Source organism: Elephas maximus, chromosome 4, assembly GCF_024166365.1.
Source record: "Elephas maximus indicus isolate mEleMax1 chromosome 4, mEleMax1 primary haplotype, whole genome shotgun sequence".
Classification (NCBI taxonomy): domain Eukaryota; kingdom Metazoa; phylum Chordata; class Mammalia; order Proboscidea; family Elephantidae; genus Elephas; species Elephas maximus.
The window spans coordinates 104708368-104960083 of NC_064822.1; the positions used below are offsets into that span (position 1 = coordinate 104708368).

At 41.9% G+C, this 251716-nt stretch overlaps 5 protein-coding genes across 9 annotated transcripts; 4 read left to right on the forward strand and 1 right to left on the reverse strand.

The window, feature by feature from the left end:
- The first annotated feature begins 4426 nt into the window (after window positions 1-4426).
- On the forward strand, window positions 4427-7885 carry PRPH (peripherin). 2 transcript variants are annotated; one of them, XM_049881535.1, is made up of 9 exons: window positions 4427-5004; window positions 5352-5412; window positions 5599-5694; window positions 6089-6256; window positions 6354-6479; window positions 6560-6780; window positions 6879-6928; window positions 7170-7249; window positions 7501-7885. In XM_049881535.1, exons 1-9 carry the CDS (start codon window positions 4463-4465, stop codon window positions 7567-7569), a joined length of 1413 nt encoding a protein of 470 aa, XP_049737492.1. In that variant the 5' UTR covers window positions 4427-4462; the 3' UTR covers window positions 7570-7885. The 2 variants fall into 2 exon arrangements, with proteins under 2 accessions (XP_049737492.1, XP_049737493.1); XM_049881536.1 differs by having other exon boundaries at window positions 7504-7885.
- Window positions 7886-35206: 27321 nt separating this feature from the next.
- On the forward strand, window positions 35207-42738 carry TROAP (trophinin associated protein). Of its 3 annotated transcripts, none has more exons than XM_049883026.1 (15): window positions 35207-35473; window positions 35729-35883; window positions 35990-36182; window positions 36703-36860; window positions 36950-37087; window positions 37277-37359; window positions 37838-37890; window positions 38319-38428; window positions 39635-39775; window positions 39882-39965; window positions 40124-40189; window positions 40455-40580; window positions 40708-41308; window positions 41577-41770; window positions 41945-42738. In XM_049883026.1, exons 2-15 carry the CDS (start codon window positions 35740-35742, stop codon window positions 41990-41992), a joined length of 2139 nt encoding a protein of 712 aa, XP_049738983.1. In that variant the 5' UTR covers window positions 35207-35473; window positions 35729-35739; the 3' UTR covers window positions 41993-42738. The 3 variants fall into 3 exon arrangements, with proteins under 3 accessions (XP_049738983.1, XP_049738982.1, XP_049738985.1); XM_049883025.1 differs by having other exon boundaries at window positions 35208-35473; window positions 40449-40580; XM_049883028.1 differs by lacking the exon at window positions 39882-39965 and having other exon boundaries at window positions 35208-35473; window positions 40449-40580.
- Window positions 42739-42758: 20 nt separating this feature from the next.
- Window positions 42759-47261, reverse strand: C1QL4 (complement C1q like 4). The gene is made up of 2 exons (XM_049883029.1): window positions 45981-47261; window positions 42759-43632 (listed from the first exon to the last, which is right to left on the reverse strand). The coding sequence occupies exons 1-2, from the start codon at window positions 46515-46517 to the stop codon at window positions 43453-43455; spliced, it is 717 nt and encodes a 238-aa protein (XP_049738986.1). The 5' UTR covers window positions 46518-47261; the 3' UTR covers window positions 42759-43452.
- Window positions 47262-58797: 11536 nt separating this feature from the next.
- DNAJC22 (DnaJ heat shock protein family (Hsp40) member C22) lies at window positions 58798-60821 on the forward strand. The gene is made up of 2 exons (XM_049881537.1): window positions 58798-59653; window positions 60574-60821. Exons 1-2 carry the CDS (start codon window positions 58814-58816, stop codon window positions 60757-60759), a joined length of 1026 nt encoding a protein of 341 aa, XP_049737494.1. The 5' UTR covers window positions 58798-58813; the 3' UTR covers window positions 60760-60821.
- A 20200-nt stretch (window positions 60822-81021) lies between these two features.
- Window positions 81022-243299, forward strand: SPATS2 (spermatogenesis associated serine rich 2). Of its 2 annotated transcripts, XM_049883031.1 has the most exons (14): window positions 81022-81374; window positions 120201-120310; window positions 166299-166561; window positions 196234-196313; window positions 208762-208870; window positions 210595-210644; window positions 213166-213433; window positions 216847-217026; window positions 219758-219893; window positions 227688-227746; window positions 232682-232791; window positions 235345-235447; window positions 240830-241044; window positions 242102-243299. In XM_049883031.1, exons 3-14 carry the CDS (start codon window positions 166537-166539, stop codon window positions 242411-242413), a joined length of 1647 nt encoding a protein of 548 aa, XP_049738988.1. In that variant the 5' UTR covers window positions 81022-81374; window positions 120201-120310; window positions 166299-166536; the 3' UTR covers window positions 242414-243299. The 2 variants fall into 2 exon arrangements, with proteins under 2 accessions (XP_049738988.1, XP_049738987.1); XM_049883030.1 differs by lacking the exon at window positions 120201-120310.
- Window positions 243300-251716: the final 8417 nt, after the last annotated feature.

The window sequence follows — 251716 nt, forward strand, 5'->3', positions numbered from 1 at the left end:
TACTACGCAATGATAAAGAACAATGACGAATCCACAAAACATCTCACAGCATGGATGAATCTGGAATGCATTATGCTGAGTGAAATTAGTCAGTTGCAAAAGGACAAATATTGTTGAGACCATTATTATAAGAACTCAAGAAAAGGTTTAAACACAGAAGAAAACATGGTTACGAGGACAGGTAGGGAGGGAGAGGGGAATTCACTAACTAGACAGTAAAACCCACCCAGTGCCGTCAAGTCGATTCCAACTCATAGTGACCACAGTAGGCAAGAATTATCTTAGGTAAAGGGAAGGGAAGGACAACACACAATACAGGGGAATTCAGCACAACTGGACTAAACCAAAAGCTAAGAAGTTCCCTGAACACAACCAAACACTTCAAGGGACAGAGTAACAGGACCTGGGGTCTGGGGACCATGGTTTCAGGGACATCTGGGTCAGTTGGCTTAATAACAAAATTTATTAAGAAAATATTTTGCATCCCACTTTGGTGAGTGGCTTCTAAGGTCTTAAAAGCTTTCAAGTAGCCAATGCATTAATTTGTCCCAACCCACCTGGAGCAAAGGAGAATGAAGAAAACCAAAGACAAGGAAAATATCAGCCCAAGAGACAAAAGGGCCATATAAACCAGAGACTCCATCAACCTAAGACCAGAAGAACTACTTGGTACCCACCTACCACCAGTGACTGCCCTGACGGGGAACACAACATAGAGTCCCTGACAGAGCAGAAGAAAAGTGTGGTACAGAACTCGAATTCACATAATGGTCTGAGTGAGACTAGAGGAACCCCAGAAGACATGGCCCTGGACTCTCTGTTAGCCCAGAACTAAAACCATTCCCAAAGTCAACTCTTCAGACAAAGACTAGTCTGGACTATAAAACATAAAATAATACTTGTGAAGAGCGTGCTTCTTAATTCCAGTAGATACACGAGACCAAATGGGCAGCTTCTGTCTGGACTTGGGATGAGAAGGCAGAAAGTGATAGGAGCTGGTTGAATGGACATGGGAAACCCAGGGTAGAAACGGGGATTATGCTGTCACATTAGAGGGATTGCAACTAGGGTCACAACAATATGTGTATGAATTTTTGTATAAGAAGTTAACTTGAGCTGTAAACTTTCACTTAAAGCACATTAAAAAAAAAAAAAAAAAAGCACAGCTCCAAAATCACCAATTCGTGCATCCCACTCTGAAAACAACTTCCTATCCTTCCAGCTGGCTCCTTCATGCCTGCGCACTATGATTGTCCTTTGGCCTTGTCTGTGAGTCCAATATGGACCCTTTTACTCTACCAATCTCCCATCCTCTTGCCTAAACACTCCTCCTCATCCATCTCTGAGTCCATGGCCCATCATTCAGTGGCACTCTTGCCAGTAACCTCAACTCTGTTGTTAACTTTCCTTGTAAACATCTGGATGCATCCAATTTTCATTTCTCTACAAGCTCTTCCCAGAGCAGCCAAGGGAGGCAGAAAAAGGAGGGGCAATGGTAATAGTGGCTAATACTTAATGTAGCACATATTGTGTGTCAAGCACTAAGTGCTTTATGCTTTGTAACTCATTTAACCCTCCCAACATTTTTTTTTAATGTTATAAGGTAGGTACTATTATTATCATCCCCGTTTATGAATAAAGAAAATGGGGTGAATAGAGGTTAAATCACTCATGCAAACCCAGTGCGCATGGCTAATTAAGCTGAAGAGCCATGGTGGAACCCAGGCAGATCGTTCAGAGTTCATCTCTCAGTCAGCATAGTTTGCCCAGTAGGTTGAGGAAGGACTAGGCTGCCTTCCCTCCATCTATCAGTCAGGATGGGCTTGGCTCCTTCCTCCGTGGGTCTAGCACTTATAGTGGGGACAACCCAAAAGAAGTTCAGATCATCACCACAATATCACTCAGAAGATTAAGCAATACCAAAAATAATAAACCACTAGCTTTTATTTTCAGCCCTTACTATGTGTGTCCTAAGCACGTTGCATGTGTTTATTCATTTAATCCTCCCAACAACCCTATGAGGTGGAAACTACAATTGTTGCCATTTTACTGAGGGACATGGAGGTTGAGTAACAAGCTAAATGCATATAATAGAGAGTGGTGGGTCAGATCGGAAGCTTGGCAGCTGGACAAGAGTTCTGGTTCTTAAATGCGACCCTTCCTCTATCCTCCTTCTGTCCCCAAGGCCTGAATCCTTCCATGTGGCCTTACTTCATAGCTCCCAGAGCCCTGCTGAAGAAGTGCTCTGGTCCCCTCCCCTCTCAGGCTGTGAGCAGTGAGCTGGGGGCTTGATGGAGGGAGGGGATGAGAACTCCTTCAGGAACTCCCTGGGCCCAGCACCTCAACCCCAGCTTAAAGTCCAGGTCTGTCACCAGCTCCCAAGAAAGACAGGGCCGGAGCAGTCCCCCAGGACCCCTTGAGGGTCCAAGCCTTGCCTGCCCCTCCTTGCCCAGTGCCAGCTCAGACTCCCAGTTGGCTTGCAGCGGACAGCCATAGGGCCAGGGTGGAGCCTAGTCTAGGGTCAAGGCTGCTGCGGAAAGCACTGAGGCTTCTCCAGCCCCTTCCCCACCCCAGCCCAGAAGGGACCCTACCCCTCCCTACTCCCAGGAGTTAGGGGGGACAGGCCCTGGTTTACCCGTCCCATTCCCTCCCTCCTACCCTCCCTCTTCCCATTCCCCTGGCAACCAAACCAGACCCATCACGGAGAAGGACCTGGCAGCTGCACAGGGAGAGACTAATGGCCCGGAAGGAAGGAGGGGCCTGGAGAGGAGAGGAAGGCGGTAGGGATGCAAGCCCGGCGGGCGTTGGCCCATCTCAGAGGACACACAAAGCAGGGGAGGGCGGGGTTCCTCTGCCCTGCAATGCCCAGGAGCTGGCCAGCCAGGGAGCCGCCCTCCTCCTCCCTCAGCCAGAGACCCAGCCAGGAGCCCTAAACCTGCTTCCTGAGACCCCCAGCTCTCACTCTAGGGGCCAGTTCGAGATGGACCTGTCCCTGCCGGAGAGCCCTGGAGCTCTAGCGGCAGCAGCCCCATGGTTCCTGGCAAACCCAACAAGGCCTCAGCACCCTCATTCCTGCAGACCATCTGAGCTGCCTCTGTCTACTCCTGGGCAGCGTGTGCCTGCATTCTGGAAGCCATTTGACATGCAAAGGCCAGACATCAGCCTGCCCCAAGATCATTCTGGGGTGGGGGAGGGTAGAAAGGAATGTGCGGTTGTGTGCGTGTTCATGTGTGTTAACGGCTATGTGTGATATGCATATGGATCTGTTTGTGGACACAGGTTGTGGTTCTGTTCCGGGGCTTTCTCTTTCCTTTTTCAGTCTCTGGACCTCTGGGGGTGGATACCTCTTTCTACACCGCTTCTCTATCAGCCTCACCCATCTCTGGGTACCTGCAACTTGCCAATACTACAAACTGATTCCTGCCCCTCCATCAATCTCTCAGCCTTGGCAACAGCTCCCAGCCCTCAGCCCCCTCCCCTTCCTACCTCAGGAATCGCCCTGGTTCCCGTAAAGCCAGTGACTGAGCAGCAGTTGGTAGGGGGAAGGGAGAATCCTGTAAAGCTAGGCAGCGTACAGCCGCAGCACTCCACTCTGCTCAGCCTCTGGCAGGACAAAGCCCCTCCCAAGTGGAACCCAGAGCTGGGCCCAGACACCCTCAGTCCCATCTGATGTGCCTCCCTGTTGGGGCCTGGGGCAGGTCCAGGTCTGGGGGCTGTGTCTTTAAGGCTAAGACACAAGCAGGCAACCTCTGCAGGGCCAAGCGCCCAGGGAGGAGGAGGGGAGGTGGCCAGTCCATTAGCAGAGAGCTGGCGCCAGGCATCAACCCTTCAGAGGACCCTGGGGATTAGGGAAAGACCAGCCCTTCTCCAGCCCCCTCAGCCGTCTGTCCCCCATTTCTCCCTGGGTGTGGTGAAGGAGAGGGCGGCTGACAGCAGGTGAAAACAGAGTTTGGCCTTCAGGGGACAAGACCAGGCACAAGCTCTGGGGCCTCAGCCAGGCCAATTCTCCCTCCACCTAGGCTGCCTCTTCCCTACCTGCACCAGAAGTCTGCCCTTTAACCTCGTTTTTCCTGTTCCTCAATTTTTACCAGCTCTTTCAGGAAGGGACCCCAGCTCAAGTCAGGCCCTCCCTTCCAAGCCTTGGCTGCTTGCCGGAAGGTACTGACCCTCACCCCCGGCCTGCTTGTGGTCACCATCCCAGCTTTCTTTCTCGCCTGCAACAGGGGGGAATCAAGCAGGCCAGGCGCCAGCAGTCAGGGGAGGGCGGGTGCGGTGCTCCTGCTGCTCCGCAGGGTGGGGCGTCCCCCTCCCCACACAGCCGGGCCAGCAGTCAGGCCAGTGGGAGGAGCTGCCCGTGCCCCTCCTGAGTCTGCAGGCCTATAAAGCCTCCTGGCAGCGGTCTACAGCTTCTTCCAGTCCCCAGCCTAGCTCTGCAAGAAGTGACTGCCCATCCTCAGCCGCCATGAGCCACTCGTCTGGCCTCCGGACCGGCATCAGCTCCACCTCATACCGCCGCACCTTCGGGCCACCGCCCTCGCTATCCCCCGGGGCCTTCTCCTACTCTTCCAGCTCCCGCTTCTCCAGCAGCCGCCTGCTAGGCTCCGCGTCCCCGGCCTCCTCCGTGCGTCTGGGCAGCTTCCGCGGCCCCCGGGCCGGCGCGGGGGCCGTCCTGCGGCTGCCCTCGGAGCGCCTCGACTTCTCCATGGCCGAGGCGCTCAACCAGGAGTTCCTAGCTACGCGCAGCAACGAAAAGCAGGAGCTGCAGGAGCTCAACGACCGCTTCGCTAACTTCATTGAGAAGGTGCGCTTCTTGGAGCAGCAGAACGCGGCCCTGCGCGGGGAGCTGAGCCAGGCCCGGGGCCAGGAGCCGGCGCGCGCCGACCAGCTGTGCCAGCAGGAGCTGCGCGAACTGCGGCGGGAGCTGGAGCTCCTGGGCCGTGAGCGCGACCGGGTGCAGGTGGAGCGCGACGGGCTGGCGGAGGACCTGGCGGCGCTTAAGCAGAGGTCAGGGTGCAGGGCCGTCCAGGCGGCCGTTCCCCGCTCCCCTCCCCCGCCCCAGCAGCCCCAGGGCGTGGCACCCCTGCCAATCCGGGTGTGTGCAGGCAGCATCCTTCCCCGCGGACTCCAAGCCCCCCTTTGCTTAGAGTCCCTGGGAAGGTGGTGGAGGGGGAGTTTCGAGCCTCTCCTGTGTATAAAGGGCACCCCGTTCTCCTTCTAGCCTGTTAGGGAGAAAATGGAGACGACCGAGTCCTGGACAGCAGCAAGCTCTGCCTTTATCCTGGATGGCGCAGTCTGAGGCAAGAGCTGGGCGGTGCCCCCGCAGCTAAGCCTCTGCCCACTTTTCCCGCCAGGTTGGAGGAGGAGACGCGCAAGCGGGAGGATGCTGAGCACAATCTGGTGCTGTTCCGCAAGGTGAGCCCGGGCCCCCACGTCGAGCTCCGTGTCCCCACTTCTACCCTCAGCCCAAGTATCCAGGGTGGCAGCTGTGGGCGCAGAGGGGCGACTAGACGCCTCCCGAAACAGACAGGAAGGGCCTGGCCTTTCCTCAGCTGGAACTTTCCTTCCTTTCTCTTGAACCCCTACTGTCACTCCTTTAAGGACGTGGACGATGCCACCCTGTCCCGCCTGGAGCTGGAGCGCAAGATTGAGTCTCTAATGGATGAGATTGAGTTCCTCAAGAAGCTACACGAGGAGGTGAGCAGGGCTGGGGTGGACCCGGGTGTCAGGAGAGACTTCCATGGGTGACGTTGGTCTCGTTGGAAGTGCGGAGACGAAGGTCTGGTGGAGGCTGGTGGGCAGAGCCGAGGAATTGCCCTGGGCATAAAAAGTGAGAATGTCTGGGCGGACGCAGTCAAGCCCCTTCTACAGGTGGTTTGACTTCCACCCCTGCGCCACCTGGTGGTGAGCAGCGGAGCTGCACCCCTGTAATCTGGTAGGTAAGCGCCAGCCGGGTGCAGGCTGCTCAGTCCTGTGCGCCCTGCACTCACTGGCGCCCCCTGCTGTTCATTAGTGTGCTTTTTTTCTGTGCGCTCACTGCGCGGTCCGTGTGGGATCTGCGCCGTGGTCTTGTCACCTGCCTGTCTCGCAGGAGCTACGAGATCTGCAGGTAAGCGTGGAGAGCCAGCAGGTACAGCAGGTGGAGGTGGAGGCAACCGTGAAGCCAGAGCTGACGGCGGCGCTGAGGGACATCCGCGCGCAGTACGAGAACATAGCGGCGAAGAACCTGCAGGAGGCGGAGGAGTGGTACAAGTCTAAGGTGCGAGAACCTGCGAGGGCCTAGGAGGGTGGAGCCCCGGGGTAAGGGCAGCACGCGTCCCGGCCCACTCAAGTCCCGGGTGTCCCCTGCTCCACAGTACGCGGACCTCTCCGACGCCGCCAACCGGAACCACGAGGCCCTGCGACAGGCCAAGCAAGAGATGAACGAGTCCCGACGCCAGATCCAGAGCCTGACGTGCGAGGTGGACGGGCTGCGCGGCACGGTGAGTGGAAGGCAGCGCGCCCGGGCCGGGGTGCGGGCTGTGGAGGTCGTGCCCCCAGGTCCTGACCCCCTGCCTCCCAGAACGAAGCGCTGCTCAGACAGCTGCGGGAGCTGGAGGAGCAGTTCGCCCTGGAGGCTGGCGGCTACCAGGCCGGCGCCGCGCGGCTCGAGGAGGAGCTGCGGCAACTAAAGGAGGAGATGGCGCGGCACCTGCGCGAGTACCAGGAGCTCCTCAACGTCAAGATGGCCCTGGATATCGAGATCGCCACCTACCGGAAGCTGCTGGAGGGAGAGGAGAGCCGGTGGGCGGGGCTGCTGCAGGGGGCAGGGAGAGGGGGCGTGTGCAGTAGAGCGAGGAGGGTGTCGTTGTAGAGGCGCTGACCATGTGCCTCCCGTCTAGGATTTCTGTGCCCGTCCACTCATTTGCTTCCTTAAGTATAAAGACGACTGGTAAGTCACGCACGCCTGGCTTCCAACCTGTCCCACCCCCTATTCCACTTCTGTCCTGACCAGACTCTTGGTATGGCTCCCCTCAGGGATTGGTTCTCTCTGGGAACAGCTGGGTCCTGGCCCACATTCCAGCCCCCACTCCTCCTGCCCCGCCCCTTCCCTCACAGACTAGAGTGGGGGTGGGCCATAAAAGGAGAGAAATCCCAAGTCACCCTTCTTGCTCTCATCCTGCTTTCTCCAGTGCCTGAAGTGGAGCCTCCCCAGGACAGCCACAGCCGGAAGATGGTTCTGATTAAGACAATTGAGACCCGGAATGGGGAGGTGAGATGGGTTCCCCTGATCCCAGTGCCCCATCATGTCTCATATTATTTCTGAGCCCCTGCCTGCCTGCAGCTGATCTTAGGGTGTTGCGGATGGGTGGGTTTTTTTCGGGGGGAGGACATAAAGAATGTGGATGAATAGATAGACTGGAGCCTCAGGTAGTTTTCCCAGGGAAGGGACATCTTGACACAAAGGAGCTGGAAGGAGGGTTATGCGGAGTGGCTTGTGCCCCTTACACGCCTTGCCCCCAGCAGGTGGTGACGGAGTCCCAGAAGGAGCAGCGCAGCGAGCTGGACAAGGCTTCTACCCACAGCTACTGAGCCCCTGGAATTGGAGCTCCCTGACCCTGCTCTAGGCCAACTCGAAGCCCAAACCCTAACACCAATCCTTAATTAGTCTCCCCTCCGTCTGCATGTATCTGGGGTGTGGCTGCAGTCACCCCTTCCCTGGCCCTTGACCAAGCCCTACCCAGCCAACAGTAGCCCTGCGCTGATGAATTGATGTGACCTGTATGCCCTCCTTTTCATGTCCTGGAAAGAAGCTGATGATTCCTCAAGTCCACCCTTGCCAATGATCCCATGATCAGCGGGATGGCCAGAGCCTGAGTTTCACTTTTGAATCAAATAAAACTACTGTCTAGAGAAACCTCTTCAGTGCCTTTATGTCTATGGGAATTGGGGGCGCCTGTGAGGAGGACTGTTTTGTTTATAGTCATGTATTTTCTGGCTCCCAAGCTCTTAGCTTCTGTGACTCCTATATACCCTTCTGGCTTTTTCCTTAGCTCTCTGTCCAATCCCTGTCAACTCGTGTTCCCACCTGCAGCCCTGAATGTCCACATGCCTGCTGGGTGTCCCATAGATCCCTCAAACTCAGCATGTCCAAAGCAGAAGTCCTTACCTTTATCCCCCTTTCCACCATCTGCAATCACATTCCTCTAGATCCCCCACCCCAGAGAAGGGCACCACCACGGCCCTTGTTGTCCCAATTAGAACTCACTTTGTTTTTGTTAGCTGCCATCAAGTCATTTCTGATTCATGACAAATCCATGTGTGTCATAGTTGAACTATGCTCCATAGGGTTTTCAAAAGCTGATTTTTTGGAAGTAGATTGCCAGACCTTTCTTCTAAGGCACCTCTGGGTCACACCAACTTACCCCTCTTTTCTTCTCCTACCTCCCAATTCTGTTAATTCTATTTCTTAACTCTCAAGTCTGTCTGGTTCTCTCCATTTCCGTTGCTACCACCCTAGTACAGACCACCAACATTTCTTGCCGGGGTTACATTATCTGCCTCACTGGTCTCCTTCCCCCAGCCTTCCTCTGTCACCCACCCAAATCTATTCAATATACTTAAACAGGAAGTCGGATTCTGCTATCCCAATCCCTCCCCCTGCTTGAAAATGTCTCTTTCCATGCTGTCCCCCACCTAAACTCCAACCTACCATTGCCTTCAGGTCAAAATCCACTCCTGGTTTGTAAGATTCTCTTTTTCATTCAGTTTTGGTGCTAGGTTCAAGCCAGAGTCCCTGCCCTCAAGGAGCGTGCCGTATTGGATAGTGGAGATAGGCAAATAAGCAGACAATTGCACCTTGCGATGAGTGCTGTAAGTGGGATAAGCAGACAGTGTTGAGGGAATGTAAAGAGGAGCACCTACCGTGCCTTGGAGAATAGGGATGGCTTCCCAAAAGAGCTGACACCACACTGAGCACTGAAAAATGAGCAGGAGTTGGTCAGGTGAAGCAGGGAGAGGAGGAGGACTTTCTGGGTGGAGGAATCAGCCAGGAAATAAGAGAGAGCAAGTTTGGAGACTGAAAGCAACTCTATAATGATGGAGTGAGGGCTAGAATGGAAGGAATGGCATTGAGGCTGAAAAGATAAAATAAGGACCAGGTCATGGAAGACCTGATATGCCATATTAAGGCATTCAGAATTTATTCTAAGTAAAAGGGAAAGAAACCAAAGGGTTTTCATCAGAAAAAAAAAAAAACAAAACACCAAACCTGTTGCCACCAAGTCAATGTCAACCCACAGTGACTCTATAGGACAGAGTAGAGCTGCCCCATAGGGGTTCAGTCTTTATGGAGGCAGACTGCCTCATCTTTCTCCCACAGAGGAGCTAGTGGGTTCGAACCACCAACCTTTCTGTTAGCAGCCAAATGCTTAACCACTGCACCACCAGGGCTCCTTTTTAATCAGGAAGGTGAAGTACTATTCAGATCTGCATTTTAGGATTTCTCTGACTGTAGTGTGCAGAAAGAATTGGAAGGAGGTGAGAGATCAGTTCAGAGGCTGTTGCAGTGAAACATGCAAGAAGATGATGGTGGGCAGGGAAGCAGGAGAGAGGTGGATGGACTTGAGAAATATTATGAGGGTAGAATCTGCAGTATACCTAAGGATAGATTGGCAGTGTGAGGAAATGGAAATAGCAAAGATGACCCAAGATTTTGGCTTGAACAACAAGGCAGATGGATGGTGACACCTTTCACAGGAACAGGGAAGGTTGGATAAGGGGGAGCGGTTGGAGCCCAAGACAACACAGTCAAATTTAGACCTGCTCAGTGTGAGGGGATATGGAGTGTGATGGCTAATGCCATATGTCAGCTCGACTAGGCTATGATTCTCAATGATTTAGGGGACACTATGTAATTACCTTCCTTTTTGTGACCTGATGTGAGCAGCCATTCAGTTGAATGGGCAGTTTCCTTGGGGTGTGTCCTGCCTCCAGTATATAAATGGATGTTCCGTGCTCTTCTCTTGCCTGACCTTTGGTTCTTTAGGATGTAAGCCTGCAGAAGTCTTCAGCCTGCCACCCGACCTGCAGATTTTGGATGTGCCAGCCCCAACAATACTGTGAGCCAGCAGAGGTCTCCAGGCTGCTGCCTGACCTGCACATTTTGGGTTTGTCTGCCCCTCAATCACATGAACTGACAGAAGCCTTCAGCTTGCCACCTGACCCACAGATTTGGGACTTGCCAACACCCCCTCCCAACGGCGTGAAATATTTCTTTGAAGTAAATCTCTACATATGTTTATGTATATGCTTCACTGGCTTGCTCATCTACAGAACCTGACTAAGACATGGAATATCCAAGAGCATGGGCTGATGGGCAATTTGGATCCACAATTCAGGTCTGATGGGATGATATTTTGCAGTATTAAATCTACTAGGATGCTTTCTGCTACAAGTAACAGATAACCCCTCCCCCACCCAAAATTTTTTTAAGGAAATACATTATCTCACATGACAAAGAACCCTGAGGTAGGATGAGCTTCAAGTTGGTGGATTCAGTAGCTCAGTGATGTCATCAAGGACCTAGGCTCTGTCCATAATTCTGCTCAGCCTTCCTCCTTGGAGATGAGCTTTGCCCTTAGGATGGTTCTCCTCATGGGCCCAAGATGGCTGCCAGCTGTTACTGGGTGATGCTTCCCTGTCTACATCCAGTGGAGATGAGAGAGAGACTTATCCCAGGTATAAAATGTAAGTCACTTCCTTTAAGATGTTTGGCTAATGTATTTGATGTGTTCACTCGACCCAATAACCATTGCTAGGGGAAACTCACTGATTGGCTTGAGCTAATCACCTGGTATGGAATGGATGTTGGGAATCAACCATATAGTCCTCTATGGATATTAATCCAGACACCACCATCACCCGCTACACACACGGGCACACATGTACTCACATTCTTTATATTCCTTGTCCTCCCTACCTTTCATTCAGTGGCACTTATTAACTCAGAGGCACTCATTACCTACAGGAAAGCTTTGGAGTTTCAAATGTTTAGGCTTTGAGATTTTATCTGAGCTGAAGATAAAGGTGTGGGTGTCCCACCTGAGAAGGAATGAAGTCACTCAAGGACAGTGTATAAGTGAGAAAAGGTGAGGGGCTTGGGGAGGATCTTAAAGAGTAGGCAGCAGAAGAGAATCTTGCAAATTAACAGTCAGAGATGTAGGAGGAGAACTAGGAGAGTGTGGCCTCAGAAAGCCTAGGGAAGAGAATGGCTTAAGGAGGGAGTGGCTGGCAGTGTCAAAGGATGCAGTGAGCCCAGGTTAGGTCCAAAACCAAACCAAACCCAACCTGTTGCATGAGCAGATTTTGACTTATAGAGACCCCATGTGTGACAGAGTAGAGCTAAGCTCCATAGGGTTTTTTCAGGTGTGATTTTTACAAAAGCAAATTGCCAGAACTTTCTTCCATGGCACCATTGGGTGGGTTTGAACTGCTAACCTTTCGGTTATTAGCCAAGAGCAGGTGTTTGTGCCATTCCTCCAGGTTAGAAAATGAAGATGTGGGATTTATCAACAAGGAAGACATTGCAGACCACAGCGAGGGCAACTTCAGGGTGGGCGTGGTCAGAATACAAAACCTGGTGAATTGAGGAGTGAATGAGAGATGAGCAAGTAGAAGGCAGACTGCTGTCTCAAGATGTTTGACGATTATAAGATGAGAAAGAACTCAAGAGAAGAACAACCTGTGAGAAGAATTACTGAAGAAAGGAGAGACTAGATGGGTGTTTTTCAAACTTCAGGTCATGAAACATTGTAATGTCAATTATTGGGTCAAACCAGCATTTTAAAGAAAAAGAATATAAATGAATTGAAAATCTTAGGGTATTATGAAACTTTTGTTTCAGATATATTTATGTAGTGTTACCATATAAAATTCATTTTTTATCTTAGATTATGGTAAGAAAAATTTGAAAAAGATTTGAACTTGTCTAAATGTTGGGAAGAATTAGAATCAAGTTGTCATGGGCGAGCTCAGCCATCTACAGAAATGACACAACCTCAGACTTGGCTGTGATTGAAGAGTTTTGGGGAAACTCAAAATCCAATTCTAATCAAGGTGATCTGATGTTAACCTCAAGAAGACAGGGCTGGGATTTGATTGTAATTAAGAAAGCTTATACCACATTGATTTTATTGTACTCTGTTTGTTGGAAGAAGGTTAACTGAAGGGAGATAGTTTTTATGACATCTATAAAAAGATCATCTCAAAAGCGAGGATGTGGCTACATTTGTTCAGTACTGTTCCTAGAGAGTGATGGACTGTGCTGAGCCCATGTATCTGGGCCCCAGGGATGTGCCCACGGTTGGAGCGGGGATAATTCATCAGGAACCTCTTCCCCTGGGTGGATGAGGGAGTTTAGCTCTCTGGGTTACAAAGAACAGAGCCTGATCGCCTCAGGAAACGGGTGGGGAATAATTGTGCAGTTACAGATGGAACCAGGGAGGACAAAAATTGCAGCCGCCAGGGCTGAGGGTTAAGAGCTTATCTGCTAACCAAAAGGTTAGAAGGTCGAATCTACCAGCAGCTCCTTAGAAACCATGAGGCAGTTCTACACTGTCCTATAGGGTTGCTATGAGTTGGAATAAACTCCATGGCAACAGGTTTTGCTGTTTTTGGGGGGGTGAGGTTGGGGTTTGCTTCACAGGAACCCAAAAACACCTGGACAACCTGGCCTCCGGGAAGAATGAGCCCCATAGTCTAGTCAGGCTCACAAAGCCTGAGGTGTGAGTGGGAGCTCCTCAGCAGGAGGCAAACACTGCACCCTGACCCAATGAGCCACAGTTAAAAAAGACCTTACTCTCTACCCTGGGTGCCTACATCAACTTCACAGCTTTTGCTTACTCATAGTTTCTTCTTACTCATGGCTTCCATGCCTAGTAGCAATTGCATACTGACTTCCTGAGCTTTCTTTGGTTCTGCTCCCACGTCCTTCCACAGAATATGCCCACTTGACCAATCTTGCTAGATTAACTGATACTCTCTATTCCTCTAAAAGACATATTAACTGAGCCCAAAACATACTGAGCCCTTGGGCCTGGTAGGCTGCTCTAGTTTCTTGTGCTTGTGCACTTTGGATCCCACCAATTACAGTGTTTTTGCTTCTTATATAATCACACTCTTTAAGTAAATATTCAGAACTGTTGAAAGAGTGTGAAAAGTAGTAGTTAAGTGCCTGGAGTAAGAATGTCTGTGAATCCTGGCTCTTCTGCTTAATAGATGTATGGTCTTGGGAAAGGTACTTTGCCTGTTTGTGCCTCAGCTTCTTCATCTGTAAAACACGAGTGCCAACAGTAGCTACCTCACAGGATTGTTATGAGGATTAAAAAGATGATTCATGCAGATCTGGGTGGACTTGGGAGTCCAGTAGCCAGGAGAGTGAAGTGACGTGGTTCAGAATATGGCCCCCTAGACTGACTCTCTCACCAGGGTAGCATGAGATCAGTCATACCAATAGGAAAAAACTATTTTGTAAGTATCAGAAACATAAAATTCAAGAAATGAACCTCATAAACTGTACATTAAGGATTACAGCTTTATTTGTTACTCAACAGCGTAAACATCAAAGATTTTGTCTGCTTTAAGAGGACGGCTGGCACACAGGCTGTAGCTTTCTTTCATACTATATTAGTTTCCTATTGTTGTTTAACAAATTTAGTGGCTTAAAACAACAAATTATTATGTCACAGTTCTGGAGGTCAGAAGTCTGAGGTGGGTCAGCAGAGCTGCATTCATTCCTTTTGGTGACTCTAGGTGGAATCCGTTTTCTTGCTTTTTCCTGCTTCTAGAGGCTGCCTGCATTCCTTGGCTCATGACCTGCTTCCAGCTTCAGAGCCAGCAGCCGATCACTCTGACCTCTCCTTCAGTCATTATAGATCTTTCTCTGACCTTCCTGCTTCCTTCTTACAAGGACTCTTGTGATTACATTGGACTGTTCCAGATAACCAAGATAATCTCCCCATCTCAAAATCCTTAACTATCATATCATCAAAATCCCTTTTGTCATGTAAGGTTTTGTAACATACATGTAAAATACATAACATCTTCACAGGTTCTGGGGATTAGGACATGAACATCTTTGGGGTGCATTATTATTATGTCTATCACATATTGACTATACCTTGGACTGCCAAAAGAATGAACAAATCTGTCTTGGAAGAAGTATAACCAGAATGTTCCTTAGAAGTAAGGTTGGCAAGACTACGTCTCACATACTTTGGACTGTTATCAGGAGGGATTAGTCCCGGGAGCAGGACATCATTCTTGGTAAAGTAGAAGGTCAGCAAATAAGATGGATTGACACAGTGGCTGCAACAATGAGCTTAAGCATAACAACAGTTGTGCAGATGGCTCAAGGTCTTTCATGAGGTTGCTATTAAGGGTCTGGCTGGGGCTATGGTCTCATCTTAAGACTCAACTGGATTGGGGGAACCTGTTTCCAAGCTCATTCATGTGGTTTTTAGAAATTTTCATCTCCAATATGGGCCTCTCCACAGGCCTGTCTTATGACAAGGCAGCTGATTTCCCCTGGGGTGAGTTATTTAGGAGAGATCAAGAGAGCATCCAAAACAGAAGCAACAGTCTTTTTTTAGAACCTAATCTTGAAAGTAAAATCTTCAACAAAATTTTGCTTGAATGTGATATTGAAGATATTGTTCAATAATTTCTGCATTCCATTGGATCACCTTTCTTTGGAAAAGGCACAAATATGGATCTCTTCTAGTCGGTTGGCCAGGTATCTATCTTCCAACTTTCCTGGCATACATGAATGAGCACCTCCAATGCTGTCTTCATTTGTTGCAACATCTCAATCCGTATTCCATCAGTTCCTGGATCCTTGTTTTTTGCCAATGCCTTCAGTGTAGCTTGAACTTCTTCCTTCGCTACCATAGGTTCTTGATCATATGCTACCTCCTGAAATGGTTGAAAGTCCACCAATTCTTTTTGGCATAGAGACTCTGTGTATTCCTTCTGGCTTCTTTTGATGCTTCCTGCATGGTTCAATATTTTTGCCCACAGAATTCACAGTCGCACATTGACAGGGACCTGCCAGAAGTTAAAGCCAGATTCAGAAGAAGATGTGGAATAAAGCATATCATTGCTGGTATCAGGCGGACTTTGGCTGAAAGTAAAGACTACCAGAAAGATGTTTACTTGTGTTTTATGGACTACGCAAAGGCATTTAACTGGCTTTTGACAAATTATGGATAAAATTGCAAAAAATGGGAATTCCGTAACACTTAATTGTGCTCACCACTATGCATCTGTCAGTTTGTCGTACTATCGTGGCTTGGGTGTTGCTGTGATGCTTGAAGCTATGCCACTGATATTTTCAAATACCAACAGGGTCACCCACGGTGGACAGGTTTTAGTGGAGCTTCCAGACTAAGACAGACTAGGAAGAAGAGCCTGGTAGTCTACTTCTGAAAAAATTGGCCAGTGAAAACCTTATGAACAGCAGCAGAACATTGATATAGTGCTGGAAGATGAGTCCTTCAGGTTGGAAGACACTCAGAATACATCTAAGGAAGAGCTGCCTCTTTAAAGTAGAATCAGACTTAAAGACATGATGTAGTAAAGCTTTCAGGAACTTCATTTGCTGATATGGAACAACTCAAAATGAGAATAAACAGCTGCAAACATCCATTAATAATTAGAACATGGGATGTATGAAGTATGAATCTAGGAAAATTGGAAGTTGTCAAAAATGAGATTGATATCCTAGGCATTAGTCAATTGATGGCCTGGTATTGGGCATTTTGAATCAAGCAATGCCAGAAAAGCCAAAAACCAAACCCAGTGCCATCGAGTCGATTCCGACTCGTAGCAACCCTATAGGACAGAGTAGAACTGCCCCATAGAGTTTCCAAGGAGTGCCTGGTGGATTCGAACTGCCAACCCTTTGGTTAGCAGCCGTAGCACTTAACCGCTATGCTACCAGGGTTTCCCAAGCAATGCCAGGAATGACGAATTGAAGAGAAATCGTATTGTATTCATCATCAAAAAGAACATTTCAAGATCTGTCCTGAAGTACAATTCTGTCAGTGATAGGATGATATCCATACACTTACAAAGAAGACCAGTTAATAACTACTATTATTCAAATTTATGCACCAACCAGTAAGACCAACTGTGAGGAAATTGAAGATTTTTACCAACTTTTGCAGTCTGCAATTGATCAAACATGCAGTTAAGATGCATTGATAATTACTGGTGATTGGAATTTGAAAGTTGGAAAACAAAGAAGAAAGATAAGTAGTTGGAAAATAGGGCCTTGGTGATAGAAACAATGCCAGAGGCTGCATGATAGAATTTTGCAAGACCAATGACTTCTTCACAGCAAATACCTTTTTTCAACAACATAAATGGCAAGTATACACGTGAACTTCACCAGGTGGAAAACACAGGAATCAAATCAACTACATCTGTGGAAAGTGACGACTGAAAAGCTCAAAATCATCAGTCAGAACTAGGCCAGGAGCTGACTCTGGAACAGACCATCAACAGTTCCCATGGAAATTCAAGTTGAAGCTGAAGAAAATTAGAACAAGTTCACAAGAGCCAAAATATGACCTTGAGTATATCCTACCTGAATTTGGAGACCATCTCAAGAAAAGATTTGACACATTGCACACTAATGACCAAAGATCAGAGGAGTTGTGTGATGACATCAAGAACATCATACATGAAGAAAGCAAAAGGTCATTAAAAAGATGGGAAAGAAAGAAAAGACCAAAATGGATGGCAGAAGAGACTCTGAAACATGATCTTAAATGTAGAGTAGCTAAAGTGAACAGAAGAAATGATGAAGTAAAAGAGCTGACCAGAAGAATTCAAAGGGCAGCTAAGAAGAAGCAAAGTATTGTAATGAAATGTGCAAAGACCTGGAATTAGAAAACCAAAAGGGAAGAAGAACACGCTCTCCATTTCTCAAGCTGAGAGAACTAAAGAAAAAATTCAAGCTTCAAGTTGCAATTTTGAAGGCTTCTATGGGCAAAATATTGAGTGACACAAAAAGCATCAAAAGAAGATGAAAAGAATACACAGAGTCACTGTACAAAAAAGGAATTGGTCAACTTTCAGCCATTTCAGAAGGTAGCAATGACCAAGAACCAATTGTACTGAAGGAAGATGTTCAAGCTGCCCCGAAGGCACTGGCGAAAACAAAGCTCCAGGAACTGACGGAATACCAATCGAGATGTTTCAACAACCGGATGCAGTGCTGTAGGCGCTCACTCCTGTATGCCAAGACCTGGCCAACTGACTGGAAAAGATCTGTATTTGTGCCCATTCCAAAGACAGGTGATCCAAGAGAATGCGGAACTTATCAAATAATATCATTAATATCACCCTCAAGTAAAATTTTGCTGAAGATAATTCAAAAATGTTTGCAACAGTATATCAGCAGCAAATGGCCGGAAATTCAAGCCAGATTCAGAAGAGGGCATGGAATGAGGGATATCATTGTTGATGTGAGATGGATCTTGGCTGAAAGCGGAGAATACCAGAAAGGTGTTTACTTGTGTTTCATTGACTATGCAAAGGGATTCAACTGTGTGGATCGTAACAAATTACGGATAACATTGCCAAGAATGGGAATTACAGGACACTTAATTGTGATCATAAGGAACCTGTACTTAGACCAAGAGGCAGTAGTTCGAACAGAACAAGGGAATACTGCGTGGTTTAAAGTCAGGAAAGCTGTGCATCAAGGTTGTATCCTTTCACCATACTTATTCAAACTGTATGCTAAGCAAATAACCAGAGAAGCTGGACTATATGAAGAAGAACGCAGCATCAGGATTGGAAGAAGACTCATTAACAGCCTGCGATGTGCAGATAACACAACCTTGTTTGTTGAAAGCAAAGAAGACTTGAAACACTTACTAATGAAGATCAAAGACTACAACCTTCAGTATGGATTTGTCTTAGTCATCCAGTGCTGCTGTAACAGAAATACCACAAGCGGATGTCTTTAACAAAGAGAGATTTATTTACTCACAGTGAAGTAGGCTAAAAGTCCAAATTTAGGGCTTCAGCTCCAGGGGTAGGCTTTCTCTCTCTGTCAGAGGAAGGTCCTTGTCCTTAATCTTCCCATGGTCGAGGAGCTTCTCAGGCACAGGGACGCCAGGTCCAAAGGACACACTCTGCTCCTGGTGCTGCTTTCTTGGTGGTATGAGGTTCCCCTGTCTCTCTGCTAGCTTCTCTCTTTTATATCTCAAGATATTGCCTCAAGACACAATCCAATATCTTTGGATGAGTCTTGCCTCACTAACAGAACTGCCGCCCATCCTCTGTCATTAACATCATAGGGGTAGGATTTAAAACACATAGGAAAATCACGCAATACCGGGAATCATGGCCCAGCCCAAATGATACACACATTTTGGAGGGGACATAATTCAATCCATGACAGGATTGTGCCTCAACATAAACAAAAATCCTCACAACTAGACCCGTAGGCAACATCATGATAAACAGAGAAAAGATTGAATTTATATTTGGCTCCACAATCAACGCCCATGGAAGCAGCAGTCAAGAAATCAAATGACTCATTGCATTGGACAAATCTGCGGCAAAAGACCTCTTTAAAGTGTTGAAAAGCAAAGATGTCACTTTAAGGACTAAGGTGCACCTGACCCAAACCATGATATTTTCAATTGTCTCTTATGCATGCAAAATCTGGACAATGAGTAAGGAAGACCTAAGAAGAATTGATGCCTTTGGGGGTGAATTATGGTGAAGAATGTTGAATATACCATAGACTGCCAGAAGAATGAACAAGTCTGTCATGGAAGTAGTTTCACCAGAGTGGTCCTTGGAAGCAAGGATGGCAAGACTCCTTCCTGTGTACTTTGGAAATGTTATCAGGAGAGATCCAACCTGGAGAAGGACACCATGCCTGGTAAATAGAGGGCCATCAAAAGAGTGGAAGACCGCCCCCCCCAATGAGATGGATTGACACAGTGGCTGCAAAAATGGTCTCAAGCATAGCAACAAGTATGAGGATGGAGCAGGATGGGTAATATTCTGTCTGTTATACATAGGGTCGCTTTGATTTGGAACCGACTTGACAACATGTAACAATGACAACCACCTTGGAAGTGACATCTCATCAATTCTGTCATATTCTATTTGTTAGAAGCGAGTCAATAGTCCAGCCCATACTCTAGGGCAGGAAATCACACAAGGGCATGAATACCAAAAAGTAGGGATCACTGTGGCCTATCTTAGAGGCTGCCTACCACAGGCATTGATTAAATGGGTAAGGTAAACCACAATTCATAATTCTTGGCAGAATACTTCTGTTATGGAAGGGAGGAGTAGCACAAAGGATGCTCCACGGCCAGAAGAGTGGATGCCAGGAGCAGCAGGAACCCAAGAGCAGCCAACAGGTTGATTAAGTTGAAGTATCAAAGCAGCAACAGCCCAATGGATTGACCCTTACCCATCCCTTTTTCCCTTTTGGCCAAGCAGTAGAGATGAAAAGCATGTCCCACACCTTCCCTGCTCTCATTGCAAACAGGTTTAAAAGAAAGCATGTGAAGCAGCACTCTCCCCACCCCCACCTCCAGTTTGTGGGCTGTTTAAAGAGAAACGAAAGACAGCCTAACCAGTAATAACAATGACAAAGATGAGCACACAATCAAGAATCATATAACATTTCAGAAAAGCCACATCTGTCAAGGAGAGGTAATAAGTTAAAAGCTAAAAAGAACTTAGAGCTAAGATCAAGTAGAACCAGGAGTTCAAATGAATGTAATGAACATTGTTAGGGAGAAAGAGAGGATATTATTTCCATAAAACAAGAAAAGGCAGGTATGAAAAAAGCAATTAGAGATCTTGGAAATAGAAAATGTAATCGTCGAAATGTAAAACTCAGCTCATCTGAAGAATTTCAGAATGGTCCTGCTGAAGTTTAAACTACTCTATAGAATGTACAAAGGGATAAGAGATGGAAAGCATGAAAGAAAAGTCAAAAACATGGAGAATAGATCCAGAAAGTGCTAAAGCTGTCTGTCAGGAGGTTCTGTGGGAAAGAATAGAGTATATAGTACTTCTCAAATTTTAATGTGTATAGAAATTATTTGGGGATCTTACAAAAATGCAGATTCCAATTTAGTGGATCTGGGATGGGATGATGCTGCAAGTCCATAGACCACACATTAATGAAAATTATCCAAAGCAGAAGAAAGACATAAATCCTCAGACTGAAAGGCCCTTCAAATACCCATTTGGATAAATTAAAGCATATGCTGGAACATATTATAATTAGATATCAGGACTATCAGACCTACCCTATTTTCACCGAATCAGAATCTACATTTTAAATTTCAGGACATCAAAGTTAAAGAGAAAATCCTAAAAGCCTCCAGAGAACTAAAAAAAACCCAGAATACCTGTAAAGGAACAAGAATCATATTAACATCAGACTTCTCAATAGAAACATGAGATGCACGAAGACAACGGAACAGTGTTGCCTAAGTGCTGAAAGAAAGTAACTTCGTACCTAGAGTTCTGTACCCAACCAAAATATCATACAAATATGAAATTTTCAGACATATAGGATAAAAAATAGAAAGTTTATCACTCACAGATCCTTTCCAAAAGAATCTTCAGGGTAATACTCCAAATAGAAAGTAAAAAATGAATCTAAGAGAAAGTAGTTCTAAAAGAAAGTTATAGATTACAAAGGCAAAGGTAATAAAAATAAAAGAATAATAAAACTTACTAAATATAAATAAATACTAATTATTAAAAAATCATTATTTTCAAAATAGAAACAAAAATAAAAGTTATGAGTGCAATCTTATGGAGATACCTAGAGCCACCTTGCCTGTCTCCCATCTGTCTATCTATTCATTCATTTTTTTCTATAATTATTTATTGAGCACCTACCCTGTGACAAGCTGTATGCCAGGCATGGTGCTAGATTGGATCTGTGCAAACAAAGATGAACAAAATAAACATGGCTTTCACTCATGGAGGTTACAGTTCAGTGGAAAAGACAGATAACAAAACAAGTAAACAATTAAAAAAGCTTGTTGCTGTCAAGTCGATTCCGATTCATAGTGACCTTATTGGACAGAGTAGAACTGCCCCATAGAGTTTCCAAGGAGTGGCTGGTGGATTCAAACTGCCAACCTTTTGGTTAACAGCCCAGCTCTTAACTACTGTGACACCAGGGCTTCAGACAAACAATTAGTAAATACATAATTAGGAACTGGAGGTGCCATGAAGGAAGACAACAAGACATTGTGTAAGAGAGTAATAGTAACGGGAATAATAGAGAAGGTCTTTCTGAGGAAGTGATAGGGAAAGTGAAATCTCAATAACACACCCCCTCCTTACTTATTCACATGGTTAGTTTCCAAACACCAGATCATTATGTGAAATCAGTGTTATGTGAAACTGGAGGATGACCATACCAAATCACAAAATGGAGGATGACTACATCATTACATAACTGCCAAATTGTATCATTACATAACTGCCAAACCACTGAGAATCATGGTCCAGCCAAGTTGACGCATAACCTCAACCAGGGCCAGATTAGGTAATAACTAAGGTACTCACAGGACTACTTATGCATACTTACTAATCTGTAGTGAACAAATTCACCTGTTTTTCACCACGCCTCTGAACCGATGTGAAATCGTTCGCTACATATTAATAAGTAAACACAAGAAAGCCTGTGTGCACCTTGCTCAATATTAGCCAGCACATACCTTGCTTACTGGTTAGGCTTCCCCTGACCTTAACCATCAAAGCCACCGTTGCTCTCGCCTTGCACCTCAGCATTTGTTACTGCCAGATGTACATCGTTAAAGAACAAAATAGTTGGATAATAGATTTCTTACTATTGTCATTAATGCAAAATATCAGATAACGAGATAGTCAATAAGTGAGAAGGTGTAGGAAGATAATAATAGCTAGTATTTACTGAGTGCTTACTAAAACCAGTTTCCCTGGAGTTTACTCTGGCTCATAGTGACCTGGTTTGTCAGGGTAGAACTATGCTCCACAGGGTTTTCAATGGCTGATTTGGGGGAAGTAGATTGCCAGGTCTTTCTTGTAAGGGGCCTCAGGGTACACTTGAATTGTCAACTTTTGGTCAGCAGCTGAGTGCATTAACAGTTTTCACCACCCAGGGACTCCTTATAAGCAATAACACTCTGGAAAAACTTTGGTTGATTCTGACTGCATTTTCAAGGACCTTTTTAGAATATGCCGTGTTATGATATTTTCTCGTCCAAGGGAGAAATGAAATTGATAAATTATCACTATTGTTGCCGGATTGAAGTCCTGCTTCCGAGAGATAACTTATATGTTTTCAATATACAATAGATTTTTTATATCCCTTTGTACAGACTACTATGCTTACTACTTTTAAAGGTTTCTATAGGGTTGCTAGGAAACCCTGGTGGCATAATGGTTAAGTGCTATGGCTGCTAATCAAAGGGTCAGCAGTTCAAATCCGCCAGGCGCTTCTTGGAAACTCTATGGGGTAGTTCTACTCTGTCCTATAGGGTCGCTATAAGTCGGAATCAACTCGATGGCACTGGGTTTGGTTTTTGGTTTATATGGTTGCTATCAGTAAGAATCGACTCGATGGCAATGGGTTTTTGGTTTGGTTATTAGAGAGTAGAAAATGCTTGCGTCTTAATACCTCAAATGAGAAAAAAAAAGTTGCAGTTGGTTGTCACCACTATCAGTCATTTCTGCGCTAGTAAAATTTACGGAAGGGCAATACTGACACCTTTCCCCTAAGAAAGAGTTACCAGGCTAATCTCTTAAAACTTGACCATGAATGAACCTCTCTTTGTTACCCCTTTTAAGACAAAGAGGTCTCAAACATTTGGAAAGAAAGAATAAGCCTCACCAGCAGAGGGCTGAGAAACCGCAGTAGGTTCTGTCTGATCATTACTTAACATTTGGGTACATTAATTTAAAAATAAGGTAACTATAGAAAAAGCTTTTTTGGTTGATCTATGTCTGTTTTTATTGTAAAATTTTAAATCTCAGTTCATTAATTAGGGTCTGATGAAGAAAAAGAAGCCTTATCTTGGCAAAATCCTGTATCTGATAAGGGCAAATATTACTGTAAGGGGAACAGAAAGCCATTGAAGTATTTTAAGGCAGGTAAATGCAATGCTGGAAAGCTCACTTGTTTATGCCAAGAAATTTGGAAGACAGCTACCTGGCCAACCAGCTAGAATAGATCCATATTTGTGCCCATTCCAAAGAAAGATGATTCAATCGAAATGCAGAAATTATTAAGCAATGTTAACATAATACACAAGTAAAATTATACTGAAGATAATTCAAAAGCAGTTGCAGCAATACATCCACAAAAGACTGCCAGAAATTCAAGCCCAATGCAGAAGAGGACATGGAATGCAGGATATCATTGTTGATGTCAGATGGATCTTGGCTGAAAGCAGAGAATACCAGAAAGATGTTTACTTCTGTTTTATTGACTATGCAAAGGCATTCAACTGTGTGGATCATAACAAATTATGGGTAACGTTGGGAAGAATGGGAATTCCAGAGCACTTAAGTGTGTTCATGAGGAACCTGTACTTAGACCAAGAGGCAGCCCTTTGAATAGAACAAGGTGATACTATGTGGTTTAAAGTCAGGAAAGGTGTGGATCGGGGTTGTATCCTTTTACCATACTTATTCAATCTGTATGCTGAGCAAATAATCAGAGAGGTGGACTACATGAAGAACATAGCAGCAGAATTGGAGGAAGACTTATTAACAATGTGTGTTATGCAGGTGATACAACCTTGCTTGCTGAAAGCAAAGAAGACTTGAAACACTGATGAAGATCAAAGGCTACAGCCTTCAGTATGGATTACGCCTCAACATAAAGAAAACAAAAATCCTCATAATTGGACCAATAAGCAACATCATGATAAATGGAGAAAATATTGAACTTGTCAAGGATTTCATTTTACTTGGATCCACAATCAACGCCCATGGAAGCAGCAGTCAAGAAATCAAATGACCGGTGAATCTGTGAAACAGTTCATAACGTGGAGGAATCCAGAAGGCATTACGCTAAGTGAAATTAGTCAGTTGCAAAAGGACAAATAATGTATGAGACCCCTATTATAAGAACTCAGGAAATAGTTTAAACAGAGAAGAAAATATGCTTTGATGGTTACAAGAGGGGGGAGGGAGGGAGAAGGGGATTCACTGATTAGATAGTAGACAAGAACTAATTAAGGTGAAGGGAAGGACAACACACAATACAGGAGAGATCAGCACAACTGGACTAAACCAAAAGCAAAGCAGTTTCCTGAATAAACTGAACGCTTCAAAGGCCAGTACAGCAGGGGTGGGGATTTGGGGACCATGGTTTCAGGGGACATCTAGGTCAATTGCCATAATAAAATCTCTTAAGAAAACATTCTGCATCCCATTTTGGAGAGTGGTGTCTGGGGTCTTAAACGCTAGCAAGCGGCCATCTAAGACACATCAGTTGGTCTCAACCCCCATGGAGAAAGGGAGAACGAAGAACACCAAAGACACAAGGCAAGCATGAGCCCAAGAATCAGAATGGGCCACATAAATCAGAGACTACATCAGCCTGAGACCAGAAGAGCTAGACGGTGCCCGTCTACAACCGATGACTGCCATGACAGGGAACACAACAGAGAATCCCTGAAGGAGCAGGAGAGCAGTGGGATGCAGACCTCAAATTCTCATAAAAGACCAGACTTAATGGTCTGACTGAGACTAGAAGGACCCCGGTGGTCATGGCCCCCAGACCTTCTGTTAGCCCAAGACAGGAACCATTTCCAAAGCCAGTTCTTCAGACAGGGATTGGACTGGACTGTAAGACAGAAAATGATACTGGTGAGGATTGAGCTTCTTGGATCAAGTAGACACATGAGACTATGCGTGCAGCTCCTGTCTGGAGCGGAGATGTGAAAATTGAGGTGGACAGAAGCTGGCCGGCTGAGTGGACACAGAAATACAGGGTGGAGAGAAGGAGCGTGCTGTCTCATTAGGGCGAGAACAACCAGGAGTATATACCAAGGTGTATATAAGGTTTTGTATGACAGGCTGACTTGATTTGTAAATTTTCACCTAAAGCACAATAAAAATTAAAAAAAAAAAAAAGAAATCAAATGACACATTGCATTTGGCAAATCTGCTGCAAAAGACCTCTCTAAAGTATTAAAAAAGCAAAGATACCATTTTAAGAACTAAGATGCGCCTGATCCAAACCATGATGTTTTCAATCACCTCACATGCATGTGAAAACCGGACAGTGAATAAGGAAGACCGAAGAACTGATGCCTTTGAATTATGGCCTTGGCAAAGAATATTGAATATACCATGGACTGCCAGAAGAATGAACAAATGTGTCTTGGAAGAAGTACAGCCAAAATGCTCATTAGAAATAAGGATGACGAGACTTCATCTCACATATTTTGGACAGGTTATCAGGAGGGACCAGTCCCTAGAGAAGGACATCATGCTAGGCAGAGTAGAGGGTCAGTGAAAGACAGGAAGACCCTCAACAAGATGGATTGATGCAGTGGCTGCAACAACAGGCTCAAGCATACAACGACTGTGAGGATGGTGCAGGACCAGGCAGTGTGTCGTTCTGCTGTACATGGGGCGGCTATGAGTCAGAACCAACTCGACAGCACCTAACAACAACAACGATGGAGGCTCTGGACATGGACACTCCAGGGGCTTCCGGTTAGGCAAAAGACATCAATGCCTGTGGGACAGTAGTGCATCACTTTTTGGGACACGGAAGCTTCACATTGGGAAACCTCCCAGACCTAGCTCTGTGCATCTCTCCATTATATCTTTTTTGTTATAAGAAAACTGTAATTGTAAATATAGCACTTTCTGTGAGTTCTGTGAGTCATTCTAGCAAACTATTGAACTCAAGGGAGTAGTGGGAGCTAAAAGATCAGTAGTGAGGGGGCTGGGGACCCCAATCTTATGATTGTATCCTGAGGTAATAGAGGAAATCCTTGAATTTGCAGCCAGCTGAAGTGAGGGGGTTATGTGGACTCCCAAGCTTGTGGCTGGCATTTGATGTCTTGGGCAGACTTGACAGTGTGGAGGACTGTGTCCCTTAACTTGTGAGATCTGACCCAGCCCAGGTGGTTAGAATCACAGAGGGAAGTGCTGCATGTGCAGCTGGTGTCAGGACGGAAGTAACAGAGAAGCGGGATTTTGATGTTTTTCCATGTGCCAGGAGTTCAAGACTGGCCTTTTAAAACCATGTTCACTTTGTTATTGTTGTTGTTAGGTGCTGTCATGGATTCAATTTTGTTCCCCAAAAACATGTGTATCAGTTTGGCTAGGTCATGATTCCCGGTATTGTGTGATTGTCCAACGTTTTGTCATCCGATGTGATTTTCTATGTATTGTAAATTCTATCTCTATGGTGTTAATGAAATGGGATTAGTGGCAGTTATGTTGATGAGGCAGGACTCAATCTACCAGATTAGATTGTACCCTAAACCAATCTCTTTTGAGATATAAAAGAGAGAGGTGAGCAGAGACATGGGGACCTCATAGCACCAAGAAAGAAGCACTGAGAACATAGTGCCTCCTTTGGACCCAGGGTCTCTGCACTGAGAAGCTCCTCGGCCAGAGGAAGATTGGTGACAAGGACCTTCCCCCAGAGCCAACGGTGAGAAAAAGCTTTCCTCTGGGGCCCTAAATTCGGACTTCTAGCCTCCTAGGCTGTAAGAGAATAAATTAGTCTTTGTTAAAGCCATCCTCTTGTGGTATTTCTGTTATAGCAGCACTAGATATCTAAGACAGATGCCATCAAGTCATTTCCAACTTATAGAGACCCTTGGACAACAGAATGAAACACTGCCTGGTCTCACACCATCCTCAAAATCATTGCCATGTTTGAGCTTTTATTAGGATCTCATTATATAGACATGATTGATTGGATCAGCTCACCTCTCCTGAGGTCAGCTGATATCACCTAGTGGTCTTTTTGGTCTGGCCAGTCCCCACCTGACTCACCTCATTAGCATAAACCATCAGGTATGGTTCGGAGGTCTCATCAAAGGCACTTTAATTACTGGAGAATTTCCAAGATTTTAGAGGTTATCTCTCAGGAACCAAGGGCAAAGACAAAATTCTTTGAGTAAAATTAATTTTAAACCCCATGCATAGTTTTCAACATAGTAAGATACAGAAATAAATACAGTTGGAAGTGGTGTGTGTGTGTGTAGAACAGATTCCCTAGCTCTATTCACAGACAGGGTCTGGGAGCAGCAGTACCCTCAGAGCAACAAGCACAACCAATGTCAAGATCTTGGTTTCTAAATAACATTCTCCACTAAAAGGACCCAGATTTCCTTGGAGAAATGACTGGTTCCAGACTCAAAGTAAGGGAAGTACAAAATGAGCCTAAAATATGTTGTTATGGTGCAAAGTAATGTTAAAAATTATGAGGTCTTGCTAAAAGGAGACAGAAGCCAGCTTGAAAGTCAGCCCTCTGACCACATCAGGGAGAACTTGCATATCAAAATAAATTATGTAATTGGATAATAATCCACTGAATAAAATAAAAATCTGTGAGTCCTTACTGATATAAATAGATAAATAAATTGAAAATATGATGAGGAATGGGATATTTACATAATCTCAAGATACCCCCCTCCCACACAGACAATTCTGGTTAATTACAAAGGGGAAAAGAATAATTTATAGCAGAGAAACCCGGAAGATACCACTTTAATCAAGTAATCAAACTAACACCACCAGTAACAGTACAAGTCAAAATGCATGTCGCCACATAGGATGCAGTAGGAAGAAGACAGCATCACTTCAGGGATAGTGCTGCCTAAGTCTAATCATGAGGATAGTCTTGAGTCTAACCAACAAGAAACACCTGACAAACCTAAATTGAGGAAACTTTTGCAAAATAACTGACTTATAATCCTCAAAAGTAGCAAGGTCACGAAAGTCAAGAATGAAGAACTGTTCCAAATTGAAGGAGACTAAAGTGGTGTAGCAACTAAATACAACGCATGATTTGGACTGGATTCTTTTGTTATAAAGGACATCACTGGGAAAATTGGTGAAACTCGAATGGGGTCTGAGGATTATACGGTAGGAAAGTATCAATGTTATTTTGTTTTATTTTTGATGGTTGTCGTGATCATTAAGGTTGTGTGTCACCTGGGCTGGGCCATAATTCTCAGTGGTTTTGCAGTTATGATATAGTTTGGTGGTCATATAATGATATAATCACCTCCATGATGGGATCTGCTGTGTGTAGCCAATCAGTTGAAAGGGAGTTTCCTTTGGGGAGTGGCCTCTATCCAAGACATGTGGACTTTCTGGCACCGCTTGGTGACTTTTGCTCTGTTCTTGATCCTACATTTGGCTCATCAACATCTGACCTCTAGTTCTTGAGACTTGAGCCAGCAGCCTGTCATCTTACCTGCCAACCTTGGATTCATCAGCCTTCGAAGCCGTGAGCCAGCAGCCTGCTTTCTGACCTGTGGATCTTGGGCTCATCAGCACCTCAGCACCTGCAGCTATGTGAGTCAGAAGAAGCCTCCAGCCTGATGCCTGACCCACGGACTTGGGACTTGCCAGCCTCTACAACCTCGTGAGCCATTTCCTTGAGATAAATCTCTGTCTCTTTTTCTATATATATATGAGTATACATATATATGCTTCACTGATTTTGCTTCTCTAGAGAACTCAGCCTAAGACAGTTGTGTTGTAATTATGTAAAAGAATGTCCTTGTTTGCAGGAAATACACTAAATTATTTGGGAGAGTTGGGGAAACGTATTGGCAACTTACTCTCAAATGACTGAGAAAAAAGTTGTTTGTATCATTCATGCAAATTTTTTGTAAGTTTGAGATTGTTTCACACACACACAAAAAAAAAATGTTAAAAAATAAAAGAAAAAGTCACTCTTTGGAGAAACTTCAGATGATTTACCAAAAGTCAAGGATGCCCCCTGGACTGCAACTGTTTAATATAATATCAGAAGTTCTGTATAATGATGTAAGAAAAAAGTCAAATAAGAATAACAAAAAAAACACAAGGTGTAACGATTAAGAGGGAATATATAAAACTGTTTTATTTGTAGAAAACATATTATCTATAAAAATGAACCAACAGAATCAATAGACAAACTAATAGAACCAAGAAAAGAGTTAATTAAGGTTGACAGATATGAAAATCAATACCATTCATTTACAGACTTAAAGGAAATATTTGCAATGTCCAAAGTGTGCATGGGATTAGCATCAAGAATATACAGTGAAATCTTATAAATTGACAAGAAAAAAGACAGGAAAGCCAGTAGAAAAAAAGTGGGCAAAGGATTCAAATAGGCATTTTGGAGAGAGGAAGATCTGTCGGTTAACAAGAACATTAAGTAGCGCTCACACTCACTTGTAATAAAAAAAAAAAAAAATCAGAGAAATGCAATTTAAGATAACTGAGAGTCCACTTAATACCCATCAGAATTGTAAAAATTAGAAAGTTGTATAATATTAAGCGTTGAAGAGGTGAGGTGATAAGAACTTTCAGGTAATATTGATGAGAGTATAAACAGCTAGAGACCTGAAAAATAATCTGGCAGTACTCAGTGAAATTAAGTATGTATATGCCTGTAACTCAGGAAACCCTGGTGGCATAGTGGTTAAGAGCTACAGCTGCTAATCAGAAGGTCGGCAGTTTGAATCTACCAGGTACTCCTTGGAAACTCTATGGGGCAGTTCTACTCTGTCCTGTAGGTCGCTATGAGTCGGAACCAACTAAGCGGCAATGGGTTTTTGGTTTATGCCTATGACCCAGAAATTCCACTCCTGGGTATATGTCCCAGAGAAATTCCTGAATGGGCTCACAAGGGACTGTGTAAGAAGATGATTTTCCAGCATTGTTTGTGGAAGGGGCAAATGGATGAGTAAAATATAATGGATGCCTAATACGGAATCCTATGCAGCAGCTATAAACAATGAGCTAGATTACATACAGCAATAAGGATGGAGCCTAGAAAAGTCTTGATTGGAAAAAGTAAAAATGATGACGTTATTTAAATTAAGAACACTACATTAAAAAATCTGTAGCAGTTTGAACATTGACCCACAAAGATGTTTGCATCCTAACCCAGGAATCTGAAAATCTTACCTTATATACCAAAAGGAACTTTGCAAATGTGATTAAGGATCTTGGGATGGGAAGATCATCCTAGACTATGCAAGTGGTGTAATCACAAGCATATTTATAAGATGAAGGCAGGAAATCGGAATGAGTAGCAGATCTGAGAATGAAAGAGGTTGGAGTGATGGAAGAAGGGGCCATGATCCAAGAAATGACGGCAGTTTCTAGAAGCTGGAAAAGGCAAGGAAACAGATTCTCCCTTGAAGCTCCAGAAGGAATGCAGCCCTGCAAACACCTTGATTTTAGACTTCTGACCTCCAGATCTATAAGTGAATGAATGTGTTTGCGTTGCTTTAAACCACTAATTTGTGGCAATTTGTTACAGTAGCAGAAAACTAATGGACAACCCTACCCATTTGTTGTTGTGAGCCAACAAGTTGATTCTAACTCATAGTGACTGTATGAGTAGGACAGAGTAAAATTAATTGCCCCCATAGAGTTACCTAGGCTGTAATTTTTACTTGGTAAAGTAGGTGGTCACCAAAAGAGAGGCAGGCCCTCAATGAGATGGATTGACACAATGGATGCAACAATGAGCTCGAGCATAACAACAATTGTGAAGATGGCACAGGACCAGGCAGTGTTTCCTTCTGTTGTGCATGGGATCACTATGAATCTAAAAGACTTGATGACACCTAACAACAACAACGTCTTTTCTCCCCTAGAGCCACTGGTGGGTTCAAACTGCCTACATTTGACTAGCAGCCAAGCACTTAACCTTTGTACCACCAGATCTCCTTCCTACATGTATAGTGAAGGGCATATATCAAGCTCATTAAAATGAATGTCAACCACATTAGATTGGGTGTCTATGGGGGAAGAGAGTAGGACAGCAGACAGGAAGTTGTCATGGATTGAATTGCGTCCCCCAAAAGTATGTGTCAACTTAGGCCATGATTCCCAGTATTGTGTGGTTATCCTCCATTTTGTGATTTTCCTATGTGTTATAAATCATAATCTTTGCCTGTGGTTAAAAAGGATTAGGGTGGGATATAGCACCCTTGCTCAGGTCACGTCCCTGATCCAATGTAAAGGGAGTTTCCCTGGGGTATGACCTGCACCACCTTTTATCTTACAAGAGATAAAAGGAAAGTGTAGTAAGCAGAGAGCTGGGGACCTCATACCATCAAGAAAGAAGCACAGGGACCAGAGCACATCCTTTGGACCCAGTTCCCTGCATTGAGAAGCTCCTCAACCAGGAGAAGATTGATAACAAGGATCTTTCTCCAGAACCTACAAAAAGAGAGAAAGCCTTCCGCTGGAGCTGATGCCCTGAATTTGGACTCCTAGCCTACTAGACTGTGAGAGAATAAATTTATCTTTGTTAAAGCCATCCAATCGTGGTATTTTGGCTATAGCAGCACTGAATAACCAACACAGAAATGAAGAGGGGCTAGAATAAAACGAGACAGGTGGCTGGCCTGAGAAGGATTAATTCAAGTCCCCACATGCAAGGTCTAGCAAAGACAAACAGAAGCAATTCACTCTGACTGCTGTGTAGAAAACAACTTGGATGCTCTGATACATGTGGCAGGTGTTCTGAGCAAAGACTCCCCTTTAGGTTTTTCTGATATTAAATCAGTCTTCTTTGTACCTTAATCCTGTGAAGAGCAGAATCTGTGGTGCCCTGAAGAGCAGGCATAAATACTGTGGTCATTGAAAAGCCTATGGCTCATGGTAAATCACTCATGAATCACTTATGAATTTGATTAGTGTTAGTCATCAAATCTACTCTGGGTAGCCTGACAAACTCAAATGAGCTTTTAGGTTCATGAAGTAGAGGATCAGACCTGAACTGTGCTGACCACCTTAAACTCTTGTAAAGCTACTGTGCAGCCAACTTCCATTCTGATGCCTCTCCACCCTTCGAACTTCACCCTTATTCTTCTCTGTATGCTCTAAGTCTAGCAAAGAGCCATACACATAAAACCTGTTGCCATCAAGTTGATCTCAACACATAGTGACCTTATAGGACAGAGCAGAAGTGCCTCATATGGTTTCCATAGAGTACCTGGTGGTATCAAACTGCCAACCTTTTGGTTAGCAGCCGTAGCTTTTAACCACTACGCCACCAGGGTTTCAACCATACACACACATAGTAGGTGTGTATGTGCCATACACACAGTAGGTGCATAATACTTGTTAGTAGCTGTTCCTACTAACCTAGTAGTTAGGATTCAGCGCTGTCACAATACCTGTTAGTGGAATGAAGTGACCCTCCCTTTCCCTCAATCCAAACCATCTTTCTAGTTTTATTTCCTACCACTCCCTATGTGACATCTACCCCCAAGGACTTTGCCATTCTATTTTTTATTGTAATATACACACATTTCATCAACTTCTACATGTACACTTCAGTGACATTGATTACATTCTTCAAATTGTGCACCCCTTTTCACTCCCTTTTTCCAAATTATCAGGACTCATTATTCTTTGAATACTCCATATTCGTCCATGTTTCCTTGCCTTTTGTGGGAGAAAAATAACTAAAAATGAAATCTACTCCCAATCCAGAAAAGCCTCCCACAAAATAGATGAAAAAGAAAAGTTTTATTATTAAACCAGAATGTGATGTATAACAGGCAACCCACTAAAGAAGATTGCAGACAGAAATCTTATCCATTATGTATGAGTGAATATTAGGAGTATATTATGAGTGGATACAACTCATTACATTCATGTTTAAGATAAAATTGCTGATTTTCTAATACGTTTATGGCAGGATACCTAAAGTTATGCTTATCGCCTTCCAGGAAACCCAGAGGTAGGGGTGTGAGCTTTCAAGATGGTTACTTTTCAAAAGAGATGGCTCCCAGTCCTTGAGGAAACATCCTTGATTTACAAACTCCAGAAAGACAAAGGAAGATTCTACCATTACAAGTTATCTAAAGTCAATTCTGAAAGAACAAGAGAGGAGGGGAGAGACTTTCTTTATTTTCAACAGGGATAATTAAAACCTCTTATTTTCTATTTGAATTTTTCCTTACACTTTTCATGTACTATTCCTAGTGACCAGAATTGAATGTGTTTCCTCATTTTAAAGAGGAGGTTCAAATATTACTTAATTTTCCCTGTCTCCCAGGTCATTCAATCAATTATTCATCCATCCATTGTTTTATTCAGCAAATACTGAGCACCTTTACAAGCCAGACACAATGCAAGGCACTGAAAATATGATGGTAAGCCAAAAATAGAGGCTCAACACCTTTATCACCCTCATGGAGGTATAGCAGGTGAAATCTAGCTTAATAAACACTATGTTTATATTAATGAACATACAATTAACAACTGAGATACAAGCTCTGAAGGAAACAAACACTGTTCTTTGATAGCATATAACCAAGAAATCTTTTCTAGTTTGGGGTGGGTTGTGAGTTCAAGGAAGGCCTCTTTGAAGATGTAACAATGAATGTCAATTTGGGCACAAATAGGCAAAATGGAAGCCAAAAAAAAAAAAAAAGCATTCCAGACATAGGGACTAGAAGGAGCATGCCAAGACCATAGAGTTGGAAGACAGAGAACAAGACGGAGACTGGACCAAGATGGGGGCGTTAAGTGGAAGGAAGTCAAGGCACAGTCTTAACATAACCAGATTTGCACTTTGGAAAGATTACTCTAGCTGCTATGTGAAGAATGGATTAGTGAGTGTGGACAGCAATAGCGAATGAAGGGTGGGGATACTCCAGGTGAGATATGATAGTAACTTGACCCTGGTGGCATAGTGGGTAAGAGTTCAGCTGCTAACCTTAAGGTCAGCAGTTGCAATTCACCAGGTGTTCCTTGGAAACCCTATGTGGCAGTTCTACTGTCCTATAGGGTCACTATGAGTTGGCATCAACTCGACAGCAATGAGTTTGATATTTGTTTTTGCCTTTGGGTGGTGGTAATGAAATTGATAGAGGACTCCTGGTGGCGCAGTGGTTAAGTGCTGGGATGCTGACCAAAAGGTCTGCCGTTCAAACCCACCCAGCGGCTCCACCGGAGAAAGATGTGGCTGTCTGTTCCAGTAAAGATTTGCAGCCTTGGGAACCCTATGGGGCAGTTTTATAGTCCTACAGTCCTATAGGGTCACTATGAGTCTGAATGGACTCAAAGGCAATGGTTAATAAAGGTGCTGGGGTCATAGGGTGCCATGAGTCGACTGAACGGACCTGAAGGCAACTAAAAACCGTAACGGTGAAGATGAAGTAGATGAATTCCAAAAATATTTGAGGTAAAAATAGTTAGATTGGATTTGAGACTGGGTAAAGAAGGGGGGGAGAGAGAGGTTCAAGAGTAACTCCCAGGTTCCTGATTTGTCTAATAGGAACCACCCTAGTCAGGATAAAATCTACCAGAGCCCTGTAAACTTGGAACCGTAGTCCAAATTCCTGTCCTTCATTAGGGGTTACCCCTTCCATTCTAACCAGAATATTCTAGGTTCCCGCAGCCTCGCACTCTTGCCTGCCAAGAACGGGCAGCCGAGGCCCCTCTCCCTAAGCCTCCAGGCCTGCAACAGATGCCGCCTGAAGGTAGGGAAGCCCTCAGCTGTGAGTAGGCATTCATTTCTGGCGTTCTGTTAACTGAGTTCCAACGTCATTTTTTGAGTCTTGTTTCTTATCTGTGAAATGGAGACCACACCTCACTGGACTGAGCCTCGAGTAAGAAAAACGATTGCTTTTTATTTTTGTTATCGTTAGGCTCAGTTGAATTCCCTCCAGCTCTCTCCACCTCTTCCCGGGCACAGCGTGCAGAATTTTTCCTATAAGGGCCTGGAACGGCGTCCTCAAAGCTGGCGCCCCACGGCGGCCAGAGTAGGGTAAGGCTTGGGCCAGCCTCCAACACCGTTAGCCGCGAACAGGACCACCAACCCTTCCGCCAATGGTCTTTTCCTCACCAGACCCGAGGCCTCGCGAGAGCGCCCGTTGTCTTACAGACTCTGAACGCCACGCCTTCCCGGACTCAGGACGTGCTTCTCCTTCCTCTTTCCCCATCGTCCAACCTGCGCTCCGCTCTCGGATTGGCTGATTGAGCTGGGTCAGGTTTTTCCTAGCTAGAAAGCGATCGGACTAGTGCTTCTTTGGGCCCCGCCTCCAAAGCCTGTGGATTGGACAACTGAGTCAGGTGCCACGCGCCTACACGGGAGCTCGGACCGGCCAATCCGGAGCTTGGAGTATTTTACGAACTGGGGAAGTGTCTGCAGCAGACAGCGAGTGTCAGGGAAAAAGTGAAGAAAGTGGGGCGACCCAGAGGGGCTCCGAGGAAGGTGCGGCAAGAGGATCTTGGAGGGAATGAGGGCTGCGGGGGCTCATGGCCAGGAGAGGTAGCTCGGGGTCTTGGGGCGATAAAGAGCGGACTCGACATGCCTGGAGGAGGCTGGCACCCAGAAGAACGGCCTTGCAGGCGCTGAGAGCTTCTGAGTGCATGGATTTGGGCGGAGGTGGGAGTCTCAGGGATGCAGGACCGGTGCTCCGATATGGCTGACCTTTGATCCATGATCCTGCCTTCTTCCCTGTCTTAGTTGTGGCAATCATGACCACCCTTCGAGCCACGAAGGATCCTCTCCCCCGGGGTGTATCTCCCACTCCTAGCAAGATTCCTTTGCTCTCCCAGAGACGCCTGCCTCTCTCCACGGGCAAACCCTGCGCTCTGGACCAGGAGAACCAAGATCCAAGGGTAAGAGGGGCCTGATGGGTAAAGGGAGTAGCCACAAGGAGGCAGCACACACCAGCAATGCATCCTAATGCTGAGTCCCAGCTTTTTGCCTCTCCACCCCTTACAGAGATTGGTACAGAAGCCACCGTTCAGTATTCAACGTCCCCTCGTTGGCCCAGCAGACCCCAAGCCTAAAGCCACACACCAAACAGAGAAATCAGAGAGATCGGTGGAGAGCACTCAGCTTCGGAACCCCCTGGAGGAGCTCACGCTTAGCCCTAGGGAACAAAATGTGGGGCCTGGGCCCCCTCCCACTACAGGTATCTGTTTGTGGCCTGGGACCACAGCCTCCTTAACTGGGTGAGGGAATGAGAAGGGCACAGTGGGGTTTTGGGACTGTCTACTCCTGGGCTTCTGCTTATTATGAGTCTTGGTCTGTTCCTGGAAAGCTCTCTGCTCTTAGAAGCTCTCCTTTCCTACAGAAAAATGTCTTCGTTTCAGAGCCTTTCCCAGCTCCACCAGTCACAATCAATTGCTCTGTGTTCTCCTGATGTTTTGTAGTACTTTTTTTATAACATGTCCATAATTTGGTTTGAGTCTGTTAACCTCTCTGTAGTTTGATGAGAGCTTCTGAAGGATGGGCTTTGTCTTACTTATCTCTGGACTGTAGTGCCTAGACTAGTGTCTTATGGAGAGTAAACTTCTGTGAAAATTTGATGAACTGAGTTCAAGTGAATGAGTCTCTCTTGGTTACTCTTGCACCTTAATGTTACTATGCTAGAGTCCCTGGCCCCTTCCCACTTCCTGTTCCTTCTCACCTTTCCTTCTCTTCCCTTGCAGAGGTTCCAGGGGCCATAGAGTTTGTGGCTGACCCTGCAGCCCTGGCCACCATCCTGTCAGGTGAGGGGGTGAAGAGCTGTCACCTAGGGCGCCAGCCTAGTCTGGCTCAGAGAGTCCTGGTTCGTGGCAGCCAGAGAGGTACCTTCCAGAGGGGCCAGGTAATGAGACATGATAGGATGAGATGAAGTTCAGGTGGGCTGAGGAGAAGATCACGAGCCTGTGCTGATAGCCTCTGTTGGTGACCCAGGGTGCCCGGACCTCTGCATATTTGGCCCCCAGAACCCCCAACCACCGACTGGACCCTGCCAGGGCTTCCTGCTTCTCAAGGCTAGAGGGGCCAGGACCCCGTGGCCGGACCTTGTGCCCCCAGAGGCTAGAGACTTTGGTGAGTGCCCTTGAGGGGCTGACATGCAGTGCTTCTGGGAGCTCCTTCCGTAGCACAGAGCTGCCCTGACAGAAAAGGTCCCACATGAGGAGCCAGAGGGGTTCTTTGAGGCAGATGGGGTTGGCGGTCAGGCCTGAAAGTTTGGGTCCCACCTGTGACGCTATCTCATTTCTTGCCCTTCTGGGTCAGATTCCACCTTCAGAATGGTCCTTTCACTCTTCCACTCGCCCCAATTTCCTGGAGTTAAGAAGAGTGACAGGTGGCAGCAACCGGTGAGAAGAGGGTGTGGGAGAGGGTCATTTGGAAAGGAATGACCCAGTGTTTGATGCTGGGGTCCCAGAGCTAGGACCTTCCTGTAGCTTTAGGAAAAAGGGGAAAACCTGTGACTACCTACAGGTGAGCCCTTGGAATAGGGTTCAGAGCTTCACACCCAGGCCTCACTACAGCATCACTCTCCTCAGGTGGTGGGGGAGGAGGGGAGCAGGGATGAGAGATGCTACAGCATGGACTGTGGCAATAAATGGGACTTGGGTTTGATTCCTGATTTTTGCCATTTACTATTTGTGTGAGCTTGCCCTAACCCCTCTGAACTTCCATTTCTTTATGTGTCAAACAAGGATAATGTTTGTACTGTCATTAGAGGCTGTTGTGGGGATTAAATGAGATGATGTTTGTACACCACTTAGTACAATGCCCAGCTCATATCTGGTACTCAGTGACTCTGCTGGCTGCTGTTGTTATTGTCATTAGGACGTCAGTGAGGCAGGCCTCAGGATTGCCCCTGGAGACCCCAGCCCAGCCTGGTGAGTGTGTCTGGCCGTGGGGAGAGAACAGGGGTGGGTGGGCTGCCTCCAGCGGGGAGCTCAGCAGGCTAGAGATGTGGGGTGCCTAGATCAGGAGTGGAGAGAAGCAGAGTTCAGAGGTTGGCACCCAGTTGCAGTCCCCATTTCCACCCTCTCCCTGCCACTTCCTGCAAGATTTATCTTCTACTCGGTATTCTATCGCCAGCCCCTAAAAGCCATCAGCACACCCCAGCCCACTCAGGGTGTTCAGATTAATAAGTGCTTATTGAGATATGCTAGACTTTAAGGATAGAGAGGGATGGGTCCCTGCCCCTGACGGTGCAGTGGGGGCTGTCAAACTGGCATACCCTCTTCAGAGGCTGCAAAGCCCTGTGTTAGTCTTTGATGGGCGTACCAGAAACTACAGCAAATTTCCTGTTTCCTCCTAGCTTCCTCTCTCTCTGAAGGAGAACATGAGGTTGTCACTCACTCACATAAAGACAGAGGAGGCCCACTCGGTCTGGCTCAGCGGGTTCCATTAAGAGAAACACACACCAAGGTGAGATGGGACCCTCCTGGGATAGGAGGTGCAGGTGGGAGGTGCTTGGGGGAATTCCCAGCAGCAGCCAGCACTGAGGACTGTGGGTAGGGCCAGGCAGTCCTGGGCCTCAGGGATGTTATTTGGTCTGGGTTTGTGCCAAATGGGCCCAAGCTTTCTCCAGAATGGAACTGACCTCTCTTTACCAGGTATCTGGGACCTGGAGTGAAATGTCATAGATAGATATATATTTACATCACCATCAGATCAGTGCTGAGGGTGAGACAACTGATACTTGTCAGTCAAAAGCATTCATCTATTCACTCCACAAATATTTCTTGAACATATACTGTGTGCCAGGCACTGTTCTAGGCACTGGACGTACAGCAGTAAACAAATTGATGTCCTAGAAGGGGTAGACAAACAATAAACAATTATGTAAAATCTGTAGTATGTTGAAGGTTCTTGGGTGGCGCAAATGGCTTGCGCTTGACTACTAACCTAGAGATTGTCGGTTTAAACCCACCCAGCAGTGCCACAGAAGAAAGTCCTCGGGATCTGCTTTCATAAAGATTACAGCCAAGAAAATGCTATGGAGCAGTTCTACTCTGTAATACATGAGGTTGTCATGAGTTGGAATTGACTCAACAGCAATGAGTTAGGGTTTTTTTTTTTTTTTTTTGGTATAGAATGTCAAATGGTGACAAGTTCGCTGTAAACAAAATAAGACGCCAAAGGGGAACTGGGAGTGGGAGCTGGTACTGCAGTTTTAGACAGATTGGTCAGGGGAATCTCACTGCACAGCTTAAGTGAAGACCAGAAGGATTTGAGGGAATGAGCCATGCGGGTGTCTGGGGGAAGAGACTTCCAGGCCAAGAGAACGTTAGATGCAAAGGCCCTGGTGAGGAAATGTGTCTTGTGTGTTTGAGGATCAGCATAAAGGAGAGGCCAACAAAGCTGATCAGAGTAAGGAGGAGAATGGTAGGAGATGAGGTTAGAGCAATAACAGAATCGGATTGGGTGGGGACTTGTAAACCAGTGTAAAGACTTTGGCTTTTACTTGGAATGAGATGGAAAGCCATGGTGGGAGGGGGATAGCAGAGATGAAGGGAGTGCCATGATTTTACTTATGTCTTAGAAGAGTCACAATGGCTACTATGTTGAGAACAAGACACAGGAAGGCAAAGGGGAAAGGGATAACTCCTCCCAACGTTTTCTTCTCCACAGGACAGCCATGACTCCCACCTGATGCCCTCCCCTGCCCCTGTGGTCCAGCCCATGCCTGGCTGCGTGGGACCACCTACTGTCACCCGCCCATCACCCTTTGGACGGGCTCAACGTGTACCTTCTCCCTACCCCTCAGCTCCGGTTTGTACTCACAACTCTTGGGGGCTGGGCAAGGGCAAAACAGTTGGCTGGAGATCCCCACTAGGTCCAGGCTTTGTCCCTGCTCAGCCACTTCATCTCTCCCCAGGCCTCATATTCAGTGTTGCGGCGTCTTGCCATACGCCCCAAAACCCAGTTCACACCCATCCCGTCCGCCCCCAGAGTTAAGCAGGTAATAAAAGAGGGCAGGGGAGGTAGCTGGCACAGGCCAAGGCTGGGGAAGAGGCAGCAAGGGGACAGATGAGCCTAGGGAGGATTAAGCAAGGGAAAGGGGAGATTGGGCCCATCTGTGGGTTCTGGGCTTTGCCGACATCCCACTTCTGCTTCCAGGGCCGATGGGTGAGTGGTCTCTCCCCTCAGTCCTGCCCTGAACCTGAAGAGCCTGTCCTGCCCTGGGTAAGTAGCAAAAGCTGTCCCATGCTGAGATCTCTCCCTCTGTCCTTTCGGCCTGGAGGCCCAGCAGTTTGAGGGAGGTAGGATCCCTGGAAAAGCTACCTAACTCCCAACTCTCCCTGCTTCTCTGCTGCTCCCCCTAATCTAAGTCTAGGTCTTCTCAGCTAGGGACTTTGATCTGTTCCTCATGCGGGTGGCACTCTGGTCATCTTTCTGCCCCAGCCTGGCTTCCCCATGTGAGCCCTTTCCTCCCATCTGGCAGGAGCAGATTGCGGTACAGCTGTTTGACCAGGAGAGTTCTATGAGGTTGCACGAGGAGCCTGTGAAACCACCTGTGGCTCCTAATGAACTGCCCCCAAACAAAATCCCCAACCTTCAAGAGCTGAAGATGCAGGTGGGTCTGTGGGGGCAACAGCTTTGATGCCTGAGGAGCAAACAGGAAGAGATGGGGTATGGGGATAGGGCAGTGTGAGTACAGTACTTGAACCCACACCACGCTGGGCTGTCTTTTCTGCCTACAGCGCATCAGTATCCTGCAGCAGCTGTTGCGACAGGAGGTAGAGGGGCTGGCAGGGGACAAGTATGCCCCCCTTAATGGAGATTCCTCTCTGGATATGGTTGAACTTCATCCCCTACTGGCTGAGACTTCTAGGACTCTGAATGCCCCAGAGCGTAATTCCGGGACTGCCCACCTTCCCGGATCGTCACAGAACTCTGAGCTGCCGAAGCCTTGCCTTCCGGAGGAGTGTGAGGAACCACAGCCCTGCCCTCCAGCAGAGCCAGGGGTCCCTAACTCCTGCCATAGGAGGGAGTCTGAGATACCAGAGCCCTCCCCCAAACAACAGCCTGGAGTACCAGAGCCCTACCCTCCAGCAGAGCCTGGACCCCTTCAGCACAGCCCCCAGGGGAAGACTAGATTCCCCAAGTCTCACCCTAGAGTAGAGCCTGGGGCACCAGGGGCCTGCCCCATGGAACCTGGAAATCCAGAGTCCATCCAACAGCCCCACAACAATCAGTGTGCTCCAGTACCCACCAGCCTGATCTTCTCTTCCCAACATCCCCTTTGTGCCAGCCCTCCTATCCACTCACTCCAGTCTTTGAGGCTGCCACCAGGCCAATCAGGTAAGAAATTGGTTGGGAGGGGGTAGGAACAAAGAAGGTGGTCATCTCTCACTGGGAGCTGGGCCCAGTGCCCTACACCGAGTAATCCCATGCTTCCTTCACCATCTATCCTGCCTCTGCCTGGCTCTTCCTCAGAAAGAAGGAAAGAGCTGCACCTCTAGCTCTGTGCTCCTAACTGGCTTGGCCCTTGGGGGAGGAAAAAGGGCAGTATATGGTGGGAGCACAGAACTCCAGAGCCCCTCCGAACTCTGTGACCCTCGGCCCTCAGGCCTCAAGAGTCTGGCCCCTCGAACTCTGGCCCTGAGGCAGCGCCTCAAAGCATGTCTGACTGCCATCCACTGCTTTCATGAGGCCCGCCTGGATGATGAGTGTGCCTTCTACACCAGCCGAGCCCCCCCCTCAGGCCCCACCCGGATCTGTAGCAACCCTGTGGCTACATTACTGGAATGGCAGGAAGCCCTGGTGAGCTTCTGACCCACAGCCAGGCTGTGCTTGGACACCAAGGCGTGGGGGCTGGGGGGGGCGGCGGGGAGGGGAGAGGACCAGCCTTGGCTCCTTTTCAGGGAAAGTCAATGGGGAAGAGTTGACTGCAGTTCAAGGATGGCTAGGTTGTGACAATGTCTTCTGTCTCTCCAGTGTTTTACCCCAGTTGGTTCTGCTGCCTCTCAGGGCTCTCCATCATGAGGCACCACCTCCATCTGCCCTGCCTGGCTCCTTTCTTTTAACCCTTATTTATTGTCAGTGCCTCCTCTCACCCCCATGAGGCTGGGAGGCGACACTCTAGTCCTTCAGTAAAGTTTGTAAAGTATTTAAGTGTCTGTTTTCTTCTAGTCAGACCTAGGCGGGCTATTGGTGTTTTTCTCCAATTGCCCACACGGTGGCAGTGTCCTCCAGCTTAAAGACCAGACCTGGGCTCTCAGGATCCACCAGGCTCCTCCCTCACGTAGGAGTTGTCATGAAGGAAGGAAGTTATCCCACTCTTGTCCAGCCAACCTCCTCAGCAAGCTCTATGAGTGTTGGGGGGTGATTGTGGGCTTTTGGGGACCCGCTCTTTTCCTTGTTCCTTAAGGTCAGCCCCCATCCCAGGAGTCATCAGCCCTCACCCCCTGGAAGCTCCTCTTAGAGCTGTCTCCCTGCATCAGGCAGAATGGAAGAAGCACCAGATCCAGACCTTTGGGATCTCCCCTGTGTCATTGGGTTGCTATCTCCCTGGGCCTGCAGTGTGAGGGCCCAAAGTCCTCCTGAAAACCAATACCCTGGTTCCCATATCAGAGTGAAAGCCCTAGGCTACTCCCTTTTCTTCTCCCTCAGAGGCAGGCCTTACCAGGAATAACTAACCCTTTGCCTGTGGCAGACAGTGACAGTCAGGGTAGGGGTCCCTGAGAGGGATAAAGGAAAGGGTCAGTCACTTTTCCCCCATTCTGAGCTCCAAGTCAAGTAGCCACACACATCCCCCAGCCTCATTTTATTGGAAGAGGCAACAGAAATTGTAGCCCCAGGGCCTAGCCTGGAGGGGGTGCAATGGGAACTGTAGAGAATGAGTTTTAAATGCCAGGAAAGAATTCACTGGTTCCTCCAGTTCACAAGAGGGCTGCCAAGTCTGAGGCCTAGAGCCTGAAAATGTAGGTAAGGGGCAGAGGGGATTGCTAGAGAAAGTTGTCATGACAGAGGACCAGCGCCTATCCCTCTTCTCTCCTTTCACAGCCAAGATTCACTCGTTCTGTTTGTTTTCTTCATCCCAAGCTGCCAGGGCTTTCCTTCTGCTTTCTGGGCATGTGAGTCCGGGTTAGGGACATTGCCCTCCAACTTCAGGCAGAAGAGAGCCGCGACCTCCGCTCTCCTTCAGGTCTGGCTTTCACCTCGGCCCTCAAGTGGATGCCGGTGGTCCCTCTCCAGGCGCTCTGCTCTTCCACCGGCCTGGCTCCACCCCTCCCCAACCACTTACTCCCCAGAACACCGAGAGTCCGTCCAAATTCCGGAGCCTTCCGGAGCCCGAGGGCCTGCCCGCGGACTTCCGGGCTCTCAATGGATGGGGTGGCGCCTTGGGCTGGGCCTGCTGGAGGGGGGTGGGGTGGGGAGCGGAGGGGCCAGCTGGGGGCACGGGGCGGAGGGGCGGGGCGGGGCGGGGGTTTGGGGAGCCGGGCTCAGTCCGGGTAGATGATGAAGCCAGAGAAGGTGCTGTACTTGTTGGTGTTGCCGCCGTGCACCTTCCCACCATCCAGCTTGATGAAGACCTCGTCGCCTACATCCAGGTGCAGAATGACGCTGTTGCTGGCGTAGTCGTAGTTCTGGTCCGCGTCCTGGGCAATGGCGCTGGCCCGAACCTGGGGAGAGAGGAGAACGCTACTCATTCCTTGTGCACTCCTTGTGTGGAGCTGGGGTGCAGAGAGTCCCCGGCAAGCACAGGCGGCGGCGCGATAACAGCTGGCTGCAGAGCTGGGATGCACATCTAAGGGGTGGGGTTCAGAGGGGCCCAGGAGTCGCTGAGTTTCTCAGACTCTGCCATTCACTAGCTGTGTGACCAGGGTAAGTGTCATGTCTTCTCTGGGCCTCAGTTTTAGCTATAAGGCAGGGGAAAGGGTGACTAATAATAGAACCTACCTCTGGGGATTGCTAGGATTAAATGAGTTACTACATGTGAAGTGTATTTAGAACTGTTTCACACATGGAAAACGCTATGTAGGGTACGCTATTATTCTCAGGAGCCCTGATGGGACAGTGGTTGTCCAATCAGCACCTAACTGAAAGGTCGGCAGTGACGACCCACCAGCCCACCCCCCTGCAGAAAGATGCGGCAGTCTGCTTCCGTAAAGATTGCAGCCTTGAAAACCCCATGGGGCCATTCTACTCTGTCCTACCGGGTCGCTATGAATGGGAATCAACTTGATGGCAACCGGTTATTATTCTCAGTTTTAAAATTCGCCTGTAGTAAAATTTCTGATCCCGCTCCCCTCTGACCTCCTGTGATTCCTAAACTTGCGTTCTTTTCCCCTGTAGCAGTACGCAGGTGTGTCTGTGTGCGTGTGAGGGTGCGGACCAGGGAAAAGTGCACTGATGCGCTCTTGCCTCTGGGGCGCCCATTTCCCCTCCGGGTGTCCGCTGACGCTTCCACGTAGGGGTCGCCTTCTGCCCCCGCAGGGAGCCCCTCTTCCCTCTGGCCTCCCCGTGGTTGCCTCGGGCCGCCAGCCCCCTCCCCAACGCCCCTGCTTCCAGTCCCGCAGGGGCTGGTTATTAACTTATTAATTATTCATCATTATTATAATCACTATTTACCGTCCCCAGGGCCGCAGCGCCGGCGCCTCGGAATACAGAGTGGAAGCCACGCGGCCCCGCCCCCTCGTAACGGACACACTCTAGTTACATTTGTCCCTCGTTCCCCCCACAGATACCCTGCATACAGCATGTACACCTACTCAGTGCCACATGCAGATACACCCCGCTCCATACTCACCTTCGCACCCCGCACACGCAGACACTCGCTCGCATCGCACACACACTCTCACACTCCCTTATACACATCTCACCCACGTACAGACATACATGCACTGTCATCCCCTTTCCCAGGTTCTTGGGGCGGCTCTGCCGGGAGATGACCTCAAAGCATTTCTGCCGGTCTGGTATTGGCCTGACCGTAGGTTCGGACAGATCCCGAGCAAGCAGGCCTGATGCGCCCAGGTCACCGCTGCTCCACTGCACGGGGCATGCAGAGGTCACCGCTCAACGCCAACCTCCTCCTGCAGCCTGCACTGCCCAGCACACTCCTCCACCCCAAAGCCTGCGGCTGGCCTTTAGCTTCAGCTAAACCCGCCCAGGTCCTCGGGCTGAGTCCTTGCGGCTATTCCTCCAAACCAAGGTGGCGGTGACTCCAACTCCGAGCGCTGGAGCAGGGTGCAAAGAACCTGGAGGCTGAGAGATTGTGAGGGAGGATGTGGGGTGTGCAGGACCAGGCCAGGGTCCTATGCTGCGGCTCTGCCTGCGTCCTCCACATCTGCTCCTTCCAGCCACCTGGCTGGCCCCTGAGCTGCTGCGCCATTTCCTACCTCTGCCTACCGACTCAGTATCAGCTGAGGGCAAGGCCGGCTCTAGGCTTGGCCCCAGGACCGGGGGCAAGCAACAGGGCAGCTGCCTGGCGAGGGAGCGAGTGTTTTCTTTTTTACCTTTTCCTTTAAAATCCAAGCTGAATACCCCCACGCAGGAACCACTGCAGATTTCCCACTGCCCTTGAGGCTGATTTCATTCTAATTCGGAGCCAGACCCCGCCGGTAGCTCGCTCAAACGAGGCTAGGAAACACGCAGGCTAGGAGGGCTGCCCCAGAAGGCAGGGGCGGAGAACGAGAAAAGGGGCTAGGTGGCAAGGCGAGAGACCAAAGAGGTTTAGCGTACTGTTGCCTGTAGTTGGGGGGTGAGGACGCAGCTAGAGACATTGAGGTCTGGGTCCTGAATTCTAATCCTCACGCCTTTCCTTAAGTTCCGTGAGACCCCGAGCAGGTTGTGCTGGCCCTCGGTTCCTCTTTGGCTAAATGAAGCGATCTCTAAATTTTTGGCAGTCTGACGTTCCAGAACTCAGTGACGCCGTTTCGGAGAAGGGGCTTGGGTTGTGGAAGGGGTGCAGGGCGACTTAGAAAGCTACGAGAGTCTGATCTGGAACTGGGTGGGGGCAGGGGCCTCTTACCTGTCCGTTTTTCATCAGATCAGCCCACATACTGGTGCCATCGCCGCCACGCATGAGCACGTGATAAGCGAAGAAGTAGACGCCCGGCATGGGGCAGGTGAACTTGCCGCTGGCCGCCTCGTAAGCATTGCCCACGTTGGTCACCACGTCGTCAAAGCGAAGCACTTCGTAACCTTCGTGAGGCCGCCGCAGGCCGGCGTAGAAGGCAATGCGAGGCACATAGCCGGCAGGAGGCGCCACTCCGCCGGGGCCCGGACCCGGAGGGCCCGGGGGCCCTGGCCTGCCGGGCTCTCCTGGGGGCCCTCTGGGACCTGGCGGTCCTGGGGGTCCCCGCAGGCCTGCCTTCCCGCGCCGCCCCACCTCTCCTTTGGCGCCGGGCGGGAAGGGGGGCACAGAGGAGGGCGCGCCGTCGGGGCCTGGGCCTCTGGGCCCGTGCGGGTCGCACACCATACGACAGCGACCCAGCATCTCGTAGTGCGCGGGCTCGCGGGAGCTGTGCACCAGCAGCGGGATGGCCACCAGCAGCAGCAGCACCATGGCCACTCCGACGGCCGCGCCAGCTACCCGCTTGCGGCGGTTCAGCCGTGACGCGGCCAGGGCCAGCAGATCCTCCTCACTCTTGGGCGCAATGGCGGCGAAGGCCGGGGACTCTCCGCGGGCCCCGGAAGCTTGGGCCGGGCCTGGGTCGGGCCTGGGCCTGGACCCCCCCCGACGGCTGCGCCCGGCCCCCCCACCCACGCCCCTGCGGGCTACAGCCGCAGTGGTGCTGTTACCCAAACCGTCCGTCACGGCGAGGTCCCCCCGTAGGTTGGGCCAGAGGCAGCTCCCGACGGTTCAGAGCCCCAGGTCCTCTATTACCCTCCCGTTCAGTCCTAACAATCCTGGGCGCCTGAGATCGCGGCTTCTCGGACGGCTGGTTTCTTACGGATCTAGGATGCCTGAGTCACCTGCCTTCCCGGCGGCTGCTTTCTCACGGATGGCGGCGGCCTGGGTCCCTGGCTGCCCAGACAGATCGCTCCCGGCCGGAACGGGGACTACTCTCCCCGCCCGGGACGTCCCAGGCTCTGCGCTGCAGGTGGCGCTCACCAGACGCGACCTACTCGTAGGTTTTGCACTCTGGCTTTTGGCGAGCACTGATCCCACTTTCCTACTCCAGCCGCGGCCTCGGCTCCTGCTAGAGCCCCGGCCCGCGCCCCTCTGCTGCGAGCGCTCGCCTTCCCTCGGTCCCTCCTCCCTAATCTCGCTGGGCAGCAGTGCGGGCTGTGAGCCGCCGCGCGGTTGGAGCAGCTTTAAGCGGCTGAAGGGGAGCGACCCCTGGCGCCCAGAGCGAGAAGCGCGGGGGCGGGGCAGGCAGCGCCCCCCCGCCGCGTTCCCCCTCTCCCCCCACCTCTCCATCCCGGCCTCTCGGTTCTTTACTTGCCCTGCGCAGATTCTACAGGGATGCCGGTCCTCACCCTATCCTTCCCTTCACTGTCTTCACCCTCCTCTCACCCCCCCATCCCCCCCACCGCCGTCACCGAGTTTGGCATTCCCAGAGCCCAGAGAAAGCCAGAAACAGCGATGGGATAAGAGATGGAGATACACACACACACACACACACACACACACACACACACACACACAGAGGAGAATTCCAGAGCTAAAAAGAGCCCTCCCCCCCCGGAAAAAAAAAAAAGAACGAGAAAAGATATAGAAATTCACCACTCCACGACCCTCAGTGCCTCACTAACATATGGTAAAAGATTCAGCAGGCACTTGTTCTGAACTGGAAAAGGTGAGTCTCCAGCCACCCCCAACCACGACCCCCAGTGTTCAGTGTTCGGGGCGCAGAGCAGACCAGAGAGAGAGGGAGTGAGAGAGAGAGCCAGAAAGCCCACCAGCCTGGGGGAGCGAACAGGAAACCAACAGGAAAGCAGAGAAGGAGCGACAGAGAAATCAAAGAGAGGGAAAGCCAGATAGAGACGCAGAGACAGAGATGAAGCATGGAAAAGAGACTAACTGACAGCCCCAGAGGGGGAGAGGGAGAGACAGAGACGGAGAGGGAGAGACCAGAGCCGAGACAGGTTGACAGATCGAGAGAGAAATGTAAATGGCGAGCTGCAGAGAGACACCCAGGTCCGTGTTTGGACTCCAATGTGACATATCAACTGTGGGGAAGATTCTGGGGCGGGGCGATTCTGCAAGCCCGAGTCTTAGGCTCTGGGCCTGTGCATTGTGACAGTGTGCTCACCAGTGCGGAGGTGGCCATGGGACACTGGCCTTGTGTATCCCTGGGTGAGTGGGATTGTGTGTTGTCTTGGTGTCTATATGTGAGGGCTGTTTGGAGGGTGGTATTCGTATTTATTGTCCTCCTTGTCCCTAAATATGGAGCCCCATGAATACCATCTCAGGACTGAACAGTAGGGGAGAAAGAATCAGAAGGCAGCCCTGGTTCCGCTTGCCTGGCCCAGCCCAACCCCACCCCTGCCTGAGTCCCAGGCCCTGTCTCACCGTAAAAGTCTCCCCCTCCCCTTTCCTCAAGCATCCACTGTTAGACAAAAACCCAGAGAAGTTGGACCCCACAAAACGAGTATTGGAGGGGAAAGTCTGAAACTGGTTTTGCAAATGAATGGAACTAAAACACAGATTAAGTGGTAGGCACCCACCCTGTCTGTCTGCTTTCAAGGGTGACTAAGAGGTAACAGAGGCCCTGATAGATCCCTCTCTGTGTGGGGTCCAAGTCCAGGGAAAAGCTGTTCACTGTATCTTTCCCTGAGCCCTGGCCCCTCTGGGGGAAGTGTCTTGCTCACAGGGACCCCAGGGCCACAGGTTTGAAGAAGGAGCTCCAGAACTGGAGAAAGTGGGGCTGTTTGGAGACCAGGGCAGCAGACAGCTGTAAACAACCTCTTAGAGACTAGGATAGCCCAAGACTGTAACGTGTGGGAATACGCTGTGTAAGATGGAAGGCACACCGGAGCATTATTGGGTAGAAGGTGGTTTTCTCTACTCCTACCCCTGCATGCCCCTCACTGCATCAGGATGCTGAGGGCTGCTGAGGCTGGGCCTGTGTAGGGAGGCCCCTACATGCCTGAAAAGGTTTTGAGGAAAATGATTGGCCAGTGGGGGAGGGGTCTCCTCCTCCAACCATAAATACAAATTTTATTCAAGGTCTTTGTCACCATTTGTCTTGGGGAGCGGGGGTGCTGAGGGCCATGTCGGCATGTCTAATTCCAGATCTGCTCCCCCAGGCTGGATGATGGATAGATCAGAGAGGAGAGAGCAGGCCCAGGCTCATACCAGTCTCCCCTGCCCAATCTTCAGACCCCATTGACCCCAGACCCTGTTACTTCTCCCCTTTCCCCCTGCCTTCTCTCTACTCACCAGAGGCCCTTTCTGCCCGGTCTGGCTCCCCACTCCACTCCTCCTCCTCACCGGGCCCCTTCTTAGAGCTCCTCACTTCAGTCCCTTTCAGGGCCCAGCCCTCTTCTCCCAGGAGCTTCCTCACTCCTCTGTCCCCAGCCCAGGCTGTGAGTGGTGGTGACCAGCAGGGCTGCAAGCAGCAGTGAGTGTGTGTGATGGGGGAACAGGCTTGGCTCACGGGGAGCCGAGGGGCCAGCTCCATGAATTTATTCATGTTCTGTTGCTCCTTCCCCACGCTCTGGAATGAAGCTGCCAGCTCACCAGGTCCTTATTGCTTCCCCTGCAGCTGTCACATTCAGCCGAGGAGAAACCTGGGTAGGGCCAAGGCCTGCCAGTGCTCCTGAGGCCAGAAGCCAAGTGCTTGGGCCCAGGAGAGGAGGCTGGGGTTCAAGTTGGGGCCTGAGATGATTTACCTAGTGCTCCTCCTGCAACCAAACTGGGAGACCCCAGTAAGGTGGTGTGGTTGGGAATGGGAAGTGGGCAGAGAAGGATGTGCTGCAGAGCACAGAAGGGGCAGTGGGGGTGGGGGCCCGAACTGGTGAGGGAGAGAGAAGAGGAAACCCTAATGAGACCCCTGAGCTCCCCATTTAAGATGCCAGTCTGAATTCTGCCTTAACCTCCACCTATGACTGTGCTGTAACCCTGAAGCTAATTTCAAATTATACACTTGACTCCTCTCTCTAGTCCTAAAAGGATTCCTAACTGTGTAACCTGACCCTAAGGGAACTCATCTTCACCTGCCCTGGAACCCAGGGTTCTCCCCAGAATTTCCCCCAGGGCTATAGCCAGGTGTGTGTCAAATTTCTGAGGGCCAGACATTAGATTAGCATGTGATTAGCATATGGTTTGCATGTGATATGTGCCTTCTAGTCGGCAGAAGTTTTCGTGTTAAAATTTTATGAAGGCTGGTGGAAAGGTCCTGGCTCCTTGAAGGTTCTTTGTTTTTGTTCCTTCTCCAATGCTCCTTGTCACCGACCTAGACCCTCTCAAGGGAAGGAGGGAAGGGAGAGGAGCAATAGAGGGCTTCTTGGAGAGAAGACCCTTGCAGTATGATCTGCCCTCAGCTGCACCATTAACCACCACAAGCCTCAGTTCCCTCATCTGTAGTAAGAGAGGAACCAGTTGGCTGAAGTTCCATTCAGATCTAAGAAAGTGCCCTTTTTCTTTTTTGCACTTTCTCCTTTCTCCCCTGCAGGGCCAACCATGGTGTGGTTCCCTTGCCCCCCCGCCCCCTTTAGCTCCGGTAACAAAGACCACACAGCTGGAAGCAACCTGGGTTGCTTGGTACCTGACCGCTGGCATGAAGACAAGGGAACTTTGCCCAGCCATGAGGACAGGGGATGGCATGGGAAGGGAAATAACATTATTGAGTGCCTACTGTATTTTAGGGCTTTTACGTGCACGTTCTAAGGTTGGGTGTGCTGTCTCTATTTTACAGATGAGGATCCAGAAAGGGGAATTCGATTTTAGTATCACCCTGCAGAGGACAGACCTAGAATTAGTTCTGATCTCCTGGCTTCCTCTCAGGGTCCTGGAGAAGAGACAAATGGCATCCGAAGCCGTGGGAGGATGAGAGAAGCAGGGCAGGATTTGAAGAGTCTCAGGGGAGACCTCTGTGCCGGAGACCAACAGGACCAGAGCCTTGGCTCAGGTGTCTGACGCTTCCAGCACCTTCGAGTCTAACACCCGACTGTCAATTAACTGCTGGCTAACTGGTGGTTGAAGTTAGCAGTGGGGAAGAGCTGTTCAGATGGAGTAAGGAGTGCAGAAGAAGGGAAGGGAGTGGGAAAAGAAGGTGATCCAGAAGACATTTTGCTCCAGGGGAGAAAGGGAGGAGAGCTGGCCGAGAACTTTGAAGACAGCTCTCCCACTGCTGCCGCGGGTGGGAAACAGCAATTTGACTCCTGGTGGAAAGAGCCGACTTGCCTCAGCTGTGAGGCGAGAGGGCAAGTGCGCGGCGGGGTCGACGGCTCCCACTCCTCAGTCCGTGCCCCAGGCACTGCAGCTCCGTGCAGCTCTGGGTTCACGGGGCCGCATCAGCGCAGGTAGGGCTGAGAACCCGGCAGAGAGCGGGTAGAGATTGATTCGAGGGCGTCTGCCAGGCCTGAGCACGCGCTCACTTACCTTCGCACTCCCCACTCCTGGCCAGGTGTGGCTCCTCGCCCTCCCCTCACTCTCCACCTCCATTTGTGCCCCCCTCAGCCCCACCGCCCGTCTGCTTCAACCTCCAGTTAATGAAATGTGGCGAGCGGCCGCACAGACAGCTGTCAGGCCCCTCTTTTCTCCTCCCGGATGTTGGATCTCGTATGGGAGACCGACAGGTGAGCGGGGGGGGGGGGGGGGGGTGCGGAGAGTAGAAGGACGCTGGCTGGTGAGAGCCCGGAGCCAGGAGACAGCGCCGCTCTCTTAGCCTCCAGGGCTCGGTTAAGCGAGGTGGCCCGGACCCTCGATCGGCCCTTTCTGCCAGGAGCCCCTGGATCTTTCCCCTTTCCCAACAAGCAAGAGACTTCTCGAGCCCCACAACCACCGCCCCCGGGCTCTCGCCGACACGGGCTTCTCGGTTTCGCACCCCCAGAGCTCAGCTCCAGTGTGCGCCACAAGGAGAGGCTCAAAGCCGGCGGTCGCGGCCTGGTGCTTCCTCCCACCTCCCTCTATTCTTCCCCTCCTTGCTCCCCCTCCCTCCTTCTATCCCTCTCCGGCGGCCGCGGCCTTTATTAGGGATTCCGCGGCTGTCGGTCCCGCCATCCATCCTGTCCGCCGGCAATTAGGCGGCCAGACAAAGAGCAGCTTCGGATGGATGAGGGTCCCGGCGGATCGGAAATGTGAAGGGTCAGCGCTGCCGCCTGCGGCGCACCCCAATCCCTGCTCCGCATAATCACCGGCCGTCAGTCATTCAGCGGGCCCCCGGGGGAGTTCCGGGGCTCGGGCTGGGGGGGTGAGGGTGGGAATCAGCCTAGGCGCTAGGAAAGGGCGAACTTGGGCCTGCTGCAGGTGCGCCTCCTCGAGAGCGGAGGATTGCGGACCGAGGCGCCTGGGGAAGGAAGAGGGCAAGTTTATGGCTCCGGGCGTTCCCTGAAGGCAGACTGGGGACGGCGGGCTGGGGGATTCCCTTGACCGAGCCCGGACGGGGTCTGAGAGAGGAGGCGGGGCTCCCCCTTCTGGGAGAGTAGAGGACGAAGCCCTAGGGTTTCCGGTCCATACGAGTGGAATTGCGCCCAAGGAGAGCCCCATTAGGGAAACTGAGGGTCGGTAGCCTGGTGCGCCTCCTATCGGCTTAGGATAGCATTACGCTTCTAGTTCCCGGGTCTCCTTAGTGAAATCCAGCCCACACCAAATCAAGACAAGCTCCGTGGCCTGGCGAACCCGAGTGGAGCCGAGAGGAAGTTCAAAGAGTCCAGGTTTTACTGCGGATTCTTTGGCTCCAGCTTCCAGCTGACGAATCAACATCTCAATCTGACAATTAGTGGTCCAATAGGGGGGAGAGGGGCTTTCACCTCCCGGGCCGCTTAGCCCTCGTGGCAGGCTGGTGGAGAGGTGGGCGGTGCTGGCAGTGATGAACGACTCCGGGGGGGCTCAGGGCCCCGAGCGCGCATTCATTACTCGACTGACAGGCGGGCGGCGGGCTGGGCGGGCCGCGAGTGGACGTGCCGGGAGAGAGGCCACTGGCAGGAGGAGGAAGTAGCCCCACCGCGCGGTCTGCTGCCCATCCTTCGCCCCGACCCCGGTACTTGACTCTTTGATCTTGGCCTCCCAACTGTAGAGGCTGGCCCTGGTGCGGGAGTTGCGAAGCGGGGGCGGGGAGCTAAGCCCTCTCTTTGGCTTAGGAGGTTTAAGGTCTGAGATGTCAAAAAAAAAAAAAAAAAGAGGGGGGACAGTATCGACAGGCCATAGGACTAGGAGCTTCGGCCTGACCTCGGAGGAATTGTGTGTCTACGCACGCAGAGGTAGTGTGTGTGACAGGGATTGATGGGTGTGGATCGCGCGTCGAGGTCAGTGACTGCGTCAGTGGGGTTGTGTCCGGGATATGTCGGCCTAATTTTGTCAGTGGAGGTGTGCTCTGCGCGTGTCTGAGGATGAGTCTCTGCCCCTCCCTGCGTGTCTGTGCCCCCCCTTGCTGTCATCCGTCTGTCTCCATTTCTGGAGGAGATGGCAGCGCATACGATGACAGTTGAGGTGTGTTGGGGGGGGAGACGTTAACGGTGAGAGTGCTGGTCTGAACGACTGCTCCCTCCACCACTTTTACCCCAAACATCCTCCTTTCCCCAAGCCTCTTGAAAGTGGTGGATGCCTTTTTCCCCCCAAAGTCTGGAGATCCAGCTGCTGAGCCCTAGGGAAAGAAGTGGCTACCACCAGAGTTCTCTATAGCCCACACTTCTACACGTACACATATACACAGTCTCCAACATAAGATGTGATCTCCAACCCATCTGGACCCCCTAGGTGATGGTGGTTAGAGAGGAGGAGGTGGATACTGAGGAGACACCTGTGTGATGCTAAGAGAAGGGGCAGGTCATCAGACCCCTAGAAAGGCCCACCTGTTTGCTAGCTGCCCCTGGGACCCTCAGCTTTTGGATCTCAGGTCCAGTTACTAGTTGACACCTTGGGAGGATTATGCTAATTATACTCCGATACTTCACCCTTATAAAAATCTCTTCACTCTGCTTTGTCTCCACACCCTTCCCCCTCCAAATACACCATGAGGTTTGAGCAGAGTCTCCTCCCAGTCTTGAATCTCCTGGGTCCACAGAGCAGAGAGTTGGATGACTCTGAGTCTCTATCCCCCCTGTTTGTTCAACGTGTCTTGCAGCCACCTTCCCTTTGCTGTGCTCTTCCTTAGGGCTAGGGTATCATTTGGAACCTCTATATTTTTATCTCTGCAGCCTTCTTCTGTCTGTATGTCTCCATGTTTAGGTATCTCTTCCAAATTTGTCTCCTTGTGCCTTCTCCATTTTGGGGGTCTCTCTTGTTCCTCTAGGGCTCCTCCATCTAGGAGTAAGTCCCATAGAGATGGGGGCCAGGGCTTCCTTTCTGCTCCCATCCAGAGTCGACTGCGAACCCAAGGACCGCCATGAGTGGTGTCAGGGTCAGGCCACCGCCTGGTCGCTTCTCATTCCGGGCACAGGAGCTGGGTCGATGCCCCGCTGTCCGCTGCCCCCTCCAAGCAGCCCTCCTCCCGGCCCCTACACCCTCCGCCCGCCTGGAAAAGGCAAATTTGACATTTTTAAATCCCGAGCCTTAGAGGGATCGATGCGGCCCGGGGGCCCCGCCCGGGGTCGATATTCCTGATTGGGAAGCGGCCGCTGCGCAGAGCTCGAGTGTAAATCACCAGGCTTGGGGGAGGGGGTGCTGGAGGAGAGCACGACTCAAGCGCACGGAGCTAGGCGGGGTCCTGGCCCGGGCGGGACCAGAGGGCGACACAATGAGGAGACGACCAGGCCTAAGAGACGGGGAAAGAAGCCCGCCCGGGCCTCCCCCTCCCTCGCCCAGCCCTGCCAACTCCAAGGGCTGGCTCCGGTCTCGCTTCAGCGGCCGCCACCCTCCGTTGCCCCTGGAGCCGCGGGGGAGGCCGGCGTCGTAGCCAGCCATGCGGCGGCTTCTCTCCGGCCACTCCCTCGGGGCCCGGGCTTCTGCAGCGGCTGTCACGGAGCCGACAGGCCGGGCGGTTGGCAAGGGGCGGGTGGCTGAGGCGGAGGGTGGAGGGAGACGGCGCGGGGGCGCTGGGAGGCTCGGGAGCATAGTGGGCGCGCAACAGATGTTAGAATTGAGGGACAGCGGCTCGGAACCGGAGGCAGTGGGCAGCCCAGAACTGGTTGAGTGGAAGCCCGCTGGGCTGGGAGAGGACTCCTCCAGTAGTAGTTGGGGTAATAAACAGCTAGAGGAAATGGGGTGAGCAGGGAAGTTTGGGCACCACCTACAATTGCCTCCTGCGTCTGGGGCCTCCAATCCCCGCCGTGCTCTACTGGGGAAACTGAAGCAGCAGAGGCTGAGAAAGGCCAGGAAGGTTGAAAGCAGGATCCGCTACGAGCGAGGCTGGGGAGACAACCAGAATTCCCGCGTGGGTCTGTGAATTCACCCACCCTGGAGTCACCTTTCCGGCAAATCATCCCCACCCACCCTTGCGGCAGCGCAGACCCTCCACACCCGCTCCAGTTTATCAGGTTCCCCTCTCACCCCCCACCCTGCGCCAGTTTACAGAACAACAATTTGGGGAAAACAATCCGGGCCAAGTGACGGCCCCGTAATTGTGACAAAGTGAGTGCTGGCAACTGGAGAGAGCTGGAAGGCGGGAGCGTGGAAGAGTGAGGCGAAGGCAGGGACGTCTCCCGACCGCCCCGCCGCCCCCTCGTTCGCATTCTGGTCACCTCCCATCCCTTTCCTTGACTCTTCTCCAATTCCTCTTCTCCCGGCCCCTCGTGCCTCCCTTCTGTTGTTCCTCCATCGGTCTTCCCTTTCCTCCGGGTAATGACTCCTCTTCCGCCACCGCCCTCCCCCGGCACGCTTTTTCCTCGCTCACTTCTCCCTCTCTTCTCTGCCCTCCACTCATTTCTCCATCTTTTCCTTGCTATCACTTCGCCCTTGGGCCCCTGACTCTCGACACATAATCCCTGTCTCTCCCTCTCCTGTCCTAGCTTCCCAAGATCGAGCCCTAAGGCCCTTCCCGACCCCTCACTCCCAGGGAAACTAACGCAGCCCAGGACTCCTGGGTTCCTCCGGGCCGCAGAGCTAGTGGTACGAGGAGGCCCAGGGTTCTCCGACAGTCTGCTTCTTCCCTCCCCCTCCCTCCGCTGCCGCCCCCAACCTGCTCCGTGCGCCCAGAGCTAGTTTGTTTGTCCAGCCTCAGCTGGAGCCGCCAGCGCTGTTTGCCGAGCTTAGCCCACCGCGGTGCAGTGCCGGCCCAATTAAGTCTCATTCATTATTCAGTGACCTGGGCGGTCCCCGTTCCCCCCCAACCCACCACGCCAGCATCTCTCAGGGGCCCCTCCTAGCCCTGGGCTCACAATGCTCCCACAGTTAAGGGGCCATATAGGAAGCCGCGTTTCACCCCCTGGGTGGGCTAAGGAGTGAAGGGGCTGGAGATGTGAAGGGAGCAGAAGCACTCAGCCGGCTGCAGGGAGGCGGCTTGGGTGAGGCTCACAGGCCCTATCCCGCTCCCCAAGGCAAGCCTGGGGACCTTGGAGATTCAAGCTCCTCCTTTTACAGAGGACGAAACTGAGGCTCAAGAAGCGGCGTGACTCGGCCGAGGTCACGTAGCAGGATGAAGAGTCGAGCCAAGGACATTGAAATGAAGGCATCTTGCGTTCCAGTTCCATCCACGCACCGAGACAGGAGAAAGGCAGATTCCTCTGGCCCCTGAGTCCTGGGCTGCGGCCTCCCTCCCCTGGCCAGCCGCCTCCATCTCCTCTCTCTTTGTAATCCTGTTTCTCCCACTTTCTCACGGACGGAGCAACCTCGGGGCTCCCACTGGATCGGCAGGATCCTCAGGTCTCAGGCTTAGGCCTGGATGGGATCTGGATGCACTGCCCCCCTCCCCAGCAGGCCTGGAGGAGGGCGTTGAGGTAAACTCTGCCAGGGTTCCTTGTGCAGCCTATCTGTGGGTGTCTCTGAAAAAGTTAGAGAAATTGGAAGTGGAACCATCCAGTGCAGACTTGAAGGGTACTGGGAGTGTGCAGTGACGAGAGTGCAGCCTGAGGTGTGGGAGAAGGAGCCACCTTCCCATTTTTGGAGGCAAAAAAGGAGGATCAAGGGCCTATTTTTGCATTTATAAGGTACTGTCTTTTTTTTTTAGCACTACCTGCGGGACCTCCTTGCTGCCATCAGACAGTCCCTCTGCAGGCACAGCTCTGGGCTACTTTGCCCCAGCATCAAGCCAAGGTAAAGCAAAAAGAGATTCGCCGGTCCCCCCCCCTTTTTTTTTTTTAATAATTTTTATTGTGCTTTAAGTGAAAGTTTGCAAATCAAGTCAGTCTTTCACATATGAACTTATATACACCTTACTACATACTCCCATTTACTCTCCCCCAATGAGTCAGCCTGCTCCCTCCTTCCAGTCTCTCTTTTCCTGACCATTTTGCCAGCTTCTAACCCTCTCTTACCCTCCCATCTCCCCTCCAGACAGGGAATGCCAACATAGTCTCAAGTGTCCACCTGATGCAAGTAGCTCACTCCTTATCAGCATCTCTCTCCAACCCATTGTCCAGTTCAATCCATGTCTGAAGAGTTGGCTTCCGGAATGGTTCCTGTCCTGGCCGGCCCCACCCTTTTCTAAGCGGCATCGCCACCTGGTGGCCGTAGTGTCGCGGTGCAGGCGCGCTGGGCAGGGGATAGGGCACTGAGCCCGCTCCCTTGAGCGGGTGGAAGCTGGTTGAGCCTGGAAGACCTTAAACCGAGTTTACCCAGAGGGCGGGCGAGGGGAGCCCAGGGCGAGAAGGTGATCCCGAGAGGGCCGGGGAGGGCTTTGGGGAGGAGCCTGGCTTGGGACGGCCCAGCCTCCGTGACTTTTACCCAGCCGACAAAGTCCATTTGGATGGAAGTGGGAGCGGAATAAAAGGGGCCATTTGGACTCTGGTCAAAGGAAATGACTGGCCTGACAGGGCCGGGACATCGGAGCACCCAGGTACGGCCGCTCGGCCGCGGACTAGCGGGTATCGGCTGCTGGTCTGTGAGGCCCGCTCTACGTAGGCACGCTTTGGGGTCTGGTTTGACATGCTGGCGATTGGTCCGGCGGTTTGGGGAGGCTTTCTGAGCCTGCCTTGGAAGGAGGTGGTTGAATTGTGGGGTGCGACGGTCAAAATGTAGTTTTCCAGAACTGTTTAAGTGGAGGGAATTCAGGCCGACCCCCTCGCCCTCGCCCTTTTCAAGTTGGGCTTGTGGGAGAGTTTCTTGGTCTTGCAGAGCTGGGGAGCCAGGGGAGGAGTTAAAAGCTGGGTCAGGTGTCTGAGGGCAAGCCATCATCGGAGTTAAGTTGAATGGGGCAGGGGGCTTTTCAAAATGTGTGGAAACTTTGGAAGGACATCTCATTCGCCTTCTCTCCCCCTCTCTAATAAGTCATCTCCGGAGTCAGTGGTCTCAGGGGAGGTGTGAAATGTAAACTTAATACTTTTTTTTTTTTTGTCTGCGTGCTGTGCTACTAAAAGCATTTAAAACATTCCCTAGATTTGGAGTTACTGTAAATAACAGAACTGAGATGCTAGACCAAAGAGTATGAGAGAGCTAGCATTTCAGGAACACGCAGGAAGAGCTAGACTTAACTTTTATTGGAAGGAGAAATACTTACTGTGTTGCGTCCTGGATATAGACCTATGACTGATTTTTTTTCATCCCATAGGGTCTAAGGATAGCTCTGGGGCCATGATTGTCACGAGGACTCTGAGATTTCTGCGCTCGGAGCAATGCCAGATGCCACTGGACTTGTTCTGAGATTCTTGCCCTAAACAATGGGAAAGGGACTCCTGGTGACCTATGCTCTCTGGGCTGTAGGGGGCCCAGTTGGGCTCCATCACCTGTACCTGGGGCGAGACAGCCATGCTCTACTCTGGATGCTCACCCTGGGAGGTGGAGGGCTGGGTTGGCTCTGGGAGTTCTGGAAACTCCCAAGTTTTGTGGCTGAGGCCAACAGACGCCAGGGGCAGAAGCAGAACCCAGGAGGGGGGATACCCCCTCTGAGTCCCATTCGCTTTGCTGCCCAGATGATAGTGGGCATCTATTTTGGGCTTGTGGCTCTGATTAGCCTTTCTTCCATGGCCAACTTCTATATTGTGGGCCTCCCACTGGCAGTTGGCTTAGGGGTCTTACTGGTGGCTGCAGTTGGCAACCAGACCTCAAACACTAAGAACACATTAGTGGCGGCATTTCTTACTTCCCCTATCTTCTATGGCCGCCCCATAGCCATCCTGCCCATCAGCTTGGCTGCCAGCATTACAGCCCAGAAGCATCGCTGCTACAAAGCTTCAGTAGGGTCAGAGAAGCTTTGTGTGCGGCTGTACCGGCTGGGCTTGGCTTATCTGGCTTTCATAGGCCCACTAGCCTATAGTGCTTTCTGCAACACAGCCACCACTCTTAGCTATGTGGCAGAGATCTTTGGGTCCTTCTTGGATTGGTTCAACTTCTTCCCCCTTCTTGGTCACCTCATGGAGTCTGTCCTCCTTCTGCCTTACTGGGTGTGGAGGCTGCTGGTGGGGGATCCTGGCTTCAGCAGTGGCTATTTCCAGGAGTGGGAGAAACTCTATGAATTTGTTCACAGTTTTCAGGATGAGAAGCAGCAACTGGCTTACCAGGTAAGACTTTCTTCCCTCTCATTCCTGTCTGGGATAATTATTATTATTGAAGCTGGTGCCCCTTATATGAAAGTCCTGTGCTCATGTCTGCCAGGCCAGGCCCTGGAGGGGTGTCCTGGCTTATTTGGGCTTTTGTGTGCAATACATGACAGTGCAGAGGCTCTAATAGTGAAGGGGAAAAATATATATATATATGTTGTTTACTTTTTATTGAGGTGTAACATGTATAAAGTGCACTAATTTTATGCATACACCTATGTAACCACCACTCAGATCAAGGTTGCCTCATGACTCTTTCTAATCATTACTCCCACCTCCAGAAGTGACCTCTATTGTGACTTCTGTCACTGTAGATTAGTTTTGCCCATTCTTGAACTTCATATAACCGGAATCATCTAGTATATACCCTTTTGTATCTGACTTCTTTCATTCAACATTATGTTTGAGATTTATTCATACTGTTGCATGCAATTGTAAATTGTTTTCATCCCTGTATAGTCTCCCATTGTATGAATATACTATGATTTATTTATCCACTCTATTGTTGGACATTACGGTTGTTTCCAGTGTGGGGCTCTTGTGAATAAAGCTGCTGTGAACATACTTGTACATGTCTTTTGGTGGACATATGTACTCATTTCTCTTGAGAGAGGGAGATTTTGATTGTCAGAGATACGAAGTTCCAGGTTGGAAAATGGGCAGCTCTAAGTAAAGGCAAAACCTGGTCCTTGATAGGAGACCCAGAGCTTATCCATTTTCCAAAAGGCTGGAATTCTGATTTGAGGCTGTGGGCCTTTCCCACAGGCAAGTAGAAGCCGATTCCAAAGATACCACAGCTTAATTTAGCAAGGGAGTATGAAAAGGCCCAGGTGCCCTGGCAATTCGTGGGATTCTGATTTGTCAGCTTCTGCTTCCCTAAGGTTTTGGGCCTCTCTGAGGGGGCAACAAATGAAGAAATACATCGGAGTTACCTGGAGCTCGTGAAAATCTGGCATCCTGATCACAACCGCCACCAGACAGAGGAGGCGCAGAGGCACTTCCTAGAGATTCAGGCTGCATATGAAGCCCTGAGTCGGCCTAGGAAGCCCAGAGGATCCTGGAGGTGAGAAGAAACTTTCTCCCCCTAGGATGGACTCTTCCTGGAAGAATGGGGCAGCTTGTCCCAGTCTAGCCTTGTGGGCATCCCAACAGCACTAAAGAAACTGCTTGCATTGAAGATGAGACAACCTTAAAGAAGTGAGAAAGTTTTATTTAAGTTTTATTTTCTGACTTCTTGGCTATTGTATTCTTGACTTTTTTTTAATTAGAGAGGGAAAGACATCTTATAAAATCAATAAAATATGTGTTAGGGAATATGCCATTTTATTCACACCTGGTACATTGATGACACGTGATAGGGGAGATTATTTAACAATTATTATTATATTTTATGTGCAAAGCATTGGTTTAGGAGATTGAAGAAAACATATGAAGGTTCTAACATTCAACAAGCTGTCCTGTGAAAGAGGGGTCTGATCTATTCTATAGGTTACCAAGAGGGTAAGACTGGGATTAATTTTAAAAATTTCAGAGAGATTTGAATTCCATTGATGGAAGAACTTTTCAGCAGCTGTACTTTTCCAAAGAAGGAATAAGCTGCTGAGGGTTTGGGAGTGGGAGGCAGTCCCCCTGTTGCAGACCCCTCTGCTTGAGGGATTATTGTGGAGAACCCTCAAACTTAACATGGGTAGTTGGACTAGCTGAGTTCTCAGGTCTTCTCAAAACTTGAGATATGATTATGAACTACACACCCCGCTCCCCAGGAGCTTACAGTCTGATGGGAGATAATACCACAGGTGCACAGATATCACCTTAGTTTTTAACTAAGTGCCATAAGGGGTATAAATAGAGTACATAGGAGAGGGATGAATGATATTATCTCATGGGGACTCTGGAAAGATCCATGATTTTATATCTCATCTATCCTTATGGGGTAAGGACTTTGGGAAACCCTAGGGAACCAACGGTTTGAAGGTCTCCAGGGGGCCTTATTTAATTTCCGGGTAACTAAGCAGCGTGGAGAAGCCCTGGTGGTGTAGTGGTTAAGTGCTACGGCTGCTAACCAAAAGGTTGGCAGTTAGAATCAGCCAGGCGCTCCTTGGAAACTCTACGGGGCAGTTCTACTCCCTCCTATAGGGTTGCTATGAGTGGGAGTCGACTCAACAGCAGTGGCTTTGGTTTTTAAGCAGTGTGGAAAAAAGAGTCCAGGACGCCTCGTTTTGTTGGAATTATGTATCCTTACTCCAGTTTTCTTGCTCTTCTTTTTTTTGTGTGTGTGCATTGAATGAAATTTAGTTTTTTTTTTCCTGTGCATTCATATAAAAAACATAAAATTTTTCTCCAATAAATTTACTTATATACTCTGATTTTAAGACCAAATTAACTTTCACATCTTTTTAAAGCTGCAAAAAATTGATATACATTTCCTTTGAAAAATATTTACAAATTGTCAAATTATCACATGAAATTTTCGTATGTTATTAATTAGTAACTTATTAACATACTATGTAGTACTATATCTGTAAAATGTGAATGTATTAAAAATAGTCTGTAAGAAAAAAGAGACAAAGGAACGATCAGGGGCTTTACTTGATTTGGAAAATTACTTTATTGTTCTCAAATTTTGTCATGAGTTTTTGTTAGAAAAGTATGGATATAGTTTATTTTTATACTCCTGCTCTTGAGCAGTTTCTGTATTTTTTCAACATGAGCAATACCGTAATAAATATCATTGAATATATGTATTGATGCTTTTTGTTTTTTTGAGGATAGATTCCAATAAGTGATAATGTAGAGTCAAACAGAATGTATGTTTTAAGTTTTGATTGTTATTGTCACTGTTACTTCCTATAAGGTTGTGACAATTCATACCTCCACCAGCAGTGCTTCACGTGTGGCTATTTCTTTGTAATTGGCATGAGATGTTACTGCTGCTTAGTTTTTGCCAAGATGATGGGTGAGAAATGGTATCTAATTAGTTTGCATTTCCCTGATTCCCGATGAAGTTTAGCATCTGTTATTGATTGAATTGTGTCCCCCCAAAATGTGTGTCAGCTTGGCTAGGCCATGATTCCCAGTATTCTGTGGTTGTCCACCATTTTGCGATTTGATGTGACTACCCTATGTGTTACAAATTCTAACTTCTATGATGTTAATGAGGCAGGGTTAGAGGCAGTTATGTTAATGAGGCAGGATTTAATCTGCAGGATTAAGTTGTATCTTGAGTCAGTCTCTCTTTTTTTTTTATTGCTCCTTCTTTTCCTTTAATTACTACTTCATTCTCAAAACAGTTATTGATACAGGTTCACAAATACTAATTACCACAATATTGTAGCTAAAACACCAGAAAATTTGACAAAATAGCAACTGTAACAACACTGGCAGCAACAAAACAACACTGTGCTTGCAGCTTGTGCAGACAAAACCGTGCGATTGGAAGTGTCATTGTAACTGGGTAATAGTGACAGCTCTGACTGGAGCACATTAGAAGGTTCAAAAAGTAAATTAACATAGAGTATTGATACACGTAAGCTGGGCTTACAAAAAATGTTTTTGTTGTTACGGCAACTATAGGGATATTTTTATGGACAGTCATTTCGGTGTCGGTCGGCCCCTCTGACAGTGTCACCCTGTGGGGCCAGCACCCGTCTTGTGACGCCAATGGCCAGGTATGAGGGATTCGAGAGTGAAGAAGAGAGACGACTTCCCCACTTTTCAGATCTTCCTTCCAGTGAGGGAGGCAGCTGAGAACAAGCACGGAAAAACACGAAAAATACAATTTCATCCAAATAAGTCTGTAGCTTTGTTAATGGTAACATACCAAGGTCTTGGCTTTGACCAGTGTTCACGGTTGGGCAGTGGGTTAACACATTAGGAGAAACCGGGTGGGGGCATGCAGGAATGCTGGACTACCTTTGCGGCTTTTTTTTTTTTTTTAAACTTTTATTAAGCTTCAAGTGAACGTTTACAAATCCAATCAGTCTGTCACATTAAGTTTACATACATCTTACTCAGTACTCCCACTTGCTCTCCCCCTATTGAGTCAGCCCTTTCAGTCTCTCCTTTCGTGACAATTTTGCCAGCTTCCCTCTCTCTCTATCCTCCCATCCCCCCTCCAGACAAGAGTTGCCAACACACTGTCAAGTGTCCACCTGATTTAATTAGCTCACTCTTCATCAGCATCTCTCTCCCACCCGCTGACCAGTCCCTTTCATGTCTGATGAGTTGTCTTCGGGGATGGTTCCTGTCCTGTGTCAACAGAGGGTCTGTGGAGCATGGCCGCCGGGATTCCTCTAGTCTCAGTCAGACCATTAAGTATGGTCTTTTTATGAGAATTTGGGGTCTGCATCCCACTGATCTCCTGTTCCCTCAGGAGTTCTCTGTTGTGCTCCCTGTCAGGGCAGTCATCAGTTGTGGCCGGGCACCAGCTAGTTCTTCTGGTCTCAGGATGATGTAGGTCTCTGGTTCATGTGGCCCTTTCTGTCTCTTGGGCTCTTAGTTGTCGTGTGACCTTGGTGTTCTTAATTTTCCTTTGCTCCAGGTGGGTTGAGACCAATTGATGCATCTTAGATGGCCGCTTGTTAGCCTTTAAGACCCCAGACGCCACATTTCAAAGTGGGATGCAGAATGTTTTCATAACAGAATTATTTTGCCAATTGACTTAGAAGTCCCCTCAAACCATGTTCCCCAGACCCCCACCCCTGCTCCGCTGACCTTTGAAGCACTCATTTTATCCCGTAAACTTCTTTGTTTTTGGTCCAGTCCAACTGAGCTGACCTTCCATGTATTGAGGGTTGTCTTTCCCTTCACCCAAAGCAGTTCTTATCTACTGATTAATCAATAAAAAACCCGCTCCCTCCCTCCCTCCCTCCCCCCTTCGTAACCACAAAAGTATGTGTTCTTCTCAGTTTTTACTATTTCTCAAGATCTTATAATAGTGGTCTTATTCAATATTTGTCCTTTTGCCTCTCACTAATTTCGCTCAGCATAATGCCTTCCAGGTTCCTCCATGTTATGAAATGTTTCACCGATTCGTCACTGTTCTTTATCGATGCGTAGTATTCCATTGTGTGAATATACCACAATTTATTTACCCATTCATCTGTTGACGGACACCTTGGTTGCTTCCAGCTTTTTGCTATTGTAAACAGAGCTGCAATAAACATGGGTGTGCATATATCTGTTTGTGTGAAGGCTTTTGTATCTCTAGGGTATATTCCGAGGAGTGGGATTTCTGGGTTGTATGGTAGGTCTATTTCTAACTGTTTAAGATAACGCCAGATAGATTTCCAAAGTGGTTGTACCATTTTACATTCCTACCAGCAGTGTATAAGAGTTCCAATCTCTCCGCAGCCTCTCCAACATTTATTATTTTGTGTTTTTTGGATTAATGCCAGCCGTGTTGGTGTGAGATGGAATCTCATCGTAGTTTTGATTTGCATTTCTCTAATGGCTAATGATCGAGAGCATTTTCTCATGTATCTGTTGGCTGCCTGAATATCTTCTTTAGTGAAATGTGTGTTCATATCCTTTGCCCACTTCTTGATTGGGTTGTTTGTCTTTTTATGGTTGAGTTTTGACAGAATCATGTAGATTTTAGAGATCAGGCGCTGGTCTGAGATGTCATAGCTGAAAATTCTTTCCCAATCTGTAGGTGGTCTTTTTACTCTTTTGGTGAAGTCTTTAGACGAGCATAGGTGTTTGATTTTTAGGAGCTCCCAGTTATCTGGTTTCTCTTCATCATTTTTGGTAATGTTTTGTATTCTGTTTATGCCTTGTATTAGGGCTCCTAACGTTGTCCCTATTTTTTCTTCCATGATCTTTATCGTTTCAGTCTTTATGTTTAGGTCTTTGATCCACTGGGAGTTAGTTTTTGTGCATGGTGTGAGGTATGGGTCCTGTTTCATTTTTTTGCAAATGGATATCCAGTTATGCCAGCACCATTTGTTAAAAAGACTATCTTTTCCCCAATTTACTGACACTGGGCCTTTGTCAAATATCAGCTGCTCATATGCGGATGGATTTATATCTGGGTTCTCAATTCTGTTCCATTGGTCTATGTGCCTGTTGTTGTACCAGTACCAGGCTGTTTTGACTACTGTGGCTGTATAATAGCTTCTGAAATCAGGTAGAGTGAGGCCTCCCACTTTCTTCTTCTTTTTCAGTAATGCTTTGCTTATCCGAGGCTTCTTTCCCTTCCATATGAAACTGGTGATTTGTTTCTCTATCCCCTTAAAGAGTCAGTCTCTTTTGAGATATAAAAAAGAGAATCCAGCAGAGATGAGAAGGACTTCATGCCACCAGGAAAGAATTGCCAGGAGTGGCACATGTCCTTTGGATCTGGGGTCCCTGAAAATCTCCTAGACTAGGGGACACTTGATGACAAGGACCTTCCTCCAGAGCTGACACAGAAAGAAAGCCTTCCCCTGGAGCTGGCATCCCGAATTCAGACTTCCAGGCACCTGCACGGTGAGAGAATAAGCTTCTGTTTGTTAAAGCCGTCTGCTTGTGGTGTTTCTGCTCCAGCAGCACTAGGTGACTGAGACAGCATCTTTTCAAATATTTATGGGACATTTACACTTCAGCTTCAGTGGACGCCTGATCATATTCTCTGCTTTCCTTTTTTTAATTGTGCTGCTGCTTGTCTCTTTCAAATCTCTTTTGTTGGTATCCTTGCTTCTTAGGAATCTTAACTCTTTGTCATACGTGTGATAGATATTTTTTTCCCCGTCTGTGGCTTGCCTTTTGATTTTGAGAATGAATTTTAATGTCAGAAGGATCAAGATTTCAGTCCGGTTCCATGATTTTCTAGCTGTGCATTTTTTGGTTTCTTTAACCTCTTGGAGCCTTCCCATAAAAAGACATTTCCATCAAGTGAATTCTGACACACGCAACCGTACAGGACAGAGTAGAGCTTCCCCACAAGCTTCCTAAGGCTGTAATCTTTATGGAAGCAGACTACTACATATTTCTCCCACAGAGCAGCTAGTGGGTTCAAACTGCCAACCTCTGGGTTAGCAGCCGAGCACTTAACCACTGTGCCACCAGGGCTCCTTCTCAGAGTCTTAGTTTCCTCCAAAACAGGTAATAATGTTATCTTCTTTTAAAGGGTTGCTGGTGACTTTGGGTGAGCTACTTTATCACTCTGGACCTCAGTTTCTTCCTTGTGAGGGAACTGGACTTAGATGACCTCTAAGATTGGTTTCAACACTGATTTCTGTGGTGGACAATTCTGCTTGTGTTAAATGGTTTGGTTTGCCATTTTCTGTCTGCCCTTCGGTAGATATTGTCTTAGGAAGAAAATACATATAAAATTACTTGAAGAATAGTATAATGACCACCACCTCCCCCCTAAAAAAAAAAACACGTGCATCCATTGTCCCTGTTTTCATTTACTCATGTTCTCTTCTAGTTGTCATCCATAAATGCACATCACTTGTACATGGTTGAGTCATATCAAGGATACAATTTTGTACTGCTTTTTCCTTCACTGAATTTTAAGCATTTTTACACATTACTATAAAGACTTCATCATATACATATGTATGCGTCTATGTATTTATATGTTAACATGCTCGGCTGCTAACCAAAAGGTTGGAAGTTTGAGTTCACTCAAAGGCACCTGGGAAGAAAGGCCTAGTGATCTACTTCTAAAAAACCAGCCACTGAAAACCTTAGGGAGCACAGTTCTACTCTGACACACATGGTGTTGCTGTGAGTCAGAGTCAATTTGACGGCAACTGGTCCTGGTAATATACATCCCAAGTCAAAAAAAAAAAAAAAAAAAACCCAAGCCTGTTGCCATTGAGTTGATTCTGACTCATAGCAACCCCCTAGGACAGAGTGGAACTGCCCCATAGGGTTTCCAAGGAGGTGCTGGTGGATTTGAACTGCTGACCTTTTGGTTAGCAGCTGAGTTCTTAACCACTGCACCACCAGGGCTCCGGTAATATACATATATATTTAAATTGAGATGTAATTCACATACCATAAAATTCATCCTTTTAAAGTGTACAATTCAGTGGCTTTTAGTATATCCACAAGGTTGTGCAACCATCACCATCTAATTCCGGAATATTTTCACCACCCGGAAGAGAACCCCATACCCATTAGCAGTTTCCTCTACACTCCCAGCCCCTGACAACTGCTCATCTACTTTCTGTCTCTAAAGATTTGCCTATTTTGGACATTTTATATAAATGGAATCAGATGATACGTGGCCTTTTGTGTCTGGCTCCTTTCACCTACCATGTTTTCAAGGTTTATCCATGTTGTAGCATGTATCATTGTTATATTTTAAAGCTATATAATATTTCCCTTTTGGGAGACATTTAAGCTACTAATGTATATTTTTGTTGTTAGAAAGAATGCACTGGTATCTTCGTGCCTCTAATTCATCTTTTCTCTTGAGTTATTTCTTTAGAATAAATCCCCATGGGTGGGATTACTGGGTCAAAGGGTATGAACATTTTTATTGCTCTTGTCAATACTGCTCTTACTTTGTGATGCCCAGAACCAAATGCAATTCTCAGATGTGTTCAGACAGAACGGGGTACTGTGGGGCTATTAAGTTCTCAAGGTCTGGACAATATATCATCAAGCAGCCTAAGAATTTATTAGCTTTTTTTGGTTGCCATGCAAGTATGACTCATTGAGTTTATAGCCAACCAAGACCCTTAGCTCTTTTCTTAGGCAACCAAGACCCTTGGATCTTTTCTTAGGTGTCTTAGAGCTATGTTTGCATCTAATTCTAGGACTCAGGAGGCTTTTGAGACCTCTTTGGTTTGAATTTAGTGTTCCTTTGTTTTCTTTTTTCTCTAACAGTGGGAGGGTTCTAACAAGCTGACGGTAAGTATGGGCTTATTGCAATCCTAGCTAAGACCTGAAGATGGCGCCATAGGCTGTCACAAGGGTAAAATATGTCCCTTCACTTTTTTTAGGATCTGGTATTATCACCTCTTTAGCAAGTGCATTGCCAGAGTTACAGTCCTCCCCTTTTGTTGAGAAGGAGAGGGTAACTGCGGAGCTGAATTTGGGGTTTTATTCTGTGCAAGCTCCAATTAAAATTATGTTTTCCAGTAATTATTTGATCTCCTAGGGGATGTTGGTGGTGCAGTGGTTAAGCATCAGGCTGCTCCTTAGAAACCCTGTGAGGCAGTTCTACTCCGTCCTATAACGTTGCTATGGTTTGAAATTGACTTGAGGACAACGGATTCGGTGTTTTGGTTTAGGGGACTGTGGGGCAGTCAGCTTCATGTTACCGCTTTGTTTAAACACATATCTCATGCGCTGCTTTGACTTTTGAAGTTCATGCCCTGAAATGAAGCTGATTTTTTGTTTCTTTTCATGTCCCTGCCATCTCTTAGTCACTTTAGGAAACTTGTTCAACTAACTGGGCATTGTTTTTTGATAAAGCGGATTTTGAACGAAACAAAACAAAAAAATAGAAAATTTATGTAAGGTCCCAGATGAATCAGATTTGATTTCCATAATTTGTTTCTTTATTTTCCTTATTTTCTTCCCAATTCTCTTTCTCCCCACTTCTTACCTACCCTTTCCATTGTCCATCTAACTATTTGCATATTATTATAACTTTAGGTAAAGACTTTGGACTTCTGGGTTTAAATCTCACTGACAAGTTTCAACAAAATGAAACACTGCCCTGTGTGGGAAAGTTGGAAGGAAGTCATTTTAACCCATTCTGTGCCAGACATCAGTCCTGTTTCTGGGCTGAGAAATGTTGTGGTGAACAGCCTCCACCGGGAAGTGACTAAGTTAGCTGGTGAGCCAGGACTCTGCACCTGAAAGGGGCATTTTCGCTAGGATCAGTAGGTCAGGCTCTTCTAAGGTGAATTAGTACCAGGAAAGGCATAGGAAGGTGTTAGAGAGAACATACATGCCTTCTATTAAGATGTTTCCCAATCACAGATCTGAGGGCCAGTGAAGCTCATGCTGCTCCCCCACCCCACCCCTTCCTCCATACCATGCCCACCAGTCTGGGCTCAACTTCTCTTGCCTCTGTCTCCCTTTCCCTCCTAGAGTCCACTGAAGAAAGTTAAATTCACTGTTTTTCTGTATAATTTGGGTCGGAAAGCAAATAACTGCTCAGTCGGGGCAAGTAATGCCCAGATTGTTTTATATTCAGTGAGCAAGAACTCACTATCTCTGAGCAGTGGACTTTTTTTGCACAGGTGAGGGAACTGAACATTTTAGACCCATTTCTCTTCAAGCTCTAATTCTCCCTGTCAATGTGATTCTTGCTCTGATGTTCCTGCCTTTACTGATGTCACTATTATTTCTTATAATTCTTTTTCCTCTCTGCTAATCCAAATCTTTTCACTTCTTCCACAACCCACTTTAAGGTTTATCCCTAAACAGTGCCTTCACGGATTAATTCCATGTCCAGTAAATTTACCCCCTTGAATTCCTTCAACATTCTTGTCTAGTTTGTACCATTCATTCTAGCAAACATTTTCTTATATGTTGTCATATAATTGTACTCTGTCTCATGTTTGCAAATCTCGTCTCCTTAATTATACCAATGTTCCTTGAGGGCAGGGACTGTGTCTTCTCCTAATGCAAATAGCAGTGCATTTACTAAATGTGTGACCTTGGGTAAATTATTTAATAAATTTGAGCTTCAGTTTCTTCTTTTGTAACATGGGAATAATGATGCCTGCATCACAGGAACGCTGAGATGATCAAATGTGACAATGTGTTGAGAGCACATTATAAACCATAAAACATTTTCCAGAGGTCAGGTATTCTTAATTAAAAAAAAAAAATAGTGGCAAAATGCATAAATGAAGGAGCATGCTGAAATTCCGTTAATGAACTTATAATATAGCAGTACTACTTACAGGTCTTACACATAGGCATAAACTCACAAATGCTCAAACTCAAGTTTTTAATGAACCTACAAGACGCTCATACTGAACTGAGTGTTTTAAATCTGAGTTCTTGTTCTGACGCTGCCACTAATTGCGTGATGTAACATTCAGCTTCAAGTTGATTTTGATCATTTGAGGCCTTTCTCAGCTATAAACATCTTGTTCGCAACTGAAAAATTATGTTACAAGTGTCCTTGGACCTCAGTTTTATTTTCTATAAAATGGGAAATGCTAATTTAATTGAACCCTTTTAATAGAATTTGATAGAATGGATGTTCAAAGACACATCAAAGAATCCTGCAAGAAGTCTTTTTTGGGGAAAATTTTTCCTTGGGGAAAGCTGCATACCATATAGAGTTGTAACAAAGCACATTACCAAGTGAAATACTCCAAGTAAAGAAACGAGTTTCACTTGATTTTGTCCAGTGTTTCCCAAACTTCTTTGAACCTGAAATAGTTTTCTCAGGTAACATGTATTCGGCATCCCATGAAACTAATTTTCTGAGACACAGACACCTTGGACTGCCAACTTGAGCATTCTCAGGTATTAGAGGTAATGTGAACAAAAAGAATAGTACCGCTTTATGAGATGTACTCTGCTGGTCTTTGTGGCCGTTGTGGATTGTAGCTTCAGTCAATAGGGACTTAAAAAAAAAAATCATGTTTCTTAATTGTAGTCATTTATTATCAAGTCTCCATAAATGTCCTTACCTCTCAAACTAAAGTTTAACTTAGCCACTTTTTCTTTCTGATAAAAACAACGAATCTGGTAATTAATCACCTGTGATACGAACTATTACCTCGAAACAAACAAAAAACACAAGAAAAGCTCTGATTGCAAAGATTTGAAAACATATCAAATTATGTTAATACCTACAGAATATATCTGCCAAGGTGAAGATTATGTCATGATTTATCTTTGGTTCTAATTCTGCCACTAGATCACTAGGTAACCTAGGATAAATTAATTCCCTTAAGGCTGAACTGAAACATATGGATATTATTTCAAAATGACCTTCTTTATTTTAGAAATTTAGATGTTTTTGTGTTTTTTTCAGAGTATGTCACAAATACATTTATGTTGCGTTTATTACAGCATTTCTTTTCCTCTAATATAATTTATAGATGCACCTTAAACAATTTGTGATTATTTCAAAGTAGGCAGTGATCACTTTGGTTTATTTTGAAGTAGTATAGCATACACAAGGAGCCCTGGTGATGCAGTGGTTAAAATGCTCAGCTACTAACCAAAAGGATGGCAGTTCAAACCCACCAGCCACTCTGTGAGAGGAAGATGTGGCAGTCTGCTTCCATAAAGATTACAGCCTTGGAAACACTAGGGGGCAGTTCTACTCTGACCTATACGGTCATTATGAGTCAAAATTGGCTGGATCCCAGTGGGTTTGGTTTGATTTGGTTTTATAGCATACACAATGAAAAATGGATATACAGTATAAAGTACAATGATAAAATTAGTATTTGTAGTTCCAGTGAAAAAGTTATTTTTGAACCATTTGTTCGACATTCTCTTAAAGGAGAGGTTGAGTGCTGCATAGAGAAAGGGTGAAGGTTGGCCATGAGTTGCAGTGCCCTCTTACAACCCCACTCAGTTGTTTTTTTGAGAAAAGTCCTTGCGAGGAGCCGACCCTAACCACCACACTTAGCAAAGTTCCTTCCGACCACACTCAGAACTCTCCCTTAGAGGAGTTCAGTTAAGTACGGTATTCTCCATCTGATTAGACTTCCAGTGATGTTTTGACGGTTCTCAAAGATTGAAGAAGGAGCCCTGGTGGCGCAATGGTTAATTGCTCTGTTACTAACTGAAAAGTCGGCTGTTTGAATCCGCTTAGCGGTTCCATGGGAAAAAGACATGCTGCCGTAAAGATTAAAAAAAATAGAAAACCCTATAGGGCAGTTCAAGTCTGCCACAAGAAGTTGCTATGAGTCAAAAATTGACTTAACTACAACATGGATTGAAGGTAGGCATGGTTCTTAATCACTTCCCTTCTCCTTGAGTGGGCTATCCACATATAAAAAGTCTGTTCCATCAGACCGGGGTCTCTCTTAGGGGAGGCGTCATGTCTTCCTTGTAAGTTTTCTCTAAGAGTGGGGACCTTATTTTCCTCCAAAAGAACCTGTATTTGTTTTATAGTAGCAACAGACTCTACAGTGAAGGTTTTTCCTGAGTGACTTCTGGTGGGTGAAATCAGTCATCATGAAATAGGATCCAAAGCTCAGGTCACACTCTTCAGTATAAAATTCCTGAAGAGCCAAGGTCTTATCATCCTGTTCCTACTCTGCATGGGAAGGAAGGGGAATTGTGATAGAATTAGTCCTTATTCCTCTGTGTTCCTACAGCACTTTGTACTTTTCTGTTTCAGCACGTATCACATGTTATCATAGTTAATTATTTAATAGTTTTTATCTTCCTTGACAACTGAATATTCTCCTTTTAAGTGACTCAGTGCTTAAAGCAAGTCCTGCCACTCCTAACTTATGCTAATCTAGTGAATGAAAAAGAGAACAGATATTTGGATGGTTTGCCTCTACTCGAATCTTTGAAATATGATTCAATAATGAGCATTATATAGTGCCCTAAATAGCTGGATGACTTTGGGCAAATATCTAGTTTACTATTTCTTTAGACCTGAAAATCATATGTTTGGATTATATTAGGCATTATTAATCAGGGGTCAGTAGGCTCCAGGGGATTTGTGACTGCCCCCCGCCTCCACAAAGTTAAAAACCACAAAGAGCAGGTGAATTCATTGAGATACTATTCCATTACATATATTGTGACTGCAATAACAAACATGTGGCACCCAAATCTACATTGTACTGGCCGTGTCAAGTTATACATACTCATACAAATTTTCAGGCTTATGACTGGTGCCTGTTCAGATCCCCTTATGCTTGGCCTCAAAAGATAAGAACATGGGATTACTGTAGGCATATGTATATACATGTTTATCTGTGCTGTGTATATTTTCAAGTATAAAATAGAGCATATAGGGGGCACAGTTATGGATACTTCCTAGACACAAACAAACACCTCACAGGATTGGTCTGCTGAGTTTGAGGGCTTAGGGCCATAGTGTTGTGGGGCAATTAAGTCAACTGGCATAGTATAGTCCATAGAGACAATGTTCTACATCCTAGTTTGGTGAGTAGTGTCTGGGGTATAGCTTGTGAGTGGCCATCTAAGATACAATTATTGATCTCTACTCTTCCAGAGCTAAAGAAAAAGAAGGAAACCAAAGACTCAAAGAGGAAGCTAGCCTATAGATCTATTGGTCTACATGAAAAATGACATCACCTACTTTGAGACCAGAGGTAGATGGTGCCCAGCTACCACTATCGACCATTCTGACCAGGAACTCAATAGATGGTCCTAGATAGAATGGGAGAAAAACACAGAATAAAACTAAAATCCCTAAAAAAAGGCCACAGGCAGGGCCAAGATGACAGAGTAGTCAGACGCTTCCTGTGGTCCATCTTACAACAAAGACGGGAAAAAACAAATGAATTGATTATATGTGACAATCTAGGAGCCCTGAAAATCAAAGTCAAAGTTGAGGAATTGAACTGAGTGGCAGGGGGAGGGAGAGATGGTTCAGAAGCAGTGAGGAGTTGCCAGATCTGACATGGAGGGAACTGGCCCCCCACGGGCTGGATTGGCTGGCATGCGTAGTGAGGCAAGCTGTGGCTCTCAGGATGTGTTTTCCAGATCGGGAGAGACTGAGTGGCAAAGAGCCTACTCAAGCCTCCAGAACCAATGAAAAGCAATCAGCAAAAAATAAGTACATGCACCTAACCTACAGCATGGATCAAAAAACACCCCCTTCAGGAAGAACCTCTGTCCTATTTACCTGCCCCCTCCCTGCTCTGCACTGGATCCCAGACCGGCTTCAGTGATTGCTGTATCTCCTGGTGCGGAAGTAGGACCCATCGCATGCTCTAAGCCATTCTCCTGGCTTTGGAGAGGGAACAAATTAAGAAACAGGAAAAAATAATCTGCCACCTCCCCTAAGCTGGGAACTCAGGGCAGGAACAGCCCCTTTGCCTAGGCACAGACATAAGGGGTCCACGGACTTTGAATGCCTTTCATCCTTGCATAGACCTGTGTGGGCCCATTTCAACAGTGTGGGCCCTCATTAGCACAGCACAACAGCATATATACCTGACGCCTATTTTCAACTGTATCAGCTATAAGGTGGGGTGACAGATTCATGATATGTGACATCATCCTGCCCATTAAGTAGGGTCCTCACCTACCCAGATCAGGGGCCTGAGGACTGCTAGCTCCACCCACGCCACCTAGCCACCTGTGACAGGGGTCCAAGAATAAGTGATGCCTTCCAGTCCTTACATCCAACAGCATTGGGTGCCCATAGTCCAGCTGCAAAACCCACCCACCTATGTGCTCTAGGGAACAGGGGCATGATTTCCTCCCAGACACTCAGGGGCAATCATCAGCCCCCAAACTTGCTCAGTGCATGAACCCCTACTGCAGGCAGATAACTTTGTCTACTCCAATCACCCCTGCCCGTCTAGATGAGCCTGCACCACACACTTTGTGACTGACTACCTGGACACCTGAGTGGAATCCGTACAAGAAAAGTAAATGGACTCCTAGGTTCACATATCTAGTAACAGCTCTAACCACCTGCACAGGAAGTGAGAGCTTCAAAGACACCAATAATCAAATTAGCTCACACGACCAGCCTATTTGGACATATCAAAACAAAACCAAACCAGAAGCTAGGACTCAGTAAGCAAACTTAAAATAAATAAATATAACAACTTATTGATGGCTCAGAGACAATAGTCAATATCAAATCACATAAAAAGGCAGACCACGATGGCTTCAGCAAGAAATCCTCTGAAGGAAGATAACTTCTTGGAATTACTGGAGGTAGAATTCAAAAGATTAATATACAGAGCTCTTCAAGAGATCAGGAAGCAGATCAGGCAAAAGGCAGAACAAAATTATTTTAGGTGCAGGGAAAGACAACACACAATACAGGAGAGGTCAGCACAACTGGACTAAACTAAAAGCAAAGAAGTTTCCTGAATAAACTGAATGCTTTGAAGGCCAGCGTAGCAGGAGCGGGGGTTTGGGGACCATGGTTTCAGGGGACATCTAAGTCAACTGGCATAATAAAATCTTCTAAAAAACATTCTGCATCCCACTTTGGTGAATGGCCTCTGCGGTCATAAACCCTAGCAAGTGGCCATCTAAGATGGATCAATGGGTCTCAATCCACTAGGAGCAAAGGAGAATGAACACCAAAGACAAGGTAATTATGAGCCCAAGAAACAGAAAGGAACACATAAACCAGAGACTACATCAGCCTGAGACCAGAAGAACTAGATGGTGCCCGGCTACAACCGATGACTGCCCTGACAGGGAACACAACAGAGAACTCCTGAGGGAGCAGGAGAGCAGTGGGATGCAGACCCCAACTTCTCATAAAAAGACCAGATTTAATAGTCTGACTGAGACTAGAAGGACCCCAGAGGTTATGGTCCCCAGACCTTGTGTAAGCCCAAGACAAGAACCATTCCTAAAGCCAACTCTTGAGACAGGGATTGGACTGGACTATGGGATGGAAAATGATACTTGTGAAGAATGAGCTTCTTGGATCAAGTGGACATGTGAGAATATTTTGGCATCTCCTGTCTGGAGGGGAGATGAGAGAGCAGAGGGGATCAGAAGCTGCCCAAATGGACACGAAAATAGAGAGTTGGGGGAAGGAGTGTGTTGTCTTGTTAGGGGAAGAGCAATTAGGAGTATATAAACCAAAAAAAAAAAAAAAAAAGGAGTATATAGTGACATGTATATAAATTTTTGTATGAGAGACTGACTTGCCTTGTAAACTTTCACTTAAAGCACAATAAAAATTAAAAAAAAAAAAAAAAGCAGAACAAGCCAAGGAACACACAGACATAGCAATAGAGGAACTTAAGAAGGTTATAGAAGAGCATAATGACAAATTTAACAGGCTGCAAGAATCCATAAAGATACAACAAACATAAATCCAAAAGATTAACAATAAAATTTCAGAATTAGACAACTCAATAGAAAGTGATAGAAGAATTGAGGCAATGGAAGTCAGAATAAGTGAGATTGAAGATAAAGCACTTGACACCAACTTATCTGAGGAAAAATCAGATAAGAATTAAAAAAAATGAAGAAACTCTAAGAATTATGTGGGGATAACCTGTGAGTGACTGGAGTACCAGGATGGGGGGATAAGAGAAAATACAATGAGAATTATTTAAGACATGTTGGCAGAAAACTTCCCTGATCTCATGAAAGGTGAGACGATATCTATCCAAGAAGCTCATCAAACCACACACAAGGTAGATCCCAAAAGAAAGTCACCAAGACATATTATAATCAAACTTGCCAAAACCAAAGATAAAGACAGAATTTTAAGAGTGGCTAGGGATAAACGAAAAGTCATCTTCAAAGGACAGTCAGTAAGATTAAGCTCTGACTATTCAGCCAAAACCATGCAGGCAAGAAGGCAATGGAATGACATATATAAAACCTTGAAGGAAAAAAAATTGCCAGTCAAGAATTATGTGTACAGCAAAATTGTCTCTCAAATATGATGGCAAAATCAGGACATTTCCAGATAAACAGAAGTTTAGGGAATTTGTAAAAACCAAACCAAAATTAAAAGAAATACTAAAGGGAGTCCTCTGGTTAGGAAATCAATAACATCAGCTAACAACCAAAGTCTAGAAAACAGGACAGAACAACCAGATATCAACCCATGTAGGGAAGTCACAAATAAATCAAAGCCAAAACACTGAAAATAGGGAAACAGAGACGTCAATATGTATAAGATGACAACATTAAAACAAAAAAGAGGGACTAAAACACGTAGTCATAGATCTTTCATATGAAGAGGAAGTCAAGGTGATATAAAGAAATAAAAGATTGGTTTAAACTTAGAAAAATGGAGGTAAATATTAAGGTAACCACAAAAGAAACTAAAAAAAGGCCAGACTTACTGGACCATTAGAGACTGGATGGATCCCTGAGACTATTGCCTGGAAATACTCTGTTAACTTGGAATATAAACCACTCCCAGGGGTCACCTTTCAACCAAATGACAGGTTGGCCCATAAAATAAATAATATCACCTGTGAGTACTGTGCTTCTCAAAATAATCATCTAGATGAAACCAAATGGTAAACATTTACCCAAGACCAAAGATGAAAAGCTAGGGGTGGCAGGGAAGGTAGGTTAATGGAAACAGAACAACCAAAATGAAAATGAGAATGCTGATAAATTGTGAAGAATGTAACCAATGTTATTGAACAATATGTAATATGTATAAAAAAAATTATTTTTTAATTTTTTTTTTAGAAATTGTTAAATGAGAATCTAATTTCCTGTGTAAACTTTCCGCCAAAACACAATAAAATATTAAAAATGTTTTTTTATTGATTGTTTTTTGTCAAAAACAAAAGAACATAGGATCTGTAAACCAATGTTCATTACAACACTTTTCACAATAATCAAAAGGTGGAAACAACCTGTCCATCTGATGAATGGATAAACAAAATGTGGTACACACATACAATATTTGAAGCACTTACTGATGAAGATCAAAGACTATAGCCTTCAGTATGGATTGCGTGTCAACATAAAGAAAACAAAAATCCTCACAATTGGACAAATAAGCAACATCATTATAAAGACAAGCTTGAAATTGTCAACGGCTTCATTTTACTTGGATTCACAATCAATGCTCATGGAAGCAGCAGTCAACAAATCAAACGATGCATTGCATTGGGCAAATCTGCTGCAAAAGACCTCTTTAAAGCATTAAAAAGTAAAGATGTCACTTTGAGGACTAAGGTGTGCCGGATCCAAGCTACGGCATTTTCAATTGCCTCAAACTTGTGTGAAAGCTGCACAATGAATACAGAAGTCCGAAAAAGAATTGAAGCCTTTGAATTATGGTGTTGATAAAGAATATTGAATATACCACGGACTGTCAGAAGAACCAATAAATCTGTTTTGGAAGAAGTACAGCTAGAATGCTCCTTGGAAGCAAGGATGGTGATACTTCATCTCACATACTTTGGACACGTTATCAGGAGAGACCAGTCCCTGGAGAAAGACATCATGCTTGGTAGAGGGTGATCAAAAAAGAGGAAGACCCTCAGCAGGATGGATTGACACAGTGGCTGCAATGATGGGCTCAAGCATAATGATTGTGAATGTGACCCTAATAATACCCTGCAACATGTTTCTCCTTTTCAAAATGGGCGATTGAGAGCTTGACATAACTAATGCCATAATGATACCCTAAGTAATCTATAAGCATTATTTTTTATTGCACCAGCTGCACTGGTCTCTTTCCAAAGGGATGTGGAGCCCTCTGGGCTCCTGTGGCCTTGGTCTCTCTCCTCCTTTTTGTTCTTTTGAGAAATGGCCTTCAGGCTACAAGACGGCAGCTAGGAAGGCTGCCTGGCGCTTTCGGTTTGCAACTTTCTTTTTTTGCTCCTTATCTCAGTCAGAGTGGACTTGGCAGGCCAGTTTCACTAGCTGAGATATTCTTATGTAAGTTTTTTTCAGCCTGTTACAAACACACAGATTAGAGTCCAGATGTCTGACAGGCATACCTTTAGTTCAATTAAGAGTTTCTTATAGTTGTTTTGTGATATATATGACCAAGTATCAACCCAGATAGGGAAGTCACAAATAAATCATAGCTAAAACCCTGAAATTTTAAGAGCTACATGCTTAAAAACATTATGTAATCCTTGCCAAAATGATATATAAGCTCTTATGTAAAAATCGCTTTTGGGGGACTCCATAAAGGACAGCCTGTGTTGCTGTCGGTGTCCTCCCATTGGTGTCACCTCGTAATAAACTTTCTCTTTCTGATTTGGAGCATGTTTCATTGGCTCGACTGCTCCAGGGCATGGACCCCAATCGGGTAACATGAGGATGGCACAGGACCGGGCAGTGCTTCCTTGTGTTGTTCCTAGGGATGCCGTGAATGGGAACCAACTCCAAGGCACATAATAACAACATAAAGAGAAATGAATTCCTGATACATGCTACAACATGGATCAACCTTGAAAATATTATGCTGAGTGAGATCGGTCAGTCACAAAAGGACAAATATTGTTTGAACCCACTTATATGAAATAGGCAAGTGTATATATCAATTGCACTGGGTTTTTTTTTTTTTTTATAGAGACCAAAACTTATTAGTGATCACCAGGAGTGGGAGGGAGGGGGAAACGGGAAGTCATTGCTTAGGAGGCACCGAGATTTTGTTATTGGTGGTGGACTAATTTGGGAAAAGGATAGTAGTAATAGTTGCACAACATGATGAACATAGTCAAATGTCACTGGATTGTACATGTAAAAATCGAATTATCAAGTGTTTTAAGTGTATTTTTACCACATGCAGAAAAAGAACACGGGGACAGACTCTTGATTAATCTTTTCAGTGCTGATTGTCTCAGTCCTAGCCTCTCCTAATAGAACACTGACCAAGCGACAACGGGTGGGTGCCTGACACATGCAGGTCACTGCCTCTAAAGATGCACAGGTTACATACGGTGACAGGTGCGTGGCTGACTGCAGCCACATAGACGGCCGCAGACCCCTAAGCAGACCAGAAATCCGACTCAGAAATTGACTAGGGCAGTGTGTCTGCAGACGTCTCCAAAGTGGAGAACCCCCAATCGCCCCAAGGATATTCTAGGCTTGGCCAGGGCACCGCACTCTCCCCCTCCCGTGGCCTCCTGCGACTGCCAGGAGGCTGAGCGGCCGCGTGGCCCGCAGGTCCCCGCGTTTCCCTCAGCCGGAGGCTCTGAAATGGCTTTCTTAGGTAAAACGTGGGTCAGGAAGAAGGTGAAAAGGAAAAGTGGCAGAAAGTCCTCGGGGCTGGAGTCCTGAGCAGTACAGAAAAGGGCCCGAGACTCTATCCCTGACCGGAAGTACAGCGAGAGGCTTCTCTCGAGGTTCCCCTCGAGGGGTTAGCCTTCGGCAACCTCCGGGGGAGTTTCGGCTCTTTCCGTCAGTTCCCTCTCCGAGCCTCCATCCCCATGCCGCCCCGCGTTTTCTGGACAGGGGCTGTTTTACAAGCAGACGCAAGCTCGTGTTGCACTCTTTCTACTTCCCATCTATTTTGTCCCCGGCCCACCCCTCCTGCCCTCTCCCTTTCTCTGTAATTCCCAATCTCCGGCGACGCGCGAGATCCCTCAATTTAGGTGCGCGACCTGGTGGGCAGTGCGAGGCGCGAGGGACCAGGTCGCAAGAGAAGCGATCTCTGCCTCGCGCCTCTCCACTCGACGGTCTCCAGCGCGCGTGCCTCCTGCCGTTCGGGTCTCGCTCGCGCGCCCGTTGGCTCCAACGGCCGCGAGCTCTACGTGCCGGGTTCGCGCCGGCGCGAGCACGCGCCTTGCGCGCTGGCTGGCTGGCGCGCACGCGTCTGAGCGGACGCCGGGGCGGGGCAGACAGCTCGAGCCCCGGGAAGGGTCGGTGTGGATCGGCTGGCACTCCGGCCCCCAGCGGTGGCTGCGATTCCCAGCCCGCCGCCGGGCCGTGGAGGCAAGCGGGGAAAGGCGGCGGTGGGGGCGGGGCGGCGCCCGGCTCTGGGAGAGCTGGGGGAGGAGCGCGGCGGCGGCGGCGGCTCTGGAAGAGGAGGAGAAGGAGGCGGAGGATTTCTTTTCCTCTTCTCAGACCCCGGAGCGTCCCAGACACAGAGCCCGGAACTGGGGGACGTGGCGACTGCGGGGGAGCCGAGTAGGTGAGGCTGGGGTGTGAGTTGGAGGGGTTGGCGGGGGCTAGAGGAGGGCACAGGGGTGCAGAGAGCGGGCTTGGGGGAGGACAAAGGGGGAGGGGGCAGCTATTGGGGGAGGGGACACGGAGAAGAGGGGAACGTGAACCCTTTGGGACCTGGAGTGCTCAGAGGGTTGAAGATTTCTTGGAGCCAGTGGGGGCGGGCGAGGCACACGGGTCCGAGTTCGGGGGTTTCCAGAGGGATAGGCCGGGGAAACAAAAGAGTGAAGGGGGACTCTGGTGTGAGCGTGTGTGGGGTGTTGGATTTTAAGAAATAACGAGAGGGATCGAAAAGAATGAAAGAATGAGTCATTTAGGATGAGAAGTACGATGAATTGGGAATGCATTGGCATGCGTAAGGTCATTTGCGTGGTGTCCGAGGTCCTTAGGATTTGCGGGCAATAATTGGACTTGAAAATAAGGGCTAGAAGGCATTATTGGAATGGGGGGAGGGGTAACGGAATGAGAAGTAAGGGGAAAAAAAATAAGGAAAAAGGGGCAGAGAAATACGATAGAAGTGGCTTGGGCTTGAATTAAAGCAGAGGGTAGACCCAGTGAGAGAACATAGGATAGGTGAACCACAGTGGCATCTTTTAGTTCATCTAGGATGATTGGGTTCTTTTAGAAGGTGGATTTTTCTTAGGCTTGTCTCTTTGCTAAGGAGTACAAACCACTCCTTTAATGATTTGGTTATCACTTTTTTTCAGTGATAAAGTATGCCTGTAATATTTATTTTCTCTCTATTCAGCAGGTTACTGTACGTAATTTACGTGTGATTAATGAAGCAGAAGAGGACAGATCACCAAAAATAGGCATCTTGCTCTGAGTTAGGTCATTGGTAATGCAGAGTTCAGGGTATTGGGGAAAACCAAGAGTTTGCTTCCTTTCTTCTTTTTTTTTTTCCAATGGAGCAAAAGGTGATTAATAGCTTTGATAAATCCAAGTTATCTGTACTTTGTTAGAACTGCAGTTTCTCACTGAGAAATGTTTATGTATCATCTGTTATTGGTTTCATGCTAACGGGAAAGAGTTTGGGTTCTGCCTCAAGAAATTGTGTCTTGATGTGGATTTCAAATTATCAGGCTGCCTCATCCAGTTTGAATTACGGTGATTTGAGAAAATTGTGGAAAAGTTTCTGGGTTATAATTTTTGCATATCCTTTGGATTTCCAGACCAAATATGGACGATTACTGATTTTGAGATTATAGTTAGCATTATGTGTTCATAATTAAAAAATAAAAAATTTTTTAAAAATTATGAACACATAATGCTAACTGTAATCTCAAAATCAGTAATGTGTTCATAATTAGTCTGTTAATCTTTTTATTTGTTGGGTATTTAAGTTTTGCTGACTCATAAGATTTCTGGGAATTCATAGTTTATAATTCTCAGATCGTAGCGTTTTTTTAGCGTTAGGCTGCTTTACAAAGGTTCAAAAGTAGTGTTCTAAATTGTCACTTTTCATATACTATATGTTGTAAAAACTGAAAAAAAGGAAGAATGAGTGCAGTATCCTTATTAATGATAATATGGCTCTTTATTGACCTCTTACGAAGGTGCTAAATTTTTTTGCATGCATTATCTCATTTAATTTAATCCTTACGATAACTCTGTAAGATACATACTCCCATTTCCTGTTTTATAAATTATGAGGTTAAGTAACTTACTTAGGTCACAGAGCTAGTAAATAACAAAGCTGGATTCAGACCAGCTCTGTTGAAGGCCTTCTTCACTGCCTGGTTTTCTTCCTGTACTGCTGCGCCCCGCCCCATCTTGGTTGTAGTGCAAGCAGTATGAATTGATCGAAATTTGGGTCTGATGTGATCATAGTGATTTAGATGGAGATTGGGTTAGTGGGCTACATCTGTAGAGTTTATTGAAGGTTTATTGCTTCTGTGATTTAACAAACTTCTCAAGTCCTGAAAATAGCTTCTGGGATCCTAAAAGCATCATCTTGCTGTGAGCTTGTCCTGTGAGCACACTTACTTTTCTGTTTGGTCTAGTGTACCGCTGAAGTCCTGTGCATATGTGGCACTCTTCCTTGTAGAAGTCAAGACAGCCAGTTGTGAACCCACACCAATTAACTTTGGAAGACAATTGAAAACTGCTGAGTGCTCAAGTGCCCTCCAAAAGCACCTGTTGAGTCCACAGTTGGTACTGGCATTACCTCTAAATATAGACAGGATCCTCTTAGAAACTGGGAGTGAAGCAGCTGGGGTCTGGGGAAGAGTGGTAGGTTACTGGCCAAAACATCAGCATAGTCTCTAGAGGCTGATCCAGGAGTAGCAAAGGGCTGTGGATACTAGTGAATGGCAGGAGGAGAGGGAATTTGTATTTGTTGAGCATTTATGTATTCCAGGCATTGAACTCGGGGTTTATATATGTTACCTTGTAAGATCTTTAAACAGCCCTTATAAAAAAAAAAAAAAAACCAAACCCAGTGCTGTCGAGTCGATTCCGACTCATAGCGACCCTATAGGACAGAGGAAAACTGCCCCATAGAGTTTCCAAGGAGTGCCTGGTGAATTTGAACTGCCGACCATTTGGTTAGCAGCCGTAGCCCTTAACCATTACGCCACCAGGGTTTCCAACCCTTATAAGTCATAAGTATTATCCCCTTTTTTTCAGATGAGACTCAGAAAGTTTCAGTAACTTACACGAGGTTACTCAATAATGGCTGTGAAGGAAGTTTGTATGTACTTTTTTTTTGCTGCTTGTACTTACCCACAGCAAAGCCAATATTGTAAAGAAGTAGGGAACGAAAAGTCATTCTTTAGGATCTACTTTGCCTCTGTGTTTGAAGTAAAACTGATTATTTCAGTGTTGGCTGCTTCCATGGGAGACCAGAAGGAAAAGGTTGTATTTTTCTGATTTAACTCTTGGGAAGGGGAGCCCATTTATTATATTAGCAAATGACCTCTGGTAGGATAGAATTTACTTTGGTTCCTTAGTGTCTGTTTGCAGCAGCATGAAAGTGGCCTGTCCATCCCTCCCGTTCTGAGTTGTTGATTGTCCAGGTTAATAACCTAGGCTGTGGAGGATGACAGTGAAGTGTGCGCGTTATGTTCTTGCCATTTTCTTGATAAATTTTGCCACAAAGGTTTGACCATCATTTTTGCTCTTTTACTTTTAAATGGTGATTTTATTATGTGTTCACCTGAAGATAGCATTTGGCCTTGTATATGAGGGATAATGCTTTCTCTGCTGACTTTTCCCGTACTGTTAGCAGGGTAATTATACTGAAAATGATTCAAAAGGAAATGTTTTATCCAGGTTTCATGGCTCTCAGCTTCTGCCTCCATATGTTTAAGTATCATGACATCTGATTAAAGTACATTTCAACTTAGCAATAAATGTACTTAAGCTTTTTTTTCTTTAATACTGTTGTATTGTTTTTTGGTGAAAGTTTACACAGCAAGTTAGATTCCCATTTGACAATTTCCACATAAATTGTTCAGTGACATTAGTTACATTTATCCCAATCTGCTGACATTGTCTTTTTTGAACAGTTTCTACAGGTACAATTTAGTGACATTGATTAATTCTTTGAGTTGTGCAGCCCTTCTCACACTTCTGAGTTGTTCCTCCCTCATTAACATAAACTCATTGCTTGTGAAGTACCTATCTGATCTTTTAAGATGCTGTTGTCAGTTTGATCCCATATAGATTTTAAAAGAGCATAATGCTCAAGGCAGGCCTTTTTAGCTAGTTAAGCTAAATATTGTTTGATTTTAAGAAGACTTCAAGGGATATTTTTGATTTAAGGTTTAAAGATTATCTCAGGGCGGTAGTTTCAGGGGTTCATCCAACCTTTATGGCTCCAGGAAGTCTGGAGTCCATGCGAATTTGAAATTCTGTTCTACATTTCCCGCCTTTTCATCAGGATTCTTTTATGGAATCTTTGATCAAAATTTTCGGTAGTGGTAGCCAGGCACCATCCAGTTCTTCAGGTCTCATGGCAAAGGAGGGAGTTATTCATGGAGGCAGTTAGTCACACATTCCATATCCTCCTCCTATTCCTGACTGCCCTTCTTCCTCTGTTGCTACAGGTGAATAGAGACCGATTGTTGTGTCTCGAATGGCCCTTTGCAAGCTTTTAAGACCCCAGGCACTATGCAGTGAACTAGGAGGTAGGACAGGAGCACTAAACATGTTATTAGGCCAATTAACTGGGATGTCCCTTGAATCTATGACCCTTAACGACAAATCCAAGGAACTAAATCCCATGAGGTGTTTGGCTGTAATTAAGCAGTGTTAGCAGCTACTTTTTTGTTGTTCTGAATATATTTATCACACATCTTTTGCCAAGTCAGTGTTTTACAGATGTGCAATTTATTGACCGCAGTTAAAAATAATCGACTGTGCAACCCTATCCTTAATCAATGCAATTTTTCTATCACTGTTAACCCTCCCTTTTTCCCCCTCCCTTCCACCCTGGTAACCACTAATAAACTTTGGTCTCTATACATTTGCCTTTTCTTACCCTTTTAGATAAGTGATGTTGTACAATATTTGTCCTTTTGTTATGGGCTTATTTTGCTCAGCATAATGTCTTCAGGCTCCATCCATACTGTAGGATATATCAAGACTTCATTTCTCTTACTCGCTGAGTAGTGTTCCATTGTATATATGTACCACATTTTGTTTATCCATTCATCTGTTGATGGGCATTTAGATTGTTTCCACCCTTGGCTGTTGTGAATAGTGCTGCAATGAATATTTGTTTAAAAGTCTCTTTTTGAGTCTCTACTTTCAAGTCTTTTGGGTGTATACCTAGGAGTGGAATTGTTGGGTCGTAGGGTAGTTCTATTTTTAGTTTTTTGAAGAACTGCCCCACTGTTTTCCCAATGGTTGTAACATTTTGCATTCCCACCAGCAATGGATAAGGGTTCCAGTTTCCCCATATCCTTGCCAACGTTCTTTATTTTCTGGTTCTTTGATCTTAGCCATCCTGTTAGGTGCCGGTGAGTTGATTACAACTCATAGCAACCCTGCGTGCAACAGAACGAAACTCTGCCCATCCTGCATCGTCCTCAAAATTGTTGCTGTGTTTGAACCCATTGTTGCAGCCACTGTGTCAGTCCGTCTCACTGAGGGTCTTCCTCTTTTTCACTGACCCTCTACTTTACCAAGCATGATGTTCTTCTCCAGGAACTTGTCCCTCCTGATAACATGTCCAAAGTGGGTAAGATGAAGTCTCACCATCCTTGCTTCTAAGGAGCATTTTAGCTGTACTTCTTCCAAGATAGATTCGTTCGTTCTTTTGACAGCCCATGGTATATTCAGTATTCTTCACCAACACCATAATTCTTTGGTCTTCCTTATTCATTGTCCAACTGTATGCATCTGAGGCAGTTGAAAATACCATGGCTTGGGTCAGGCACACCTTAATCTTCAAAGTGACCACTTTGCTTTTTAATGCTTTAAAGAGGTCTTTTGCAGCAGATTTGCCTAATGCAAAACATCGTTTGATTTCTTGACTGCTGCTTCCATGGGCATTGATTGTGGATCCAAGTAAAAATGAAATCCTTGACACTTCAATATTTTCTGTTTATCATGATGTTGCATGATAGCCATCCTAGTGGGAGTGAAATGGTATCTCATTGTGGTTTTGATTTGCATCTCTCTGATGGCTAAGGAAGCTGAACATCTTTTCATGTATTTGATGGCCATTTGAATGTTCTCTTCGGTAAAATGTCTATTCATGTCCTTTGCCCATTTTATGATTGGGTTATTTTTCTTTTTGTCGTTAAGTTGTTGAAGTATTATATATTTTTTGGTTATTAGATTCTTAGTGGATATATGGTTTCCAAAGATATTCTCCCGTTTGGTAACCTGTCTTTTCACTTTTTTGGTAAAGTGTTTTGATGAACAGAAGTTTTTAATTTTTACAGGTCCCATTTATTTATTTTGTCTTTTGCTGTTTGTGCTTTTGTTATTATATTAGATGATCCATTTTGAAAGCTGTGCCTGACAGCATTGCCCTTGTTTGTTCTCCGAAGAGCTTTACGGTTTTAGTTTGCACATTTAAATCTTTATCCACTTTGAATTTGTTTTTGTGTATGGTGTGAGGCACGGATCATGTTTCATTTTTCTGTATGCAGTAAATGTGCTGTTGAAAATCTTTTGGACAATTTAGCTGGTGAAGAAAATGGGAGTTTCTGTTATGAAGTGTGAAATGTATCCATTATGAAAGAAACCATTTGTTCTGTACAGATCTTTCCAGCCATACCTGCAAATGTGGATGATAATCTTAAGGTTGTCTGTGTGTGTTTTTGAAAAATGTGTCAATAGTGTAGAGCATTTTCATTTCACTTTGCTGCGTTTTATTGAAATTCACACATACTGTACATGTGTGAGCTGGCTGGCTACTGCTTATATTCTGTATCCTTTTTTCGTTCATGGAAAAAAGTTTTGAGTGTCTGCTGTATGCTTTAAATATTTCAAGCAGGTAGCTTCTTGAAAGGGACAGGACGGGAAGTAAAATTGGCTGAAGTCATTTGATTCCATTCTTTTTTTTTTTTTAATTTTTATTGTGCTTTAAGTGAAAGTTTACAAATCAAGGCTGATTCCATTCTATACCCATTCATCTCTGTGTGTGCGCACATGCGCGCGTGTGTGTATAGTTACAGTATATGAGAGAGAGAATTTTATTTTTACTATTTGAAATAGTTTGGAATAACTGCAGACTGGATAGGTCTAGCTTCCCATTTCATTTTTTTCTAAATGTCACAGGGAGGTTAATTATCCCTACATCTTGCTTCTTGAGATTATTGGGCTACAAATGGCCATCAGTCCCACACTGTCATTTTCTGGGGGTCTCAGAGGAGATTTCGTAGACTCACACTTACTTTGGAAGTGGCCTGCCTGCATCCCAGGGTCAACATCCATTCAGTTGAATTGGTACTGAAATATTTCTGAAGATTTAAAGTTTGTAAACATCTCATCTTTATGGGTGGTGCAAACAATTAAGCACTCGACTATTAATCAGACCCACACAGAGGTGCCTTGGAAGGAAGTCCTGGTGATCTGCTTCCAAAAGGTCACAGCTTGAAAACCCTATGGAGCACAGTTCTATTCTGACACACATGAGGTCACCATGTGTTGGAGTTGACTGGACAGCGACTAACGAGAACAAACACCTCATCTTTATTTATTTTTTTGATTCTTTTTTTTTAAATTTTACTGTGCTTTAAGTGAAAGTTTACAAATCAAGTCAGCCTCTCATATAAAACCTCATATACAGCTTGCTATATACTCCTGGAAACCGTGGTGGTGTAGTGGTTAAGTGCTACGGCTGCTAAGCAAAGGGCCAGCAGTTTAAATCCGTCAGGCACTCCTTGGAAACTCTATGGGGCAGTTCTACTCTATCCTGTAGGGTCGCTATGAGTCGGAATTGACTCGATGGCACTGGGTTTGGTTTTTTTGTTTTTTATATACTCCTAGTTGCTCTCCCCCCAGTGAGACAGCATATTCCTTCTCTCTACCCTGTATTTCCGTGTCCATTCAGCCAGCTTCTGTCCCCCTTGGCCTTTTCATCTTTCCTCCAGACAGGAGCTGTCCACATAGCCTCATGTGTCTACTTGAGTCAAGAAGCTTACTCCTTACCAGTATCATTTTCTGTCTTATAGTCCAGTCCAATCCCTGTCTGAAGAGTTGGTTTTGGGAATGGTTCCAGTCTTGGGCTAACGGAAGGTTTGGAGAGCATGGCCTCTGGGGTCCTTGTAGTCTCAGTCAGACTATTAAGTCTGGACTTTTTATGAGAATTTGAAGTCTGCATCCCACTGCTCCCTGCTCCTTCAGGGATTTTCTGTTGTGTTCCCTGTCAGGGGAGTCATTAGTTGTAGCCGGGCACCATCTAGTTCTTCTGGTCTCAGGCTAATGTAGACTCTAATTTATGTGGCCCATTCTTACTCCTGGGCTCATACTTACCTTGTGTCTTCAGCGTTCTTCATTCTCCTTTGCTCCATGTGTGTTGAAACCAATTGATGGCCACTTGCTTGCGTTTAGGACTCCAGACGCCACTCTCCAAAATGGGATGCAGAATGTTTTCTTAATAGATTTAATTATGCCAGTTGACCTAGATGTCCCCTGAAACTATGGTCCCCAAACCCTCGCCCTGCTATGCTGGCCTTCGAAGCATTCAATTTATCCAGGAAACTTCTTTGCTTTTGGTTTAGTCCAGTTGTGTTGACCTCTCCTGTATTGTGAAACACCTCATCCTTAGGTTGCCGGATAATTAAGGATTGTCCAGAGGCTGGCATTCAGTCTGCGTATTCAAATCCACCATGATGCTCTGTAGGAGTGGGTTCCTGAGATACACATCACCTATACAGATTTTGCATCAGCCAGAGGCCCCTAAAACATTCTGCAGAGTCTAAGGATATAACCATTAGCTTGAAGGCAGTCATTGTCCAATGGCTAATTTGTGTTTAGACACAAGTTGATTGGCGGTTTTTGGGGATCTTCAGTGATCATGTAGGGCTTCTTACTGGCATAAGCCTTAAATAACAACAACGTCAGATTGCTGGTAAGGAGACGTTTTCGCTACTTAATTAACAAAGTGACATGATTACTAGTGTGTGTGTTTTCTTCTTTAGAATTGGCCAAAGGGTATTTGCGCCTCTGGGTGACACTAAAAACCAAAAGGTTGGTTGTTCAAACCAACCCACAGGTGTCTTGAAAGAAAGGTCTGATGATCTGCTTCTGAAAGGCCACAGCCTTGAAAATCTTATGTAGTGCAGCTCTACTATGCACACATGGGGTTGCCATGAGTCATAATTACTTGATGGCAACTGATTTGGTTTTGGTTTAAACGGTATTTGGGACTGAGGAGAAGGAAGTTTGTGATGAGGCCATTATATGATTGTGAGTGACTCCAGGTAATAAGTGAATGTGTCTTGTACTTGAAGATGCTGCCAATGACGTTACTTCCATTTGACCTGGACACAACTGAAAAGATGAATTTGTAAAGCCTGCAGTCTTTCCTATCTTCAGTACGTGTGTTATGCCCAGTAGTAAATGACTTGCTGCTGTTTTTTTTTTTTTAATAATTTTTATTGTGCTTTAAGTGAAAGTTTACAAATCAAGTCAGTCTCTCACACAAAAACCCATATACACCTTGCTACACACTCCCAATTTTTTTTTTTTTCACACTCCCAATTACTCTCCCCCTAATGAGACAGCCTGCTCTCTCCCTCCACTCTCTCTTTTCGTGTCCTTTTTGCCAGCTTCTAATCCCCTCCACCCTCTTATCTCTCCTCCAGGCAGGAGATGCCAACATAGTCTCAAGTGTCCACCTGCATCCCTCTCCAACCCATTGTCCAGTCCAATCCACGTCTAAAGAGTTGGCTTCTGGAATGGTTCCTGTCCTGGGGCAACAGAAGGTCTGGGGGCCATGACCAGCGGGGTCCTTCCAGTCTCAGTCAGACCATTAAGTCTGGTCTTACGAGAATTTGGGGTCTGCATCCCACTGCTGTCCTGCTCCCTCAGGGGTTCTCTGTTGTGTTCCCTGTCAGGGCAGTCATCGGTTGTAGCCGGGCACCATGTAGTTCTTCTGGTCTCAGGATGATGTAAGTCTCTGGTTCATGTGGCCCTTTCTCTCTCTTGGGCTAGTAATCACCTTGTGTCCTTGGTGTTCTTCATTCCCCTTTGATCCAGGTGGGTTGAGACCAATTGATGCATCTTAGATGGCTGCTTGCTAGACTTGCTGTTGTTCTAAGGCCACCCTTAGTAACAGCAATACTTTTTCTTAAAATTGAAACCTTGAGTGGTGCAAACAGTTAATGTGCTTAGCTGCTAATCAATAGGTTGGAGGTTTGAGTCTGCCCAAGAGGTGCTTCAGAAGAAAGCCCTGCCGATCTACTTCCAAAAAATCAGCCGTTGAAATCCTTGTGGAGCACAGCTCTTCTCTCACATGCATGGGGTCGCCATGAGTTGGAACGGACTCAACCGTGACCGGTTTCCTTAAATTGGCCTCTTGGTCTCTGTTTGCAACATGTCAATGTAAGAAGCCCACTACTTGGTTAGCTTCTTGACCATTTAGTATTGTTACATTGATTCAAAGTGTGCATTAGTTTGTGGTGAAAGTGACTTTTCCACTTACTTTGTATGGTTATTGTCTTAGATCTTTATAGTAAATTGTCTTGATAGGTTATCTGCATATCCTTCATGAGCCCTCAGTTCAAGGATCTCATCATGAGAAGCTCCGTCATATTTGATGAAAACAGTGAAACTTGCCTATAATAAATACGGAATGATGGGAAGCCAAGGTATTGTACCCGAACAGTAGATGGTATGGAACTATGTCAGCCATTTAGTTTAGATCCAAACTTGATGTTTTGTTATATCTTACTAGTCAGTTGCATTGAAGGCATTGGTGAAAAGCAAGTCTCCAGAAATTGTGACCGAATACCGTTTGAGATGTTTCTTTAAACGGACGCATTGCTGGGGGTGCTTACTTCTCTATGCCAAGAATTTTGGAGGACAACTGCCTGGCCAACTGATTGGAAGAGATCCATATTTGAGCCCATTCCCAGGGAAGATAATCCAACAGAATGTGAAAATTATTGAACAATATCATTAATATTACGTATAAGTAAAATTATGCTGAAAATCATTCAAAAGCAGTTGCAGTAGTACATCGATAGGGAACTGTCGTAAATTCAAGCTGGATTCAGAAGAGGACGTGGAAACCAGGAATATCATTGCTGATGTCAGGTGGATCTTGGCTGAAAACAGAATGTGACTATGCAAAGGCATTCAACTGTGTGGATCATAACAAATTACTGATAATACTGCGAAGAATTGGAATTCCAGAACTTTATTTTGCTGACATGGAGCCTGTACATAGACCAAGAGGCAGTCGTTCAAACAGAACAATGGGATACCTACCGCGTGGTTTAAAGTCGGGAATGGAATGCGTCAAGGTTGTATCCTTTCACCATACTTATTCCATCTGTATGCTGAGCAAACAGGCCGAGAAGCTGGACTGTATGAAGAAGAATGTGGCATCAGGATTGGAGGAAGACGTATTAACAACCTGCAATATGCAGGTGACATAACCTTGCTTGCTGAAAGCAAAGAGGACTTGAAGCACTTACTGATGAAAATCAAAGATTACAGCCTTTCGTATAGATTGCACCTCAGAATAAGAAAACAAAAATCTTCACACCTGGACCAGTAAACAACATCATGATAAATGGAAAAAATATTAAAGTTGTCAAGGACTTCATTTTACTTGGATCCACAGTCAGTGCCCATGGAAGCAGCAGTCAAGAAATCAAACGATGTATTATTGCATTTGGCAAATCTGCAAAAGACTCCTTTAAAGTGTTAAAAAACAAAGATGTCACTTTGAGGACTAAGGTGTGCCTGACTGAAGCAGTGATTTTTCAGTCATCTCATACGTGCGAAAGCTGAACAGTGAATAAGATTCAGAATTGACACCTTTGAATTATGGTGTTGGCAAAGAATATTGAATATATCCTGGACTGCCAGAAGAATGAACAAATATGTCTTGGAAAAAGTGCAGCCAGAATGCTCCTTGGAAGCAAGGATGGTGAGACTTCGTCTCACATACTTTGGACGTATTATCAGGAGGGACCAGTCCCTGGGGAAGAACTTCATGCTTGGTAAAGTACAGGGCCACCGAAAAGAGGCAGACCCTTGATGAGGGTGGATTGTCACAGTGGTTGTAACAATGGGCTCAAGTATAACAACCATTACGAGGCTGCTGCCGGACCAGGCAGTGTTTCATTGTGTCGTACGTAGCGTTGCTATGAGTCTGAACCGACTTGATAGTACCTAACGATGACAACAGCAGTCAGTATACACTCTAGGTTTCTTAAGATGGTTATCTAATTCCTTGTTGACAATGCTGTAGCAAGGCTTAGTTGGGTGATCTTTTTCACCTTTGTCCCTACTCAAAGGTTGTATGTATATAGACCTTTTAAAAGTTGATATTTGACATTTGTCATTAGTCTCTTAGCCCATAATATTATGACGATCTTGTAAGTTAGACCGTAAGGTATTATTACGTGATGTTATAGTAATTTGGGAGCACAGGAGACAACACAGGATTACTAAAGATGTGTTTGGGTATCTAGCTTGTTGAGGTAGAAAAAGCTGAAAAAGGAGGGAGATTGGTTACTGTCATCCTGATTACTTGTTACCTGAAATCTTAACATTTCAGTAAGATTAAGTAGAATTATATTCCATTTTTTTAAAAATAATTTTTATTGAGCTTTAAGTGAACGTTTACAAATCACGTCAGTCTGTCACATATAGGCTTATATACACCTTACTCCATACTCCCACTTAACTCTACCCCTAATGAGTCAGCCCTTCCAGTCTCTCCTTTCATGACAATTTTGCCAGTTTCTAACCCTCTCTACCCTCCTATCTCCCCTCCAGACAGGAGATGCCAACACAAGTGTCCACCTGATACAAGTAGCTCACTCTTCATCAGCATCTCTCTTCAACCCATTGTCCAGTCCCTTCCATGTCTGATGAGTTGTCTTTGGGAATGGTTCCTGTCCTGGGCCAACAGAAGGTTTGGGGACCATGACCGCTGGGATTCCTCTAGTCTCAGTCAGACCATTTAGTCTAGTCTTTTTTTTTTTTTTTAACGAGAATTTGGGGTCTGCATCCCACTATTCTCCTGCTCCCTCGGGGGTTCTCTGTTGTGCTCCCTGTCAGGGCAGTCATCGGTTGTGGCCGGGCACCATGTAGTCCTTCTGGTCTCAGGATGATGTAAGTCTCTGGTTCATGTGGCCCTTTCTGTCTCTTGGGCTCATAGTTACCATGTGACCTTGGTGTTCTTCATTTTCCTTTGATCCAGGTGGGTTGAGACCAATTGATGCATCTTAGCTGGCCGCTTGTTAGCATTTAAGACCTCAGATGCCACATTTCAAAGGGGGATGCAGATATATTCCATTTTTACAGTATTACATTTTTTGATTGGCTAGTAAGTCTGAGGACACATGCTCCTTTCACATTCTGCTGGCCGGTCATTTCCATTGTAAAACAGCCCCAAGAATATTATTAAGCTTCTTGGCAGGTGAACTTTTTGATGCGTGAATTGGGGATCTACTGAATGGCATTAGTTATGATTAGGCCGATACTGATAGTATATTCATAATATTTCCATGTTCTTATATTTTCCCTTAAATTCCTTATTAAAATAGGGAAATGGATAACATCTTGATTAAGAATACAAGCTGTTGGGTACACATATCTGGCTTTGAATCTCTACTGTTCGGTTTGCTTGCTTTGTGGACTTGGATAAAACCCAAAAACCCATTTCCCTTGAGTCGATTCCTACTCATAGCGACCCTATAGGACAGAGTAGAACTACCCCATAGGGTTTCCAAGGCTGTAATCTTTATGGAAGCAGACTGCCATACCTTTCTCCCGTGGAATGGCTGGTGGATTCAAACTGCCGACCTTTGGTTTGCAGCTGCCACTGTGCCACCAGGGCTGCATGGACCTGCTTAAGGCATTTAACTTCTCTGGTCCTGTGTTTCTGTATCTGCAAACAGAGTTGTACTGACTCTTAGAATTGTTTTTTTACGTGAAATTCACATGGCATAAAATTAACCATTTTAAAGTAGATAGTTCAATTGCATTTAGTACCTTCACAAGGTTGTGTAATCATTACCTCTGGAACTTTTTATTTTTTTACCAACCGTAAAGGAGACCCCATACCCATTAAGCAGCCACTCCCTATTTCCACCTGCCCCCATCCCTCGCAGCCTCTAATCTGCTGTCTCTGGATTGACCTATTCTGGGTATTTCATGTACATGGCATCATGTAATACGTGACCTTTTGTGTTTGGCTTCTTTCCCTTAGCATAATGTTTCCAAGGTTCATCCACATTGTAGCATGTATCAGTGCTTCATTTCTTTTTCTGCCTGAACAGTATTCCATTGTATGGATACACCATAATTTGTTTATCCATTTATCCAATGATGGACATTTGGGAAGGAGCCCTGATGGTGTAATGGTTAAGTGGTTGGCTGCCAAAAGGTCTGCAGTTTGAACCACCAGCCGCACCACAGGAGAAAGACGTGGTAGTCTGCTCCCGTAAAGATTACAGCCTGGGATCCATATGGGGCAATTCTGTTCTGTCCTGTAGGGTCGCTGTGAGTCAAAATCTACTCAACAGCAATGGGTTTGGTTTTTGATTTTGAACATTTGAGTGATTTCCACCTTTTGGCTATAGTTAATAATGTTACTATGAACATTTGTGTACGAGTATTTACTTGAATAACAACAAAAAAACCCTGTTGCGATCATGTCGATTTCAACTTATAGTGACCCTATAGGACAGTAGAACTGCCCTATAGTGTTTCCAAGGAGTGGCTGGTGGATTCAAACCACTGACCTTTTGATTAGCAGCTGAGCTCTTAACCACTGCACCACCAGGGCTTCGTATTTATTTGAATGCCTGTTTTCAGTTCTTTTAATTCCTAGGAATGGAATTGCTGGATCATATAGTAATTCTATGTTTAACTTTATTATTGTGAAAATATACATTCCAAAACATTTGTGAGTTCACCCAGCAGCTCCATTATCACTCTCCTTTTCTGAGTTATTCTGCCACCGTTAGCATAAACTCAATGCCCCATAAGCAAAAACTTCCCTTTGCCCCCTCCCTCCCACCCCTGGTAACCACTAACAATCCTTGCTTATCTCATATAAGATTGTACAGCATTTGTCCTTTTATGACTGACTTATTTACTCAACTTAATGTTCTCAAAGTTCGTCCCTGTTGTGGCATCTCTCAGGACTTCATTTCTCTTTATGGCCGAGTAACATCCCATTATATGTGTAACACCACATTTTGCTTATCCATTCACTTGTTGATGGACATTTCTGTTGTTTCTACCTTTCGGCTGTAGTGAACATTGGTGCACAGGTTTCTGTTTGCATTCCTGCTTTCAGCTCTTTCGGGTATGTACCTAGGGTTGGGATTCTATGTTCAACTTTTTGAGGAACCGCTGAACTGTTTTCCACAGGGACTGTACCATTTTATATTTCCTCTAGCAATGGATGAGGGTTCCAATTTCTCCACGTCCTTGCCAACACCTGTTTCTTTCCCTTTTCTTTTTAATCATTGCCTTTCTAAAGGGGGTGAGGTAGTATCTCATTGTGGTTTTGATTTGCGTTTCCCTAATGGCTAATGATGTTGAGCATCTTTTCATGTGGTTGTTGGCCGTTTGAATATCTTCTTTGGTAAAATGTCTGTTCAGATCTTTTGCGTTTTAATTGAGTTGTCATTTTGTTTTTGGGTTATGACTGTTGAATTTTAATGGCCACAAAGCACTTATCTCAGTGAATGCACATAGTATGCACTCAGTAAGCATTAGCTAGTACTGTAATTACAGTTATTTTTGCTACACGTGTCCTGAATTGGAAGGAAACTTTGGCTTTTCCAAACAGGAGTGGAGAGACAACAAAACCTGTCATTTGTTGTAAGAGTTTTAACTCTGTCGGTGTTGATGCTTTGCTTTTAATTGATACTCCCAAATCAAGAAGTTAGAAGCACGTATGCGTAAAATCAGTTTATCTTTGGTAGAAATCAGTACATCATCACTGTTTAATTCATTCCTAAGAACTATAAAGCAATAATGCATCTGGTTGTAGCTGAGATTTAGATCATCTTTCTTCATTCTGTCCTGTTATAAGACATTTGCTGTAAATGCCACAATCAGAATGTTTTGAAAACTGGGCCAAGGAAGCGTTCTTTTTATATTTAATGGTGTGCAGTTGATGTACTACCATTGTTTTTATGCTTATTGCATCTTGGCTTTATGGGCTGGTCATATGAAGAAGATAGACGAGAACGGGAGATGAAAATAATTGTTTAGAATCTTACCCTCCATTCAGGACTGTAGCATCTTGAACTGATTAATGTATTCTACCAGGTTTTTAGGCAGATATACTCATTGCATTATGTCATGATAATGGCCCTGGTGGCAAAATGGTTAAACTGCTAACCAAAAGATTGGCGGTTTGAACCCACCCAGCAGCTCATGGAGGAAAAGACCTGGTGATCTGCTCCTGTAACTAAAAAACTCTGTGGGACAGTTCTGCTCTGTCACATGAGGTTGCTTTGAGTCGGAATCGACTCGAGGGCACCTAACAACAATAATACTAGTTTTCAGCAGAATATACAGAAGACCGCATGCAAGCCTAAATTTGGTTATTTTATTGGAAGATGCAGCAGTGGGAACTGGTGATTATTCAGATCTTTCCTGCAGGCCCCCTCCCCCTGTACTGCTCAACTTTGTTCTTTATACATCAGCTATGAACCCTCCCTGTCTTGTGTGATGCCTCTGTGTCTTTGCTCATTCTTTGACCTCTACCTGGAGTGCCTTCTAAGTTAGGTGACTCCTCAAGCCTTCAGGTCTCTCAGGCAGAATTAAACCCTCCTTCTTTTGGGCTTTTAAATCTTTTACATACTTTCATAGTAGCACTTATCCTAGTGTACTTTTAAAAATGTGCATTAAAAAATTTTTTTGAAAGCAGTGCATGTACATGGCAAACAAAATTGAATGGTACAGAAGTAAATGATGAAAACAGTCTTCCTTGTTTCTGTTCCCCAAAGGCAATTACTGATAGAGATACTCTGTACTGACACAAGAATTTTTATAGCGTATGAAAAAGTTATTTTTTATTGCAAAGTTATTAATGACTATGAAAAATCCAAGCATTGTAAGAATAGAGTGAAAATAGAAAGGTCCCCTTTACCTTGATCCTCAATCTTTGTCCTTAACAAATAACAGTCCCCTCCCCTGATAACATGCCTCTCTTTCCACAAGTAATCTCTGTTATCAGTCTAGTGTATACTCTTCTAGATTGTTTTACTTACTTTTACATACTTATTGTAAAAACTGCTTGGAGGCAGTATCTGACCTCCTCTAAATAACTTCACAAGGGAAAGGAGAATCAAGATCAACAGCCCAAGGTGGGGGTATTAGACATGCCTTTTCTCCGTACCATCTTTACCAATTCTGACACCAACCATCCTTCCCACAGCACGGACTACTTCTCTGCTGGGTTTGATAATTCGTTGAAATGGCCACACACAACTCACAGGTCATACTCATAATTATGGGGTTTATTAGGGAATTAACAGGTTACAATTCAGGCTCAGGAACACTCAGGATATAGTTCTTCTATCAGGACAGCCTCTTCTCAACCGTGCAATCAGGCACACCTCTCCCTGGCCCATGGCCTCTGCCCAGAGGCACTCAGCTTTCTCTGTAGGCTACCTCCTGCTGCCGGGTCTCTGCTGCCAGGTCTCTACTGCCTTCAGCGTTAAGTCTGTCTCTGTCTCCTGCTTCCAGCAGCTTCTCTGCGCAGGGATCCTGGGTCTAAAGGAGGTGCTGGCTCCTGGCTGTTCTTCCTTGGTATTCTCTCTTTCCCGCCTCTGGGGTGGCTTATTTCAAGCCCAGCAGGATGGCAAAACTGGCCAGTCCCCTTGGAGGGCTACAATTACTGTATCTACACAGTCCTGCCCAATCACTTGGGTGGGAGTTAACAAGATCATGGCTAGAAAGACCACACAAAAGTGATCCACCATGCTGCACCTATACAAAAACGTGTATTTTTGTATGTATTATTGTTTTCAGAAAATGGTATATATTATTCTGTAACTCGTTCTTAATATGTCTTGAGGATTTTTTTCATATCAATACATATTAAAAAAACAAACGTTGCCACTGAGTTAATCCCAACTCACGGCAACCTGTATAGGTTCACTTTATTCTTTTAACCTCTGTTGGTGTTTATGTTCATTCCGTAGTATACGTATACCATTTATTTTTAACCATTTCCCAATTGATGGATACATATATATTGTTTTTAACAATGCTTCAGTGAATTTTTTTTAATGTGCTTCTTGGTACATACGTGTGAGTGTTTTGCTTAGGTTGCTAGATGTGAATTGCTGGGTGAAACGGTACGCTCTTCTAAAACTTTTGGTGGATAGCTTTTTATTTTGAAATAATTTTAGGTTTATAAAAGAGTTAACAAAACTAGTACAGAGAGCTCTAGCATTTTTCAAAACTAATAAATCAACATTGGTACAATGCTATTGAACTGCAGACTGTATTTGAATTTCCCCAGTTTTTTCACTCATGTCCTAAAAAATTCTAGAATCTAATCTAGATTGCAGTTAGTCATCATGTCTCTAGTCTCCTATAGTCTGTGACAGTTTTCAGCCTTTCCTTGTCTTTTATGACCTTGCCACTTTTTAAAGAGTACTGGTCAGATATTTTGTAGAATGTTCCTCAATTTGGGTTTGTTTTTTCCCGATCAGACTGAAGTCATGGATTTTGGGGAAGAATACCACAGGGGTGTTGTGCCCTTTTCATTGCATCATATCAGGGGGAAATGATATCAGTGTGTCTTATTGTGGTGATATTAACCTTGATGACTTGGTCACTGTAAAATTTCTGTTTTTCTCTTCCCATACTTTATTTGTTAAAAGTGAGTGACTAAGTCCAACCCACAGTCATGGGGGATGGAGAATTAAGCTCTGCCTCCTGGAGGAAGAAGTATTAACGAATCTGTGTGTTAATGTTGAAATCACCACCTCCTCCCCCCTTGCCATACCCTGACCCTGTTGCCGTTGCTTCGGTTCTGACTCATAGCGACCCTATAGGACAGAGTAGAACTGCCCCATAGAGTTTCCAAGGAGCACCTGGTGGATTTGAACTGTCGACCTTTTGGTTAGCAGCCATAGCTCTTAACCACTATGCCACCAGGGTTTCTAAAATCACCACAGTAATTAATAAAATATTTTAGGAAATACTTTAAGAGTATGCAAATATCTCATTTCTCCTAAAAATTACACCCATTAATTTTAGTGTTCATTGGTGGATCTTGCATAACAATTATTACTGTGGTGTTGTAATGTTAATTTTCTATTTCCCTCATTACTTACACCATTATTAATTGGAGTTTTTCTGTAAGCGGATTTGTCCCTTCCCCCCGTTTATTTATTTAATCACTTATTTACGTCATTATGAACTCGGATATTTATTTTATTCTTTCAATTATAATGTTATTTATTTTGTTGTTCATCAAATAACTTTAAAAAAGTACCAATTTACAAATATTGGCTGTTATCTGGTGAATTAAACACTTCTCTCTTTTCTGGTTAAATGTGTCTGATCTGTTTTAAATCTGGTTAAATCTGTCTTGGAAGAAGTACAGCCAGAAAGCTCCTTGAGGGGGAGGAGGCAGATACTTCGTCTCACGTGCTTTGGACGTGTTATGAGGAGGGGCCAGTCTCTGGAGAAGCACATCATGCTTGGTAAGGTAGAGGGTCGGTGAAAATAAAAAAGAGGAAGACCCTCAGCAAGATGAATTGGCACAGTGGCTGCAACAATGGGCTCAAACAGAGCAACGATTGCGAGGATGGTGCAGGCCCAAGCAGTGTTTTGTTTTGTTGTACATGGGGTCACTATGAGTCAGAACCAACTTGACGGCACCTAACAACATTATCTTCCCTGATTAGACGTGAGGTTGAGTGTGTTTTGTGTGTCTATTGATAGTTTTAAATACTGTCTTACTGTGTTTTTGGTGAAAGTTTGCATAGCAAGTTAGATTCCTATTCTACAGTATCCACACAAAGTATTCAGTGACATTAGTGACATTTCACAATGTGTCAGCATTCTCTTTATGTTCTGGTTGTACCATTTCCAGTATTCTAGTTTATAATTCTTTGTGAATTTTCTTTGTATGTACTTTGCCCATTTTCAAAAAAATATTTTGTTGTGTTTTTGGTGAAGGTTTACACAGCAGTTTAGGTTCCCATTCACAAATTTCTCTAAGTTTTTCAGTGACATTGGTTACATTCTTGACAATGCCTGAACATTCTCATTATTTCTACTATGTTTTCTTTCCATTAATCTAGTTTACTTTGCTCATTTTTAATTTTTTTATAGAAGTTTTTTACATTCTGGATATTAAAAAAAAAAACCCTCTTAAATATCTTTTTCTTTTTGGGCAGAAGGTGTTTTCCATCTCATTTTTATAAATCACAGCAGTAACATGCTTATTGTAAAACATGTAACAAGTGAAAAGTGAATGTTTGCTTTTCCTTACCTCACATCAAACCCATCTCCAATTCCTGCTGCTTGGGAGCTTGGCTGCTAACCAAAAGGTGGACAGTTCAGATCCAACCAGCCACTCCTTGGAAACTATGAGGCAGTTCTCCTCTGTCCTGTAGGGTTGCTATGAGTCGGAATTGACTCGTCGGCCACAGGTTTCACCTCTAAAATACATTGAAAACCCATCCATCAAGTAGGTATATTCATTTGCTGGTGGAAGTTTGTGAAAGTTTTCTTCTGTTTTAATATTCTCAGTGGATTAGAAAGCCAAGTGCTCTGTTGAGAGTGAGGGTAGGAAGAGGTGATGCAAGTTAGTGGAGAGAGGAGAAGGTGTGAAATTGTCGTTTAGGAGAGTGGGAGAATGGCTACATCAGGGAAATACTTTGTGATTGCTGGGTCACATCAAGGGTCACTTGAGGTTTGTGGTCATGAATTTAAAGTGAGATCGTCAGTATGTTTTTTTTCCTCCAGCCACATTCAGCTGCAGGGATGTGTGTTTGGAGTGGATTTAACCAGGGAGGGGTTCTGCTAAGAGAGTAGAATAAACCACGAGAGAGAGAAGGGAATAGAGAGCATATGCAAAGGAGTGATTTTAATAATACACTGTGAAATTTAAACCAGATGAGGAAAGGAGGACATGAAGTGGACAAGAGATGGTGAAAAGATGGTAGAATCAGTGAATTGAAGGCCCTGATGGGATCAAAAGAGGTTGGAGTGAGGGAGTGAGGTATGTAAAAAGAAGAGGTAGAGATTGTGCAGGCATGATCATAGACTGAGTGGGTGCGGGACAAGATTATTGGAAGAGAGAAATTGAGAGAACTGAGACAGGAATTCAGAGAGCTAGGGTGTTGGAAGGATCATTTATGTGTGTTTTAGAATCACTGGAACTTAAGGCAGAAGTAGTGTAGAGAGTCACAGTGAGCCAGGTAGTGGGTGATGTAATTTTTACATGATATTCAAAGCAAAGGGTTTTTAGAGCAAAGAGAGGAAGACTAATTTGGAAGCATCGGTGAGGAGCAAGGAATTCACAACCTTGCTGGAGAGTCCAGCAGTATGAGACAACTTTAATTTACTGCAAGGGCTGTGAGGGGCTATGTCCTCACAGGAGAAAGGTTTCAATTGGAACAAGAAGGGGAAGGGTGTTGTTACTGGAAGTACCTGAACCCCCTTCTAAATATCTGTCTGTCCATGGCGAGGAGTAAAGGTTTTTTTTTTTTTTTTTGATGAACCCTGAAGGCTCTCTTTTTGTGACCACATTTAGTAATTTTTGCTTTAAGTCTAATTGTGTCTGATTAATAATAGCTAATGAATAATATTAATAAGATTTATTAATATTTGTGCAGCATATCTTTTGTCCTTTTAATTTTCAACTTTTCTGGGTCATTTTGCTTTAAGTGTAGCTTGTTAAAATGTGCATAATTGGATTTTTAAAAAGTCTGATAGTTTGTCTTTTGATAAGTTTAATCTTTTCATTTTTAGTGTGCTTACTGATACATTGGAACTTATTTCTGCCATTTTAATTTAAACTTTTTTTTTTTTTTAAGCCATGGTTCTTCTTATTTGCTTTCAGTTGAATCTGTAGAGTCCATTTTTCTTCTACTGAGTCCATTTTTCTTTTCCTGGTTTTCAAGTTGTGTATTCTTTTTCTGTTTTTAGTAGTTAACCATTAAACTATTAACATGCGTATTAACTGAAGTCTAAAGTTAATATCTCTGCCTTCCTGAACAATACAAGAGCCTTACAATGCTTTAAATAATATTCCTTCTTTCCACCCCAGTCTGTTTTTATTGTATTTTATTTGGTATTTTAGCTCCAGCTTAAGTCTTGCTTATTGTGTAGTATTTCAAATGTACAGACAAAATAGAGAATATTATAGAAACACCTGTATACCCACCATAGTGCTTTGTCACATTTTAATTATACCATATTTGTCTTATATCTTTTTTCTTCTTCTTATATCTTTTATAATGAACTTTTTTTTTGTGGAATTTTTCAACATTCTACACAAGTGGAAAGAATAATACAGTGAACCCCAGTGTACCCTCATCCAGCTTCAGCAATTTTCAACATTTTTCCATTTTTAGTTTTAGCTATCCTTCCCACTCCGTACTTTTGAACAGTGGGTTTGGGTATTGTCAGCCTGATCAATCCATTTCTAAAAGTTCTCCGTCAACCTTTCATCTAATGGTTTTAGCAGCCATTGGTGATTGTTGCCTAGATCTGGTCTTTCACTGTTATTGCTGCTGTTGTTTTTGTTGGGTGCCATCCAGTCCATTCTGACTCATTGCAAGTCCATGTGACAGAGTAGACCTGCCCCATAAGGTTTTCCAGGCTGTAATCTTTATGGGAGCTGTTGCCAGATCTTTCTCCTTTGGAGCCACTAAATGGGTTTGAACTGCCAGTCTTTTGATTAGCAGCTGAGCACTTAACTGTCAAAGCTACCAGGGCTCCTCTTCTTTCATTAAGATTGGCCAAATGATGATTTTCGATTTCTGTTATTATTCTGTATTTATGAGCTGGAACTTTTCTGTAAAGATGAATTTTCCTTTACTAACCCTTTGATTACTCTGAAAAGTGGTTTGTATAGGAGAGGTAGAATAAATGCTTGATTCTTTTGGTTTATCAATATTTAGAAAAATAAAATGAGTTAGGGCCTTAACAACTTCCAAAAGTGACCAATGAGTTTTTTTTTTTTTTTGGTTTGTTTGGGGGAGCATTATTATAAAATTAATGGATTGTTATGTATTTAATATGTTTCAGACATGGTAGTCATAATTATTGTTGATGTTCATATTGTCCCATCTTAGGCGTGTGAGAACGCATTTAAATTGGCTCCTGTGTCGTTTTGATTTGATTGAAGTAGTTTTTGATAAAGGAGCCTGATGGTGTAGTGGTTAAGCACATAGATGCTAACCGAAAGGTCGGCAGCTCAGACTCATCAACTGCTCCGTAGGAGAAAGAGGTGCTAGTCTGCTTCTGTAAAGATTACAGCCTTAGAAACCCTGTGGGGCAGTTCTTCTCTGTCCTATAGGGTTGCCATGAGTTGGAATCGACACGACGGCAAGGGGTAGTCTTTGATAGCTTTTGTCTTAAAATCATCGAGTGCTGCTAACAGAAATACTACGAGTGGATGGCTTTAACAAAGGGAAATCTATTTCTTCGCAATAAAATAGGCTGAAAGTCCAAATTCAGGGCGTTAGTTCCAGGGGAAGGCTTTTCTCTCTCTCAGCCTTCTCATCAATCTTCCCCTGGACTAGGAGCTTCTCTGCACAGGGACCCCAGGTCCCAAGGACACCCTCTGCTCCTGGCACTGCTTTCTTGGTGCTATGAGGTCCTGCCCCCTGCTGCTTCCCTTTCCCTTTTATCTCTTGAGAGATAAAAGGTGGTGCAGGCCACACTGATGGAAATTCCCTTTACCTTGGATCAGGGATGTAACCTGGGTAAAGGTGTTACAGCCCCACCCTAATCCTCTTTAGCATAAAATTACAATTACAAAATGGAGGACAACCACACAGCAGTGAGAATCATGGCCTAACCAAGTTGACACATATTTTTTGGGGGACGTAATTCAATCCATGACAGCTTTGTTACTTTTTTGGCATGAGAAAATACCCCAGGCTTGTGTTGTTTGTTTCCTTTCACAAACCTGGAATCAGGCATCTCTCTAAGGAGCCCTGGTTTCCTTTGTTGGGAAATAGTATTTAGAGACCACAATTTAGGCATCAGATTTTTTTAAAAGAAAACATTGCAACTATGTTCCCCTTTCTTCTTCCCTGGAGGTAGTCACTGCAACATATTCAGTGTCTATTAATCCTTGCATGCTTTTAAAATTTTTACTCTCAGTATATGTATGCACAAAGCATATAGAACAATATTTCATTGATTGATAGAAGCACCCTGCCCTCCATTTTAACATGTCTGAATTTGGGATGAGCCTTACAATTGATTATAGTTTAATTGGCAGAGTTTTTTCTTAGTGGTTCCTAAATAATGCTGCATCTTATTTCTCATTTCTTAGTTTAGAAGGAAGACAGTAGTTTAATTTTTCAGCTATAGAGCTTCATCCATGTTATAGCATGTATGCATAGTTTATTCTTTTCTTTTTTTTATTGTTGCTGTGTGCTGTCGAGTCAATTCTGACTCATGGTGACCCTGTATGACAGAGTACAACTGCCCCATAGGGTTTCCTAGGCTATAATCTTGATGGAAGCAGACTGCCACATCTTTCTCTTGTGGAGTACCTGTTGGGTTTGAACTACTGGCCTTTTGGTTAGCAGCTGAGTGCTTAACTGTTGCACCACTAGAGCTCCTTTTTATTGCTGAGTAGTATTCCATTGTATGGATTTATCACACTTTGTTTATCCATTTGACTGCTGTTTTTGGCCACTACAAAGAAAAAGGCTAATGAAAATTTGAGTGCATGTCTTTGTATGGATATATATTTCATTTTCTTTTGGGTAAATACCTAAGAGGAGAATGACTGCATCATATGGTAAATGTATATTTAACTTTTTAAGAAATAGCCAAGCTTTTCCAAAGCGATTGTACCATTTTTACATATATATGAGTGTTGCAGTTACTTTAGATCCTCTGCCAGTACTTGATGTAGTCAGCCTAGTTTTTAATATTTTAGCCAGTTTCATAGACGGATAGTGGTAACTCAATGTGGTTTCAATTTGTGTTTCCCCAGTGACTAAGGAAGTTGAGCCTTTTTTCCTGTGCTGCTTTGGTGAAATGTCTGTTCAAATCATTTCTCCTTTTTTTTTTTTATTTTATTGGATTGCTTGCTTATTTTAAGTTTTGATAAAAAAAAGAAATAGTTCTTTTTAAATTCTAGGTATAAGTCCTTCATAAGATATTAATTTGATTGATTTGCAAATATTTTCTCTCAATCTGTGGGATTGTCTTTTCTCTTAGTCTTTCAAAGAACAGAAGTTTTGTGCCTTTGGTGTTATATCTAAGAAACCTGCCTAACTGAGGATCATGGTTTTTACCTTTGTTTTCTTGTGGAAGATTTATATTTTTAGGTTTTATGGTTGGATCTGTGATTCATTTTGAGTTAATTTTTACATATTGTGTTGAACTATGAATCAAAGCTCTTTTTTTTTTTTTTTTTTGCATACAGGTGTCCAGTTGTTCAGTATCATTAGTTGAAATACTAAATTGCCTTTCATCTGTGTTGAAAATCAGTTACCCATATATGTGTGGGCCTGTTTCTGGACCCTCTATTCTGTTCCATAGATCTTTGTACTGTTACTTTGGCTTTATAATACTTTTCGAAATCAGTTAGTCTTAGCCCTCCAACCTCTTTCTTAAAGTTGTTTTGGCCATTCTAGGACCTTTGCATTTCCGTATGGCCTTTAGAACGAGTTTTTCCGTTTCTACAAAAACGTCTGCTGGGATTTTTATTGAGATTGCATTAAATCTACTAAATCAATTTGGGGAGAATTGACATCCTAACAATATTGAGTCTTCCAACCCGTGAACCCAGTTGTTGGGTGTCGTCGAGTCAACTTTTGACTCATAGTGACCCCACGTGACAGAGTAGAACTGCCTTGTAGGATTTCCTAGGCTGCAGTCTTTATGGAGCAGATTGCCAGGTCTTTCTCCATGGACCCACTAGGTGGGTTCGAACTTCCACCCTTTTGGTTAAGAGCTTAGCGTTTAACAGTTGCGCCACCAGGGAGCGTGAACACAGTATATCTCTATTTAGGTTTTTAATTTCACTTAGCGATATGGTGTAGTTTTCAGTGTACAGATTTTTCACATCTTTTGTCAGAGTTATCCTTAAGTATTTCATATTTTTTGATGCTTTTGTACATGGTATTGTGTTTTTAATTTCAATTTGATTTTTTGTTGCTAGTATATAGAAATACAGTTGATTTTTGTATGTTGATTTATATCCTGCAACCTTGCTAAACTCACTTGGTAGATGTCGTTAGATTTTCCACACAGATGATCATGTCATCTGTGAATAAAGACCGTTTTACTTCTTTCTTTTCAATATGGATGCCTTTTTCTTTTTCTTGCCTGATTGTACTGACTGGAACTTCCAATACGATGCTGAGAAGAAGTAATGAGGGCAGATACCTTGTTTTTAAACCTTCTTTAAAAATGTCTCTTTTCTAAGAACAAAGTGGGAGGCCTAACTCTACCTGATTTGAGAACCTGTTATACTGCCACAGTAGTCAAAACAGCCTGGTACTGGTACAACAACAGACACATAGACCAATGGAATAGAATTGAGAACCCAGACATAAATCCATCCACATATGAGCAGCAGATATTTGACAAAAGCCCAAAGTCTGTTACATGGGGAAATGACAGTCTTTTTAACAAATGGTGCTGTCATAACTGGATATTCATCTGTAAAAAAATAAAACAAGACCCGTACCTCACACTATGCACAAAAACTAATTCAAAATGGATCAGAGACCTAAGTATAAAATCTAAAATGATAAAGATCATAGAAGAAAAAATGGGGACAATGCTAGGAGCCCTAATACATGGCATAAACGGTATATAAAACAATACTAACAGTGCAGAAGAGAAACTAGATAACTGGGAGCTCCTAAAAATCAAACACCTATGCTCTTCAAAGACTTTACCAAAAGAGTAAAAAGATAACCTGCAGACTGAGAAGAAGTTTTCAGCTATGACATTTCTGATCAGCTGCTGGTGTCTAAAATCTATATGATACTGCAAAAACTAAAAAACAAAAAGACAAATAACCCAATTAAAAAATGGGCAAAGGATACAAACAGACACTTCACTAAAGAAGATATTCAGGTAGCTAAGAGATACGTGAGGAAACGCTCACGATCATTAGTCATTAGAGAAATGCAGATCAAATCTACAATGAGATTCCATCTCACTCTAGCAAGGCTGGCATTAATCCAAAAAACAAAAGAATAAATGTCGGAGAGGTTGTGGAGAGTCTGGAACATTTATACACTGCTGGTAGGAATGTAAAATGGTACAACCACTTTAGAAATTGATTTGTGCTTTCTTAAAAAGCTAGAAATAGAACTCCCATACGCTCTAGCAATTTCATTCCTTGGAATATATCCTAGAGAAATAAGAACCTTCACACAAACAGATATATGCACACCCATGTTCATTGTAGCACTGTTTACAATAGCAAAAAAATGGAAGCAACCAAGGTGCCAATCAGCAGATGAATGGATAAATAAGTTATGGTATATTGACACAATAGAGTACTATGCATCGATAAAGAGCGATGATGAATCCGTGAAACATTTCATACTTGGAGAAGTCTGGAAGGCATTATGCTGAGTGAAATTAGTCAGTTGCAAAAGGACAAATACTGTGTGAGACCATTATTGTAAGAACTCAAGAAATAGTTTAAACATAGAAGAAAATATTCTTTGATGGTTACGCGATGGGGGAGGGAGGGAGAGGGGTATTCACTAATTAGATAGTAGATGAGAACTATTTTAGGTGAAGGGAAAGACAACAGACAGTACAGGAGAGGTCAGCACAACCGGAATAAACCAAAAGCAAAGAAGTTTCCTGAATAAACCAAATGCTTCGAAGAATAGCGTAGCAGGGGCAGGGGTTTGGGGACCATGGTTTCAGGGGATATCTAAGTCAATTGGCATAATAAATCTATTAAGAAAACATTCTGCATCCCACTTTGGTGAGTGGCATCTGGGGTCTTAAATGCTAGTAAGTAGCCATCTAAGATGCATCAGTTGGTCTCAACCCACCTGGAGCAAAGGAGAATAAAGAACACCAAAGATAGAAGGTAATTATGAGCCCAAGAGACAGAAAGGGCAACATAAATCAGAGATTACGTCATCCTGAGACCAGAAGAACTAGATGGTGCCCGGCTACAACCGATGACTGCCCTGACAGGGAACACAACAGAGAACCTCTGAGGGAGCAGGAGAGCAGTGGGATGCAGACCTCAAGTTCTCATAAAAAGACCAGACTTAATGGTCTGACTGAGACTAGAAGGACCCCAGAGGTCATGGTCCCCAGACCTTCTGTTAGCCCAAGACTGGAACCATTCCCAAAACCAATTCTTCAGACAGGGATTGGACTGAACTATAAAATAGAAAATGATACTGGTGAAGAGTGAGCTTCTTGGCTCAAGTGGACACATGAGACTCCTGCCTGGAGGGGAGATGAGAAAGCAGAGGGTTACAGAAGCTGGCTGAATGGACATGGGAATACAGGGTAGAGAGGAGTGTGCTGTCCATTAGGGGGAGAGCAACCAGGAGTATATAAAAAGCAAAAAACCAAACCCATTGCCGTTGAGTCAATTCCGGCTCCTAGCGACCCTATAGGACAGAGTAGAACTGCCCCATAGAGTTTCCAAGGAGTGCCTGGTGGATTAGAACTGCCAGCGTTTTGATTAGCAGCCGTAGGTCTTAACCACTACGTCACCAGGGTTTCTAGGAGGATATAGCAAGGTGTATATAAATTTTTGTATGAGAGACTGACTTAATTTGTAGGCTTTGACTTAAAGCACAATTAAAAAAAAGAAAGAAAAAAATGTCTCTTTTCCAATTGTTGTATTACTTTTTGTCTTGGGGCACAGAGGCCCTCATTGCTGCATCAGCTGATTCTTCCTGCCTGTGTGTGTTTTTCTTTAAACCCTGAGCTTAAGTCCTGTGTGTCTCAGGTTGGGGAAGGATCTCTACTGCGTAGTTTTTCATTTGCTTCTGCTGGGGCCCTATTTCATCCTTTAGTTCTGTACATTATTTATGATAAAGCGTCAGCTGAGGGTTCTTGCACCACATGTTTAGTAAATTTAGAGTCCACATCTGTGAATGGTGCAGGTCTGGGGTTTCTTCCAGGTGACTTTTTCCATCTCTAGACCCAAGTGCTGCTTCTCATAGCTGGTGAGCTGGATATTTCTAAATCGATGGCGTAGTCCTTTGTGTTTCATGAATTTATGCAGGTAGCTCAGTTCCAACTTGTGTGCTGGGCACGGGGATTATGGCCTACACTCTTCCAGTATTAAGGCATCTGTATGTATGTCAGGATAAGATATTCCTATATATCATTTTGGCTTCAGCTCTGGATTATTGTGATAGTCTCTTAAAATGGGTTCCCCAGATTCTATTCTTGTATGCTTAGTCACCCATTCTCAATACAGAGTGATCATGTATTTGATTTAGATGTTAGTCCCTGCCTATGTTGTCAGCTTCATTTGGCACCATTCCCTGCTCTGTAGTTACTCTGACCTTCTTTTATTTTCCCTAATGTCTTGTGCCATCTCTCACATCAGGGCCTCTATATTTTCTATACCCTTTGTCTGGAATGGTCTTCACCACTACCAACCCCTTCCTTTGTCATCGCCTGCTCACCTTTGGGACCTTGTGTCAGTTATCATTTCCTGAGAGAAGTGTTTTTTGACCCTCAAATTGATTTGGGTTTTCCTGTCTTTGTATCTTATAGCATCCTGAACTTGATTTTCATGGCACTTACCACATTTTATCACTAGCGAGTAAACTCAGTGAGGGTAGGAACTTTGTCTTGTTCAACACTGTATTTCTGGCACTGAGAAGAGTGCTTGTACAAGTAGACATTTAAAAAATATTTGTTGACAGCAGTCACACTCTTGGAATATATCCTAGAGAAATAAGAGCCTTTACACGAGCAGATATATGCACACCCATGTTCGTTGCAGCACTATTTACAATAGCAAAAAGATGGAAGCAACTAAGGTGCCCATCAACGGATGAATGGATAAATAAATTACGGTATATTTACACAATGATATATGACGCATCAATAAAGAACAATGATGAATCCATGAAACATTTCATAACATGGAGGAATCTGGAAGGCATTATGCTGAGTGAAATTAGTCAGTTGCAAAAGGACAAATACTGTGTGATACCCCTATTATAAGAACTCAAGAAATAGTTTAAACATAGAAGAAAATATTCTTTGATGGTTACGAGAGAGTGGGGAGGGAGGGAGGTAGAGGGGTTTTTACTAATTAGTAGATAGGAACTATTTTGGGTAAAGGAAAGACAACACATAATACAGGAGTGGTCAGCACAACTAGACTAAACCAAAAGCAAGGAAGTTTCCTGAATAAACTGAACTCTTTGAAGGCCAGCGTAGCAGGGGCGGGGTTTGGAGACCATGGTTTCAGGGGACATCCAGGTCAATTGGCATAATAAAATCTATTAAGAAAACATTCTGCATCTCACTTTGGAGGGTGGTGTCTGGGGTCTTAAATGCTACCAAGTGGACATCTAAGATGCATCAATTGGCCTCAACCGACCTGGAGCAAAGGAGGATGAAGAACACCAAAGACAACAGGTAATTATGAGCCCAAGAGACAGAAAGGGCCACATAAACCAGAGACTACATCAGCCTGAGACGAGGAGAACTAGATGGTGCCAGGCTACAACTGATGCCTGTCCTGACGGGGAACACAACAGAGAACCCCTGAAGGAGCAGGAGAGCAGTGGGATGCAGACCTCAAGTTCTCGTGTAAAGACCAGACTTAATGGCCTGACTGAGACTAGAAGGACCCCGGAGGTCATCATCCCCAGACCTTCTGTTAGCCCAAGACAGGAACCATTCCCAGAGCGAATTCTTCAGACAGGGATTGGACTGGACTATGGGATAGAAAATGATAGTGATGAAGAGTGAGCTTCTTGGCTCAAGTAGACTCATGAGACTATGCTGGCATCTCCTGCCTGGAGGGGAGATGAGAGGGCAGAGGGGGTCAGAAGTTGGCCGAATGGACACAAAAATGGAGAGTGGAGGGAAGGAGTGTGCTGTCTCATTAGGGTGAGAGCAACTAGGAGTATATAAAACCAAAAAAAACCAAACCCAGTGCCGTCGAGTTGATTCCGACTCATAGCGACCCTATAGGACAGGGCAGAACTGCCCCATAGAGGGTCCAAGGAGCGCCTGGCGGATTCGAACTGCTGACCCCTTTGGTTAGCAGCCGTAGCACTTAACTGCTACATCACCAGGGTTTCCATGGAGTATATAGCAAGGTGTATGTAAATTTTTGTGTGAGAGACTGACTGGATTTGTAAACTTTCACTTAAAGCACAATAAATATTTTTAAAAAATGTCGAATACAAAAAAAAAATTTGTTGAGTGGATGAAATATTTATTTGAGTAATTTCCTCCATAAGACTGTCTGCTCACTAGGGTATTCCCGAGTGCCTAATACAGAATCTAGCATATTATAGTACTCAATAAGCGTTTGATAATTGATTGAATGAACTAATGGGACAGGTACTTTTAGATGAGGATGGAGGCCAGACTAGGGGCCCGTTCATAAGGAATTTTGTTTGTAGTGCTGAGCTTTAGACGTCGGAAGTTGGAAGCAGGAGAGTTGACATGATCAGAATGGAGAATCATATCAGTAGTGACGTGAAGGATGGTTGGAATATTACAGGGCTATTCCAGGGGAGCGATGATGAAATCCAGATATGAAGTGGTTTGAAAAGGGGATGAATTCAAGAGCATTTAGAAGTAGGTTAGATGAGACTGGGTGAAGATAGGGAATAAGGGGGAAGATCTAGCGTTTTTTGGTTGGGAGACTGAGCAGTGCCACCTACCTAGGATAGAAAGAACAACAGATTTGGGAATGGATGAATTTAATTTGTACATACTAATTTTTTTTTTTTTTAATTTTTATTGTGCTTTAAGTGAAAGTTTACAAACCAAGTCAGTCTCATAAAAAAACTTATATACACCTTGTTATATAGTCCTAGTTATTCTCCCTCTAATGAAACAGTACACTCCTTCCCTCCACTCTGTATTTTCATGTCCATTTGGCCAGCTTCTGACCCCCTCTGCCCTCTCATCTCCTCTCCAGACAGGAGCTGACCACATAGTCTCATGTGTCTACTTGATCCAAAAAGCTCACTCTTCACCAGTATCATTTTCTATCCCATAGTCCAATCCCTGTCTGAAGAGTTCGCTCTGGGAATGGTTCCTGTCTTGGGCTAACAGAAGATCTGGGGACCGTGACCTCCAGGGTCCTTCTAATCTCAGTCTGACCATTAAGTCTGGTCTTTTTATGAGAACTTGAGGTCTGCATCCCACTGCTCTCCTGCTTCCTCAGGGGTTCTCTGTTGTGTTCCCTGTCAGGGCAGTCATCAGTTGTAGCCGGGCACCATCTAGTTCTCTTTGTCTCAGGCTGATGTAGTCTCTGGTTTATGTTGCCCTTTCTGTCTCTTGGGCTCATAATTACCTGTTGTCTTTGGTGTTCTTCATCCTCCTTTGCTCCAGGTGGGTTGAGACCAATTGATGCAGCGTAGATGGCTGCTTGGTAGCATTTAAGACCCCAGACACCACCCTGCAAAGTGAGATGCAGAATGTTTTCTTAATAGATTTTGTTATGCCAGTTGACTTAGATGTCCCCTGAAACCATGGTAATTTTTTTAACATGGGGAATTTGTATAGTTTTATTGATTATTGGCGGATTTAGCTGGATTATGGATATTCATTTTTTCCCCCTGTAAAAATAGCATGGAGGCAGTGTGTGATCTCCTCTAACTTCATGATGGGGAAAGAGAACCAAGATCAGTAGCCCAAGGCTGATTCCTTTGAGGCAGTAATCAGACATGTTTTCTCGTCTGCCATCTTTGCTAGTTCTGACACCAATTATCCCTTTCACAGCACTCTCTACTTCTCTGCTGAGTTCAATAATTCATTGCAGTGGCCACACAACTCACAGACAATACTCACAATTATGGGGTTTATTAGGGAAGTAAGAGGTTAAAATTCAGGCTTAGGAATATTCAGGATACAGTCTTCCATCAGGACAGCCTCCTCTGAACTGTGCTCGTAGGTACATCTTTCCCTGGCCCTAGGCCTCTCCCCAAAGGCACTCAGCTTTCTCTCTCCATAGGCCAGGAAGCCCACCATGCTGTTTACTGCTGCTGGGTCTCTCCTGCCACTACTTCTCACCCTCTTCAGGGTTACAGCTCTGTCTCTCTCTTTCTCCTGCTTCCAGAAGCGTCTTAGCACACTCTCCCCTCATGGCTGCTCTTCTTCGGTGATAGTAGGATCCTCCTCTGTACTCTGGAATTCACTGTCTTTTAAGGCAAAACTGACCAATCCCCTTGGTGGGCTCCAATTACCCTATCACAAAGTCCCGCCAGTCACCTGGGTGAGAGTTCCAAGACCATGGCTAGAAAGGCCATACAAAAGTAATCAGTTTCACTACACCCCTTTGTACATACTTAATCCTTTATATGTAAATGCACAGTCTCTCCCTTATTATTTTAGAAAATTATTTGAGTTAAGCAGTAGGGACATTCTGAATTTGAGTTTTCCTGTGGACAATCAAGTGGAGATGTCCATTGGCAATATGGGGCTCGGTTGAAAAGTCCTATTTCTGTACTGTTGCCTACAATTTCAATTAAAACAACCTATTTTGGCTTTTTCTGTCTTTGGCTGTTTCAGCTCCAGTACTTGCAAGCTGTCCTAGATTTTTCTTCTCTTTGTTTTTGTCCTCTTTATTCTGCTCTTGCTAGACTCAAGGGCTTCTTGCTTTCTGACCCCTGCATTTTCCCCATGTCTACATATATTTTCCTCTCTTCTGTTTTTCTCAAAGATCATTTAATTCTTCATTTTCTTTAGGTTTCAGGGTTCATTTTTATCAAAGTCATATGTGCACATAGTTTGTAGAATGAGATAGTTTTTTTTAAAAGACAGCTCCTTTATTTCCTTTTCCTCAAACGCACTTTTTCTTTTAGCAGGCACTTCTGGTATTTATCTCCTGTGGGGTAAAGGACCTAGTTTTACCTTATGTAAGGCTTTTGTCCTTGGCTCTGGAGAAATAAATTTTGGAGTAATTGGGGTGCTTCAGTGTATGTCTTAGTCATCTAGTGCTGCTATAACAGAAAATACCACAAGTTGGATGGTTTTAACAAAGGGAAATTTATTCTCACACATCTAGTAGGCTACAAGTCCAATTTCAGGGCGCCAGCTCCAGAGGAAGGCTTTCTTTGTCGGCTCTTGAAGGTCTTTGTTATAAGTCTTCCCTTGGTCTGGGAGCATCTCAGCACAGGACCCTCAGGTCCGAAGGATGTTCTTTGCTCCCAGCACTGCTTTCTTGGTGGTATGAGGTCTCCTTCTCTGCTTGCTTGCCTTTTTTTTTTTTTATCTCTTGTAAATAAAAGGTGGTGCAGGCCAAACCCCAGGGAAACTCCTTTCACACTGGATCAGGGATGTGACCTTAGTAAGGGTGTTACAATCCTGCCCTAATCCTCTTTCACATAAAATTGTAATCACAGAATAGAGGACAACCACACAATAGTTAGAATCATGGCCCAACCAAGTTGACACGTATTTTGGGGGGACACAATTCAATCCATGACAGTGTGGGACTTCCAGACCACATGTTAGAATTTGTGCCGGTGAGTGGGGGCTAGCCAGACCAGAAAAGACTCACCTGGGAGGTCAATATCATCTAGCCTCAGGAAGCATGATTTAGCATATCATGCAGGACTGGCTGATAAAAGCCCTGAACACAAAGGTTCACAGAGCTTCCTGGTTGATGAGAACATCTGTTCTTGGGATGGTAACTTGTCCCTTGGAACATGCAAGCTCCATGTTGGGAACCATCCCAGACGTCACTCTATGCGTTTTTTCATTTGTACCTTTTTTGGTTATAATAAATCTGTAGTTGTAAGTATGGTATATTTTCTGTGAGTTCTCGGAGTCATTCCAGTGAGTTTTCGAATGCAAAGGAGCAGGGGGAGCAAGGAGGTCAGAATGTAAGAGTGTTGTATGGATTTCCATCTTGCGGCTGGCATCCTGAAGGGGTAGTGGGAAACTAGCCGCAGACTGTTGGCTAGCAGGTCAGAAGTTTGGAGTATCACGTGGACTCCTCAAACTCATGTCTGGCGCCTGCCTATTTGGTAGTCTGAAAAATGGGGGTGTCCTTTTTAACTTGTGAGCTCTGACCTAGCACTGGGTGGCTAGGGTCAGAGAGAGAGTACCACATGGGCAGCTGGTGATGAGGGTGGAGAAATGGGAATATGAAGACTGAGTCAGTCTCCAGATTTTAAGGATTGGATTCATGCTGATGCTTATGAATCCTATTCTCTATTTCTCTAAATAGCATGCTTTTTTAAAAAAAATTATTTCTTGTGCTTTAAGTGAAAGTTTACAAATCAAATTAGTCTGTCATACAAAAACTTATATACACCTTGCTGTGTACTCCCAGCTGCTCTCCCCCTAATGAGACAGCACAGCCCTCCTTGCCACCCTATTCCTATGTCCATTCAAGCGGCTTCTGTGCCCCTCTGCCTTCTCATCTCGCCTCCAGACAGGAGCGGACCACATAGTTTCATGTGTCTACTTGAGCCAAGAAGGTCACTCCTCACCAGTATCATTTTCTGTCTTATAGTCCGGTCCAATCCCTGTCTGAAGAGTTGACTTTGGGAATGGTTCCAGTCTTGGGCTAACAGAATCTGGAGACCATGACCTCCGGGGTCCCTCCAGTCTCAGGCCATTAAGTCTGGTCTTCGCATGCAATTTAGAAAAAAAAAAAATTTTTTTTTTCCTAAATTGCATGCGTTGATTGCTGTTTCTGATGCCATCAATTGTAAGACACACCATTATTTTATGTATTACTATAACAGAAATAGGCCCAAGATAGGAGTCTCTTAGGAGACCCTACATAAAGCTGGAATACCAAAGGACACGTGAAAATATGAGAGATAAACCCACCACACAGAAAAGGATAGGAAGGCAACATGCATGTCTCAACCTTGGTGCTGTACAGAAGGGGGGAAATTGTCTTGGGAATTTGAACCACTTCTTGGTCTGAATTCACACTACCTATGTGATTCAGAAATTTAAAGCAGAGATTTTAATTACAAGTTGTTTCAGGTTGGTGGTTCCCCAGGTGCTTGGAAGGAACAGATAGCAGTTGTAAGATGTCATTGCTTGCATCCGTATTTGAGAGACGCGAAAATATGAAAAAAAGATGTGCATTTTAGAATCAGTGAAATATGATACCATATTTCATATATGATTACATTCTCTATATCTTATCCCTGTGGAGTTTACATTCTGGAGGGAGGGGTATTTACACAAAATAAGTATATGGTATGCCAGACGTTAAAACCCCAAACCCATTGCTGTCAAGTCAATTCCGACTCCCCGTCACCATGTAGGACAGAGTCGAATTGCCCCATAGGATTTCCAAGGAGCAGCTGGTGGATTCGAACTGCTGACCATTTGGTTAGCAGCCAAGCTGTTAACCATACAGATAAGTAAATAAAATGAAGACTAAAAATTGACTCATGGATTTAGCCGTTTGGGATTTGTTGCTGATCTTGACAGGAAGCAAAACCTATTGGGGTGATTTTATTTTTAAATATCCTTATTGAGTTATAGTTCACATACCATACAATACGTTGTTGGTGGTGATTTCAAAAGACAATGGGAGGGAAGGAATTAGAAAAAGTGAGTATAGATAGCTTCTATCAGAGTTTTGCTGTCAAGAAGAGCAAAGAAATAGATAAATAGCTGGAGGGGGAATTAGGGTTAAGAAATATCCTTTAAGAAATAAGGGCATGTGTTATGGATCGAATTGTGTCCCCCCAAAATGTGTGTCTACTTGGCTAGGCCATGATTTCCAGTATTGTGTGATTGTCCCCCATTTTGTCATCTGATGTGATTTTCCTAAGTGTTGTAAATCCTACCTTTATGATGTTAATGAGGCAGGATTAGAGGCAGTTACGTTACTGAAGCAGGACTCAGTCTACAAGATTAGGTTGTGTTTTAGGTCAATTTCTTTTGTGATATAAAAAAGACAAGCAAGCAGAGGGATGTGGGGACCTCATTACCACCACACAAGAAGAGCCATGAGTGTGCGCCCTTTGGACCTAGGGTCCCTGTGCTGAAAAGTTCCTAAATGAGGGGAAGATCGATGACAAGGACCTTAGAGCCGACAGAGAGAGAAAGCCTTCCCCTGGAGCTGGCACCCTGAATTCGGACTTATAGCCTCCTAGACCGTGAGAGAATAAATTTCTCTTTGTTAAAGCCATCCACTTATGGTATCTCTGGTATAGCAGAACTAGGTAACTAAGACAGCGTGTTTATACAATTATGATGGGATGATCCAGTAAAGAAGGAAGCGTTGCTGATATGGAAGGGAGAGGGGGGAATGGCTGGAACAGTAACAGTGATAGGCAGTAGGGCTTGGAATCTGGTACGCAAATGGAGGTGTTGGCCTAAGACTGGAACAATCATTTCATTCACACTAAATAGCAGGATGGAAGATAGGGCACATGGGAACAGATGCAGGTGGTGAGTAATGATGGTGGTCGCTTCCTGTTTTACTGAGAAAATGAAAGGAAGAGCATCATCTGGGAATGAGGATAGGAGAGGAGGTGTTGATGGCTTGAGAAGAGAGGAAATGACATGAAATGGGCCTCTGGGGCCAGGGAGAGTGAATGAATAAGGCAAATGTAAAATGTAGTAGTATTGTTTTGCTGGGCTAAGAGATTGTTGGTGGTTGTGAATTTTAAGTGAGACCTTAATATGGAGATATATATATATTTTTCTTCTTTTTAAAGTCACGTTTAGCAGGCGTGGAATAGGCAGGCAGCTGTATTTTTTGTTTTTAACATGTTATTAGGGAAAAATTTAAACATACAAAAGTAGATAGAACCCTCGTGTACTTATCACCCAGCTTCAATAAGTACTAACTCATGGCCAATCTTTTGTTTCCTCACCCACTTATTTTGACACAATCTTATACATCATATTTTACTCATATTTTATGCTGTACCTCTAAAAAGAGATGAACTGTTACCCAAAAAATACCATTACCACACCAAACAATTTAAGAGTTCCCGAATACCAAATATCCTGTCAGTGTTCAAAATTCCAGTTGTCTTCTAAATGTCCTAAAGGGTTTAGTTAGTTTGACAGGGAATTGTATTTAACCAGGGCTGTTCTTTTGCTAGGCAGGGATGATAAAGTAAGGGAGAAGGCAAGAGAGTTGAGAGTGTATGCAAGGGAATGGTTATGATGATGAACCTTGGTATCTAAGCTAAGTAAGGAAGAAAATGAGAACTTGAAAGGGGGGTGGAAAATGGCTTTTAAGTCCTAGTAGTTTCAAAGGATTGTTGGACTTAGGTTGCTAGAAGGAACAATCTGCAGAAGTTGGAAGTGGTGATTGGAGAGTGGGATGTTGATGAAATAGATTGTGGAGGGAACATAGTTACCAAAGCCCTGGTGGTGCAGTGGTTAAGAGCTTGGCTGCTAAGGCCGGTGGTTTGAACCTACCAGCTGTTCTGCGGGAGAAAGATGTGGCAGTCTCTGCTTCCATAAAGATTACAGCCTTGGACACCCTATGGGGCAGTTCCACTCTGTCCAATAGGTTGCTATGAGTCAGAATCAACTTGACGGCAATGGTTTTTTTTTTTTTTTTAATGTTGTTCTGGTGAAAGTTTATACAGTAAATTAGATTCCTGTTCAACAATTCATACACAGATTGTTCCGTGACATTGGTTACATTCCCTGCAATGTGTCAGCACTCTCACCATTTACACCTCGCCTGCCCTGTTTCCATTCATCCAGTTTCCCTGCCCTTCTTTGCTTTTGAGTAAATGTTGACAGTTTGGTCTCGTGTAGTTTATTGTTTAAAGGAGCACATTTCTCACGGATTTTATTGTTTATTTTATAGGCCAATCCATTATTTGCCTGAAAGGTGACCTCTGGGAGTGGCTTCAGTTCCAGGTTAAAATGATATCTTAGGGTGATAGTTTGGGCGTTCGTCTAGTCTCTATCAGTCTGGTAAGTCTGGCCTTTTTTATGAATTTGAGTTTTGTTCTACCTTTTTCTTTCATTCTAACTGGGACCTTCTATTGTGTACCTGGTCAGAACAGTCGGTAGTGGTAGCCAGACACCATCTATTTCTTCTGGTCTCAGGCTAGAGGAGGCTGTGGTTCATGTGGCCGTTAGTACTGTGCGGGTGTATCATAATGACAAGGTCTAGGGTATGGATACTTTGGGAGTGAGTGGCTAAAGATCATTGCAGGAGAGGAGGTCAGTGGAACTGAGAGGTTAGAGTATTACAACAGTCATCTTTGTGAACTTTGAAATCACCAGGAATTACAACAGAACAGTGAGCCAGGAACTAAAATCTTCAAGGCTTGAGAGGAAGTGACCCAGGCACATCCAAATGACTGTAACAGAGAGGGGTAGGTGGTGGTATGCTCTGACAAGAGATTTTTTTTTTTCCTTAGGAAGGAAGGAACGAAGGGAGGGAGGAAAGGGAATAATCTGGAAACAGCAAAAAGGTACAAGGTATAAACCTATTTCTTCCACACCCAGACACATAGTATAAGGGGCTTGGGAGAGAAAGCACCACTTGATAGGACTATAGAGAGAGCATTGGTGAGCCAGGTTTCAGTGAGAGCAAAAAAGGTGAAGGGATTGTTCAGACAAGAGATTGAGGATATAGGAAATTTTGCTGATGAATTACAGGGGGCATAGTGGAAAAGTTTCAAGAACTAAGGAGGAGTGGGAAGGAGGGTTTTCTGAAAGGGGTTATACTTACTTAGCCATGTGGGGATGAGTATGTGGGGATTTTGGAATGGCCCAGGAGTCCTGGGGTTCTTGTGATGAATGGTGTAAAGAGAAATAGATACCCTAACAAGATTAGCCCTGATGCCTCAACGTAAATTGTAGTGTAAGCTGATGAGGGCTAGAGGGATGGTAAGCTGCAGAATAAAGGGTTCCCTTCACTCCTGCCAATGCTTGTGTGGAGGCTGGGGGAAAGCAGAGGAGCTGAATTTCTTTTTCTCCCTCCTTACTCCTGGGGCAAAAGTAGTCAACAGTAAAATCCATGAATCCACTATTAAAAAAACTGAAATTCCCTTTTATCTTTTATTGGTTTTCTATTCCCTGTGGTTTACCTGCTTCCGCCTCCATTTTCTTCCTTTTTCTTACTGAAAACATAGAACATTTAGATATTTTCAGTACCCTGTTCTTTTTTTTTTTTTTAATTTATTTTGCTTTAAGTGAAAGTTTACAAATCAAGTCATTCTCATACAAAAAGCCATACACACCCCGCAGTGCACTCCCAGCTGCTCTCCCCTTAATGAGTCAGCACACTCCTCCTCTCTACCCTGTATTCCCCATGTGCGTGTTCCTGTCCCCCTCTGCCTTCTTACCTTGCCGCCAGACAGGAGTCACCCACATAGTCTCCTGTGTCTACTTGAGCCACATAATGGTTCCAATCTTGGGCAATCAAAGGGTCTAGGGACCATGACCATCACGGTTCCTCCGGTCTCAGTCACACCATTAAGCCTGGTCTTTTTATGAGAATTTAAGATCTGCATCCCACCGTTCTCCTGCTACATCAGGGATTCTCTGTTGTGTTCCCTGTCAGGGCAGTGATCGATGGTAGCCAGGCACATCTAGTTCTTTGGGTCTCAGGCTGATGGAGTCTCTGGCTTATGTGGCCCTTTCTGTCTCTTGGGCTCATATTTACCTTGTGTCTTTGGTGCTCTTCATTCTTCTTTGCTCCAGATGGGTTGAGACCAATTGATGCATGTTAGATGGCCGCTTGTTAGCGTTTAAGACCCCAAATGTCTCTCACCAAAGTGTAAATGCAGAATGTTTTCTTAATACATTTTGTTATGCCAGTTGACTTACATGCCCTCGAAACCATGGTCCCCAGACCCCCGTCCCTGCTGCTCTGGCCTTCGAAGCTTTTGGTTGTATTCAAGAAACTACTTTTGGTTTACTCCAGTTGTACTGACTGTCCTCATGTTATGTATTGCCCTTCCCTTCACCTAAAGAAAAATTTTGCCTGCTATCTAGTTTTTTTTTTTTTTTATCTAGTTAGTGAATATCCCTTTCCCACCCTCATAACCATCAAAAAAATTTTTTTTCTGTGTTTAAACTGTATCTAGAGCTCCTATGATAGTGGTCTCATACAATAGTTGTATTTTTGCAATTGACTGATTTCACTCAGCATAACACCTTCCAGATTCCTCCATGTTATGAAATGTTTCACAGATTCATCGTTGTTCTTAATTGTTGCATAGTATTCCATTGTGTGAATATACCATAATTTATTTATCCATTCATCCGTTGGTGGGCACTTTGGTTCTTCCATGTATTTGCTGTTGTACACAGTGCTGCAGTGAACATGGGTACGCATATATCTGTTTGTGTGAAGTTTCTCATTTCTTTAGGGTATATCCCAAGGAGTGAAATTGCTGGGTCATACGGTAGTTCTATTTCTAGCTTTTTAAAGAAGTGCCAAATCAATTTCCAAAGTGGCTGTATCATTTTACATTCCCACCAAAGGTATATAAGTGTTCCAGTCTCTCCACAACCTCTCCAACATTTATTATTTTGTATTTTTTGGATTAATGCCAGCCTTGTTGGAGTGAGATGGAATCTCATTGTAGTTTTGATTTGCATTTCTCTAATGGCTAATGATGGTGAGCATTTCCTCATGTATCTGTTAGCTACCTGAATGTCTTCTTTAGTGAAGTGCCTGTTCATATCCTTTGCCATCTAAAAAAAAATTTTTATTGTGCTTCAAGTGTAAGTTTACAAATCAAGTCGGACTCTCATACAAAAATTTATAAACACCTTGCTGTGTTTTTTTTTTTTTATACACTCCTAATTGCTTTCCCCCTGATGAGACAGCCCACTCCTTCCCTCTGTTCTCTCTTTTCGTGTCCATTCACCAGCTTCTGATCCCTCTACCCTCTCATCTCCCCTTCAGACAGGAGATGCCAACGTAGTCTCACGTGTCTATTTAAACCTAGAAGCCCCTTCCTCCACAGTAACATTTTCTATCCCATGGTCCAGTCCAATCTCTGTCCGAAGAGTTGGCTTTGGGAATGGTTCCTGTCTTGGGCTAACAGAAGGTCTGGGGACGATGACCTCCGGGGTCCTTCTAGTCTCAGTCAGACCATTAAGTCTGGTCTTTTTATGAGAATTTGGGGTCTGCATCCCACTGCTCTCCTGCTCCTTCAGTCGTTCTCTGTTCCCTGTCAGGGCAGTCATCGGTTGTAGCCAGGCACCGTCTAGTTCTTCTGGTTTTAGGCTAATGTAGTCTCTGGTTTATGTGGCCCTTTCTGCCTCTTGGGCTCATAATTACCTGGTGTCTTTGGTGTTCTTCATTCTCCTTTGCTCCAGGTGAGTTGAGACCAATTGATGCATATTAGATGGCCGCTTGCTAGTGTTTAAGACTGCCGACGCCACCCTCCAAAGTGGGATGCAGAATGTTTTCTTAATAGATTTTATTATGCCAGTTGACTTAGATGTCCCCTGAAACTGTGGTCTCTAAACCCCCATCCCTGCTGTACTGGCCTTCAGAGTGTTCAGTTTATTCAGGAAACTTCTTGGCTTTTGGTTTAGTCCAGTTGTGCTGACCTCTACTGTGTTGTCTTTCCCTTCACCTAAAATAGTTCTTATATACTAATTAGTGAAAACCCTCTCCCTCCCTCCCCCATCTTGTAATCATCAAAGAATATTCACTTCTCTGTTTAAACTATTTCTCAAGTTCTTATAATAGTGGTCTCATACAGTATTTATCCTTTTGCAACTGACTAATTTTTGCTCAGCATAATGCCTTTCACATTTCTCCATGTTACAGAATATTTCACAGATTCATCATTGTTCTGTATCGATGCGTAATATTCCATTGTGTGAATATACCATAATTTATTTATCCGTTCATCCACTGATGGGCATCTTGGTTGCTTCCATCTTTTTGCTATTGTAAACAGTGTAGCAGTGAACATAGGTGTGCATGTATCTGTTCGTGTAAAGGCTCTTATTTCTCTAGGGTATATTCCAAGGAGTGGGATTGCTGGATCGTGTGGTAGTTCTATTTCTAGTTTTTTAAGGAAGCGCCAAATCAGTTTCTAAAGTGGTTGTACCATTATACATTCCCACCAGCAGTGTTTAAGGGTTCCAGACTCTTCACAACCTCTCCAACATTTATTCTTTTGTGTTGTTTGGATTAATGCCAGCCTTGTTGGAGTAAGGTGGAAAAAAAAAAATTTTTTTTTTTTTTTTTTTTAATGGCTAACGATCGTGAGCATTTCTCAGGTATCTGTTTGCCGCCTGAATGCCTGTTCATATCTTTTGCCCATTTTTTAATTGGGTTATTTGTCTATTTGTAGTTGAGTTTTCACAGTATCATGTAGATTTTAGAGATCAGGTGCTGATCAGAAATGTCATGGCTAAAAACTTTTTCCCAGTCTGTAGGTAATCTTTTTACTCTTTTGGTGAAGTCTTTGGATGAGCGTAGGTATTTAATTTTTAGGAGCTCCCCGTTATCTAGTTTCTCTTCTGCATTGTTAGTAATGTTTTGTGTACTGTTTATGGCATGTATTAGGGCTCCTAGCATTGTCCCTATTTTTTCTTACATGATCTCATTGTTTTAGATTTTATATTTAGGTCTTCGATCCATTTTGAGTTAGTTATTGTGCATGGTGTGAGGTATGGGTCTTGTTTCTTTTTTTTGCAGATGGATATCCAGTTATCCAGCACCATTTGTTAAAAAGACTGTCTTTTCCCCATTTAACTGACTTTGGGCGTTCGTCAAATATTAACTGCTCATATGTAGATGATTTATGTCTGGATCCTCAATTCCATTCCATTGGTCTATGTATCTGTTGTTGTACCAGTAACAGGGTGTTTTGACTACTTTGGCGATATAATAAGTTCTAAAATCAGGTGGAGTGAGGCCTCTGATTTTGTTCTTCTTTTTCATTAATGCTTTACTTATCCGGGGCCGCTTTCCCTTCCATATGAATTTGGTTATTTGTTTCCCCATCTCATTAAAAAATTTCGTTGGAATTTGGATCAAAATTGCATTGTATCTATAGATGGCTTTTGGTAGAACAGACATTTTTACAATGTTAAGTCTTCGTATCCACGAGCAAGGTATATTTTTCTACTTATGTAGGTCTCTTTTCGTTTCTTGCAGTAGTGTCTTCTAGTTTTCTTTGTTTAAAGTCTTCTACATGTCTGGTAAGATTTATTCCTAAGTATCTTCTTTGGGGCTACTGTAAATGGTATTGATTTGGTGATATCCTCTTCGATGTTCTTTTGTTGGTGTAGAGGAATCCAACTGATTTTTGTATGTTTATCTTGTATCCTGATACTCCGCTGAACTCTTCTATTAGTTTCCATAGTTTCCTTGAGGATTCTTTAGGGTTTTCTATGTATAAGATCATGCCATCTTCAAATAGAGATACTTTTACTTCTTCCTTGCCAATCTGGATGCCCTTTATTTCTTTATCTAGCCTAATTGCTCTGGCTAGGACCTCCAGCACAATTTTGAATAAGAGCAGTGATAAAGGGCGTCCTTGTCTGGTTCCTGATCTCATGGTGAATGCTTTTAGACTCTCTCCATTTAGGGTGTTGTTGGCTGTTGGCTTTGTATAAATGCCCTTTACCCTGTTGAGGACTTTTCCTTCTATTCCTATTTTGCCGAGAGCTTTTATCATGAATAGGTGTTGAACTTTGTCAAATGCCTTTTCTGCATCAATTGATAAGATCACATGGTTCTTATCTTTTGTTTTATTTATGTGATGGATTACATTGATTGTTTTTCTAATGTTGAACCATCCCTGCATACCTGGTATGAATCCCACTTGGTCATGGTGAATCATTTTTTTGATATGTTGTTGAATTCTATCGGCTAGAATTTTGTTGAGGATTTTTGCATGAGAGATACAGATCTGTAATTTTCTTTTTTTGTGGTGTCTTTATCTGGTTTTGGTATCAGGAATATGCTGGCTTAATAGAATGAGTTTGGGAGTATTCTGTCCTTTTCTATGCTCTGAAATACCTTTAGTAGTAGTGGTGTTAACTCTTCTCTGAAAGTTTGGTGGAACTCTGCAGTGAAGCCCTGCAGGCCAGGGCTTTTTTTTATTGGGAGTTTCTTAATTACCTTTTCGATCTCTTTCTTCTTTTGTTATGGGTCTATTTAGTTGTCCTACCTTTGTTTGTGTTAGATGAGGTAGGCAGTGTATAGAAATTCGTCCATTTCTTCTACGTTTTCAAATTTGTTAGAGTACAGATTTTCATAGTAATCTGATATGATTCTTTTAATTTCAGTTGAGTCTGTTTTAATACCGCCCATCTCATTTCTTTTTCAGGTTATTTGCTTCCTCTCCTGTTTTTCTTGTCAGTTTGGCCAGTGGTTTATGAATTTTGTTAATTTTTTCAAAGAACCAGCTTTTGGTCTTGTTAAACCCTTTCAGTTGTTTTTCTGTTCTCTATTTCATTTTAATTCTGCTCTAATTTTTATTATTTGCTTTCTTCTGGTTCCTGAGTGTTTCTTTTGTTGCCCTCTTTCTATTTGTTCGAGTTGTAGGGATAGTTCTTTGATTTTGGCCCTTTCTTCTTTTTGTATGTGTGCCTTTATTGCTGTAAATTGATCTCTGAGCACTGTTTTCTTTGTATCTTGAAGGTTCTGATAGGAAGTGTTTTCATTCGCGTTGGATTCTATGAATTTCTTTATTTCATCCTTGATGTCTTCTATAACCCAGTCTTTTTTGAGCAGGGTATTGTTCAGTTTCCAAGTGTTTGATTTCTTTTCCCTGCTTTTTTTTGTTACTGATTTCCACTTTTATGGCCTTACAGCCGGAGAAGATGCTTTGTACTGTTTCGATGTTTTGGATTCTGCTAAGGCTTGCTTTATGACCTAACACGTGGTGTGTTCTAGAGAATGTCCATGTGCGATGGAAAAGAAAGTATACTTGGCTGCTGTTGGGTGGAGTGTTCTGTATGTCTATGAGGTCAGGTTGGTTGATTGTGGCATTTAGATCTTACGTGTCTTTATTGAGCTTCTTTCTGGATGTCCTGTCCTCCACCGAAAGTGGTGTGTTGAAGTCTCCTATTATAATTGTGGTGCTATCTGACTTTTCAGTGCTGTTAGAGTTTTACGTATCTTGCAGCACTGTCATTTATTATGGTTATATCCTCCTGGTATATTGTCCCTTTAATCATTATGTAGTGTCATTCCTTACCTTTGTGGTGGATTTAACTTTAAAGTCTGTTTTGTCAGAAACCAATATTGCCATTCGTCTTCCTTTTTCATTGTTGTTTGCTTGATGTATTTTTTCCATCCTTCGAGTTTTATTTTCTTTGTGTTTCTAAGTCTAAGGTGTGTCTCTTGTAGGCAGCATGTAGACGGATCATGTTTTTTAATCCGTGCTCCCAGTCTCTATTTGTGCATTTAGTCCATTTACATTGAACATAATTATGGATAAGTAATTTTTTATGAGGTTAGTGCTGTCATTTTGATGTCTTTTTTTTTTGTGTTGTTGGTAGTTTCTTTTTCCCACTTTTAATTTCTTGTGCTGAATAGCTTGTGTTTATATATTGTCTTTTCCTTGTATTCGTTGTAGTTGATTTTGTTTCTGCTGAGTCTCTATTTTTTTCTGGTATCTTATTTTGATAAGCAGGATTGTTTTTCTCCTTTATGGTTACCTCAGTATTTACCCGTATTTTTATTTCTTTATATTGTCTTATCTTCTTGTGCATATGAAAGATCTATGAGTACATTTCTTAGTCCCTCTTTATTGTTTTAATGTTGTCTTTTACATAATGATATCGCTGTTCCCCTGTTTTGAGGTTTTTTTTTAAAAAATCTCAATTTATGGTTTCCCTGTCTGGGGTGACATCTGTTTGCTCTGTCCAGTGTGCCAGTCTTGGGTTCATATCTGATATTATTGGTTTTCTAACCAGAGAACTCCCTTTAGTTTTTCTTGTAGTTTTGGTTTGGTTTTTATGAATTGCCTAACCTTCTGTTTATCTGGAAATGTCCTAATTTCGCCTTCATATTTGAGAGACTGTTTTGCTGGATATATGATTCTTGGCTCGCTGTTTTTTTCCTTCAGTGCTTTATATAAGTCATCCCACTGCCTTTTTGCCTGCATGGTTTTTGCCGAGTAGTCCAAGCTTATTCTTTTTTTTTTTAAATAATTTTTATTGTGCTTTAAGTGAAAGTTTACAAATCAAGTCAGTCTGTCACATATAAGCTTATATACACCTTACTCCATACTCCCACTTACTCTCCCCCTAATGAGTCAGCCTGCTCCCTACTTCCAGTCTCTCCTTTTGTGACAATTTTGCTAGTTTCTAACCCTCTCTACCCCCTATCTCCCCTCCAGACAGGAGATGCCAACACAGTCTCAAGTGTCCACCTGATACAAGTAGCTCACTCTTCGTCAGCATCTCTCTCCAACCCATTGTCCAGTCCCTTCCATGTCTGATGAGTTGTCTTCGGGAATGGTTCCTGTCCTGGGCCAACAGAATGTTTGGGGACCATGACCGCTGGGATTCTTCTAGTCTCAGTCAGACCATTTAGTGTGGTCTTTTTATGAGAATTTGGGGTCTGCCTCCTGCTGATCTCCTGCTCCCTCAGGGGTGCTCTGTTGTGCTCCCTGTCAGGGCAGTCATCGGTTGTGGCCGGGCACCATGTAGTTCTTCTGGTCTCAGGATGATGTAAGTCTCTGGTTCCTGTGGCCCTTTCTGTCTCTTGGGCTCATAGTTATCATGTGACCTTGGTTGTCTTCATTCCCCTTTGTCCAGGTGGGTTGAGACCAATTGATGCATCTTAGATGGCCGCTTGTTAGTGTTTAAGACCCCAGACGCCACATTTCAAAGTGGGATGCAGGATGTTTTCATAATAGAATTATTTTGCCAATTGACATAGAAGTCCCCTTAAGCCATAGTCCCCAAACCCCCGCCCTTGCTCCGCTGACCTTTGAAGCATTCAGTTTATCTCGGAAACTTCTTTGCTTTTGGTCCAGCCCAGTTGAGCTGACCTTCCGTGTATTGAGTATTGTCCTTCCCTTGACCTAAAGTAGTTCTTATCTACTAACTAATCAGTAAATAACCCTCTCCCACCCTCCCTCCCTCCCCTCCTCGTAACCACAAAAGTATGTGTTCTTCTCAGTTTATACTGTTTCTCAAGATCTTGTAATAGTGGTCTTATACAATATTTGTCCTTTTGCCTCTGACTAATTTCGCTCAGCATAATGCCTTCCAGGTTCCTCCATGTTATGAAATGTTTCACCGATTCGTCACTGTTCTTTATCGATGCGTAGTATTCCATTGTGTGAATATACCACAATTTATTTAACCATTCATCCATTGATGGACGCCTTGGTTGCTTCCAGCTTTTTGCTATTGTAAACAGAGCTGCAGTAAACATGGGTGTGCATATATCTGTTCGTGTGAAGGCTCTTATTTCTCTAGGGTATATTCCAAGGAGTGGGATTTCTGGGTTGTATGGTAGTTCTATTTCTAACTTTTTAAGAAAACGCCAGATAGATTTCCAAAGTGGTGGTACCATTTTACATTCCCACCAGCAGTGTATGAGAGTTCCAATCTCTCCGCAGCCTCTCCAACATTTATTATTTTGTGTTTTTTGGATTAATGCCAGCCTTATTGGAGTGAGATGGAATCTCATCGTAGTTTTAATTTGCATTTCTCTAATGGCTAATGATCGAGAGCATTTTCTCATGTATCTGTTGGCTGCCTGAATATCTTCTTTAGTGAAGTGCGTGTTCATATCCTTTGCCCACTTTTTGATTGGGTGGTTTGTCTTTTTGTGGTTGAATTTTAACAGAATCATGTAGATTTTAGAGATCAGGCCCTGGTCGGAGATGTCATAGCTGAAAATTCTTTCCCAGTCTGTAGGTGGTCTTTTTACTCTTTTGGTGAAGTCTTTAGATGAACATAGGTGTTTGATTTTTAGGAGCTCCCAGTTATCTGGTTTCTCTTCGTCATTTTTGGTAATGTTTTGTATTCTGTTTATGCCTCGTATTAGGGCTCCTAAGGTTGTCCCTATTTTTTCTTCCATGATCTTTATTGTTTCAGTCTTTATGTTTAGGTCTTTGATCCACTTGGAGTTAGTTTTTGTGCATGGTATGAGGTATGGGTCCTGTTTCATTTTTTTGCAAATGGATATCCAGTTATGCCAGGACCATTTGTTAAAAAGACTATCTTTTCCCCAATTAACTGATACTGGTCCTTTGTCAAATATCAGCTGCTCATACGTGGATGGATTTATATCTGGGTTCTCAATTCTGTTCCATTGGTCTATGTGCCTGTTGTTGTACCAGTACCAGGCTGTTTTGACTACTGTGGCTGTATAATAGGTTCTAAAATCAGGTAGAGTGAGGCCTCCCACTTTCATCTTCTTTTTCAGTAATTCTTTACTTATCCGGGGCTTCTTTCCCTTCCGTATGAAGTTGGTGATTTGTTTCTCCATCACATTAAAAAATGTCATTGGAATTTGGATCGGAAGTGCATTGTATGTATAGATGGCTTTTGGTAGAACAGACATGTTTACTATGTTAAGTCTTCCTATCCATGAGCAAGGTATGTTTTTCCACTTATGTAGGTTCTTTTTAGTTTCTTGCACTAGTACTTTGCAGTTTTCTTTGTATAGGTCTTTTACATCTTTGGTAAGATTTATTCCTAAGTATTTTATCTTCTTGGGGGCTACTGTGAATGGTATTGATTTGGTAATTTCCTCTTCGATGTTCTTTTTGTTGATGTAGAGGAATCCAAGTGATTTTTGGATGTTTATCTTATAACCTGATACTCTGCCGAACTCTTCTATAATAGTTTCAGTCGCTTTCTGGAGGATTCCTTGGGGTTTTCTGTGTACAAGATCATGTCATCTGCAAAGAGAGATACTTTTACTTCCTCCTTGCCAATCCGGTTGCCCTTTATTTCTTTGTCTAGCCTAATTGCTCTGGCTAGGCCCTCTAGCACAATGTTGAATAAGAGCGGTGATAAAGGGCATCCTTGTCTGGTTCCTGTTCTCAAGGGAAGTGCTTTCAGGCTCTCTCCATTTAGAGTGATGTTGGCTGTTGGCTTTGTATAAAAAAAAAAAAAAAAAAAGATGCCCTTTATTATGTTAGGGAATTTTCCTTCAATTCCTATTTTGCTGAGAGTTTTTATCATAAATGGGTGTTGGACTTTGTCAAATGCCTTTTCTGCATCATTGATAAGATCATGTGGTTTATGTCTTTTGTTTTGTTTATATGGTGGATTACATTAATGGTTTTTCTAATATTAAACCAGCCTTGCATAAAAAAAAAAATTGCATACCTGGTATAAACCCCACTTGGTCATGGTGGATTATTTTTTTGATATGTTGTTGAATTCTGTTGGCTAGAATTTTGTTGAGGATTTTTGCATCTATGCTCATGAGGGATGTAGGTCTGTAATGTTCTTTTTTTGTGATGTCTTTACCTGGTTTTGGTATCAGGGATATGGTGGCTTCATAGAATGAGTTAGGTAGTATTCCGTCATTTTCTATGCTTTGAAATACCTTTAGTAGTAGTGGTGTTAACTCTTCTCTGAAAGTTCGGTAGAACTCTGCATTAAAGCCATCCATGCCAGGGCTTTTTTTTATTGGGAGTTTTTTGATTACCGTTTCAATCTCTTTTTTTGTTATGGGTCTATTTAGTTGTTCTACTTCTGATTGTGTTAGTTTAGGTAGGTAGTGTTTTTCTAGGAATTCATCCATTTCTTCTAGGTTTGCAAATTTGTTGGAGTACAATTTTTTGTAATAATCTGATCTGATTCTTTTAATTTCAGTTAGGTCCATTGTGATGTGGCCCATCCCGTTTCTTATTCGGGTTATTTGTTTCCTGTGTTTCTTTAGTCAGTCTGGCCAATGGTTTATCAATTTTGTTAATTTTTTCAAAGAACCAGCTTTTGGCTTTGTTAATTCTTTCAGTTGGTTTTCTGTTCTCTCTCTCTTTTTTTTTTTAATTCATTTAGTTCAGCTCTAATTTTCATTATTTGTTTTCTTCTGGTGCCTGATGGATTCTTTTGTTGCTCACTTTCTATTTGTTCAAGTTGTAGGGACAGTTCTCTGATTTTGGCTCTTTCTTCTTTTTGTATGTGTGCATTTATCGATACAAATTGACCTCTGAGTGTTGCTTTTGCTGTGTCCCAGAGGTTTTGATAGGAAGTATTTTCATTCTCGTTGTATTTTATGAATTTCTTTCTTCCCTCCTTAATGTCTTCTATAACCCAGTCTTTTTTCAGCAGGGTATTATTCAGTTTCCAAGTATTTGATTTCTTTTCCCTAATTTTTCTGTTATTGATTTCCACTTTTATGGGCTTGTGGTCTGAGAAGATGCCTTGTAATATTTTGATGTTTTGGATTCTGTGAAGGTTTGTTTTATGACCTAATATGTGGTCTATTCTAGAGAATATTCCATGTGCGCTAGAAAAAAAAGTATACTTTGCAGCTGTTGGGTGGAGTGTTCTGTATAAGTCTATGAGGTCAAGTTGGTTGATGGTAGCAGTTAGGTCTTCCGTGTCTCTATTGAGCTTCTTACTGGAAGTCCTGTCCTTCTCCGAAAGTGGTGTGTTGAAGTCTCCTACTATAATTGTGGAGGTGTCTATCTCACTTTTCAGTTCTGTTAAAGTTTGTTTTATGTATCTTGCAGCCCTGTCATTGGGTGCATAACCGAGCTTATTTTTATTGACTCTCCTTTGTAGGCAACTTTTCGTTTTTCCCTAGGTGCTCTTAAAATTCTCTTAGCTTTGGTTTTGGCAAGTTTTGTTATAATATGTCTGGTGACTTTCTTTTAGATTTACCTCACGTGAAGTTCGGTGAACATCTTGGATAGATATCTTCTCATCTTTCATGTTATCAGGGGATTTTTCTGCCAGCAAATCTTCAACAATTCTCTCTGTATATTCTGTTATCCCTCCCTGTTCTGGCACTCCAGTCACTCATAGGTTATTTCTCTTGATAGAGTCCCACATCATTTTTAGGGTTTCGTCATTTTTTAAAAATTCTTTTATCTGATTTTTTTTCAAATACATCGATACCAAGTGTTTTATCTTAAATCTCACAAATTCTGCTTTCCACAATTCTGCTCCTCTGACTTTCTATTGAGTTATCTAATTCTGTAATTTTATTGTTAATCTTCTGAATTTCTGATTGCTGTCTCTTTGGATTCTTGTAGCTTATCAAATTTTTCATTGTGTTGTTGAATAACCTTTTTAATTTCTTCAGCTCCTTTATCTGTGTGTTCCTTGTCTTGGTCTGTGTATTACCTGCTCTCCTCCCCGATGTCTTGAAGAGCTCTGTATATTAATCTTTTATATTCTGCATCCGGTAATTCCAGGAAGGCACTTTCATCCAGGAGATTCCTCTATTCCCTGTTTTGAGAGCTTGTTGAAGTGATCATGGTCTGCTTCTTTATGTGATTTGATATTGACTGTTGTCTCCATGCCATCTGTAAGTTATTGTATTAGTTTATGTTTGCTTATTATATCCTAGCTTCTTGCTTTGTTTTGTTTTGATATGTCTAAATAGGCAGCCTGAGTGAGCTAGCTTGATTATTTTTGCCTTTGAAACTCTAACGTCCTGTCACCAGATGGCCAGAGCTATTACCAGGTATCTGAGCCTAGGAGTCCATTCAGTTTTCTCGTATGGATTCAGCTCAAGTATCCAGCTAGTTGGTCATCAAGTGTATGGTACAGGCTCTGTCCTACAGTCTTAGTGGGGCAGGGGTGATTGGTGTAGATACTGGTATCTGGTTGCAGCAAGGGATCACGCTCTGAACAAGGCAGGGGGCTGAAAACCATTCCTCGAGTGCCTGTGTGTGGGAAGTGTGTCCCTGTTCCCTAGAGCACCCAGATGGGTGGATTCTACAGATGGACCTTGGGCACCCAGTGCTTTTGCTTGTAAGAACTGGGAGGTACCAGTTATCCTTGGACCCCTGTCATGGGGGCTGGGTGACCTGAGTTGAGCAACCAGTCCTTAGGTCCCTGATATGGGTAGGTGGGACCCTGTTTAATAGGCAAAGCGGTGTCAGACATCGAACACCCACTTCTCTACCTCACAGCTGAAACAGTTGCAGTCTGCCAACAAGGGCCTATTCTTCTGAAACAGGCCTGCACAGGTCCGTGGAGGGGGTAAAGGTGTTCAAGGTCCACAGACTGTTTATGCCTAGATAGGAGCTGCTTCTATCCTGAGCTCCCCAGGTTAGTGGAGCTGGCAGATTACCTTTTGCCCTAATCGTGAATTTATTCTTTCTGCAAGGCTGGGAGAATGGCTCAGGTTGCGCAACAGGACCTATCTCAGGCTCAGGGAAATCAACAGCCACTGAAGCTGGCTTCGGGGCTCGGGGCATGGTAAAATACACGCAAGTACATAGCTTTTGACGAGAGTGCTGTTCTTCTCTGGTTCTGGAGGTGTGAGTAGGCTGTGTGGCTGGCTGTTTCCCCCTGAGGAAACTGTGCCCAAATGCTAACACCATGCTGCCACAATCACTCACAGGAATGGTACCTGAGGGTTTCTGGCGATTCAGGTCCAGCAACTTCTCTCCACTTGTGAACCGTCTCTCCCTTCGCCTGCTGCTCAGTTTGTTTTCTGACATTGCTTTTCATGTTCAGGGCTTCTAGCTTGTCATAAATGTAATCTTTTCACTTGTTTTTTGGATCTTTGTTGTAAGAGGGTTCACCAGAAGTGTCTGGCTACTCTGCCATTTTGGCCCCGCCACCCGAAATATTCATTCTTTTAATGTGACTATGTTTAATGGGTTGAGTATTTTTCTAATACCTGGTGTCAGTTTTATTTGAAGGGCTGGAACTTTTGAATTAGGGAAGAGGAATTAGGTAGTTGTGGGTTTTCTGTGGTATGTCACAGGAGTACTCTGTGCTTGAGGATACAGATCGGTGACGTTTACTTATTTCAAAATTTGTATGGGTCTAAACTTTTGCCCTTGGGCAAGAGAGAATCTTCTTTTTCAACTTGGATTGGATGATGACTCTCTGATATCAAGACCCAGGACCCTGACTTATATTTAAGTTTATCCACATTATGGGTTAAATAGACTTTTTCACACTGTTTAGGATTTTAACTAACTAATAAACCCCAAATATTACGATTGAAGAATAAACTTTTAGAATACAAGAGTCCCTGGGTGGTGCAAATGGCTAACATGCTTGGCTGATAATCAGATGGTTGGAGGTTTAAGTCCAACCCAGAGGCTTCTTGGAAGAAAGCCCTGGTGGTCTACTTCCGAGAAATCAGCCATTGAAAACCCCGTGGAGTAGAGTTCTCCTCTGACACACGTGGGGTCACCATGGGTTGGGGTCAGCTCAACAGCAGCTGGTTTGTTATTGGTAATTTGGTTATTGTTCGTTCTTTGAATTTAGTGAAGCTTTGCTATTTCTCAAATAACTAATAGTTGCATTCTCTCTTAGCAACAAAGTAAACTAAATTGAAAATAAATAAGGGTACTGACCTAGGTTTACCCAAATAGTATGGAGCCAGACTTAATATTTCAGAGTTTTTTTTTTTTTTTTAAATAATTTCTTGTTTTACGTTTAGTTGTGAGAGAAGGGCATTAGTTCCTGGGATTCAGAATTAAACCAGACCCTTAAAAATGAGATCAGTAAAAATTGCAGTGGATCTTGAAAATTTGATCTAATAGTACCAAAGTTATTTTATTTGGAGAAAATAACAATAGAGCACTGTTTCATTTAGGAATTTGTTGAGCTACAGAGAGCAGACAGTCCTACCATGGTGGCTTAAACATAGGCCTTAACTTGTTTTTTGCAACAAGAAACCTGGGAGTAGGTAGTCTTGGGCTGGGTAAAATGGCGCAATAATACCATTGGGTCCTAGACCTGTCTATTTTTCCACTGCACTGTTCTTAGTGATTAGACCTTTGCATTCATGCTTATTGCCTTTCAGTTGCTGGACCTTGAAGGCTCAGGCTCACATTTTAAGAGTGAAGAGCTCTCCCCTAGGGAGGGTTTGCCTTTTTATTCAGGGTCTTCTGTCTCCATCACATTGGCCACCTAAGGTGCAAAAGAGTCTGGGAAATTCAGTATGTTTTCCAATTTCTGTCGCAGAGTAAGCAAAGAAGAAAGTGATTGTGAATTGTGTATTTTTTTTTAAATTAATTTTTATTAAGCTTCAAGTGAACATTTACCATTCCAATCAGTCTGTCACATGTAGGTTTACATACATCATACTCCCTTCTCCCACTTGCTCTCCCCCTATTGAGTCAGCCCTTTCAGTCGAATTGTGTATTTTTTGGATAGCCAGAGTATGGGGTCTGCTTTAGACATTAAATGCGGAAAAAGTAAGGGACTAATTTTAAAAGTCAGGTAAAATGTATTTATGGACTTAAACATTTTTAAAAGATCTCTTTGTAAAACTGATAGTTGTTCAATTCTTAATAATTCTAGAGTAGCCAATCTAAGCTTCCTTTTTCTTCTTGTTTTAGATGTTGTGTTACTCTTTTAGCCCAAAACATGAAGATAGAAAAGGGCTAGAAGATAAAATTTACGTATTCCTATTTAGCGTCTTTAGTAGTATGGTTGGTGAGAAGAGGTTGGCATTGAAGATTCATGTATCAGGGATTACCCGTAGACTAGGTAATCTAGTGATTCTTTTTAGTAACCATCTGATATGGTAATATAAAAGCTTATTAAAATAGATTTCTTCATAGAAAACTATTCATAGAGTAGACTTGGGTATCTGTATTAGTCAGCATTTAAAGAATCATATCTAAAGCAGAATGCATATTTTATTCTTTAAAATTTCTTTTCAAACCGATTAAGATTATATTTGATTTTTGTCTCACAGTGCTTGCTAAAAAAATCAAACATTTGAAGTCTAGGAAAAAGTGAAAAAAGGTTAATTAAAAGAGGTTAACTGCTGCTGAATAATTTAGGATGTTTTAGTTATTTGGTGGCCTAGAGGATTAAAGTTTTTTCCCTCAAAATGTCTAGTTGGGAGTGCTTATACAATGGAGAAAGTAATTATGCTTTCAGAGGTAAGTTATCTTGATCTCAGGCCTCCTTGCTGTTCTGTTTCAAAGTACCTTCTGCCATTCTGCTGGGGTCAGTGCATTCTTGCTTCAGCTCTTTTAGTTTCTTTACAGAAGTTGGGCTTAACTGTGTTTGTAATCTGTGAACATCAAATTCCACCTTTTCTTCTAAGAGTTGGAACATATAGCTCTAAAACACATTGAATTGTTTATCTTCAAATGCAAAGGGTTTATTTTCTCTGAAGTTAGATCATGGCATTTAAAAGAGACCTTAGAAACGGTGGCTATTATATATTGCAGTTCGAGCTGCCGTTCAGTTGACTCCAATTCATGGTGACCCCATGTGTGTCAGAGTAGAACTGTGCTTCAGAGGGTTTTCAATGGCTGATTTTTCAGAAGTAGGTCGCCAGGCCTTTCTTCTAAGGCACCTCTTGGGTGGATTTGAACCTCCAGCCTTTTGGTTAGCAGCCAAGTGTGTTAACTGTTGGCAGCATCCAGGGACTCCTATTACATATTAATGATGATGATTCTAGTTCCAGCAGGTATAACCATATCTTAAAACACTACACATTAGTGTTGTTTCAAAGGGAGTGGCATGACCACCCTTCTCAAATTATCTAATAATTTTTCTCATATTTGTAAAATAAATAATATTTTAGTAACCAACAGATAATTGGCTGGGTGTGTGTGTAAATAATTAGAGGTGATTTCAAGTAATATTTAAAGTTAGACTGGCATACAGTATGAAACTTAGAATAATTGTTGCATTATAATTGGATAACTGATAAACCAATCATAACAATATCTTTGAACTGTACTCAAATCAAACATTTCAGCTGCGGGAAGTGAAAGAAGGAGCTCAGAGAGCATAAAGCTATTGTTTGATGTTATTTGGTTGGTGGCATAGAAAGGCAGGCTAAACTTGACCTCCCAGCATCGCAGGCTAGGTTCTCTTGGAATGTTGTTGCAATCATTTATTGCTAAGGAACAAAAGAAACAAATCCAGTCCAGGGTTCTGGGGATTGACTGGGTTCGGCGACGTGGTTCTAGCTCAGGTTCTCTCATTCAGTTGCAGTCAGGTGGTAGCTGGGCCTGAAGTTATCTTTTTTTTTTTTTTTTTTTAAATATTATGTTTTAGGTGAAAGCTAACTAGGTTTTCATTTAACGATTTTTATACACATTGTTCCATGGCATTGGTTACAGTTTTCACAGTGTGTCAACATATTCTCATTATTTCCATTCTGTTTGTTCTGTTCCCATTGATCTAGCTTCCCTTCCCCTCCTTGTTGTCTCATCTTTGCTTTTGAGTAAATGTTGACCATTTGGTCTCATATAGTTGATTGTTTAAGGGGCACATTACTCATAGATGATATTGTTTATTTTATAAGCCAATCTGTTACTTGACTGAAAGGTGACCTCCAGGAGTGGTTTCAGTGCTAAGTTCAAAGGGTATTTTAGGGCAATAGTCTTGGGAGTTCAAGTGTCTGTCAGTCCCGTAGGTCTAGCCTTTTTTAGGAATTTGAGTTCTGTTCTACTTTTTTTGCCCATTCTAACTGGGACTGTCTGTTGTGTCCCTCATCAGAACAGTTGGTAGTGGTAGCCAGGCACCATCTAGTTCTTCTGGTCTCAGGTTAGAGGAGGCCGTGGTTTGTGTCACCTATTAACCGTATGGGCTAGTTTCTTCTTTTTTTGTGTCCTTCATTCCCTTTGGCTCCAGACAAGCAGAAGCCAATAGTTGTCTCTTAGATGGCTGCTTGAAAGCTTTTAAGGCCCCGGGCACTACTCACTAACCTCGTATGTTGAGCGTTAGCTTTATGAACTGTGTTATACCATTTGACTAAGTTATTCCACAAGACTATGATTCTAAGCCTTTTAACTCAGTAAATGGGCCTGGAGTTATCTTGAAGGTCCTTGTCACTCATCTGTCTGGCACTTGAGCAGAGAAGTCCAATAGCTAGGAGTTGCAACAGTTGGAGCTTCTTAGACATATCACTCTATTTCTATGTAGTTTTTCCAGCATAAGGGCGTCATGAAGGCTTAGGGCTCTGTCATGGATTGAATTGTATCCCCCCAAAATATATGTCAACTTGGCTGTGCCAAGATGCCCAGTATTGTGTGATTGTCCACCATTTTATCATCTGAACTGATTTTCCTATGTGTTGTAAATCCTACCTCTGATGGTAATGAGGCAGGATTAGAGGCAGTTATGTTAATGAGGCAAGACAATCTGCAAGATGAGGCTGTGTTTTAAGTCAGTCTCTTTTGAGATATAAAAGAGAGAAGCCAGCAGAGAGACTGGGAACTTCATATCACCAAGAAACAAGAGGCAGGAGCAGAACATGTCCTCTGGATCTGGGGTCCCTGTGCTGAGAAGCTCGTTGACCAGGAAAGATTGATGACAAGGACCTTTGTCTAGATCCGAGAGAGAGAGAGAGAAAGCCATCCCTTGGAGCTGGTACCTTGAATTCGGACTTCTAGTCTCCTAGACTGTGAGAGAATAAATTTCTCTGTGTTAAAGCCACGCACGTGTGGTATTTCTGTTGTAAAAGCACTAGATAGCTTACACAGGCTCCGAAAGCATTTGTTCGGAAAAAGAGAGCCAGAAGGAAGTTGTTTTGTTTTTTATGATCTAGCTTCAGAATCATACAGTGTCATTTCTACCACCAGCCCATATTCAGAGGGAGGGGAGTGAGACCGCACCTCTTGCTGGAAGGAGTATTAGAGAATATGCAGACATGTTTCAAGGCACCGCAGTCTGTCCTAGGCTCTCTATATTTCTCTAACATGCAGAATACACTCATCCTTTCTCTGGACCTCCAAAGTCTCATTTAGTACAGCATCAGGCTCAGGCTTGAAGTCCAGGATCTTGTCATCTAAATCAGGTACACGTGCTGATGGGCTGCTCAGATGTGGCTCCTTGGTTACAGCTCCTTGAATACCATTGCTTTTAATCTGAAGACCTGTTAACTAAAGGGACAGGTTATCTACTTCCCCATTCCCACCCCACCAAACATAAAATAGTGGGACAAACATAGAATAACCATTATAGACATTCCTGTTCAGAAAGAAAGAAAAATGGGAGGAACACAGTAGTCACTGATCCAAGCTATTCTGAAATACAGCCGGGCACATACTACCAATTCTGTTATTAGGACTCACCTCCAATGCCTGGGAATGATCTCCCACAGCTCTTGGTTCTGCCCTCTGAATTATCCTTTCTTTTCTGTGTTTGCAGCTGAGTTTCCTGTCCATAGAATTTTTGGGGTCCAAAAACCTCCTTTCATTTTGTACTCTCTGTCCAGAATAATAATTCTCTTAAAAACTTTGTGGATTTCTTATGAATTTACTGGAGATTCACTCTATTAGACAAAACCCACACGTATAAATTGATACAAGCCCTTCTCTTAGACTCCCTGTAAGGCTTTTGTGGGACAACACCTTTAAGATTCTGAGGAGGCCTTTTGTTTGAAAGGATCTGTAAGGTACCACCTTCAATCTCAATCTTCAGTTTCTTTGAAGTCTACCATGTGATCAAGAATTGATGGTACTGAAGGAAGAAGTCCAAGCTGCACTGAAGACATTGGCGAAAAACATTGGCCAAGAAATTTGGAAGACATCTATCTGGCCAACCGACTGGAAGAGATCCATAGTTATGCATATTCCAGAGAAAGATTATCCAACCAAATGTGGAAATTATTGAACAATATCATTAATATCAAATGCAAGTAAAATTTTGCTGAAGATCATTCAAAAGCAGTTGCAGCAATACATCGACGTGGAATGGCCAGAAGTTTAAGCCGAATTCAGAAGAGGACGTGGAACAAGGGATATCATTGCTGATGTCAGTGGATCATGGCTGAAAACAGAGAATACCAGAAAGATGTTTACCTGTGTTTTATTGACTATGCAAGGTCATTTGACTGTGTGGATCATAACAAATTATGGATAACATTGCAGAGAATGGGAGTTCCAGAACACTTACATTGTCCTCGTGAGGAACCTGTACATAGATCAGGAGGCAGTTGTCCAAACAGAACAAGGGGATACTGCGTGGTTTAAAGTCAGGAAAGGTGTGCATCAGGGTTGTGTCTTTTCACTGTACTTGTTCTATCTGTATCCTGAGCAGATAATCTGAGACGCTGTACTCTATGAAGAAGAATGAATAGGGCATCAGAATTGAAGGAAGACTCATTAACAACCTGCGTTATGCAGATGACCCAACCTTGTTTGCTGAAAAAAGACCTGAAGCACTGATGAAGATCAAAGACAATAGTCTTCAGTATGAATTACACCTCAACATACAGAAACAAAAATCCTCACAACTGAAACCAGTAAGTGACATCATGATAAATGGAGAAAAGATAGTTGTCAAGGATTTCATCTTACTTGGATCTACAGTCAACTCCAATGGAAGCAGCAGTCACGAAATGAAAAGACGCATTGCGTTGGGCAAATCTGCTGCAAAGACTTCTTTAAAATGTTGAAAAGCAAAGATGTCACCTTGAAGACTAAGGTGGTGCCTGACCAAAGCCATGGTGTTTTCAATCACCTCGTGTGCATGCAAAAGCTGGACAGTGAATAAGGAAGATCAGAGGAGAATTGACGCCTTTGAATTATGGTTTTGGCGAAGAATATTGAATATACCATGGATTGCCAGAAGAACAAACAAATCTGTCCTGGAAGAAGTAAAGCCAGAATGCTCCTTAGAAGTGAGGATGGTGAGACTTTGTCTCACATACTTTGGACATGTTATCAGGAAGGATTAGTCCCTGGAGAAGGACATCATGCTTGGCAATGTAGAGGGTCAGCAAAAAAGAAAACGACCCTCCATGAGATGCATTGACACAGTGACTACAACAATAGGCTCGAGCATAACAACAATCATGAGGATGGTGGCAGGATCAGGCAGTGTTGCGTTCTGTTGTACGTAGGGTTACTATGAGTTGGAATCAACTCGATGGCATCTAAGAACAACCTAACAACATAAGGTATCACCCTCAGTCTCTTTGAGGTCTAAACTAGGGGATGACAAACTATGGCCATTAAGCTAAGATTTGTTTTCACATTTTTAAAGGGTGGTGGTAGAATAAAAAAAAAGGGAAGAATACCTGAACAGAGACCTTAATGTGGCCCTCAAAGCCTGAAATAGTTACTATCTGGTGCTTTACAGAACGTTTGCTGACCTTTGGTGTAAACCAATGTTTAATGTTTAGGCTGTGGTTCCTGACACTGCTTTGGATTTGATCTTTGCCCAATAGGCATTTCTTAATTTGAGAAATGTTTGCTATATGGAGAGGCTGGGAATTGGAAACTAGCAAGTCCTGACTCCCATTTTTCACATTACTGCAGGTGACAGTTTTGCTAAACTTTGCACCATTACCTAATAAGATTCTCCTGTCTGTCAGCTTCCAATAACACTTTCCTCACTTTCTTATAAACCAGGGGTCAGCAAACTTTATATATAAGGGGCCAGATATTTTAGGCTTTTTGGGCCATATGATCTCTGGCACATTTAACTTTGCTGTTGCAGTTAGAAAGCAGCTATAGACAATACTTATAAACACATGGGTGTAGCTGTCTTCCAGCAAAACTTTATTTACAAAAACAGGCAACAGGCTGAATTTCACCTGCTTAGGTGTAGTTTGCTGACCCCAGTTTTAAGTCTTCACTGATAGCCTCCTTGATCCTTCTGCTAGCAGTTTCTTCAAGACCCTTCAGGGTTTCAGTAACACTCTCGAGGCCCTTCTGGCTTCCTCCTGCTTCCTAGTCCCAAAGCCAAACATTTTAGTTTTTTGTCATGGCAGCCCCCCACTCCCTATACCAAAATCTGTTCCGATTATCTAATGATGTGTAACAAACCATCCCAAACTTAGTGGTGTAAAACAACGTGCAGTATTATCTTTTATGGCTCTGATGTTTGATGAGGCTTAGCCAGGCAGTCTTTTTCAGGGTATCTCGTGAGGATGCAGTCAGGTAGTAGCTGGGCTGGAATCATTTAGGTTTCTTCACCCAGGGTCTCTTATGTATTTGGAGGCAGATGGTAGTCTTAGGCCTTGAGTCCTTTCAGAGGATTCCTCACTCATATGCCTGGTGGCTGGGCTGGGAAGACTTGAACAGCTGGTGCTCCTCAGACATCTCTATTCTTATGAGGCCTCTTCCGGTAGACTCGCCAGCATGGGGATTTTAGAGTAGCTGAATATCTTACGTGGTGACTCAGGGCTTCCGAGCTGCCTTTTCCAAGAGAGTGCTAGGCAGAAGTTTTATCACCTTTTATGACTTAGCTTCCAGTGTCATTAAGTGTTACTTCCTCTACATTTTCTTCATGGGGAGGGGAATCAGACTTTATCACTTGATGGGAGGGGTGTCAAAGAATTTACAGGCATGTTTTAAAACACAAAATGCTCCAAACATACACCCATCAGGAAGTTTTGGAAGCTAGAATATAGTGAGTCATGGTTTGTTAGGGCAAGCTATCTCTTTCCCTTTCACTGTGTGTGTGTGTGTGTGTGTGTGTGTGTCAGTTGTCTTCACTGAGTGTTCAAGAATGGGTGGAAGTAGGGTATTTCACAGTAACAAAACACCTCTTTTCTTTAGTAGAGACAGGTACTGGGAACTTTGGAGTTGGCATTCTTTTTCCTCTCCCTTCTTTTTTGTGTAAGAGTAGTTGTAACGGTGCTGTCACACCACCGCCCCCCCCCCAAAAGAAAAAGAAGGAATCTCTCTCAAACTATTCAGAATTCTACTATTTAGAGATTTGTTTCAATCGCTTTGAGTCCCTGGGTGGTACAAACAGTTAATATGCTCTGTTGCTAACAGAAAAGTCGACAGTTTGAGTCCACCCAGAAGCACTTTAGAAGAAAGGCTTGGTGATCTACTTCTGAAAAATTAGCTATTGAAAACCGTATGGAGCACAAGTCTACTCTGACACACATGGGGTTGCCATGGGTCAGAATCGACTTGAGGGCCACTGGTTTTGTTTTTTTCAATCCATAAGTAACATCTTTTCAAGAGTTAAAGAGCATGTGTGCCTTTTTGTCATTTACACTGTTTGTTGAATTAGTTTAGCTAGCTTTCTTAATGCTTGTAAGGATTTTCCTAAGGGAAATTTTGAAAAGAAGGTTGTTGTTGGTTGCCATGGAGTTGATTCCGACTCATGGTGACCCCATGTGTGTCAGAGTAGAACTTTGCTTCATAGGGTATTCAAGGCTGTTACCTTTCCGAAGCAGTTCACCAGGCTTGTTTTCTTAGGTACTTTCAGGTGGCTTTGAACCACCAACCTTTTGGCTAGTAGTTGAATGCTTAACCATTTGTGTCACCCAGGGAGTACCAAAAAGAGTGTAGGTGATAGAAATATTTTTAGATTTGGGAACTCTAGAGCAGGAGATAAGAAGCGGTGATGGTCCAGTGGTTAAAACCCTCAACTCCTGACAGACAGGTTGGTGGTTCGAACCCTCCAGCCACTCTGCAGGAGAAAGATGTGGCAGTCTGCTTCCGTAAAGATGACAGACTTTGAAACCCTGTGGGGCAGCTCTACTCTGTCCTATAGGGTCATTATGAGTAAAATTGGCTAAACAGCACACAACAACAGAGCGGAGGTTTAAGTGGATCATAAGAGATTTTGAATAACATGAGGGAATATCTCTAAAACAGCTCTACTGCTTGACTCTATCTGAAAAATCTTTGCTCACCTTTTATAGTGATCTGCTTCTGGAGGTGAAATATTCAGAAAGGCTGGGGTGTTTTATAATGTGTGTTCAGAGAGACCATTTTGTTATTTTTTCTCTAGACAAAAAGAAGATGGCACTGAATTTGTTTTGCTTTATTTGCTTAAGGTCAAATAGTCTTTCCTTTTTCTTCCTGATTTGCTTCTTTGTTACCTCTTCTTGCTGCACTTTTCCATTTCTTCTTCTACTTCTAGGTAAAGGAATAGAGGCACAGTTGAAGAGAGAAAAATCTTTACCTTTCCCTCTGGATTCGTACATCATGAGAGATTCATCCCAAACACTCTCAGCCCACAATGTTTCTGATGACCTTTAAAAAGAAGATAGCTCAGTGAATAGGAAGTTGTTACAGAAATAGGTGCCTGCCACATTGCTTCTTCCCAGCTGTGGGAAGAAGAAATGAATGTATTTAATCATTTACCTGTTTTATTTTTCTTGGTGTCAAAATAAATACATTGTTGAATTGAGGGTTAAAGAAAAAGCCTATTAGCTTTTATTTTAAACGACCTCAGTTATTTTTTACTTGGCATTTGAAAAATACTTTTACAAAGCCTTGACAGTAGTAGTAGTAGTTAGGTGCTGCTAAGTTGGTTCTGACTCAGCAACCCTATGTGCAAAGTGACTTAAAGCATTGATAGAGTATTACAAACACATGCTAGTTCATGGTGGTATATGAACCAAGAAGAATGTCAGAAAAGAAAATTTTGGAAGGAGTTACATACCCAGGAAGGAGTACAGTACCTATCTTGAACCATTGGAAATGGTAAAGACTTCTTACATGGAAGAGGTAGCGTCTCCTTTTGGGATAAGCATTCTATAGCTTTTGTAATTGTTTTGATTTTAGTCTACATTCTCTTACTGTAATTGACACATTATCACCAAGGTTCCTTTGTGGCTTGAAGTGAGTAAAAATGGATTTCCTGGGTGGTGTAAAAGGTTAACATGCTTGGCTGCTGTCTTAGGCTGGCTTGTCTAGAGAAGCAAAACCAGTAAAGTGTATAAATACATATGTATAGAGATTTATATCAACGAAATCGCTCACACGGTTGTAGAGGCTGAAAAGCTCCAAGTCTTGTGGGTCAGATTGGAGGCTTCTTCTGGCTCAGGCTGCGGAGACCAACGAATCCCAAGATTGTCAGGCAAGACAGCAAAAAAGCTGCTAGTTCAAGACCCAAGAACCGGAGGTCAGATGAACAGGAGTCAGCTGCAGGATCCGGAATTAGCAAATGCTCACAAGCCTTGCCAGAAAGTTTACCTATACTGGATGCAGGCCACAACCTCATGGAAACTCCTTTTCAACTGATAGGCTATTCACAGCAGATCCCATCATGAAGATGATCACATTATATCAGATCTCATCATGGAGGTGATCACGTCATTATACAGCTGCCAAACTACATCCTAACTGCCAAGCCACTGAGAATCATGGCCTAGCCAACTTGACACACAACCTTAATGATCCTAGCAGCTGACCTGAAGGTTGGAACTTCCAGTCCACCCAGAGTAACCTCAGGCCTGACGATCTACTTCTGAAAATTCAGGCCATTGAAAACCCTATGGAACACACTTCTACTCTGACACACATGGGGTTGCCATGAGTTGGAGTTGACTCAACGGCAAGTGGTTTTTCCTAAAGGTGAGGAGAAGGAAGGGTTAACTTTCAGTGCTTTGAAATCTGCTAGTATTACTTAACTAATTTCAGCTAGATGAAAACTTATCTTTTAGGCTGTTTAATGCATGATATGCTCTATGCATTATGCATTCATTTTAAGAATTATCATATAGTAGCATGGATTTATGAATGACATGGACAGCAAATTATTTCCAATCTAAATTGCTGTGTTCATTTCTGGGCAAAATAATTACTTGTTAGAGCAATATTTTCTGATGTGATAGAAGCCTGAGAGTGGTTTGAAAGGATCAGAATGAATGCTAAGTGTAAAGGTTTTTGGTACAACTTGATTTTATTCTTTCTTTTCTGATAGTATCAGGGGATTAGTTTGATCCTGAATAAGGAAAAAAAGCTGCTTTGTGAAACCAGTAATTCCGTAGAGACTAGAGGTATTAGAGATATTTTTAATTTTGACCTTAGAAAGCCAGAAGATCTGAGCATTGGCATATGCATCCCCAGCCTCATATTAGTGAACTGAAGAAATGTTGATTTAATGTTTAGTTTGTGTATTAATTTCTGGCTTGGGCATCTTTAAGCTATGTGTATATATTTGGTTCAAGTTAGCTCATTAAAAATATTTAATCATCTGCCCTTTTATCTGACATCAGCAATAAAAAACAATTATTTTGAAAGCAATAGATACATATAATATTTTTATGATTGTACAGATGTGATCTTGTAAAAAAAAAAAAAAAACCCGTTTTGGGTCAGAAAAACTTTCTGTCCAATGTAGATTTTTAGTCTAATATGGAAATGTAGAATTTGTCTATTTTGTTGGTGGGTGTAATTAACAAAAGTAGATCAGACAAAAGAATCTAAGCTTTTCTGGATTGATGAAACTTCTGTTCTTGAGACAGTGCTTTATTTACACTATGTATCAAGAAAAAATAGTTGGAAATATTTCAAAAAATTCTTTTAAGTACTATCACTGAGAGTCCTTTAATGCTTTTGATAAATAGGCTGAAAGAACCTGGTTAAAAAAACAGTACCCGAATTCTATTCAAATGGACGCTTGTGTGTAACATCAATTTTGTTGTTTTCCTGAGAAGCTGAAAGTTCAAATACAGTGCTTTAGAGAAAGTTTAATTCTGAAGGCAAGTTTATTAACAAGAGCATTTTTTTTCTATTTTGTATCAAAAGAACTCAGTTCAGTGATACTAAGACCTTGGTTCTTGAGCCCAGTGTAACCCTTGCAGCAGCTACCTGTACTTCCAAGACCTCCATTGTATTAACCAGACTGTACCAGGGTAGAGTGATCATGCTGCCCTTTTGGTTAATGGTAACAGCTGATATGGTGCCATAGGCTTTTAAGTACAGCAATCCCAGCTCTGGTCAATTTGATTTCTCTTTTGCCATTATAATACGTAGACTTACTGATAATTTTCACTTTTCCTGCCTAGCAGATAGTAGTAGTTTGCCTAGAGTTATTGGAAGTCTTACCCAGTACTATCAGATCTTTTATATGTTAATTGAAAAAATTGGCTGAAGCAGGAAATGAAAAATGACACCACATTTTTTTTCACTTTAAAACAAGTAAATGTACATTTATTTACCGATTTTTTGTTGTATCTGCTAATTAGAGTTCTTCATCTTTTTGGTATTAAACCCTGTGATCTGTTTTTTGCAACTTCTAATTATAGTTATTTGTAAGTGGAGTGAGAACTTAGAGACTGGAGAAGCGATATGAGTATAGACCCCTTGTAGATTTTATTTTTCTTTTATAAAGTATCTCACCTACACCTAAATTGATGACAACTTTTAAACTACTTAAATTTATTCAGTATTTCCAGAGCATCCACTTAGTTTTCAAAGAAAGCAACTTTTCTTAATAGTTCATTTAATGCATTTAGCATTTCAATACAATTATATAATTGTAATTATGGTCACAATTGGCGTAAAATAAGTTTGAGAACAAATGCATTACACTCTTAGTAAATACAGTATAGTGGGAGCAGAAATGCCCCAGTGTACAAGAGTTTTCTGCTAGCTGCCCCAGTGTTCAGCCAGGGGTATCATGCTGAGGGGAATGGAGAGCATCTTAGTCATCTAGTGCTGCAATAACAGGAAAACAAATGGGTGGCTTTAACAAAGAGAAATTTATTCTCCCACAGTCTAGGAAGCTAGAAGTCTGGAATTCAGGGTGCCAGCTCCAGGGGAAGTCTTTCTCTGTCAGCTCTGCAGGAGGGTCTTTGTAACCAGTCTTCTCAGTCGAGGAGCTTCTCAGCACAGGGACCCCGGGTCCAAAGGACACGCTATTCTCCTAGCTCTTGGGTCTTGGTGGTATGTGGCCCCATGTCTCTGCTCACTTTTCTCTTTTATGTCTCAAAAGAGATTGATTTAAGACACAGCTCAATCTTGTAGATTGAGTCCTGCCTCATTAACATAACTGCTGCTAATCCCACCTCTTTGACATCATAAAAACCCATTGCCTTAGAGTCAGTTTTGACTTACAACAACCCTATAGGACAGAGTAGAACTGCTCCATAGGGTTTCCAAGGAACGGCTGGTGGATTTGAACTGCCAAGCTTTTGATTAGCAGCCAAACTCTTAACCACTATGCTAGAGGTAGGATTTACAATGTGTAGAAAAACCACATCAGATGACAAAACGGTGGCCATTTTCACAATACTGGGAATCATGGACTAGCCAAGTTGCCACACATTTTTGGGGGACATAATTCAATCCATGACAGAGAGTATCATTTAAACTTTTAAGTTGATTAAGAGGTAAAGGGACATCTTTATTTAATGTAGTTCTTTTCTTTTTTGGTATAAACTTTTTTTTTTTTTTTTTTTTTTAAGGTGTAACATACATAAAAAGAGCCCTGGTGGTGCAAATGGCTAAGTGCTTGGGTGGTTCCAACCCACAGAGTGGCTCTGCAGGAGGAAAACCTGGTGATCTACTTCTGTAAAGATTAAACCCATTGCTGTTGAGGCAATTCGGACATAATAACCCTATAGGACAGAGTGAAACTGTCCCATAGGGTTTCCAAGGCTGTAATCTTTATGGAAGCAGACTGCCACATGTTTCTTCCAAGGAGTGGTTGGTGGGTTCGAACTGTCGACCTCTTCTTAGCAGCTGAGCGCTTAACCACTGTACCACCAAGGCTCCTTCCATAAAGATTACAGCCAGAAAAACCCTTTGGAGCAGATCTGCTCTGTCACATGGGGTTGCTATGAATCAAAATCCACCTGACAGAATCTAACTAGTATACATAAAGTAAAATGCAAACTCCTGGTGAATTTTTACATAAGGAACCCACCCATGTAACCAGTATTTACATGATTATAATCATGATAATAGTCTAGGATCCTAGAGCCTCACTTGTGCCTTGGCCCAGTCTTTATCAATCCCCCCTTCAACTACTATTCTGACTTCTATCACTATAGATAGTTTTGCTTGTTTATGAATTTCATATAAACGGAATCATACAGCTGTACTCTTTAGTGTCTGACAGTTTTTGCTCATCATTGAGCAAAATATTATATAGAACATCCATGAACCCTCATCTATCCCAAGAAGTTTAATACTGAAGGTTGACAATAACTTACATGTTCTCCTTTCTGATGTCCCCTTTGTCTTTCAAGATAAATGCTATTCTAAATTTTTTCTGCTCTTTCCCTTGTCTTTTCAAAAAAATCTTATCAGATATATGTTGTCTAGTTTTAGTTGTATTTTAATTTTATAAAAAGAATATCATGCTGTATGTAGTTTGGGAGTTGATTTTTTTAAACTCAACATTTTTTGCTGAGATTCATCCATTTTGTTGCATATGGTTGTAGGGTGACTCATTTTCTCTGCTGTATAATATTTCATTTAGTGAATACTTCACAGTTCATTCAGTTCTCCTGTGACGACATTTGGGTTATTTTCATTCTTCTCATTATTATTGTTAAGAATAGTACGTGTTTTCTGGTGTGCCATGAGCAAGAATTTCTCATGATACTTAGGAGAGTAATTTTTGGGTGGTAGGATTGATAAATGTTCTACTTTACAAAATGGTGATGCCCATATTCAAAGAGAGTGTATATACCTACCAGCAATAAAGCAGAAATTCTTTTTGTTGTGGGAGAATTTTAAATTATGACTTCAATTTCTTTTAAAGATACAGGACTATTGAGATTTTCTATTTTTGTGTGCGCCTGCCTGGTAACTTATTAATCTGAATTTTCAAAGGTATTAGCATGAGATTATGTATACTGTTTTCTTATATTCTTAATGTCTGTAAGATCTATACTGAGCTTTAAAAAAATTCTTGATATTGGTATTTTGTGCTTTGAAAAAATATATATTTTGTTGTGTTTTGGGTGAAATTTATACACAGCAGATTACGTTCCCATTCAACAATTCCTATACAAATTGTTCAGTAACATTGGCTACATTCTTCACAATGCGTGAACATTCTCATTATTTCTGTTCTGGTAGTTCCGTTTCCAGTAATCTAGTTTCCCTGCCTACTTACCTTCTCATAATTGTTGAGTGTTTGGTCTCATATAGATGATTTTTTAAAGGAACACAGTACTTTAGAAAGGTGATATTCTTTTATGAGCCAACCTGTTACTTAGCTAAAAGGTGACCTTAGGGAATAGTTTTGGTTGAAGGTTTAGAGAGTATCTCCAGCCAGTAGTCTTGGGGAATCCTCTGGTCTCAGGTGGTCCAGTAAGTCTGGATTTTTTAAGAACTTGAGGTTCTTTTCCACATATTTCTCCCACTATATCAGTATCTATCTGTTGCGGCCCTGATCAGAACCAAAATAACCCAAACCTGTTGCCGTTGAGTTGTTTCCGACTCATAGCAACCCTGTAGGACAGAGTAGAACCACCCCATAGAGTTTCCAAGGAGCGCCTGGTGGATTTGAACTGCCAACCTTTTGGTTAGCAGCGGTAACACTTAACCACTATGCCTCCACGGTTTCCCTGATGAGAACAGCTGATAGTAATAGCTGGGCCCATCTAGTTCTTCTGGTCTCGGGGTAGATGAGGCCGTGGCTCCTGTAAACTATTAGTCCTGTAGACTGGTTTCTTCTCTGAGTCCTGAGTTTTCTCCTTTCTCTTTTATTCCAGATGAATAGAGACCAATAGTTTTGTCTTAGATGGCCGCACACAGGTTTTTTTTTTTTTTTATAATAATTTTTACTGAGCTTTAAGTGAACGTTTCCAAATCAAGTCAGTCTGTCACATATAAGCTTATATACACCTTACTCCCACTTACTCTCCCCCTAATGAGTCAGCCCTTCCAGTCTCTCCTTTCGTGACAATTTTGCCAGTTTCTAACCCTCTGTACCCTCCCTTCTCCCCTCCAGACAGGAGATGCCAACACAGTCTCAAGTGTGTCCACCTGATACAAGTAGCTCACTCTTCATCAGCATCTCTCTCCTACCCATTGTCCAGTCTCTTCCATGTCTGATGAGTTGTCTTTGGGAATGGTTCCTGTCCTGGGCCAACAGAATGTTTGGGGACCATGACTGCCAGGATTCCTCTAGTTTCAGTCAGACCATTTAGTGTGGTCTTTTTATGAGAATTTGGGGTCTGCATCCCACTGATCTCCTGCTCCCTCAGGGGTTCTCTGTTGTGCTCCCTGTCAGGGCAGTCATCGGTTATGGCGGGGCACCATGTAGTTCTTCTGGTCTCAGGATGATGTAAGTCTCTGGTTCCTGTGGCCCTTTCTGTCTCTTGGGCTAATAGTTATCGTGTGACCTTGGTGTTCTTCATTCTCCTTTGATCCAGGTGGGTTGAGACCAATTGATGCATCTTAGATGGCCGCTTGTTAGCATTTAGGACCTCAGACGCCACATTTCAAAGTGGGATGCAGAATGTTTTCATAATAGAATTATTTTGCCAATTGACTTAGAAGTCCCCTTAAGCCATAGTCCCCAAACCCCCGCCCTTGCTCCGCTGACCTTTGAAGCATTCAGTTTATCCCGGAAACTTCTTTGCTTTTGGTCCAGTCCAGTTGAGCTGACCTTCCGTGTATTGAGTATTGTCCTTCCCTTGACCTAAAGTAGTTCTTATCTACTAACTAAACAGTAAATAACCCTCTCCCACCCTCCCTCCCTCCCCTCCTCGTAACCACAAAAGTATGTGTTCTTCTCAGTTTGTACTATTTCTCAAGATCTTATAATAGTGGTCTTATACAATATTTGTCCTTTTGCCTCTGACTAATTTCGCTCAGCATAATGCCTTCCAGGTTCCTCCATGTCATGAAATGTTTCACCGATTCGTCACTGTTCTTTATCGATACGTAATATTCCATTGTGTGACTATAGCACAATTTATTTAACCATTCATCCGTTGATGGACACCTTGGGCCGCACACAAGTTTTTAAGACATCAGACATTACTCACCAGACTAGGGTGTAGAACATAAACTTTGTGAACTATATTATATGTGCTTTTTTTTTCCCTTGATAAGTATTTCCAGAGATTACTTGTTGGGTCAAGAAATCAATCTTTTCTTTCATAAGTTTTTATCACAAGTATTCAACTGGAGCACCATCGTGAAAAATGGAGAAAACACTGAAGTTGTCAAGGATTTCATTTTGCTTGGATCCACAATCAACACCCATGGGAGCAGCGGTCAAGAAATCAAATGACGTATTGCATTAGGCATATCTGCCGCAAAAGACCTCTTTAAAGTGTTCAAAAGCAAAAATGTCACTTTGAGGACTGAGATATGCCTGACCTAGGCCATGGCATTTTCAGTTGTTTCATATGCTTGTGTAAGCTGGACAATGAATAAGGAAGATCAAAAAAGAATTGATACCTTGAATTATGGTGTTGACAAGGAATACTGAATATACAGTACCATGGACTGCTAGAAGAATGAAGAAACCTGTCTTGGAAGAAGTACAGCCAGAATGCTTCTTAGAAGTGAGGATGGCCAGACTTCATCTCACATATTTTGGACATGTTATCAGTAGGGACCAGTCTTTGGAGAAGGGTGTCATGCCTGGTAGAGGATCAGGGAAAAAGAGGAAGACCCTCAGTGGGATGGGTTGACACAGTGGCTGCAACAATGGGCTTAAACATAGCAACAATTATGGATTGAATTGTGTTCCCCCAAAATATGTGTCGACTTAGTTAGGCCATGATTCCCAGTGTTGTGTGATTGTTCACCATTTTGTCATCTGATGTGATTTTCCTAAGTGTTATAAATCCTACCTCTATGATGTTAATGAAGCAGGATTAGAGGCAGTTACGTTAATGAGGCAGGACTCAAATCTACAAGATTAGGTTGTATTTTGAGTCAGTCTCTTTTGAGATATAAAAGAGAGAAGTGAGCAGAGAAATGAGGATCTCATACGACCGGGAAAGTAGTGCCAGGAGCAGAGCATGTCCTTTGGACCCGGGGTCCCTGCATTGAGAAGGTCCTAGACCAGGGGAATACTGATGACAAGGACCTTCCTCCAGAGTCAGAGAGAAAGCCTTCCCCTGGAGGTGGTACTCTGAATTTGGACTTCCAGCTTCCTAAACTGTGAGAGAGTAAATTTCTCTTTGTTAAAGCCATCCACTTGTGGTATTTCTGTTATAGCAGCACTAAATAACTAAGACAGATTGTGAGGATGGCTCAGTGTTTTGTTTTATGGTACATAGAGTCGTGAGTGGGAGCCAAAACAGTAACATTGGCACATAGTAGATTCATGTCAAACACTTATTAAGCAGTTAATAATATTTTTAAGTTAACGGGTAGTAGAAATAGCTTTTCAGTATGCGTGCGTCTCCCTATTTATGGGTAGAATCAGTAAATAAAGTTACTTTTAATTGCCTTGTTTTGTTTGCCTAATAACTACTTAGATTCCCTTGAGCTGCTTGCTCATCTGTGCTGTGGAGAAGTGGGAGGAATGGAGTTCATACGTGTGAGAGGCGGATATGGAGTGATTAGTATTGTTAAAACCATTACTGAAGAATTGTACAGCTGAAGATAATTTGTCTTGGTTGGGTTTGGCTTGTAGCCACCTGCTTGAGGAGGGTACAGATAGCTCTAACCACCCAGCTAGAAGTGAAATAGGAGGAGACAAGCAAATATGTATTCCTTCTCTGCTCCTTTTGAGCCCCCTCTACTCCCACACTTACAGCTGCCACTGGTGACTAATGTTAAGCAATGGGGGGGGGCCTCTGTGTTTTTTTTTTTCCCCCAGTTCTGACGCATGGCAACCCCATGTGTTAAAAGGCCCTGCGTTTTTTAATAGTAGTAATGAAGAATTGTGGAATCATATGGCCTCTGATTTTCCACTTAGAATATATTTTAAATTTCCAGAAATTCAATGTTGTTCCAGTTTGGGGCTTTTATTAAAAAAGAAAAAACTTGTTGATTTTTCTAAATGAAATTTCCATATTCCAAAGTAAAATTTATGGTGATCAAGTCTTATAATTATGGGAGTTTTTAGATTACCGTGGCGTATGGAGTAGTTGGTTCTTCTTCTAACATCTAAAATTGGAAGCTCAAGTTATGGATTTGAGACCTTCTGAGTTGTTCCTCCTCCATTAACAAACTCACTGCCGCCTAAGTTTCCTGTCCTTTCAGGTTGCTATTATCAGTTCAATCCCATATAGATCGTTTTTATTTTTAATTTTTTCCCCCAGATATTCTTATTACGGAAGGTGAGGATTTAGTTTTCTTATGCTTTCTATTCTCCGCACCCTCCACCCTTTCTCTTGTTCTGTTATTCTATTGTTAGGTAGGTTTTGTAATAATCTATATTTTAAATTTAGAGTAACTGTAAGTACGTTTGTGTATAAGTCAGTTACCTTCTTATTTGTTAGTGTGCCAGGTCCTTACAATGCCTGCCAATGTGAAAAGTTCATGTACCCTAGGGCTTGAAAATTATACCCTCTATATCTTTAAAGTTCTTTGGATCCCTCTGATTTCCTAATTGCATATTATCTAAATTTAATGCAGTTGCCATTCTAAAGCTCTAACAACACCTGTGATTATGACCTGTTCCTAGTAATCCGTAGTCTTGGCAAAGTTCCCATTCGTTTGTTAAGAAATTTGTATAATCTATAATTCTTGAACCTTTTAATTTTAGAGGACACATCCTTCATTGCAGCTCATAGCAAACAGTATTTACTGAATCATTGTCAATAAATGTCAGGCATTGTTCTAAGTGCTACAGCTATATGAACTCATTTAAATCACGCAACAGCCCTTTGCAGGAGGTGCTAGTATTATTTATATTTTACAAATGAAGAAACTGAGACAGAGAAGTTAAGTAGCTTGCTTGAAGTCATCTGGGAACTGGTGGAGCTGGGATTGAAACCCAGGCAGCCTAGCTTTGATGTTCTCACTTATCCACTATACTACACTGCATGTATAATAATGATAAACCATATTCAGCTACCCCTCTCAGTAGAGTGTATGCTTTGGTTTAGTTATACACTTGTGGTGATGGGTTTACACTAATTCATGTTTACCATTTCTCATCCCTTTTTAGCCCATGTTCCCATTCTGATAAACATAAAAACCTCTTTTATTGTGGTTTGAAATGAAAATTAAATATAACAATAATAAACTCAAAGTAATAGATTTTAAAACACTGTAATTGATTTTTTGGCTGTGAAGCCAATCTTGGAAACCCTGGTGGTGTAGTGGTTAAGTGCTACAGCTGCTAACCAAAGGGTCAGCAGTTCAAATCCACCAGGCGCTCCTTGGAAACTCTATGGGGCAGTTCTACTCTGTCCTATAGGGTCGCTATGGGTTGGAATCGACTCGATGGCACAGGGTTTGGTTTGGTTTTTATTTATGAGGATGCTCATCTGCACATTTCTTGTGATGTCTTTGTCTGGCTTCAGTATTAGGGTAATATGGGCTGTATTAGTTTTCTGTTGCTGACGTACAAATTACCACAAATTCAGCAGCTTAAAACAACACCCATTCATTATCTCACAGTTTCTGTGAGTCAGATGTCAGCTGGTTCTCTGCTCAGAGCCTCATAAGGCTGAAATCAAGGTGTTGGTAGGGCTGCGTTCCTTTTTGGAGGTGGTAGGGGACCTGGTGGTGCAGTGGTTATGCGCTCTGCTGCAAACTGAAGGATTTGCAGTTTGAATCCATCAGCCATTCCTATGTCCAGTAGATTCACTATGAGTCAGAATCGACTCTAGGGCAGTGGGTTTGGGTTTTTTTTTTGTTTGTTTGTAATGGGAGAACCCATTTCCAGGTTCATTCAGGTTCTGAATGGGAAGAGTTCAGTATCATGCAGTTGTAGTACTGATGTTCCTGTTTCCTTTCTGGCTTTTGGCTCAGTGTCATTCCAAACCTCTAGAGGCTGCCCTCATTCCCTGGCTTATGACCCCCTTCAAAGCCAGTAATGGCAGATTGAATCCCTGTCATGTTTCAGATCTCATTGACTTTCCCTTATGCCTCATCTCTCTGATGATTCTTTCTTAACTCCAACTGGAGAAATTTCTCCTCTTTTAAAGGGCTCATGTGATTGGATGGGGCCCACTTGGATAATCCAGGATAATACCCCTATTTTAAGGTCTGTGACCTTAGTTACATCTTCAGAGACCCTTCACAGCAGTACCTAGAGTATGTTTGATTCAATAAACAGAGGACAGGGATTTCAGGGAGACGTCATTAAAACTTTGCCTATCACACGGGCCTCAGAGAGTTAATTTGGAAATGTTCTATTTTCTGAGAGAGTTTGTAGAGAATTAGTAGTATTTCTCCTGGCCTTAAAAAAGAAAAAAAATTTTTTTTTCTTTTTTTATGCTTTTCTTTAAAGGAAGGTTTTTAATCAGTAATTCAATTTCTTGATATAAGTCTATTCGAATTTCCCGTTTTATGATTTAGTTTTGGTAATTTGTATTTTTATAGGAATTCCATCAGAGTTGGAATTTTTCGCATGAAGTTGTTCATAGTATTTCTTTATGCTCCTTTTAATTTTTGTAGGGTCTGTAATGATGTCCTTTGTTTCATTCTTAATTTTGGTAATTGTGTCTTCTCTTTTTTATTCTGGGAAGTTTATCTAGAGGTTTGTCAAATTTTTTGAAAATCTTTTTAAAGGACCAGCTTTGGCTTCATTGCATTATTGTTTTTACATTTTCTCTTTAATCGATTTCTTCTTTATTCTGTATTTCCTTGCTTCTGTGTGCTTTGGGATTAGTTGGTTCTTTTCTAACATCTTAAATTGGAAACTGAAGTTATGGATTTGAGATCTTCTGCACTGTAAGTATTTAAAGCACTTCTAAGCACTGCTTTAGCTGTATCTTATAAATTTTAATATGTTGTGTTTTCATTTTTTTTTTCAGTTCAAAATATTTTCTATTGTGATTTTTTTCTCTTTGACCTATGGGTTATTTAGAAGTGTGTTGTATAATTTCAAAATATTTGGATAATTTCCCAGACTTCTTTCTGCTTTTTGTAATTTCAGAATTTTTAATTTAATTCTGTTGTTGTTGGAGGCCCTCTGTTTGTATGATTGCAGTCTTTTTAAAATTATTAAGAATTTTTTGTGGCCTCTTGCAAGGTTTGGCAAACTTTTTCTATTTAAAGGGCCAGGTAGTAAATATTTTAGGCTTTGCAGATTGTATGGTCTTTGTTGCAACTACTCATCTCTGCTATTTTATCACAAAAGCAGCCACAAACCATACATAAACCAATGGACTTAACTGTGTTTCAACTTTATAAAAATAGTGGAGTCAGATTTGGCCCTCAGGCCATAGTTCGCTGATCCTTGATCTAGCATGTGATCTATCCTAAAGAATGTTCCAAGTGTGCTTTAAAAGAATGTATATTCTTATTGATGGAATATTCTTGCTGATTTTCTGTCTGGGTTTTTAATTATTGGGAGTAGAGGATTGAAGTCATGAACTCTTATTGTTGAACTGTTCTGTCCATTTTTGCACAATGTAGTTTAGGTCCCTTTTAGGGGCATGTGTGTGTATTTATTTATAATTGTTCTAGCTTCCTAATGTCATAACCCTTTTGTCATAATGTTATATCTCTCTGTCTCTAGTAATATTTTTTGTCTTAAAATCTTTTTTGTCTGATATTAATATAGCTACTCCAGTTCTGTTATTGGTTTGCATGGTACATCTTTTTTCATCATTTTGCTTTTAGCTTCTTTGTGAATCTGTAGAGTGTCTCTTATAGACAGCATATAGTTGGATCTTGTTTTAAGTAGATTCTTTAATCCATTCATATTTTAATGTGATTTCTGAAATAGTTGGATTTACCCCTGCCATTATGATACTTTTTTTGTTTAATGTCTTTTTTTTTTTTTCATTGTGCTTTAGGTGAAATTTTACAGCTCAAGTTAATTTCTCATACAAAAATTTATACACGTATTGTTATGTGACACTAGTTGCAATCCTTATAATGTGACAGCATACTCCCACTTTCCACACCGGGTTTCCCGTGTCCATCCAGCCAGTTCCTGTCCCTTTCTGCCTTCTCATCTTGCCACCGTACAGAAGCCATCCATTTAGTCTCGTGTATCTGCTTGAACTAAGAAGCACACTCTTCACGGGTATTATTTTATGTTTTATAGTCCAGTCTAATCTTTGTCTGAAGAGTGGGTTTCAGGAATGGTTTTAGTTCTGGGTTAACGGAGCATCTGGGGGCCGTATGTTCAAGGGTTCCTCCAGTCTCAGTCAGACCACTGAGTCTGGTCTTTTTACAAGAATTTGAGTTCTGCTCCACACTTTCTCCCACTCTGTTGGGAACAGTGCTGCAGTGAACATTGGTATGCATGTATCTATTTTTGTGAAGGCTCTTATTTACCTAGGATATATTCCAAGAAGTGGTGTCAAGTACTTTATCTTCAGTCTCACTAATTCTGACTTCCATTGCTTTAATTTTGCTCCTGTGACTTGCTATCGAGTTGTCTAATCCTGAAATTTTATTAAGTCTTTTGCATTTCTGTTTGCTCTCTATGTATTCTTGCAGCCTTTTAAATTTGTCATTTTGCTCTTATATAACCTCCTTAAATTCCTCTATTGCTTTGTCTGTGTATTCCTTGGCTTGGTCTGAGTTTTGTCTGATCTCTTGAAGAGCTCTGTATATTAATCTTTCAATTCTACTTCTGGTAATTCCAAAATTTTCTCTTCCTCCGAGAGGTTTCCCAGTTCTTTGTTTTGGTTGCTGGCCGATGCCATCATGGTCTGCCTCTTTGTGTGATTTGATATTGACTGTTGTTTCTGAGCCATCAATAAGTTATTATATTTACTTATCTATGTTTGCTTACTGTATCCTAGCTTCTTTGATATGCCCAAATAAGCTGGTTGTGTGAGCTAGTTTGTTTATTTGTGCCTTTGAAGCGCTCACGTCCTGTCACCAGGTGGTTAGAGCTGCTACTAGGTATGTGAGCCCAGGAATTCGTTTCCTTTTCTTGTATGGATTCAGCTTAGGTATCCAGGTTGTCAGTCACTGAGTATGTGGCACAGGCTCTCACCTACAGTCCTAGATGGGCAGGACTATGTAGGGGTGATTGGAGCAGGCAAAGATACCTGGTTGCAGTAGGGGGTTATGTGATGAGCAAGATAGGCGGCTGATGGCTGCCTGGGTGGAAGGTGTGTCTCTATTCCATAGAGCGCATAGGTGGGTGGGTTTTGCAGCCGGACTTTGGGCACCCAGTGCTGTTGACTGTAAGGACTGGGAGGCATCACTTATTCTCGGATCCCTGTTGTGGGTGGCTAGGTGGAGTGAGTGGAGCCACCAGTCCTCAGGCCTCTGATGTGGGTAGGTGAAGGCGTTGCTTAATGGGCAAGGTGGTGTCAAATGTCACAATCTGCCACTCCCCCTCAGATGTTGCAGTTGAAATAGGCTTCAGGTATATACCTTGTTGTACTATGCTAATGAGGGCCTACACTGTTGAAATGAGCCCACTTTATTTTATTTTTTTTAAAGGGGCTGTGCCTGCCCTGAGGTCCCGGCTAAAGGGAGCTGGCAGATTGTTTTTTCCTGTTTGTTTATTTATTCCCTCTTCAAAGCCAGGAGAGTGGCTCAGGGCACATAAATGGGTCCCACTTCCAGCCTAGGGGGTGCACAGTCACTGAAGCCAGACTAGGACCTCAGCAGAATGGGGAGTAGGTGGATGAAGGTGAGAGAAGCACTTCCCAGAGGGGGAAGCGTTATTTTGATCCTACGTAGTAGGTTAGACGCTTACACTTAATTTTCACAGATTCAGCACTGCTTCCCCCTAGCTCTGGAGGCTTGTGAAGAATCTCTGCTGCTTGATTTCTGCGATGTGCAAATGCGCAAATGCGTCCCAAGCCCTACTGCTTTTCTCAGCCTGCTCATTTCAGCCCATCCAGCCTGCGGGGTGCTGGCCAGGTTAGATCTGGCAAATTCTTGCTGCTTCTGAACTGTCTGTCCCTCTCCCTCCTGCTCAGTCTGACTCCTCAGCTTTGTCTTTGATATTCGGGTCTCCTAGATTGTCATATATAATTGATTCACTTGTTTTTTCAGGTCTCTTTTATAAGAGGGACCAGAGAAAGCATCTGACTATTCCACCATCTTGGCTCTGCCTGCTCCTCTCATGTCTTTTTTGTTTCCTGTTCTTCCCTTTATTGTCTTATTTTGTGTTAAACAGATATTTTTTAGTGTATAATTTTAATTCTTTTGTTGTTTTCCTTTTTTTTGCTTGTTTTTACTCTTTTTTGAGTTAATTTCTTAGTGGCTCCTCTGGACCTTAAAATATACACCCTAATTTACGACAAATCTACTTTAGATTAGTATTATTTAGGTTCTAGTGTAATATAGAAACTTTGCTGCAATAAAGCTCCTTCATTCCCCCCTCCTTTGTGCAATTATTATCATATATGATCTGTATTTGTTACAAACCTAATAATGTAAGTAAAAAAAAAAAATTATTGTTGCTTTATGTAATCTTATGTGTTTTAAAGAATTTAAGAGAAGAAAATTAAAAAAAAATTGTACAATTTTTTTTGTATTTACCCATATATTTACTTTTTTTCTGGTTTTCTTTCTTTGTGGGGATTCAAGTTACTGTCTGGTGTTATTTCCATTAAGCCTAAAGGACTTCCTTTAGTATTTCTTGTAAATAAGGTCTGCTAGTAATGGATTCTCACAGTTTTGGTTTTTTGGAGATGTTTTTATTTCACCTTTATTTTTGAAGGATAATTTTGCTGGAGATAGAGTTCTTACTTGACAGTTTTTTCTTTTAGCACTTTGAATATGTGTGCTTAATAACTTGCTTAGACTAAATCTTTGAAATCTCTTTCTCCTGGTGTGTGGTTGTTAAAGTCTTTGCTGTTTTTGTTTTTTTAAATTTTTGTTATTTTTAAGCCTGATTTCCTGGATCACATGTGTTTCTTCTACTTTAGTGGTCTCTTAATGATTGCTCAAAGGTTGTGCTGAAGTGCCTCAAGCCATTAAGACTTCATCTTCTGTGATAGACCTTTGTGTGTGTTGGGGAGCTTCTTCAAAGTTCAGACCTTTAAGTCTTTCCTAGCTTTTACTTTCCACTGGGCTGTTTTACATCTTTTCTGCATGTGTATGTAAGTTCATGGTCAGTGAGGGATGTTTGGGTAGTTTGGGCCCTCTCCAGTCTCTCCTGCATGGATACATGGAGCACTTATCAAGGTCCCTTATAGTCTCATTTCCAGATTTCCCTTTTAAATTTCTGTCTAGCCTTCTGGTCCATTGCTTGCACCAACCATGATCACAATTTCGGGCTTGCTGAACCTTTGGTCTTCCTTGTTTGCTACCAAGATGACTGATGTTACTGACAATGCTGCTGGGTGTGAGGTTTTTCTGTGCTTTACTCCACATCAAGTCAGCCTTTCTGGCAGTAAAGCTGCTGGCTTCCTTAGCTTGGGAGTACTACCTTCCCACCAGCTTAGGGTTGAGTGTGTGATGGGAGTAGCTTCAGGCAGTAATGTCACAGAATCTCTAGTCAGGTTCATTCCATTTTGAACCCCTGCTGAGAATTTGCATTTCTAGTAAGTTCTCTCTTGGGAATTTGCATTTCTAACAAGGTCCTGAGAAGTTATACTTTAGAATCATCTAGGGATCTTGTTAAAATGTAGATTCTGATTCAGTATATCTGGGGTAGAAATGCAGATTCCCAGCAGGGAACTTGTTAGAAATGCAAATTCTCATCAGGGGCTCAAAGGAGAACTGGTTCAAAGCCCTGCAGAATCTCACTATTCTTACCCAAAGCTCCTTAGTTTTTTTCATCAATAACTATAGAGAAAGTAACATTTAAACAAAAACTTGAAGAATGTGAGGAAGTATGCCATGTAGATACCTAGGGGAAGAAGCTTCCTGACAAAGGGAGCACCTTAAGGGTCCTAAGGTAAGAACCTATCTTGAGTGTAAAAGGGATGGTAAAAGAAACCTGTATGATTGGAGTGGAGTACCTGAGGGTAATGGAATGGTAGTAGGAAATGAGGTCAAAGAGGTAAAGAGGGGATGGAAGCAGAGTGTTAGAAAAGATATGATCTTTTGGCCCACTGTAAGGACTTTGACTTTGAGTAAAATAGGATGCTGCTGAAGGGCTTTGAACAATAGAGGCGGGACACGATCTGTCTTATAATTTTGAAAGCAGCCACGGTGAGGTAGAACCTGGAGAGTGGCATAATAAATGACTCGGGATGCTAGTTGGGAGACTATTACAGTAATGAGTACAGCACTACAGGTGAGAAATGTGTGGCCTAGATGAGGGTGGTATTAGTGGAAATGGTCTGGTTTTGGATGTATTTTAAAGATAACACAAATAGGACTTCCTGTGGTGGATTAGAAATGAGGAGTCAAGACATTCAGGTCTTTATTTCAAGGGAAATTTCCTATAAATTATCTGTGAATGTCTTGTCTTTTCCCTTTATTGAGTCATATATTTTAGGTACTTCAGTTATGCTTAAATTGAATTGATTTTATACTCTAATACTATCTATTAATTGGTTTAATCTTTTTTTTCTTCCGAAGACTTTCCTCCACTTGATTTATTCTATTTTCATGTGTGTCTGTTCTGTTTCTTACTTATTACTGGGTCCTTAATGGTCATGGTTTGTTTTCAGTATTTCAGCTTTGCAATCTGTTTTCTTTTCATTCTATCTTTATTATTTATTTTCTAGTTTTTATCAATATCAAATCCTTCTTTGAAATATTCAAATAAGTATTTGAAGTATTCAAATAAATATTCAAGGAGAAATCTCTTTTTGTCTTTTGGGGGGTTATATCATCTTCCAGATTGGATTATTCATCTGTTGCGTATTACTTTCTTCTCTCTGACTCTCTCTCTTAATTAGGAATTTTGATAGTTTCTGTGTCATTTGTCTTTATTTTCCTTACGTTTTCTGTGGACAGGTCTGTTCACCTTTTGTTTGTAGCTACAGAGTGTAGATGAAATATCCTTGGTGTGGTTCCCACCGTAGTTGAGACCTATCCCTACCCATCCCTGCTCAGCAACTATGGATTAGGAGTTGGGTGTTGCTTTCATCGTCTTATTTAAGCTGAGAGCATAAGGGTAGAGAAGGGCTTGCCAGTGAAGAGTTTGGTTCTTTTTAGTCATTTGAATTCTGTTTGTTCTTTTAAAATCTCATAAAATGTCTTCTATTGGGGCCCACTATCAGGGGTGTATTCCATGTATTCCCATAGGCTTTGACTGGTGGTCTCAGTTTGGCTCCCTAATGCTCTGGAAGATAATAAGCCCTAGAGGCTCATCCTGCCTTTCCTGAGGTTTCACAGTGGTTTGTAGGGGTCCTATTCTTGATGGATTTTTCTTAACTTTCCTGGGTCTACGTATTCATCCCTTCATTCCCCTTTCTCCACATTGGAAAGCATTTTATACGAGGTTACTCCACTTTCCTTCGTGGGCTGCATTTTGTAAAAAGTGTTTCCTATCAGTTGTCCCTGGCACCCTGGTGGTGCAGTGGTTAAGAGCTCAGCTACTAACAAAAAGGTCAGCAGTTTGAATCCACCAGACACTCCTTGGAAACCCTATGGGGCAGTTCTACTCTGTCCTATAGGGTTACCATGAGTCGGAATCAACTTGACGGCGGTGGCTTTGGTTTTTTTTTAGTATTAGGTGTTTAGGGATAAGAGTTCTGTGATCCTCATCATGTGTTCTTTACCCAGAAATCTTGGGCATGTATCTTTAAAATGCTTAGTAATATTAAAAAAAATAACATTTGTGTCTTTACAACTTACAGAAGCCTTCTGCTGCATGGATTAATCCAAATTTTGATGTTTCAGTTCTTATTAAAATTTCTTTTGCGCCCTCCACGCCTTCCCGCCCCCCCCCCCCACCATTTTGAGGTGAGAAACCTGAAGAAAGATTAGCTAGAGGAGTTTTTAGAGGAAGAGAAAAGACCTTTTATTTGGACTGGAAGAGCACGTGGTAGGAAAGGTCTTAGGGAATGATAAATAATGAGAAGGATGACTTTAGGATAGAAAAAGAAAGTATTACTAGTATTTTAGATTGTGAAGCAGAGATTGGGAATAAAATATTTGAGATAGATATAAAAGATAAAAAGACTAAGGAAACATGCTTTTTGAACTAAGAAGATGGTCTCATTCTAAGATTAAAGTTTCTCAAAGTCAATAAATAGACAATAGATAAGTGGTAACTTTGATGAGGGGTAAGACAGTACACAGTACTGGGCAAGCCAACACAGCTTGTCCTAGGCAAGGTCATGGAAGCTCCATAGACATATCCAAACTCCTGGAGGGACCAGATTACTGGGCTAAGGCCTGTGGGAACCATGGTCTTAGGGAACACCTAGCACAATTGGCATAACATAGTTTATAAAGAAAATGTTCTACATTCTGCTTTGTTAAATAGCATCTGGGGTCTAAAAAGCTTGTGAGAGACCATCTAAGATGCTCCACTGGTCTCACCCTTTCGAGAGCAAGGGAGAATGAAGAAAACCAAAGACACAAGGGCAAGATTAGTCTGAACGACTAATGGACCACAAGTACCACAGCCTCCACCAGACTGAGTCCAGTACAACTAGATGGTGCCTGGCTACCACCACCGACTGCTCTGACAGGGATCATAATAGAGGGTCCTGGGCAGAGCTGGAAAGAAATGTAGAACAAAATTATAACTCGCAAAAAAAAAAAAAGACTTACTGGTCTGACAGGCTGGAGAAACCCCAAGAGTATGGCCCTCAGACACCCTTATAACTCAGTAACGAAGTCACTCCTGAGGTTCACCCTTCAGCCAAAGATTAGACGGGCCCGTAAAACAAAATGAGACTAAAGGGCACACCAGCCCAGGGGCAAGGACGAGAAGGCAGGAGGAGACAGGAAAGCTGGTAATGGGGAACCCAAGGTCAAGAAGGGGAGAGTGTTTACATGTTGTGGGGTTGGCAACCAATGTCACAAAACAATATATGTATTAATTGTTTAATGAGAACATAGTTTGCTGTGTAACCCTGCATCTAAAGTACATTAAAATTTTTAATTATAAAAAAAAAGTTTCTCAAGAAGAAAAATACTGCATTTTAATAGCTATGTTCTTTATAGAATCTTTTTTTTATCATTAGTTTTTTTTTTCCTAAAAGAAAAATACAAATATAAGACCTGTGTTTGTCTCTTAGAAATTTCTTACAGATTGCCATTACTATAACATTGAATATGTGTTTGTGTTCTCCCTCCAGTATCTCCCTGGAAAAAGAGACATGAATGTCTGCAGTTATATTTCCTGACAAGAAGTTGATGTAAGAGAAGGCAAGAAATAACAGCTAGTGAACAGAATTTCGAACAACCAGGATTTTGTCACTTCAAACCACAGACTTCTGTTGCCCATTTTTAAAATCAGAGATAATATCAACACTCAACCCAGTCAAGGCAAAAGGATACTTTTCTTCTGTGTATTTCAAGCTCAAAGATACTGCAATGTCTAGGAAACAAAGCCAGAAAGGTAAGATTACATGTGGACGTACATTTTTAAAAGCATTGTTGTGGAGTAATGATCCCTATTTATATCGATGTATTTAAAAAACTGTTCTTTTAATAATGTTTTTGAATGATTCTACTTTACCTCACCCAGTACGGTAGTATTGATAGTTATAACTATGATTTTGTCTTTTTGTCACACTGCAATTAATTTTAAAAGAGTATAGAGCTCACAGCTTGGTTATTGCATCTTTAACCTTCCAAGTATTCTTTGTGGTATTGGATTGCAACTTTGTATACTGGTCTGGGAATTATTGATTACAGTAGTTATAAAATTCAGAAATGATTCTGCAATGGAACGCTCAATGTTAATATAACAATTGCTTTTCTACTATTGTAGGAGGCCTGGTGGTATAGTGGTTAAGAGTGCTGTTATCAAAAGGTCGTCAGTTCAAATCTACCAGCTGCTTCTTGGAAACCTTATGGGGCAATTCTGCTCTGTCCTATAGGGTTGTTACGAGTCACAATCGACTCGACAGTGATGGGTTTAGTTTTTTTGGTTTCTACTATTGTAAACTTACACAATTGGAATACACTTGCAGGAAAGCCAAATTCATCTTGAAGATGCACTTGTTGGAGAAAGAACATATGTTAGAGGGTTCTGGTAGGAGATAACCTACTGTAGGATGTTATATATCCTGTGAGTCGACGTCTCCTAGGAGACAGGAAATGGAGTAAGAGTAAATGCTTCCAGTTCTTGTTTCCTTCTTTAGCTTTAATTTTCCTTCCGGGACTGTTAAAGTAAAATACAAGGTATAGAGAGGCAGGAAATATCAAGAATTGTTACAGGGAGGCCAACAGTGACTGTATAAAATTCCTTTTTCGACTTCCCTAGAATAGCTGCGAAAATTTAAAGAGATAGCTTTAAACACTAATACCAGAACTGTTGTACAAAACTGGTACATATTTATTAAAAGAGTTCCCATACCTGTTTTGGCTTTTTTTCCCCCTTGTTCAGTCTTCAAAGATAATGTTGTGTAATTCAAAACAAAGCTATAGGTCCAGGTCTCGTGTGTTGAATATGAGGGAAATGCTTTTAAACTTAATTTTGATTTGGCAGTTCAAAATCTCATTATGATAAGAAAATTATATACCAGAGCTTGCTGTGATTTTCAAAGCTGTAGTTTCGTTGTATAGTAAACTTATATAAAGAAAATCTGAGCTCCGAGGAATGGTTAGATTCCTGTAGAAGCCAAACTGTTCCATGGAACGAGATTTATCAACTGAAAAGTTTTATCCTAAGATTGTCCCTGGTAGTCATCGTACTTCAGTTTGGTTTGTTTTCTAGTTGTGCTTGAAACATTGAACATCTGTTTTCCTACTGCAAATGGGAAATGCTATGATAAATATAGGATTCTAGACTAGAAAATAAAATAATTTTGTTTTAAAAGTTTAGCATTGAATTTTTCCTAAAAAAGTTAACTTGAGCAGATTGCTTTGACTTTTTTAAAACTAGAGAGCCTTTGTTTATTTTGTATCTGTGTTTTTCCAGAGCTGAAAAAAGGATAATTGCTTTTTGTAATTAGTATCTAATTACTAGAAAATGAATCTAGTTTTGGTTGGACTTAGACTGGATTTACACGTAGTTGAGAATAAGAAAAAAGTTTATCTGTTGTTACGACTTTCTCTGAAACAATCTATGTGTACGTGATATTTGAACCAAAAAAATATAAATTATTTGTAAAATTTTATCTCATTCATTCATTAACATGTTTAAAATTTCATTGCTTTTGGTTCTTTTAGTCTGATTATTCTGTAATTATACTGATTTTTTTCAGCTTAGTTACAATATCTTAAAAAGAGAGGCACTGTGATAGTTTTTGTCCTGCAGTATCATCTCATTTACAAAGTATCATTTTGTAATGAGTTATACTTTTTATTCTACAGTAGACTTGTGTATAGGAAATGTATGTCAGTGAAGATATATTTGCTTCAGTCATTATCAGAACTGGCTGATGTAAGGTAGAGTTTAGAGTTTCTTTAAGATTCTTAGCTTAAAAATAATCACCATAAGCAACGAAGGAAATACATTAACAGATAACTGGAAGTTCAGGGGGCACGTCTAGTTTTCAGATACAGCTAAATTCCATGTCTCTTCATCCCTTAATTCTATTTATTTTTGTCTGTCTTTTAAAGACCAGTTCTTCAAGTGGCAGGATCTGTGTCCCTTCCTAGGTTAGCAAATTCAGTGGAAAGAGGTGACTCTAAGCAATAATTTTGGAGGAAAGTCCTGGGAATACTTGTTGACCCCACGTAAAATCATGTGCCCATTTCCAAACCAGCCTTTGTGATAGGGGGGTGGAGTTTTCTGATTATCCAGGCCTTAGGTCATATGCCCACTCTTAAAGGACTGGTAGGGTCAGCTTTACCTGAAGGATATGGAATGAGTTTCCCATGGGAAAGAGGGGTATTTTCTATTCCTAGAAAAAGTGGAGTAGAGGATTTGGACAAATAAAAAGAACTCCCCCTCTAGTACCTTTCGTGGATTTTGTGCATGAGTAAGTTCGTTAATGTTCTCCAGTGAAAAGTTTAAATTGAACTGATTTTGAGGGGAAGCTTCCCTTCATGCCATAAGTAAAAGAGTAGCCTGAATTGTTCTGTCCCTTCATGTATAATATATAGCTCTTGTAAGTGGCAGTGGGTTATTTTAGTGGGTTTGTAAGTGTAACTTTGTTTTTAGAGTGCTGTCCAATGTGGTGGCCATTAGCAATACACGGCTATTTAAATTAAAATCACATAAAATTCAAAATTCTGTCTCTCAATCTCTCTAGCCACATTTCAAGTGCTTTCTAGCCACATGTGGCTAGTGGCTATTGTGTTGGACAGCTGCGATGCAGTGAATTACTTAATATGGCCCTTCTACCCACAGTCTTTATAACGCCTACCAAATGACTGAGGACTATGCAAATGAGGTACCTGTGGCCCACCAAGGGGATTGGATAGCTTGCTAATAATGTAAATAAGGTACATGGCACCCTTGTGGGGGTGGGACCATGCAAAAAAAGGTGTATGAAACCCTAATGAGAGGATTGGTCAGTTTTGCCATCCTGCTAGGCTTAAAAGAGCAGTCGGCCCTAGAGCAGGAGAGGATCTCACCATCACTAAGAAAGAAGAGTCATAAATGCAGTGCGTCCTTTGGACCTGGGATCCCTGCACTGAGAAACTCCTGGAACCAGGAGACTGAGGGAGAGAGAGACAGCAGAGACAGAGACTGGCAGGATATGGGTTGGTAGGTTTCCAGGCCCACAGAGTGAGAAAGCTGTGCTCCTTTGAGCAGGAGCCTTGCTGGCAGAGTAGGGTGCCTCCAGACACTTGGTCAAGCTAGGTTTGCAGACCTGTGGAGCTACAGCTGAATACCTTCAGGCAGATACTTACTGGCAGAGTGAGGTACCTCTGGGTACTTATCGGCAGAGCTAAAAGAGCTTTGTAACACTTGCCTGAGCAGGGCAGAGGCCAGGCTAAGGGGCCCAGGCCAAAGAGAGATCTGCCTGTGGCACAGCTGAGAAGAGACTGTCCTGATCAAAGAACTGTAGCCTGAGTGTTCCTGAACCGGAATTGTAACCTGTTACTTCCCTAATAAACCCCATAATCGTGAGTATGGCCTGTGAGTTCTGTGTGGCCATTGCAATGGATTATCAAAGTCAGCAGAGAAAAAGAAAGTGCCATGAGAGGGACCGTTGATGTCAGAATTGGTAAAAAGATTGGAGGAGGTATGTCTGACTTCTACCTCATAGGAGTCAGCCTTGGGGTGTTGATCTTGATTCTCCTTCCCTCTCATGAAGTTAGACGAGCAGGTCAGATGCCTTGCCACACCATTTTTACAACAGCACATATGTAGAACATTTTGATCATGGCAGAAAATTCTTTTGTACAGAGCTACACCTCCCATACATTGAAAGGCAAGTAAACGTGTTCAGTAGGGGAAATAGGTCACACAGCATAGGGAATTTTTTTTTCATGAATCGGCTTTACTGCCTATTCTAGTTTGGGGTACTTTTGCACTACACTGTTGTATTCATTTTATTTATTTATTTTTTATGTGCTTTTGTTTTAATTTAACATATGCTATTTTTTTTTATGGAAGATGTTCCACCTGTTATGCTAGGTCCTGTGTTAGGGTGTCATTCAGCTCTCACCTTAAATGTGATCTCCTTAGATCTTCCCTCACCACCCTACTCAAACTATTTCCTCTTGCCCCTCATCATGCACATACTGGAGCAGCCTCAGTCACATAACCTGCTTTTGTCTTTTTTAATGTGTCACTGTCTAGAATTACCCTGTTTATTTATTTAGGTGCTTATTTATTTTTGGTCTTCCCCAACTAGAATGAAAGCCCCATCAGAGACAGGAATCTCATCCGGTATGTTCATAGCTATATTCCTAGAGCAAAGACTAGTATATGGTGTTCAGTAGCAAGAAAGACATAGTTCCTGCCTTTCAGTTTTTATGGTGGAGACAGATAATTAAACAAGAAGTAAAAATGAACGTGGTAGGTGCTTTAATGGAATACATAAATGGGGCTTGTAGGAGCATATAAGCTGGGTACCTATTTTGGGCTTGATATTTATGCTGAAACCCGAACATTGAATAGGAGTTAGTCAAACTAGACAGGGTGATGAGGGAAGAATGTTCTAGGACCAGAATGTTAAAGGGATAAGAAGTTGTGCCTATGAGACCAAAAGAAGTTTATTATGGCTAGAGAATATAGTGGGTGGTAGTCAGAGATAATGCTGAAGAGGTAAGCAGAGCTCAGATCATACTATAGAGCTTTGTAAACCTTGCTGAGATTTTGAAAAATCTCCTAGGAACATTAGGAAGCTATTGATAGATATGATCAGATACTGCCTTTTTTTTTTTTTTTTTAAGGCAGCTCTGGCTGTAGTGTAGATGGTTTGGAGGGAGTGCTGAAACTGAAACTTCTCAGGAAGAGAAGACCTGTTAAGAAGCTGATATGATGACTAGAGTACTGGCAGTGTGAGTCTAGGAGATGGCTTGAGGTGATATTTAATAAATAGAATTTAATTACATGTAGGGGGGTTAAAGAGAAGAATATCCAGATTTCTGGTTTGGCAGTTGGTGGTCTGTTCACTAAGAGTGAGAACATAGAAGGAGGTTTCACTGGGGCTGGGGGAGATGTTGAATCCAGTTTTAGACATGTGCCTATTTTTCAGACATAACTGGATCCAATGTCTCAAATGATGAATGTGGGACATTCAAATGGGGATATTTAGTTGGAGTTGGATCTAAAACTCAGGAATAGATCTGAGCTGGAAACGGAGATGTGATGTAGTATATAACATGTTGTTGTTGTTAGGTGCCGTAGAGTTGGCTCCAACTCATAGTGACCCTATGCACAACAGAATGAAACACTGCCTGGTCCTGAGCCATCCTTAACAATCGTTGTTATACTTGAGCTCATTGTTGCAGCCACTGTGTCAATCCACCTTGTCGAGGGTCTTCCTCTTTTCCGCTGACCCTGTACTCTGCCAGGCATGATGTCCTTTTCCAGGGACTGATCCTTCCTGACAACATGTCCAAAGTGTGTAAGACGCAGTCTCACCATCCTTGCTTCTAAGGGGCATTCTGGTTGTACTTCTTCTAAGACAGATTTGTTCGTTCTTTTGGCAGTCCGTGGTATAGTCAACATTCTTCACCAACACCACAATTCAAAGGCATCAATTCTTCTTCGGTCTTCCTTATTCATTGTCCAGCTTTCACATGCATATGATGCGATTGAAAATACCATAGCTTGGATCAGGCGCACCTTAGTCTTCAAGGTGACATCTTTGCTTTTCAACACTTTAAAGAGGTCCTTTGCAGCAGATTCACCCAGTGCAACGCGTCTTTTGATTTCTTGACTGCTGCTTCCATGGCTGTTGATTGTGGATCCAAGAAAAATGAAATCCTTGACAACTTCAGTCTTTTTTCCGTTTAGCATGATGTTGCTCATTGGTCCAGTTGTGAGGATTTTTGTTTATATATACCATATAAATGGTAATTTAAAACCTAAGATGAGACTACACAGGGATTTTATACAGAGAAAAAGGCCTCAGATGAAGCTCAAGATCCTCTCAAGAAGGCTGGAAGAAAGGCTGAAAGAAAATCAGGAGAATGTATTTTAGAAGCTAGGAGAGTTTCAATAAGGAAGAAGTGGTCACAGTGGCAAATGATAAAAATGGGTCATGTAAGATAAAGATTGAAGAGCATGCAGTATATTTAACAACAAATTTGGAAACCTTACTGACATCAGTTTCAGAATATATAGTAAGTTAAAGAGTGAGTGGAAAGTGAGAAAGTGGAAACAATGAATGTAGTCAAGTCTTCCTAGAAATTTTGTTGTGAACTTGTTTGCTGATTAGAATAAAAAAGAAATGGGAATTTAAACGGTTACTTTGAAAGTCAAAAAAGCTGGGTATTATGTATGTTAAAAACCAAAGAAAATAAATATCCTCCAATAAAATTCATGGGAACATAGAAAATTTAATTTAATTAATACAGATTAAATATTTCAGATCACTTCTGCTGGAGAAATCCTCTGAGACAATTCGTATCCTCAAATTTATCCAGACATTAAATGTACTTCCAATCAGAATCTTACTAGAATCTTTATGGATCTTGACAATCTGGTTTAAAGTTAATCTAGAAAAATGAATAAGCAAGAATAGCTAAGACAAGGATGTTCTTTATCACCACTCTTATTAAACATTGTCTGGAGGTCCTAACCAGAGCAATAAGGCAAGAAAAGAAAATATAAGGGCATCCAAATTGGTAAGGAAGAAGTATCCCTATTTGCAGATAATATGATCTTATACACAGAAAACCCCTAAAATCCTCAAGAAAACTACTGGAACTAATGGAGGATTTGAGCAAAGTATCAGGATACAAGGTAAACATACAACACCAACAAAGAGAACTTCAGAAAGGAAATCACCAAATCAATTCCATTTACAGTAGCCTCCAAGAAGGTAAAATACTTAGGAATAAATGTAACCAGAGATGTAAAAGACCTATACAAAAAAAAAAAAAAAAAGCTACAAGACAGTAGTGCAGGAAACCAAAAGAGACCTACATAAGTGGAAAAACATACCATGCTCGTGAATAGGAAGACCCAACATAGTGAAAATGTCAATTCTTCCCAAAACGATCTATAGATACATTGCAATCCTGATCCAAATTCCAACAACTTTTTTTTTTAATGAGATGGAGAAACAAATCACCAACTTCATTTGGAAAGGGAAGAGTCCCTGGATTACTAAAGTATTACTGAAGAAGAACAAAGTGGGAGGCCTCACGCTACCTGAGTTTTAGATCCTGTATACCACTGCAGTAGTCAGAACAGCCTGGTACTAGTACACCAACAGATACATAGACCAATGGAACAGAATTGAGAATGCAGGCATAAATTCATCCACTCACAGGCAGCCGATATTTGACAAAAGGCCCAAAGTCCATAAAATGGGGAAGAGACAATCTCTTTAACCAATGGTTCTGGCATAACTGGATATCTATTTGCAGAAAAAATGAAACAAGACCCATACCTAACACCACGTCCAAAAACCTAAGACCTAAATATAAAATCTAAAATGATAAAGATCATAGAAGAAAAAATAGGGACAACTCTAGGAGCCCTAATACATGGCATAAACAGAATGCAAACCATAAGTTACAACGCACAAATAGCAGAAGAGAAACTAGATAACTGAGAGCTCCTAAAAATCAAACACTTATTATGCTCATCAAAAGTCTTCATCAAAAGAGTAAAAAGGCAACCTACAGACAGGGAAAAAGGTTTTGGCTATGACATATCCAATCAGGGTCTAGTCCCTAAAATCTGCAAGATACTGCAAAGCCTCAACAACAAAAAGGTGAATAACCCAATTAAAAAATGGGCAAAGGATATGAACAGACACTTCACCAAAGAAGACATTCAGGTGGCAAACAGATACATGAGGAAATGCTCACAATCATTATCCATTAGAGAAATGCAGATCAAAACTAAAATAAGATACCATCTCACCCCAACAAGGTTGGCACTAATCCAGAAAGCACAAAATATAAATATTAAAGAGGTTGTGGAGAGACTGGAGCACTTAAACACTGCTGATGGGAATGTAAAATGGTACAACCACTTTGGAAATCGATTTGGCACTTCCTTAAAAAGCTAGAAATAGAAGTACCACACGATCCAGCAATCCTACTCCTTGGAACAAATCCTAGAGAAGTAAGAGCCATCACATGAGTAGATATATGCACAGCCATGTTCATTGCAGCACCGTTGATGATAGCAACAAGATGGAAACAACTTAGGTGCCCATCAGCAGATGAATGGATAAACAAATTATGGTACCTACACACAATGGAATACTATACAACGATAACAAAGATGATCCGCAAAACGTCACAACGTGGAAAATCTGGAGGGCATTATGCTGAGTGAGATTAGTCAGTCACAAGAGGACAAATAATGCATGAGACCACTATTATAAGAACTCAGGAAAAGGAAACATTCTTTGATGGTTACTAGGGTGGGGAGGGAGATTCACTAACTAATAGTAGACAAGAATTACCTTGGGTGAAGGGAAGGACAACATACAATACAGGGGAAGTCAGCACAACTGGTCTAAACCAAAAGCTAAGAAGTTTCCCAAACACAGCCAAACACTTTAACGGACAGAGTAACTGGGGCTGAGGTCTGGGAACCATGGTTTCGGAGGACAACTAGGTCAATTGGTATAACAAAGTATATTAAGAAGATGTTCTGTGTCCCACTTTTGATGAGTGGTGTCTGGGATCTTAAAAGCTTGCGAGCAACCATCTAAGATGCTTCAATTGATCCCAACCCACTGGGAGCAAAGGAGAATGAAGAACATCAAAGACACAATGAAAATATTAGCCCAAGAGACAAAAGGGTCACATAAACCAGAGATTCCATCAGCCTGAGACCAGAAGAACTAGATGGTGCCCGGCTACCACCAGTGACCACCTGGACAGGGAACACAACAGAGAGTCCCTGACAGAGCAGGAGTGAAGTGTGGAGCAGGACTCAAACTCACATAGAAAGACCAGACTTAATGGTCTGACTAAGACTGGAGGAACCCTTGAAGCAGTGGTCCCCAGACTCACTGTTAACCCAGAACTAAAACCATTCCCAAAGCCCACTCTTCGGGCAAAGATTACACTGGGCTATGAGACATAAAATAATACTTGTGAAGAGTGTGCTTCTTAGTTTAAGCAGATACATAAGGCCAAAAGGGCAGCTGCTGTCTGGAGGTGGGATAAGAAGACAGGAAGGGACAGGACCTGGGTAGATGGACACAGAAACTTGGGTTGGAAAGGCGGAGTGTGCTGTCATGTCATGAGGATTGCAACTAATGGCACAGAACAATATGTGTATGAAGTTTTATATGAGAAATTAACTTGAGCTGTAAACTTTCACCTAAGCACACACACACACACACACACACAAAAGAAAAATTTGAGAAGGCATTTGCTCTAGCAGATATCAAAATATACAGTAAAGTTGTGGTAATTAAAACAATATGGTTTGGTTTTAGGAACAGACAAATAGATTAATGAACATAGAGACTCCAGAAACAGATCTCTCGTTATATAAGGAAATTTATTATATGGTAAAGGAGTTTTTCAAAGCAATGGGAAAAGGATGCGGCCTATGTAGTTGAAATAATTGACTCTCCATTTGGAAAATAATAAATTACATACCTGTCTCAGTCTCACCACCGATAATAAACTCCAAATGCTTAATGGTCTAAACTGCAGGGGTGAGTAATTGTGACAGAGGCCATGTGATCAACAAAGCCTAAAATATTTACTGCTTGACCCTTTAGAAAAAAAAATTTGTTGTTCCCTGCTGTAAGCATAAAAACCATAGTAATAGAAGTATCAGAAGTAAATCTAATATCTTTGTAATAAGAATGCCTTTCTTAGCCAAGACCTAAAAGCCATAAAAGAAAAAGTTGACACATTTGACCACCTAAATTGGAAAGAAACAAGAACAAAACTTCTTTTTGGGAAATTAAAAACAAAATTAAAAGAGAAGTGACGGATGGGTAGGAAGTATTTGTAACATGCGTAATAACAGATCAATATACTTAAAATATTAAAAGCTCCCATAAATCTATAAGAAAAAGATAATGATTCCACTTTTGCTTACTCAGTTGTCAGACTCTTAAAAAATTAATACTGGATGTTGGCGAAACGATAGACAAATGGATATTCTCATACTTTTGGTGAGGGTTATAAACTAACAGCCTTTTTGGAGGCAGTTTGACAGTATCAGATACACTTTGAGTTAGTAATTCTTCATGGAATATGGCCTGCAGAAATACTTGTATAGATATACAAATATATATATATAAGTGTGTACTAAAGCATTACAGCAAAATCCAGAAAAATCTAAATGCCAGTCAGTATGGGAATGGCTAAACTACGTAGTTATGATACATCCTATACTATTACACAGTAGTATAGCTGCTATATACTATGCACCTGTATGTACCTGTTTAAAAAATTAGTATATACTGAAACATAGACTAATGTTTGTCATACTATCATTCAGTGAAAAATGTAAGCTGCTGAACAATATGTTATGTTAAAACAAAAACAAACTCAACTTGTGAATGCTTATGGATTCATAGAAAAATGTTTGGAAGGATATCCATCAAACTTAACAATGGGAAGTATCTTGGTCATCTGGTGCTGCTACAACAGAAATACCACAAGTGGATGGCTTTAACAAAGAGAAGTTTATTCTCACACAGTTGGGTAGGCTAGAAGTCTGAATTCAGGGTGCTGGCTCCAGGGGAAGGCTTTCTCTCTCTGTCGGCTCTGGAGGAAGGTCCTTGTCATCAGTCTTCCTTTGGCCTGGGAGCATCTCAGCATAGGAACCTCAGGTCCAAAGGATGTGCTCTGCTCCTGTCACTGCTTTCGTGGTGGTACAAGTTCCCCATGTCTTTCTGCTTGCTTCTCTTTTTTATACCTCAAAGAGATTGGCTTAAGACACTATCTAATCTTACAGATCTCATCAATATAACTGCCACTAATCCATCTCAGTACATCATAGTTGTGGGATTTACAACACATAGGGAAATCAAATCAGATGACAAAATGGTAAGACAGTCATACAATACTGGGAATCATGACCTAGCCAAGTTGTCACGTATTTTTGGGAAACACAGATCAATCCACGATAGAAGGTGAGTGATAATAAGCGCAAAGGGCAACTTCCAATTTTATTTTTGTTCTTATTTATGCTTGAATTTTAACAAGTTTATATGCGAGGAGGCGGAAAATGCATAGAAAAATGTCTGGAATGATACACATCAAACTTAACAATGAGATGGGAGTGATTTTGAGGGAGAATATAAAGGACACTTTGACTTTTTAATTTCTGTATATCTTTTAATTTTAACAAGATGTATGTGAAGAAGTAGAAGCTGCAAATGGAGACAGTCCTTTTCACAGATGTTTTTGGTGAAAGAATCAAAAAAGGGAAGTAGATAGATACAAGGTCATGAGAAGCTTTTCTCTTACAGTTGGAGATACTAGAGGATGTTTACCAATGGGAAGGCTATTTTAGAAAGGGAGAGGCTAAAAATGCTGAGAGTCTAATGAGGGCATGTCTGAGTTATCTTCAAAGACAGAAAAAATGGGGATTAAGAGCATGCTGGAATGACAAGCCTTTGATAGGAAATATACTTCCACCATTGCAACAAGAGGGAGAGGACAGGTGCAGCTATAGATAACTCTATAGATATGGCAACAGGAAATTGAGGGTATTGCCCTCCTAATGACTCTTTCTCTCTGGAGTGTGATTGAGGTCATGAAATGGAAATGTGGGGATGGAGGAGAATTGGATGTTTGAGGATAGCAGAAAAGATATAAAGAGTTACCACACTAAGATTGAAATAGAGAACTTCATAAGATCGCCAGGTGTTATTGAGGGCCCAGTACAGGGACTGAAAATAATGTATCTGGGATTCTGTGAGATTGGCTTTATGAGATTTTGAAAAGGAGAGTAGTGGGAGATAAAGTTGGATGGACAGAAAATGGGGTCCAAATATGGTGAGCATTGGCTGTCAGGCTGATGGCTTTGGACTTTGTTCTCTAGGAATTGGGAAGACAAGGGACATTTATGAAGAGAGGAATGACTTGGTGAAATCCATGTGTTGATAAATTTATCCACTGATGGGACAAATTGAAAAGGAGAGAGACAGGGGGAGGCAAGGAGGCTGTTTAGAGATTATTTAGTGGAGCCCTGATGGCGCAGGTGCTTGGCTGCTAACCAAAAAGTTGGCGGTTCGAATCCACTAGCCGCTCCTTCGAAACTCTATGGGGTAGTTCTGTTCTGTCCTTTGGGGTCAGTGTGAGTCAGAATCAACTGGATGGCAATCGGCTTTTTTCTTATTTTAGGCGAGGAGTGGGAAAACTTTTATTAAAGACCAGATAGTAAATATTTCAGGTGCAGTGGGCCGTAAGGTCTCTGTCGCAACTGCTAACTGTGCCATTTGAAGCAAGAAAGCAGCTTAAACAATATGTAAGCCACTGGGAGTGACAGTGTTTCAAATTCCAATAAAACATTTTTAAAAAACAGGCAGCAGGTCAGATTTGGCCCTCTGGCTATCGTTTGCCAACTTCTTGTCTGTGTAAGAGATAATAGTAGAAGGATGTCTTAATCTCTGAGATTGAAACAACAACAAGAAGAAACGTAGAGACAAATATTTACATGAGAATAATGGTTCTGAGGAGGATCTTAAAGGTTTTCAAATACAAGAAATACTGTTTATGGTGTTGGAAAATTTGGCAGCGGATATTGGTGATGATTGCACAACATGATTAATTAGTATGACTAAATTACACACGTGAAAAATCTTGAATTGGGAAATGTAGCATTATATATATCTTTACAAAAATAAAAAAATTAAAAAACAAAACAATATTTTCCTTTGGTCTGTAATACTTGTAAATTCCTTATTTAGTGAAATATTTAGTGGAATTAAATGTAATCGCTTACGTTAAATTAATGAAGTTCAAATTCAGTTACTTGATCCAAACCTTTTTAACTAACACCTAGCAGAAGCCAGACCAGTGCATACTGGTCCATAATGGGGTGGGTCTGTGAACTGGAGAAAGATTTAGAAATGGAGAGTCTTTAGTAACTCTTTTGAGTGATTTGACAGTGCTGTAACATCCAAGTCCATTTTAAAACAGCTTTCTCAAAACTCCGAACTCACTGCCGTCGAGTCGATTACTGACTCATAGCAACCCTATAGGACAGAGTAGTACTGCCCCATAGAGTTTCTAAAGAGCACCTGGTGGATTCGAACTGCTGACCTTTTGGTTAGCAGCCATAGCTCTTAACCACTATGCCACCAGGGTTTCCAAAACAGCTTTACTGAGGTATAATTTAAATACCGTATGTCTCACAGTTATAAGTGTAGTTTATTTTTGTAAATTTATATAGCTGTGCAACCATCACCACAATCCAGTTTTCAAACACGTTTCTCACCCCAGAAAGTTATCTCAGGGACCACTGATCTACTTCCTGCCACTTAAGTTTTATCTTTTCTAGAAATTTCATATATACAGAAAAATATAATACATAGTCCTTTATGTCTGACTTTTAGTATAATGTTTTTGAGGTTTATCCATGTTGTTCCTATTTATTACAGAGTAGAATTATGGTTATGTCATATTTTGTTTATCCATTCACCAGTTGGTACAGGTGATACTGATCATTTGGATTGTTTCCAGTTTTGGCTATTATGAATAATAGCAAATTATGAACATTCACTTATAAGTCTTTGTGTGGACATATGTTTGTATTTTTCTTGGGTAAATACCTGGGAGTGGAATTGTTTACTTTCTAAGAAACTGCTTAACTGTTTTCCAGAGTGTCTGTATAGTTTTACAATCCCACCAGCAATGTTGGAGGATTACAGTTTCTCTTACCCTCCCCAATGATTGGTATGGTCAGTGTTTTTTATTAAAGCTATTCTGATTGGAGTATAATAGCATTTCATTGTGGTTTTGATTTGCATTTTGTTAGTGACTAATGTTGATCATCTTTTCATGTGGTTATTAGGTATTCGTATATCTTTTCTGGTGAAATATCTATTCAGATCCTTTGCCCATTTTTTAATTTGGTTGTTGGTTTTCTCACTGTTGAGTTGTAAGGGTTCTTTATATATTCTGGATATGAGTCCTTCATCAGATACATGATTTGTGAATATGTTCTCCCAGTCTGGGGCTTGTCTTGTCGTTTTCTTAATGGTGTCTTATGAAGAGTGAAAGTTTCTAATTCTGATGAAGCCCAGTTTTTCAATGTTTTCTTCTATGGATTACGCTTTTAGTATTATGTCTAAAACCAAAAAAAACAAAAAAACAAAAAACCAAGCCCTTTGGTAACAAGTTTGCTCCGACTCATAGCAACCCTATAGGACAGAGTAGAACTGTCCCATAGGGTTTCCAAGGAGCACCTGGTGGATTCGAACTGCCGACCTTTTGGTTAGCAGGCGTAGCTCTTGACCACTACACCACCAGGGTTTCCACAGCGCGTAGGACAGTCCTTTGCAAAAAATAATGACTTGGCCCAAAATGTCAATTCTGCTGAGGTTAAGAAACCCTGATCTGTTGATATGATCATGTGATTTTGTCTTTTATTAATATAGTGTATTATATTAATTTTCAGATGTTAAACCAATCTCAGATTCCTGGGATAAATTCCACGTGGTAGTAGTGGATAATCTTATTACATGTTGTTGGGTTCCATTTGCTAATATTTTGTTACTGATTTTTGCATCTATATTCATGAGAGATATTGGCCTGTAGTTTTTTCTGTTCTTGTGATATGTTTATTTAGCCTATGATCTGTCCTTGAGAATGTACCATCTGCTCTTGAAAAGACTGTATTCATCTGTTGTTGGGTGAAGTGTTCTATGTATGTCAGGTCAAGCTGGTTTAATGATCATGTCATTAAAGTCTTTGATACCCATACTGATTTTCTGTCTCAGTTGTTCTGTCGTTTACTAAAAGTATTGAAATCTTCAGGTGTAATCGTTGAATTGTGTATTTCTCCTTTCAGTTCTGTCATTTTAAAAATTCATGTATTTTGGGACTCTGTTAGTAAGTGCATATACATTTATAATTGTTATATTTTGCTGATATATTGATGCTTTCATCATTATGAAATGCCCCTCTTTATCTCTATTAATATTTCTTGTTTTTAAAGTCTAATTTTTCTGATAGTAAAATAGCTGCCTCAGCTCTCTTATGGCTACTGTTTGCAGGGAATATTTTTTTCCCATCGTTTTTCTTTCAACTTATTTGTTTCTTTAAATCTAAAGGGTATCTCTTGTAGATAGTGTATAGTTGGATCTTGCTTTTTTATCTAGTCTGACAACACTGATTTTTGATTATTGAGTCTGTTCACATTTTTTTGAGCAATAATTCCCAATTCTTCCCTCCCCCCATCTCCAGGTAACCATTAATAACCTTTTGTTTCTATGCATTTGCCTTTTCTAAATATTTCATGTAAGTGAAATAATATAGTATTTGTCCCTTTGTGTCTGGCTTATTTCACTTAACATTATGTTTCCAAAGTTAATCTATGTAGTAAAAAAAAAAAAGTAGTAGCATGTATTAAAACTTCATTTCTTTTTACAACTGAATAATAGTCCACTGTGTATATGTACCATACTTTATCCATTCATCTGTTGATGGATACTTGGGTTGTTTTCATCATTCGGCTGTTGTGAATAATACTCCTGTGAACATTGGTGTATGAGTATCTGAGTCCCTGCTTTAAATTTTTTTGGGTACAGGCATACCTTGGAAATGCTGTGGGCTTGGTTCCAGACCACTGCAATAAAGTAAATATCGCAATAAAGCAAGTCACACAAATTTTTTGGTTTCCCAGTACGTATAAAAGTTATGTTTACACAGTGCTGTAGTCTATTAAGTGTGTAATAGTATTACGTCTAAAAAAAGTACATTTCAATTAAAAAATACTTTATTGCTAAAAAAATGCTGTCATCTGAGTGAGGCATAATCTTTTTGCTTGCCTTGATGTTGATGACTGCTGACTGATCAGAGTGGTAGTTTTTTTTTTTTTAATTTTTATTGTGCTTTAAGTGAAAGTTTACAAGTCAAATGAGTCTCTCTCACAAAAACCCATACACAACTTGCTACATACTCCCAATTACTTCCCCCGCCACAAGACAGTCCGCTCCCTCCTTCCACTCTCTCTTTCCATGACCATTTTGCCAGCTTCTAAGCCCCTCTACCCTCGCATCTCCCCTCCAGGCAGGAGAGGCCAACATTGTCTCAACTGTCCACCTGAACTGAATAGCTCACACCTCGCCAGCATCCCTCTCCAACCCATCGTCCAGTCCAATCCATGTCTGATGAGCTGGCTTCGGGGATGGTCAGAGTGGTAGTTTTTGAAGGTTGGAATGGCTATGACAGTTTCTTAAAATAAAACAACAGTGAATTTGTCGCATCAATTGGCTCTTCCTTTCACAAAAGATGTCTTTGCAGCATGCTATGCTATTTGAATATGGAAATCCTGGTGGTGTAGTGGTTAAGTGCTATGGTTGCTAACCAAAGGGTTGACAGTTCGAATTTGCCAGGCGCTCCTTGGAAACTCTATGGGACAGTTCTGTTCTGTCCTATAGGGTCACTATGAGTCGGAATCAACTCGACGGCACTGGGTTTGGTTTTTTTTTCTTTTTTTTGGTTTTTATGCTATTCGATAGCGTTTTACCCACAGTAGAACTTCTTTCAAAGTTTGAGTCAGTCCTCTCAAACACTGCTGCTGCTTTTATCAACTAAGTTTATGTAATGTTATAAATCCTTTGTTGTCATTTCAACAGTGTTCACAGCGTCTTCACCAGGAGAAGATTCTATCTCAAGAAATCACTTTCTTTGCTCCTTGGTAAGAGGCAACTCCTTATCTATTAAAGTTTTATCATGAGATTGCAGCAATTCAGTTACATCTTCAGGCTCCACTTCTAGTTCTTTTAGTGTTTCCAGTACATCTGCAGTTACTTCCTCCTCTGAAGTCTTACACCCCTCAAAGTCACCCATGAAGGTTGGAATCAACTTCTCCCAAACTCCTGTTAATGTTGATACTTGGACCTCCTCCCATGAATCACAAATGTTCTTAATGGCATCTAGAATGGTGAATCCTTTCCAGGAGGTTTTTAATTTACTTTGCCCAGGTCCATCAGAGGAATCACTGTCTGTAGCAGCTACAGCTTTATGAAATGTATTTCTTAAATAATAAAACCTGCAAGTTGAAATTATTCCTTGATCTGTGGGCTACAGAATGGATGTTGTGTTAGCAGGCATGAAAACAACATTAATGTTCTTGTACACCTCCATTAGAGTTCTTGTGTGACCAGGTGCATTGTCAATGAGCAGTAATAATTTGAAAGCAATCTTTTTTTCTGAGCATTAGGTCTTAACAGTGGGCTTAAAATACTCAGTAAACCATGTTATAAACAGATGTGCTGTCATCCAGGCTGTGTTGTTCCTTTTTTAGAGCACAGACAGAGTAGATTTAGCATAATTCTTAAGGGCTCCCAGATTTTTGGAATGGTGAGTAAGTATTGGCTTCAACTTAAAGTCACCAGCTGCATTAGCCCCTAACAAGAGAATCAGCCTGTCCTTTTAGGCTTTGAAGCCAGGCGTTGACTTCTCTCTAGCTATGAAAGTCCTAGATGGCATCTTCTTCCAATATAAAGCTGCTTCATCTACACTGAAAATCTATTGTTTAGTGTAGCCACCTTCATTAGTTATCTTAGCTAGATCTTCTGGATAACTTCCTGCAGCTTCTTCAGTCTAACTTGCTGCTTCACCTTGTGCTTTTCTGTTATGGAGATGGCTTCTTTCTTTAAACCTCATGAACCAACCTCTGCTAGCTTCAGACTTTTTTTCTGAAGCTTCCTCAGCTCCCTCAGCCTTCATAGAATTGAAGAGAGTTAGGGACGTGCTCTAGATTAAGAAAATGTTATGGCTGGTTTGATCTTCTATCCAGACCACTAAAACTTTCTCTGTATCAGCAATAAGGCTGTTTTGGTTTCTTATCATTCATGTGTTCATTGGAGTAGCACTTTTAATTTCTTCAAGAACTTTTCCTTTGTGTTCACAACTTGGCTGACACAAGAAGCCTAGCTTTTGGCCTGTCTCAGCTTTTAACATGCCTTCCTGACTAACCTTAATCATTTCTAGCTGTTGATTTAAAGTAAGAGACTGTGCGACACTTCTTTTTACTTGACCACTAAGAGATCCTTGTGGGATTATTGGTTTGCTGAATTTCAATATTGTCACCTCTCAGAGAATAGGCAGGCCTGAGGAGTGACAGAGAGGGAACAGCCAGTTGGTTGAGCAGTCAGAACACACACATTTATTAAGTTTGCTGTCTTATATGGGTGTGGTTCGTGGTGCCCAAAAACAGTTACAATAGTAACATCAAAGATTGCTGATCACAGATCAGCATAACACCCATTACCAGCATAACAGATAATAATAATGAAAAAGTTTGAATGAAATATTGTGAGAATTACCAGAATGTGACACAGGAACCTAAGTGAGCACATGCTGTTGGAAAAATGGTGCCGATAGACTTGCTTGATGCAGGGTTGCCACAAACGTTTAGTTTGTAAAACACATAATATCTGCAAAGCTCAATAAAGCAAAGCACAATAAAATGAGGTGTGCCTGTACAGGGTCCTCAAAAAGATCAAGGAAAACACAGAACCCTAGAAGAATTCAGGAAAACAATTGTTGTTGTTAGGTGCCGTCGAGTCGATTCCGACTCATAGCGACCCTGTGCACAACAGAACGAAACACTGCCTGGTCCTGCAACATCCTCACAATCATTGTTTTGGTTGAGCTCATTGTTGTAGCCATTGTGTCAGTCCACCTCATTGAGAGTCTTCCTCTTTTCCACTGACCCTGTACTCTACCAAGCATGATGTCCTTCTCCAAGGACTGATCCTTCCTGACAACATGTCCAAAGTATGTAAGATGCAGCCTCACCATCCTTGCTTCTAAGAAATATTCTGGTTGTACTTCTTCTAAGACAGATTTGTTCGTTCTTTTGGCAGTCTATGGTATATTCAATATTCTTCACCAGCACCACGATTCAAAGACGTCAGTTCTTCCGTCTTCCTTATTCATTGTCCAGCTTTCACACGCATATGATGTGATTGAAAATACCATGGCTTGGGTCAGGCGCACCTTAGTCTTCAGGGTGACATCTTTGATTTTCAGTACTTTAAAGAGGTCCTTTGCAGCAGATTTGCCCAGTGCAGTGTGTCATTTGATTTCTTGACTGCTGCTTCCATGGCTGTTGATTGTGGATCCAAGTAAAACGAAATCCTTGACAACTTCAATCTTTTCTCCATTTATCATGATGTTGCTCATTGGTCCAGTTGTGAGAATTTTTGTTTTCTTTATGTTGAGGTGTAATCCATACTTGGTCTTTGATCTTCATTAGTAAGTGCCTCAAGTCCTTCTCACTTTCAGCAAGCAAGGTTGTGTCATCTGCATAGCGCAGGTTGTTAATGTGTCTTCCTCCAATCCTGATTCCCCATTCTTCTTCATATAGCCCATTTAAGGTAAAATAGAAGAACAAAATGACAAAATAAATAGATAATTAAAAACCGTACAAAAACATCAGCTAGAAATCCAGAAGATTAACAATAAAATACCAGAAATAGGTAACTCAATGGAAGGACATAGAAGCAAAATGGAAACAATGGAGAAAAGAATCTGCGAAGTAGAGTACAAATCCCTTCACACTGATTTGTTTGAGGAACAATCTGAAAAAAGAATGAAAAAATGCAGCTCCTGTCTGGAGGGGAGATGAGAAGTTAGAGGGGGGGACAGAAGCTGGCTGAATGGACACAGGGAATACAGAGTGGAGAGGAGGAGTGTGCTGTCTCATTGGGGGAGAGCAACTAGGAGTACCTAGCGAGATGTATATAAATTTTTGTACGAGAAACTGACTTGATTTGTAAACTTTCACTTAAAGCACACAAAAAAAACAGAAGAATGAATGGGACGCTGTTGAGAGGAAGAATTTACACGTAATTGAAATTCCAGAAGAGGAGGACAGGAAAAAAAAGAAAAAACAGAATTTTTGAAGATTTATTGACAGAGCTTCCCTAATATCATGAAAGATGAGAAGGTTTCCATCCAAGAAACTCAGCGAACCTCATACAGGATAGACCCCCAAAGAAAGTCACCAAGACATAATCAAACTTTCCAAAATCAAAGACAAAGAATTCTGAGAGCAGCTCATGAAAAACGAAATGTCACCTATAAAGGGCACCGATAAGACTAAGTGCTGATTTCTCAGCAGAAACCATGCAGGCAAGAAGGCAGTGAGATGACATATATAAAACCTTAAAAGAGAATAGCCAGCCAAGAATCATATATCCAGCAAAATTGTCTATCCACATCCAAACTCCCTGAGGGACCGAATTACTGCGCTGAGGACGGGGGACCATGGTCTCAGGGAATATCTAGCTCAACTGACATTATATAGTTTATTAAAAAAAAAAGTGCTACATCCTACTTTGGTGAGTAGCGTCTGGGGTCTTAAAAGCTTTTGAGCGGCTATCTAAGATACTACCCTGGTCCTTCCCCATCTGGAACAAGGAAGAATCAAGAAAACCAAAGACACAAGGGAAAGATGAGTCCAAAGGACTAATGGGCCACAACTGTCAGAGCCTCCACCAGAGTGAATGCAGCACAAGTAGATGAGGCCTGGCTGCTACCACTGACTGCTCTGACAGGGATCACAATACAGGGTCCTGAACAGTGCTGGAGAAAAGATGTAGAGCAAAATTCTAACTCACAATAAAAGATGAGACTTACTGGTCTGACAGACTGGAGACACCCTTATAGATGAGTAAGGAAGTCATCCTTGAAGTTCACCCTTCAGCCAAAGATTAGACAGGCCCATAACACAAATTGAGACTAAAGGGGCACATCAGCCCAGCGGCAAGGATAGGAAGGCAGGAGGGGATAGGAAAGCTGGTAATGAGGAACCCAAGGTCAAGAAGGGAGAGTGTTGACATGTTTTGGGGTTGGCAACCAATGTCACAAAATAATATGTCTATTAATTTTTTAATGAGAAGATAATTTGTTCTGTAAAACTTAATCTAAAGTACAAAAAAAAAATAAGGGACCTAATTTTCATTAGAAATAGTTTATAAAACAAAAATAAAAATGCACAGATGGCAGAAGATAAATCAGATGACTTGAACCTCCTAAAAATTAAATACGCTTGTCAAAAGACTTTAGAAAGAGAGTAAAAAGAGAAACTACAGACTGGGAAAAAAATTTTGGCAATGACATACGCAATAAGGGTCCAATCTCTAAAATATATAGAAAATTTCAACACCTCAGCAACAAAAAGACAACCGAATCAAAAAATGGACAAATGACATGAACAGACACTTCATCAAAGAGAACATTCACGCAGCCAACAAATCCATGAAAACATGCTCATAATCATTAGCCGTTAGAGAGATGCAAATCAAAACTATAATGAGATACCATCTCACCCCTGCAAAAATGACAATGATCAAACAACGTATGCAGGCGAGGTTGTGGGGGGATTGGACCACTTATACATTGCTGGTGGGAGTGTAAAATGGTACAACCACTTTTATGGAAACTAGCATGGCCCTTCCTCAAAAAGCTGGAAATAGAAATACCTTATCATCCAGCAATCCCACTTGTAGGTGTATATCCTCAAGATATACAAGATCAGTGACATGAATAGACACATGCGCACCTATGGTCATTGCAGCATTATTCACAGTAACAAAAAGATGCAAACAACCTAAGTGCCCATCAGCAGATGAAAGGATAAACAAATTGTGATCCATACATGGCTGTAGAATACTACTATGCAACTATAAAGAATAATGATGAGTCCATGAAACAGAACATGAATGAATCTGGAGGACGTTATGCTGAGTGAAATAAGTCAAACACAAAAGGACCAAGGTTGTATGACCTCATTATAAAAAGTCAAGAATAGGTATACACACAGAAAGCAGTGTTCCTTGATGGTTTATAGGGAGGGAAGGGGAATCACTTTTCTAGATAGTAGACACTTTTGTTAGTCATCTAGCACTGCTATAACAGAAATACCACAAAGGGATGGCTTTCACAAAGAGAAGTTTATTTTCTTATAGTAAAGTAGGCTAAAAGTCCAAATTCAGGGTGTCGGCTCCAGGGGAAGGCTTTCTCTCTGTGTGGGCCTTCTCATCAGTCTTCTCCCAGACTAGGAGCTTTTCTGCACCAAGATCTGGGTCCAAACTGCTCCTGGCACTGCTTTCCTGGTGGTGTGAAGTCTCCCTGTGTCTCTACTTGCTTTTCTGTTTTAGATCTCAAGAGATTGCCTCAAGACACAATCCAATTTTGTAGGTTGAATCCTGGCTCAGTAACACAACTGCCACCCATCCTCCCTCATTAACATCATAGAGGCGGGATTTATAACATATAGAAAAATCGCACAATACCAGGAATCATGGCCCAGCCAAAATGAATCCATGACAACACTTGTTATTTTTGGTGATGAGAAAGGTAATACCAAATGTGGGTGAAGTCTGCACAACTTGTCCAAGATAAATGAAGACACTGAGAAGTACACAGGTATAAGGGACAATTTTGGTAAATGGTATAGCATACAGTTGTGCAACAACAATAATAAAAAAAAAAATAGGTGTGTGGTTACATAGGTAGACATGTATGCATATGTATGTATAGGAGGCACATGTGGGTATACAGGTGTGTATATATAGGCATATCTGTAGGCATATATATACACATTTATGTGTGCTGCTTATGTATTCATGTATATAATAAACTACATAGGGGGCACAGTTATGGATAGTTCCTAGAAATAACTAAATACCTTGTCAGATTGGTTTACTGGGTTTGAAGGCTTGGGACCATAGTGTTGTGGGACAACTCAGTCAATTGACATAGCATAGTTGATAAAGATAGTGTTCTGAAGCCTAGTTTGGTGAGTAGTGTCTGGGGTCTTAAAAGCTTTCAAGCAGCCATCTAAGGTACAACTATTGGTCTCTATTTCTGTGGTACAAAAAGAATAAAGGAAACCAAAGACTCACGAAACTAGTCCACAGGACTAATAGCCCACATGAACAATGGCCTCATCCTCCTGAGACCAGAAGATCTGGGTGCTGCCTGGCTACAACTACCAATTGTTCTGACCAGGGACACAATAGATGGTCCCAGATAGAAAGGGAGAAAAATGTAGAACGAAACTCAAATTCCCAGAAAAGGCCAGACTTACTAGAGGGATAGATGCTAGAGGAACCCCCAAGAGTATTGCCCTAATATACCCTTTGAATTTGGAACCGAAGCCACTCCCAGTGGTCACCTTTTGTCTAAATAATAGATTCAATATAAAATAAACAATATCACCTGTGAATACTGTGCTCCCTTAGATAATCAACTACATAAAACCAAATGGTCAACATTTACCCTAAAACAAAGGTGGTAAGCTAAGGAGGGGCAGGGAGTCTAGATTAATGGAAACAGATTTAAAAAAATGAATAGAAAAAATGAGTGTTGACACATTGTGAAAAATGTAACCAGTATCATGGAACAAGTTAATTTGTTAAATGGGAACCTAATTTGCTATGTAAACTTTCACCTAAAACACAGTAAAATATTTTTTTGGAAAGTGTTCAGATGATGTTTAAGGAGCTGATAATAATAATGTTGTTGTTAGGTGCCGTTGAGTCGGTTCCGACTCCTAGAGACCCTACGTACAACAGAACGAAACACTGCCCTGTCCTGGGCCATCCTCAAAATTGTTGCTATGTTTGAGCCCATTGTTGCAGCCAGTACGTCAAACTATCTCGCTAAGGGTCTTCCTCTTTTTCACTTGACCCTCTACCTTACCAAGCATGATGTCCTTCTCCAGGGACTGATCCCTCCTGATAACTTGTCCAAAGTATGTGAGATGCAGTCTTGCCATCCTTGCTTCTAAGGAGCATTCTGGTCTTACTCCTTCCAAGACAGATTTGTTTGTTCTTTTGGTAGTCTATGGTATATTCAGTATTCTTCGCCAGCACCACAATTCAAAGGAGTCAATTCTTCCTCAGTCTTCCTTATTCATTGTTCAGTTTTCCCATGCTTATGAGGTGATTGAAAACACCATGGCTTGGGTCGGCGCACCTTAGTCCTGAAGGTGACGTCTTTGCTTTTCAACATTTTAAAGGGGTCTTTTGCTACTGATTTGCCCAGTGCAGTAGGTCTTTTGATTTCTTGACTGCTGCTTCCATTAGTGTTGATTGTGGATCCAAGTAAAATGAAACCCTTGACAAACCTCAATCTTTTCTTTCTTTATCATGATGTTGCTTATTGGTCCAGTTGTAAGGATTTTTGTTTTCTTTATGTTGAGGTGTAATCCATATTGAAGGCTGTGGTCTTTGATCTTCATCAGTAAGCGCTTCAAGTCCTCCTCACTTTCAGCAATCAAGGTTGTGTCATCTGTATACTGCAGGTTGTTAATGAGTCTTCCTCCAATTCTGATGCCCCATTCTTCATTTAGTCCAGCTTCTCAGATTATTTGCTCAGCATACAGGTTGAATAAGTATGGTGAAAAGATACAACCCTGATGCACACCTTCCCTGACCTTAAACCATGCGGTATCCCCTTGTTCTGTTTGAATGGCTGCCTCTTGATCCATGTACGGATTCCTCATGAGCACAATTAAGTATTTTAGAGTTCCCATTCTCCACAATGCTATCCATAATTTGTTAAGATCCACACAGTCGAATGCCTTAGCATAGTCAATAAAACACAGGTAAAGATCTTTCTCGTATGCTCTGCTTTTAGCCAGTATCCTTCTGACATCAGCAATGATGTAACCCTGGTTCCACATCCTCTTCTAAATCTGGCTTGAATTTCTGGCAGTTTCCTGTTGATATACTGCTGCAGCCACTTTTGAATGATCTTCAGCAAAATTTTGCTTGCATGTGATATTAATGATATTGTTCTATAGTATCTGCCTTCGGTTGGATCACCTTTCTTGGGCATAGGCATAAATACGGATCTCTTCCATTTGGTTGGCCGGGTAGCTGTCTTCCAAATTTCTTGGCATAGATAAGTGACCGCTTCCAGTGCTGCATCCATTTGTTGAATCATTTCAGTTGGTATTCCATCAACTCCCAGAGCCTTGTTTTTCGCCAGTGCCTTTAGTGCAGCTTGGACTTCTTCCTTCAGTACCATCAGTTCATGATCATATGTAACCTCCTGAGATGGTTGAACATTGACCAATTCTTTCTGGTACAGTGATTCTGTATATTCCTTCCATCTTCTTTTGATGCTTCCTGCGTTGTTTAATATTTTCCTCGTAGAATCCTTCAGTATTGCAACTCGAGGCTTGAAGTTTTTCTTCTTTCAGCTTGAGAAATGCTGATTGTGTTCTTCCCTTTTAGTTTTCTATCTCCAAAGACCTGGAGATAGAAAGCCAATAATCATAGTTCATTTAAATATAGACCCAAAAACGCTGTTTTATTGCCCTCTCTTCCCTAAAAGAAATTGGTGGTTTCGTTTTCTAATAAGTGGACTATCGACATTGTTTGTATCATCTTACTGCTGTTTGGGAAGGTACGTTAGAACATTGAAGTTATATCATTTGGCTAATCTATGGTAATTCTGAAAAGACTGCTGGGTAGAGAGATTGAAATCTAGTATCATTGTGGCTATGTAGGATTTTCATCTTTATATATTACATCTCTTTTAAGTTAATAAAGATAATTAGGAGTTAACCATATTATTTAGTCATTTGGAACACTAAGGCTTAAAATCTGATATTGTGCTAGTGGAACCTTGTTTTTCATTTGGGTAACAGTCTAGAAATTGTCAGTATTGCAAAGGTTAAACCTAAATTTATTCATGGTTTATTGGTAATTGGCAAGCATAGTTTCTCTTGGAATGACATAGGCTCTATTCATGTCCTCTTTTCCACTTTTAGTAGCAAAATGTTGTCATCATCCTAACTTAAAAATTATTAGCCTTTCATAGTAACTAGGAGATATTTGAAAACACAGGATAAAGATGGAACTGTAAAAGAGGCTTTAATTAAGACATATCTGTAATAATAGCAAAAGAATTTGGAAAATGTACTAGAATATACTGTGTTATTTATTCCCCTTTTCTCAAAATTTCCCCCTTTTATTTGCTTTGTTGAAATTCTAACTCCTAGCTATTCTGATATCACTTGGAAGTAAAAATCTCAGGCCAGAGCCATACTACTATATCAGAACCCTCATTTTACCTTAAGATTCTCCAGGTGATAGATATGCTCATCAAAACTTGAGAAGCACTCTTCTAACCCATTTCTCAGGATTGCATCTTACTAGATTAAAACAAAGGTGTCAATGTTAAAGCTGAAGTAACCTTAGAGATCACATAGTTCAACTCCATACATGTGAAAAACTGATTAAATTTGCAGATGGCGTTTCTTCTTTCTTGTAATTAATCACAGTGAACTAGGTTTTTCCATGTTTTGCTGATAATGTGCACTCAGATACATTATTTCATCAAGCATTATATTGGGGAGACAAACGTATGTATCCATGGAGTTCATGGTCAAAGAATATAAATTGCTTAAGATGCAGTCTAGAAGATAGAAATCGCTTTTACGTGTTATTATTATTATAGGAGCTTCTTATCCTTGCTTACATTTTCAGAGTTTTTAGTGTTATATTTTACTTTGGGGAGCTATTGTAACATTTTTAGAGAACTTTATTAATTAAGGTAGAATAATTAATAAAGATATCAAAGACCACTGGACAATCTAACATAGTTAATGTGTTTAGTGTTTTCTTCAAACTGTGACAGTTTCTATTAAAAGCAAATTTTACTGTTAAATGGTCATGTGTTAAAGTTATTAATTTTTTTTGCCACAGCTTTTGCAAGTTAGTATTCAAATGAGTAACATTTGCTGTTTTAAACATTGATCCCAGCCTTTCTTTATACAGCAGCATTGTCTCAATTTGCATTGTAATTGGTCTGTAGAGTTGCTTTTAGAGGGCCTGAGATGTGGGCTCCTGTCTTGGAAAGTACTTGACAACACTAACCAAGCTGAATTTCCTGTGGGAACAATTGAAGTAAACTTTTTGTTCTGTTCCTTTTTGGTCAAGGAGTAATAATACAAATGGATTTTTGGAGTGACTCAATAAGTAAAGAATGCACAGGAGTGGATCATAAGATGGAATTTATCAAACCTTAGCCTTGCTTGTTAAAAAAAAAATTTTTTTTTAATAAAGAGGGAAAAAGGAAATAAATACAAGCAGGAGAGTAAACTAAGAAATAAAGAACCCAAAATGCCAATGGAAAAGAAACTTAGTTCAGTCACAGTCCCTCAGGTCACTGAAAACCAGCTTCCTGGGCTAGAAGGACCACCAAACCTAGATAAATTTCAAGGGACTTATACAGGGGATCAGTATGACAAAACAATGGCTCCTTATGAGGTCATAGCAAGAGATGGACCAGTCAATACTGGGAATAATTCACAGTAGTTTTCTCACTTTTTGATCTTCAGAGCCGTTTACTCATTAAAGAAGAATTAATGAAAGTAAAAAAAAAAAAAGCATGAAGAGATGTTACGATCACTAACCATTTGAGAGATGCAAATCAAAACTACAATGAAATACCATCTCACCCCCACAAATATGGCACTGGTCACAAAAACAGTAAATAACAAATGCTGGCGAGGTTGTGGGGAGGTTGGAACTCTTATACACTGCTGGTAGAATTGTAAAATGGTACAAAAAAAAAAAACACAGTCACCCTGAAAATTGGTATGACACTCCCTCAAAAAGTTAGAAATATCATGTGATCCAGCAACCCCACTCCTAGGTATATATCGAGAAATAAGAGCTGTGATGTGAATAGACATGCACACCCATGTTTGTTCCAGCATTATTCACAATAGCAAAAAGGTGGAAACAACCTAAGTGTCCATCAACGGAGAAACAGATGAACAAATTGCAATACATGCATACAATGTGCAGTGATAGAGAATAATGATGAATCTGTGAAACATCTCACAACACGGATAAACCTGGAGGACATTATGCTGAGTGAAATAAGTCAATCACAAAAGGATAAACAACTCTATGAGACCACTCTTATAAAAAGCCAAGAATAGCTTTACACACAGAAAGAAACATTCTTTGATGGTTACTAGGGATGGGAGGGAGAGGAGGGAGAATCACAAACTAGACAGTAGACATGTATTCTGGTGAAGGGAAAAGCAGTACACAATAAATGGGAAGTCAGCACATGACCAAGGCAAAAGAAGACACTGAGAAGTACACAAGAATGAAGGACAACTACATTAAATACTATAACATACAATCCTGTAACAACAGTAATAACAGACAGTAATTTGTGAGTGGATACATACACAGATATGTATGCTGAATAGATGTAGGAGGTTGTACAGGAGTATACCCGCGTGCGTACACAGGTATAGTTGTGGATATTTCTACATACATATTTGTGTGTGCTGCGTATATGTTCATATATATAGTAGCACATAAGGGACACAGTTATGGAAACTTCTTAGACATAACCAGACACTTCACTGGACTGAGTTACTGGACTTGAAGGCTAAGGACATTTAGTTCAGTTGGCAGAACACCTAGGTCAATTGGCATAGCATAGTTCATAAAGATAATGTTCTATGTCTTAATTTGATGAGTAGCACCTGGGGTGTTGAAAGTTTGTGAGCGGCCATCCATGATAAAACTATTGGTCTCTTCCTGTCTGGAACAAAGAAGAGTGAAGAAACTCGAAGACTCTAGAAAGCAGTCCATGGCCCACATAATTATAGCCTTCGCTAACCTGAGACCAGAAGAACTAGGTAGTGCCTGGCTACCACTACCTACCACTCTGACCAGGAACACAGTAGAAAGTCCCAGAGGAAAATGTAGAACAAAAATCAAATTCATAAAAATAGACCAGACTTATTGGTCTGATAGAGACTGGAGGAATCCCCAAGACTATTGTCCTAAGACACCCTTTTTCACTTGGAACTAAAGCCACTTCCAAGGTCACCTTTTAGCCAAATAATAGACTGGCCTAAGAAATAAACTGTAACACTCATAAGGAATGTGCTTCTTAGAACTATCAACTATATGAGACCAAAAGGGCAACCTTTGCCCAGAAGCAAAGATGAGAAGGCAGGAAGGGGCAGGAAAACCAGACAAGTGGAAAGAGGGAACCCAGGCTGAAAATGAGGACAGTGCTGACATATTGTGAGGATAGCAACCAGTGTCTAAATTGTATGAATTATTGAGTGGGAAACTAATTAGCTACATAAACTTTCACCTAAAGCACAATAAAAATGTTTTTTAAAAAAGCAAATTTTATAATTTCATTCAAAATATATTACCTATGTTGTAAGAGTTACCAAATAGCAACTAAGTGGTTGTTAACACTTTTACAGGAGAAAAGCAGCTGATCTTGCCTCTCTGTCTTGGGGATAGATAGGATTACATCTTTATTTTGGGTCATGTTTAATATATTTTTCCCTTCTCATTCTTCTAGATTCATCAGGATTTATTTTTGATTTGCAGTCCAATACTGTGCTGGCCCAGGGAGGAACTTTTGAGAACATGAAAGAGAAGGTAGGTCTGGTTACTACGGATAGTAAACTTTAGTGTCATTAGAGAATTTAGGTATTAATAACAATCAGTGACTATCACAAACTCATTAAGAAAGTGAAATTTTAAGAACAAAACAGAATGCCATTATATATCAGAGAACAACTACCACGAAGTTTTGAGGAATGGGAACATAAGTACAAACTTGGTTTTCTCTGCATATTTTCGTATATATATATATGTATGTATACACACACACACACATATATATATAATATGTCTATCATTTTCTTTTTTTGTATATATACATATATACAAGTATGTGTCTATATCATTTGGCAACATGCTTTAAAGAACATTCTGAGTAAGATCCTCCCATTCACTCAAAAGAGGATTCTTATGTACAGGAGTCTTTGGATCAAGAAGAGAAACAGATCTTCAAGTAACATCCTTTTGAAGAAAAACAAGTGTTTTTAGTCATATAGCCCTTGATGATCTATATTGAGAAAAAAGTAAAACAAAAGTTTTTCCAATGTACTTTCTTTTATTTAAAAAAAGAAAAAAAGTCTATTCATCTTGGAGTCATAGACATACATGGGTTCAGTTATATAATACTTTCACATTTTAAGTTATAGGACTCTTACCTTTATCCTTGAATCTTAAACTCCATTTTTTGGTGCTATGTGCTAAGTTTTTTGCTCATCTCAAGAATATTTACTACAATTTAGATTTGTTTGGACTATAGATTATATGCCTTCCCACTTATATAGTTTTAAACCTTATCATTATTCAGTTAAGCCTGAAATAAAAAGAATATAGAGTGATATGAAAGGAAGAGTATTAAGAAAATATAATACAGGGGATGGGGCCAAGGTGGCGGAGTAGTCAGATGCTTCCGGAGATCCCTCTTACAACAAAGACCTGAAAAAACAAGTGAAACAATTATATTTATGATAAGCTAGGAGCTCTGAACATCAAAGGCAAAGTTAGAAAATGGACTGAGTGGCAGGGGGAGAGAGAGACAGTTCAGAAGCGTAGAGGAGTTGCCAGACCTGAATCGCTGGAAGCCCTCAGGCATCATTCCCGGGAGCGACTGCAGCGGGCTGCTGGTAGCTTTCAATTGCGGTTTCCTCAGGGAGAAAAAGCCAGCCGCACAGGCTCCTCACACCTTCAGAACCAGAGAAGAACGGCGCTCTCGTCAAAAGCTAAGTAGTTGTGTCTGTTTTACCGCACCCCCAGCCCCCAAGCTGGCTTCAGTGGCGTGAGATAGGCCCTGCTGAGCATCCTGAGCCATTCTCCTGGCCTTGGAGAAGGAATAAATTCACAATTGGGGCAAAACATAACCTGCCAGCTCCACTAAGCTGAGGAGCTCAGGACAGAAGCGACTCCTGTCGAGGCATAAATGGTCTGTGGAATTTGAATACCTTTCCCCCCTGCATGGACCTGTGTGGGCCTATTTCAGGAGAGTAGGCCCTTGTTGGCAGAATGCATCTGTTTCAGCTGTATGGTAGAGAGGTGGGTGTTTGATGTTTGACACTGCTTTGCCTATTAAACAGGGTCCTCACCTACCCACATCAGGGGCCTAAGGACTGGTGGCTCCACTCACATCTCCCAGCCAGCCACTACAGGGGTCCAAGGATAACTAGTACCTCCCAGTCCTTACAAGCAAAAGCATTGGGTGCCCATGGTCCATCTGCAGAACCCACCCACCTGTGCGCTCTAGGGAACAGGGACGTGCTTTCTTCACAGACACTCAGAGGATGGTTGTCAGCCCCCTGCCTTGTTCAGAACATGGCCCCCTGCCCTGTTCAGAGCATGACCCCCTGCTGCAACCAGATACCTCTACCTACAACAATAACCGCTGCCCCTCTAAGACTGTAGGACAGAGCCTGTATCACACACTTGATGACCAACTACCTGGACACCTGAGCTGAATCCATATAAGAAAAGTGAATGGACTCATAAGTTCGTATATCTGATAACATCTCTAGCCATCTGGTGACAGGACGTTAGAGCTTCAAAGGCAAAAATAATCCAGCTAGCTCACTTAAGCAGCCTATTTGGGCATATCAAAACAAAACAAAGCAAGAAGCTAGGATACAGAAAGAAAACATAAAATAAACTAATATAACTTAAAGATGGCACAGAGACAACAGTCAATATCAAATCACATAAAGAAGCAGACCATGATCGCTTGAACAAGCTCTCAAAACAAAGAATCAAGGGATCCTCTGGAGGAAGGTGCCTTCCTGGAATTACCAAATGCAGAATACAAAAGATTAATATACAGAACTCTTCAAGACATCAGGAAGGAGATCAGGCAATACGGAGAACAAGCCAAGGAACACGCAGATAAAGCAATTGAAGAAATTAAAAAGGTTATTCAAGAACATAATGAAAAATTTAATAAGCTTCAAGAATCTATCGAGAGACAGCAATCAAAAATTCAGAAGATTAACAATAAAATTACAGAATTAGACAACTCTGTAGAAAGTCAGAGGAGCAGAACTATGGAAATGGAAGGCAGAATTTGTGACATTGAAGATAAAACACTTGGCACCAATATATTTGAAGAAAAATCAGATAAAAGAATTAAAAAAGATGAACAAACCCTAAGAATGATCTGGGACTCTATTAAGAGAAATAGCCTATGAGTGATTGGAGTGCCAGAACAGGGAGGGATAACAGAAAATACAGAGAGAATTGTTTGAAGATTTGTTGGCAGAAAAATTCCTTGATATTGTGAAAGATGAGAAGATATCTATCCAAGGTGCTCATCGAACTCCACATAAGGTAGATCTTAAAGTCACCAAGACATATTATAATCAGACTTGCCAAAACCAAAGACAAAGAGAGAGTTTTAAGAGCAGCTAGTGATAAACAAAAAGTCGCCTACAATGGATAGTCAATGAGAATAAGCTCGGACTACTCAACAGAATCCATGCAGGCAAGAAGGCCATGGGATGACTTATATAAAGCATTGAAGGAAAAAAATTGCCAGCCAAGAATTATATATCCAGCAAAACTGTCTCTCAAATATGAAGGTGAAATTAGGACATTTCCAGATAAACAGAAGTTTAGGGAATTTGTAAAAAACCAAACCAAAACTACAAGAAATGCTAAAGGGAGTTCTCTGGCTAGAAAACCAATAATATCAGCTACCAATCCAAGACTAGAATACAGGACAGAGCAACCTGATGTCAACCCAGATAGGGAAATCACAAAAATAAATAAAGATAAAAACGCTCAAAACGGAAACAGCAATGTCATTATGTAAAAAAAAGGCAACGCTAGAACAGTAAAGAGGGACTAAAAAATGTAGTCATAGATCATTCATATACAGAGGAAGACAAGGCGATATAAAGAAATAAAAGTTAGGTTTAAACTTAGAAAAATAGGGGTAAATATTAAGGTAACCACAAGGGAGACTAACAATCCTACTCATCAAAATAAAACACAAGAAAAAAATATAGACTCAGCAGAAACAAAATCAAAAACAACAAATAAGAGGAGAAGACAGTATAGTAAGATATACTACTAAGCACAAAAAATTAAGTGGGAAAAAGAAGCTGTCAACACACACAAAAAAAACATCAAAATGACAGCACTAAACTCATATCTGTCCATAATTACACTGAATGTAAGTGGATTAAATGCACCAATAAAGAGAGGGTGGCAGAATGGATTAAAAAAAAAAGATCTGTCTATATGCTGCCTACAAGAGACACACCTTAGACTTAGAGACACAAACAAAAACTGAAAAGATGGAAAAAAATATATATCAAGCAAACAACAATCAAAAAAGAGCAGGAGTGGCAGTATTAATTTCTGACAAAATAGACTTTAAAGTTAAACCCACCACAAAGGATAAGAAAGGACACTATATAATGATTAAAGGGACAATATACCAGGCGGATATAACCATATTAAATATTTATGCACCCAATAACAGGGCAGCAAGATACGTAAAACAAACTCTTAACAGCATTGAAAAGTGAGATAGACAGTGCCACAATTATAGTAGGAGACTTCAACACACCACTTTTGGTGAAGGACGGGGCATCCAGAAAGAAACTCAATAAAGACACGGAAGATCTAAGTGCCACAATCAGCCAACTTGACCTCATAGACGTATACAGAACACTCTAACCAACAGCAGCGAATATGCTTTCTTTTCTACCACACACGGAACATTCTCGAAAATAGACCACATGTTATGTCATAAAGCAAGCCTTAGCAGAATCCAAAACATCAAAATAGTACAAAGCATCTTGTCTGACCATAAGGCCATAAAAGTAGAAATCAATAGCAGAAAAAGCAGGGAAAAGAAATCAAATACTTGGAAACCAAACAATATCCTGCCCAAAAAAGAGTGAGTTATAGAAGACATCAAGGATGGAATAAAGAAATTCATAGAATCCAGTGAGAATGAAAACACTCCCTATCAGAACCTTTGGGAGACAGCTAAAGCAGTACCCACAGGTCAATTTATATCAATAAATGCATACATACAAAAAGAAGAAAGAGCCAAAACCAAAGAATTATCCCTACGACATGAACAAAAATCCTCAGGCACCAGAAGGAAACAAATAATAAAAATCAGAGCAGAATTAAATAAAATAGAGAACAGAAAAACAATTGAAAGAGTCAGCAAGACCAAAAAGCTGGTTCTTTGAAAAAATTAACAAAATTGATAAACCATCAGCCAAACTGACAAAAGAAAAACAAGAGAGGAAGCAAATAACCCAAATAAGAGATGAGATGGGCCATATTACAACAGAACCAACTGAAATTAAAAGAACCAGATTACTATGAAAAATTGTACTGTAACAAATTTGAAAACCTACAAGAAATGGATGAATTTCTAGAAACCGACTACCTACCTAAACTAATACGAACAGAGGTAGAACAACTAAATAAACACACAACAAAAGAAGAGATTGAAAGGGTAATTTAAAAACGCCCAACAAAAACAAGCCCGGCCCCGGAGAGCTTCACTGCAGAGTTCTACCAAACTTTCAGAGAAGAGTTAATACCACTACTACTAAAGGTATTTTAGAGCATAGAAAAGGACGGAATACTCTATGAAGGCAGCATATCCCTGATACCAAAACCAGGCAGACACCACAAAAATAGAAAATTACAGACCTAAATCCCTCATGAACTTAGATGCAAAAATCCTTGACAAAATTCTAGCCAATAGAATTCAAGGACATATCAAAAAAATGATTCACCGTGACCAAGTGGGATTCATACCAGGTAATGCAGGGATGGTTCAACATTAGGAAAACAATCAATGTAATCCGTCACATAAATAAGAGACAAGAACAACAAGATCTTATCGATTATGCAGAAAAGGCGTTTGAAAAAGTTCAACACCCATTCATGATAAAAACTCTCAGCAAAATAGGAATAGAAGGGAAATTCCTGAACATTATAAAGGACATTTATACAAAGCCAGCGGCCAACATCATCCTTAGCGGAGGGAGTCTGAAAGCATTCCGCTTGAGATCATGAACCAGACAAGGATGCCCTTTACCACTACTCTTATTCAACAAGCTGGAGGTCCTAACCAGAGCAATTAGGCTAGATAAAGAATTGGTAAGGAAGAAGTAAAAGTATCCCTATTTGCAGATGACATGATCTTATATACAGAGAACCCTAAGGAATCCTCAAGAAAACTACTGAAATGAATAGAAAAGTTCAGCGGAGTATCAGGATACAAGATAGAGATACAAAAATCAGTTGGATTCCTCTACACCAACAAAAAGAACTTTGAAGAGGAAATCACCAAATCAACACCATTTACACTAGGCTCCAAGAAGGTAAAATACTTATGAATAAATCTAACCAGAGACGTAGAGGACCAATACAAAGAAAACTAAGATACAACTGCAAGAAACCAAAAGAGACCTACATAAGTGGAAAAACACCTTGCTCATGGATAGAAAGACTCAACGTTGTGAAAATGTCTATTCTACCTGAAGCAATTTATAGATACAATGCAATTCCGGTCGAAATTCCAATGACATTTTTCAGTGAGATGGAGAAACAAATCACCAACTTCATATGGAAGGGAAAGAGGCCCCGAATAAGTAAAGCCTTAGTGAAAAGTAACAAAGTTGGAAACCTCACTCTACCTGATTTTAGAACCTTTTATACCACCACAGTAGTCAAAACAACCTGGTACTGGTATAACAACAGTTACATGGCCCAATGGAACAGAATTGAGAATCCAGACGTAAATCCATCCACATACGAGCAGTTGATATTTGACAAAGGCCCAAAATGAGTTAAATGAGGAAAAGACAATCTGTTTAACAAATGGCGCTGGCATAACTGAATATCCATCTACAAAAAAATGAAACAAGACCCATATCTCAGACCATGCACAAAAACTAACTCAAAATGAATCAAAGACCTAAATGTAAAATATAAAATGATAAAGATCATGGGAGAAAAAATAGGTACAATGCTAGGAGCCCTAATACATGGCATAAACAGTATACAAAACATTACTAACAATGCACCAAGAGAAACTAGATAACTGGGAGCTCCTAAAAATCAAACACCTATGCTCATCCAAAGACTTCACCAAAAGAGTAAAAAGATTACCTGCATACTTGGAAAAGTTTTTAGCTATGGCATTTCAGATCAGTGTCTGATCTCTAAAATCTACATGATACTATAAAAAGACAACCCAATTAAAAAAATGGGCAAAGGATATGAGCAGGCACTTCACTAAAAAAGACATTCAGGTAGTGAAGAGATACATGAGGAAACGCTCATGATCATTAGCCATTAGAGAAATGTAAATCAAAACTACAGTGAGATTCTGTCTCACTCCAAGGCTGGCATTAACCCAAAAAAAGCAAAATAATAAATGTTGGAGAAGTTGTGGAGAGACTGGAACACTTACACACTTCTGGTAGGAATGTAAAATGGTTCAACCACTTTGGAAATCGATTTGGTGCTTTCTTAAAAAGCTGGAAATAGAACTACCATATGATCCAGCAATCCCACTCCTTGGAATATACCCTAGAAAAATAACAGCCTTTACACGAACAGATATATGCACACCCATGTTCATTCCAGCGCTGTTTACAATAGCAAAAATATGGAAGCAACTAAGGTGCCCATCAGTGGATGAATAGATAAATAAATTATGGTATATTCACATAGTGGAATACTACGCATCAATAAAGAACAATGATGAATCCGTGAAACATTTCATAACATGAAGGAACCTGGAAGGCATTATGCTGAGTGAAATTAGTCAGTTGCAAAAGGACAAATATAGTATGAGAGCACTATTAACAGAACTCAAGAAATAGTTTAAACAAAGAAGAAAATACTCTTTGATGGTTACGAGAGTGGGGACGGAGGGAGGGAGAGGGATATTCACTGATTAGATAGTAGACAAGAACGATTTTAGATGAAGGGGAAGACAACACACAATATAGGAGAGGTCAGCACAGCTGGACTAAACAAAAAGCAAAGAAGGTTCCTGAATAAACTGAACGCTTCGAAGCCAGTGTAGCAGTGGTGGGGGTTTGGGGACCATGGTTTCAGGGGACATCTAAATCAATTGGCATAATAAAATCTATTAAGAAAACATTCTGCATCCCACTTTGGAGAGTGACATCTGGGGTCTTAAACACTAGCAAGTGGCCATCTAAGATGCATCAATTGGTCTCAGTCCACCTGGAGCAAAGGAGAATGAAGAACACCAAAGACACCAGGTAATTATGAGCCCAAGAGACAGAAAGGGCCACATAAACCAGAGACTACATCAGCCTGAGACCAGAAGAACTAGATGGTGCCCGGCTACAACTGATGAGTGCCCTGACAGGGAACTCAACAGAGAACCACTGAGGGAGCAGGAGAGCAGTGGGATGCAGACCCCAAATTCTTGTGAAAAGACCAGGCTTAATAGTCTGTCTTGAGACTGGAAGGACCCCTGAAGCCATGGTCCCCAGACCTGTTAGCCCAAGACAGGAACCATTCCCAAAGCCAACTCTTGAGACAGGGATTGGACTGGACTATGGGATAGAAAATGGTACTGGTGAAGAGTGAGCTTCTTGGATCAAGTAGACACATGAGACTATGTTGGCATCTCCTGTCTGGAGGGGAGATGAGAGGGCAGGGGCGGTCAGGGGCTTTCGGAATGGACACAGATTAGAGAGTGGAGAGAAGGAGTGTACTGCCTCATTAGGGGGAGAGCACCTAGGAGTATATAGTAAGGTATATATAAATTTTTGTATGATAGACTGCCTTGATTTGTAAAGTTTCACTTAAAGCACAATAAAAATTAAAAAAAAGATATATATATATATATATAATACAGGCTCTGCTTATTACTTGGAGAAGTTACTTTACCTTTCTTACCCTGTTTCTTTTTAAAGAATTTCCTGTTTGAGTATTATGGCTGCCTAGATAACCTTAAAACATTCCGGGTATAAAATATCTAGAAATACTAAAATGAAAAATAATGGACATTATTTTCAATGCATAGCTGAACACAAGATGCAAAGGAAATCTCTAGGGGCCAAAGATATAGAGGGAACTAAAAATCAGAGTGGTAAATAAGGTCTAGCTAGTTAAACCTGAGTGTTTCGCTAGTCTCAGTAACAAAAGGATTTTACTATACAGCGTCGAGAAGCCCTGAGCTTATCCTGAGTGAGGAATTGGAACTGAGATCTTATGTAAGGTCAGGATCCTAAAATATTTCACCGCAGGGAAAGGATGAACTAGTATAAATGTTCCCACTGATTTTGAACACAGTATTTTGACTATACTTGTTTAAACCAAAAAAAAAAGAAAAAAGAAAACCATTGCCGTCAAGTCAATTCCAACTCATCCCAACCCTATGGGACAGAATAAAACTGCCCCATAGAGTTTCCAAGGAGCAGCTGGTGGATTTAAACTGCTGGCCTTTTGGTTAGCAGCCATAGCTCGCCATAACTCTTAAAAACTGCACCACCAGGGCTCCATACTTGTTTAAAACAAGCTCTAAAATACTTGTTTAGAGGAATGTATTTAAAGGACAAAAAGAATTGTAAATAAATCTTAAACTTTATTCATTGTTTTTATCATTAGTAGTAGTATTGTGTCATAATGTTGTTTGTAGTAATACTATTTTACGAGCATTATAGAATAAAGAGAAGCCCTGATGGCACAGTGGTTTTTTAACCGAAATGTTGGCAATTCAAACCCACCAGCTACTCTGTGGAAGAAAGATGTGGCAGTCTCCTTGCATAAAGATTTACAGCCTTTAAAACCCTATGAGACAGTTCTGTTCTATCCTGTAGGGTGGCTATGAGTCGAAATCAACTCAATGGCAATGGATTTTTATAGAATAAAGCAAATCACTGAATAATGTAATTTTTTAGGCACTAGAACTTTTTTTAAAATTATGCTTTAATTGAAAGTTTACAGTTCCAGTTAGTTTCTCATACAAACATTTATACAGACATTGTTATGTGACCCTAGTTGCTCTCCCTATAATGTGACAGCACACGCCTCCTTTCCATGCTATATTTCCCATGTCCATTCAGCCAGCTCCTGTCTCTTTCTGCCTTCTCATCTTGCCTCCTGACAGGAGCTACCCATTTAGTCGGATATATCTACTTGAGCTAAAAGCACACTCATTCTTCACAAATATAATTTAATGTCTTATAACCCAGTCTGTTTTTTCTTCCATGATCTTTATCATTTTAGATTTTTTGTTTGGGTCTTTGATCCATTTTGAGTTGTTTCTCGTGCATGGGTCTTGTTTCATTTTTTTTTGAGGCTGGATATCCAGTTGTGCCAGCCCCATTTGTTAAAAAGACTATCTTTTCCCCGATTAACGGACTATGAGCCTTTGTCAAATATCAGCTGCTCATAGATGGATGAATTTATGTCTGGATTCTCAATTCTATTCCATTGGTCTATGTATCTGTTGTTGTACCAGTGTCAGGCTGTTTTGACTACTGTGGCGGTATAATAGGTTCTCAAATCAGGTACTGTGAGGCCGCCCACTTTGTTGTTCTTCAGTAATGCTTTACTTATCCGGGGCCTCTTTCCCTTCCATATGAAGTTGGTGATTTGTTTCTCTGTCTCATTAAAAAAAGCCATTGAAATTTGGATCAGGATTGCATTGTAACTGTAGATTCCTTTGGGTAGAATAAACATTTTCACAGTGTTGAGCCTTCCTATCCATGAGCAAGGTATGTTTTTCCACTTATGTAGGTATCTTTTGGTTTCTTGCAGTAGTGTCTTGTAGTTTTCTTTGTATAGGTCTTCTACATCTGTGGTTTGATTTATTCCTAAGTATTTTATCTTCTTGGGGGCTATTGTAGATGGTATTGATTTGGTGATTTCCTCTTCAAAGTTCTTTTTGTTGGTGTAGAGGAATCCAACTGATTTTTGTATCTCTATCTTGTATCCTGATACCTTGCTGAAATCTTCTATTACTACCAATAGTTTTCTTGTGGATTCTTCAGGGTTTTCTGTATATAAGATCATATCATCTGCAAATAGGGGTAGTTTTACTTCTTCCTTCCCAGTTTTGATACCCTTTATTTCTTTTTCTAGCCTAATTGCTCTGGCTAGGACCTCCTGCACAATGTTGAGTAGGAGTGGTGATGAAGGGCATCCTTGTCTGGTTCCTCTTTTCAAGGGGAATGCTTTCAGCTCTCCATTTAGGATGATGTTGGCTATTGGCTTTGTATAATAGATACCCTTTATTATGTTGAGGAATTTCCTTTGTATTCCTATCTTGCTGAGAATTTTTATTACGAATGGGTGTTGGACTTTGTCAAATGCCTTTTCTGCATCAGTTGATAAGATCATGTGGTTCTTGTCTTTTGTTTTATTTATGTGATGGATCACATTGATTGTTTTTAGGAACTGGAACTTTTGGTGAAAATAAATACATGTTTAAATCAGATAAGAAAAAGCTTTTTAATATTACATTTCGATTGGAAATGTCAGTATGAAGTCATGATTTCTAGAAAAAAAAAAAATTCTAGCTTTAACCACTGAAAGGACTTAGAAACATGACTCACCAGTAGCAATGAGCACACCTAGCTCCCAGATCTTGGCTTTTAACTACCGTTTCCCATCAAAAAGAACCAAGGTTTCTTGGAAACAGCCATTTTTACATTGTATGATAAGACAAGTAATAAAAATCATAAGAATTGGAAAAAATGCCATTATTTTTAGACAATACAATTATGTACATAGAAAATCCAAGAAAGCAACCAATTGTTAGGACTCATAAAGGTTCATCAAGATTGCTGAGTATAAGATTGATATACAAAATGAAAGCAGAATATGCAATTATTGGAAGTTACTTTTTAATCTCAAAAAATACCTTAGGAATAAATCTAACAAAATTAGCATATCTACTTTGAAGAACAATTTGACAGTATCTAATGAAGATGTAGATGTTCTACTATTCAGGAATTCTACTAGGTTTTGTATACAGTAAAGACATTCTGATAGTGTTCATAGAAGATATCTATTCACCACAGTTTTCTTTTACCGCTTACTATGTCATAAGTATTATGTTAGTCATTGGGGATTCAGCAGCAAATGACATAAGAATGTTCATTGCAACATTGTTCATAATAACCAAAAATTAGAAACAATATAAGTACCCATCAACTGAGGAATGAATAAATTGAGTATATTCATACAGTGGAAATACTATGTAGCAGTTAAAATAAATGAACATGAGATGTGTCTGTCAACATGGAAAGAATCTTAAAAACAATGTTATGTGAAAAAAAGCAAATTGAAAATAGACATGTACATTATGGTATTTTTTATGTAATGTAAAACAATACTATGTATTATTTAGAAACAGACATATATCATTCAAATACAAAAACATGTATGGAAATGACAAATACAAAATTCAGGATAGAAATCTCTGAGGTGGGAAGGAGGGACATGAGATTTACGAAGGGTTCATGGGGGCTTCAATACCATCTTTTTTTTTCCTTTAACTAGGTGTTGTATAGTGGGTGTTACGTTTTGTGTACCTGGAATAGTTTATAATAATTCAGATTATCTCTGTAAATTAACTTTATAGAGCTGTTATACAATTAAATGATATAAAGTAAAAATATTTTTAAAAACACTGTATAAAAATCTAAGTTGTTTGTGGTTCATTAAAATTTCCCCCTTCATGATAAAATGAGGAAATACTGATGTTAAATGAATACCTAATACCTAAATTATACTGCCCTTTCTTGAGATAAAATCTAGTATAAGGCTTTTGTAAGTTTTGAAATTAATTTCTCATGTGCTGTTATCACTCACCTGTTAATCATTCCCGGTGAGATGGTTGTATGTACTCCTACTGACGCTGAAGAGCCATACATACTGTTGAGAATGAAACGTCACTCTTATTCTCTGGTAGACCTCAACTGCCAGGTGACCTAATGATGTTAGAATTAAATGACCCCATCATCTTTTCCAGATAAATGCAGTTCGAGCAATAGTTCCCAATAAGAGCAACAATGAAATCATTCTCGTCTTGCAGCACTTTGATAATTGTGTGGACAAAACCGTACAAGCATTCATGGAAGGTAATCCTAGCTCAGTTTTTTTTTTTTTTTTTTTGGTAAGTTTGTTCTAATAGAGCTTGTTTCAGAATTTTATAACATTCACTTAGCAATTCAGTGTTTCACAGATGATATAGCAGACCCCATGAAAATAAAACATACTGTGACATTTTTCTTATGTAAGGTACCTCTTTCAGCCCTAGAAGCAATTCATTCATAAACTATATAGTATCTGGAATAAGAGACAAGAGAAAATTTCGTCTTTCTATTCAGAATGTTCTCTAATAATGTTTAAGAAGAAATCTTGTGGCCAGGGCATGAGAAACTTGATTGGAATTGGGTTAGATGAGAATTTAAGAGACTCGTAATGACAAAGCAGTGATTCAGTGGCCCAGCAGCAGATCACAAATATAGGGACTTGGTATTTTTTTCCAGGAACTAATACCATTTAGTTTGGCTCTGGCAAGTGACTCAAATGTGGGTTTAAGTTTCCCTTATCTGACATATAGGAGAATAGTGGGCCTAGTCAAACCTTCGAGTTTATAGAGTTGAGAAATGTTTTATGAACTTCTTTCCACATAACTTGTTTAAGGAAAACTTTACTTGAGGCCATTGCATCACTGAACAGTGACATCAGATTAGGGCTCCTTATTTCCATTTTCCTGAATTTGCCAGTATAGGATTGCAGAGTTTGAGGCAGTCCAGCCCACACAGGGCCACTTTCTCTGTCTGACACCAATTGCAAATTTGGGAGTACCCAAGACCACTCTTACGTTCAATAATTCACTAGAAGGCCTCACAGAAAGCTGTTATGCTCATGGTTATGGTTTATTATAATAAAAGCATACAGATTAAAGTCACCCAAAGGAAGAAGCATATAGGGCAGAGTCCAGGAAAAGTCCCAAATGGGGAGCTTCCATTGTCCTTTCCCTGTGGGTCATAGACACGTTACGTTCCTGGTATCGATGTGTGAAAACACACCTGGAGTATTGCCAACCAGGAAAATGTACCTGAGGCTTGGTGTCCAGAGTTTATTGGGGCTCCATGGTTGACTGCCCATCTGGCTGACCTTTAGTCTCTAGCCCCTCCAGAGGTAAAGTGTATACTGCATAGCCCAAAGCCCCCATCATAAATCACGTTGTTAGACAGTCCAGTGGCTAAGGCCCTCAGATAAACAAAGGTAAGGTACTCTTCCTAGCGATCACGTCCCAGGAAGTGAGGGCAAAGGCCAGACCTCTCTTTGGGTGAGGTTAATTCTTATTACACAGTGGTAAACAGGCCCAAACACCATAAGGTTTTTCCTCATCTTCATCTACTTTCTTTATAATGTTAGTATTTGGCTCTTGGACAGTGTAAGATGTGCAGCTTTTTCCAAAACAGTATAGCCAAGGTAGTGTGTAATCTTCGGAGGAGAGGGGATGGCACACTTGGGTAAAACCAGTTACCTTTTATTCAGTCCAAGATGTATAAATAAAAGAATCTTCAAAATGGCCATACTACATTAGTCTCTTTTTGGAAGAATTTGCGGAGGAAATTACGTGGTGTAGGGAGATCAGAATAGGAAGATACTCCAAAAGGTAGGCGTGATGTAGTTATCTTCCTTACATTAGCTCAGAGACTTGAACCTTAACGTTTCCTGTTAGGAGCTTTGGAAATCCTCCAGCAATTAGAAAATGCAGAGACACTAATTCCTGCTTGACTAGGTATATGTGGTAGGAGAGAAAATCTGCAATTGATTTCTCTTTCAGGTAGCGCCAGTGAAGTACTCAAAGAATGGACAGTAACAGGCAAGAAAAAGGTAAAAGTGAATTAAATTTAAAAGCATGATGTTTATGTTTGTATTATTCAAAATTCAGGCTCTGCCAAAATATTCGAAAGAAATGATTTATGTACACATCTTCAGGTTACTGTTAAAAAATGTCTCCTGTGACATTGATAACACAGCTGTGTCTAATATAGAGTGCCACACAATCTTTTCCATGTGATTTAAGGCAGGTACAGAATGACTTGGCCGTGGTGCGGTGGCTGAGGGTATATTAATATCAGGCAGGAGTGAAACAAGAGAACATGTCGAGGAAAGGAGAGCTCCTCTAGAGAAAGTTACCTTGACCAGTGGTTTTCAGTGTCATTCATATCATGGATCTGTTAAAACACTTCAGACAGCTGTTCTTTATTCGCTGTGATGTAGTTCCTGATGTTAATGAGCATTGACAGAAAGCGCAAAGGGGGGCTTTGCCTCTATAGCTGTTAGGTCCTTTGCGGAGTGGTCTGATGTTCCAGCTCAAGGAGGTAGAAGGCGCTTGGTCTTGGAGTCAGTCAGAACTGTATTTATACCCTGTTCCTCTACTTTCTGGCTCTGTAAACCTGGAGTATTATTCAACCGTAGTATGACTTAATTTGCTCATCTCTAAAATAGGAAAATAATACTAACAAATACAAGTACAATGCCTAACATTATTAGTTCTCATTCCCTTTTTATCCACCTAAAACCAAAATTCCTTCCCCAAAGGATACTATCTGGTCTCAGAATGCTTCCCACAACTCTACCCTAAATCTAGCCCCTTTAGGAAGTGCTCAAAGTATGGACTTTAATCAAGTTTCTCTATGAAATATATTACCATGTATATCTGTTTAAGATCTGCTTTTCCTATATTATCAGTGCTGGTGTGCTTTCTCAGTGACTCTAAATCACTTCATTAGGAGGCCCATCAGATCTTGATCAAACCAGCCTTGGCCTCAGTGGCCCTTGAGAATTTTTTCCACGGAGGACCTAATACTACTAGATTCCCCTGAAGCTCTTGTACCTCTAACTTTGAATATTTGCCTAACTTTTTCCTGCTGCTTTACCCTAACGCAGATAGCTGTGTGTGCTCTGGAGAATATCAGTTTCTTAATTTATTGGCTCAGAATTATAAGTTATTAGTGATCTAAAATAGGCACAAAGCTGGAAGGTTATGTGTGCTGGAGACACAAATTTCTTAAAATTTGGAGAAAGAAAAACAGCTTCAGTTCGGCAGTCCTGAATGCCCAAATCCAGTCCACTTAGCTGTCAGAATTAGTCCATTAAGCTGTAACTGTGAGCAGTTACTGGGGTAGTTGTTACATACATGAGAGAATGATATGAAAGCTTACCTATTTCATCTGGGAGAGGGTATTTAAGAGAAAGATAAATGAGAGCTGTGTGATTATATCTAGAGGGTGCTTCTGCTAGAGAGGGCCATAGAAGGGCCTGAGGAAAAATCAATACAGTCATATCAGTCTAGCCTAAGAAATAAAATTAATCGTTGCCCGTAGAGCTGCAGATTTATTTTTATTGTTTGTATTGGTAATACATTCACATGGTTCAAAATTCAAAAGGTTCAAAAGTTAATAACTGAAATGTCTTTATCCCATCCCTATTCCCCAGCTATTTGGTTCCCTACTCCAGAGGCAGACAGTATTACCAATTTCTTATATGTCTTCTGGGACATTGTATGCATATATAAGCAAATATGAATATATATAGTCTCTTCTTTGCCTCCTCTTTTTTTTCTGTAATAGATCTTGGAGCTTATTCAGCATCAGCATATAAAGAACTTTCCTGTTGTTTTTTTATGAATGCATTGTTATCTTGCTGTTTGGGTGTACTTGTTTAACCCTGTTATCAGCATTTTGAGTCCTTTGCCATTATTAACAATATCGCAGTGAATAACCTTGTACATATATCATTTTACATTTATGTTAGTATCACTGTAGGATAAATTCCTAGAAGTAGAATTATTGGTCAAAGGATATGTGCATTTGTAATTTTGGTAAGTATTAATAGATTGCCATAGACAGTACCAGTTTACACTCCCACTAGCGATATATAAGAATGTCTGTTTCCCCGCACGCTCAACCCCACAGTGCTATCAGACTTTTTGGCCTTTGCTAATCTAATACTGATATTGCAGTACGGTTTTAATTTATATGTCTCTTATTAGACTAAGGTTGTACTTCATTCCATTTGTTTATATTCTATACCATCTTTCTACTGAGTTAGTGTTTTGTTTGTTTTTTGTTAGAGGTCTATATATACTTAGCTCTTTGTTTGAAAATAAGTTGCACTTTTTTTTTTTACATTTTGTCATTTATCTTTTGATTTTGCCTATGGTAGTTTTTGTCAGGCAGGCATTTTTTCACATTTTTGTGTTTGAATTTATCTAATGTATAAGATTTTACACACAGTTATTTCAAGTGCATACAAGAAATCAGTAAATTGGTTGCTTTGGGTGTCTAGAGTTTACTCTTCTGGGTTGTTGGGGATCTTTTTTTCTTTTCAAATCTTTAATAACCCTTAGAACAAAAAGAAGAAAAGCAAACCAAAACCTGCAGCAGAAGCAAGTAACAGTATCCCAGATTCCAGTAAATTGGCTTCCATTCAAGAGGAACAGTCAGCACCTTCCTCAGAGAAAGGTGGTGTTAATGGTTACCACATCAATGGTGCCGTCAATGATACTGAGTCCGTGGACTCGCTCAGTGAAGGCTTGGAGACACTTTCAGTAGATGCCAGAGAATTGGAGGACCCTGAGCCTGCCACACCAGATATCCAGACACAGGATAGAACAGGTGAGTTTATTAACAGGTTTTAAAAGTTGCGTTCAGTTGAAAAATACAGAGGCCTCCTAGGTGAAAAAGCAATCAGTAAATTAAATCTAATTGATCTTTCAAGTTTTTAGTTTTCTGTAAAAGAGTCACATTTTGCTAGAAAAGTAAAATTTTCATTCCATCATCTCATATTTTAACTTTAGTCTTAAGTAGACTTGTGGAAATCTTCTGAACTCATAAAACAGAAGTACCCTTTAAAAATTTTTTTTTAATTCAGTATTTTTTAAAATTTTGTTTCCATTGTTGAAAATACAAACAGCAAAACATACACCAATTCAACCATTTCTACCTGGACAATTCAGTGACATTGATTACATTCAAGTTGTGCAACCATTCTCACCCTCCTTTTCTGAGTTGTTTCTCCCCCATTAAGATAAACTCACTGTCCCCTAAGATTCCTGTCTAACCTTTCCAGTTACTATCGATCCCATATAGATAGTTCTTAAAGGAGCATAATGCTCAGGGCAGACTTTTTTTTACTAGTTAAGCTAAGCTATTGTTTGGTTTTAATAAGACTTCAGGGGATATTTTTGGTTTAAGGTTTAAAGATTATCTCAGGCAGTAGTTTCAGGGGTTCATCCAGCCCCCATGGCTCCAGAAAATCTGGATTCCATGAGAATTTGAAATTCTGTTCTTCATTTCCTCCCATGTGATCAGGATTCTTCTCTAGAATCTTCGATCAAAATATTCAGTAATGGTAGCCGGGCGCCATCCAGTTCTTAGAGTCTCATGGCAAAGGAGACAGTTGTTTGTGGAGGCAATTAGGCACATATTCCATATCCTCCCCCTATTCCTGATTCTCCTTATTGATCTGTTGCTCCAGGCAAATAGAGACCAATTGTTGTGCCTTGGATGGCCACTTGCAAGCTTGTAAGACTCAGGCACTACACAGTGAACTAGGAGGTAGAACAGAAGCACTAAGCATGTTACTCGGCTGATTAACTTGCATGTCTCGTGAAATCATGACCCTAAACCTCCAAACCAAAGAACCACATCTCATGAGGTGTTTGTACTTGAGCAGTCTCAGCAGCTACTCTTTTTTATTTTGGTTGTTGTTATAAATATAACTATCACACAACCTTTGCCAGTTCAACTTTTTACAGATGTACAACTTGACAGCAATTAACAGTAATCAGCTGTGCAACCCTATCCTTAATGTGATTTTTCCATCACTGTTAACCTGTCTCCTGCCCCTGGAAACCACTAATTAATGTTGATCTCTGTGCATTTGCCTGTTATTGTCTTTTTATATAAGTGAGGTCATACAATACTTGTCCTTTTGTGATTGACTTGTTTCATCAGCATAATGTCTTCAGGCTCCATCTGTATTGTATCAAGACGTCATTTCTCCTACAGGTTGAGTAGTATTCCATTGTATGTATGTACCACATTTCGTTTATCCATTCATCTGTTGATGAGCATTTGGGTTGTTTCTACCTTTTGGCTATTGTGAATAGTGCCACAGTGAACATTGGTGTCCAAGTTTCTGTTTGAATCTCAACTTTCAAGTCTTTTGGTTATATAGCCAGGAGTGGAATTGCAAGGTCATATGGTAGTTCTATTTTTAGTTTTTTGAGAAACTGACACTGTTTTCCACAATGGCTGTACCATTTTGCTTGCCCACCAACAGTGGATAAGAGTTTCAATATCCCCACATTCTTGCCAAAGTTTGCTATTTTCTAGAGTTTTTTGGTTTGTTGGTTTGTTTTATCTTAACCATCCTAGTGGGAATGAAATGTTATCTCATTGTGGTTTTGATTTGCATTTCTCTAATGGCTAATGATGTTAAGCATCTTTTCGTGTGTTTGGTGGTTATTTGAATGTTGTCTTTGGTGAAATGTCTATTCAAGTCCTTTGTCCATTTTATAATTGAGTTATTTGTCTTTTTGTTGTTAAGTTGTCAAAGTTTAATGTATATATTGGTTATTAGACTCATCGGATATATAGTTTCTGAAGATATTCTCCCAGTTGGTAGCTTGTCTTTTCACTTTTTTGATAAAGTGTTTTGATGAACAAAAGTTTTTAATTTTTATGAGGTCTCATTTGTTTATTTTACCTTTTGCTGTTTGTACTTTTGTTATTATATTAGATAATCCATTGTTAAGAGCTAGGCCCAAAAGCATTGCCCCTGCATTTTCTTCTAAGAATTTTATGGTTTTGGTTTATACATTTAAGTGCTTAATCCATTTTGAATTTGTTTTGTGTATGGTGTGAGGCATGGATCCTGTTTCTTTTTTCTGCATGTGGAAATCCGGCTTTTCCAACACTGTTTATTGAAGAGACTCTTCTTTCCCCATCAAATGGACTTAGTACCCTTGTCAAAAATCAGTTGACCACAGATGTGTGGGTTTATTTCTGGATTCTTAATTCTGTTCCATTGGTTACCTTAGTATTTAGATACTACAGAAGATGAAGTTAAGATGTTAAAAAAAATGTAAACTTATTGAGAAGGAGGAGGATAGTGATATTGATATTATTATTACTACTATTCTAAGGCCCAATACAGTGAGGAATTATGTAATAATAACTATAACCTTGGCTTACATGAGAGCTAGACTTTTGGCTTTTATGGTCCCATGTTTGTTTTCTAGTAAAAAGTTAGGATTAGTGTTAGTTCTAAACCTGTGTCTTGTACAGTTTTTTGGTTTGTTTTATTAACCATTTTGTTGAGGACTGGGAAGATACTGGAATGTCTCTCTTTTAAAATAGTTTTACGAATTATTTATTTATTAATCTGATTCCCCTTGCCCTGCTGCTGCTGTATTTATAAATGCAATGCCAATTTAAGAATTATGCTGTGCTTCTTAGATGTTCTTTTATTGATCTGTTCATAAATCTTAGAGACTTAGGCTTAGAGAAAAATATTACACTTACATTGATCTCAAACAAACCCATGATAGCCATGGATTCCATCTTTTTTTTTTTTTTTTTTTGAGCTAGCTTTCCTCTCATATCCTAACTCTTTGCCCTTTCTATTCCCTGAAGCTTTTAAAACTTCCTTTCCTGGGTCAGTGCAAAACTCTCTTTTCCTCAGCATAACTTACAGAAGTTAGCCTAAGTTGGTGGTGTTGACTCTCTTCACTTCTTTGTACCAGAGTAGTGGAGAATGAGCTAGTCTATTTAGAGATAGGCTAACACAGATTCGTGTTCCTTCCTTTCTTGGTGCCTGCCCAGGGCCAACTAAGCTAGAAGTGTCTGATAGCCACACCCAGATGATTCCATTCTTTGTTCTGTTTTGTCAGGTGATTTTGTTAACAGCAGTTAAAGAGTCATGGTTTTGCCAAGAAAATTTTTACCTGTTTTGTGTATACATAAAACTGCTTGATTGATTTACCCTTAAATAGTGCTCTAAAATACTGTTCTCTCTTTGGCAGGATCCATGCTGGAAAATGGGATCTCAGATTTTGAGCCTAAGTCTTTGGCTATGCACTCAACTCAGAATTCTCAACAATCCAGGAATGCTGCCAGATCTTTCTCAAGACCCACCACAGGAGCTCAGTTTTCAATTCTGGGGATGGAAGATGTTCCACTCTCCTCCACCAACAAAAAGCTAGGTAAATCAGAGCCCCACTCTTGAGAGAAAACTAAAAATCTGTGTTTTAGCCAAAGAAGGCAAATTATCTCTTTTCCCATAGATAAGGTTTCGGAAGGGCAGTAGGTGACACTTTATCTGTTTTCCAGGCAGGGACTACCCAGTTCGGGAGACTGACAGCGGTTTAGATGGTGTGCAGTCTTGTTAGGGTGACAGGGATTCTTTTTGTGAGTTAAAGTCAAACTCTACTGGCCAGGATGACTTATCTGCCAACGTTAACCTATGTCCTTTATTTGCTTTACTGCAGTGCTTTTATGCTGTTTCCTTCGTTTTTATTTCCTGATTGACTCAACAGTAAAAAAAAACCTACCATCTTTGACATGACATTTTAAAGAAATATTTTCACTCCTCTTCACAGTTTCATGCTTTTAACTGACATCTGACAGACTCTAGCTTTAAAGTAGATTTTCTCTGAAGTAATTATTTAGTATCGACTGCTCTTAGCTCTTTGCCTTTTTAAAAAAAATGATAATCATTTAAATAAACAGTCAATAATTAAACAGAGGTAACAGCCCCTCTGAGTATTATGTATCTAAGCATGGTGGTTCACTATGCTGAATAAATGAAATATAGAAACGTAAAGGACACTTGTAACCTGTAGCTCCTTGAGTCATTTATTCCACACATGTTGAACTTTCCTTCTGTTAGCAAGACTTTTGTTTTTTACCATTCTACCATAACCCTCAGCTTGTTCCAGATCAGTAAGCCTGTGCCGCTTAATCGCTGGCTTTAATGGGATTTTCCTTACGTTAATTAGGAGCACAGTAATGGGATAGACTGTGCTATACCTACATTGTTTCTTATTTCGGAATATTCAGTCAAACAGAAGTAAAGAGGGGTGCGTAAGCATAAAGGAACCCCAATGGCGCAGTGGTTAAGCACTCAGCTGCTAGCCGAAATATTGGTAGTTAGAACCCACCAGCCACTCCACTGGAGGAAAGACCTGGCAATCTGCTCCCGTAACAATTATAGCCTAAGACACCCTATGGAGCAGTTTTACTCTGTCATAAGAGGTTGCTATGAGTCGGAATTGACTCAACAGCACACAACAACAGCATGTAGGCATAAGGCTTGAAAGCTTTTAGGTAGACTCTAAAAAATCAAGCTGAGATGAATTTAAATAAGTTAAAAATCTGTGTTGGCCAATTATAAACTTTTTAGACCCATGATTCCTCCTATATTGGTTAATTTAGAAAAGTTAATGGAACTCTTGGTAACTGGTTAAAATGTTTTAGGTAGGTAAATATATTTCATCTCTATCTGCAAAGTTGTGTGACCTACATATAATGCATCAAATTGTACTATGTAGAGAGAACTTTTTCAGTTTTGTAGTATACACGTGCCAAATTATACTCTATTAAATCCTGTCATTTAGGGAGTTTTGAAAATTTGGTAGCTGTTCAGATAGGATTTTTTAAGTCTGTTTTCTCTCTCTGTTTACTTCATTTTAGACAGTTTCTTCAAGTTATCTGGTTTTTTTTTGTTTTTTTTTCTTATAGTGCCTGATCTGCTGTTAATCACTCCCATGCAGTATATTTTTCGTTTCAGACACTGGCTTTTTTTCATCTTGAGAAGTTTGATTTGGGTCTTTTAAAAATATCTTCCATGTGTCTCCTTAAAATGCTCATGCTTTCCCTTACCTTCTTGAATATGTATGGTATCTGATTACAGTAACTGTTCTAATGCCCTTATCTGCTTAATTCTGTCATCTGTTTTCATTGATTGATTTTTCTCTTCATTATGAATCATATTTTTCTGCTTCTTTCTATGCCTGGTAATTTTTTATTGGATGTCAGACATTGTGAATTTTGCATCATTGGTTGCTATGTATTTTTGTATCTCCTTAAATATTCTTGTGCTTTGTTCTGGGACTCAGTTAAATTACTTGTAGGCTTGCTTTTAAGCTTTGTTAGGTGAGCCTTGGACACTCTTAAGTCTAGCACTAATTTGCTTGATTACTGAATTGATACCTTTCCAAGTACTCTACCTGGTGCTCCATGTGTTGTGACATTTTTCTACTCTGGCTGGTGTGAATATGAACTGTTCCAGGCTTGGGTGAACTCTGGGGATTGTCCCACCTACTCCTTCCCATGTTTTTTTCCCTGTCATGGATAGTTTCCTCACACACATGCTAATCAATATTCAAAATCTTCTGTAGATCTCTGGAACTCTCTCATCTTTAGTTTCTTCCTCTCTAGTACTCTGGCCTAAGAATTCTAGCCACCTTGGCCTCCCTGAATTCTTACTTCTGTCCTCCCAACTAAGGGAGACTGCCGACCTCCAGGCTCAGTCTGGGATTTCTCCTCCCTGCATTACTCTGTCCAGGCAGTAAGTTGGGGCAATCATAGGCCTCACTTCTTTTGCTTCCTTTTTCTCAGGGAAAAAGCACTGCCTATTGTCCATTATCTGAAAACCATTGTTTTGAATATTTTATCCATTTTTTTTGTTGTTGTTTGTTTTTTTAGTTTAAGGCAAGAGGATAGATCCTGTTCATATTACTCCATCTTGGCCAGAATACTTTTTTTTTTAATCTATGAAAATATCAGTTTTTTTGTTGCAGGGGTAGGGGATAACCATTTAGGAAACATTCTTTGCCCACACAGCATTTGTTACTTTTCATGCTTAGACATACAAATCAAATTTTCAAGTTACTTATGCTTCTTTTTCTGTTAATCTTTGGGGTTTTTTCCAAGGTTCCAATATTGAAAAATCTGTAAAAGATCTCCAGCGCTGCACAGTGTCTCTTGCACGATATCGAGTTGTAGTTAAAGAAGAGATGGATGCTTCCATTAAGAAAATGAAACAAGCTTTTGCTGAATTGCAGAGCTGGTAAGTTAAGTTGCATTTGATATCAGTAGCACAAAAATGCTCATTTATAAAGATACTCCATCATTCAGCAAGTTCTTTAATTCCCAGTTCCTAAGTACTCTACTTAGTGAGGGGAAACTTAAAAATCCTACAGTATATTTAGCTTTCTCTTCATTCTACTTTTTTTGGTCACAGTGTGGGGAAGAGTGGTACAGAGAACTCATCAAAACCAAAAAACCCATTGCTGTCAAGTTGATTCCAACTCAAAGCAACCCTATAGGACAGAGTAGAACTGCCCCATAGGGTTTCCAAGGAGCACCTGCTGGATTTGAACTACCAACCTTTTGGTTAGCAGCTGAGCTCTTAACCACTATGCCACCAGGGGTTCCAGAGAACTCACAGGGCTCTAGAAATGGGCCTGTGGTTAATATCATTTGGAAAGGGACAAATAATTACAAAAGAGATTATACACCCTTACATTAGAGGCTGTCTTTTAAACCAGGAGCTATAACAAATGACATGCTACTTTTGAACAAAATTATAAAGTAGAAAAAAATCTGTCTTTGCTTTTCTACCAACTTTTATTCTTATTTATGTAGCCTACCCCAATAACCTCTTCTGTGCCCTATTATTAAACATTGATTTGTTTTAATTTTGCATTTCTCAAACTGTCTCCTATAGAATACTTCTTAAAATATATTAATATATGTTCTTTGGAGGAAGTGAGGGTTTAATAGTTAAAGAGGCTTGAAAATACTTTTTAAATTTTTACCACAAGACTTCTCAATGCCTTTTTAATGTTAATGTACATTTTGAATCTCTAAGAGGGACCTCTACTGTGCAGTTTCTCAAATATATTTGATTATGGAATTTTTTTGTTTGTTTTTTTTTAGAGAAATATATTCTAATACTTCCTAGAACACCAAAGCTGTTTTAACTAGTAGATAATAAGGTGTTAACTGATACTTAAACTGTTACTTCTTTCTGGGAGGTATTTGTATTTTATAAGGAAATTTTTTGAAAATGGAATAGCCTTAAAGACCAAAGTAATTAAAATGATGGGAAGACAAGCGTCTGGGTTGATGTTTGGGGATTTAGGACTTTATTACTCTGCTTATTTGTAAGACCTGCCTGCATCTGAAATAAGAGAGGCAGTATCCATGAGTAAAGAGAACCTACACCACTCTTCTTCCAACCATCCATTTTCTTGCCTGTCTATGGACTGTTCGCTTATGCCGTACTCAACTAACTGTGTCTCTGTCCACGCGCTTGGCCTAGTCACTCTGTACCACAGCAGACAGGAGATGGAGGGGAGTAGGAGTAGCCTCAGTTCTTCTATTCTTGGGAATTTAATAGAGAGTGAATTAATGAAGATACAGAATAATGCCTCTAAAAAGTTGTTGACTCCTACCTTTTTAATCTGCAAAGCATAGAAGAGCCAGTAAATCATGCTAACCAAAAAGTGCTTTTAGGGTGGATAATTTATCTAGTACTCTACCCATACTTTGTCCCAAATCCCAAGTTCCACCTTTCAGGTTTTATAACTAGAAACTTTTATCTGTATAACTATCTATACTGTGTTAGTGTGTGTACAGCATCACTTTTTCTCATTTTTCCTACACACAATATTTCAGCCAGGTTACTTACTGTCTCAGAAGTTAGCATTCATATTTATTCTTCCATGTATTTGCTGATTCCACTTTCCCAGCCTGATAAACTCTCCTATACCTCTGGACTTACGTAAGTCTAACTAATTTTCCAAAATTTGCCTTAAGCTAAGCTCTAACTTCTCCTGGAAATTTTTCTAGAAAAGTGATTTGTCCTCTTTCCAGGCCTCTGGCGGCAAGTATCATTGCCATTTGGCCTGGATTATTATCATAGCAGACATTGTTGGCGTATTTGGAAAGAATAAAGATCTAAGTGTAGGTTAGCACAGCTTTGCCTTGATAAGCCTCTGGTCTCCATAATTGTTCAGCTTAATGATTACTTAGCCACAGGATCTGATTCCATTCAGAACCAGTTTGAACCAGGAAACACAGTTCCGTGAGAGAGATTTGTGAGTTCCGGCTGACTTGGAACCCAGCCAGGGGGAACCTCCTTTAATAAATGACAAATGAAATGGTTTCCTGCCTGGGAACTGTGTATTTAGGTTTGATTAACAGGCATAGCAACCAGGTCAATTTAACTTGAGGAAGGACGTTACCTGCCCTTTCCTGCTGGTGTAAAGCCTTTCTCTCAGGCTGAATGGGTTTTTAAACCACTTTATTTCAATGCCCCTTGTAGTTACTACTTCAAGACATGATTGGCAGGTGAGCTAACTCCATTTGGCACCAAACCAGGGTTAATATCATTTAGGAAGCCATTTTTCTGTTGGTTAGAGTGTAAAAGAAGAGCAAAGGGTTCCAGCAGTTTTGCAGCAGTGGGATTACATTACCCTTGACAGGGCACTTGGGGAATTGTACAGATAACTAAAGCTGACACATACCTATGGAAGGTGAAATCAGAAGACTGCCAATACTATATAAAACTTAAAATCGGTTCTCATTGGTGATTCAGTAATAATCATCTCTATAGCCAAGTTAACTTTTATTAATGAAATTTGTCTGACTTACATTGTTGGAATTGTTGGTTGACTTAAGTTTAAGGCCATTAAGAACCATGCTGTGGTGCAGAACATGAAGCTGGAGTATATGAACTACTTTCAAAGGTTGTCATATCATGTCCTGGTGAGAAATATAGGGTAGGCTACACACTTAGCTTTCCTTTTAAATAAATAGAAATAAAAAGCATATAATTCTGCCACCTTTACATATAATTTTTATTCTCTGTATTCCCTTGTATCCCTTATCTATATGCATAAAAAAAAACCAAACCAAACCCAGTGCCGTCAAGTCGATTCCAACTCATAGCGACCCTATAGGACAGAGTAGAACTGCCCCACAGAGTTTCCAAGGAGCACCTGGTGGATTTGAACTTCCGACCCTTATGGTTAGCAACTATAGTACTTAATCACTGCGCCACCAGGGTTTCCTCCATATGTATACATGTTCTTGATAGTTGTAAGCATAGTGAGAGTGTAATTTTGTAATATATTCTCTTCACTTAAAATTATCTTTGATTTATCTGTGTAACTATACTGTGTTAGTGTGTGTACAGATTTATTTATGCATTTCTAGACAATGAATTTGGAATGGATAATGCTTTATCAGAGCTAAAATGAAGGCATTTTACTAGATAAATATTTTGCTGAAACTAAGAAATCAAGATGTGTATAGAAATTAAAATAGTAATCACTGCCATTTATTGAGCTTTTATTGTATATCAGAAGCTTTTATGTACAGTGTCTCTAATCTGTATAACAGTATCACTTGTGTTACGTTCACTTTATAGATGGACAAAAATGGGCACAGAAAAAAATCATTTGCCCAAAGTTTTACTGTGTGTTAAGTGACATTGTTCCATTATACCATGGTTCCATTTTCTGTGTCTCATCAGGTATCACTTTTCGCTTTCATTCTTCAGTCCTTACCTCCCTTGTCCACACGTCTCCCTTGTTTTGGAGCTTAGACACTTAGTGTAATTGTTTCAGAGGGAGAATTCAAAAAAGCAAATCATGGTTTCAGGTGAGGATCTAGTCAGCTGCTTGCTATGTGTGCTTAATGCTTCAGCCATTTTTCGTTACAAACTAAAAACTCAAACAGCATACTTCTTCATAATCTAGATTGCTAATGGTTGTTTTTTCTAAACAGATTATACCATATGATCACAAGTCATATGGTCTCTAGGATTAGTTTAGAATTGAGGTACTATTGACAATTGGAAAGGAACAGAAAGCGGGGTTATTCTATTGACGGCCTGTCCCATAAGAAACGTGGCTTATGTTCACATTCTGACTTCTTAAAAGCCATTTCAAACCCTTGAAACATGAAATCACATGTTGACATGCTTTGTAAAGTACTCTTGACAAAGAAAAAAAAGAAGGACCCATCAAAATTTTCATAGTATCCAAAGTTGATTTAACAAGCTAATTCTTTTAATTCAGTTTTGTGCCCCAGTTGTTCAACCCAGTATAATGATCTGGCTACCTAATGAGAGTTTTTTGTTTTTGCCCTGAGCCCAGATGGGTGTACTGTAATCCATCAAGGCCAGTGCCAGGAGTATGGAGTTTTATAAAACACAGAAAGCATCATTAATTCTCTGCTAATAAAAACTTTCAACATTTCTTTTTCTTGGTTATTTTATACGGTAAGAGGAAAGTCTTCAAAGAAAAGAGAGTGTTTTCGTTGGCTTTGCTTGGGTCTCTGCCTTGATTGGCTAGTGAAGTGATGATAAATAAGTTTTAGGTTTTTAGCAAATAAAATCAAGTATAAATGTTTTCTAAGAACATTATTGAGTGGTTTATCAAATTATGTTTTGAAGTAACTGGCTGTGAATTTCTCGAGTTTTGTTTTCATTATAACTTTGTTTTCTAATGCAAGAACAATGAAGAAATGATAACTAATAGTTTTTAGGTGCCAACAAATTTCTGAAGGCAAGAGCTAAAATCAGTAAACTGTATATTAAAATAAATTAAGGGCTTGCTTCAAATGATGCAGAGACACAGTATATCATAGCGATGTGGGTGGTAATGCTGCAGAAACACTATCCTGAGCAACTGAATTACATAAAAACTTTAAAGTAAACTGAGCAAATGTTAAGGTGGTAAAAAGTCCTGGGAAAAAGGAAAGGAAATCCAGAACATCCAGACAGGTACCAGTCTTTTTCCTTAGTAATAATGACCAGTCATCCAAAACCATCTTTCCTGATTGAAGAAAAGATTTAGAAATTCTCAACACTGTATAAAGCCCAGGCTTAGTAAGAACTAGTTTCTTTCCAAACAAGCTCCCAATAATATGTAGCTGAATGTCGTTAGATAGAGCAGTTTCAAAATCCAGTTACCAGATGCTTATTACAGCTTATTTCCATTCAAAAAAGCCTTGAGAGAACAGTTAAAAGCATGGTACCCTCTCAGGTATTGGAGTGAGCAAGGTAACCGGAAGTCTGACAATCTGAATGAGCCTTTCATCACTCTCTGAGAGGATGCGTTGCTTGCGGCCACGGCATCTAAAAACTATTACCTCAAACCCCAGGTACTTTTGAATCTCGTGGCAGTAGATCCATAGTGGGACCACTGTTTAGCTCAGGAACACATGGGAAATTTTAGCTTACATTGCCCTTTGTTAGAAAGTTGTATTAGAGTAAATTATTTTTTTAATTGTAAAAAATGCTTGTGCTATTTATCCTTACTTCTGGCCTGTTTTCCACTTTTGAACCCTTCCTGCCTTCTCTGTTTATTTTGTGATATACGTATTTCCTCAACAAAGTTATTATGAAAACTTTCAAGACCACAGAAAAGTTAAAGGATAATACAATGATCAATGTATTTTGCTCTTGGGTGTTTTGGTGAAACCATTTAGAAGTTGTAGACATAACATGTCACCCCTAAATGCTTTAGGATGAATGACCTCAAAACAAGAACATTCTTTTACACAATCATAATACCATTATGTGATGTACTTTTAATAAAAAAGTGATTACATTTTAACATTTATTCATTTTTGTATTTTAAAGACTTACGAAAAGATTAATGGAAAATTACAAATGTTCATCAGGCTTTTCTCTGAGAAGATGTCCGGACAGTTGCAGTTAACCAGTAAATTCTTTTGTTTAATGCTGGACTGCCATCACAGACCTCTCATTAAAAAAAGAAAAAAAAAATTTTTTTTCATTAGACATTGTCAATAAATGGCAACATGGCAAACAACAAACCAAAAGATACAGAAGTGCTTACTGCCTTTCTGTGTTTTTTTTTTGCCATGAAAATATAAAGTATTTTTCTAATGGAGGGGTCACATGGTTGTCCATGCACTGCCATATGCATTTTCTGTCATCACCAAATGAGTCAATCAAGAGACAAAGTTATTTAAATGGATGCTAGTCATTATCACGGGGCGGGAAAAGAGTACCATCACAATATACTAGCTCATACTGCAACAAAAAGTCTGATTATGATGATGTGGATTTTTTTTTCCTTGCTGAAAGTGTCATGTGCCATTCTACCCTTCATAATAAAGATTATAGGCCGCAAAAAGCTTACTTGTTTGCTGAAGTCTTTTAATAAATATTTTACAAGCTTTGTCAGAGACAAATAATTTGTCATCTGGTGGACACAGTGCCTGCATCTTAAGATAATTCAAATTCAGCAGGAAAAGAGAGGTAATGTCAAACCGTAGGCCTGGCAGCTCCTGTCCCAGTTATGTTTTTGTTTTGTCTTTTAGTTATTCCAAAATGCTGCCAGAGTTCTTAATGGAGCAGTTGTTGGTGAGGTTTGGGAAATGCTTTCTTCAGAACGCATTGCTGCCCCCAAATAGTTGTGTGTCCTCAGTCTGGTGCTTTTGAATTAATATGCCAACCAAATTTGTTTTAGTTACAGGTCTGCTTATTAGCATCATGCCCAGTGATATCAAACCTGCTTTCTCTGGCACCTCCCTATAAAGAATTTTGTTACTTGAGGAAATGACCCAGCCTTATGTTTTTTGTATATCTCACACTATAGTTTCCATATTAACTACTTTGTACTAACATAACTACGTATTGAATTGGGGGGGGGGGCGTATGAATGTTTGTTTTTACCACCAGAAATAAGGGTGGACTTTTTATTAACCCTGTAGTTATATTCCCATTCAAACAGAGAAATCAGAATGAACTCCAAATTTGAAGAAAGTTGGAGCATTTCATGTTTGTACAGTTATTAAAATTTTTTATTTTTAATTTTTTTGTTTTGTTTGCCCACCACCAAGCTAAACTGATATGATAGGAAAATTATTTACATCCAGAGATTGAATACTAGGGTAACTTATGTCCCTTTACCTTGAAGGCAATAGACTCTTATAAAACCAAGAAAAAAAAAAAAAAAACCCTTGCTGTCGAGTCGACTCTGACTCATAGCAACTCTATAGGATAGAGTAGAAATGCCCCATAGAGTTTCCAAGGAGCGGCTGGTGGATTTGAACTGCTTACCTTTCGGTTAGCAGCTGAGTTCTTAACCACTGAGCCACCAGGGCTCCAGAAGGATGTGGTAAAGCTTTGTATGCCTACCAACCGTTTATAGTTGCAGTGGGGGAAATTCTGATTGCTCATTTAATGTCCCTTTTCTGTAAAAAAGCCTACCAGAAACCTTTGATTCTATCCTCAGATTACTGTTAAATGTTTATCAGAAACCAGCACAGTGTGTATATGTCTTTTGACTATTCTGCATTCTAAGGACTAAAGTGCCACTGAACCTGGTGCAACCGTGGTAAAATGTTGAAGATACAGAAATCCTAATCACAGATACATTTACTGTGCCCTAGCAGAGGTATTGCCTGGTGAAAATTCATTAGAACCCAAGCTGTCAAGTTTTCTAGACCAAAATATAAAATAAAAAAATATGCGAGGTGCATGCTAATTTCCACAAGGACTTTTGCTTTAGTATAACTAAGAAATGTGTTTTATAGCTTGCTACTGCCATCTACTGATGCGCAGCTGTTGACTTTCTAGCTACTGGTCTACCGTAATACAGAGACAAAAAAGAGAATCAGGCCTATTTAATTTACTAGAAATTCTTATTCTTTGTTGAGGGTGAGACAATACAATTTTCATTGGTCTTTTCAGTGTTTACTTTGTAGTGTGCTTTTAGTGAACAAGCTTATAAGTCTTTCTCCGTTATTAACAATGTACTGTTCCCAGGTTTGAGTTTCTGATTAATCCTTTTTATCCTTTGTCATCTTTTCCTAGTTTAATGGACCGGGAAGTGGCATTGCTTGCTGAAATGGACAAAGTAAAAGCTGAAGCAAGTAAGAGTGATCTTTAAATAAAGCTTCTGAAACTATTACCAGGTAGTAGGTACCTACCTCCCACCCCCCACAATAGGAGCCACAATGAGAGTTTATGTATTGAGTTAAACTATCTTGAAAAGTTATTCTATGCTGCATATGAATTCTTTCAGGCAGAATAACTTTACAAGAGCCTGTTTAAAAAATATTTCCAAATTTTAGTATTTTGAACATGGAATTCAATGTATAAGGGACTGTGTCATGGTGTCTGCCACCACATACTCTAGAAACCACAGCATCAACCTTAGGAAAATAAAGTAGGCTGCAGGTGTCTGAGTTTTGTTTTGTTTTTCCCTCCAGTGATTAAACAGTTCCATTTTGTTTTGTTTTTTCTGTGTCGTTGTTGTTAGGTACCATCAAGTTGATTTTTTTAGTGATAGCAACCCCTTGTGACAGAGTAGAACTGCCCCATATGGTTCTCGAGGCCTTAATCTTTGTGGGAACAGATTGCCAGTTTAAACTGCCAGCCTTTTCGTTAGCAGCCAAGCATTTAACCGTTGTGCCCCCAGGTTGCCTACAATTGAGTCCATACATTCTTATCATTACCTGTCTTAGGACTTTCTTTGTCTTCTCTCCTGGTGGAACAGACTTCACTTATTATTCATTATCAGTAGGTGAGGAAAAAGTCAGTGAATTGAGGGCTCTGCATACCATGACTAGGGTTCCTTGAAAGCTTATTAAAATACAGTCTGGAGGAATAGAGTCTAACTTGGGTGATTTGTCGGTTTTTGTACAAATGGACAAGATTATCTGATTTTTTGTGATTTCTGTTAAGTATTAAGTTAAAGATACTTAGCTACGTGACAAGAAGGAAATGTGAACTGCACCTCGAACAGTGGCGTTGATTTGGGGCTTTTCAGCAGCAGATTTTGCTTTCGTGCGTTGAGTGCCTGGTTTATAATTATCCTCAAACTGGTAAGAATAGAAATCCTGGGCCAGGCCAAGATGATGTTTCACAACTAAATCATTGTGTTATGGTCACGGGCCAGAGGAGGCACCACTGAAGCCCAGAGCTGAGTTCAGTTTTGATCCATTTTAACTTGAGATGTTGAGTACTCAGCAGAGGTGCCATCTTCTGTTCTTCAGAGGTGAGATTTCGTTTGCGCTGAATGTTAAATCCTGAAGATTCTAAATTTGACACAGTCTCAGTCCCTTGTTGTATCTGCGTATCCTCTTTTTAAAGGTGAAGGTTCAGATGAAATAAACTAGTAGGAAGACATAGCCCTTACTTTTCAGAAGAAGGTACTTTTTAATATATACTTTTTATAAAAAATCTCAAACATTTAAAATAGAGAGGCAGATGTAATGAATCCCATCAACTAGCTTTAACCAGTTATCAACTCATGGACAGTCTTACTTGATCAAATTCAGAGCTATAGGGTTTTACTTCATCAGTTTTGTGTCTCTGTCTCCTTTCTCCGTGTTGAAAATCCCGGTTCTCAATGACACTGAAAAAGATGGTTCTTTTTCTTTTTTTATACATTATAGGCTTATTAAACAATTTGTATGTTCATACTACTTTATAGTTCAGAGTTTTTTTCACATTTAAACATATATGATCTTCACATCAAAGGAAAATTTTTTTTTCTATTTCATAAATGAAATAGGTTCTTTGGGGAAAAAATGTGACTTGTTCAGTGTCAGAGAATTAAGTTACATAATTAGATTCTCTCATTTATTTGATATATGTAGAAATCTTTACATATTTTTTCCATTTCGAGAACTGTAATTTTGTCTTAGAATCCTAGAATGCTAGAGCTTAAAGGAACTGCAGTTTATACAAATAGAAAATAGATTTTCTCTTGGACCCAGACCATTAGATCATTTGTAGCTGTTTGGGCCTTGGAGTTAAGAAACTTTATGTAGTCCTAATTGATTAACCATGCTTGATATGGGTGTGAGCAACCCATGGATAGCAAATACATGGCAGTTAGGCTAAATAATTGCTAAAGACAGTCAGCTCTTTGAAATAACTGATATAGCTCTTTGAAAATTCTATCTTTTCTAACAAATTGAAAATAAATTTGGCTAATTTCTCAGGTTACAGTAGTCTATATTATTTAGGGATTGAGTTTCATGACATATGGCAGACTGAAGTAAATAAATTTATTTTTCTCTCATAAAATGAAAAGTCCAAGGGTAAGCATTCCAGGGCTGGCAAGACATGTCCAAGATGACTTTAAGGGCGAAGGCTCTTCTATTCTTCTATCCAGCCATCCTTAGGATATGCTCATGGTCAAAAAATAGCTCCTAAGTCTCCAACTGAGGAGAGACAAAATGACTAAGTAAGATCCCTTTAAAGAGCTTTCCTGTAAATCCTACCCTGTGAGCTCTGCTTGTAGCTCAGTGGCCAGACTGTATCATATGACCATCTCATCTGTAGCAAAGCCAGGAAATACAGACTTTTACCTAAGCATATTGGTAGCTAACAAAGTTGGACTTCTGACAACTAAAAAAGAAGGGGAGAATAGCTATTCAGTTGACCGACACTCTTTGCTACAATCTACCCCTTCACTATTCAATATCTCTCATTTTCCCAGAAGAGAACACAATGACAACAACAACTCAGTGACAACTCCAAAGTTCCTCTAGTTAGAATGTTCAGCTGAAACTCCAGGACTTCTAGGTGATGTTCAAATCTTCCGTCAGGTCTGAATATGGCGTGTTGTGGTCTTGGTGCAATAAACTAAAAAAAATATAAATTATTTTTAAAGAAAAGTTAAATGTCCCCTTTTCCAACATCACATGCACAGGGAAGAAGATAATTAGAGCAAAAATTCCCACTTGGAAAAGTGGGAAACGCAGCAGTCACTGGGCTGTAGCAATAATCAAATCTTGCTGGACAAGAATAGCAGAATCCCTACCCATACAGTAGGAAAAGTTCCTTGAATGGTTCGTCTGGCAGTCCCTGGTTCTGTTTCCTGAAAGGATTTCCTTTGCCCGTTTTCTTCTGTGGCTTTGGCTCTCTTCTCTGGGAGATTTTTTTTTTTTTTAATTAATTTTTATTGTGCTTTAAGTGAAAGTTTACAAATCAGGTCAGTCTCTCATACAAAAATTTATACACACCATGCTATACACTCCTGATTGCTCTCCCTCTAATGAGTTAGCACAGTACTTCCTCCACTCTCTCTCCTCGTGTCCATTCGGGCAGTTTCTGAGCCCTTCTGCCCTCTCATCTCTGGTCCAAACAGGAGATGCCAACATAGTCTTATATGTCCACTTGATCCAAGAAGCTTGTTCTTCACCGCTGTCGTTTTCCGTCCCCTATTCCAGTCCAATCCCTGTCTAAAGAGTTGGCTTTCGGAATGGTTCCTGTGCTGGGCTAACAGAAGGCCTGGGGTCCATGGCCTCTAGGGTCCCTACAGTCCCAGTCTGACCATTAAGTCTGGTCTTTTTATGAGAATTTGGGGTCTGCATCCCACTGCTCTCCTGATCCCTCAGGGGTTCTCTGTTGAGTTCCCTGTCAGGACAGCCATCGGTTGTGGCCGGGCACCATCTAGCTCTTCTGGTCTCAGGATGATGTAGTCTCTGGTTTATGTGGTCCTTTCTGACTCTTAGGCTCATAATTACTTTGTGTCTTTGGTGTTCTTCATTCTTCCTTGTTCCAGGTGGGTTAAGACCAACTGATGCATCTTAGATGGCCGCTTGCTAGCGTTTAAGACCCCAGACGCCACTCTCCAAAGTGGGATGCAGAATGTTTTCTTAATAGATTTTGTTACGCCAGTTGACTCAGATGTCCCCTGAAACCATGGTCCTCAAACCCCCGCCCCTGCTATGCTGGCCTTTGAAGTGTTCAGTTTAGAAACTGCTTTGTTTTGGTTTAGTCCATTTGTGTTGACCTCTCCTGTATTGTGCACTGTCTTTCCCTTCACCTAAAATGAAACTTTTATCTACTATCTAATTAGTCAGTACCCCTCTGTGGGAGATTCTTTATTGTGCATTTTCCTCCATGGCAAGATCTGAGTTGTACATCAGGGAGCTTGCCAAAGAAAGTGCTTCTTTAAAGGTTGAACCAAAAAACCCATTGCCATCAAGTCAATTCTGACTCATAGTGACCGTGTAGGACAGAGTAGAACTTCTCCATAGGGTTTCCAAGGCTGTAATCTTTATAGAAGCAGATTGCCACATCTTTCTCCTGTGGAGTGGCTGATGAGTTCGAACTTCTGACCTTTTGATTAGCAACCAAGCACTTAACCACTGCGCCACCAGGGCTCCTTTAAAAGGTTGGAACAATCTGAATAGCCATCATTAAGGAACTTGGTAAATAGTTGTGGTATATTCACACATTAGAATACTAGGTAGCTGTTAAACAGAATGAGGGAGAGCCAAATGTCTTAATATGGAATCAGCTTCAGCCTACATGAAGTGAAAAAAGCCAAGGTAAAGGAAGGGAGTATGTATAGGAAATATTCCCATTTGTGAGGAGGGAAAAAAGGAAATATACATGTGGCATATGCACAGGAAGTATTTGGAAGTTTACATAAGAAACTTAACAGTGGTTTTATTTGGGGAGGAGGGGACTACAAAATCAAACGTAGGAGGGACACTTTTACTTTTCATTTTGTACCCATTACTTCTACGTGAATTTTTACTGTGTGTGCATATTTCTGTTTCAATTTATATGCTTCTTGATTTTTTTTTTTTAACTTGGAAGAGAAGAAGGAGAAATACCAAGTTACTTATGAGTCTTTATGATTCATAAGAAATGTTTAACATTTAACTGCTTTCAGAGACCTTCCAGAAGGTGGAAACTGGACCTTTGGTATTTTTGTTTTCCGGATGGGTGGGCATCTAAGCCTTTGGCTGTCCAAATACATACCGCAAGGCCTATACTACCAGTTCCTCTTTATCCTGTTTAGCAGCAACATGAGATTCATATTCCTTTTTCCTCTACAGTGGAAATTTTGCTCAGCCGGCAAAAGAAAGCTGAACTTTTAAAGAAGATGACTGATGTGGCTGTTCGAATGTCAGAGGAGCAATTGGTTGAGCTCAGAGCTGATATAAAGGTAAAACTTCCTTTGCCTTCCTGCCTTTCCTCTTACCCGGGGGGACTAAAGTAACAAATCCCTGTCATTCATGGCCATATCTAATGTATTGAAGTCATGAAAATCCCTTCTCAAACATGGCCTTCTTCCAGGTTCTCTTTCTCTGTAAATGGTACCTCCATCTGTCCAGTTGTCCAGGCTGGAAACCATAGGAAATTTTTCCTTTTCCCACATTAATATATTAGCAGACTCAGTTGCTTTGACCTAATAAATCTCAGATCTGATCTTTTCTCTTCATCTTCGCCACCATTGTGGTCAAGCTGTCATGATCTCCTGCTTGAACTTTTGTAATAGCCTCTTAACTGATTCCATCTGTCTACTTTGCCACTGCTCTGCCTTCATATTCTTCATATTTGTGCCTCACACTATAGTGACCTGCTTAAAACTTCCCATTGCTTTTACGATAAAGGCAATACTTCTTAATATGGTCCATAGGGCTTTGCATGGTCTGTCCCTAAAGGACCACCATCCTCATTTCCCACCATGTGCTCCTCGTTCTCAGTACTCCAGCCATACTAGTTTTTCCTTTCCACAAACATATCCTGTTTCCTCCTACTTCCTACTTCCTACTAGAGGGCACTATATATGCTTTTTGCCTCTGTCCAAAACCCTGCTCTCTCCCCACAGTACACACAGTCAGTCTTGACCTACTCATCCGTCCTGGCTTCCCTGTCATCAAGTTCTATTCTGTCCTTTGATAGCATAGTTATAATTTTATGTGCTTTGGATTATTTGAATCACCTGTCTTCCCCACTAATTTGTTAACTTCAAAATGTCAGGAGCCATTGTGTCTGGCACAGTGCCTTAGCACATAGTAGGTGTTCAGTAAATAATGATTAGTTGCTTCTGATTTGATAGAGAAAAATTATTAATTTGAGATGTTGGTCATATTTAATCTGTTTATAAAGATGACTTGGGTTTAATACACATACCTTTTAAATTCTTTTATAAAGAACAAACAACAACAACAACAACAAAACGGTGTTTCTGCAGAGTCCCTGGGTGGCACAAATGGTTAAGTACTCGGCTACTAACTGAAAGGTTGAATCCACCCAGTGGCACCTCTGAGGAAAGGCCTGGTGATCTATTTCTGAAAGATGATAGCCATTGAAAAAAGAGAGAGAGAGAGAGTGCAAATAGCCAAACGGTGCATATTTTAAACTACCATGTTCTCATTAACTAAGAGTATATTAATAAATTTTATAGAAAGTCTTCCACACATTGATGCCAGTCAGTCTCATTCAGCTGTCTGGGAGAAGCCGGAAACCCCTTTGGAATTAGATGAGAATTCTGGCTCTCATAGGCTTCATCTGTTCCCTTCCCACGTGGCTGAAAAGCTGCTAGAAATATTTCTGCAGGCTGACTAAGGATCTGTTTCGCTCCGAGTTTTCAGTGTACTGAAGTGGGTGCTGTGCAATTTAAATGTCTTATTTCCAGATCATTTTATTTCCGTCATTCTCGTTATGTCTTTGGCTTAGCAAACCCCAGAATTTGTCTCAGAATTAATCTCAGACTGATATTACACTTCTCAAGGCTTTGCTACAAGAGGGTCATGTGGTTTCCTAAGCCACAATATATTCTGAAGCTTTAGGGCTTGAAAGCCCAAAGGTAAATTTTATCTTTCCTTTTCCCTTTCACTGCTTCTAGATGCATCCTGAGGATTCTGATACATTTGATTCTACTCCTTGAAAACCCAAAGTGAGATTAGATCGCCCCTAGTTAAGAAGACTGCTCTCAGGAGCCCAGTTGTTCCAAATTATATCTAGGCCTTTAACTTTTGTTTCTTGTCTCTTCTTCATTTGAAAAAATTATTCCAGGCTACCTTAGACATTGTTTATTGAAATAAAAAAAATAGCAGCACTTTATTCCCAACATGTTTCCAGCCCCACAATTTTTAGAGTATAGTTAGTTTTGACCCAAGTAATTGGTTACTTCTCAGCTCAGTCTACTTAAAAGGATTAAATTACTTACAGCATAAACTCTTCTCATTTGCAAAGTTGACCTTTCACATGAATGATTTTCCATCTCAAGAAATTATTCCTATTTCAAGGACTAACAAAGATAAACTCAGTTTTTAAGGAAGTTCCTATTAAAGAATACCAAATGTCTGTCTAAATGGGGTCATTGTTGCAACCAACTGCCCACCTACTTCTGAGCATTTTTGCTGCCTCTGCTTCTCTATAAAATGGGACAGTGTAGAAATAGCCAACAGTGGAAAGATGGCCCTCTACTATAAATTCTTCTTTCTCTACAGTTTCTCTCACTTATACCTAATGGGCTTTGACTATCGTGTAGCACTTCATAAAGCTTCCCAAATACACCCATCTTTGAGATCTTATGCAAATGAGTGAATTTGGTCAACTACCCAACATCGGTAATATGATGGCCATTTAATAAACTTTGAAGCACTGAAGACAATTGAAAATAATTTTGTTTCATCTGTATATAGAACAAGCTGTAGATTCCATGTATAATGTTTGTCTAACCTGGAGACTTTTCTTTGCCTTTCTCCAGCATTTTGTTAGTGAACGTAAATATGATGAGGATATGGGACGAGTAGCCCGGTTCACCTGTGATGTAGAAACCCTCAAGAAGAGTATTGATTCATTTGGACAAGGTAAGATGGTAAGAGATGAGTGCTAGACAAGGTGATGAGAAAAACATCCTCTGCTAATTAGTGAGGTGCTGATTGGCTTCTCCATTGATTCTTCTTCAGTGCCTCTTGTGTTTTTGTGTGTTTGATTTTTTGAAAAGCAACCCTGGATACTTATGAAATCAGTGGATGCAGATGTTTTGAGCTCTGATGATGATTATTTTCTAGCTTCCTAAATATAAAATATCATTTTTTCATTATTTTCTGCTGCATCGATAGGTATATGATATGTATGGAAAGAGCATGGGGTTCTGGGGTCAGACCAAGCTTAAATCCTTGGCTCTACACTAACCTCCTGTAACCTCATCTTACTCCAGAGGGGAGACCGTACCTGCCTTGCCTGGCACATAACCGGTAAACCAGTTGCCGAGTTGATCCCAACTCACGGCAATCCCTGTGTCAGAGTAGAAGTGTGTTCCATAGGCTTTTTAGTGGCTGATTTTTCAGAAGCAGATCACCAGGCCTTTCTTCTGAGGAACCTCTGGAAGGAATCAAACCTCCAACCTTTTGGTTAGCAGCCAAGCATATTAACTGTTTGCACTACCCAGGGACTCCTGCCTGGCATGTAATAGGTGCTTAAGTTGTTATTGTTAGATACCATTGAGTCGGTTCCAACTCATAGTGACCCTAAAACCAAACCAAACCCATTGACGTCAAATCGATTCCAACTTATAGTGACCCTATAGGACAGAATAGAACCGCCTCATATGGTTTTCAAGGAGCGCCTGGTAGATTCGAACTGCCGACCTTTATGGTTATTAGCAATCATAGCTCTTAACCACTACCTCACCAGCATTTCTGTAGCGACCCTATATGAATGTAAATGGTAACTTTAAAAGGGGAGAAGGATTGCTTCTTAGGTAAGGGTTTGTAGACACATCAATCAAGCCCTGAGCTTGTTCTTTCTGTCTCAATATAGAACTGAAATATTGGGTCTAGGGTAGTGATTGTGAACATCACTAGCCCATACTTAAAGCCAAGAAAAAAACCTGGAGGGTAGTTTTAAACCATTGAATTCTGAAAAATTTGAATTGAAAATACTACTAACCTTTTTTCAGTTAGGTTGGTATTTTGAATTGGGGATTACTTTTGTAGAAAGAAACTTGGGAAGATAGGTGTTTGTTGAAAAGACTAGTTCTGTTCATATTTAGCTAGTCTTGATTATACCTTGTGTCATTCAAATGTTTTAAAAAGAGATTTAGGATCCAACTGAAATTAAAAGAATCATATCAGATTACTATGAAAAATTGTACTCTAACAAATTTGAAAACCTAGAAGAAATGGATGAATTCCTAGAAACACACTACCTACCTAAACTAACACAAACAGAGGTAGAACAGCTAAATATACCCGTAACAAAAGAAGAGTTTGAAAAGGTAATCAAAAAACTCCCAATAAAAAAAAGCCCTGGTCCAGACGGCTTCACTGCAGAGTTCTACCAAACTTTAAGAGAAGACTTAACACCACTACTACTAAAGGTATTTCAAAGCATAGAAAATGACGGAATACTACCAAACTCATTCTGTGAAGCCACCATATCCCTGATACCAAAACCAGGTAAAGACACCACAAGAAAAGAAAATTACAGACCTATATCCCTCATGAACGTAGATGCAAAAATCCTCAACAAAATTCTAGCCAATAGAATTCAATAAGATATCAAAAAAATAATTCACCATGACCAAGTGGGATTCATACCAGGTATGCAGAAATGGTTCAACATTAGAAAGACAATTAATGTAATCCACCACAAAAATAAAACAAAAGACAAGAATCACATGATTTTATCAATTGATGCAGAAAAGGCATTTGACAAAGTTCAACACTCATTCATGATAAAAACTCTCAGCAAAATAGGCATAGAAGGAAAATTCCTCAACATAACAAAGGGCATTTATACAAAGCCAAAAGCCAACATCACCCTAAATGTAGAGAGCCTGAAAGCATTCCCACTGAGATCAGGAACCAGACGAGGATGCCCTTTATCACCGCTCTTGTTCAACATTGTGTTGGAGATCCTAGCCAGAGCAATTAGGCTAGATAAAGAAATAAAGGGCATCCAGATTGGCAAAGAAGAAGTAAAAGTATCTCTATTTGCAGATGACATGATCTTATACACAGAAAACCCTAAGGAATCCTCCAGAAAACTACTGAAACTAATAGAAGAGTTCAGCAGAGTATCGGGATACAAGATAAACATACAAAAATCAGTTGGATTCCTATACACCAACAAAAAGAACATCGAAGAGGAAATCACCAAATCAATGCCATTTACAGTAGCCCCCAAGAAGATAAAATACTTGGGAATAAACCTTACCAGAGACGTAAAAGACTTATACAAAGAAAACTACAGTACACTTCTGCAAGAAACCAGAAGAAACTTACATAAGTGGAAGAACATACCTTGCTCGTGGATAGGAAGACTTAACATTATAAAAATGTCTGTTCTACCAAAAGCGATCTATACATTTAATGCAATTCTGATCCAAATCCCAACGACATTCTTTAATGAGATGGAGAAACAAATCACCAACTTCATATGGAAGGGAAAGAGGCCCCGGATAAATAAGGCATAACTGAAAAAGATGAACAAAGTGGGAGGCCTTACTTTACCTGATTTTTAGAACCTATTATACCGCCACAGTAGTCAAAACAGCCTGGTACTGGTACAACAACAGATACATAGACCAATGGAACAGAATTGAGAATCCAGACGTAAATCCATCTACATATGAGCAGTTGATATTTGACAAAGGCCCCAAAACAGTTAAATGGGGAAAAGACGGTCTTTTTAACAAATGGTGCTGGCGTAACTGGATTTCCATCTGCAAAAAAATGAAACAAGACCCATATCTCACTCCATGCACAAAAACGAGCTCAAAATGGATCAAAGACCTAAATACAAAATCTAAAATGATAAAGATCATGGAAGAAAAAATAGGGACAACGTTAGGAGCCCTAATACATGGCATAAGCAATATACAAAACGTTATTAAGAATGCAGAAGAAAAACTAGATAACTGGGATCTCCTAAAAATCAAGCACCTATGCTCATCCTAAGACTTCACCAAAAGAGTAGAAAGACTACCTACAGACTGGGAAAAAGTTTTTAGCTATGACATTTCCGATCAGCGTCTGATCTCTAAAATCTACATGATACTGCAAAAACTCAACTGCAAAAAGACAACCCTATTAAAAAATGGGCAAAGGGTATGAATAGACATGTCACTAAGGAAGACATTCAGGTGGTTAACAGATACATGAGGAAATGTTCACAATCATTAGCCATTAGAGAAATGCAGATCAAAACTACAATGAGATTTCATCTCACTCCAACAAGGCTGGCATTAATCCAAAAAAACACAAAAGAATAAATGTTGGAGAGACTGTGGAGAGTTTGGAACACTTACACACTGTTGGTGGGAATGTCAAATGGTACAACCACTTTGGAAATCGATTTGGCGCTTCCTTAAAAAACTAGAAATAGAACTACCAGACGATCCAGCAATCCCACTCCTCGGAATATATCATAGACAAATAAGAGCCTTTACACAAACAGATCTATGCATACCCATGTTTATTGCAGCACTGTTTACAATAGCAAAAAGATGGCAGCAACCAAGGTGCCCATCAACGGATGAATGGGTAAATAAATTACGGTATATTCACACAGTGGAATACTATGCATCGATAAAGAACAGTGAGGAATCTGTGACATTTCATAACATGGAGGAACCTGGAAGGCATTATGCTGAGTGAAATTAGTCAGTTGCAAGAGGACAAATATTGTATAAGACCACTATTATAAGAACTTGAGAAATAGTTTAAACTGAGAAGAAAACGTTCTTTTGTGGTTACGAGAGGAGGGCGGGAGGGAGGGTGGGAAAGGGGTATTCACTAATTAGATGGTAGATAAGAACTACTTTAGGTGAAGGGAAAGACAACACACAATACAGGGGAGGTCAGCACAATTGGATTAAACCAAAAGCAAAGAAGTTTCCTGAATAAACTGAATGCTTCGAAGGCCAGCATAGCAGGGGCAGGGGTCTGGGGACCATGGTTTCAGGGGACATCTAAGTCAATTGGCATAATAAAATCTATTAAGAAAACATTCTGCATCCCACTTTGAAGAGTGGCGTCTGGGGTCTTAAATGCTAGCAAGCAGCCATCTAAGATGCATCAATTGGTCTCAACCCACCTGGAGCAAAGGAGAATGAAGAACAGCAAGGACACAAGGTAATTACGAGCCCAAGAGACAGTAAGGGCCACATGAACCAGAGACTTACATCATCTGAGACCAGAAGAACTAGATGGTGCCTGGCTACAACCGATGACTGCCCTGACAGGGAACACAACAGAGAACCCCTGAGGGAGCAGGAGAACAGTGGGATGCAGACCCCAAATTCTCATAAAAAGACCATACTTAATGGTCTGACTGAGACTAGAAGGACCCCAGTGGTCATGGCCCCCAGACCTTCTGCTGGCCCAGGACAGGAACCATTCCCAAAGCCAACTCTTCAGACACGGATTAGACTGGAGAGTGGGTTGGAGAGGGATGCTGGTGAGGAGTGAGCTTCTTGGATCAGCTGGACACTTGAAACTATGTTGGCATCTATCTCCTGCCTGGAGGGGAGATGAGAAGGTAGAGGGGGTTAGAAGCTGGCAAAATGGTCACAAAAGGAGAGAGTGGAGGGAGAGAGCAGACTGTTTCATTGGGGGGAGAGTAATTGGGATTATGTAGCAGGGTGTATATAAGTTTTTATGTGAGAGACTAACTTGATTTGTAAACTTTAACTTAGAGCACAATAAAAATTAAAAAAAAAAAAAAAGATTTAGGGAAGATTTAATTTATTTACTTTTTTTTCTTTACAAAGTCTGTCCTTTAGAATGTTCCTTCATGGGAAACTGAACATATGGCCCATACTATTGTTCTCAAGCTTAGTCAGCTCCTAGAGCTGGAGCCAGGAATTTAGGTAGTAGGAAATGCCAAGAAATCACTAGTCGGTGGAAGGATGGGTAACTCTGCTCTTAAAACTGTTCTCCTGACTCTAGAATTCATTTACCACACAGAGGGATTTGGAAGGAGTTGAGGAAGAAGGCAGAAGGGCAACTTTCCTTCCTGTTTCCCCTTTTATAGACTTCTTTTCTTTTTTCTTTTAGATGGTTTAAGAGAAATATATTATTCCAGAGAAGATATTTTGAAATACAGACTTCTTTTTTTATGACTACTCTTAGCAGACAGCTCTTTATCTTAAATTGCTCATTGTGAAATGGAGAAAGAGGGGAAACCTTACCCGCCATGCTCTTCCATCATATGACCACATATTCCTCATGTTTGTGTTTCAGTGTCCCATCCAAAGAACAGCTATTCAACCAGATCCCGATGTAGCTCAGTTACATCTGTGTCTTTGAGTAGCCCAAGTGATACCTCTGCTGCTTCCTCTTCCACCTGTGCCTCTGCTCCCAGCCTTACAAGTGCTAATAGGAAGAGCTCTGCACCAGAAGAGGCTCCTGCAGCCACAACCAACTCCAGCAGCCGGCCCTACCAGCCTCATCGGGAGGTAACCTAGCTTCCACACTAGCAAGTTAGGGAGGAAACCCACCAGATTGTCAAAGTTTACTTTCCTTTCTTTATTCCCAACCCACACCTACTTTGAATCCCTCCACCCCAGTTAGTTCCTGAGAAAGCGTTTGGTATGTATGTTCCATACCACCAGCCAGTTTAGAATTCCTGTTGCTAAGAGCTGCTGACTTTCTTATGTTGGCAGTGATTCTAGTTGTCGTAGGTAGTATTGCCTGGTAATTAGTCACACTGGGAGTCACGCATCCATCTCAGGGTAGACAAGCACCACAGTGGCAGGCTCACCAGAGTACATCCGAAAGCAACAACTCCCTAGAAGCATGAAAAAATATCCATAGAAGCATAGTGTGGAATATATCAGGGAGAAAGAAAGACAGTAAACCTGGTGGGAGTAGGGACAAACACTAGAAAGTTGAAGACTAATCCATAGTTTCTTAGTTTAAAGAAAAAGGCTATAGCAATCCAAGGCAATGCTGTCAGTAATTCTTCACACCTGGTATAGCATTGAAATTGGGGAGAAAAACAAAATTATGGCATAAGCTTTCTGGGTTGTAATGTGAAAGATGAACTAAATGTCACAACAGCATGATTTGATCTAAAACTCGTTATATATATAGCAAAGTAGACCATAATGATGTTTATTTTATTATCCAAGTGTGCATCATCTTTACAAATGGCTATGATCTTCCAAGTTCAAACATGTGATAAGATACTTGCCTAATTGAAGGCTTGAAGCAACCATGAAATGTATGTTTTCTTTGTTCTTTCTTCTTTCTTAGCTTTCTTTTTTGGCCCAGTTAAAGAAAAGTGAACTCCTTTTCCATGGAGCTCACCTAGATGTGAGAGAAGGAAAGATTAATGAAAGATTTATTAATTCTACTGCTAGGTTAGATTGGAATTCTGATAGAATTCTGAGTCTGAGTCCCAAGCATGGGGTACCACAGTTATGCTTTCAGAATACTCCTATAAGCTGAACTTGAACAAGGTAGGTACCATAACACCAGAGTGCTTTGAACATTGTGTTCTTTTATCCTTAGGTATTGCCAGGGAACAGACGAGGAGGACAAGGCTACAGGCCACAAGGCCAAAAGTCCAGCGACGCCATGAACCAAGGGCGACACGACGGTATGGGTCGTTACAGAAATAGCTCATGGTATTCATCTGGTTCCAGGTATCAGAATGCTTCACCCCAGGCACCAGGAAACTCAAGTGAACGGGGCCAGACTCACTCTTCAGGGACCAATGGAACTGGAACCAGCATGGAGCCCAACCTACCCAAGCCGTCCTTCAAAAAGGGGCTCCCCCAGCGCAAACCCAGGACCTCTCAGGCTGAAGCTGTGAACTCTTGAGGAAAATCCCAACTGGCTTCTCTCCTCTGTCCCACACAATTCAACTTGATAACTGGACTTTAGGAAACTTATAGTTAGATTTAATAACAAAAAAAAAGTTTACGCATATCACTTTTTGTGCCATTCTAAATATTTTTTTTGTCTCTATTTCTCATTTCCTCTTACTCTTTTTGGAAGGGAAGCTCTTTTTCCGTTGACCTTTCCCAGTGATATGGATTGATTCTGATTGGGATCAGAGGCAACTGTTGCCAGGTTTCCCAAGGGTAAGCAGTGCTCTTCCCAGTGCAACAGGCCTTTCAGTTGCCCGCAGAGGCCTTCCTCAGCAACCCCCACTATTCAGGCCGTCTTGGGAGAAGGTGGGTCAGAGCTACCCCTGTTCCAGTCTAAGCAGAAGCCACAAATGCCTGCCAGGTACCCTCCTAACAACAATTTGGCCAGAAGAGGCAATGAGGGGATTGTGCTGTGGATTAGCCAGAGGAGGGAAAATTTAATTGGTGAAATGGAGGGAAGCCTAGGAAACATTGGATAGTCTGCCTCTGCTCTCAGAACGGGCCTGAGATTTGGCACTCCGGTCAAGTTTCACTCTCCTGCGTGGCACCGTAGCTTAACCTGCAGTTTCTTCAAAATGCTCGAAGCCTTGTTTTCTGTTACCTTAGACTGCAAACCAGGGAAACCTATAGGAAGGTAGCATTTAATTAAAGGGAAAAAAAGGTGTTTCTGTTTCAATGTTTGGAGATTTGTTTCTTCTCCGTCTTTTCCAAATCCTATTCTGATCCTGATCTAAATTTATAACAATATAATTAGTGTTCATCTAAGGTGTTACCCATCAAAAAGTGCTACAGTCAATCTTTATAGCTGAATAAAAACAACTTCATAAATGTTCCCACATTTGTTTCACAGCAGCAAGTGACTTCATTTCATTATCTGCTTTTCTTTGGGCCTCATGGGGTAAAAGTCACTTGGACAGCTTGTCCTGGGCATGAATGAGAGTGTCTGATTCCCAAGCCATTTGTCCGCTGCTTAGCTTCAAAACCAAATTTAAATGTGAAAGCCAAGATGAGCAAATGTAGCTGTTCCTTGTGGGAGAGGATTCGTAGGATAGGGAATGGTGACTTTTCAGAGGACTGCTTACCAGTTTTGAAAAACCAGAGCTGCAGGAGCTCTCCCAGGCAACCAAAAGTTATATTGGCATCCCTCTCCCCTACTCCTTGTCCCTTGACAGGAGTAGTGAATGTAATAGTATAATTGAGATCCTGTGTGTAGCATTGGTGGCATTGGTGTCAGACCCTTCCACCCCACACTTGCCCCAGCATCTCTGATTTAATAATAACAGAGCTTTTTCTTTCTCCAGTGTGTGTTCTCCCAAGTCTGAAGCCTAGACTGTAAGTGGCAGTTGTGCAGAACTTAGCTGCCTCAGGGCTCCCCTTGGCTCTTTGGCTGAAGCCGAGCTGCTGAGGTTCAGGTTGGTTGAACAGACTGAGTGTATGTGTGTGTGTGTGTGTGTGTGTGCGTGCGTGCGCGCGCGCGTGTGCATGTGTGTGGTATATTTTTGTAAAGAAAATGGTAGTCCAGGAGAACTGGGGAAGCCATTTTTCCAAGGTACTGATCTCTATTTTGGGAATTTGTCCAACAAAACCATCAGTCTGCTGGGTGTCAGTGAAAAGTTCTGCTTTTCTGATGAATGGCTAACCAATACTTTAGGAAATCCAAGGGCCAATGTAACCATGAAGGATTATGAGGTCTGTCTGTCTCTGTATCCAGGCAAGACTGGGTTTAACCCACCCAGACAGATGTGAAGCCGCATGTTTGTCAAAACTACCTTGAAGTTGAAATTGAAATCTCCTTATAGAAAAATATTTGAAGATTTTTTTCTATGACCATAAAATTTTTGAAAATTCTGAAGTCTTTATATTTTGTTTTAAATTACAAAAATAGTATTTCAAAGTATCAGATTATATAGAAATGTAAAAGGGAAAGTTTCCCACCCTCCCATTCTGCTCCCCAGGGGTAACCACTGTTAATAATTTGTCCTTTGTCCTTCTAGACCATTTTCAAAGCATATGTGTGCATGTACATATGAACATATAGGCTTTTTAAATTTTGTTTTGTTTTTATATTGTATATGTACATACACACCATATACATTCTACAGTTTTTTTTTTTTTTTTTTAATAACATGTCCAAACCCTTATTCATTTAGGATCTCATGTTGTAGATATTCTACTCCTAAATTTGTCAGTTTAACTTTTCTTCAATGTAGAGAAGTACGTTTAAGTTTGAATTTTGCAGCCCATGCCTTGCTTCCTCATAAATGCTTTGTGCTTCCCAAGAGAAGGGAAGTTCCATACCCTGGGCAGCGCCCACTGGGTACCAAAGAGGCCCTGCCTATCCATCATTTCTCCTTCCCTTTTCCATCCCCTCTTACAGACAAATGTCTTGCCCTTCCCCAACCTGGAAATAGGACTGGGACTTCAATTCTGTCAGTTATATACCACTTAAGATAAAATTTAAATTAGCATGGCTTCATTATAAACATCAAATATTTCCTTAGCGCCTAATTTATGGCAATTATAAAAAGTCACTTTTAAAAAAGTAATAGAGACTAGTTTAAAAAGGAAAAGAAAAAAAAAAAAAAACATGGTAGAAAGTAAAAATCTCTCCCCTCTCTAGAAGAAATCACTGATAAATTTCTTGTATATCTTTCCAGAACTTTTGTAAACCCAAGGTAAGCAAATATATTTTTCCTTTTACATAAATTGGAACCATGCTATGCATACTCTTAATACACCTTGCTTTTTTCATTTGTCTTCTTTTATAACTTTTTTTGTTTTAAGAAAAAGTAGTATATACAAATGTTTTTTTTAAAAAAAATCCAAGTCGTTCAGAAGGATATATGATGAAAAGTAAGCCTCCATGTCACTCTGGACCCTTGGCATGCCCTTCCTCCTCACTCCCCAAAGGTACCCACTGTTAAGTTTCTTGCCTATCCTTCCAGAGATTTTCTATGCTACTCCAAGTATAAATGTATACTGTTAGACCTCCGTCCGTGTCCGTATATATAAATAGTCCTCATTCTTTCTACTACCGCACAAAATTCCATTGTATAGATTCATCATAATTATATTTTAATCAGTCCCTAATAGTGGTTTTCAGTTTTTGCTATTATAAGTAGTATTGTGGTGAGCATCCCATAATACATCATCCCACACTTGCGATGTTATATCCTTAGAATAGATTCCTAGAGCGGAATTGCTGGATCATAAAGACACTGATAAAGTACTCTTAAAGTTGCTCCAGTTTACACTCTCACGAACAGCATCTGGGAGTGCTTTGTACAGTTGCTGAGCTGGAAGCTAAGAAGAAATAAAAGATAACTAAAACACAGTTCTGACTTCATGAGGTGATGAACTAGTTGGGGCAACTGAGACACAGATAAAATAATACAAGGTAATAGTGTTGCGTGAAAGAACCACACCGCCCTCTGTGAATAAAATGGAGAAAGCACTGAAAGCGCTTCTAAGGGCATGGGTCCTATGCCTAAGCTGGAACTATATCAATGGGTGATCCCGTTCAGTGGTTTATAGATACGGTAGCTTTATACAAAGGAGCCCTGGTGGCACAGTGGTTAAGTGCGCGGCTGCTAACTGAAAGGTCTGTGGTTCGAACCCACCCGTCATTCCACAAGAGAAAGATACGGCAGTCTGCTTCTGAAGATTACAGCCTTGGAAACTTACGAGGCAGTTCTGCTCTGTCCCATAGAGTCACTGTGAGTTGGAATCAACTCAACAGCAGTGGGTTTAACCTTATATATACAGTGAAGCCTCTGAGAGCCAGAACTCGAAGGGACTGCCTCATTTTTCCAGGTCTCGAAAGTTTTCCGCCTTTGACAGGGTGCAGTTTTACCACTTTTCTTTCACCTTCTGTTAGTGGAAATTATTTTTGTTTTCCTTCTCTGACAGGTTTCCACCTTATATGGGTTCCAGCTTTCGCAGGTTTTACTGTATTTCAGAATCCAAAACCAGGGTACAATCTCCTGAGTACGAATGGGGAGTGAAGTATGTATGGGGGAAAATGGTATAAAATAGTTTGGGAGTGACTTGGAAAATCTAGGATGCACGATTGTCAATCTGTGAGCTGCCCTGTACTTTTGGAGAGAATCAATAGGGTAATGACTTGTCGCCCCGAGATTCTGCTGTTTGATTTGACAAAATGAGGATTTGCCTTGTCTGGTTTTATAGGGTTTGTCCCACCCTCTTTGTCCCACCTGGTGAGGATTGATATCCATATGGCAGCTCATTTCATGAAAAGGAAGAAATAGCTGTACAAAACAGCACATTTGGAGGTCACCAACTGATTAAACTTTTGTATCACGATTTTAACTAGTGAATTAAGAGTACCAGTCTATAATATTGGTAGCCAGAACAGTAAACAATGAAATCAATCTAGCTTGACTCCTGGTGGTTTCAGCAGTCTGGGGACATCCTTTCTTTTATTCAGATGTTATATTGAGGCACCTACTATATGCTAGGCACTATGCTAAGTTCTGAGGCAAAGAAATGGGAGACTGTTGAGCTCTAACCTCAACCACCTTGCCCGTGAAGGCAGTGGATCTCTTCCTTAAACTCTTGAAAGCCCTGCCTGGTGGCTAGGCAATGTGGTAGAGTGGAAAGATCTTGGATTTTTGAGATAGATATCCTTGGGTTTGAATTTTGGCTTCACTGCTTGGTAGCTGTGTGACTGACTGGCCGTGGGCAAGTAGCTTAACATCCTTGAACCTCTTCTTGAACTGTAAAATGGAGACAATGGTTAACTACACAGAGGGGCAAGAAGAGGTATCTAACCAGATGCTGCAAGACATCTGGTGTCTTAGGTGTCTAAGCTAACCTGTGACAAAGTTAAACACTCACCATAACTCCTTTAGTTTTCTATCTCACCTTCCCTGTTACAAAAAAAAAAAAACCCAGTGCCGTTAAGTCAATTCCGACTTGTAGCGACCCTATAGGACAGAGTAGAACTGCCCCACAGAGTTTCCAAGGAGCACCTGGCGGATTCAAACTGCCGACCCTTTGGTTAGCAGCCGTAGCACTTAACCACTACGCACAAGGCATATGAAAAAAGACTTTCCATATTTCCAGCCATACAGACCTTATTAACTGAAAAGTAAATTTAAAGATTCAGTCATCCTAATCCTTCTGTAGCTTTTCTGTTCTGAGTACATACCCATCCAGCCTGGTGAGGTCTGTGCCCTCCTTGTGTGTCTGTCAGACAGCACACCCCCTCCCCAGTTTCAGAGCTGTCTAGATAGGACAGGCCTGATGCTAATGGAGCTGACCTCAGTAAACATGGCTGCCATAGCAGCAGCATGCAGGGGTGAAGCTGGGGCCAGGGTTTCCCAGGGGAAAGTCGGGGAACGTTATTTCTGTACAGGGGATGAGGGAGTTTATTTACCTGTTTGTTGCTCCTTACCAAGGGGAAAATGCTATCTGAAAACATTTTCTGGGTGAAGAAAGTCATCCACCATCACTACCACCAGCACAAGTGTTCTGCCTGCTCGCCACCCCTTCAGCCACCCCTTCACTGCCGGCAAAACAGCAGGAACAAATACCACCCACTCGGATTCCTCAGGGAGAACTCAGGTCTCCTTTTTATGTCTTTCTTCAACTCAAGCCAGTTAGGGTTTCTCTGTAACTTGACTTCAAAGACACCCGTTTTCTGGTATTGCTAGAACACACAGACAGAATGAGAAGATAACCTTTAGGAGGTCAGGCACTCAGTCTGTTTTCAGTGCTACGGGCAGGAGTGTTAGACTGTCCTCCTGACAGGCTGCAAGTTTTGGAGTCAACTGTACGGATCTCCCCATGGGCGAAATCCAGGTTGCTGTTCACAGCAGGCAGGGCTTACTACAGGTTTCTGTCTGGCCACCCATCAAAATGAACATGTTCCTTTTTAACAGGCTGTTTTCCAAGAGACAGGACAAAGCACCCAGAAGCATTGCACAGTAACAAATTGCTATCAACCTAGTCAAATTTTGGTTCAAACCTAACTTCAAGCCCTGGTTCTTCCATTTACTATTAGTGTTTAGTTTGAGTCTCAGTTTCTTCATCTGTATTTACCTGTCTTTATTTGTACCTCTTAAGAGTCCCTTGCTTGAAAGTTTATATGGACTACCCACACTCCAGCTAGGATCTTCCAATGAAAGAAAGGGAACAGCCTGGAATGAGACAGCCAGGTCCTAGAGGTCCTGAAGTATTTCAAAATGTTTGTTTTTGTTAGGAACGGGGAACCTTCAGGAAACCCTGGTGGTTAAGTGCTATGGCTACTAACCAAATGGGCTACTAACCAAAAGGTCAGCAGTTCAAATCCACCAGGTGCTCCTTGGAAACTGGGACAGTTCTACACTCCCTATAGGGTTGCTATGAGTTGGAATTGACAGCAATGGGTTTTTTTTTCTTTTTTGGAGGGGGGGAACCTTCAATGAGGCTTCTTTCTGACCTCATTTCCAGTGGTCCTAGAATCCAGGGCCAGAATAAGTGCGGAGGGAGAGTTTCAGTAACAGTTGCCTCCACTATCTAAGCTCCTATTGGGTCCTCATTTAATTCTTCCTTTGAGGAAGTTCATTTTACAAATGAGGGAACTGAAGTTCTGAGAGATCAAGTAACTCCCACCCAAGATCACCCAGCCAGTCAGTGGCAGAGCTAGCATTTGAACCCAGTCATGTCTGACTTGAAAGTCCATGGTTTTCGCACCACACAACACAACCTTAGAAGCAGAGCCCGGCCACTGACTGAAGAGAGCTGGCATCTGAACAGGAGTAGCAGGCCTGGTGACCCCCAGGAAGGAGGGTACAGAGAGTGGGAAGAGGGGAGGATAGAGTAGAGGCCCCTTGGGCGGTGTTCCTCGACAGCCACCTGTTTTCACTCCCTGCACACAGTGACCGACTCCTAACTCCACCCACAATGTGTTTAGGGGAGGCAGGGGCTTTTTCCATCTTTTGTGTCTTGAGGGTTTTTTCCCCTGCTTTGCTCTTCCCTTCTCTCCCTCCTTGTTCCTTTTTGTAGATAATACTCCCACAGACCTCCCACGGATGCTCCAAAATGCAGCCTCCTGAGTTTCTTGTTGACAAAGGCTTTGAGCTGTCTCTGAACAGTGCTTGCCCTCAACCTTCCCCTCCCTGCGACTCCCCATGGTGGGGTGGTCTGAAAGAGTCAGGAATTGGGGGAAGGGGAGAGGTAAATGGAGTTACAGCGAGGAGGCCAATGGTCCCCGACCTCTCAGTGCCCTGCTCAATTTTAAATTCCTTCTCCCCGCCCCCCATCTCACTGTCTCCTAAAGGCATGCCCCCGGCCCTTGTGTATGTAAGTGTGTATGAATGTGGGGGAGGGGTGTAGAAATTAACATCACTAAGAGCTGAAAGAACCTGTGCAAACAAAAGCCAAGACTGGCCGAAAGACCTGAGGGACTAGGTGAAGGTGAACAGGGAGGACAATGGGTTGAGATCCTACCCTGAACACACTATTCTAGATGGAAACTACTCTTTCCATCAGTCAGTGGCAGAGCTAGCATTTGAACGCAGTCATGTCTGACCTGAAAGTCCATGGTTTTCCCACCACACGACACAACCATAGAAGCAGAGCCTGGCCACTGACTGAAGAGAGCTGGCATCTGAACAGGTGTAGCAGGCCCGAGGACCTCTAGGAAGGAGGGTGCAGAAAGTGGGAAGAGGGGAGGAGAGAGGCAAGGGTCAGTGACTACCCCCACACCAGACACCCAGTCATAGATGCTTTGAAGAGCAACAGGGAGTGAAGCTTAAAGGCCAAACCCACTGCAGCTACAGGGGAGTGATCACACTCAATAAATGTTAGTGTTTTCTTTTCCTGAAAGTGGGGACCAGGGCACCAGAACAGTGACACAGGCATTGTGCCTGGAGCTGCTGGGGGAGGCAGTACCTCTTGGGTGAGATACTTAACCTCTCCACCTCAATTTTCTCCTCTCTAAATTGGCAGTCATAACAACAGTAACTACCTCAAGGGGTTATTGCAAGGATTAATAAAATAATCCAAATACTTAGCACAGTGCCTGATATGTCACTTACTACAATGTAAACTATTGTAATTACTTGAGTCATCCCACAGACATGTCATCCTACCTCCTTGCTTGCCATGACCCAAGGTATCTGATTTGGCTTTAACCCCAAACTAGCCCAGGCAGGTGAACTGGAAGCCTTTTCAGTATTTTTTTTTTAAGTTATTACCATCCCCATTTCACAGACAAGAAAACTGGGTCACAGAAAGGTTTAATAGCTTGCATTAAAGAAATCACACAGACGGTAAAGGCCAGAGCTGTATTCATACCTAGGAAGCCTGGTTCCCAAGTTGGTGGGTGCTTTTAACAGGCTCATCCTGTTTCTCAAAACGGCTGATTGCTAAACTTCACCCTTTCCTTAGAAGAGGGCTTGTATGTCGCCTGGAGGGGAATAGATGAGCGGTTGGAGGAGTGGAGACAAGACCCGTGGACCCCTTAGGGTCACTCCTGGTCCTGGGAGCTGGATTCCAGGATCCAGTGGATAGAGGGAGGGGGACGCTACCTACCACCCTTTCTCCTAAAAGCCCCAGCTTATTTAAATACAAGTGTCTGGGGCCTCGGCCCTTGTCCCTGAGGAGAGGTGGGTGGAGCGGGGGACTCTCCTTTCCAGTGTTGCTGCCTGTGGGTGTGTCTTCTCGAAGGGTGGGGGTGCTTTGCTCCCCGCTTCACCGGCTCGGGAACAAATTGCTGTTTTGGCCTCGGCGACTCCGCGGCGCGAGGGCGGCAGCCGCGCTAGTTGGCAAATCGTGGGAGGGAGGAGGAGCGGCGCTGGCAGTGCGGGCCTCGGGGGACAGGCCTCGCGCAGGAGATGATCCAGAGATGGCAGACCCGAGCCAAGTCCTCTCCGCCCCACGGGCCCCTCCTCCCCAGCCCCTGGCCTGGGGGAGGGGGAGGGCAGGAGGATGGCTGCCGCAGCCACCCGTCAGCAGCTCCCCTCCCAGCGCAGAGTCCAGTTCTCCAGGATTGGATTGGGGTGCTGTCTTCCGGACTCCTCGCTTGCAAGGACCCAGACACACAAGGTTAGGGAATTCTCAGTGTCTAACCTGTATTTGCGACCCGACCCTCTAGCGCGGCCTGGGAGCTGCAAAAGGTGACAAATTCTTGGAAGAAATATAGGAGCTGAACCAAGGTTCTAGGGCTCCCTCCGCTCCACACTTTCCTCTTTCCACCTCCAGGGCACACACAGAGGGCCTCTGAACCTTATTCGCAGAGCGACCCACC

Coding starts and splice junctions, on each gene's coding strand:
- PRPH (XM_049881535.1), top strand. CDS start 4,463: ATGAGCCACTCGTCTGGCCTCCGGACCGGCATCAGCTCCACCTCATAC. Junction 5,695..6,088: donor TCAAGAAGCTACACGAGGAG/GTGAGCAGGGCT, acceptor CCTGTCTCGCAG/GAGCTACGAGATCTGCAGGT. Junction 6,480..6,559: donor TGGACGGGCTGCGCGGCACG/GTGAGTGGAAGG, acceptor CCTGCCTCCCAG/AACGAAGCGCTGCTCAGACA.
- TROAP (XM_049883025.1), top strand. CDS start 35,740: ATGACCACCCTTCGAGCCACGAAGGATCCTCTCCCCCGGGGTGTATCT. Junction 36,861..36,949: donor GTACCTTCCAGAGGGGCCAG/GTAATGAGACAT, acceptor TTGGTGACCCAG/GGTGCCCGGACCTCTGCATA. Junction 41,309..41,576: donor GCTGCCACCAGGCCAATCAG/GTAAGAAATTGG, acceptor CTCGGCCCTCAG/GCCTCAAGAGTCTGGCCCCT.
- C1QL4 (XM_049883029.1), bottom strand. CDS start 46,517: ATGGTGCTGCTGCTGCTGGTGGCCATCCCGCTGCTGGTGCACAGCTCC. Junction 43,633..45,980: donor ATCTGATGAAAAACGGACAG/GTAAGAGGCCCC, acceptor CTCTCTCCCCAG/GTTCGGGCCAGCGCCATTGC.
- DNAJC22 (XM_049881537.1), top strand. CDS start 58,814: ATGGGAAAGGGACTCCTGGTGACCTATGCTCTCTGGGCTGTAGGGGGC. Junction 59,654..60,573: donor AGCAGCAACTGGCTTACCAG/GTAAGACTTTCT, acceptor TGCTTCCCTAAG/GTTTTGGGCCTCTCTGAGGG.
- SPATS2 (XM_049883031.1), top strand. CDS start 166,537: ATGTCTAGGAAACAAAGCCAGAAAG. Junction 208,871..210,594: donor CGTACAAGCATTCATGGAAG/GTAATCCTAGCT, acceptor TTTCTCTTTCAG/GTAGCGCCAGTGAAGTACTC. Junction 217,027..219,757: donor CTCCACCAACAAAAAGCTAG/GTAAATCAGAGC, acceptor GTTTTTTCCAAG/GTTCCAATATTGAAAAATCT.